Here is a 245,999-nt window from a genome sequence, read left to right as displayed (position 1 = left end):
CTGGTATTGAGGATGTGCATATAAACTTCTGAGTAGACGGTTTTTTATCTACTTATACAGTATAAGACTGTGTTAATCAAAGTTTATGGAGCATCAGAATGAGTTTCCACAATCCCTTCATGATCTACGAGATCCAGTTATGGAGATAAAGTAGCGGCTTTTCTTGGTACTGCAACTAAAAGCCATAAATAGGACTGAGCTGTAATGCTGGATATAGCTGTGATTATTATATGTTATATCGTCATGTTACACTCCCCTCACTTCTTTTAACCTACAAGTGTGCAAAGATATTATACAGTCACCATGTGACAAGTGGGCGTGTACCTTCAAATGCCAGGGCTGAATTTTAGTCCCAGTGCGGCCCTGATTTGAGGTCTGGGGTCTGCCAATATGTGGCTGGTTTTCTGACTGTTTCGGATAACATGATACATGATTTTAGTTTTTTTTGTCTAGTCTCGCTTGAATATAGTTCAATATTAAATAGTCTCCTGATGAGTCGCCTTTGGTGAGGACGATGAAACCCGTAGACATGAGAGGCTTGGAGAGTGAGTGTATATACGTCACCTCACCCTATATAATGAACTGTGGGGTACATGTTTTTTCTATTAGTCACCTACTGACTAGCCTTCAGGGGGTGAATTATGGGTATAGTTTTACATTTGGAATTAATAAAGTTAAGTTTTATCCTTTTGTTAGTGAATATTTTTCTTATCAAGGGATCATTTTATATATAATTATATCTTATTTGAATTTTTTCTCAGTGAACTCATTCCCCATGTTTGGCCTCATTAAAATAAAAACACTCATACTCCGCTGGCGGCCGGCTCCACTTCAGCGGTGTCGAGACTCACTGTCCCGGGGTTTATGTGAGGTTGTTACATCACACGAGCCCTGCACCCGATCAGCGGCAGCTTCACTGCTCCTTCCTTCAGACGTATTGATCATGAACAGGAAGCCAGGGCCGCGGCTGCTCTCTGCCTCATGATGCTTGATTTGTCCGAAGGTGGGGACAGTGACGTCAGCGCTGATTGGGCACAGGGATCACATGACGTAACAACCTCAGAAGAGCCCCAAGAACACAAGCGCCAAAATCAGTGAAACGGCTCCACCATGGGAGGTTTATATGAGGATTTTTATTTTAACAGGAACAAACATGAGGAATGAGAATGGCTTGTCCAACTAGTTGTCAACCTTTATAAACAGCAAAAATCCCACACAGGGAAAAGTCATTATTATACCTAGAGGGTGAGAAATGAATGACAGGAAAATCGTATTTTGTTCACCTTCAAAAATAACTCAGACGGGGAGAACCTATATATATTATTGACAAATTGTACAAAAACATGATGCGTGCAGCGTGCATTCAAGGTGAGAATATTATATGGGAGTTTTATAGGATAAACCAAACACCAACAGAAAATAAACAACCCAAAACAAACATTTATCAGTAAAAATAACTCCTCTTTATTAGGTAAAGTATTAGAATATACAATTAAAAACCAAGTTTAACCACCAGAGGTATTTCGGTTTTGTATTTTCATTTTTTTATCACCTTCTTTCCAGAGCCATATCTTTTTTATTTTTTTTAATTTTTTGTCAAAATGGCCATGTGAGGGCTTGTTTTTTGAAGCACGAGTTGTACTTTTGAACACCACCATTGGTTTTAACATAACGTGTACTGGAAAACGAGAACAAAAAATGAACTGCGGTGAAACTGCAAAAAAAGTGCAATCCCACAGTTGTTTGTTTGTTTTTTACCATGTTCACTAAATGCTAAAACTGAGCTGCCGTTATGATTCTTCAGGTCACTATGAGTTCATAAACACCAAATTTGTTTAGGTTCTTTGTTATTGAAGCGATAGAAAAAAATTCCAAGTTTGTTGGAAACTTTTTCGGTTGGGTGAAGGCTTATTTTTGCGTGCCGAGCTGTTGTTTTTAATGATACCATTTTGGAACAAATACGATTTTTTGATCGCCCATTATTGCATTTAATGCAATGTTGTGGCGACCACGAAAAGTAATTCTGGAATTTTGACTTTTTTTTGTTACGCTGTTTAGCGATGAGGTTAATTCTTTTTTCATATTGATAGATTGGGTGATTCTGAACACGGCAATACCTAATATGTGTATATTTGATTTTTTTATTGTTTTATTTTGAATTGAGGCGAAAGGGGGGGGTGATTTGAACTTTTTTTTAAAAAATATTTATTTATTATTTTACTTTTAGCATTGTGAAGACATACAACATTATATCTTAATTAACCAAAAGACTATTTTTAGCAAACGAAGAATAAATAGAATGTTATCTGTATGTTGGCTCTCAAATTTAAGTGTTGATTTCTTGTTGGTCAATAAAACAGACTTTTGTTTGTGTAGGCCGGTAATATTAACTTTTATTGTGCTCTTATCCTTGATCACTAGTGATGTTTGCTGATATGCTAATTACGCATTGTGTTATGGAGCCAGTTTGTTGGCTTCTAAAGCAGAGAGGGAAAAACTATGCAAATAGTTTAAATAATCAAGTAATGCTACTTGATCTCGTCTCCATTCTTACCCTTTATGTAAATACTGAATGAGGGACACTTGTTAAGTCTAAAAAATAGGTTACATGCCTCTGTATAAAGATACTGAGAGAGAGAAACAGCCAGAGAGATTTTGCCAAGACGTCCATACATATCAAAAGGACAAGAGAGAGGACAGCAGCCATTTTACATCCTGGCTCCATCACGAGGAACACGGAGCTATTATTCTACAGGAAACAACCTAGGGGTTTTCAGCCTCAGTTGGAAGAATACAGATCTGCTTGCTGAACCATGGATACATTTGGAGAAGCCAGGTTGTGATCCTCGGATCAACTGGCCTTGTGCCTTGTATGGACTTAATGGACTGTCATATTCCTACACTTGTTGTTACCTCCTCTCTGTACGTGCCACAAGTGGAGTAACTGATCCTGGAAGATGAAGGAAGGTTGTGATCCTTAAATCAACTGGCCTTGTATGGACTGAATGGACTGTCATCTTCCAACTCTAGTCGATGCCTTCTCTCTGTGTGCATGCCACAGGTGAGGTAGCGACCTTTGAAGATCTGAAGTCACAGCTGCCATTATCCCGGCGAGTCAGTGGAAGGGCAAGACTCTGTAATGTGCACCATCTTGGGTATTTTGCTGGGACTGTTCTATGTGTTACCTGTCTGTTTTGTAGTTCAATAAAGCATTGCCACACTGTTATACCCTCACCCTGTGTTGTCTACTCGTTTTTTGCCCATGTTAAAAGGAATGCGGGTGCGGCAGGACGATCCCTGGTCCATGCAGTTTCAGCTAGGCCCCCGACCCCCCTCCCTGAGTCTCCCCAGGCATGCTTCAATAGTCTCCTAGGGAGACTAGAAGCTGTCATAACCCTATCAGATTGCCTGTATGTAGCAGACTTGATCACTTGCTATGAGTGCCATCCACCGGATGATGCTCATGGCAATCCGGCAGTGACAGCCACAGAGGTCTGCTGGAGACAACTGGTTGTCATACCAACCCATGACCCGTGCCGGAAAAGATGTGGGCTCAGCGCTGGACCTCACATCAAAGGGAGGGGAGTCCGACATCGGCATACAATTATACCTTATGTCAGAAAGGCACTACAGGGGATTGTTTTAACAGAGACAGAAGTAGTAATCAATCATGTACACATACAAATAATTACAAAAATACACAGCATAATAATAATAATTTTATTTACATAGTGCCAACATATTCTGCGGTGCTTTATAGACGGGACTTGTACAGACAATAGATATTACAGCATAACAATAAACACAGATCAAAATAGATACCAAGAGGAGTGAGGGCCCTGCTCGCAAGCTTACAAACTATGAGGAAAAAGGGGAGACTCGAGAGGTGGATGGTAACAATTGCTTTAGTTATTTGGACCAGCCATAGTGTAAGGCTCGGGTGTTCATGTAAAGCTGCATGAACCAGTTAACAGCCTAAATATTTACAGTATAGACACTGAGGGATATTAACTGCATGAAGTGTATGAGAACATGATGTGAGGAACCTGATTATGGTTAAAGTTTTTTGAATGGGTCACACAGGGATATTTACGTTAATGCGTTGAGGCAGTATGCCAGTCTGAACAAATGCATTTTTAGGGCATGCTTAAAGCTATGGGGAGTAATCGTATTAATCTAGGTAGTGCATTCCAAAGAATTGGCATAGCACGTGTAAAGTCTTGGTGATGGGAGTGGGAGGTTCTGATTATTGAGCATGCTAACCTGAGGTCATTAGCGTAGCGGAGTGTTGTGAATTCTGTTGTCGGGCTCCCTCCTGTGGTAATGAATGGTACTTCGGCTGGTTCTGTCCATGGACTTCCTCTGGTGGGTGTTTCTGAGTTTCCTTCCACAGGTGACGAGGTTAATTCGTTAGCTGGCTGCTCTATTTATCTCCACTTAGATCTTTGCTCCATGCCACCTGTCAATGTTCCAGTATTGGTCTAGTTCACTCCTGGATCGTTCTTGTGACCTGTCTTCCCAGCAGAAGCTAAGTTCCAGCTTGTATTTCTTTGGTTTGCTATTTTTCTGTCCAGCTTGCTATTTTTATTGTTGTCTTGCTTGCTGGAAGCTCTGGGACGCAGAGGGAGCGCCTCCGCACCGTGAGTCGGTGCGGAGGGTCTTTTTGCGCCCTCTGCGTGGTCTTTTTGTAGGTTTTTGTGCTGACCGCAAAGTAACCTTTCCTATACTCGGTCTGTTCAGTAAGTCGGGCCTCACTTTGCTAAAACTATTTCATCTCTGTGTTTGTATTTTCATCTTTACTCACAGTCATTATATGTGGGGGGCTGCCTTTTCCTTTGGGAAATTTCTCTGAGGCAAGGTAGGCTTTATTTTTCTATCTTCAGGGCTAGCTAGTTCCTTAGGCTGTGCCGAGTTGCATAGGGAGCGTTAGGCGCAATCCACGGCTATTTCTAGTGTGTTTGATAGGATTAGGGATTGCGGTCAGCAGAGTTCCCACGTCCCTGAGCTCGTCCTTTATTATCAGTAACTATCAGGTCATTCCGTGTGCTCTTAACCACCAGGTCCATTATTGTCCTGACCACCAGGTCATAACAGTACAGGTGGCCCAAAGTACTAATGCATCTCAATAGAGGGATAAGAGAAGTTCTGAGACCATTTTTTTTTCTTTGCAGTGTGTTTTGTCTCTCTTTTCCCCTTTACCTCTGGGTGGTTCAGGACACAGGTATAAGCATGGACATTCAAGGTCTGTCCTCTTGGATGGATAATCTCACTACAAGGGTACAAAACATTCAAAATTTTGTGGTTCAGAATCCGATGTCAGAGCCTAGGATTCCTATTCCTGATTTGTTTTTTGGTGATAGATCTAAGTTCTTGAATTTCAAAAATAATTGTAAATTGTTTCTTGCCTTGAAACCTCGCTCCTCAGGTGACCCTGTTCAACAAGTAAAGATCATTATTTCTTTGTTACGTGGTGACCCTCAAGACTGGGCATTTTCCCTTGAGCCAGGAGATCCGGCATTGCGTGATGTTGGTGCGTTTTTCCTGGCGCTTGGATTGCTTTATGACAAACCTAATTCAGTGGATCAGGCAGAGAAAATCTTGCTGGCTCTGTGTCAGGGTCAGGATGAAGCGGAGATATATTGTCAGAAGTTTAGAAAGTGGTCTGTGCTCACTCAGTGGAATGAATGTGCCCTGGCAGCAATCTTCAGAAAGGGTCTCTCTGAAGCCCTTAAGGATGTCATGGTGGGATTTCCCATGCCTGCTGGTCTGAATGAGTCTATGTCCTTGGCCATTCAGATCGATCGACGCTTGTGTGAGCGTAAAGCTGTGCACCATTTGGCAGTACTATCTGAGCATGGGCCTGAGCCTATGCAATGTGATAGGACTTTGACCAGAGCTGAACGGCAAGAACACAGACGTCGGAATGGGCTATGTTTTTACTGTGGTGATTCCACTCATGCTATCTCCGATTGTCATAAGCGCACTAAGCGGTTCGCTAGGTCTGCCACCATTGGTACGGTACAGTCTAAATTTCTATTGTCCTTTACTCTGATTTGCTCTTTGTCATCCTATTCTGTTATGGCATTTGTGGATTCAGGCGCTGCCCTGAATTTGATGGACTTGGAGTTTGCCAGGCGCTGTGGTTTTTTCTTGGAGCCCTTGCAGTATCCTATTCCATTGAGAGGAATTGATGCTACGCCTTTGGCCAAGAATAAGCCTCAGTACTGGACCCAATTGACCATGTGCATGGCTCCTGCACATCAGGAGGATATCCGCTTTCTGGTGTTGCATAATCTGCATGATGTGGTCGTTTTGGGGTTGCCATGGCTACAGGTTCATAATCCAGTATTGGACTGGAAATCTATGTCTGTGTCCAGCTGGGGTTGCCAGGGAGTACATTCCATTTTTGTCTATTTCGTCTTCCACTCCTTCTGAAGTTCCAGAGTTTTTGTCGGATTATCGGGATGTATTTGATGAGCCCAAAGCCAGTGCCCTACCTCCTCATAGGGATTGCGATTGTGCAATTAATTTGATTCCTGGTAGTAAGTTTCCTAAGGGCCGATTGTTCAATTTATCTGTGCCAGAACACGCTGCTATGCGGAGTTATATTAAGGAATCCTTGGAGAAAGGCCATATTCGCCCGTCGTCATCACCGTTAGGAGCAGGGTTCTTCCTTTCCCCGGGAAGGAACAACCACGGGAAGGGCAGCATCCTATGAAGGAAAACCACCTATGCCAAGCATGGTATCCATCCACAGACAGCTGTTGTTCCTTCCCATGTTTGTTCCTTCCTGGGGAAAGGCCTGGCTATTCACTGCTTGCGTCGAGAAACACGTGATGGTGTCTCCGCAGCTTCTTTACATGCATCTGCATATTTCCCATAAGGGATGGGGGCAGTGTTCTGGAATCACTGCGTTGAGAAACACGTGATGGTGTCTCCGCGGTGTTGGATGTTTTGGTCTCCCCGAGGCCAATCATCTGTGCCTTTATAGCCTTTTTACTAGGCACTGCTCCTAATAGCCAGATTCCTACTCCACACTGATGAGGGGCAAAAACCCCGAAACAGCTGTCTGTGGATGGATAACATGCTTGGCGTAGGTGGCTTTCCTTCATAGGATGCTGCCCTTCCCGTGGTTGTTCCTTCCCGGGGAAAGGCCTGGCTATTCACTGCTTGCGGCGAGAAACACGTGATGGTGTCTCCGCAGCTTCTTTACATGCATTTATTAACTATTGTGTTTTCTCTTTTTAACCCCTTCAAGACCCTGCCCTTTTTAGTTTTTGCGTTTCAGTTTTTGTTCCCCTTCTTCCCAGACCCATAACTTTTATATTTTTCAGTCAATACGGCTATGTGAGGGCTTGTTTTTTTGAGGGACGAGTTGTACTTTTGAATTACATCATTGGTTTTACCATGTTGTGTACTAGAAAATGGTGAAAAAATTCCAAGTGTGGTGATAATGCAAAAAAGTGCAATTACACAATGTTTTTTCATTTTTTTTAACCATGTTCACCAAATGCTAAAACTGACCTGCCGTTATGATTCTCCAGGTCATTACGAGCTCATAGACATCAAACATGTCTAGGTTCTTTTTTTATTTAAGTAGTGAAAAAAAAATCCAAAGTTTGCTAAAAAAATAAAAATTGCGCCATTATCCAAGACCTCTAGCGTCTCCATTTTTCATGATCTCAGGTTGGGTTAGGGCTTATTTTTTGCGAGCCAAAAATATGATACCATTTTGGAGCTAATACGATGTTTTGATAGCTCGTTATTGCAAAAAATGTAATTCTGACATTTTGATTTTTTTCTTGCTACACTGTTTAGCGATCAGGTTAATCCTTTTTTTATTCTTTTGGCGATTCTGAAAGTGGCGATACCAAATATGTGTATGTTTTGATTTTATTTTGTTTTTGAATAAGGCGAAAGGGGGTGATTTAAACTATTATATTCTTTTAATATTTTTAAAAACATTACTTTTTTTACATTTGGCATGCTTCAAAAGTCTCCATGGGACTAGAAGCTGCTATAGCCCGATCAGCTCTGCTATATAGAGGCGATGATCAGATCGCCTCTGTGCTGTACAATTACTTGCTATGATGCTATGGAATTACTTGCTATGGATCGTTATTCCACCCGCGGCTATTCAGGCACATGTCAGCTGTTCAAAACAGCTGACATGTCCCAGTAAAGATGTGGGCTCAGCGCCAGAGCCCACATCAATGGGAGTGAAGCAACCTCTGCAGTACAAATGACCCTGATGAAAAGTTCACATACCCCATTTCTTAATATTGTGTATTGACCCCTCTGGCATCAAAGACAGCTTGAAGTCTTTTATGGTCCTTGTGGATGAGGTTCTTTATTTTCTTAGATGATAAAGCTGCCCGCTCTTCTTGGCAAAAAGCCTCCAGTTCCTGTAAATTCCTGGGCTGTCTAGCATGAACTGCGCTTGAGATCTTCCCAGAGTGGCATAACGATATTGAGGTCAGAAGACTGAGATGGCTACTCGAGAATCTTCACTTTGTTCTGCTGTAGCCAATGACAGGCCGACTTTGTCTTGTGTTTTGGATCATTGTCATTTTGAAACATCCAAGTATGTCCCATGCACAGCTTCCGGGCTGATGATTGCAAATTTGCCTCCAGTATTTGCTGATAATGTGCTGCATTCATCTTTCTTTCAACTTTGACCAAGCTTCCTGTGCCTTTGTAGCTCACACATCCCCAAAACATCAGCGATCCACCTCCGTACTTTACAGAAGGAATGATGTTCCTTTCATCATAGACCTTGTTGACCTCTCTCCAAATGTATCGTTTTTGGTTGTGGTCAAAAAGTTTAATTTTGGTCTCATCACTGCAAATTGCCTTGTTCCAGAAGTTTTGAGGCTTGTCTCTGTGCTGTTTCATGTATTGTAGGTGAGATACTTTGTGGCAGTAATGGCTTTCTTCTGGCAACTCAACCATGCAGCCCATTTTTCTTCAAGTGCCTCCTTATTGTGCATCTTGAAACAGCTACACCGCTAGTTTTCAGAGTCATGTATTTCAGCTGATGTTATTTGTGGGTTTTTCTTTGCATCCCTAGCAATTTTCCTGGCAATTGTGGATGACATTTTTGTTTTTACAGAGCCCCTGATTTTCCATTTGTTAATCAGTTGAATGCAGCTGGCTGGCATTATCAATTCCTTGGATATCTTTTTGTATCCCTTTCCTGTTTTATACACTTCAACTACCTTTTCCAGTAGATCCTGTTGTTAGGACTGGCGGAACGCACCAAGAAAGATGTAATAGATGCGTTCGCAGTCCGGGGTCCACCGTGCAGGTGAAACCCTGCTGCTAGTAAATGGCAGCGTAATATGGCGGTGGAAGTGAACCCGGTAAAGCCACAGGTCCGCAATGCCGCACTAAAGAGTGCAAGCAAGGAGTCAGCGAACACAACCCCAAGACACATGATTGAAGTCCGATTAGACCACATGCTGACACAACACCGCAACTGGGTGTGTTAGGCAACTATAGTAATTAGAGCACCGAAGTGCGAACTGTGCCGTGCTGGCAGACACCACTAAGAACCCAGACGTGGGTCAGGAAGCGCACTACTGGCGCGTGGTGCCGCACTGGCGGTCACAGCAATAGACGCTGATACGTGTGTGACACGTTGAGTGGTTAGTCGGGCGCTAGATAGCAGCCATACTCCATACGCGAACAGTCATACAATAGGGTAGGGGTATTTAATGAACGACTTGCACTCACAACAAACACACGTATACAATTATACACTAGCGCATGGCTGTGCGGTCATGCGCAGTTTATATAGTTGCAGCACAGGAAGTAGCTACAGAAGTTTTGCCCTTTCAGGACCTGCCAAGAGGACCAATGAGATGTGCTGCAGTGCCTGAGCATGTGACCCTCGATCTCCAACGGGATATCCTGCCCTGGGCATGCTCAGTGTGTGCAAATAAGGACTTAGTCCCAGAGAAGCCCGCTCGCTGCTGCCCAGCACTGGCTTTAATGGCAAAAGCTGGAGAAGCAACAGCAAGCCTAAGCACCGAGTGAGACTGAGCCAGACGCAAGGACTGTCGTCTCTGCTGAGCAGGTTTACCTGCGGCAGGAGAGGAATGGGAGACCGCAGCAGAAGCGGCCCGAGATTCCCCCTGTGCAGAGGCGGGGACTCGACCCCTAACATTACCCCCCTTCTAGGGCCCCCCCCCCTTGGGCCTCGCTACGTTCGAAGGCAGCAATGAGCTGCGGAGCCCGAATGTGCTCAGCAGGCTCCCAGGATCTATCCTCATGACCGTAACCCCTCCAGTCCACCAAATAAAATTTTTTGCCACGAACCACCTTGTACCCCAAGATAGCGTTCACCTCGTAATCGTCCGTAGACGAACCCGACGTCCCAGTAGATGACTCAGAAAACCGGGACATGTACACGGGCTTAAGGAGGGACACATGAAAGGTGTCGGTGATACCTAGGCGTGGAGGAAGGGCTAGACGGTAAACCACAGGATTAACCTGTTCGAGGACCTTAAAAGGACCTAAGTAGCGAGGTGCGAACTTAGTAGACTCAAGTCGCAGCCTGATGTTACGGGCGGAGAGCCACACTAAGTCGCCAGGAGCAAAGGTTGGAGCGGGGCGCCGATGTGCGTCGGCGGAGGACCTCAATCTCTCCTTGGAAGCCCGAATGGCATCCTGAGTGCGATCCCAAATGTCCCGTGCCTCCACAGCCCAGTCTGCCACCCTGGAATCGGCAGAAGACACGGGCATGGGCACAGGTACCCGCGGATGCTGACCATAGTTAAGGAGGAATGGGGTCTGTACAGTGGAGTCAGCTACAGCATTGTTAAGAGCAAACTCCGCCCACGGTAGCAAAGATGCCCAGTCATCTTGCCTAGCAGAGACAAAATGTCGCAGATATGTGACCAAGGTCTGGTTGGCTCTCTCCACCAACCCATTCGTCTCGGGATGATATGCCGAAGAGAGATTTAACTCAATACTGAGAAGACGACAAAGCTCTCTCCAGAACCGAGACGCAAACTGGGGACCCCGGTCACTGACAATTTTGTCCGGCATACCGTGAAGGCAGAAGATGTGTTTAATAAACAACGCTGCCAAGGCCCGTGCAGAAGGTAGCCGAGGAAGCGGCACCAAATGCACCATTTTAGAAAAATGGTCGGTGATTACCCAAATGATGGTACAGCCACGAGACTTGGGCAAACCCACCACAAAGTCCATCCCGACCATCTCCCAGGGCCTGTCTGCCACCGGCAGAGGATATAACAATCCAGCTGGCCGTTGACGAGGAGACTTATTTTTGGAACAGGAGACACATGCCCGGACATAGTCTCCAACATCACGAACCATATGCGGCCACCAGTACATTCTCGCCAGCAACTCAGATGTCCTCTTTGCCCCAAAGTGTCCACCCACTCTGGACGAATGAGCCCAAGGGAGAACCTCCGGTCGCAAATTGATGGGAACAAAAGTCTTGCCTGGAGGCACAGACTCTAGCGAAACCGGAGCTACGGTTCTCAGACTCTCTGAAGGGACAATAAGCCGAGGCTCCTCTTCCTCCTCCTCAGTTGACACAAGGGAGCGAGAGAGAGCGTCAGCACGAATGTTCTTCTCCCCGGCGAGATAATGGAGAGTGAAGTGGAACCGGGAGAAAAACAAGGACCATCTAGCCTGACGAGAATTCAGCCGCTGGGCTGTACGCAAATAGACCAAATTTTTGTGGTCCATGAAGACTTGGAAGGGAAACCGAGCACCTTCCAAAAGATGTCTCCACTCCGAAAAGGTGAACTTCATTGCTAGCAACTCCCTGTCCCCGATGGAGTAATTTCTCTCCGCTGGTGTGAAGGTCTTTGAGAAGAAGAAGCATGGATGCTTCCGACCTTGAGAATCCTTTTGATAGAGGACTGCTCCAGCACCAACGGATGAGGCATCCACCTCCATAAGGAATGGCTTATCCACATCGGGACGATGTAAGATGGGAGCGCTAGCAAAATGGGACTTTATCGAAGTGAAGGCCTTGGAGACCTCTTCCGACAACAATTTGGGATTCGCTCCCTTCTTGGTGAGGGATACCAAGGGAGCTACCAAAGTTGAGAAGTGGGGGATGAACTGGCGATAGTAATTTATGAACCCCATAAAGCGCTGCACCGCTTTAAGAGAATGGGGTTCCTGCCAGTCCATCACAGCCTGTAGTTTGGCAGGATCCATAGCCAATCCCTGGGCCGAGATGATATAGCCCAGGAAAGGTAAGGACTCCTGCTCAAACACACACTTCTCCAACTTAGCATAAAGGGAATTCGCCCGTAGGAGTTCGAAGACTCTGCCAACATCTCTCCGGTGGGAGTCAATATCTGGTGAGTAGATGAGGATATCATCCAGATAGACTACAACCGAGGTGGAAAGCATATCCCGGAAGATATCGTTGACAAAGTCCTGAAAAACGGCTGGGGCATTACAGAGCCCGAAGGGCATCACCAGATACTCATAGTGCCCATCCCTGGTATTAAAAGCCGTTTTCCATTCGTCCCCCTCACGGATGCGAATCAGGTTGTAGGCACCCCGCAGATCTAGTTTGGTGAAAACCTTCGCTCCCCTTAGCCTGTCAAAGAGCTCAGATATCAGGGGCAATGGGTACTTATTTTTAATGGTGATAGCATTAAGACCCCTGTAATCGATGCAAGGACGTAATTCCCCGTTCTTCTGTACGAAGAAGAATCCCGCCCCTGCTGGAGACACTGACTTCCTAATGAACCCTCTTGCCAAATTCTCCTGAATATATTGAGACATAGCCTCTGTCTCTGGGAGAGAGAGGGGATATACTCTTCCCCGAGGAGGTTCATCTCCAAGCAAGAGGTCAATAGGACAGTCGTAGGGGCGATGAGGCGGTAGAGTCTCAGCAGCCTTTTTAGAGAATACGTCAGCATAGCACCAATAGCACTTGGGAAGAGAAGAAAGGTCTGCGGGTACCTCGGTAGTAGAAACCTGTACACACTCACTCACACACCTGCCCATACAAGACTTACTCCAACCCAATATTCTCCCTGAGGACCACTCAATATGTGGGGAGTGGAAACGGAGCCAGGGTATTCCCAGCAAAATCTCATCCATTCCCTCGGGAAGAACAAGAAGGGAAATAATCTCCTGGTGGGAAGGGGACATGGACAGCGAGAATGGAACTGTCTGGTGTGTGATTTGCAGTGGAAGTGTCGCCCCATTCACAACTCTAACTGTAACAGGTTTGGCGAGCATGACTAGTGGTATAGCGTGGCGCAGAGCAAAAGCAGAGGACATGAAGTTTCCCTCTGCTCCTAAATCCACACAAAGCTCGACTGATAGAGTGGAGGAGCCTAACAGGATTGTCCCTTTAAAGGACAGTTTGGAGGAAAATGCAGCTGTGTCTAGTGAACCTCCCCCAATGGTTACTAGACGCGATCGTTTCCCGACCGCCGTGGACATTTATTGGCGTAATGTCCTAGTTGATGACAGTTTTTACAAACCATGAGTACTCGAGCGGCCTGAGACTTAGGTCCCGCTTGAGAAACCTCCATGGCCTTATGGGAGTTGGACGCCAAGACAGGAGATTCTAGAGGTTTAGCGAAGGTGGGAGCCAGCCGAAACCTCTGCCTACACTGGGTCCGCTCTAACCTCCGCTCGTGAAAACGGAGGTCGATGCGGGTAGATACAGAAATAAGCTCCTCCAGTGTGGCGGGTATCTCCCTGGTGGCCAAGGCATCCTTCACGTGGTCTGCCAGTCCCCTCCAGAACACCGGAATAAGAACTTTGTCTGGCCACTCTAACTCTGAAGCTAGAGTCCGGAACTGGATGGCAAACTGGCTGACCACGGACGAGCCCTGAGTAATAGTCAACAACTGGAGCGCGGTATCGTGGGTAACATGAGGTCCTAAAAAGACCTGCTTCAGAGCGTCCAGGAAGAGAGGAGCACTCTGTACCACACGATCATCTCGCTCCCAAAGTGGCATTGCCCACTCCAACGCCCTGCCCGACAAGAGAGATAGAATAAATCCCACTCTCGCCCGTTCCGTAGGGAAACGTGACGCCAGTAGCTCAAGGTGTATGGAGCACTGGCTCACGAATCCGCGACATAGTTTACTGTCGCCAGCAAACTTGTCAGGAAGCGGGAGACGGGATAAAGTCGGAGCAGGGGTGGCAGCGGACAAACTGGCTGCGGCTACACTTGCAGCTTGAACAGCGACAGCAGTGACATCCACAGCTGAGGTTGAACGCTCAAGAGCCGCCAACCTTCCCTCCAGCTGCTGGATGTACCGCTGTAAACGCTGATCGTCCACCATTTACTAGCCAGACCCTGGCGCTAGTGTTCTGTTAGGACTGGCGGAACGCACCAAGAAAGATGTAATAGATGCGTTCGCAGTCCGGGGTGCACCGTGCAGGTGAAACCCTGCTGCTAGTAAATGGCAGCGTAATATGGCGGCGGAAGTGAACCCGGTAAAGCCACAGGTCCGCAATACCGCACTAAAGAGTGCAAGCAAGGAGTCAGCGAACACAACCCCAAGACACAGGATTGAAGTCCGATTAGACCACTTGCTGACACAACACCGCAACTGGGGGTGTTAGGCAACTATAGTAATTAGAGCACCGAAGTGCGAACTGTGCCGTGCTGGCAGACACCACTAAGAACCCAGACGTGGGTCAGGAAGCGCACTACTGGCGCGTGGCGCCGCACTGGCGGTCACAGCAATAGACGCTGATACGTGTGTGACATGTTGAGTGGTTAGTCGGGCGCTAGATAGCAGCCATACTCCATACGCGAACAGTCATACAATAGGGTAGGGGTATTTAATGAACGACTTGCACTCACAACAAACACACGTATACAATTGTACACTAGCGCATGGCTGTGCGGTCATGCGCAGTTTATATAGTTGCAGCACAGGAAGTAGCTACAGAAGTTTTGCCCTTTCAGGACCTGGCAAGAGGACCAATGGGATATGCTGCAGTGCCTGAGCATGTGACCCTCGATCTCCAACGGGAGATCCTGCCCTGGGCATGCTCAGTGTGTGCAAATAAGGACTTAGTCCCAGAGAAGCCCGCTCGCTGCTGCCCAGCACTGGCTTTAATGGCAAAAGCTGGAGAAGCAACAGCAAGCCTAAGCACCGAGTGAGACTGAGCCAGACGCAAGGACCGTCGTCTCTGCTGAGCAGGTTAACCTGCGCAGGAGAGGAATGGGAGACTGCAGCAGAAGCGGCCCGAGATTCCCCCTGTGCAGAAGCGGGAACTCGACCCCTAACACCTGTGACAATTCTTTGGTTTCCCCATGATTCACAATACAGAAAAGTCAGTGGCTTGATGAAAGATGCAAGAGTCTGTCTGGATCCCAGAAACTCACTCAGCTTTTATGCACACACACTGATTACAAACAAACAGGTCACAGGTGAGGATGCTACCTTTAGTAGCCATTCACACCCTTTTGTGTCAAATTCTGTGCATGTTATCAGGCCAAAATCGCCAGGGTATGTGAACTTCTGAATAGGATCATTCGATGTTTTGGGTTCTTATTATGATTTAAAAAGAGAAAACACAGTAGTTTGACAATAAATAGCTTCACCCAACCAATAACCATAAGTGGAGAAAAAGTTTTGGTGTTATCATTCATATTCTCTAAAAAAAAAAGCCAAGAAAGCAAAAATTCTGCAGGAGTATGTAAACTTTTGAGCACAACTGTATTTATTGAGTATAAGATAAATACATACAATGATATTTGTAAACGAATTGTAGATATATCACTTGATATCAGTTTATAAGGTCAATAGATACTGTGCACTTATAAATAGTGTTGAGCATTCCGATACCGCAAGTATCGGGTATCGGCCGATACTTGCGGTATCGGAATTCCGATACCGAGATCCGATACTTTTGTGGTATCGGGTATCGGTATCGGATACATAGAGATGTGTAAAATAAAGAATTAAAATAAAAAATATTGATATATTTACCTCTCCGGCGGCCCCTGGACTCAGCGCGGGTAACCAGCAGGCTTCGTTGTTCAAAATCAGCGCTTTTAGGACCTGAGAATCACGTCCCGGCTTCTGATTGGTCGCGGGCCGCCCATGTGACCGCCACGCGACCAATCACAAGCCGCGACGTCATTCGCAGGTCCTTAACGCGCTCATTTTTAAAAAATGAGCGCGTTAATGGCTTTCAAAGACGTAGCGGCTTGTGATTGGTCGCGTGGCCGCGACCAATCATAAGCCGCGACGTCACCGCAAGCTATTAACGCGCTCATTTTTAAAAATGAGCGCGTTAATGGCTTTCAAAGACGTAGCGGCTTGTGATTGGTCGCGGCCAAGTGACCAATCACAAGCCGCGACGTCACCGCAAGCTATTAACGCGCTCATTTTTAAAAATGAGCGCGTTAATGGCTTTCAAAGACGTAGCGGCTTGTGATTGGTCGCGGCCAAGCGACCAATCACAAGCCGCGACGTCACCGCAAGCTATTAATGCGCTCATTTTTAAAAATGAGCGCGGTAATAACTTTCAAAGACGTAGCGGCTTGTGATTGGTCGCGTGGCCGCGACCAATCACAAGCCGCGACGTCACTGCAAGCTATTAACGCGCTCATTTTTAAAAATGAGCGCGGTAATAACTTTCAAAGACGTAGCGGCTTGTGATTGGTCGCGTGGCCGCGACCAATCACAAGCCGCTACGTCTTTGAAAGCCATTAACGTGCTCATTTTTAAAAATGAGCGCGTTAATAGCTTGCGGTGACGTCGCGGCTTGTGATTGGTCGCGTGGCCGCGACCAATCACAAGCCGCTACGTCTTTGAAAGTTATTACCGCGCTCATTTTTAAAAAATGAGCGCGTTAAGGACCTGCGAATGACGTCACGGCTTGTGATTGGTCGCGTGGCGGTCACATGGGCGGCCCGCGACCAATCAGAAGCCGGGACATGATTCTCAGGTCCTAAAAGCGCTGATTTTGAACAAAGAAGCCTGCCGGTTACCCGCGCTGAGTTCAGGGGCCGCCGGAGAGGTAAATATATAAATATTTTTTATTTTTATTCTTTATTTTACACATCCCTATGGATCCCAGGGCCTGAAGGAGAGTTTCCTCTCCTTCAGACCCTGGGAACCATGAGAATACCTTCCGATACTTGATGTCCCATTGACTTGTATTGGTATCGGATATCGGTATCGGCGATATCCGATATTTTTCGGGTATCGGCCGATACTATCCGATACCGATACTTTCAAGTATCGGACGGTATCGCTCAACACTACTTATAAATGAATAGCTCCTATAATGAGAGGACACAGAGCAAAGGGTATAAATAGTAAGAAAATAAAGTACTAACAGTGCATTACATTCCTGGAATAATAGGAGATATAAAGTGCAGCAAGTGCTATATGGAATATTCCAGGAATATAGTACAGCCCATATAGTGTAAAGGAGTAAACATCCTAACAAGAGATGGAGATTACAAATCCTATAGACGACATGCCAGTGGTATACCGATAAGGATGAAATATTTACCACTATTCCCTCTTGCGTGCGTTTCGCCACGTCAGCTTCCTCCGAGGGTATGGATAAGTGTTTCCAACAAACCATACAGTGGGAGTGTGGGATACAGTGGGAGTGTTTCTAATTGGGGCTGTTCCCCGGTCACATCTATGGAACACATGACTGAGTCTGCCAGTGTAAGCCAATCACATTGGTGGTTATTGTTTATACCACCCTTTCCTATCCAGGGTCATGTTATTGGCGGGACACCTAATAGTGGTTGGGACATACCACTGATGGCTTATTAGTGTAAACCAAACGACCTGGGGCAAATGCCAATCAGAGCTCCAAGGGAGCGAGTATACCCCACGTGGGTAAATGCATCTGTGAGGCCCCCGGGTGGTGTGTCATGTGTGGGATCCAGGAAACGGCGTCGCACGCCATCCCAGGTAACTCCGCCTCTGGGCACCTCCGATTGGATGGTGTTGCCAAGGGGGAGTGTCCAGAATGACACTGGATCCACTTGTTGCCATGGAGATCGGACGGGCCGACACCATGCGAAAAAAACAAGCACCAAACAACTAACAACCCATAATGTAGAGTCAGAAAAAATGCAGAAAATAATCTAAGTTTATATTCACACTGCAATATTAGTCACATTTAATCTGTGTCACTCCCAGAAAAAAAGTCATCGTGGTGTCATTCCCTGTAATCAGCGTATAGAGGAGGAGATGATTGCGGAGAGACCGTCCATTGTTCGAATAGTGGGTAGACACAGAGGGCATCCAATGTTCCCGACTATCCGGGTGTCTAGAGGATCTTCACCACAGGACAGTAAAGTGCAGGTAGGAGATGATTGCGGAGAAACCGTCCATTGTTAGAATAGTGGGTAGACACAGAGGGCATCAAATGTTCCCGACTATCCGGGTGTCTGGAGGATCTTCACCATAGGAGAGTAATGTGCATGTCACGCCCTACAGACGTGTCTATCGGGTGGACCCACTGGACCGCAAATACAGCGGTTACTGATACCAGGAAGGGAGAACCAGACCAGGAAAGCAGGTACAAACACTTTATTGTACAGTAATACAAACACAAGGGGAGACACCCCAAAGGAAGGCCACAGGGCCACAACACCAGAAAGCCTCTAAGGAGACCAAGGCTGGAGTGACCCCTATACAGGGATTTCCCCTAGACCACCAATAGAGGGACCGATGATGCAGACACCTGTGTTAAACCGACCTAGGAGGTAGGAAGAAATTAATAAACAAAACAGGACTGAATGTGGAACTTGGAAGCAGGCAGGGAACCAAACAGGATACTGGACTCCGGATGCTGTGGAGACCAGACTCGATCCTAGGGAAAAAAGGAACACAGGGTAAGACAGGCAAATTGGACTGATAAGCCTAGCAGGATAAGACCTGGAGCAGCAACTTCAGGATAATAGAAGTTGCCCAGGCAGTGTCCAGGAGTGACTGAGATCCTTATATAGCTCCAGCCTCCAGGTGATAGGCCGGGAGGAGGGGCAGTGAGTAGGGCGGGGCTGACCCTTTAAGAAGCCAGAGAGCTCACCTGCCCGCCCCCTATGCACTCCCTAGGAGAGGGAGAGAAAGGAGGAAGTGCAGCAGACATGGGAGCAAGGACCCGGGCAGCATGTCTGCAGGGACGGACCCCGGAGCGCCGGCGGACGACCGGAGCGTGACCCTGCTGGCTAAGGACAGGACCAGAAGAGGTAAGAGCAGGCAGGGAAGAGAAAGAAGGCGCCCTGGACTGCGAGGTGGTGACAGTGCAGATAGGCCATCTTGTCACCATTGAAAAAAATAAAAAACCCTAAAAAATACCTTTTAATAATAATGATTAAAAGTATGAACAACCAAAAATACTTAACTAAAAAATAGGGAAAGTTGAGGATCTAGGCTGTAAATTAAATGACTGAAAAGTTTATTGTACACCACAGAGGTTTAGGTACCATAATTAGTGTCAATACGTGAGCCACAAATTATTAAATGCATAGGGAATGGACTAGGGAAGATAGAGGTGCCTTACCCTATAGATGTCCCTTCCAGGCAGCGGAGGTTGGCACCCTGGGAATGATATGGCACCCCCGCTCACCGTCGACTGACCCCCAGGACCCTCAACAGGAATCCCTATCAAAAAGCCACCACCATCACCAAACACCTATAATGTCTAAACTGCTGTTCGTGCAGTTACCTAGGTCCTTATCTGAATCTAAAAATTGTGGTTCCAGAGGCGGAGCGGAATAACTCTAGGATAGGCTCAATAGGCTAATAACAAGTGATAATCAAAGAGGGTATAATATATTTCAAAAACGCCTCTTCTTTATCCACAATTCTTATATTGATGTATAGATGTGAAACGGATTGACACTAGCCAAGAATTGGCTGATAGAGGATGATACCTCAGGTTCAATGATGGATAGAGGAGTCGAAACAACTGGCAAACTTAACAGCTAAGAGACCCATTATGTGTCATAACCATCCTTTAGGCAAGGTAAATATACTCAGGTGCTAATAGTCATCAAACCATCAGGTTAGGGCATTTACACATGATGTCAATTCAAAAGATTACACAGCTCATAATTCTTGCCAAAAGTGGTCACAAAATAAGCCACAAGTCCCATTGGGTCAAGGCAGGCAAAGCCATCCAATATAGGTGAAAACAGTGACCATCTCTATAAGCATTATTATGTATTGAGCCACAACCGCGTTGTCTGAGTATTCATCCCAACAAAAAAGGTAACAGACACCTCATGATCAGCACATAGGTGTGTAATCAATAATGTCCACTTATCTCCCGGGGACTAGTGCCCCATCCCGACCCGTTTCCCCCCATTGCCAGTCCAAAGGGGTTCATCAGGGGAATGCCAGCGGTAAGCACCAGGCAGCTTGTAATGAAAAAGTGCTGAATGCGCTTCAACGGAGGGTCCTTATATTCCATGTTGTGGAACGCACGCCGTAATCCCGGAAGTCATTCATTGACTTCCGGGGTAGCAGGGCAGCTGTCAGCCGCTTGTATGTATCAGCGGTTTGTTTCTCAGAAGATAGTATAGGTTTCCGGTAACAAGTGTCAGTGGTGGAGCGCAGTCTGCACATCAGCGACCATGTGAGACCAGTCTGTCTCGCTTGTGGAACGCAGCATGCATTCCATTAACCTCCTTGCTGGACTTTATGAGGAGGAGGCAAGGGGGGGTGGGGGAAGGCCCTTTTTCAGATATTTTTAAAAATATACTATTACCATCACAGCCCCCTTGCTCAAAATTCTGTGGCCTGTAACAGTACAGAACACGTTCACCTAGGTCATGTCATCGTAGATAAGGAAGAGACATTGCAGGAAACCGAGTTAAGAAGAAGGCCCAATGTAGTGGTGTGGGTCTCTGAGACTTGTAATTTATCATGGCCTGACAAGCATTTCTTCATGGGTACTAAATTTTACTGTCTGTAGCAGCACGGAACACATGAGCCATGGTTATCTAGTGGTGGAAAATGATGAGAGATGGAGGAAGGCTTCATTAAAACCCAGGCCCAATTGAAAGGTGCGTGTCTCCTACACTTATGATGCCCATTTACTAAGTGTATGGGCTGAAAAACATTTCCCCAAGGGGGATACATTGATTAAAAACATACTATGGGCATCTTAGACACCCTTGGCAAAAATTTCACTGTCTGTAGCAGCATGGAACACATGAACCCTTGTTATCTACTGGTGGAAAATGATGAGAGGTGGAGGAAGGCCTCATTAAAACCCAGGCCTAATTGAAAGGAGCGTTTCACCTACACTTGTGACAAACATTTCCCCAAGGGGGATACATTGATTAAAAACATACTATGGGCATCCTAGACATCCTTGCCCAAAAATGTACTGTCTGTAGCAGCACGGAACACATGAACCCTGGTTATCTAGTGGTGGAGAATGAGGAGACATTGCTAAAGCCTAATTGAAAAGAAGACCCAATTTAAAGGAGCCAGTCTCCTATATTTGTAATGCCCATACACTAACTGTATGGGCTGACAAACATTTCCCCATGGGGGGATACATTTAAAAAAAAAAGATACTATGAGCATCACAGACACCCATGCCCCCCCAAATTTGTGACTTAGGCATCACATAATCCATTCCCCTGATGCTCTACTGGTTGTGGATGATGAGGATGAGGATAAGATGGAAGATAACACCAAACAGACCAAATCTGGAAGCGTATACTCACGTGTGATTTGGAAAAGGTGCATGAGAATACACCTTCCCAAAAAATAGAATGTATTAGAGGTTATGTTTCCCTGTTTTCACTTGGTGGTGTACAGAAATCTTTCCCAATCCAGCCCTTGTTCATTTTGATAAGAGTCAGCCTGTCAGCATTTTCAGTTGAGAGGTGGATGCGCTAATCAGTAATAATTCCACCAGCGGCACTAAAAACCTGCTCTGACAGAACGTTAGCAGCAGGGCAGGCCCAGGACCTCCAAGGCGTAGAGAGCCAGTACATGCCACGTGTCCAGCTTAATAATTAAAAGACACAGAGGAATCACGGAGGATGTTTGTACGATCTGCAAGGTACTCCCTCAGCATCTTCCCAAACATTGCACTTCTTGTGAGAGCACCCCTTGCCTCTGTGCCAGTACGATGGGAGGGTCTGAGAATACTGTCCCAGAACTTTGACATTGTTCCCCTGCCTGTGCTGGATTGTACTTCTGTCTCTCTCGCTTGGACTCCTTGGTTGTACAACAAACTCTGCTGCCAGCATTCTCACATGGGAATTTTCTGAGTAATTCTGCTACAAGGGCCCTCTGGTACTGCAACATTTTAGTACACCTCTCTTCCTCTGGTAGAAGAGATTGAAAGTTCTCCTTGTAGTGTGGGTCTAGAAGTGTCACTAACCAGTAATGAGTGTCATCCAAAATAATTGTTATAATGCGAGGGTCATGTGAAACGCAGTGCAACATAAAGTCAGCCATGCGTGCAAGATAACTAACAGGCAAGACTTACGTGTCCTCAACAACAGGACGACTGACCATGCTGTTCTCCTCCTCATCCTCCCTGTCCTCAGGCCATCCACGCTGAACAGATGCTAATACAGATGTGCTTGTAGTACCATCTATAGCGCATGAAATTAGCTCCTGTTCTTCCTCCTCCTCATTGTCTACCAATCCACATTGAGAAGACATGAGGCTGGGCTGAGTGTAATCCCCCTGTATGGTTCCTTGCTCCATGTCTTTGTGCTCTGCCTGCAATGCATCCTCTTTAATTGTGAGCAGAGAGGTTTTCCGAATGCTGAGAAGAGGGATGGTGATGCTAATTATGGCGTCAGCGCCGCTCACCGTCTTGGCGCAGTCCTCAAAGTTTTGGAGGGTGGTACATATGTCTGACATCCATGTCCACTCCTGAGGTCTTATGTGTGGAGTCTCCATGGCCTTGTTGATGTTGGTAGTCAACAACTGCCCTCTTCTGCTTACAAATCCTTTCCAACATATGCAGCGTAGAGTTCCAGTGCGTGGGGACATCACACACCAGCCGGTGAGCTGGAAGCTGCAAACGCTGCTGAAGCACGGCAAGGGTGGGTGAAGACTTTCTGAAATGGGCAGACAGATGGTGCACTTTCACTAGCAGATCCGGCAGCTACGGGTAGCTTTTCAAAAAATGTTGAACCATGAGGTTACACACATGTGCCAAGCAAGGTACGTGTGTGAGCTCATCTTGGATCAGAACCGCCACCAGGTTACGGCCATTGTCACACATGACCATACCTGGCTGTAGGTTCAGTGGTGTCATCCAAACATCTGACTGCTCTTTCAGCACTATCCACAACTCTTCTGCATTGTGTGGTTTGTCAACTATGCGAATTAGCTTCAGCACAGCCTGTTGCCACTTGGCTGAGGCAGTGCTTGGGGCTTCTGACTGATGTGTTGATTTCAGAGATGGAGGATGAAGAGGAGGAGGAGATGCAGGAGCTCTAGACTGTGGGGGCAACTCTGATTGATGTAGGGCCAGCAATCCTCGGCGTGGGGAGTGTTGTGAATTCTGTTATCGAACTCCCTCCTGTGGTCATGAATGGTACTTCGTCGAGTTCTGTCCATGGACTCCCTCTAGTGGCTGTGAGTGGATCTGCTGCTTCTGAGGTTCCTTCCACAGGTGATTTAGTTTATTCTTTGGCTGGCTGCTCTATTTAACTCCACTCAGATCGTTACTCTATGGCAGCTGTCAATGTTCTTGTACTGGTTCAGTTCGGTCTTGGATCTTTCTGGTGACCTGTCTACTCCAGCAGAAGCTAAGTCCCTGCTAGTTTATTATTTGTTCATTGTTTTCTTGTCCAGCTTGCTATCGTGATTTTGCCTTGCTAGCTGGAAGCTCTGGAATGCAGAGTGGACCGGGAGTCAGTGCGGAGGTCTTTTTGCACACTCTGCGTGGTCTTTTTGTAGTTTTTTGTGCTGACCGCAAAGATACCTTTCCTATCCTCAGTCTGTTTAGTAAGTCTGGCCTCCCTTTGCTGAAACCTGTTTCATTTCTGTGTTTGTGACTTTCATCTTAACTCACAGTCAATATATGTGGGGGGCTTCCTTTACCTTTGGGGAATTTCTTTGAGGCTAGGTAGGCTTTATTTTCTATCTCTAGGGCTAGTTAGCTCTTAGGCTGTGAAGAGGCGTCTAGGGAGAGTCAGGAACGCTCCACAGCTATTTCTAGTGTGTGTGATAGGATTAGGGGTTGCGGTCAGCAGAGCTCCCACTTCCCAGAGCTTGTCCTTTGTTAGTTTAACCATCAGGTCTTTTCGGGTGCTCCTAACCACCAGGTCCATAAAAGGGGAGGATGTGTTCCATCCCAAGTTCCGACTGGGTCCTGGCTCCCACTATGTTAACCCAGTGTGCCATCAGTGAGATGTACTGTCCCTGCCCACAAGCACTTGTCCATGTGTCTGTGGTTAGGTACTTTCCCTGTAACAGCATTGTTGAGGGCATGGGTAATGTTGTGGGACACATGCTGTTGTAATGCCTGTATGGCACACCGGGAGAAATAGTGGTGACTGGGGACCGAGTACCTTGGGACGGCCGCCGCCATCAGGTTGTGGAAAGCTCCATCTCAACAAGCCTAAAAGGCAGCATTTCTAGCGCAAGCAGAAGAGAAATATTAGAATTGAGGACTGTGGCCTGTGGGGCGTTAGCTGGGTATTTCTGCTTGCGTTCCAAAGACTTGGCTATAGACAGCTGAAGGCTGTGCTGGGAAAAGGACTTGGACGGGCTTGATGATGTTGCTGCATGACTGTGGGCCACTACAGGTACAGAGATAGAGGAATTTTCACATGCATAGTGTACTGGCGATTGGCTTCTACGCAAAACAGTGGAATAAGCAGTGGTGCGACCTGCAGACATTGGTCCTGGAGCCTGGGGTTAGGCCCATAAAGTCGGGTGCTTTGCTGCCATGTGCCTGATCATGCTGGTGGTGGTCAGGCTGGTTGTTTTGCTACCCCTGCTGATGCGGGGGCATGGCAGGTGCTGCAAATGGCCTGTTTGGGGTTATCGGCAGTCTTTAAAAAATAAGCAGACTCGGGAAGATCCAACAGTTGGAATGGCAACTTCCCTCATGTTGGTGTTACGGGGAACGGATGCACGCCTTCTGTCTGGGGCCACCACACTGCTTCTTCCTGCCTGTTAGGGTAATATGCCTCCTTCCTCATGTGTGCTGCTGCCCTTGCTCTGCTTGTCCTCCTGCCAGGTTGGGTCAGTCACATAGTCATCCACCACCTAGTCTTCCACATCCACACCCTGCTCCTCCTCCTGACTTTCTGGCAATTGTGTCTCATCATCGTCCACATCTTCTGATACTTTCCCACCAACGCCTTCGTGTGACCGAGGTTGGTCAAAGCTTTGGGCATCTCTACATGCGTTCTCAGCTGTCACCACTTCAAGTTGACCTGCCGAGAGTTCTGAATCTTGAAATGGAAAACTGAACAGCTCTTTGTTAGAAAAAATAACTCTTCCTTACTTTTTCAAGTACCGCATATACTCGAGTATAAGCCGAGATTTTCAGCCCAAATTTTTGGGCTGAAAGTGCCCCTCTCGGCTTATACTCGAGTCAAGGTGGGTGGCAAGGTCGGCGGGTGAGGGGGAGAGGGCGCCGAGGCATACTTACCTAGTCCCGGCGATCCTGGCACTCCCCCTGCCGTCCCACGGTCTTCGGTGCTGCAGTTCTTCCTCTATCAGCGGTCACGTGGGACCGCTCATTAGAAAAATGAATAGGCGGCTCCACCTCCCATAGGGGTGGAGCTGCGTATTCATTTCTCTAATCAGCGGTGCCGGTGACCGCTGATAGAGAAAGAGGCTGCGGCACCGAAGACCGTGTGACAGGCAGAGGGAGCCGGACGTCGGGACCAGGTAAGTATGTAATATTCCCCTGTCCGCGTTCCAGCCACCGGGCGTCGCTCCATCTTCCCGGCGCCTCCATCTTCCCGGCGTCTGCGCTCTGACTGTTCAGGTCAGAGGGCGCGATGACGCAAATAGTGTGCGCGGCACCCTCTGCCTGATCAGTCAGAGCAGAGACGCCGGGAAGATGGAGGCGCCAGAACGAGACGCCGGGAGCTGCAAGCAAGAGGTGAGTATGTGTTTTTTTTTTTTATTGCAGCAGCAGTGGCGGCACAGATTTATGTGGAGCATCTATGGGGATATATGAACGGTGCAGAGCACTATATGGGGCACAGCTATGGGGCACAATGAACGGTGCAGAGCACTATATGGGGCACAGCTATGGGGCACAATGTTATGAACTGGTGGTGAAGAGCACACAAAGTGACCTGATAGTTACTAATAACATAGGACGAGCTCTGAGACGTGGGAACTCTGCTGACCGCAATCCCTAATCCTATCACACCACACTAGAGGTAGCCGTGGAGCGCTCCTGACCAGACCTAGGCGCCTCGGGCACAGCCTGAGAAACTAGCTAGCCCTGAAGATAGAAAAATAAGCCTACCTTGCCTCAGAGAAATTCCCCAAAGGAAAAGGCAGCCCCCCACATATAATGACTGTGAGTAAAGATGAAAATACAAACACAGAGATTAAATAGATTTTAGCAAAGTGAGGCCCGACTTACTGAATAGACCGAGGACAGGAAAGATAGCCTTGCGGTCAGCACAAAAACCTACAAACAACCACGCAGAGGGCACAAAAAGACCCTCCGCACCGACTAACGGTACGGAGGTGCTTCCTCTGCGTCCCAGAGCTTCCAGCAAGCAAGACAAACCAAAATAGCAAGCTGGACAGAAAAAATAGCAAACCAAGAAACACAAGCAGAACTTAGCTTATGCAGGCCACACGGACGATGCAGGAGAGAGCAAGACCAATACTGGAACATTGACTGGAGGCAAGGAACAAAGAACTAGGTGGAGTTAAATAGAGCAGCACCTAACGACTTAACCTCGTCACCTGAGGAAGGAAACTCAGAAGCCGCAGCCCCACTCACATCCACCAGAGGAAGCTCATAGACAGAACCAGCCGAAGTACCACTCATGACCACAGGAGGGAGCTCGACCACAGAATTCACAACAGAACAATGAACGGTGCAGAGCACTGTATGGGGCACAGCTATGGGGCACAATGAACGGTGCAGAGCACTGTATATGGGGCACAGCTATGGGGCACAATGAACGGTGCAGAGCACTGTATATGGGGCACAGCTATGGGGCACAATGAACGGTGCAGAGCACTATATGGGGCACAGATATGGGGCACAATGAACGGTGCAGAGCACTGTATGGGGCACAGCTATGGGACAAAATTAACGGTGCAGAGCATTGTATATGGGGCACAGATATGGGGCAATAATGAACGGTGCCGAGCACAGTATGGGGCACAGCTATGGGACAAAATGAACGGTGCAGAGCACTATATGGGGCACAGCTTTGGGACAAAATGAACGGTGCAGAGCACTATATGGGGCACAGCAATGGGGAAATATGAACGGTGCAGAGCACTATATGGCACAGCTATGGGGAAATAATGATCTATTTTTATTTTTGAAATTCACCGGTAAATGCTGCATTTCCACCCTAGGCTTATACTCGAGTCAATAAGTTTTGCCAGTTTTTTGTGGCAAAATTAGGGGGGTCGGCTTATACTCGGGTCGGCTTATACTTGAGTATATACGGTAATAATACAGTGAGGATAGAAAAGAAAAGCAAAATTGAATTGTGTGGATAAAACAAATCTTGTTTAATGTCCATTCAAAAACTGGTTACAAAAATGAAGAAAAAGTAAATTCATAAGTTCATAGCACACAAATTAAGTATTAGATTATAAAAGAGAAAGCAAGCATTGATCTTACATATGGTCTTGAGGTATGATGTGTTCCATGTGGAGAGTCTCAAGAAATGAGAGATCTGCACCATACTCAGAGCAGGCGGTTTATATACCATTTCGACCCCCATTACTATTTCCTATCTCCTAACCACATATGGTGATCTACCGCTATGTTCATAGCTCGTACCATATTAGCAGAACCTAGTTGCTTGCAGAATATGCATATTGGTTCTGTACATTACCTCATTCCATATTACCTAAATATATTTTGTTTATGTTTGTGTTAGTTACAAGTAACTATAGTCAACCACTTATAGCTTCAACTTTGACAAGTGTCCTCTAACCTTGACATACAGAGAACAGATGTAAGCCAAGATCCCAGAATAACTCACTACCACACACTACCTAGAGCTTCTGAATTGAACTCTGTATATACGTTAAGTAATCAATAATAATATTTTATTATTATTGTTATTAATATTTTACATTCCCCCGATTATGATTTGAGAAATATCATAATCAATCCTAAACTCTTTCTCTGACCATTCGTATCACATTCATTCTTTATTCTGAAAACCTTGTATCAACATCTGTTTTGAATGTCAGCTGAATTTTGAAGACTAAAATTAAATTAGAGAGTTATAGTTTTCTTTTTAACATTTCTCTTAAAATGTCATCTTCCTTTTTCATTTGTATTTATCTTTTTAGAAATGTTCTTACTTTTACACATAACTATTTGATATATTATACACAGCAAAACTATAATAAATATAATAACAATCGGATTAGATAATACATTTCCTGCTGCCATTTTCGCTGAAGACTGTGATTAACTAGTTACTGTTTTTCCTAAATTTCTCCACCAAGATGAGCCTGACATACTCGTCCATTCATCTTCAATATCATTTAAATTCCCTTGCTCATGTCTGAATACAATTTCAGCTTCCTTTAATTGTTTTGTTAACACATCATTGTCTTTCTTTATCTCATTTGTCCACATATTCTAAGGAAAATTATTTATTTGGGACAAATTGAACTGTATTGGAAGGATTTTTAGATTTCTTGAACCTATTGACGTAATATTAATACTTCCTTCCTTCTTTGAGAGAGTTTTCACATTTCCCTCAATACAATATAAACCTATTGTCAGATTTTCAGCATGTACACAGGATGAAAAGAATGCAGAAACAACTTCTTTTTCTGACATAACTTTGAAACAAATCTTATCAGCGCTTACTGGTGTCACCAAGTCAAGGATCGTGTGTACATTCTCAACTCTGGCATGACATGAGGTATGATTATGGAAACATGAATGGTAAATGACCTTATCCTGTCCAGGTAGACACATTACCTTAGAAACTAAATTTAAGCATGAAGAAATGTCTAATTGTTCAGTGTTTATACCGTCAAATGCAAAATCTGTATACTGTAATTGATAATATAGCTATTGTGTACGACTAACAGGGATTCCCAGAACAGTTATAGTGTCGGGGTCGTCACGACAATACCCTTCATCCACCAGTCATTCCAAATCAGATTAGGAGCATGTTGGTACCGGATAAGAATGAGTCAGACACAATGCTGGTTCAAACTCATTGCACGCTCGTGTGTAACGTCACAGCAACAACTGAACTTTATTTCCTAAAACACAATATTACATGGTCCATTGTGGGAAGGTGTGCAGAGGGCGGGGTTAGGCGGGGGTTAAGCAATGTATCTAGTATTCAGTCCTTCTGATTGGCCTGACGTCATATGATGAATCTTTCTTTGTCCACATCTTGTTAAGTTTCCATTTCTCCAGGGACGATACTTCAGCTTCAGAAACGAAAGTAGATTCTTGGCAAGAACAAATAGTAGGGCAAAGGTGAATACTGGCAGCCATCTTAAATACAGTTAAATTTGCATTTGGCAAGCAAAGAGGAAAAACTTATTGTTTCACAGCATAAGAATATATAAAAGTACAAAAGAGTATAAAGATATATATTTTTTACCTTGACAATCCCCCCTAAACACTAAGTTTTTCCCTAAAAAGAAAAATCCTTCGAGACTGTCCATGTGATGGGGAAAGGGGAGGTGGATTTCTTCATCCAGACACCTCAGAAGCTCTCCCCTTGTGAGAGGCCTCCAGGCAGCTGAACCCTTCACTAGCTTCACATGGAGTTCTCCTGCTGTCCCTAAACTAAATCTCTTAGCATCATCTGAGAATAAGGGGTTTTGTCTATCTTCTTGAGGGGGACGTACTTGGGGATCTCCCCTGGATCAGTGCCATCGCACTCTAGTGGGTCTACTTCTTGGTTGAGGAAGGTGCCAGTCGGAGTTGCCTTAGTGATAATCTTTTTATACAGGGGAATAACGCAACAGAGAATTATCGATCCAACTACAAGAAGGGCAATCAGTACTAGACAAGCTTGTTGAAGGAATCCTTTGAGCCCACCCAACCAACCGGAAAAGAAAGATGTGTCTACTCCAGCATTAGTTTTTAATTCTGCTGCTAACCCATTGATCTTTTTAAGGGCTATCATGGTCTTTCCATTTACCCCAGAGTTCTGAGGGATATAGGTACAACATTCCTCTCCCACCATCCAACAGACTCCTACTTTCTCAGCTAAGATCATGTCATGGGAAATGTTTAAGAACATATGGGAAATGTTTAAGAACATCCTAAATAGGCAGTGTAAGCGGTTTATACCTTGTGGGAATAAAAGGACTAGAAATAGGAAAAACCCAATGTGGCTAAACAAAGCAGTAAGGCAGGCAATTAACAGTAAAAAGAAAGCATTTGCACTACTAAAGCAGGATGGCACCATTGAAGCTCTAAAAAACTATAGGGAGAAAAATACTTTATCTAAAAAACTAATTAAAGCTGCCAAAAAGGAAACAGAGAAGCACATTGCTAAGGAGAGTAAAACTAATCCCAAACTGTTCTTCAACTATATCAATAGTAAAAGAATAAAAACTGAAAATGTAGGCCCCTTAAAAAATAGTGAGGAAAGAATGGTTGTAGATGACGAGGAAAAAGCTAACATATTAAACACCTTCTTCTCCACGGTATTCACGGTGGAAAATGAAATGCTAGGTGAAATCCCAAGAAACAATGAAAACCCTATATTAAGGGTCACCAATCTAACCCAAGAAGAGGTGCGAAACCGGCTAAATAAGATTAAAATAGATAAATCTTCGGGTCCGGATGGCATACACCCACGAGTACTAAGAGAACTAAGTAATGTAATAGATAAACCATTATTTCTTATTTTTAGGGACTCTATAGCGACAGGGTCTGTTCCGCAGGACTGGCGCATAGCAAATGTGGTGCCAATATTCAAAAAGGGCTCTAAAAGTGAACCTGGAAATTATAGGCCAGTAAGTCTAACCTCTATTGTTGGTAAAATATTTGAAGGGTTTCTGAGGGATGTTATTCTGGATTATCTCAATGAGAATAACTGTTTAACTCCATATCAGCATGGGTTTATGAGAAATCGCTCCTGTCAAACCAATCTAATTAGTTTTTATGAAGAGGTAAGCTATAGGCTGGACGACGGTGAGTCATTGGACGTGGTATATCTCGATTTTTCCAAAGCGTTTGATACCATGCCGCACAAGAGGTTGGTACACAAAATGAGAATGCAGGGATTCAAGCTTCAGGAGGCTAATTTGCATATTCCAGGTGCCTTCTGGGAGAAGCGAAGTCTCCCTAAGCTAGAAGATCGTTGGGTACAGCCGGGACCAGCTGCTTCGAAAGCATCACCAAACCAGGGATTCAAGCTTCAGGAGGCTAATTTGCATATTCCAGGTGCCTTCTGGGAGAAGCGAAGTCTCCCTAAGCTAGAAGATCGTTGGGTACAGCCGGGACCAGCTGCTTCGAAAGCATCACCAAACCAGGGATTCAAGCTTCAGGAGGCTAATTTGCATATTCCAGGTGCCTTCTGGGAGAAGCGAAGTCTCCCTAAGCTAGAAGATCGTTGGGTACAGCCGGGACCAGCTGCTTCGAAAGCATCACCAAACCAGGGATTCAAGCTTCAGGAGGCTAATTTGCATATTCCAGGTGCCTTCTGGGAGAAGCGAAGTCTCCCTAAGCTAGAAGATCGTTGGGTACAGCCGGGACCAGCTGCTTCGAAAGCATCACCAAACCAGGGATTCAAGCTTCAGGAGGCTAATTTGCATATTCCAGGTGCCTTCTGGGAGAAGCGAAGTCTCCCTAAGCTAGAAGATCGTTGGGTACAGCCGGGACCAGCTGCTTCGAAAGCATCACCAAACCAGGGATTCAAGCTTCAGGAGGCTAATTTGCATATTCCAGGTGCCTTCTGGGAGAAGCGAAGTCTCCCTAAGCTAGAAGATCGTTGGGTACAGCCGGGACCAGCTGCTTCGAAAGCATCACCAAACCAGGGATTCAAGCTTCAGGAGGCTAATTTGCATATTCCAGGTGCCTTCTGGGAGAAGCGAAGTCTCCCTAAGCTAGAAGATCGTTGGGTACAGCCGGGACCAGCTGCTTCGAAAGCATCACCAAACCAGGGATTCAAGCTTCAGGAGGCTAATTTGCATATTCCAGGTGCCTTCTGGGAGAAGCGAAGTCTCCCTAAGCTAAAAGATCGTTGGGTACAGCCGGGACCAGCTGCTTCGAAAGCATCACCAAACCAGGGATTCAAGCTTCAGGAGGCTAATTTGCATATTCCAGGTGCCTTCTGGGAGAAGCGAAGTCTCCCTAAGCTAGAAGATCGTTGGGTACAGCCGGGACCAGCTGCTTCGAAAGCATCACCAAACCAGGGATTCAAGCTTCAGGAGGCTAATTTGCATATTCCAGGTGCCTTCTGGGAGAAGCGAAGTCTCCCTAAGCTAGAAGATCGTTGGGTACAGCCGGGACCAGCTGCTTCGAAAGCATCACCAAACCAGGGATTCAAGCTTCAGGAGGCTAATTTGCATATTCCAGGTGCCTTCTGGGAGAAGCGAAGTCTCCCTAAGCTAGAAGATCGTTGGGTACAGCCGGGACCAGCTGCTTCGAAAGCATCACCAAACCAGGGATTCAAGCTTCAGGAGGCTAATTTGCATATTCCAGGTGCCTTCTGGGAGAAGCGAAGTCTCCCTAAGCTAAAAGATCGTTGGGTACAGCCGGGACCAGCTGCTTCGAAAGCATCACCAAACCAGGGATTCAAGCTTCAGGAGGCTAATTTGCATATTCCAGGTGCCTTCTGGGAGAAGCGAAGTCTCCCTAAGCTAGAAGATCGTTGGGTACAGCCGGGACCAGCTGCTTCGAAAGCATCACCAAACCAGGGATTCAAGCTTCAGGAGGCTAATTTGCATATTCCAGGTGCCTTCTGGGAGAAGCGAAGTCTCCCTAAGCTAGAAGATCGTTGGGTACAGCCGGGACCAGCTGCTTCGAAAGCATCACCAAACCAGGGATTCAAGCTTCAGGAGGCTAATTTGCATATTCCAGGTGCCTTCTGGGAGAAGCGAAGTCTCCCTAAGCTAGAAGATCGTTGGGTACAGCCGGGACCAGCTGCTTCGAAAGCATCACCAAACCAGGGATTCAAGCTTCAGGAGGCTAATTTGCATATTCCAGGTGCCTTCTGGGAGAAGCGAAGTCTCCCTAAGCTAGAAGATCGTTGGGTACAGCCGGGACCAGCTGCTTCGAAAGCATCACCAAACCAGGGATTCAAGCTTCAGGAGGCTAATTTGCATATTCCAGGTGCCTTCTGGGAGAAGCGAAGTCTCCCTAAGCTAGAAGATCGTTGGGTACAGCCGGGACCAGCTGCTTCGAAAGCATCACCAAACCAGGGATTCAAGCTTCAGGAGGCTAATTTGCATATTCCAGGTGCCTTCTGGGAGAAGCGAAGTCTCCCTAAGCTAGAAGATCGTTGGGTACAGCCGGGACCAGCTGCTTCGAAAGCATCACCAAACCAGGGATTCAAGCTTCAGGAGGCTAATTTGCATATTCCAGGTGCCTTCTGGGAGAAGCGAAGTCTCCCTAAGCTAGAAGATCGTTGGGTACAGCCGGGACCAGCTGCTTCGAAAGCATCACCAAACCAGGGATTCAAGCTTCAGGAGGCTAATTTGCATATTCCAGGTGCCTTCTGGGAGAAGCGAAGTCTCCCTAAGCTAGAAGATCGTTGGGTACAGCCGGGACCAGCTGCTTCGAAAGCATCACCAAACCAGGGATTCAAGCTTCAGGAGGCTAATTTGCATATTCCAGGTGCCTTCTGGGAGAAGCGAAGTCTCCCTAAGCTAGAAGATCGTTGGGTACAGCCGGGACCAGCTGCTTCGAAAGCATCACCAAACCAGGGATTCAAGCTTCAGGAGGCTAATTTGCATATTCCAGGTGCCTTCTGGGAGAAGCGAAGTCTCCCTAAGCTAGAAGATCGTTGGGTACAGCCGGGACCAGCTGCTTCGAAAGCATCACCAAACCAGGGATTCAAGCTTCAGGAGGCTAATTTGCATATTCCAGGTGCCTTCTGGGAGAAGCGAAGTCTCCCTAAGCTAGAAGATCGTTGGGTACAGCCGGGACCAGCTGCTTCGAAAGCATGACCAAACCAGGGATTCAAGCTTCAGGAGGCTAATTTGCATATTCCAGGTGCCTTCTGGGAGAAGCGAAGTCTCCCTAAGCTAAAAGATCATTGGGTACAGCCGGGACCAGCTGCTTCGAAAGCATCACCAAACCAGGGATTCAAGCTTCAGGAGGCTAATTTGCATATTCCAGGTGCCTTCTGGGAGAAGCGAAGTCTCCCTAAGCTAGAAGATCGTTGGGTACAGCCGGGACCAGCTGCTTCGAAAGCATCACCAAACCAGGGATTCAAGCTTCAGGAGGCTAATTTGCATATTCCAGGTGCCTTCTGGGAGAAGCGAAGTCTCCCTAAGCTAGAAGATCGTTGGGTACAGCCGGGACCAGCTGCTTCGAAAGCATCACCAAACCAGGGATTCAAGCTTCAGGAGGCTAATTTGCATATTCCAGGTGCCTTCTGGGAGAAGCGAAGTCTCCCTAAGCTAGAAGATCGTTGGGTACAGCCGGGACCAGCTGCTTCGAAAGCATCACCAAACCAGGGATTCAAGCTTCAGGAGGCTAATTTGCATATTCCAGGTGCCTTCTGGGAGAAGCGAAGTCTCCCTAAGCTAGAAGATCGTTGGGTACAGCCGGGACCAGCTGCTTCGAAAGCCATCACCAAACCAGGGATTCAAGCTTCAGGAGGCTAAGTTGCATATTCCAGGTGCCTTCTGGGAGAAGCGAAGTCTCCCTAAGCTAAAAGATCGTTGGGTACAGCCGGACCAGCTGCTTCGAAAGCATCACCAAACCAGGGATTCAAGCTTCAGGAGGCTAATTTGCATATTCCAGGTGCCTTCTGGGAGAAGCGAAGTCTCCCTAAGCTAGAAGATCGTTGGGTACAGCCGGGACCAGCTGCTTCGAAAGCATCACCAAACCAGGGATTCAAGCTTCAGGAGGCTAAGTTGCATATTCCAGGTGCCTTCTGGGAGAAGCGAAGTCTCCCTAAGCTAAAGATCGTTGGGTACAGCCGGGACCAGCTGCTTCGAAAGCATCACCAAACCAGGGATTCAAGCTTCAGGAGGCTAATTTGCATATTCCAGGTGCCTTCTGGGAGAAGCGAAGTCTCCCTAAGCTAGAAGATCGTTGGGTACAGCCGGGACCAGCTGCTTCGAAAGCATCACCAAACCAGGGATTCAAGCTTCAGGAGGCTAATTTGCATATTCCAGGTGCCTTCTGGGAGAAGCGAAGTCTCCCTAAGCTAGAAGATCGTTGGGTACAGCCGGGACCAGCTGCTTCGAAAGCATCACCAAACCAGGGATTCAAGCTTCAGGAGGCTAATTTGCATATTCCAGGTGCCTTCTGGGAGAAGCGAAGTCTCCCTAAGCTAGAAGATCGTTGGGTACAGCCGGGACCAGCTGCTTCGAAAGCATCACCAAACCAGGGATTCAAGCTTCAGGAGGCTAATTTGCATATTCCAGGTGCCTTCTGGGAGAAGCGAAGTCTCCCTAAGCTAGAAGATCGTTGGGTACAGCCGGGACCAGCTGCTTCGAAAGCATCACCAAACCAGGGATTCAAGCTTCAGGAGGCTAATTTGCATATTCCAGGTGCCTTCTGGGAGAAGCGAAGTCTCCCTAAGCTAGAAGATCGTTGGGTACAGCCGGGACCAGCTGCTTCGAAAGCATCACCAAACCAGGGATTCAAGCTTCAGGAGGCTAATTTGCATATTCCAGGTGCCTTCTGGGAGAAGCGAAGTCTCCCTAAGCTAGAAGATCGTTGGGTACAGCCGGGACCAGCTGCTTCGAAAGCATCACCAAACCAGGGATTCAAGCTTCAGGAGGCTAATTTGCATATTCCAGGTGCCTTCTGGGAGAAGCGAAGTCTCCCTAAGCTAGAAGATCGTTGGGTACAGCCGGGACCAGCTGCTTCGAAAGCATCACCAAACCAGGGATTCAAGCTTCAGGAGGCTAATTTGCATATTCCAGGTGCCTTCTGGGAGAAGCGAAGTCTCCCTAAGCTAGAAGATCGTTGGGTACAGCCGGGACCAGCTGCTTCGAAAGCATCACCAAACCAGGGATTCAAGCTTCAGGAGGCTAATTTGCATATTCCAGGTGCCTTCTGGGAGAAGCGAAGTCTCCCTAAGCTAGAAGATCGTTGGGTACAGCCGGGACCAGCTGCTTCGAAAGCATCACCAAACCAGGGATTCAAGCTTCAGGAGGCTAATTTGCATATTCCAGGTGCCTTCTGGGAGAAGCGAAGTCTCCCTAAGCTAGAAGATCGTTGGGTACAGCCGGGACCAGCTGCTTCGAAAGCATCACCAAACCAGGGATTCAAGCTTCAGGAGGCTAATTTGCATATTCCAGGTGCCTTCTGGGAGAAGCGAAGTCTCCCTAAGCTAGAAGATCGTTGGGTACAGCCGGGACCAGCTGCTTCGAAAGCATCACCAAACCAGGGATTCAAGCTTCAGGAGGCTAATTTGCATATTCCAGGTGCCTTCTGGGAGAAGCGAAGTCTCCCTAAGCTAGAAGATCGTTGGGTACAGCCGGGACCAGCTGCTTCGAAAGCATCACCAAACCAGGGATTCAAGCTTCAGGAGGCTAATTTGCATATTCCAGGTGCCTTCTGGGAGAAGCGAAGTCTCCCTAAGCTAGAAGATCGTTGGGTACAGCCGGGACCAGCTGCTTCGAAAGCATCACCAAACCAGGGATTCAAGCTTCAGGAGGCTAATTTGCATATTCCAGGTGCCTTCTGGGAGAAGCGAAGTCTCCCTAAGCTAGAAGATCGTTGGGTACAGCCGGGACCAGCTGCTTCGAAAGCATCACCAAACCAGGGATTCAAGCTTCAGGAGGCTAATTTGCATATTCCAGGTGCCTTCTGGGAGAAGCGAAGTCTCCCTAAGCTAGAAGATCGTTGGGTACAGCCGGGACCAGCTGCTTCGAAAGCATCACCAAACCAGGGATTCAAGCTTCAGGAGGCTAATTTGCATATTCCAGGTGCCTTCTGGGAGAAGCGAAGTCTCCCTAAGCTAGAAGATCGTTGGGTACAGCCGGGACCAGCTGCTTCGAAAGCATCACCAAACCAGGGATTCAAGCTTCAGGAGGCTAATTTGCATATTCCAGGTGCCTTCTGGGAGAAGCGAAGTCTCCCTAAGCTAGAAGATCGTTGGGTACAGCCGGGACCAGCTGCTTCGAAAGCATCACCAAACCAGGGATTCAAGCTTCAGGAGGCTAATTTGCATATTCCAGGTGCCTTCTGGGAGAAGCGAAGTCTCCCTAAGCTAGAAGATCGTTGGGTACAGCCGGGACCAGCTGCTTCGAAAGCATCACCAAACCAGGGATTCAAGCTTCAGGAGGCTAATTTGCATATTCCAGGTGCCTTCTGGGAGAAGCGAAGTCTCCCTAAGCTAGAAGATCGTTGGGTACAGCCGGGACCAGCTGCTTCGAAAGCATCACCAAACCAGGGATTCAAGCTTCAGGAGGCTAATTTGCATATTCCAGGTGCCTTCTGGGAGAAGCGAAGTCTCCCTAAGCTAGAAGATCGTTGGGTACAGCCGGGACCAGCTGCTTCGAAAGCATCACCAAACCAGGGATTCAAGCTTCAGGAGGCTAATTTGCATATTCCAGGTGCCTTCTGGGAGAAGCGAAGTCTCCCTAAGCTAGAAGATCGTTGGGTACAGCCGGGACCAGCTGCTTCGAAAGCATCACCAAACCAGGGATTCAAGCTTCAGGAGGCTAATTTGCATATTCCAGGTGCCTTCTGGGAGAAGCGAAGTCTCCCTAAGCTAGAAGATCGTTGGGTACAGCCGGGACCAGCTGCTTCGAAAGCATCACCAAACCAGGGATTCAAGCTTCAGGAGGCTAATTTGCATATTCCAGGTGCCTTCTGGAAGAAGCGAAGTCTCCCTAAGCTAGAAGATCGTTGGGTACAGCCGGGACCAGCTGCTTCGAAAGCATCACCAAACCAGGGATTCAAGCTTCAGGAGGCTAATTTGCATATTCCAGGTGCCTTCTGGGAGAAGCGAAGTCTCCCTAAGCTAGAAGATCGTTGGGTACAGCCGGGACCAGCTGCTTCGAAAGCATCACCAAACCAGGGATTCAAGCTTCAGGAGGCTAATTTGCATATTCCAGGTGCCTTCTGGGAGAAGCGAAGTCTCCCTAAGCTAAAAGATCGTTGGGTACAGCCGGGACCAGCTGCTTCGAAAGCATCACCAAACCAGGGATTCAAGCTTCAGGAGGCTAATTTGCATATTCCAGGTGCCTTCTGGGAGAAGCGAAGTCTCCCTAAGCTAGAAGATCGTTGGGTACAGCCGGGACCAGCTGCTTCGAAAGCATCACCAAACCAGGGATTCAAGCTTCAGGAGGCTAATTTGCATATTCCAGGTGCCTTCTGGGAGAAGCGAAGTCTCCCTAAGCTAGAAGATCGTTGGGTACAGCCGGGACCAGCTGCTTCGAAAGCATCACCAAACCAGGGATTCAAGCTTCAGGAGGCTAATTTGCATATTCCAGGTGCCTTCTGGGAGAAGCGAAGTCTCCCTAAGCTAGAAGATCGTTGGGTACAGCCGGGACCAGCTGCTTCGAAAGCATCACCAAACCAGGGATTCAAGCTTCAGGAGGCTAATTTGCATATTCCAGGTGCCTTCTGGGAGAAGCGAAGTCTCCCTAAGCTAGAAGATCGTTGGGTACAGCCGGGACCAGCTGCTTCGAAAGCATCACCAAACCAGGGATTCAAGCTTCAGGAGGCTAATTTGCATATTCCAGGTGCCTTCTGGGAGAAGCGAAGTCTCCCTAAGCTAGAAGATCGTTGGGTACAGCCGGGACCAGCTGCTTCGAAAGCATCACCAAACCAGGGATTCAAGCTTCAGGAGGCTAATTTGCATATTCCAGGTGCCTTCTGGGAGAAGCGAAGTCTCCCTAAGCTAGAAGATCGTTGGGTACAGCCGGGACCAGCTGCTTCGAAAGCATCACCAAACCAGGGATTCAAGCTTCAGGAGGCTAATTTGCATATTCCAGGTGCCTTCTGGGAGAAGCGAAGTCTCCCTAAGCTAGAAGATCGTTGGGTACAGCCGGGACCAGCTGCTTCGAAAGCATCACCAAACCAGGGATTCAAGCTTCAGGAGGCTAATTTGCATATTCCAGGTGCCTTCTGGGAGAAGCGAAGTCTCCCTAAGCTAGAAGATCGTTGGGTACAGCCGGGACCAGCTGCTTCGAAAGCATCACCAAACCAGGGATTCAAGCTTCAGGAGGCTAATTTGCATATTCCAGGTGCCTTCTGGGAGAAGCGAAGTCTCCCTAAGCTAGAAGATCGTTGGGTACAGCCGGGACCAGCTGCTTCGAAAGCATCACCAAACCAGGGATTCAAGCTTCAGGAGGCTAATTTGCATATTCCAGGTGCCTTCTGGGAGAAGCGAAGTCTCCCTAAGCTAGAAGATCGTTGGGTACAGCCGGGACCAGCTGCTTCGAAAGCATCACCAAACCAGGGATTCAAGCTTCAGGAGGCTAATTTGCATATTCCAGGTGCCTTCTGGGAGAAGCGAAGTAACATAGTAACATAGTAACATAGTAACATAGTTAGTAAGGCCGAAAAAAGACATTTGTCCATCCAGTTCAGCCTATATTCCATCATAATAAATACCCAGATCTACGTCCTTCTACAGAACCTAATAATTGTATGATACAATATTGTTCTGCTCCAGGAAGACATCCAGGCCTCTCTTGAACCCCTCGTCTGAGTTCGCCATCACCACCTCATCAGGCAAGCAATTCCAGATTCTCACTGCCCTAACAGTAAAGAATCCTCTTCTATGTTGGTGGAAAAACCTTCTCTCCTCCAGACGCAAAGAATGCCCCCTTGTGCCCGTCACCTTCCTTGGTATAAACAGATCCTCAGCGAGATATTTGTATTGTCCCCTTATATACTTATACATGGTTATTAGATCGCCCCTCAGTCGTCTTTTTTCTAGACTAAATAATCCTAATTTCGCTAATCTATCTGGGTATTGTAGTTCTCCCATCCCCTTTATTCATTTTGTTGCCCTCCTTTGTACTCTCTCTAGTTCCATTATATCCTTCCTGAGCACCGGTGCCCAAAACTGGACACAGTACTCCATGTGCGGTCTAACTAGGGATTTGTACAGAGGCAGTATAATGCTCTCATCATGTGTATCCAGACCTCTTTTAATGCACCCCATGATCCTGTTTGCCTTGGCAGCTGCTGCCTGGCACTGGCTGCTCCAGGTAGTTTATCATTAACTAGGATCCCCAAGTCCTTCTCCCTGTCAGATTTACCCAGTGGTTTCCCGTTCAGTGTGTAATGGTGATATTGATTCCCTCTTCCCATGTGTATAACCTTACATTTATCATTGTTAAACCTCATCTGCCACCTTTCAGCCCAAGTTTCCAACTTATACAGATCCATCTGTAGCAGAATACTATCTTCTCTTGTATTAACTGCTTTACATAGTTTTGTATCATCTGCAAATATCGATATTTTACTGTGTAAACCTTCTACCAGATCATTAATGAATATGTTGAAGAGAACAGGTCCCAATACTGACCCCTGCGGTACCCCACTGGTCACTTCGACCCAGTTAGAGACTATACCATTTATAACCACCCTCTGCTTTCTATCACTAAGCCAGTTACTAACCCATTTACACACATTTTCCCCCAGACCAAGCATTCTCATTTTGTGTACCAACCTCTTGTGCGGCACGGTATCAAACGCTTTGGAAAAATCGAGATATACCACGTCCAATGACTCACCGTGGTCCAGTCTATAGCTTACCTCTTCATAAAAACTGATTAGATTGGTTTGACAGGAGCGATTTCTCATAAACCCATGCTGATATGGAGTTAAACAGTCTCCCTAAGCTAGAAGATCGTTGGGTACAGCCGGGACCAGCTGCTTCGAAAGTATCACCAAACCAGGGATTCAAGCTTCAGGAGGCTAATTTGCATATTCCAGGTGCCTTCTGGGAGAAGCGAAGTCTCCCTAAGCTAGAAGATCGTTGGGTACAGCCGGGACCAGCTGCTTCGAAAGTATCACCAAACCAGGGATTCAAGCTTCAGGAGGCTAATTTGCATATTCCAGGTGCCTTCTGGGAGAAGCGAAGTCTCCCTAAGCTAGAAGATCGTTGGGTACAGCCGGGACCAGCTGCTTCGAAAGCATCACCAAACCAGGGATTCAAGCTTCAGGAGGCTAATTTGCATATTCCAGGTGCCTTCTGGGAGAAGCGAAGTCTCCCTAAGCTAGAAGGTCGTTGGGTACAGCCGGGACCAGCTGCTTCGAAAGCATCACCAAACCAGGGATTCAAGCTTCAGGAGGCTAATTTGCATATTCCAGGTGCCTTCTGGGAGAAGCGAAGTCTCCCTAAGCTAAAAGATCATTGGGTACAGCCGGGACCAGCTGCTTCGAAAGCATCACCAAACCAGGGATTCAAGCTTCAGGAGGCTAATTTGCATATTCCAGGTGCCTTCTGGGAGAAGCGAAGTCTCCCTAAGCTAAAAGATCATTGGGTACAGCCGGGACCAGCTGCTTCGAAAGCATCACCAAACCAGGGATTCAAGCTTCAGGAGGCTAATTTGCATATTCCAGGTGCCTTCTGGGAGAAGCGAAGTCTCCCTAAGCTAGAAGATCGTTGGGTACAGCCGGGGCCAGCTGCTTCGAAAGCATCACCAAACCAGGGATTCAAGCTTCAGGAGGCTAATTTGCATATTCCAGGTGCCTTCTGGGAGAAGCGAAGTCTCCCTAAGCTAGAAGATCGTTGGGTACAGCCGGGACCAGCTGCTTCGAAAGCATCACCAAACCAGGGATTCAAGCTTCAGGAGGCTAATTTGCATATTCCAGGTGCCTTCTGGGAGAAGCGAAGTCTCCCTAAGCTAGAAGATCGTTGGGTACAGCCGGGACCAGCTGCTTCGAAAGCATCACCAAACCAGGGATTCAAGCTTCAGGAGGCTAATTTGCATATTCCAGGTGCCTTCTGGGAGAAGCGAAGTCTCCCTAAGCTAGAAGATCGTTGGGTACAGCCGGGACCAGCTGCTTCGAAAGCATCACCAAACCAGGGATTCAAGCTTCAGGAGGCTAATTTGCATATTCCAGGTGCCTTCTGGGAGAAGCGAAGTCTCCCTAAGCTAGAAGATCGTTGGGTACAGCCGGGACCAGCTGCTTCGAAAGCATCACCAAACCAGGGATTCAAGCTTCAGGAGGCTAATTTGCATATTCCAGGTGCCTTCTGGGAGAAGCGAAGTCTCCCTAAGCTAGAAGATCGTTGGGTACAGCCGGGACCAGCTGCTTCGAAAGCATCACCAAACCAGGGATTCAAGCTTCAGGAGGCTAATTTGCATATTCCAGGTGCCTTCTGGGAGAAGCGAAGTCTCCCTAAGCTAGAAGATCGTTGGGTACAGCCGGGACCAGCTGCTTCGAAAGCATCACCAAACCAGGGATTCAAGCTTCAGGAGGCTAATTTGCATATTCCAGGTGCCTTCTGGGAGAAGCGAAGTCTCCCTAAGCTAGAAGATCGTTGGGTACAGCCGGGACCAGCTGCTTCGAAAGCATCACCAAACCAGGGATTCAAGCTTCAGGAGGCTAATTTGCATATTCCAGGTGCCTTCTGGGAGAAGCGAAGTCTCCCTAAGCTAGAAGATCGTTGGGTACAGCCGGGACCAGCTGCTTCGAAAGCATCACCAAACCAGGGATTCAAGCTTCAGGAGGCTAATTTGCATATTCCAGGTGCCTTCTGGGAGAAGCGAAGTCTCCCTAAGCTAGAAGATCGTTGGGTACAGCCGGGACCAGCTGCTTCGAAAGCATCACCAAACCAGGGATTCAAGCTTCAGGAGGCTAATTTGCATATTCCAGGTGCCTTCTGGGAGAAGCGAAGTCTCCCTAAGCTAGAAGATCGTTGGGTACAGCCGGGACCAGCTGCTTCGAAAGCATCACCAAACCAGGGATTCAAGCTTCAGGAGGCTAATTTGCATATTCCAGGTGCCTTCTGGGAGAAGCGAAGTCTCCCTAAGCTAGAAGATCGTTGGGTACAGCCGGGACCAGCTGCTTCGAAAGCATCACCAAACCAGGGATTCAAGCTTCAGGAGGCTAATTTGCATATTCCAGGTGCCTTCTGGGAGAAGCGAAGTCTCCCTAAGCTAGAAGATCGTTGGGTACAGCCGGGACCAGCTGCTTCGAAAGCATCACCAAACCAGGGATTCAAGCTTCAGGAGGCTAATTTGCATATTCCAGGTGCCTTCTGGGAGAAGCGAAGTCTCCCTAAGCTAGAAGATCGTTGGGTACAGCCGGGACCAGCTGCTTCGAAAGCATCACCAAACCAGGGATTCAAGCTTCAGGAGGCTAATTTGCATATTCCAGGTGCCTTCTGGGAGAAGCGAAGTCTCCCTAAGCTAGAAGATCGTTGGGTACAGCCGGGACCAGCTGCTTCGAAAGCATCACCAAACCAGGGATTCAAGCTTCAGGAGGCTAATTTGCATATTCCAGGTGCCTTCTGGGAGAAGCGAAGTCTCCCTAAGCTAGAAGATCGTTGGGTACAGCCGGGACCAGCTGCTTCGAAAGCATCACCAAACCAGGGATTCAAGCTTCAGGAGGCTAATTTGCATATTCCAGGTGCCTTCTGGGAGAAGCGAAGTCTCCCTAAGCTAGAAGATCGTTGGGTACAGCCGGGACCAGCTGCTTCGAAAGCATCACCAAACCAGGGATTCAAGCTTCAGGAGGCTAATTTGCATATTCCAGGTGCCTTCTGGGAGAAGCGAAGTCTCCCTAAGCTAGAAGATCGTTGGGTACAGCCGGGACCAGCTGCTTCGAAAGCATCACCAAACCGCGCGCCGTAATTTTTGCCTGTAGGACATTATTGCAAGAGAGCTTGGCTGAGTAGATTACACAAGAAGGAAAACACACAGCAAGTCAGCAGGATCTAGGAGCAACATGGCAGATGTGACAACCTACATGGTGAGCTGCAGCATGTGCTACATGTTCACAGATCGACCAGAAGAATCCAGTTTCACCTGTCAGAAGTGTAGACTAGTGGCCCTTTTAGAAGAAAAGGTGCGGGGTCTGGAAGAAAGAATAGCAACTTTGAAACTCATCAAAGAGAATGAAGACTTTCTAGACAGAACAGAAGCATCTCTACTGGTCACAGAAGGTGCAAAAAGTGTCAGAGAACCTCCAAAAGCAGATGAGTGGAAGCATGTGACCAAAAGAAGCAAGAAGACCATGGAGAAATCACCAACCACACAACTGAAGACCCGATATCAAATCTTTGTAGAGGATGAAGATGGCACACCTAAGAATGAAGCAATACCAGCAAGCAAAAAAGAAAAGGGCACACAGCAACAAGTGACAGCAAAAAGTACAGCCAAGAAGCAACGAAGAGTGGTGGTGGTGGGAGACTCACTACTGAGAGGCACAGAAGCAGCCATCTGCAGACCGGACATAACTGCAAGAGAAGTATGCTGCCTTCCAGGTGCGATGATCAAGGATGTGACCGATAGGATACCAAAGCTCTTCAGCTCCAAGGACGTCCACCCATTTCTTCTGATACATGTTGGCACCAATGACACGGCAAGGAAGGACCTACCGACAATCTGCAAGGACTTTGAAGAGTTGGGGAAGAAAGTAAAGGAACTGGATGCACAGGTAGTTTTTTCTTCTATCCTTCCAGTAGACGGGCATGGCACCAGGAGATGGAACAGGATCCTTGATGCAAACAACTGGCTAAGACGATGGTGCAGACAACAAGGATTTGGATTCCTGGACCACGGTGTGAATTACTGGTATGATGGACTCCTCGCCAGAGACGGACTACACCTCAACAAACCTGGGAAATACACATTCGCCAGAAGACTCGCTACACTCATCAGGAGGGCGTTAAACTAGAAGAAGAGGGGACGGGAAGAAAAACATTAGACTCGAACAAAGACGACCCAGGAAAACATACTCAGAAGGGAGGTAAGAACATTTCTAAAACAATCCACAGTGAGGAGATTGGAACAAAACAAAATCCTCTAAACTGCATGCTCGCAAACGCCAGAAGCCTGACAAACAAGATGGAAGAACTAGAAGCAGAAATATCTACAGGTAACTTTGACATAATGGGAATAACCGAGACATGGTTAGATGAAAGCTATGACTGGGCAGTTAACTTACAGGGTTACAGTCTGTTTAGAAAGGATCGTAAAAATCGGAGAGGAGGAGGGGTTTGTCTCTATGTAAAGTCTTGTCTAAAGTCCACTTTAAGGGAGGATATTAGCGAAGGGAATGAGGATGTCGAGTCCATATGGGTTGAAATTCATGGAGGGAAAAATGGTAACAAAATTCTCATTGGGGTCTGTTACAAACCCCCAAATATAACAGAAAGCATGGAAAGTCTACTTCTAAAGCAGATAGATGAAGCTGCAACCCATAATGAGGTCCTGGTTATGGGGGACTTTAACTACCCGGATATTAACTGGGAAACAGAAACCTGTGAAACCCATAAAGGCAACAGGTTTCTGCTAATAACCAAGAAAAATTATCTTTCACAATTGGTGCAGAATCCAACCAGAGGAGCAGCACTTTTAGACCTAATACTATCTAATAGACCTGACAGAATAACAAATCTGCAGGTGGTTGGGCATTTAGGAAATAGCGACCACAATATTGTGCAGTTTCACCTGTCTTTCACTAGGGGGACTTGTCAGGGAGTCACAAAAACATTGAACTTTAGGAAGGCAAAGTTTGAACAGCTTAGAGATGCCCTTAATCTGGTAGACTGGGACAATATCCTCAGAAATAAGAATACAGATAATAAATGGGAAATGTTTAAGAACATCCTAAATAGGCAGTGTAAGCGGTTTATACCTTGTGGGAATAAAAGGACTAGAAATAGGAAAAACCCAATGTGGCTAAACAAAGAAGTAAGACAGGCAATTAACAGTAAAAAGAAAGCATTTGCACTACTAAAGCAGGATGGCACCATTGAAGCTCTGAAAAACTATAGGGAGAAAAATACTTTATCTAAAAAACTAATTAAAGCTGCCAAAAAGGAAACAGAGAAGCACATTGCTAAGGAGAGTAAAACTAATCCCAAACTGTTCTTCAACTATATCAATAGTAAAAGAATAAAAACTGAAAATGTAGGCCCCTTAAAAAATAGTGAGGAAAGAATGGTTGTAGATGACGAGGAAAAAGCTAACATATTAAACACCTTCTTCTCCACGGTATTCACGGTGGAAAATGAAATGCTAGGTGAAATCCCAAGAAACAATGAAAACCCTATATTAAGGGTCACCAATCTAACCCAAGAAGAGGTGCGAAACCGGCTAAATGAGATTAAAATAGATAAATCTCCGGGTCCGGATGGCATACACCCACGAGTACTAAGAGAACTAAGTAATGTAATAGATAAACCATTATTTCTTATTTTTAGGGACTCTATAGCGACAGGGTCTGTTCCGCAGGACTGGCGCATAGCAAATGTGGTGCCAATATTCAAAAAGGGCTCTAAAAGTGAACCTGGAAATTATAGGCCAGTAAGTCTAACCTCTATTGTTGGTAAAATATTTGAAGGGTTTCTGAGGGATGTTATTCTGGATTATCTCAATGAGAATAACTGTTTAACTCCATATCAGCATGGGTTTATGAGAAATCGCTCCTGTCAAACCAATCTAATCAGTTTTTATGAAGAGGTAAGCTATAGGCTGGACCACGGTGAGTCATTGGACGTGGTATATCTCGATTTTTCCAAAGCGTTTGATACCGTGCCGCACAAGAGGTTGGTACACAAAATGAGAATGCTTGGTCTGGGGGAAAATGTGTGTAAATGGGTTAGTAACTGGCTTAGTGATAGAAAGCAGAGGGTGGTTATAAATGGTATAGTCTCTAACTGGGTCGCTGTGACCAGTGGGGTACCGCAGGGGTCAGTATTGGGACCTGTTCTCTTCAACATATTCATTAATGATCTGGTAGAAGGTTTACACAGTAAAATATCGATATTTGCAGATGATACAAAACTATGTGAAGCAGTTAATACAAGAGAAGATAGTATTCTGCTACAGATGGATCTGGATAAGTTGGAAACTTGGGCTGAAAGGTGGCAGATGAGGTTTAACAATGATAAATGTAAGGTTATACACATGGGAAGAGGGAATCAATATCACCATTACACACTGAACGGGAAACCACTGGGTAAATCTGACAGGGAGAAGGACTTGGGGATCCTAGTTAATGATAAACTTACCTGGAGCAGCCAGTGCCAGGCAGCAGCTGCCAAGGCAAACAGGATCATGGGGTGCATTAAAAGAGGTCTGGATACACATGATGAGAGCATTATACTGCCTCTGTACAAATCCCTAGTTAGACCGCACATGGAGTACTGTGTCCAGTTTTGGGCACCGGTGCTCAGGAAGGATATAATGGAACTAGAGAGAGTACAAAGGAGGGCAACAAAATTAATAAAGGGGATGGGAGAACTACAATACCCAGATAGATTAGCGAAATTAGGATTATTTAGTCTAGAAAAAAGACGACTGAGGGGCGATCTAATAACCATGTATAAGTATATAAGGGGACAATACAAATATATCGCTGAGGATCTGTTTATACCAAGGAAGGTGACGGGCACAAGGGGGCATTCTTTGCGTCTGGAGGAGAGAAGGTTTTTCCACCAACATAGAAGAGGATTCTTTACTGTTAGGGCAGTGAGAATCTGGAATTGCTTGCCTGAGGAGGTGGTGATGGCGAACTCAGTCGAGGGGTTCAAGAGAGGCCTGGATGTCTTCCTGGAGCAGAACAATATTGTATCATACAATTATTAGGTTCTGTAGAAGGACGTAGATCTGGGTATTTATTATAATGGAATATAGGCTGAACTGGATGGACAAATGTCTTTTTTCGGCCTTACTAACTATGTTACTATGTTACTATGTCTGGGGGAAAATGTGTGTAAATGGGTTAGTAACTGGCTTAGTGATAGAAAGCAGAGGGTGGTTATAAATGGTATAGTCTCTAACTGGGTCGCTGTGACCAGTGGGGTACCGCAGGGGTCAGTATTGGGACCTGTTCTCTTCAACATATTCATTAATGATCTGGTAGAAGGTTTACACAGTAAAATATCGATATTTGCAGATGATACAAAACTATGTAAAGCAGTTAATACAAGAGAAGATAGTATTCTGCTACAGATGGATCTGGATAAGTTGGAAACTTGGGCTGAAAGGTGGCAGATGAGGTTTAACAATGATAAATGTAAGGTTATACACATGGGAAGAAGGAATCAATATCACCATTACACACTGAACGGGAAACCACTGGGTAAATCTGACAGGGAGAAGGACTTGGGGATCCTAGTTAATGATAAACTTACCTGGAGCAGCCAGTGCCAGGCAGCAGCTGCCAAGGCAAACAGGATCATGGGGTGCATTAAAAGAGGTCTGGATACACATGATGAGAGCATTATACTGCCTCTGTACAAATCGCTAGTTAGACCGCACATGGAGTACTGTGTCCAGTTTTGGGCACCGGTGCTCAGGAAGGATATCATGGAACTAGAGAGAGTACAAAGGAGGGCAACAAAATCAATAAAGGGGAAGGGAGAACTACAATACCCAGATAGATTAGCGAAATTAGGATTATTTAGTCTAGAAAAAAGACGACTGAGGGGCGATCTAATAACCATGTATAAGTATATAAGGGGACAATACAAATATCTCGCTGAGGATCTGTTTATACCAAGGAAGGTGACGGGCACAAGGGGGCATTCTTTGCGTCTGGAGGAGAAAAGGTTTTTCCACCAACATAGAAGAGGATTCTTTACTGTTAGGGCAGTGAGAATCTGGAATTGCTTGCCTGAGGAGGTGGTGATGTCTTCCTGGAGCAGAACAATATTGTATCATACAATAATTAGGTTCTGTAGAAGGACGTAAATCTGGGGATTTATTATGATGGAATATAGGCTGAACTGGATGGACAAATGTCTTTTTTCGGCCTTACTAACTATATTACTATGTTACTATGTTATAACAAGGGCGAGTCAGTTTTGGAGGGTCATTCTAGTGTTAGGGCCTAATTCCTCAACTATACCCTGGAAAGCATCACAGGTAAAATTGACAAACCTTTGTTCACTGTAATATATATATAATTGATCCAATCAACATTTTATTAATCTGCACCTGTGGGATTAAAGAAACAAAGCTAGCATAGATCTGGTTCTCGGCTTTAAATTGGTCAGGCACCCCCCTTGGCACTCCAATGCCATCGACATATACCAATGGATCTTCTTCATAACTCATATGGAGCTGATCAAGACTTCTCCTCATTCTGGTATATTCATCAGGTGTCTCTGGATCCCAAGGTAGAATCTTGAACTGCACAGCTAGTTTAACAAGGGTACATTGACCTGTCCAGGTATTAGGCAACCTAGGACGGAGCTTACCATCTCCACACAACCAATAAATGTCGTACATGTACTATGTATGTTTAGTTAGGAAATCAGTATCCAGGGAACTGTTCTCTTTGCAGAACCCTGTCTCGAAGACCCCTACTGGTGTACCTGTAGTGTCATGGGAATTATAACATGTATAATTATCAGCAAATACGGTTATCCCTCCTGGGACCTTTAGTTTAGGTGCTTCATGAATTAGTGGGACATAATCTGACATTGTATCTTACCCATTCTAACCATACATTTGTCCTTGGGGCTGTTTGTGTTTCTATGGAGAAGACTTCTTGCCAACTAAGACCTGGAATGGGGATTACTTCGTTAACTATATTTTGCAAACGTTCACCTGGGCCTGTTTTAGCTGTACTGGTAACGGGGGCCTTGGTTGGTCTGAAGTTAATATCCTGGAGCTGTATATAGCCTAAATTCCCATAGTATCCACTATTAAACACATTATGAAAATATCTTCCCAGCACAATTGTTATCTCTGGTAACACATATACAATACTGGATAATTCCCTCTACCACCCGCTGAGTCTCGGGGCACTTGACTACATCGCAGAAATCAAATCACCAGATATTTACCGGGGCCATTAGGTTTACCCAGAGAATAGTGGCACCGGAATTCTTATTTACAATAGGGGCCGGAAAGGTAGGGTCGAGGATGGCCCCCGGCCTCAGGACCAAAAACAACAACATTTTCCTTCGATCACCACTGTGACGAAGCGCTGGTTCGGTCTCTTTTGCAGTGTGAAGCGTAGATCCAGGTGCTCTTTCCTTCAAGTTTTACTGACATAGCTTTTCACGACCATAAAACCACCAGGCTTCAAATTGTGACAAATATCGGTTTCTGTTGAATCTGGAAGGGAAAAAGAAACTAAAACATGGGTGTTAGCAACATTTTTTACTAAGCTGAATAACATATTGAACAGCACGGTCAGTTTCTTCTGACAACTACTGAGACTGAAAATTTACAACTGAGAACCTAGCACCAAACAATATCTCCTATGGGGACAGGCCATATTTTGCAATAGGGGTAGTACGAATATGTAAGAGCCCTGGCCATGGAGCCGTAGTCTCCTGCATCATTTTGGTCAATTGTCCCTTCAGTGTGCCGTTCAGCCTCTTAACTTTCCCACTAGATTGTGGATGGTACGGAGTGCTACAGTGGATCCAAACATTGTCAGAACCTCCTGATACACATGAGAAGAAAAGTCCGGGTCTTGGTCACTTTCAGCAACTTCTGGAACACCATATCTGCATATAACTTCCATCACCAGTTTCTTTGCTGTGATCTTTGCAGTCACGTTGGTAACGGGGAATGCTTCTGGCCAACTGGAGAACATGTCGACAACCACCAGACAATATTCATACCTTCCAGACTTCGGCAACATGATGAGGTCCCCCTGGAGCCTTTGGAAAGGATAGTCGGGCTTAGCAAGATACTTCGGGGGTACACGTTGAAGTTGACCGGGATTGCAGGTCTGACAGATACCTCGATATGTGGGCCCATGCGCCCACGTGGCAATAGCAGGGTACATCCGCTTAGGGAGACACACAAGTTGGTCCTTTTTCCAGCGACCATGTCCATACGTGCTCCATCAGCTTTCCACTGCTTCACTTCTTCCTTTGGAGACATTCTCTGCATCGGCATTAAGCGGTCTCGCGTGGTCTGGTAGAAAACCTCAGTCTGTCATAGATCATCAGGTTCCTGTAGAGTCAGTGTTTCTTGTAACTGTTTACGCTGAGAGCGTGTGGTCACCATAGCTGGTATGGTCTGTTCAACGGGTAGGAGAGCAGCAGCTTTTGCTTGCATATCCGCAGAGGCGTTACCAACAGTCTGTGGACTGTTCCATGGTACCGTGCTCCTTAACTTTGATAATGGCCACCTGGGTAGGTAATTCGATTGAGTCCATGAGGGCTTTAACAGCTTCAACATTCTTCACTGAGTCCCGGCGGTAGTAACAAATCCTCGATTGGTTCATAGGCTCCGAAATCATGAGCAATACCAAATGCTTACAGTGAGTCTGTGTATTTATTAGCCCGCCTGTCCTTGGCCAAAGTACATGTAGTAGACAGAGCCTGACGTTCTGCTTCTTGTGCTGACAGGGTGGGAGGGAGTGAGTGCAGCTCCGTGCACTACAGTGTCTTCCGTAGTAACAGCGTATCATGTGTGAAATCTGCCAAAATCATCAGCACATCTTGAACAGTCTTTCAGGGCCTTGTAGAGAGGTTGCATTATGCGGGATGCGTCCGGTATCCACTGACAACAATAAGTACATAGTCCAAGGAAACGCTGGAGCTCAGTCACATCTTTTGGGAATGGAAGGGAGCTGACGGCTATTTTTTTTCTTTCTTCTGTGAGGTGTCTGGCACCCTGAAGGAGACAGTGACCCAAAAATATCACTTGACCAAGGCAGAACCGAAGTTTCAAGGCCGAAGCCCGACAGTTCAGATCTGCCAGATACTTGCGAAAACTAACAGTGGCAACAATGGCTTCCTGCTCTGTCCGTGCACACAACAAAAAACAAAAAAAATAAATTACCCACATACTGAAGCAACATATCATAGGAATATTTTAACTGACAGGGTTAGAGACACTATCCCCCCTATTTTTTTTTTTTTATAACACATCTCATTATACTCATCTACATAGGGGTTATATAACGTAAGGACCATCTGACCATCATCTTGGCTCACCAACTCTCTAGGTCTGCTCAGGTGCACTTATACGTCCATCATATTATCTTTGTCTGTAAATTGGGAAAGGTTTGTTCTCAGGGTCAGCCAATTATTTTAGCGTAGCTAGCTAGTCAGAGGGCTTCCAGGGATAATACTCCTGTATCTGTCTTACACTACCTGGTGTGGTTGGTTCTCTGGTGGTGGGGGTGACTAGATGACCGGTTGGGGGTGACATGACATGCTGGTCTACAGCTCCTTCCCAAAAGGATTACTGTCAGCTTACTCCCAAAGTTAATGTCCCCACTACCCACAATCCTGTGTCAGCTTCTTATATCACATCACTACATGTGATCTTATCTGGACAGGAATCAGTGTAATTCACTTAGGTCGAGTTGCAGCACAGATTATACAAGCATTTCTCCAGTCTGGGTTTGTCTGACCGCAATATTTACAAATCCATCTGTCCTATCTTGGTCTGAGAATTAACATGGCGAGGGAGATTTCCAGACACAGGCTAAAAGTGAATATTGGAGCGTAAGACTGGATTTGTGTAAGGGAGGTGGAGCTGGAGCTGAAGTCTTCTGCTTCTTGGGCCATTGATAAGGAAGCGAGCTGCGAGTTGTGTCCTTGAAGCTGCGAGGGGAGGGGGACTAGAGAGCGAGTGAGGATCGCTGCAGCTGCTGATACAGACTGGGTTAAGTTCTTCTGGAAACTTTGGCCCCCCTTTCTCTGGCCGGCAGCACAAAGAGGAGAAGTCAAAAAAACAATTCGCGCAGGGGTTCACCCCTCCCATCGGCCACAAACACACAGATAAGAATTTACAGCATTCCTCAACACAAAAGAAGAAAAAAAAAAAAAACAAAACAACGCAGCTATTTGACTCCCCCTTCCCATGGGGTGTTTTGGAAAACCACAGTAATGGAATACAGCAATTCTCAGACTCAATTAATTTCTACAAAACCTTTCATACAACTCATTTGCCAGAACACCCTAGAAAAACTAATAATTGAGGTATTTTAGAGCCAAACACGGGCTCTGCATCCTCTCATCCTCCCTCTCCATCAACCTCTTTGCTCGTTCTTTAAACCTCGCGCAACTCGCAGATGAGCTTGCACTTGTTCTAACAGTCCTTCATCTTTCAACATTCTTGACTGCCTTCTTGCCCTCCCGTGACTCTACTATTGTCTTGACTTCCACAGCATCCTCATCTAACCTGTGGGGCACGGACTTCTTCTGCCATAAGAGACGCAACATGACTCACAGAATACTACGCCCTTCTGCAGTAGGCCGCTGACAGCGACAGCAACACTTGTGTCCTTAGCACGGAGCCTCACGTTCGACGTGCTATGAATAAAGAGCCTCGCGCTCAATATTTTTCCCTAACCTGAACACCAGTGATTACAGTCTGCCCTGTCACGATATTCTAAACATTGGGAGGCGGTCTCCTAGTGAGACCCCTCCACTGAGATTCTGGTGGTCCCCCCACTTGGGACGTCTTAATTACAAATGTGATTCTGGTGGTCCCCCCACTCGGGACGTCTTAATTACCAATGTGATTCTGGTGGTCCCCCCACTTGGGACGTCTTAATTACCAATGTGATTCTGGTGGTCCCCCCACTCGGGACGTCTTAATTACCAATGTGATTCTGGTGGTCCCCCCACTCGGGACGTCTTAATTACCAATGTGATTCTGGTGGTCCACCCACTCGGGACGTCTTAATTACCAATGTGATTCTGGTGGTCCCCCCACTCGGGACGTCTTAATTACCAATGTGATTCTGGTGGTCCCCCCCTTGGGACGTCTTAATTACCAATGTGTGCAAGTAAGTGATTCTGGTGGTCCCCCTCTTGGGACGTCTTAATTACCAACGTGTACAATATCACAGAGGCTGCGTCTCCTATCCCTTTCTCTCAGCCGCCCCCAATCCACAACTTCTTCAATCTTTCACTCTATCACTACTAGACAATAGTCACGGGTAGGGTGGTTAAATGGAGTACAATGACCGGTGGAGGAGGTGTGGTGTACACGAGGACGCGCAGAGTGCGACGTCTCTCAGTTGCTGGTTCGAAGCGTGGCACGGGATCGCGCTCGGTCTCACCACTCGACCGGTCACTCCCCAGACCCAAGGAGACCACAGACTAACCAATAACGGCTGAAACACTAGCAAGTGTGACACATACATAGTATGCGATCTCCACTTACCGTGTTTGGAGGGTGATCATTCCTCGAGGTCAGCCACTACGGGTGTCGTCCTCGGACGTCCAGGCATGGGTCCAGGGGGTCTCGGATCGCGGCCACGCCCCACGTTGGTTGCGCCAAATTGTCGGGGTCGTCACGACAATACCCTTCATCCACCAGTCATTCCAAATCAGATTAGGAGCATGTTGGTACCGGATAAGAATGAGTCAGACACAATGCTGGTTCAAACTCATTGCACGCTCGTGTGTAACGTCACAGCAACAACTGAACTTTATTTCCTAAAACACAATATTACATGGTCCATTGGGGGAAGGTGTGCAGAGGGCGGGGTTAGGCGGGGGTTAAGCAATGTATCTAGTATTCAGTCCTTCTGATTGGCCTGACGTCATATGATGAATCTTTCTTTGTCCACATCTTGTTAAGTTTCCATTTCTCCAGGGACGATACTTCAGCTTCAGAAACGAAAGTAGATTCTTGGCAAGAACAAATAGTAGGGCAAAGGTGAATACTGGCAGCCATCTTAAATACAGTTAAATTTGCATTTGGCAAGCAAAGGGGAAAAACTTATTGTTTCACAGCATAAGAATATATAAAAGTACAAAAGAGTATAAAGATATATATTTTTTACCTTGACAATAGGAACCAGGGTTTCTTCTCTTCCCGAAACTGGAATCAGTGATGTTCCTACACAAATGTTCTGTTCACATCCTAACCACTTATTTACCCACAAATCTGTATGATTTAATGCAAAATTATATTCTGTAGGCAAATTCCTCATTAGTCCTAAAGGTGTAATTCCACTTTGTAAGGCTTGTGAAATCATTTTCAGATTGGTGGAATATTCAATTTGAATTTCTAGACATGTTTTGGCCACTTGAGATTCCTGTTCACTTTCTATTAAAGCTAAAGTAGCATCCTGTAGATGTGACACGGAAGATCCCAATACAACAGCAGTGTTCAAAACCATCTTTTCAAGGACTTGATTTAAACTTTTCTGAATCTTTACCCCTTTACCTCCAATATATCCCACATTTTCCAAATCTGATTTAAGTGTATGTATGTCCATAGTGTTAATTAGACTTCCTACTGTTCCTAATCCCCCCAAAATACCTTCTAACACTCCCCTCTTGCTTCTAACTTGTGCTGGGGTTCTTTTCCCATTGTTCTATTCCCATTTCCATGTTAATGAGATGTGATTGACACTGGGGATATCTAGAAGAGATTTTCCAATTAGACATGTTAAAAGTCCATATCATAGTCACAAACACTCCTTCTCGTAATAGAAGTTTAGATTGGAATTGGTTTATTTGGAAAGGAGTAGATGGTTGAAATTTTGTCTGTGTGCATACATTATCCACTGCTGACCATATATTCACATTTACATCTTTACATTGTTTGTAATTATTTTTCGTTAAAACGCAACATTGGTAAAGTCCGGAATCCTTAGGAGATGGATTATCTACAGAAAAAATAAAATTCTTATTTAACCATCTCACATTACCGGATTGACCTCTGTGTATAACATTTGTTGGACCATTTGAAGAACTTCCCAAAAATAATCTATCCTTGGTCCATGTTAACAGAGATTCAGAAGGTAACTCTAACCTTGTGTTGCATTTTAATGACAAAGGAGACATATTTTGTTGACTACGTACTGCTTGTGGGGTGACCCTTACTTCTAGAGCTATAGTATTTGTTACTGTAAAAATTACAGATACCTGTACTTGTACTGGTTCTCTGTAAGTTCCATGTTTTTACCCAATCTTCATCTCCCTCTGTAATAGAAAGTAATGAAGGATCTAAAATTTTCCCAAAAAGTTGTGTCTTTAACCAAATATCTGTTTTGGATGTTCCAACTTTCCCTTTTGCGATCATATCATTTGTAATATCACCTGAGCACACAGCCTTTTCTTCACCTCTTATCTCTATATTCCAGTATAACACATCTGTAGGATTACATTCCCATGTGCCTGTCTTATTATTGTGTACATAATCTCCTTGTAACTGTATGAACCCAGTCTTAGGTCCTGTGGTAGCATGTAATGTTATGTCAGTGTCATGTATGAAGTGTAACTCAATACAGCATTTTACACCATAACCCATGCAAATGTTTCCGGTAATATCTACTGAATTGTCCGGTATGTCTTCATCTATCAGGTTTTGTAGACTTGATCCTCTTGGTTTCCTCGAATGTAGAGTTCTTTCGAAAGGTTCATTCACTTCACTAGTGTTGGTTCCACGATGCAAAATATCTTCTGCATAGATCACAGTTGAAATAGTGCAAAGTAGCAGAAATGTGATTCCCATCAGATAGTAGCTTTTCCTGGGAAATGTCGTCTTCTCCTGAAGGATTGATGTTGAATCCCTTCCATCAAGGCCATGGTGTTTCGTATTCCAGCTCTTATTGGAATCCATTTCTTCCTAAAAGAAATTCAGTTTCAGTATTTTGCAATATACAATTTACATTGATCGACATGTACCCACACTCTTTGTTGTCTGCGGGTATTTTTGACCGCATTAGATGCTCGTTGCACAAGAATCATGACTTGTCCCATGGTTTCAATAATCTCAAAGGGACCTTCTCAGTTACTTTCCCAAGGTCCATTCTTCCTGAAAGTTTTGATCATCACCTGAGCCCCTTTTTGAATTTGGATTCATATGGTGGCTCCATTCTCTGCATTCTTGATGCAGCATGTGGAAGAATCGTTTTTAAATTTTCCTGCAACAATTGCAACCATTTGGACCTTGCAACAGCATCTTTTTGAGGTGTGGACAAAAATGGTTCATGTGGAAAAATCAATGGCATTTTCCTTCCTGTCATTAGTTCAAAAGGAGTAAACTGAGTTGTGGAAGAAGTTGTTCCTCTCACACTCAACAATACAAAAGGTACGGCATCAACCCAAGTATTGCCTTTGTCCAATAGCATCTTGGCAATTCTGGATTTTATTGTTCTATTCATCCTTTCCACAATACCAGCAGACTGTGGATGGTAAGTTACATGGAACTGTTGTTGTACCCCTAGAATAGTACAAACGGCTTGCATGATTTTTCCTGTAAAGTGACTTCCTCGATCAGAGGAGATCATTCTTGGGATCCCCAAGTACAAAAGACATGATAAACTAATTCTCTAACTGTAGACAAAGCATCATCTTTCCTAACAGGTAATATTTCAACCCATTTAGAAAAAAACATTTACTACAACCAATGCATACCTGAGACCATTTTTACGTGATGGTAACGGTCTAATGTAGTCGATTTGTAATGTGGACCATCTGCAGGTGCGGTTCGGAGTAGTGGCGGTTTCTGTCCTTTTGGTCTTGGATAAATTTGGGCACAAATGACACATAATTGCACAATACTTTATACAGTCTCTTCCATCTTTTCCCAGTAAAATATCTCTCTGAGAATGCCTAACAATTTCTGTTGACCCATGATTATATTTTGTGAACTCAACCTGTAGAATTTTGGTACAACAGGACACAACTCCCTGTTTAAGTCATGGCACAAAACCCCGTTTTCACAAACAAAGGGAGGTTTTGGATCAACCTGGGAAGCAACAAGAGATGTGTCTTTTTCTTGTTCTTCCACAAAAGAAGGGATATGCGTGTCTGTTCTTTAAACTGCTAAAATCTCTAAAGTTTCAGGGTGAAACACTTCTTCTCCTGTCAGGGCTGCCTCTTTGGCTGACCTATCTGCTGTGGCATTTCCAACAGATAATTCATCAAATTTTTTATGGGCAGGGACTTTGACAATAGCAAAACCATTAGGGTTTTTGATGCCATCACAAAAATTGTTTTCAGTGTGTCACTATGTACAAGGGTCTTATTAGAAGAATCTACAGAGCCTCTTTTCCCCAAACTGGCAAATAATATGTCAGTGATCTCACAACATAGGAGCTATCACTGTAGATTACAATGGGACATTGATCATCAGCTTCGTTCAGCTGTAGTACCATTTTTATCACTTCTAGCTCTGCCCTTTGAGCTAAAAAATTACACAGTAATTTGTGTTTTACAACCTGTGATCTTTTGGGACAAATAATGGCATATCATGAATAGTAGTGCCCATCTGAATAAAATCTGGAACCATCTACAAAAATTGGTTCATCTGTTGCTTCTGGGTTCTGTCTGAAAAGTGATGGACTAGGATCATGAAAAGACTAAACAATCATGAGTTTGCCCTTCATATTGCATCAACTGAGGAAGAACATATTTGGCCTTATAATCTACCTCAATTTGTTTTGGAGACAATGACAATAACCAATGAGCACATCTCTGTGACACACCTGGGATATTGTTCTCAAAGAGAAGTTTTAGTGTAGAATGAGTTTGAAAAGTGATTTTGTTGAACCCAACAATTAGTTCAGGTGCTTTAACTGCTAAGTACATCTCTACCAGGTGTCTTGCACATGTCTCAATACCTCTTTCAACAGGTGAGAGAAGCTTAGAAAAATAGCCCAAAATTCTCCACTCTTCTCACTACAACTGTAGCAGCACAGCAGACACAGATGTCTCTGATGTGTGTACTTGCAAAGCAAATGGAGCCGAAGGATCTACTGTGGACAAAGCAGGTGACTTTTGTAAATTCATTTTCAATTGTTCAAATGAAGTTTGCTGTTCATCACCCCAAGGACCAAAGTAATCACTATTTTCACCTTTTAAAAGATCATACAAGGGTCTGGCCTTGTCTGCAAAATTGTCAATGAAGTCCCTTGAATAGTTCTAACCCTAAGACCCAAGAAATGTCACAATGCCTTCTATGATGTTGGAATTGGTAGAGAAGCAATTGCCTCTATTCTTTCCTGCAGTAGCTGTCTTTTTCCTGGACTCAACAACACTCCCAAAAACCTGACCTTGGTTTGCATCAATTTGACCTTTTTTGGTGTTCAATTTCAACCCTGCATCATGCAGCAGCTCAAACAATTCTGTCAGAAGAGATTCTTTATCCTCAGAAGACAACAGAATATCATCAACATATTGCAAAATACAATCTGGTCTAGAAAATCGAGATAATACCTTTTGCAACGCCTGATGGAAAACACTAGGTGACAAATGTGCTCCTTGAAGTAACCTACAAAACAGATATTGTTCATCCAAGAAAATAAATGCAAACTTGTACTGACAACTCTTTTCAAGAGGTCAGTGCTCAGTCAGAAGGCTAATGAATACAGATTTTAAAAAAACTGACCGTCACATCCAAACATAGACTAAGTGTGAACAGGTGCTGAACCTAGAGTCACCAACTCATATACAGTCAAATAAATAAGGCAGCACACTGTAGCGCTAAAACATGCAAACATGAAAATTGAACTGCATTACTGCACTAGAAATATGAAAAAATGAGAGCGTTTAGCGCATAAATTGGCCAATTCATGTGTACCTGGTAGCCACATTAGGGCATCTCTCGTATACCAGGTCCTACGCTTTTTTGAAATCTGTATTCATTATCCTTCTGACTGAGCACTCCGCGTCTTAGCCACAGGTGTTTTAATCGCAGCAGGTCCATTACTCCTCCACAGAGAGAGAAATTTAGTCTAAGAGGTTTCACAGGTACCCATTCAGATGAAGACGTTTATTCTCAGCGAGGAAAGGAAAGTTTAGGACCTGGTATACGAGAGATGCCATAATGTGGCTACCAGGTACCCATGAATTGGCCAATTTATGCGCTAAACGCTCTAGTTTTTCATATTTCTAGTGCAGTAATGCAGTTCAATTTTCATGTTTCATGTTTGCATGTTTTAGCGCTACAGTGTGCTGCCTTATTTATTTGATAGAATCAATTGATTCTGGAGGCAATTTATACTGACGTTGTGGTGGAAGATCTCGCCCTTCCACATTTACAACAACATCCTTCATTGTACCAACCTCATTCCTGAACAGAGCCCAAAGAAAAGGAAAAAGCTGTACAATTTCTGTCAATACCTCATCACCACCAGTTTCAGGCCACAAATGATCTGTTGACACAACATAATTTAAGCAAATACTTCCAACATGGCTATAATCACTAGGGTCAATGACTTCAGGTTTACAACCATTAGAATCTTTCCAGATCACTTGATTTCCTAGATCGACTACCCAACCGAATTTCTGCACAAAATCTGTGCCAAGTATATTTTCAGAATCACGACCATAGCAAATGTCAATTCCTGTTTTGAAAGAACTAGGTATTTCCAACGTCACATTGGTAACCAAGGTTGCTGTAGTTCCACCTTTCCACTAAAACCAACAATAGTACAAACTGGTGAATCTGGTTGTAGCTTCAAATCAAGATTTGTAACACGTAATTGAGCTCCTGTATCAATAAGAAATACAACATTCTGTCCTGCTAAATTTCCATTGATAAATGGTCTTCTACAGTCATCCAATGCAACGAGTCACAAATTCCAATGAATGGGGTGTAGGAGTAGTCTGTGATTGTCAGAAGATGGAGGAGATGGGAGAAGACCAATGTCCTTATTAAAAGCACTTGAAATTCTGTCCCTGGACTCAGTCTCTTTCACAGTCATCTCTCTGATCTGTCTGATTAATGGTGCATATGGTGACTGCGTTTGTCTGTTGTCAGTCTGAGTGAGTGCAGAAGAATGTAATGGAGGTGCAGAAGGTTTGGTGGATGATTTTGGCATGAGTCCATTTTCCCTTCCAAGCTTACCTGTGGTATACCACAGAAATAACAATGGATATTGTTCCTTTGTGTAGTATTTTTACCTCTATGATCAATGTAATCTCTGTTCTTGGATGTTCCTGTGGGTCTAGGTTTCAGCTGACTTCTTTCTCATGAACTACAGCTATTTTAGTCAATAAAAACTGTTGCTTCTTGTAATGATGGCTGAGCACTAGCCAACTGCTCTGAGGCAGGATCTAAAGATTTGAACTTTTTTTTTTACAAAAAATCTGATCATGGACGTTGGCTCCGCATGAGGCCTAAGATCCATCACCATCCTAAAGGCCTGTTCAAATTTTACCAAAAATGCAAATGGGTCATCATTAATATTAGTTCGTACATTTTCCAGAACATCAATTGTAGGAGTGACTTCGCCGGTTGTAAACAATATTGATTTTTCTTCAAAAAGAACCTGAAGACCCACCTCTTCCGACAAGCCTACAACCTGCAGTAACCACCGATCGACCAAACCGCTGCATGACCAGCTCTATCCTCACCTACTGTATTCTCACCCATCCCTTGTAGATTGTGAGCCTTCGCGGGCAGGGTCCTCACTCCTCCTGTACCAGTTATGACTTGTATTGTTTAAGATTATTGTACTTGTTTTTATTATGTGTACCCCTCCTCACATGTAAAGCGCCATGGAATAAATGGCGCTAAAATAAATAATAATAATAATAATAATTGTCTAAGTCTGTCTTCTTTTGTGCTATGCGTCAATTGATCATCATTTAATCTGGGTGTGGTCTGTAACCTTTTTCCCATATGTGAGGTAACCATACTTTGAATATCTTATATTTTTGTTCATCATTAAGATTGAACTTATCTGTGTTTGATTAAAAAATGTCCGCACTATAAAAGGCATCCATCTTGTCATTGAAGTTTGGAATGTCTTTTACAATTTTCATTAACTGATCGTGTATTTTCAGATTAATGCGTGCAGCTCTGTCATGGAATTTTTTCTGTTGTAGTTCATCTGCTTGTAACTCTTCTACTGAAACAGCTGGATTTTGTGTGTCTGGTACAAATGATGTGGCGGCATTGTCTTCCTGTTTGTTTGATCGTGTAACAACAGAAGCCTTTTTTATCTTGGTGCAATTTGGACAATAATTCTGCTCGAGTATCAATTTGATCTTCCAATTGTTCATTATGCTCTGACAATATCAAGCAATTTGAACAATCGAAGTAAACCCCGTCAGACTCTTGTGTGTTACCTTGTGTGTCAGTATGACCAATGTCTTGTGTGATAGTACATGCTTTATGTATTTGTGTTTCAGTTTTCTCAAAGACTAAATTATTGTACACTCGGACCATGTGCATTCCATTTTGAAGCTTTCTCTGTAACTTGTTTTACTGAGAAAAACCTCTCATCAATTTTAAGATTCTCTGTTTCACATTGGCTATACAAACTAGACCATAATTGTGAATCTGTATGGCTATGAACAAACTTAAACTCTATATTACTTTTCTTAGAATAATCATGAATAAAATCCATTTTCTCACCTATGGAATGATCCAACCATCAATGGATGGTCCTCTGTTTCTTTACTGAAATCCTCAGACCTCCGTCTGGATGGGACACATGTAGCTCTTTATGGTTGGGGACACAAATCTTCACTCCTCTGTAGGCTCTGTCTGATCCTTGTGACGTGAAATAGTGGAATTCCTGCACCTTGAACAACAGGTGTTTAGCAGAGCTCTCCTCCACCTGTGTGCAATCAAAAGGAATCCAGCCAAAATAGCACAAAAATCAGATTTGGCTGGGCTCCCCAAAATGTTAGAAAAAATAACACTTACTTTAAAAAAAAAAAAAGTAAGAAAGAGCACAGTGAGGATAGAAAGGAACACAATATTGAATTGTGTGGATAAAACAAATCTTGTGTAATGTTTATTCAAAAAGTGATTACAAAAATGAAGAAAAGTAAGTTCATAGCATCCAAAAATAAGTATTAGATTATAAAAGAGAAAACAAGCATTCAGTGGTTCTTACGTATGGTCTTGAAGGTGATGTGGTCCGGGTTGGAGTTTCTTAAAGTATGAGAGATCTCCTGAACAAGAGTTATGTCGGCTTATATACTATTTTGACCCATAGACTTACATTGGTTTCTATTTTTCCTGTCTCATAACAACATAAGATCATCTGCCGCTATGTTCATAGCCTCTACCATATTAGAAGAACACTAGTAACTTGCGGAATATGCATATTAGTTATTTGTACATTACCTCATTTTGAAATGCTTAAGCATATAGCCTGTGACCTTTATGAACCATTTACTATCTCCAAATAGCCACATATTGACAGTTCTGACAAAAGCCCTATAGTTCTGACAAACAGAGAACAGACGTATCGGCCAAAATCCTCAGAATAACTCAGTCCCTCAATATACAGAGTATCTATTTGCTAGTTAGAACCTGCATATGTTAAGTAATCTATATTTTTTATTATTGAATTACTAATATTTTACAGTGTCTTATCCTCCTTCTGGAGTGTGTCAATGACTGCCTTCTAGACATCTGTCCAGTGAGCAGTCTTCCTCATGATTGTGGAGCCTACTGAAACAGACTAAGGGACCTTTTTTGAACGTTTAGGAAGCCACTGCAGGTGTTTTTATTCTAATTTACTGACATAATGACTATTGGGTTTTCATTGGCTATAGGATAGTCATCAACAGAAATAAACACTTGAAATAGATCACTCTGTAATGACTAATATGAGTTTAATTTTTTGCATTGAAGAACTGAAATAAATTAACTTTTTGATAATATTCTAGTTTAGTTAGAAGCACTTGTATGTGACTATGTAAAAACAATTAAGAACTTAAAAAAAGCTTCTCCCCTGTGTGAATTCTTTGGTGGATAGAAAGAGATGGTTTCTTCACAAAACAGTTCCCACATTCTGAAAATGAAAAAGGCTTTTTCCCTGTGTGGGTTTTCTGGTGGCTAACAAGATTCGATTTCTGGTTAAAACATTTCCCACATTCTGAACAGGAAAAAGGCTTCTCCCCTGTGTGGGTTTTCTTGTGGCTAACAAGATTCGATTTCTGGTTAAAACATTTCCCACATTCTGAACAGGAAAAAGGCTTCTCCCCTGTGTGAGATCTATGATGTCTGACAAGAAATGCTTTATCTAGAAAACATTTCCCACATTCTGAACAGGAAAAAGGCTTCTCTCCTGTGTGAGTTATTTGGTGGGTAACAAGCTGCGCTTTCCGAATAAAACATTTCCCACATTCTGAACAGGAAAAAGGCTTCTCCCCTGTGTGGGTTTTCTGGTGGCTAACAAGATTCGTTTTGTGGTTAAAACATTTCCCACATTCGGGACAGGAAAAAGGCTTCTCCCCTGTGTGAGATCTATGATGTTTGATAAGACCTGATTTATCTAGAAAACATTTCCCACATTCTGAACAGGAAAAAGGCTTCTCTCCTGTGTGGGTTTTCTGGTGGCTATCAAGATTCGCTTTCCTGTTAAAACATTTCCCACATTCTGAACATGAAAAAGGCTTCTCCCCTGTGTGGGTTTTCTGGTGGCTAACAAGATTCGTTTTGTGGTTAAAACATTTCCCACATTCTGAACAGGAAAAAGGCTTCTCTCCTGTGTGGGTTTTCTGGTGGCTATCAAGATTCGCTTTCCTGTTAAAACATTTCCCACATTCTGAACATGAAAAAGGCTTCTCCCCTGTGTGGGTTTTCTGGTGGCTAACAAGATTCGCTTTCTGATTAAAACATTTCCCACATTCTGAACAGGAAAAAGGCTTCTCCCCTGTGTGGGTTTTCTGGTGGATAACAAGATTTGCTTTGTGGTTAAAACATTTCTCACATTCTGAACAGGAAAAAGGCTTCTCTCCTGTGTGAGTTCTTTGGTGGGTAACAAGATGCACTTTTCGAATAAAAAATTTCCCACATTCTGAACAGGAAAAAGGCTTCTCTCCTGTGTGAGTTATTTGGTGGGTAACAAGCTGCGCTTTCCGAATAAAACATTTCCCACATTCTGAACAGGAAAAAGGCTTCTCTCCTGTGTGAGTTATTTGGTGGCTAACAAGCTGCGCTTTCCGAATAAAACATTTCCCACATTCTGAACATGAAAAAGGCTTCTTCCCTGTGTGAATTCTCTGGTGACTGACAAAATCTGATTTCTGGTTAAAACATCTCCCACACTTGGAACAAGAAAATCTATTGTCTGCTTTGTGAAGTTTTTGTTGCTTGAGAAATGACTTTTCTAGGGGAAAACTATTTCCATATTCTGAAAATGAAAATGTCTTCATTGTTTTAGGAGCAGTTTGATTTTTAAAGCTTATTTTGTGACTTTGATTTTCCTTAGTAGTCGGTAATGAATCAGAAGACAGGACCTGTTCCAAATGATCAGATGACAGATCTTTGCTGTGAAGGGATGATGGTATATTTGGAGTAATGGCATTCACTTCAATTGTATCCTGTGGGATCTCAAGATTATCTGATTTAAACATTGAAGATGTCAGCTGTCCTGCTGATTTCCTGGTACGGTCATCTGCCAAGAATAAAACCAATTGTTATTTTAGAATAAAATATCCTTGAATTCTATATTCTTGAACATTTCTACTTAAATGGTCTGCAAAAATGGCAAGTTATGCAAAATTATTGAATTATTCACAAAGACAATGACAGTTTACTAGACTGTGCTCAAAACCACATTAAGCATCCATGCTTTTGGCATTACTATAGTGAGAAGAAACCACTTATTTTACGGCATGTGTATCTCCTGAAGCACAATCTGGGCGTTATGTGTTGGGTAATAACTTGGGATATTTGCAATTTTCACTTTCAAACATCTGGAAACTGCAGTGCAGTCAAAATAGTCACTATTTCTATAGATTAATTTATTGAGGGTTATAATTTACAAAATGGAGTCACTTTATAGGGATTTCATCAGATCTGGTTTTCTGCAATTTTGTCATATTAGAGATTCTGCAAATGGTGTGCCCCATCTCCTCTGCGATCTGCTCCTGCAATGTCTGCTTCGAACACCAGACGCGGCTTACTAATTCTGCAGGCGATGCTAGTAACAGAGGTGGAGTTGGAACCAGAAGCTCTTAGGCTACGTTCACACTAGCGTTGCGCCGCCCTGCGTCGGCGACGCAACGCGCGACGCATCGAAAAACGCGCACGTTTTGCGACGCGTGCGTCGTTTTTGACGAAAATCGGACGCACAGAAAATGCAACTTGTTGCGTTTTCTTGCGTCCGACGCTAGCGTCGGAAACGACGCACGTGGCGAAAAACGCCACCCAAAAAACGCACGCGTCCCCTATGTTAAACATAGGGGCGCGTCACCGCTGTGTCGCCGCTGCGTCGCCGACGCAACAGTGGCGCAACGCTAATGTGAACGTAGCCTTAGCGGTGCAGGCTCTTCCCAGCCACTAAGATTAGGGTGCCTGGTATCTGTAGTACCATCCAGTCTGGCAGTATAGGTGTGTGTGTATTCAGCTGCAGTAATCTCTTCCCTGTTTTAGCCAATTGGAAAGCACCAAACCTTTTTTAATCAGATAAATTTGTATTAACGATAACAAGATTTACAACAGATCACATGTTCATTCATACTCATTTTATGTTTTACAGTAAATTAACCCCCCCGATGGAGATGATATCAGGAGCAAACAATAATTCGTCCATAGTTGACAATATTAAACAGAGTTCCAGTTTACCATAAGTTGTACTCTATAATACTATATACTGGTATAACATTAATCCTATCCAACCACGGCTGCCATAATTTATGGAAGAAATTCAGCTTGTCCCTCCTGGTGTAAATGCTTTTCTCAAGCTCAGTTATGTGGTTCGTTTGAGCAATGAATTCGCGTCTGGACAGATGCTCCTCTCTAACCCAATATTTTGCAATCAGTTTACTTGCAGCAAACGATAATCTTGCAATTACAATTTTAGTCGTATTGTCAGTTAATATTTCCTCCACATACCCTAATATACATATCAACGGATCCCTAGGGATAACGCACCCATACACCACTCCAATGCAGTTCAACACTACAATCCAATAGGAGGACAATCTGGGACAATGCCAAAGCATATGCAATATGTCCGTCTGAGATTGCCAACACCTTGGACAATCAGAGTTGGACTTCAAAAGCACCACACCTTACTACAGCTTGAAGCATATTGCCGGAATCTGCCAGATACAGCCTTGATCTCCTCTAGTTCAGTCCTCTGTGCTCAGCTCCTGGCTTGTGTATTTGTTTCCTGTTGTGACCCCAGCCTGTTTACTGACTACTCCTATGTCTCCTGAGTTAAGGTACCATCACACTAAGCGACGCTGCAGCGATACCGACAACGATCCGGATCGCTGCAGCGTCGCTGTTTGGTCGCTGGAGAGCTGTCACACAGACAGCTCTCCAGCGACCAAGGATGCCGGTAACCAGGGTAAACATCGGGTTACTAAGCGCAGGGCCGCGCTTAGTAAACCGATGTTTACCCTGGTTACCATCGTTAAAGTAAAAAAAACAACCACTACATACTTACCTACCGCTGTCTGTCCCCGGCGCTATGCTTCTCTGCTCTGGCTGTGAGCGCCGGGCAGCCGGAAAGCAGAGCGGTGACGTCACCGCTCTGCTTTCCGGCCGCTGTGCTCACAGCCAGAGCAGAGAAGCAGAGCGCCGGGGACAGACAGCGGTAGGTAAGTATGTAGTGGTTGTTTTTTTTACTTTAACGATGGTAACCAGGGTAAACATCGGGTTACTAAGCACGGCCCTGCGCTTCAACGTCACGGATCGCTAGCGATATCGTCTACTGTGACGGTACCTTTAGTATTTTCTCTGGCCTCTTGGTTCTGAAACGGTTACCTGTCTATTCTTCTTCCCATCTTACTCCACAGAACAGCAGGTAACACTGGGCTTCAAGCTTAGGGGTCTCTGTGTAAGTCCAAATCTGTCATGAACCCCACAGAGATTCCTGACCGCTGCCACCAATATGTCACGGATTCACACCATGACCGTCACCCCTACGTCACGGATCGGGGTGACTTTAGGCCAACAGATGGCTATCACATGTGCAGGGGGCTTATCTTAGCTATCCCTCCACTGCTACAATGCGATGAACAAAAAAAAAACACACACAAGGCTATTGACCTCTTAGTTTACAGCAGGGGCTTATGTTAGGTATCCCACTGCTCTTCACTAAACCACGAACTGCAGGGATTTATGTGTATATCGCTTACGGTTCCACTTAAACCATGCAGCTCTCTGGCGCCTCCCTTTCTGTTAGGTCAGATTAGGTACTGCACCTAAGGTGATTAGTCGCCAGAAAGGCTGCCTGCTATGTACTGGCTATTGGGCACGCTCAGGCAGGAACAATAATTATCAACGCCGCAGTCGCTACATTGACACCCAAAGGCCTGCACACGGTATTGCTGCCACCAGCTTCGATTAAACGGGTCCAAAGCTAACCCAAAACAGTAGCGTAATTCCCTTCAGGAGACAGGGGTACGTTTTAGAACAGGAAGAACGAACTAGTATTAAATATTATACTCCGTAAAGTTTAGGCAGTGTTTATAGAAAAATATTACGAGGATGTTACAAAAGGAGACAATTGCAATTATGTACAAGGTAATTATTAAAAAAAACGGAATAACATGAGAAATCAACACTTACATGTGTTCAGAGCATTGCAGGCAACCAAGCTAGTGGAGTTCCCATACGTCCCAGTGCATTAGGACTTGCAGTCAGGGCTCTTCAGGTAAAAAACTGACTGCTGGAAGCCTGCCAGAAACGTATAACCTGCAGCCTGTGATATCACAGAAAGGGCTGAGTTAAGATCGCCCTCCTCTTTCTTCAGTCTTGGTAACTCTAACACAAGTTACTCTAATGGCTGTATCTCCGCTACAGAACATGTCATAATCATAAAAAACCCAGCATTCATCTCGTATTAACGTGGGCATTCTAATGAGATCAAATATGTCCTATTTGTGATGCATAATTACAGAGAAATCCAAACTTTTTTACCTGATGGAGTTAGAAGCTCATGTTTACAGCGGTTGACAGATCCACCGAGGGAGATGCCAAATATGTATTTATTATTCTCCTATCTTAAACCGTTTGCCTAATATCTTACAATAACAGAACAAAGGACTCTCATGGATTCTAGAGTCTTCTAATCCAGTTCTAGCTGGCAAAGCTTTCCAATGCAGCTATACCGGTCGTAATTTCCTCTCTTCAATAAAACTCCCCCACATACATTGGCAAGGCAAGGTCTTGCCTGAGTGAAAGGGAAGGGTTTTTTTTAGCCCACATCCTGGGCTGACAAGAGAAACTAAACTTATATGATATTTCATACAATATCGTGACACCTCCCCCTTTTGGTGTGCGCTACGGAGGCAGAAACCCACGGTATGCCTCCATGTGCACCTCAGTAGGTTCACCATGGGGGGACAGTCCATCTGCATTTCCATGTTCCCTCCCAGTTTTGTGTTCAATGGTGAAGTCAATCTGCTGAAGGGCAAGGCTCCAGCGTAGCAACCTGCCGTTGGTTCCACACATGGCGTTTAGCCAGCGCAGAGGGTTGTGGTCGGTCACCACGGTGAAAGTGTGACAGTACAAGTAGGGCTGCAAGCGCTGCAGGGCCCAGCCTATGGCCAGGCACTCCTTCACAATGGTGGAGTTGGCTACTTCCCTCGGCAAAAGTTTCCGGCTCTTGGTCCTCCGAGTCAACCTGGCTGAGCACAGCACCGAGGCCAAACTCGCTGGCGTCAGTCTGTACCAAGAATGGTCGACTGCTTTCAACACAGGGGCGTTGCACAGTGCGGTTTTCAACGCCTGGAAGGCCCCCTCACAGCCATCTGTCCAGTTGACGATGTGGGGTAGCTTCTTCCTGGTGAGTGCCCAGGAAAGACATCACCTGTTTCTTGGTCGCAGGAGTGGGCCAGTTCAAGATCGCGCCCATTTTCTCAGGCTCTGGCTTTAGGGTGCCTCCGCCTACCCGGTGACCCAGGTAGTGGACCTCCCTCATGCCCATCTGGCACTTTCCGGGCTTGATAGTCAGTCCTGCTTGGTGAATTCGCCTGAGCACCTACTCGAGTTGCTGCAGGTGTTCCTTCCAGGAGGGACTGAAAATGGCAATGTCATCCAAGTACGCCACTGCGTACTTCTCCAGTCCCTGAAGCAGTAGGTTGACCATCCGCTGGAAAGTGGCAGGGGCATTCTTCATGCCGAAGGGCATGACCGTGGACTTGTACAGTCCAAAGGGTGTGATAAAGGCGGACTTCTCCTGCGCCTCGGGGCTCATGTGAATCTGCCAGTATCCTCGACTCAGATCCATTATTGTCAGGTATTTTGCGCCAGCTAACTTCTCAAGCAGCTCCTCGATGCGCGGCATTGGGTGCGCGTCAGAGGCTGTAATGGCGTTGAGCCCCCTGTAGTCCATGCAGAACCGGGTGGTCCAGTCCTTCTTTGGCACGAGAACTATAGGTGAGGCCCACGCGCTCTTTGACCGCCGAATCACTCCCAGCTGTAACATCTCATCGATCTCCTGGCGCATAATCTGCTGCACCTGGTCAGAGATTCGATAGGGTGTTCGCCGTAGTGGGGCATGATTCCCGGTGTCCACCTCGTGGACTGCTAACTCAGTCCTCCCAGGTCGGTTGGAGAACACAACCCGGAAGGGTTCCATTGTGGTTTGCAACTGCAACCGCTGCGGTTCAGTTAGCGAGGCGCTTACCTCCACGTCCTCAATGGACCCACGGGCCTTGACTTGGGCCAGCATGTCCAGGAGGGTGTCTTCCTCCCCGTCTTCGGGTAAGCTGCAGACCGGTAGGACGAAAGGTTCACATTCGTGATGAGCCTTCATCATGTTGACGTGAAAGGCCTTTCGCCTACCCTGAGCATGGTCAAGCGTGACCACGTAGGTGACCGGGTTGAGCTGTTGGTGTACGACGTACGGGCCCTCCCAGGCTGCCTGAAGCTTATCCGTTGCTATGGGGACCAGCACCCACACCTTTTGACCCATGTGGTAGGTCCGCTCCCGGGCGTTCTGATTGTATCAGTGCTTCTGATCAGCCTGAGCCTGCATCATGTTGTCATGCACCAACTGCGTCAAGGTCTGCATCTTGTCACGGAAGCGCATGACATACTCCACTATGGACACTTCAGAAGGGTTTGGCTCCTCTTCCCGGAATTCTCTTACCAACCCAAGGGGTCCCCGGCCTCGCCTGCCATACAGGAGCTCGAAGGGGGAGAACCCCGTTGAGGCCTGCGGAACCTCTCGGTAAGCGAATAGCAGGTGTTGGAGGTACCGCTCCCAGTCGCGCCCTTGTGTCTCAACCAGCATGCGTAGCATCTGTTTGAGGGTACCATTGAAGCGTTCACACAAGCCATTGGTCTGTGGGTGATACGCACTCGATACCAGGTGCTTCACCTGCAGTCTCTTACAGAGAGCCTCCATTAGGCGAGACATGAATTGGGTCCCTTGATCAGTGAGCATCTCCCTGGGAAATCCTACACGAGCAAAGATAGCCAACAGGGCATCCGCCACCTTATCTGCCCTAATTGATGACAGAGCTAATGCCTATGGGTACCGGGTAGCGTAGTCTACCACAGTAAGGATGTATCGCTTTCCAGAGCTGCTGGGGACGGCCAGCAGGCCCACAATGTCCACCGCAATCCTCTGGAAAGGCTCCTCTATCACTGGCAAAGGGATCAGGGGAGCCTTTAGAGCAGGCCCTGCCTTCCCCACTCTTTAACAGGTGACACAGGAGCGGCAGTAGTTTGACACATCTGTCCCCATCTTAGGCCAATAGAAGTGTTGAGACAGCCGGGCCTTTGTTTTGCTGATCCCCAAGTGTCCAGCTAGCGGGATCTCATGGGCAATCCATAACAACTCACCACAACTCACCCCGGAATTGCTGCGGGACGACCAGCGGTTTTTCCCTCAACCACTCCTTTTGCGATTTTCCGGGTACTGTCTCCCGATACAACCTTCCTTGTTCCCAGAACACCTTCTTCTTATCAGTCTCGGAGGTGCGCATCTCGGCGAGTTGTCTCAAACTCTCTAGGCTCGCATCTGTATGCAGATCGGCCTGAAACTCCTGGCTAGGCGAAGCCAGAAGCGATGTCAGCGTCCCTTCCCCACAAGAACCCTCTTGGACCTGTTCTGGGTTCACCTCTGGTTCAGTCACACTGATGACTGAGGAAGGTCCGGAAGGCAGACAGTTATCTGCGTTCCGGGCACTCTGACGGCGGGTGACAGCAGCTACGTAGGCTGTCTCCCTGGGGATTTCTACAGACCCATCAGCCGATGATGCTATGGGCTCTACCTCCCCATCCACCCCCATTACCTCAGGAGCATTGCTACTTATGGGCCAGTTACCTTCCACGGTGGCACTGGTCAATTGCATGGCATCACCTTCCTCACGGTTCCCGTGTATCTCCCCATTTCCTGTAGCACCGACACTTGCCCCTGCTAGGGGTTCCTCAGCCGTCTCACTCCGCAGAGCGACGTGGCTGAGCACTCCTGTACCTATGGACACATCAACTTTCACAGAAAAATCATTATCAGGCTCCGATGGCACAGGTACAACATTTCCACCATCAATCTTAGGGAAAAAATGGTTATCAGATGCATCATTACAAGGTAAAGCATGGTCAGGTAACACATGCGATTTCCCATCATCATCAGGGTTAACGTTACCCTTATTAGCAGATCGGGGAGGGGTGTCAGGGATGTAGTATGCAACCATCCTCCCCAAATCAGTCCCCAACAAAACATCAGTGGGCAAATTATCACAGCCCCACTTCCTTCACCCCGCTCCCAGCACCCCAATCAATATAAACCCGGGCCATCGGTAAGGGACAGCTGATGCCCCCAATCCCCCCAAGAGAGCTGCTGCATTAGGTCCTGGGGCCTTGGATGAGGGGTTCTTCTGTTTGTCTGGACAGTAGGGACTGATATGACCAGGCCGCTTGCAGACGTAACACTGGCGAGGATCGGTGGTAGGTCTGATGCTGTTGGCTACGGGGACAGGACCTCTGGTGTGTTGGCTGGCAGGGGTACTGACGTTGGATGCAGGCTTACCCCCTCTCCAGCTGGTGGTGACTGGCTTCCGCACTGCTGATCTACGGTTGGCATCATAGGCATCGGCAATCTGCGCTGCTTTCGTCACGTCTTTGGGCTCTCTGTCCATCACGAACTGTCGCACCTCAGCTGGGCAAAGATGGAAGAACTGGTCTTTGATCATCAGGTCTCGCAGCTGTGCAAAGGTGGTCACTGACAGTCCTTGGGTCCACTGGTCAAAGTGGGTCCCAAGTCCATGCACCACATCACTGTAACTGTCGTGTGGGCCACGTTGGAGGGTCTGGAACTTTCTACGGTACACCTCGGGTGTAAGCTGGTACTTGGCTATCAGAGCCTACTTGATGGCCTCATACTCACCATCTTGTTCTTGAGGGAGGGCAGCAAACGCCTCCAGAGCTTTGCCTCTCAGCCCTGGTGTCAGGTATCGTGCCCATTCTTGTGTAGGCAGCTGGTACTGTCTGCAGGCTTCCTCAAAGGCCCGTAGAAAAGTGTTCAAGTCCCCATCCTTTTCCATAACAGGGAAGTGATCGGGCCGGGGCTTCGGTGTCTGAGCGCTGCTGGGCTCACGGCTGGACTGGGACAACCCCTGCATTTGCAGTCGGGCCATCTGCAGCTGGTACTCCCACTCCGCTTGGGCCTCTCGCTCGGCTCGCTGGGCTTCTTGCTCGGCTCGCTCCTGGTATTGCTGGATCAGCTGCCGACGTCCCTCATGGTCGTCAGTGGGGAATTCTTTCAAGGCCGCCTGCAGGTGGGGGTCCAACTCGCCAGGATTACTAACAGAGCCAGCATTCAGTGGTTGGACCTCTGCTGCAGCACCATGTTTGCTTGTGCTGGCTTCTGCGGCCACTGGGCTCTGAGAGTGGTCTAGAGCAGCTTCCCATTGCACCAGAACTGCAACCAGTTGGCTTTTGTTTTTGCCTGCATAGTCAATGTGCTGTGACTTGCATAGGGCGATAAGGGTGTCTCTGGTCTGCTGCTCATAAAAGGTTTCTCCCAGCACAACCATGGTTGCCAAATAAAAGATAGGACAGAAAATCGAAGAGAAAGGTAAGGGATAATTACCAGTACACACAATTGTCTCAGGACTGAGTTCGTTCTCCAAACTTATTTGCGCAGAGTCCTCGCAAGAACTTTCTGCAAGTTTTTAGTGAGAGGAATGATTGCTCAAACCAAATCACTAATGCTCTAATATCTCACCGCCTTGCCACCAATTTGACATGAACCTCACAGAGTTTCCTGACCGCTGCCACCAATATGTCACAGATTCACACCATGACCGTCACCCCTACGTCACGGATCGGGGTGACTTTAGGCCAACAGACGGCTATCACATGTGCAGGGGGCTTATCTTCGCTATCCCTCCACTGCTACAATGCGATGAACAAAAAAACATACACAAGGCTATTGACCTCTTAGTTTACAGCAGGGGCTTATTTTAGGTATCCCACTGTTCTTCAATATAACACGAACTGCAGGGATTTATGTGTATCCAGCTTACAGTTCCACTTAAACCTTGCAGCTCTCTGGCGCCCCCTTTCTGTCAGGTCAGATTAGGTACTGCACCTAGGGTGATTAGTCGCCAGAAAGGCTGCCTGATATGTACTGGCTATTGGGCACGATGCAGCGATGCGATAAACTACTCCCGCTCAGGCAGGAACAATAATTATCAACGCCGCAGTCGCTACATTGACACCCAAAGGCCTGCACACGGTATTGCTGCCACCAGCTTCGATTAAACGGGTCCGAAGCTAACCCAAAACAGTAGCGTAAATCTCTTCAGGAGACAGGGGTATGTTTTAGAACAGGAAGAACGAACTAGTATTAAATATTATACTCCGTAAAGTTTAGGCAGTGTTTATAGAAAAATATTACAAGGATGTTACAAAAGGAGACAATTGCAAATATGTACAAGGTAATTATAAAAAAACGGAATAACATGAGAAATCAACACTTACATGTGTTCAGAGCATTGCAGGCAACCAGGCTAGTGGAGTTCCCATATGTCCCAGTGCATTAGGACTTGCAGTCAGGGCTCTTCAGGTAAAAAACTGACTGCTGGAAGCCTGCCAGAAACTTATAACCTGCAACCTGTGACATCACAGAAAGGGCTGAGTTAAGATCGCCCTCCTCTTTCTTCAGTCTTGGTAACTCTAACACAAGTTACTCTAATGGCTGTATCTCCGCTACAGAACATGTCATAATCATAACAAACCCAGCATTCATCTCGTATTATCTCTAATGAGATCAAATATGTCCTATTTGTGATGCATAATTACAGAGAAATCCAAACTTTTTTACCTGATGGAGTTAGAAGCTCATGTTTACAGTGGTTGACAGATCCACCGAGGGAGATTCCAAATATGTATTTATTATTCTCCTATCTTAAATCGTTTGTCTAATATCTTACAATAACAGAACAAAGGACCCTCATGGATTCTAGAGTCATCTAATCCAGTTCTAGCTGGCAAAGCTTTCCAATGCAGCTATGCCGGTCGTTAGGGTTGAGCGAAATGGATCGTTCATTTTCAAAAGTCGCCGACTTTTGGCACAGTCGGGTTTCATGAAACCCGACCCGATCCCTGTGTGGGGTCAGCCATGTGGTACGCGACTTTCGCGCCAAAGTCACGTTTCACTGACGCGAAAAGCGCCATTTCTCAGCCAATGAAGGTGGACGCAGAGTGTGGGCAGCGTGATGACATAGGTCCTGGTCCCCAACATCTTAGAGAAGGGCATTGCAGTGATTGGCTTGCTGTCTGCGGCGTCACAGGGGCTATAAAGGGGCATTCCCGCCGACCGCCATGTTACTGCTGCTGATCTGAGCATAGGGAGAGGTTGCTGCCGCTTCGTCAGAAGCAATGATAGCGTTAGGCAGGGTCCATTAACCCCCAAACCGCTTGTGCTGTAGCGATTTCCACTGTCCAACACCACCTTTTATTTGCAGGGACAGTGGAGGCTACATTTTTTTTCCTCAGCGCTGTAGCTCATTGGGCTGCCCTAGAAGGCTCCCTGATAGCTGCATTGCTGTGTGTATGCCGCTGTGCAAACCAACTGCTTTTTTCAAAGCACAAATCCTGTTGTTCCTTCCTTTCTGCACAGCTATCTTGTTTGTTTGTCCACACTTTTGATGTAATTTGTGCAGCAGTCCACTCCTTGTTATTGCTGCCTGCCATACCTGGCTGAGATTACTGCAGAGAGATAGTAATTGTAGGACAGTCCCTGGTTTTTTTTTTTTAAATTCTCCCTGAAAAAAAATAAATAGTGGGAGATTAATCTTGGCATTTGTGCTTGAGTGCCAGTCCTGTGTGTGCCATCTCTCTCCAATTTTGGGGCACAGAAAGCCTAGTGTCTATAATCCTTTATTTTTTTTTTTATTCTCCCTAATAAAAAAAAAATAGTTGGGAGATTAAGCTTGGCATTTCTGCTAGAGTGCCAGTCCTGTGTGTGACATCTCTCTCCAATTTTGGGGCACAGAAAGCCTAGTGTGTAATACTGGCCCTGATTTCTTGGCAATTCTCCCTAACAAAAAAAGTAGTGGGAGATTAAGATTGGCATTTCTGCTAGAGTGCCCGTTCTGTCTGTGCCATCTCTCTCAAATTGTGGGCCACAGAAAGCCTAGTGTCTGTTTCTTTTATTTTGGTTTTTAAATTCTTCCTGAAAAAAAAAAAAAGAAATAGTGGGAAATTAATATTGGCATTTGTGCTTGAGTGACAGTCCTGCGTGTGTGGCATCTCTCTCATTTTGTGCCATAGAAAACCGAGTGTGTAACATTGTGCCTGATTTTCCTTGCAGTCTCACCCACCTATAAAGGGATATCTAAATCCTACAGAGGTTTGAGTTCACCTTGTAAGTTGTTTTACAGTAACAAATACCGTTACTTTAGTTACGTTTTTAAAACAATGAGGAAGTCTGGTGGAAGAGGTCGTGGCCGTGGGCGTTCATTGCCAGCTGGTAATGATGGTAGTGGTGGTGGAGCATCAGGTGGTCGTGGGAAAAACAATATAGCACCTAAGTCTCGAGCTGTGGAGCCAGGTTCGTCGTCCGGCTACACAAGGCCTCGAACGCTCCATTTTCTGGGAGTAGGAAAACCGCTTTTAAAGCCGGAGCAGCAAGAGCAAGTTTTGGCTTTCCTTGCTGACTCAGCCTCTAGCTCATTTGCCTCCTCTTCTGAAACTGGTAAATGTAAAAGCAGTGCGTCGTTAGTGGATGTTCACACTCAGTGACAAGTCGCTCCATTGTCCTCTTCAGCAAAACCAACAACAGAAAAGGATGCGTCAGGCGACACAACGGGTTACTCCATAGAGCTCTTTACACATACCGTTCCTGGGTTAGAAAGTGAAACAGTTAACAGGCCATGCCCATTACAAGTTGAATCGGACATGGAGTGCACAGATGCACAGCCACAGCCAGATTACTATGCTGTTCCTTTGACTCAGACCACAACATTGCCCTCGCAGTGTACTGATCCAGAATCAGTCCCTGATGAGACTATGGTGCCCCGTCACGAACGCTATACCACCGGCTTACACGGTGACACAGACGAAGTTGCACACGAGATAGAAGAGGTGGTCATAGATGACCCAGTTGTTGACCCCGATTGGCAGCCATTGGGGGAACAGGGTGCAGGTGGCAGTAGTTCTGAAGCGGAGGAGGGGTCGCAGCAGGCATCAACATCGCAACAGGTTCCATCTGCCGGGCCCGTATCAGGCCCAAAACGCGTGGCAAAGCCAAAACCTGTTGGAGGACAGCGTGGCCATCCGGTTAAAGCTCAGTCTGCAATGCCTGAAAAGGTATCCGATGCTAGAAAGAGTGCAGTCTGGCATTTTTTTAAACAACATCCAATTGATCAACGCAAAGTCATCTGTCAAAAATGTTCAACCACCTTAAGCAGAGGTCAGAATTTGAAAAGTCTAAATACCAGTTGCATGCATAGACATTTAACCACCATGCATTTGCAAGCCTGGACTAACTACCAAACGTCCCTTAAGGTTGTAGCACCCTCGGCCAATGAAGCTAGTCAGCAACGCTACATCCCTTCCGTCACTGTAAGGCCACCATTTTCCGCACCAACTTCAGTATCTGTGCAGGTTTCGTTGCCAGGCCAAAGCAGTCAGGGTCAGGGAATCACCAGTTTCGTAGTAGGAAACACTGCATCTAGGGCACCGGCAAGAATACCATCTCCAACCGTCTCTCAGTCTGCCATGTCCACCGGGACCCCCGCTAGTTCCACAATCTCCAGCTCTCCAGTCCAGCTCACCCTACATGAGACTCTCGTTAGAAAAAGGAAGTACTTAGCCTCGCATCCGCGTACACAGGGTTTGAACGCCCACATAGCTAGACTAATCTCGTTAGAGATGATGCCCTACCGGTTAGTTGAAAGCGAAGCTTTCAAAGCCCTGATGGACTACGCTGTACCACGCTACGAGCTACCCAGTCGACACTTCTTTTCGAGAAAAGCCATCCCAGCCCTCCACCAGCATGTTAAAGAGTGCATCGTCCATGCACTCAGGCAATCTGTGAGTACAAAGGTGCACCTGACAACAAATGCATGGACCAGTAGGCATGGCCAGGGACGTTACGTGTCCATCATGGCACACTGGGTGAATGTGGTGGATGCAGGGTCCACAGGGGACAGCAATTTTGGGACAGTTCTGCCTAGCCCACGGTCTAGGAAACAGTTGGCTGTAGCCGTTCGCACCCCCTCCTCCTTGTCCTCCTGCAGAAGCAAGAGCTCGTCCACAGAACGCAGTCGCACAACCGCTCCATCCGCAGCTGCCACTGTTGCACACCAGGTGTCCCGTTATGGGGCAGCTACTGGCAAGCGTCAGCAGGCTGTATTGGCTATGAAGTGTTTGGGTGACAACAGACACACCGCGGAAGTTCTGTCCGAGTTCTTGCAGAAAGAAACGCAGTCGTGGCTGGGCACTGTAGATCTTGAGGCAGGCAAGGTAGTGAGTGATAACGGAAGGAATTTCATGGCTGCCATCTCCCTTTCCCAACTGAAACACATTCCTTGCCTGGCTCACACCTTAAACCTGGTGGTGCAGTGCTTCCTGAAAAGTTATCCGGGGTTATCCGACCTGCTCCTCAAAGTGCGCGGACTTTGCTCGCATATCCGCCGTTCGCCCGTACACTCCAGCCGTATGCAGACCTATCAGCGGTCTTTGAACCTTCCCTAGCATCGCCAAATCATCGACGTTGCAACAAGGTGGAACTCAACACTGCACATGCTTCAGAGACTGTGTGAACAGAGGCGTGCTGTTATGTTTTTGTGGGAGGATACACATACACGGGCAGGCAGTAGGATGGCAGACATGGAGTTGTCAGGTGTGCAGTGGTCGAAGGTACAAGACATGTGTCAAGTCCTTCAGTGTTTTGAGGAATGCACACGGCTGGTTAGTGCAGACAACGCCATAATAAGCATGAGCATCCCCCTAATGCGTCTGCTGATGCAAAGTTTGACGCACATAAAGGAGCAGGCGTCTGCAGCAGAGGAAGAGGAAAGCCTTGATGACAGTCAGCCATTGTCTGGTCAGGGCAGTGTACAGGACGAGGTAGCGGGCGAACAGGAGGAGGAGGAGGACGAGGAGGATGATGGGGATGAGTATTTTTTTAATGAGGAAGCTTCTCCGGGGGCAATAGCAACTGGTGGCGTTGCAAGGCCGGGTTCAGGTTTTTTTAGGGAGACAAGTGACGTAGATTTGCCTGAAACTGCCCCTCAACCCAACACGACCGCAGATTTGACAACTGGAACTTTGGCCCACATGGCGGATTATGCCTTACGTATCCTCAAAAGGGACCCACAAATTATTAAAATGATGAATGATGACGATTACTGGTTGGCCTACCTCCTTGATCCTCGCTGTAAAGGCAAATTGCAAAATATTATGCCACATGAGAACCTAGAACAAATATTAGCAACCAAACAATCAACTCTTGTTGACCGTTTGATTCAGGCATTCCCAGCACACAGCGACGGTGAGCATTATCACACGAGCTGCAGGGGGCAGCAGGCCAGAGGTGTTAGAGGTGCACAAATCAGAAGTGGCGTTGGACAGAGGGGTTTTCTGACCAGGTTGTGGAGTGATTTTGCTATGACCGCAGACAGGACAGGTACTGCAGCATCAATTCAAAGTGACAGGAGACAACATTTGTCCAGTATGGTTACTAACTATTTTTCATCCCTTATCGACGTTCTCCCTCAACCGTCATTCCCATTTGATTACTGGGCATCCAAATTAGACACCTGGCCAGAATTGGCAGAATATGCATTGCAGGAGTTTGCTTGCCCAGCAGCTAGTGTCCTATCAGAAAGAGTATTCAGTGCTGCAGGTTCAATATTAACCGAAAAAAGGACTCGTCTGGCTACCCAAAATGTTGATGATCTAACCTTCATTAAAATGAACCACAACTGGATTTCGAATTCTTTTGCCCCACCTTTCCCGGCTGGCACCTAGCTTTCCTATGAAAAGGTTTTGCTTGTGGACTGCTCTGACTGACTTTTCCAATCTCGTAATTTGCAGCAGCTGTTTGTCCAGCATATGACATGTTTACACCTCCCAAAATGGCCAAACTCCCCCCACAGGGCCGTGGTCTCGCCACTTGGCGCAAGCACCCGTGAGAGTGCCGTTTGTCTGAAGAGGTGGGTGTGCCCGCTTTTGGTCGACGTCACTGCCACTGGGTCCCTCATAGTACAATAAAGTGTCTCTGGCGGTGGTGGTGCGCACCCAACGTCAGACACACCGTTGTAACATGAGGGGCCCTGGGCCTGTACCGCCGGCCACAAGAGACTTCCCCCCCAGCTCAAACAGTGCTCTTCCACTTGCAAAATTATCTCTCACAGCTTCACCAATGTTTAGTCTATGCGCTGACATCCTTCAATGCCTGGCACTGACAATACCAATGTGTTGACATATATGATGCTACTTAAAATAGTCAGGGGCAGTGTCCTATATTTATACCAGTAAATACTTTGCGCCAAATTACTAGGTCTGAAACTCAGCAGAGGAGCCCATCCCTGTACCAAAGTATGCCACCCTTTTGTCTTTTGGTTTTGTTGTATTGCGAGACATTAACATCTATTTATTTTTCGTGAGTACTAACTGTCAGACACTCATTACAATCGGCCTCTGCTGACAACACCAATGCTGCCTGTGTACCCCTGCAAGATAATTCCAAGCGTCTAGAGCCTACTTTTGTTATGTTAGGCCTACTAAGCCTGTCTGCGGTCCATTATAGAAATTGTCCTTCACTGACCACACCACTGCTGCCCGTGTACCCCTGGAACCTTTTTTAAATTGCCTACAGCCTACTTTTGTTATGTTAGGCCTACTAAGCCTGTCTGCGGTCCCTCCTTCCACTAGTCCTCCACTGACCACACCACTGCTGCCCGTGTACCCCTGGAACCTTTTTTAAAGTGCCTACAGCCTACTTTTGTTATGTTAGGCCTACTAAGCCTGTCTGCGGTCCCTCCTTCCAATAGTCCTACATTGACCAGACCACTGCTGCCCGTGTACCCTTGGAACCTTTTTTAAAGTGCCTACAGCCAACTTTTGTTATGTTAGGCCTACTAAGCCTGTCTGCGGTCCCTCCTTCCAATAGTCCTCCACTGACCACACCACTGCTGCCCGTGTACCCCTGGAACCTATTTTAAAGTGCCCACAGCCTACTTTTGTTATGTTAGGCCTACTAAGCCTGTCTGCGGTCCCTCCTTCCACTAGTCCTCCACTGACCAGACCACTGCTGCCCGTGTACCACTGGAACCTTTTTTAAAGTGCCTACAGCCAACTTTTGTTATGTTAGGCCTACTAGGCCTGTCTGTGGTCCCTCCTTCCAATAGTCCTCCACTGACCAGACCACTGCTGCCCGTGTACCCCTGGAACCTATTTTAAATTGCATAGAGCATCCTTTTTTTAATTGTTGGCGTACTAAGTCTGTCTGCGGTCCATAATTGAAATTGTCCTCCACTGACCAGAGCAATGCTGCCTGTGTACCCCTGCAACCTTTTTTAAACTGCAGTGAGCCAATTTTTTTGTTTAAGGCCTACTACCTGTGTCTGTCTGCGCCACTCAATACAGCTGTCCTCCTCTGAAAAAAGCTGAGCGTCAATAGTCTGGTTTTCAGCCTATAGGAATTTGAAAACTGCATTGGGGCTACTACTTCGGTAGGGCCTACTAACAGTGTCTGTCGCTCCAAGGTGTTCTCCAGGTTGCCTCTCTATAGCTTCAATCTTCATGCTCGTGTTAAGTAGTTGTTGAAAACAACACTGCATTAGGCCTACAAGTTGGGTCTGGGTTGTAGAGACGGTGTCTTCCGCTCCAAGGTGTTCTCCAGGTTGCCTCTCCATATCTTCGATCTTCTAGCTCTCGTTTAATAGTTGTTGAAAACGACACTGCATTAGGCCTACAAGTTGGGTCTGGGTTGTAGAAATGGTGTCTTCCGCTCCAAGGTGTTCTCCAGGTTGCCTCTCCATAGCTTCGATCTTCTAGCTCTCGTTTAGTAGTTGTTGAAAACAACACTGCATTAGGCCTACAAGTTGGGTCTGGGTTGTAGAGACGGTGTCTTCCGCTCCAAGGTGTTCTCCAGGTTGCCTCTCCTGTTGTGAATTCTGTTGTCGGGCTCCCTCCTGTGGTCATGAATGGTACTTCGGCTGGTTCTGTCCATGGACTTCCTCTGGTGGGTGTTTCTGAGTTTCACAGGTGACGAGGTTAATTCGTTAGCTGCTGCTCTATTTAACTCCACTTAGATCTTTGCTCCATGCCACCTGTCAATGTTCCAGTATTGGTCTGTTCACTCCTGGATCGTTCTTGTGACCTGTCTTCCCATCAGAAGCTAAGTTCCAGCTTGTATTTCTTTGGTTTGCTATTTTTCTGTCCAGCTTGCTATTTAATTTGTGTTCTTGCTTGCTAGAAGCTCTGGGACGCAGAGGGAGCGCCTCCGCACCGTGAGTCGGTGCGGAGGGTCTTTTTGCGCCCTCTGCGTGGTCTTTTTGTAGGTTTTTGTGCTGACCGCAAAGTAACCTTTCCTATCCTCGGTCTGTTCAGTAAGTCGGGCCTCACTTTGCTAAATCTATTTAATCTCTGTGTTTGTATTTTCATCTTTACTCACAGTCATTATATGTGGGGGGCTGCCTTTTCCTTTGGGGAATTTCTCTGAGGCAAGGTAGGCTTTATTTTTCTATTTTCAGGGCTAGCTAGTTTCTTAGGCTGTGCCGAGTTGCATAGGGAGCATTAGGCGCAATCCACGGCTATTTCTAGTGTGTTTGATAGGTTTAGGGATTGCGGTCAGCAGAGTTCCCACGTCCCAGAGCTCGTCCTTATTATCAGTAACTATCAGGTCTTTCCGTGTGCTCTTAACCACCAGGTCCATTATTGTCCTGACCACCAGGTCATAGCACTCTCCATAGCTTCGATCTTCTAGCTCTCGTTTAGTAGTTGTTGAAAACAACACTGCATTAGGCCTACAAGTTGGGTCTGGGTTGTAGAGACGGTGTCTTCCGCTCCAAGATGTTCTCCAGGTTGCCTCTCCATAGCTTCGATCTTCTAGCTCTCATTTAGTAGTTGTTGAACACAACACTGCATTAGGCCTACAAGTTGGGTCTGGGTTGTAGAGACGGTGTCTTCCGCTCCAAGGTGTTCTCCAGGTTGCCTCTCCATAGCTTCGATATTCTAGCTCTCGTTTAGTAGTTGTTGAACAGAACACTGCATTAGGCCTACAAATTGGGTCTGGGTTGTAGAGACAGTGTCTTCCGCTCCAAGGTGTTCTCCAGGTTGCCTCTCCATAGCTTCGATCTTCTAGCTCTCGTTTAGTAGTTGTTGAAAACAACACTGCATTAGGCCTACAAGTTGGGTCTGGGTTGTAGAGATGGTGTCTTCCGCTCCAAGGTGTTCTCTATGTTGCCTCTCCATTGCTTCAATCTTCATGCTCATCTTAAGTAGTTGTTAAAACAAGACTACATTAGGCCTACAAGTTTGGTCTGGGTCGTAGAGACGGTGTCTTCCGCTCCAAGGTGTTCTCCAGGTTGCCTCTCCATAGCTTCGATCTTCTAGTTCTCGTTTAGTAGTTGTTGAAAACAACACTGCATTAGGCCTACAAGTTGGGTCTGGGTTGTAGAGACGGTGTCTTCCGCTCCAAGGTGTTCTCCAGGTTGCCTCTCCATATCTTCGATCTTCTAGCTCTCGTTTAGTAGTTGTTGAAAACAACACTGCATTAGGCCTACAAGTTGGGTCTGGGTTGTAGAGACGGTGTCTTCCGCTCCAAGGTGTTCTCCAGGTTGCCTCTCCATAGCTTCGATCTTCTAGCTCTTGTTTAGTAGTTGTTGAAAACAACACTGCATTAGGTCTACAAGTTGGGTCTGGGTTGTAGAGACGGTGTCTGCCGCTCCAAGGTGTTCTCCAGGTTGCCTCTCCATAGCTTCGATCTGCTAGCTCTCGTTTAGTAGTTGTTGAAAACAACACTGCATTAGGCCTACAAGTTGGGTCTGGGTCATAGAGATGGTGTCTGCCGCTCCAAGGTATTCTCCAGGTTGCCTCTCCATTGCTTCAATCTTCATGCTCGTCTTAAGTAGTTGTTGAAACAACACTACATTAGGCCTACATGTTGGGTCTGGGTCGTAGAGACGGTGTCTGCCGCTCCAAGGTGTTCTCCAGGTTGCCTCTCCATTGCTTCAATCTTCATGCTCGTCTTAAGTAGTTGTTGAAACAACACTGCATTAGGCCTACAAGTTGGGTCTGGGTTGTAGAGACGGTGTCTTCCGCTCCAAGGTGTTCTCCAGTTTGCCTCTCCATAGCTTCGATCTTCTAGCTCTTGTTTAGTAGTTGTTGAAAACAACACTGCATTAGGTCTACAAGTTGGGTCTGGGTTGTAGAGATGGTGTCTTCCGCTCCAAGGTGTTCTCTATGTTGCCTCTCCATTGCTTCAATCTTCATGCTCATCTTAAGTAGTTGTTAAAACAAGACTACATTAGGCCTACAAGTTTGGTCTGGGTCGTAGAGACGGTGTCTTCCGCTCCAAGGTGTTCTCCAGGTTGCCTCTCCATAGCTTCGATCTTCTAGTTCTCGTTTAGTAGTTGTTGAAAACAACACTGCATTAGGCCTACAAGTTGGGTCTGGGTTGTAGAGACGGTGTCTTCCGCTCCAAGGTGTTCTCCAGGTTGCCTCTCCATATCTTCGATCTTCTAGCTCTCGTTTAGTAGTTGTTGAAAACAACACTGCATTAGGCCTACAAGTTGGGTCTGGGTTGTAGAGACGGTGTCTTCCGCTCCAAGGTGTTCTCCAGGTTGCCTCTCCATAGCTTCGATCTTCTAGCTCTTGTTTAGTAGTTGTTGAAAACAACACTGCATTAGGTCTACAAGTTGGGTCTGGGTTGTAGAGACGGTGTCTGCCGCTCCAAGGTGTTCTCCAGGTTGCCTCTCCATAGCTTCGATCTGCTAGCTCTCGTTTAGTAGTTGTTGAAAACAACACTGCATTAGGCCTACAAGTTGGGTCTGGGTCATAGAGATGGTGTCTGCCGCTCCAAGGTATTCTCCAGGTTGCCTCTCCATTGCTTCAATCTTCATGCTCGTCTTAAGTAGTTGTTGAAACAACACTACATTAGGCCTACATGTTGGGTCTGGGTCGTAGAGACGGTGTCTGCCGCTCCAAGGTGTTCTCCAGGTTGCCTCTCCATTGCTTCAATCTTCATGCTCGTCTTAAGTAGTTGTTGAAACAACACTGCAATAGGCCTACAAGTTGGGTCTGGGTTGTAGAGACGGTGTCTTCCGCTCCAAGGTGTTCTCCAGTTTGCCTCTCCATAGCTTCGATCTTCTAGCTCTTGTTTAGTAGTTGTTGAAAACAACACTGCATTAGGTCTACAAGTTGGGTCTGGGTTGTAGAGACGGTGTCTGCCGCTCCAAGGTGTTCTCCAGGTTGCCTCTCCATAGCTTCGATCTGCTAGCTCTCGTTTAGTAGTTGTTGAAAACAACACTGCATTAGGCCTACAAGTTGGGTCTGGGTCATAGAGATGGTATCTGCCGCTCCAAGGTATTCTCCAGGTTGCCTCTCCATTGCTTCAATCTTCATGCTCGTCTTAAGTAGTTGTTGAAACAACACTACATTAGGCCTACATGTTGGGTCTGGGTCGTAGAGACGGTGTCTGCCGCTCCAAGGTGTTCTCCAGGTTGCCACATAATCGAAGCTGCATAGAGCCTATTTTGTTATTTTACGCCTACTAAGTCTTTCTGCGGTCACTCCTTCCAATTGTCCTCCACTGAGCACACCAATGCAGACCGTGTACCCATGTAACCTTTTTTAAACCTGCGTCGAGCCAACTTTGTGGTGTAAGGCCTACTTGTAGTGTCTGGCTGCGCCACTCAATACAGCTGTCCTCTTTACAAAAAATGACCTACAATTATCTGGTTTTCAGCCTATTGGAATTGTAAAACTGCAGTGGGCCTACTAGTAGGGTTGGGGCCTTCTATCAGTGTCTGCCGCTCCTTGCTGTTCTCCTCCAGTGAACAAAGCTGTGCCGCCTGTTTACTACTGTTGCCAATTTTGAACTGCATTTAGACTACTTACTGATTTGGGCCTACTCTCTGTGTCAGCCTCTCATTCCAGTTGTCCTCCACTGAACAAAGCAATGCCCCCTGGTTAGTCCTGTTACCAATTTTGAACTGCATTTAGCCCACTTTATTCTTTGGGCCCATATCTGTTTCCCCCTCATCCTGCCCATTGCCCAGCCAGTGATAGATGAGTCTGCTGGTACATTGACCCATAACGCAACATTCCCCGTGCACGCTACACTGCAAGATTGTGACCCTGCTGAAAGTCAGGTTCCCCTTCCCGCATACCATACCACCTTACACGGGGACAAAGAGGAAGGTGCAGATGAAGGTGCAGGTTCCTTCATCAGGTGGGGGGAGGAATACTTGTTGGCGACGTCACTGGCACAGGGCCCCTCATAGTATGCAAAAGTGTCGCTGCCGGTGGGAGGCGCCCCCGCTGTGCAAACACACCGCCGTACTTTGAGGGGCCCTGTTCCAGTGCCAACGAGTGGGCCCCCCCTAGTTGCCCAGGATCACAGCACTTGCAAAGTTGAAATACTTACAGTGGGGCAAAAAAGTATTTAGTCAGTCAGCAATAGTGCAAGTTCCACCACTTAAAAAGATGAGAGGCGTCTGTAATTTACATCATAGGTAGACCTCAACTATGGGAGACAAACTGAGAAAAAAAAATCCAGAAAATCACATTGTCTGTTTTTTTAACATTTTATTTGCATATTATGGTGGAAAATAAGTATTTGGTCAGAAACAAAATTTCATCTCAATACTTTGTAATATATCCTTTGTTGGCAATGACAGAGGTCAAACGTTTTCTGTAAGTCTTCACAAGGTTGCCACACACTGTTGTTGGTATGTTGGCCCATTCCTCCATGCAGATCTCCTCTAGAGCAGTGATGTTTTTGGCTTTTCGCTTGGCAACACGGACTTTCAACTCCCTCCAAAGGTTTTCTATAGGGTTGAGATCTGGAGACTGGCTAGGCCACTCCAGGACCTTGAAATGCTTCTTACGAAGCCACTCCTTCGTTGCCCTGGCGGTGTGCTTTGGATCATGGTCATGTTGAAAGACCCAGCCACGTTTCATCTTCAATGCCCTTGCTGATGGAAGGAGGTTTGCACTCAAAATCTCACGATACATGGCCCCATTCATTCTTTCATGTACCCGGATCAGTCGTCCTGGCCCCTTTGCAGAGAAACAGCCCCAAAGTATGATGTTTCCACCACCATGCTTTACAGTAGGTATGGTGTTTGATGGATGCAACTCAGTATTCTTTTTCCTCCAAACACGACAAGTTGTCTTTCTACCAAACAGTTCCAGTTTGGTTTCATCAGACCATAGGACATTCTCCCAAAACTCCTCTGGATCATCCAAATGCTCTCTAGCAAACTTCAGACGGGCCCGGACATGTACTGGCTTAAGTAGTGGGACACGTCTGGCACTGCAGGATCTGAGTCCATGGTGGCGTAGTGTGTTACTTATGGTAGGCCTTGTTACATTGGTCCCAGCTCTCTGCAGTTCATTCACTAGGTCCCCCCGCGTGGTTCTGGGATTTTTGCTCACCGTTCTTGTGATCATTCTGACCCCACGGGGTGGGATTTTGCGTGGAGCCCCAGATCGAGGGAGATTATCAGTGGTCTTGTATGTCTTCCATTTTCTAATTATTGCTCCCACTGTTGATTTCTTCACTCCAAGCTGGTTGGCTATTGCAGATTCAGTCTTCCCAGCCTGGTGCAGGGCCACAATTTTGTTTCTGGTGTCCTTTGACAGCTCTTTGGTCTTCACCATAGTGGAGTTTGGAGTCAGACTGTTTGAGGGTGCGCACAGGTGTCTTTTTATACTGATAACAAGTTTAAACAGGTGCCATTACTACAGGTAATGAGTGGAGGAAAGAGGAGACTCTTAAAGAAGAAGTTACAGGTCTGTGAGAGCCAGAAATCTTGATTGTTTGTTTCTGACCAAATACTTATTTTCCACCATAATATGCAAATAAAATGTTAAAAAAACAGACAATGTGATTTTCTGGATTTTTTTTCTCAGTTTGTCTCCCATAGTTGAGGTCTACCTATGATGTAAATTACAGACGCCTTTCATCTTTTTAAGTGGTGGAACTTGCACTATTGCTGACTGACTAAATACTTTTTTGCCCCACTGTACCTCTCCCTGCTCCACTACCGTGACGTGGTCCAGATTTCCTGGGCCCACTAATTACTTGAACCAGCCCTACCCCCCACAACATTAGCCAAATGACCCCCAATTTCCAATGCCTTACTATTATTATAAGGTAAAATTAGATTGACAAGCTTCAGTAACAAGAATGTATGTTTTTTGCCATTAAAATGGGCTCTGTACATGTTTTCCTGGCCTCCACTCACTGCCGACTATGCTCCCCCATTGACTTGCATTGGGTTTCGTGTTTCGGTCAATCCCCGACTTTTCGCGATAATTGGCCGATTCCACTCGACTCGACTTTTGAGATAGTCGGGTTTCATGAAACCCGACTCGACTCTAAAAAAGTCAAGGTCGCTCAACCCTACCGGTCGTAAATTCCTATCTTTAATAAAACTCCCCCACATACACTGGCAAGGCAAGTTCTTGCCTGAGTGAAAGGGAAGGGGGTTTTTTTAGCCCACATCCTGGGCTGACAAGAGAAACTAAACTTGTATGATATTTCATACAATATCGTGACAAAATACATGTAGAGGGGTTAAAGAAGTTAAAGGGTAATGGGCAAAACTGTGACTATAGACAATTACACATCTACTGAAATGATCAAGCTGAACAATCATCCTCAGGAAAAAAAATGAGTAATGGTGAAACTTCTCTGGAGAAATTGGAGTATGGGACTCGGTGGCTCTAAGCAATATAAACTATCGGTATGGGACTTGGTGGCTCTAAGCAGTATAAACTATCGTAAGGACCAATATTTTCTGACAGATAAATGTCAAGAAGAAATATTAGACATTTAAATAGAACTTTTTATAATAGTGCAGAGCTGAGGGATCTTAAATTTAGATCTCAGATATTTGGTAACTGAAACCTTTTTCTAAACACTTCCAGGGAGTTACAGAGTCAGATAAGTGAGGCAGGCCGATCCCACCACAATCAAACGATCATGCAGAATGAACATGTATAAAAAAAAAAGTTACATCCTCAACAACAACATACCGTATATACTCGAGTATAAGCCGACCCAAGTATAAGCCGACCCCCCTAATTTTGCCACAAAAAACTGGGAAAACTTATTGACTCGAGTATAAGCCTAGGGTAGGAAATGCAGCAGCTACCAGTGAATTTCAAAAATAAAAATAGATGCTCCATACCGTTCATTATTGCCCCATAGATGCTCCATATACAACTGTGCTATATAGAATGCTCTGCACCGTTCATTATGGCCCCATAGATGCTCCATAGAAAGCTGTGCCATATGGAATGCTCTGCACCGTTCATTATGGCCCCATAGATGTTCCATATAAAGCTGTGCCCCATATATATTGCTCTGCACCGTTGATTATGGCCCCATAGATGCTCCATATAAAGCTGTGCCCCATATATATTGCTCTGCACTGTTGATTATGGCCCCATAGATGCTCCATATAAAGCTGTGCCCCATATATATTGCTCTGCACCGTTGATTATGGCCCCATAGATGCTCCATATAAAGCTGTGCCTTATATAATGCTCTGCACCGTTCATTATGACCCCATAGATGCTCCTTATAATGCTGTGCCCCATATATATATATTGCTCTGCACCGTTCATTATGACCCCATAGATGCTCCATAGAAAGCTGTGCCATATATATATATTGCTCTGCACCGTTGATTATGGCCCCATAGATGCTCCATATAAAGCTGTGCCATATATAATGCTCTGCACCGTTCATTATGGCCCCATAGATGCTCCATATAAAGCTGTGCCCCATATATAATGCTCTGCATCGTTCATTATGGGAAAAAACAAAATCCAGCTCACCATACCGACATTCCCAAGAGCTCGGAGCACGGAACCGCTGTGTCAGGGCGTGGACGAACAGGAAAGAGAAGGAGATCCAGCTCAACGAAATAGTGAAAAATCCATAATTTATTTCACTTAAAATATAGTGAAAGGACAAAACATCAGCATACAAAAATATTAAAACCAAGGTCAACGCGTTTCCGGTGACTAAGCACCCTTAATCATGATACCTGGTACAAGACATGTCTATACTTTTATACTAGTATCTGGTCATCACTCCGCTGTTGCAATTGGTAGAATTGTCTAATCAAGCAAAAATAGGCACACATGATAATAGAAGCAAGACAAGCTTGATGGAAAGACAAAAACAAGTGTTTTAGCTAAACAGAAATGCAGAGAAAACAGAAATAGCACAAAATACAAGGACTATATGCAGAATGAAAAAACAAAATGACATTGCAATAATCATTAAATAAATCCAAGAATATGATAGTAAAATAGTATGTACAGTGTCATATGTCGTGAACCCACATAACAATATAGAAAAAAACTATATTAGTCAAGAAAAAAAAACTTATCCTTAAATAGACGCAAACTCGTATGAGTTCTTGAGAAAATAAGACATACATGTAAATCTCGTAATGAATAGAACTACAGAATTCCCTAGTACCTTTGAAAATAGCGAGCTCACAGACTACCATAGATGGAAAAACAGAACAGTCAATGGCAGAAATCTCCCAAACAGGGAGCTGTAACAGCCAAAATAGGTTGGAGCAAATAGGTAAAAGCACAGCTGCAGACGCCGTGACAATGTCACAGCGGCCGGCAAGCAAGGGGAAACAAAAGGGCAAATTGATAGCTATTAGCCTCGCAAAAGAGTCGTTAATTATACGGGAAATATAAACTACAAATTTAGTTACTAAATGTCAAAAAAGCTATATTAGTCAAGAAAAAAAAAATTAGAAAAGAAAAACCTAAATAAAGAGAACATATTAGTAAAGAAAATTATTTCTAAAGAAAAACTATTTCTAGGGAAAAAACTATCCTTAAATAGACACAAACTCATATGAGTTCTTAAAAAAATAAGACATACATGTAAATCTCGTAATGAATAGAACTACAGAATTCCCTAGTACCTTTGAAAATAGCGAGCTCACAGACAACCATGGATGGAAAAACAGAACAATCAATGGCAGGAATCTCCCAAGCAGGGAGCTGTAACAGCCAAAATAGGTTGGAGCAAATAGGTAAAAGCACAGCTGCAGACGCCGTGACAATGTCACAGCGGCCGGCAAGCAAGGGGAAACAAGGGGAAACAGAAGGGCAAATTAATAGCTATTAGCCTCACAAAAGAGTCGTTAATTATACGGGAAATATAAACTACAAATTTAGTTACTAGATGTCAGAAAAGCAACTTCATTGTTTGTAAACCCTCAGAATACTAATAAAAGAGCATGAGATCTTTCCTTTTGTTTAAACCATGTGGAATTCTTGTTCCGAGTTTAAAGATCCACCATGATTCCCTGTTTCTCAGGGTCACCTCAATATCTCCTCCTCTAAATGGTTTATGAATTTTTTCAATGGCATAAATTTTAAGTGACTCAAGGTTAGATTGATGATGATTAATAAAATGTTGTGAAACTTGTGAGGTGTTCCTATTAACACTAATATTTTCAACATCATAAATATGTTCACGAATACGTGTTTTTAAAGACCGTATGGTACTCCCCACGTATTTAAGATGGCATGCCATGCATTCCATGATGTATACCACATTTTTGGTGTTACAATTCATGAAAGTCTTGATGGGATAAACATTTTGATTACTGGCATCAGTGAAATTGTAGCATTTACCCGAGAATTTGCAAGTTTTACATGCCATCGCACCACATTTGAAAAAGCCTTTTGTGCTGAGCCAATGAGAGGGTTGCGCAGAGTGGGCATGAAGAGAACTCGGAGATAAGCTCGAGCCTAAAGAGGGGGCTCTTCTAGACACAATTCTGTATCCGTTACTCAAAATTTGAGCTATATCAGCATCTTCCTTAAGAATAGTCAAATTATTAGTCAATATTTTCCTGATTGCATTAAATTGATTACTGTACTGGAAGACCACAGTGATTGGATTTTGAGGAGATAAACTTTGGTTTTGTTTACTATGAAAACGAGGTCGTCGAGCGACAATTTTTTCTGCTCTTTTTAAATGCCAGTCACTGTAGCCTCTCTGCACAAGTCTATCCTTTATGCCCTCAATCTCTTGGGAGTAATCTTCTAGTGTGCTACAATTACGTTTTGCTCTTACAAGGAGACATTGAGGTGACCCTGAGAAACAGGGAATCATGGTGGATCTTTAAACTCGGAACAAGAATTCCACATGGTTTAAACAAAAGGAAAGATCTCATGCTCTTTTATTAGTATTCTGAGGGTTTACAAACAATGAAGTTGCTTTTCTGACATCTAGTAACTAAATTTGTAGTTTATATTTCCCGTATAATTAACGACTCTTTTGTGAGGCTAATAGCTATTAATTTGCCCTTCTGTTTCCCCTTGTTTCCCCTTGCTTGCCTGCCTCTGTGACATTGTCACGGCGTCTGCAGCTGTGCTTTTACCTATTTGCTCCAACCTATTTTGGCTGTTACAGCTCCCTGTTTGGGAGATTCCTGCCATTGATTGTTCTGTTTTTCCATCCATGGTTGTCTGTGAGCTCGCTATTTTCAAAGGTACTAGGGAATTCTGTAGTTCTATTCATTACGAGATTTACATGTATGTCTTATTTTTTTAAGAACTCATATGAGTTTGTGTCTATTTAAGGATAGTTTTTTTTCCCTAGAAATAGTTTTTCCTTAGAAATAATTTTCTTTACTAATATGTTCTCTTTATTTAGGTTTTTCTTTTCTAATTTTTTTTTTTCTTGACTAATATAGCTTTTTTGACATTTAGTAACTAAATTTGTAGTTTATATTTCCCGTATAATTAACGACTCTTTTGTGAGGCTAATAGCTATCAATTTGCCCTTTTGTTTCCCCTTGCTTTCCGGCCGCTGTGACATTGTCACGGCGTCTGCAGCTGTGCTTTTACCTATTTGCTCCAACCTATTTTGGCTGTTACAGCTCCCTGTTTGGGAGATTCCTGCCATTGATTGTTCTGTTTTTCCATCCATGGTAGTCTGTGAGCTCGCTATTTTCAAAGGTACTAGGGAATTCTGTAGTTCTATTCATTACGAGATTTACATGTATGTCTTATTTTCTCAAGAACTCATACGAGTTTGCGTCTATTTAAGGATAAGTTTTTTTTTTCTTTTTCTTGACTAATATAGTTTTTTTCTATATTGTTATGTGGGTTCACGACATATGACACTGTACATACTATTTTACTATCATATTCTTGGATTTATTTAATGATTATTGCAATGTCATTTTGTTTTTTCATTCTGCATATAGTCCTTGTATTTTGTGCTATTTCTGTTTTCTCTGCATTTCTGTTTAGCTAAAACACTTGTTTTTGTCTTTCCATCAAGCTTGTCTTGCTTCTATTATCATGTGTGCCTATTTTTGCTTGATTAGACAATTCTACCAATTGCAACACCGGAGTGATGACCAGATACTAGTATAAAAGTATAGACATGTCTTGTACCAGGTATCATGATTAAGGGTGCTTAGTCACCGGAAACGCGTTGACCTTGGTTTTAATATTTTTGTATGCTAATGTTTTGTCCTTTCACTATATTTTAAGTGAAATAAATTATGGATTTTTCACTATTTCGTTGAGCTGGATCTCCTTCTCTTTCCTGATCGATCATTATGGCCCCATAGATGTTCCATGTGAAGCTGTGCCCCATATATAATGCTCTGCACCGTTCATTATGGCCCCATAGATGCGCCATATAAAGCTGTGCCCCATATATAATGCTCTGCACCGTTGATTATGGCCTCATAGATGTTCCATATGAAGCTGTGCCCCATATATAATTATTATTATTATTAATCTTATTATTATTTATTGTTATAGCGCCATTTATTCCATGGCGCTTTACATGTGAGGAGGGGTATACATAATAAAAACAAGTACAATAATCTTAAACAATACAAGTCATAACTGGTACAGGAGGAATGAGGACCCTGCCCGCGAAGGCTCACAATCTACAAGGGATGGGTGAGAATACAGTAGGTGAGGGTAGAGCTGGTCATGCAGCGGTTTGGTCGATCGGTGGTAACTGCAGGTTGTAGGCTTGTCTGAAGAGGTGGGTCTTCAGGTTCTTTTTGAAGGTTTCGATGGTAGGCGAGAGTCTGATGTGTTGTGGTAGAGGGTTCCAGAGTAGGGGTGATACGCGAGAGAAATCTTGTATACGATTGTGGGAAGAGGAGATAAGGGGGGAGTAGAGTAGGAGATCTTGTGAGCATCGGAGGTTGCGGGTAGGTAAGTACCGGGAGACGAGGTCGCAGATGTATGGAGGAGACAGGTTGTGGATGGCTTTGTACGTCATGGTTAGGGTTTTGTAGTGGAGTCTCTGGGCAATGGGGAGCCAGTGAAGGGATTGACAGAGGGGAGAGGCCGGGGTATAGCGGTGGGACAGGTGGATTAGTCGGGCAGCAGAGTTTAGAATAGATTGGAGGGGTGCGAGAGTGTTAGAGGGGAGGCCACAGAGCAGGAGGTTGCAGTAGTCAAGGCGAGAGATGATGAGGGCATGGACTAGGGTTTTTGCAGATTTATGGTTGAGGAATGAACGGATTCTTGAAATATTTTTGAGTTGAAGTCGGCAGGAAGTGGAAAAGGCTTGGATATGGGGTTTGAAGGAGAGATCAGCGTCAAGGATTACCCCGAGGCAGCGAGCTTGTGGGACTGGGGAGAGTGGGCAGCCATTTACTGTAATGGATAGATTCGTTGGGGGGGTCGCGTGAGATGGGAGAAAGATGATGAATTCTGTTTTGTCCATGTTAAGTTTCAGAAATCTAGCGGAGAAGAAGGATGAAATAGTGGACAGACATTGAGGGATTCTGGTTAGAAGGGAGGTGATATCTGGTCCAGAGATGTAGATCTGTGTGTCGTCAGCATAGAGGTGATACTGAAAGCCATGAGATTCTATGAGCTGTCCCAGGCCAAAGGTGTAAATGGAGAAGAGCAAGGGCCCAAGGACTGAACCTTGTGGGACTCCGACAGATAGAGGGCGAGGTGAGGAGGTGGTGTGTGAGTGGGAGACGCTGAATGTCCGGTCTGTTAGGTATGATGAGATCCAGGATAAGGCCAAGTCTGCGATTCCAAGGGATGAGAGGGTTTGTAATAATAGGGAATGGTCCACTGTGTCAAAGGCAGCCGACAGGTCGAGGAGGAGGAGGATAGAGTAGTGTCGCTTGCTCTTGGCGGTTGAGAGGTCATTGGTGACTTTAGTTAGGGCAGTTTCGGTGGAATGGTGTGACCGGAAGCCAGATTGTAGGCGGTCAAAGAGGGAGCAAGAAGAGAGATGGGAGGACAGTTCAAGGTAGACGTGTTGTTCCAGTAGTTTGGAGGCATAGGGGAGAAGTGATATAGGGCGATAGCTAGATACAGAGGATGGGTCAAGAGAGGGATAGGTGTGATGGAGGCATGTTTAAAGCTTGAGGGGAAGACACCTGTTGTTAGTGATAGGTTGAAGAGATGGGTTAGGGTTGGGATGAAGATTGTGGTGAGGTTTGGGATGAGGTGGGATGGGAGTGGGTCAAGTGCACAGGTGGTGAGATGCGATCTTGAGAGCAGAGTGGAGAGTTGGTCTTCTGTAATGGTGGAGAAGTTGGTTTTGGAGGTGGAGGGCTGGGAAATCGGGAGGAAGGGCTCTGGGGGTTGTTGACCAAAACTGTCTCTAATGCTATCAATCTTCTGCTTGAAAAATGAGGCAAAGTCTTCAGTGGAGATAAGTGGGGAGGGAGGAGGTGCTGGGGGACCGAGGAGAGAATTGAAGGTGTTGAATAACTGTTTAGGGTTGTGAGAGAGAGCGGATATGAGAGATGAGAAGTAGGTTTGTTTAGCTGTGGCGAGTGTGGTCTTGAAAGTAGTGAGGGACTGTTTGAATGCGATGAAGTGCTCGTTGGAGTGGGATCTTTTCCATCTGCGCTCAGCAGCCCTGGAAGCTCGCCTCAGTTCTTTAGTCAGGCTGGTGTGCCAGGGCTGTCTGTTGATTTTGCGAGCTTTGGTATGTGTAAGTGGGGCAGCAGATTCCAGAGCTACAGCTATTGTGGTGTTATATAGAGTAGCAGCGTCATCCGCATTGTGTATGGAACTTATGCCTGTGAGGGGGAGGAGGGATTCAGAGAATGAATGTAGGTCAAGATGTTTAATATTTCTGCGAGGGTGTGAAAGTTTGTGGGGTGGGGGCTGTAGACATGGAGTGGAGAGAGATGAGAATGTGAGAAAGTTGTGGTCAGAGAGTGGAAGAGGTGAGTTAGAGAGGTTAGATAGAGAGCAGAGCCGGGTGAAGATGAGGTCCAGTGTGTGACCGTCTTTGTGAGTGGCTGCAGAAGACCATTGAGTGAGGCCGAAGGAAAAAGTGAGAGTTAGAATTTTAGTGGCAGCTGAGAGGGAAGTGTCAATGGGGATGTTGAAGTCACCCATGATGATAGTGGGGATGTCCGCAGAAAGGAAATGAAGTAGCCAGGTGGTGAAGTGGTCAAAGAAGATGGTGGCTGGCCCTGGGGGGCGGTAAATGACAGCCAGTTGGAGGTTGGTGGGGGAATAGATGCGCACAGAGTGCACCTCAAAGGAAGGGAGGGTAACAGAAGGTGGCAGTGGGATTGGGGTGAAGGAGCAGTTATCTGACAGAAGAAAACCAACTCCTCCGCCATGTTTGCTGCTGGGGTGTGTGGGAAAGGTGGAAGCCACCGTAAGAGAGTGCAGCAGGGAGGCTGTGTCAGAAGGGGTGAGCCAGGTTTCGGTGATGGCGAGGAAGGAAAGTTTGGTAGTAACAAAGAGATCATGGATGTAGGAGAGCTTGTTGCAGACAGAGCGAGCGTTCCACAGAGCTCCTGTAAGTGGGACTGGGGAGGCGGGGGCTGGGCGAATGGGTATAAGGTTAGAGAGGTTACGGAAGTTTGTGCTAGAGCGTGGGTGGGAGGTTGAAATGATTGTGGGAATATGGTGAGGAGGACCAGGATTTGGAGAGATATCACCAGCAGTGAGAAGGAGCAGAGAAAGTGTTAGCAGGTGGGAGCAGGAGAGGGCATGAGGGGGCTGTCTGTGCTTGGAGACAGAGGATTGTATGTTAAGGAACAGTTTGGAGGAGGAGGTGAGGTGGATGGGGAGGATTGAAGAGGAGATGAACAGTTCCTTACTTGGTGTAGGGATCAGGGAAGTTAGCAGAAAGTGAAGGATTATAGGGGTGAAAGTGAAAACTAAGAGAAACATTGTTTACAGTGACTGTCCAGTTACCTTCAGTTCCCTTCAGGTTCAATTCAGGTTTTAATTCTACTGTAATCCACACTTTTAAGGACACACTTCTAAGGGATCACACTGCAGACATATATAATGCTCTGCACCGTTCATTATGGCCCCACAGATGTGCCATATAAAGCTGTGCCCCATATATATTGCTCTGCACCGTTCATTATGGCCCCATAGATGTTCCATATGAAGCTGTGCCCCATATATAATGCTCTGCACCGTTCATTATGGCCCCATAGATGCTCCATATAAAGCTGTGCCATATATATTGCTCTGCACCGTTCATTATGGCCCCATAGATGCTCCTTATAAAGCTGTGCCCCATATATAATGCTCTGTACCGTTCAATATGGCCCCATAGATGCTCCTTATAAAGCTGTGCCCCATATATAATGCTCTGCACCGTTCATTATGGCCCCATAGATGCTCCATATAAAGCTGTGCCATATATAATGCTCTGCACCATTCATTATGACGCCATAGATGCTCCATAGAAAGCTGTGCCATATATATATAATGCTCTGCACCGTTGATTATGGCCCCATAGATGCTCCATATAAAGCTGTGCCATATGGAATGCTCTGCACCGTTCATTATGGCCCCATAGATGCTCCATAGAAAGCTGTGCCATATATATATATATATATATATTGCTCTGCACCATTGATTATGGCCCCATAGATGCTCCATATAAAGCTGTGCCATATGAAATGCTCTGCACCGTTCATTATGGCCCCATAGATGCTCCATGTAAAGCTGTGCCATATATAATGCTCTGCACCATTCATTATGACGCCATAGATGCTCCATAGAAAGCTGTGCCATATATATATATAATGCTCTGCACCGTTGATTATGGCCCCATAGATGCTCCATATAAAGCTGTGCCATATGGAATGCTCTGCACCATTCATTATGGCCCCATAGATGCTCCATAGAAAGCTGTGCCATATATATATATATATATTGCTCTGCACCGTTCATTATGGCCCCATAGATGCTCCATATAAACCTGTGCCCCATATATATATATTGCTCTGCACCGTTGATTATGGCCCCATAGATGTTCCATATAAAGCTGTGCCATATGGAATGCTCTGCACCGTTCATTATGGCCCCATAGATGTTCCATGTAAAGCTGTGCCACATATAATGCTCTGCACCGTTCATTATGGCCCCATAGATGCTCCTTATAAAGCTGTGCCCCATATATATTGCTTGGCACCGTTGATTATGGCCCCATAGATGCTCCATATAAAGCTGTGCCATATAGAATGCTCTGCACCGTTCATTATGGCCCCATAGATGCTCCATATAAAGCTGTGCCATATAGAATGCTCTGCACCGTTGACTATTGCTCAATAGATGCTCCTTATAAAGCTGGGCCCCATATATAATGCTCTGCACCGTTCACTATGGCCCCATAGGTGCTCCATATAAAGCTGTGCCATATATATTGCTCTGCACCGTTCATTATGGCCCCATAGATGCTCCATATAAAGCTGTGCCATATATATTGCTCTGCACCGTTGATTATTGCCCCATAGATGCTCCTTATAAAGCTGTGCCATATATATTGCTCTGCACCGTTCATTATGGCCCCATAGATGCTCCATATAAAGCTGTGCCATATATATTGCTCTGCACCGTTGATTATTGCCCCATAGATGCTCCTTATAAAGCTGTGCCATATATAATTCTCTGCACCGTTCATTATGGCCCCATAGATGCTCCTTATAAAGCTGTGCCCCATATATATTGCTCTGCACCGTTCATTATGGCCCCATAGATGCTCCTTATAAAGCTGTGCCATATATAATGCTCTGCACCGTTCATTATGGCCCCATAGATGCTCCATATAAAGCTGCGCCATATATAATGCTCTGCACCGTTGATTATGGCCCCATAGATGCTCCATATAAAGCTGTGCCCCATATATATTGCTCTGCACCGTTCATTATGGCCCCATAGATGCTCAATATAAAGCTGTGCCATATATAATGCTCTGCACCATTCATTATGGCCCCATAGATGCTCCATATAAAGCTGTGCCATATATAATGCTCTGCACCGTTCATTATGGCCCCATAGATGCTCCATATATAATGCTCTGCACCATTCATTATGGCCCCATAGATGCTCCTTTTAAAGCTGTGCCCCATATATAATGCTCTGCACCGTTCATTATGGCCACATAGATGCTCCTTATAAAGCTGTGCCATATATAATGCTCTGCACCGTTCATTATAGCCCCATAGATGCTCCATATAAAGCTGTGCCATATATATTGCTCTGCACCGTTCATTATGGCCCCATAGATGCTCCTTATAAAGCTGTGCCCCATATATAATGCTCTGCACCGTTCATTATGGCCCCATAGATGCTCCATATAAAGCTGGGCCATATATAATGCTCTGCACTAGGGTTGAGCGAAACGGGTCGTTCATTTTCAAAAGTCGCCGACTTTTGGCAAAGTCGGGTTTCATGAAACCCGACCCCTGTGTGGGGTCGGCCATGCGGTACGCGACTTTCGCGCCAAAGTCGCATTTCAATGACGCGAAAAGCGCCATTTCTCAGCCAATGAAGGTGAACGCAGAGTGTGGGCAGCGTGATGACATAGGTCCTGGTCCCCACCATCTTAGAGAAGGGCATTGCAGTGATTCGCTTGCTGTCTGCGGCGTCACAGGGGCTATAAAGAGGCGTTCCCGCCGACCGCCATCTTACTGCTGCTGATCTGAGCTTAGGGAGAGGTTGCTGCCGCTTCGTCAGAAGCAGGGATAGCGTTAGGCAGGGTCCATTAACCACCAAACCGCTTGTGCTGTAGCGATTTCCACTGTCCAACACCACCTTTTGTTTGCAGGGACAGTGGAAGCTACATTTTTTTTCCTCAGCGCTGTAGCTCATTGGGCTGCCCTAGAAGGCTCCCTGATAGCGGCATTGCTGTGTGTACGCCGCTGTGCAAACCAACTGCTTTTTTCAAAGCACAAATCCTCTTGTTCCTTCCTTTCTGCACAGCTATCTTTTTTGTTTGTCCACACTTTTTATTTAATTTGTGCATCAGTCCACTCCTTATTGCTGCCTGCCATACCTGGCTGAGATTACTGCAGGGAGATAGTAATTGTAGGACAGTCCCTTTCATTTATTTTTTTTTTTTAATTCTCCCTACAAAAAATAAGTTGTGGGAGATTAAGATTGGCATTTCTGCTAGAGTGCCATCCCTGTGTGTGCCATCTCTCTCACATAGTGGGCCATAGAAAGCCTATTTTTTTTTTTGTTGATTTGGTTTCTAAATTCTACCTGAAAAAAATCAATAAATCAATCAGTGGGAGATAAATATTGGCCTCTGGGCTTGTGTGCCACTCCTGACTCCTGTGTGTACCATCTCTCACTCAGTGGGCCATAGAAAGCCTATTTTTTTTTTGTTGATTTGGTTTCTAAATTCTACCTGAAAAAATCAATAAATCAATCAGTGGGAGATAAATATTGGCCTCTGGGCTTGTGTGCCACTCCTGACTCCAGTGTGTGCCATCTCTCACTCAGTGGGCCATAGAAAGCCTATTTTTTTTTGTTGATTTGGTTTCTAAATTCTACTTGAAAAAATCAATAAATCAATCAGTGGGAGATAAATATTGGCCTCTGGGCTTGTGTGCCACTCCTGACTCCTGTGTGTGCCATCTCTCACTCAGTGGGCCATAGGAAGCCTATTTATTTTTTTTGTTGATTTGGTTTCTAAATTCTACCTGAAAAAATCAATAAATCAATCAGTGGGAGATAGATATTGGCCTCTGGGCTTGTGTGCCACTCCTGACTCCTGTGTGTGCCATCTCTCACTCAGTGGGCCATAGAAAGCCTATTTTTTTCTTTTTTTGTTTCTAAATTCTCCCGGTAAAAATCCTTTTATTTTATTTGGTTTCTAAATTCTTCCTGAAAAAATCATTTTATTTTATTTTGTTTCTAAAGTCTAACTGAAAAAAAAACAAAAAAAATCAGTGGGAGATTAATATTGCCCTTTCTGCTTGTGTGCCAGTCTTGACTCCTGGGTGTGCCATCTCTCTCTCTCAAATAGTGGGCACTGGGCCATAGAAAGGCAATTTTTTTTTTCTTGCTTTCTAAATTCTCCTTGAAATAAAAAAAAAAAAAATGGGAGATCAAGTTTTGGCTTACCTTGCTGACTCAGCCTCTAGCTCTTTTGCCTCCTCTTTTGAAACTGGTAAAAGTAAAAGCAGCGCGTCGTTAGTGGATGTTCACGGTCAGGGACAAGTCGCTTCCTTGTCCTCTTCAGCAAAAACAACAGAGAAGGATGCAGCAGGCGACAACGGGTTACTCCATGGAGCTCTTTACACATACCGTCCCTGGCTTAGAAAGTGAAGCAGTTAATAGGCCATGCCCATTACAAGTTGAATCTGACAATGAGTGCACTGATGCACAGCCACAGCCAGACTACTATGCTGGTCCTTTGACTCAGACCACAACATAGCCCTCACAGGGTACTGATCCAGAATCAGACCCTGATGAGACCATGTTGCCCCGTCACGAATGCTCTACCACCGACTTACACGGTGACACAGACGAAGTTGCGCACGAGCTAGAAGAGGAGGTTATAGATGACCCAGTTGTTGACCCCGATTGGCAGCCATTGGGGGAACAGGGTGCAGGCGGCAGTAGTTCTGAAGCGGAGGAGGAGGGGCCGCAGCAGGCATCAACATCGCAACAGGTTCCACCTGCTGGGCCCGTAGATGGGACAAAACGCGTGGCAAAGCCAAAAACTGTTGGAGGACAGCGTGTCCATCCGGTTAAAGCTCAGTCTGCAATGCCTGAAAAGGGATCCGAGGCTCGAAAGAGTGCAGTCTGGCATTTTTTTAAACAACATCCAATTGATCTGCACAAAGTCATCTGTCAAAAATGTTCAACTACCTTAAGCAGAGGTCAGAATCTGAAAAGTCTGAATACAAGTTGCATGCATAGACATTTAACCACCATGCATTTGCAAGCCTGGACTAACTACCAAACGTCCCTTAAGGTTGTAGCACCCTCGGCCAATGAAGCTACTCACCAACGCTACATCCCTGCCGTCACTGTAAGGCCACCATTTTCCGCACCACAGGCAGTATCTGTGCAGGTTTCTTTGCCAGACCAAAGCGGTCAGGGTCAGGGAATCACCAGTTTTGTAGTAGGAAACACTGCATCTAGGGCACAGGCGGAAACAATACCGTCTCCAAGCGTCTCTCAGTCTGCCATGTCCACCGGCACACCCGCTAGTTCCACGATCTCCAGCTCTCCAGTCCAGCTCACCCTACATGAGACTCTGGTTAGAAAAAGGAAGTACAGAGGCGCATGCGCGGGATTTGGCTGGGTCGGACATGACCGGCTGAGCTCCGCAACCCAACAAGCCAAGCTAACCCCATTAAGCACCGGGACCGCGGCGAAAACTACAGCCGCAGCGGGGACTCACCACCGGGCACCGCTGGTGCAACTATGCCGAAGAAAGGGAGCGCAGGTCAGTCGGCAAGCCGCACAATAGAAGAACTCCTCATGAGCAGCAGCGTGGGCAAGATGGCCGCCGCAGCAGTTCCTTCTCCAGCCTCCCTCACAGCGGTAAGCAGCGACGCTGATAGAGAGGAGCCCAGCACAGCAGGGGAGACAGTGGTTCCCACGGCAGCACTAATTAAAACATTGCAAGAGACATTCCGCTCAGAGCTGAAATCAGCTATGAATAATGTTACCACACAGATCCAAGAGATCATGCAGCGCACCTCCAACCTGGAGGATAAGATGGAGGCGGCAGTGGGGGCCCTGGAGGAAGATCAGGAGATTATTAAGGTCCACACAGAGCGTATTCTGGAAATGGAGCTAAAATGTGAGGACTTTGAGAACAGGTCCCGTAGAGGAAATATTCGTATCAGAGGCCTCCCAGAGTCTGATAGCTCTTAAAGATACGGCTGCTGCGCTGTTTAAAGCACTACTCCCAGATGTAGATCCCTCATTGCTACACATTACTAGAATCCATAGAGCCTTGGGCAGACCGAGAACATCAGAACTCCCTAGGGATGTTGTGCTTAAAATGCACTATGAGGAGTCGAGAGACCTAATTCTGTCAGCAGCGAGAGATATGCCGTCCCTACCTGGATTGCCAAACCCAGTGCGTCTTTTTGCTGATATATCACCCTCCACACTTACGAGGAGAAGGTCACTTAAACCAGTTACGGCAGCCCTCCAGGCAGTAAATGTCAAATACCGATGGGGGTTTCCGTTTGCGTCAATATTTGCTCATGGAGGAGAATCGTTTATTAGCCGGTCCTTAGAGGAAGGCATAAAAGCACTTGAAAGAGCGGGAATACCAATTTTGGGAGCCTTGCCTCCTCAAGCACGATGAAAATCGAGGCCACAAAGAGAATGGACACAGACCCCTAGAACCAGGAGCCAGATTGCTAGGGTCACTTGATTTTCCCCTGGGACCACATGGTGAACTCTGATACGTACGGTGCATTTGAGATATAGCTCCGGTGCCTTAGCTCCATAAAAGACCCCCTTGGGTAGTTGACAACAGCCGAGCTGTTGTAGCTGAAAGTTAAAACTACAGTTGGTTACCTTAATAAGCTGTAACTCAGGTTTAAAGTATAACTCATCCCTTTTTTCATTTTAACTTGCAAGGGTTAGGCTGTTGGGCCAAAGTACATGCTGCCTGACTAGGTTGATTTCTGGGAACACCCTTCCTATGGGTCCCCGGAATAAGGCCTCAAAAGGGTATTTTACCCAAACGTTAATTCATTATTTGTCTAATGTCTTTGTTTCCCCTTGTGTTGTATTCTCCCTTTCGTTTCTCTGCAGAAGTGAACAAATTCCACGGTTACATCTCACACTGACGTGACTCCTAGGTGGGTCGATGAGAACGGACAATAGTCATTGGTGGATCATTAGCGGTAACAATTCTTGCATTTATGTGTAAAGTATTGTTACATAATGTTCATGGGTTTAACTCGTCCCTGAAGCGTAAAAAGGCATTTCTAGACTACCACAAACACAAACCAGATGTCATATGTTTACAGGAAACCCACTTCTCTAAAAATTCTAGCCCTAAATACTTTGACTCCAACTATTCCCGATTCTATTTGGCGGCATCGGAGCGTAAGACTAGGGGCGTAGCCATACTATTCAAAAATAGTTTACCATTTCAGGTTGAGAACACTATTGAGAACCCGGAGGGCAGATTTATTATCATACATGGTAACTTACAAGGACAGAATATCTGCATAATAAACAGCTACATGCCCACTGCAACCCAGACGTTAGTATTTAAATCAATACTATCTAAAATATCGGCGCTCTCCTATCAGCATTTGATTTGGTGCGGCGACTTTAATTTTACTTTGAATCCCGCTCTTGACTGTACTGCAGCAAAGAGATCAGATATATCTAAGAGGGACAGACGAAAAATAATTAAATTAATGGGAGATTATGGACTAGTGGATGTATGGAGAGAGACTAATGGCCCCATAAAAGGATATACCTTTTTATCCACTGTACACAAAACCTACTCAAGGATAGATTTGCACATAACAGCAAACACCCTGCCTGGGGTTCTGTTCTCTCGCCATATCCCATCCTCTTGGTCGGATCATGATGCGGTACTCTCAGAGTTTAAGTTTAATGTAAGCGCATCTAAACTGTTCAGATGGCGGTTAAATAGCTCTCTATTGACAGACCCAGAAATAGTGGCAACTATTAACAATGACCTTAAACTATACTTTCAAACGAACGTTAGTGAAGAGTCATCCCCGGGTAACATATGGATGGCACATAAGAAATTTATCACAGGAACCATCATTAAATTGGCAACAACCAGGAAAAAAAACAGATCGGAATTACAAACCAAACTAGAAAATAAATTATTTAACTTAGAACAAGCCAACCAACAATCTTCCTCATGGTACCTAATCAAACAGATACGGGACGTTAAACATCAATTAAATACTGTCCTCACACATAAAACAGAACGAGCCCTAACATGGACAAAGGCCTCCTTTTACAGACTGGCAAACAAGCCTAGCAAGCTATTAGCACGACAACTGCGCCAAAAAGAGTTATTGAACACCATCCACTCAATTAAAAAAAGTAACGGCCATGTCACAGCCCACCCTGAAGAAATTTACAAAGAATTCCATAGCTTTTATCAAAATCTATACTCTCCACCCAAGTCCCCTCCCTCGCATTTACTTCAAAACTTTCTACAACATCTATCGCTCGCTAAACTTAATGAATCATCCTCCCAAATAATGCAGGCTGAAATATCAAACGAAGATGTAGAACTAATAATCCAAAAGCTGAAAACTGATAAAGCCCCTGGACCCGATGGTCTTTCAGCGCCATATTATAAAAAATTTAAAGAAATTCTCACGCCACACATTACAAAAATCTGCAATGCACTCTTAAACGGCAACCAAATGCCCCCCGAATTTTATATTGCCCATGTTGCAGTGATTCCTAAACCCAAAAAAGATCATCAGTTAACGAAAAATTACCGGCCTATCTCACTACTAAATGTAGACTTAAAAATATTCACATCCATTATTACAGAAAGAATCAATAGAGTGCTCCCCTCCCTGGTGCATAGGGATCAAGTGGGATTTATACCGTGGAGACAAGGACCGGACAATATAAGACGCAATCTAGATATAATAAACTCAGCAAACAATTCACAGAGTCCTACTATGCTCCTAGCCTTAGACATTGAGAAGGCATTCGACTCAGTGTCATGGCCATATCTCTTTAAAGTACTATCCTTGTTTGGACTACCCTACAAACTAATCAACTGCCTAACTCTATTATATGATAACCCAACTGCATACCTCAAACTCCCATCACTGCAACCTACCCCGATAAATACAGGTCCTTCTCAAAAAATTAGCATATAGTGTTAAATTTCATTATTTACCATAATGTAATGATTACAATTAAACTTTCATATATTATAGATTCATTATCCACCAACTGAAATTTGTCAGGTCTTTTATTGTTTTAATACTGATGATTTTGGCATACAACTCCTGATAACCCAAAAAACCTGTCTCAATAAATTAGCATATTTCACCCATCCAATCAAATAAAAGTGTTTTTTAATAACAAACAAAAAAAACATCAAATAATAATGTTGAGTTATGCACTCAATACTTGGTCGGGAATCCTTTGGCAGAAATGACTGCTTAAATGCGGCGTGGCATGGAGGCAATCAGCCTGTGACACTGCTGAGATGTTATGGAGGCCCAGGATGCTTCAATAGCGGCCTTAAGCTCAACCAGAGTGTTGGGTCTTGCGTCTCTCAACTTTCTCTTCACAATATCCCACAGATTCTCTATGGGGTTCAGGTCAGGAGAGTTGGCAGGCCAATTGAGCACAGTAATACCATGGTCAGTAAACCATTTACCAGTGGTTTTGGCACTGTGAGCAGGTGCCAGGTCGTGCTGAAAAAATGAAATCTTCATCACCATAAAGCATTGACCCTGTCCTTGATGAAACACAGTGGACCAACACCAGCAGCTGACATGGCACCCCACACCATCACTGACTGTGGGTACTTGACACTGGACTTCAGGCATTTTGGCATTTCCTTCTCCCCAGTCTTCCTCCAGACTCTGGCACCTTGATTTCCGAATGACATGCAAAATTTGCTTTCATCAGAAAAAAGTACTTGGGACCACTTAGCAACAGTCCAGTGCTGCTTCTCTGTAGCCCAGGTCAGGCGCTTCTGCCGCTGTTTATGGTTCAAAAGTGGCTTTACCTGGGGAATGCGGCACCTTTAGCCCATTTCCTGCACACGCCTGTGCACGGTGGCTCTGGATGTTTCCACACCAGACTCAGTCCACTGCTTCCTCAGGTTCCCCAAGGTCTGGAATCGGTCCTTCTCCACAATCTTCCTCAGGGTCCGGTCTCCTCTTCTCGTTGTACAGCGTTTTCTGCCACATTGTTTCCTTCCAACAGACTTACCATTGAGGTGCCTTGATACAGCACTCTGGGAACAGCCTATTTGTTGAGAAATTTCTTTCTGGGTCTTACCCTCTTGCTTGAGGGTGTCAATGATGGCCTTCTTGACATCTGTCAGGTCGCTAGTCTTACCCATGATGGGGGTTTTGAGTAATGAACCCGGCAGGGAGTTTATATAAGCCTCAGGTATCTTTTGCATGTGTTTAGAGTTAATTAGTTGATTCAGAAGATTAGGGTAATAGGTCGTTTAGAGAACCTTTTCTTGATATGCTAATTTATTGAGACAGGTTTTTTGGGTTATCAGGAGTTGTATGCCAAAATCATCAGTATTAAAACAATAAAAGACCTGACAAATTTCAGTTGGTGGATAATGAATCTATAATATATGAAAGTTTAATTGTAATCATTACATTATGGTAAATAATGAAATTTAACACTATATGCTAATTTTTTGAGAAGGACCTGTATAAAGAGAGGTACTAGACAGGGATGCCCACTTTCGCCAGCGCTGTTTGCCCTGGCAATGGAGCCACTAGCCGAAGCCATAAGGAAGAATCCTGACATCTTAGGACCCCCCGATGTAGGGGACCAATATAAAGTAAGTCTTTTTGCCGACGACCTGCTCCTGACCCTTTCTAACCCACATACCACTCTCCCAAATTTATTCTCGCTATTACATGACTTTGAGTTAGTATCAGGACTTAAAATAAACATAGACAAGTCGGAGGCCCTCTTCCTGAATACGCCTGAAAAAGATCAAGCACACCTAGTGTCACATTTTGGCTTTGAAAAAAAAAGAACACTACCTAACTTATTTAGGGATTAACCTTACGTCCAACCGATCTACTTTATATAAATGGAACTATACCCCCCTTATAAAAAATTTTCAACGGGATCTGACTAAATGGTCGTCGATTACACTTTCATGGCTAGGTAGAATAAACGCCATAAAAATGGTCTCTCTCCCTAGGTTTTTATACCTTTTCCGCTCCCTTCCCATTCCAGTTCCCCTGAGAGTAATACGAGAAATACACACAATGGTTTCCAAATTCATATGGCTAGGGAAAAAAGCTAGAGTAAAACAACAGACTATGTTTATCCACCGGAAAAAAGGAGGATTCTCCTTACCTAATTTCATTAACTATTATAAAGCAGCCCAAATTGCCCAACTAACCAGAATATGCACAACTGTAGACAAACCTAGATGGGTCCAACTGGAGTCATTTTTGTTAAAACCCTATTCCTTGATAGGCCTGCTGTGGACAGAAGCTAAACTCCCTAAACACGTCGCTGACATCTCACCCTTCGCGGCCCAATCACTGCTCCTCTGGAGGAAAGAGAGGTTTAAGACTGAGCTGCAGACTAGAAATACGCCATTAAACTCGCTATTTGGTAACCCAATATTTCCCCCGGGTCTCAAACCCAATCCTTCTCATGGTGGATCCTGAGAGGAATAACCACTATAAAACATCTCTGCTCCCCGTTTAACATAATCCTATCTAAACAGGAGTTTATTCAAAAACACGAACCGCCAGTCCGAGAAGCATTTCGTATTAACCAAGTCTTTGATTTAGCCAGAAAGAGTGCAACGAGTGAGAGGCCTTTCCGAGTGACTGGGTTTGAGCAGAAGTGCTTAACTGACCCACTGGGTGGAGGGGTCATTTCTTATTTATACTCATCCTTTACCAATACAAAGGAGGAAAAGAAACATAGATTTATGCAACAATGGGAGGAGGACCTGGGGTTTAATATCTCACTGGAAGAATGGCAGAGCTGTTGTAGTGCCTTATCGAGAGGGTCCTACCAGGTATCCCTGGTTGAAACTTCCCTCAAAGTCCTACATAGAACATACTTGGTCCCTACGAGACTGCATACCATATATCCTCAGGTTTCTGATAAATGTTTTAGAGGCTGTGATGCACCTGGAGATATGGGTCATATATGGTGGTCCTGCCCGATGGTGACCGATCTGTGGGGGGAGGTAAAGCTTCTGGTGGAAAGGATGCATGGAAAAGAGATATCAATCAGCCCAATGACCTTCCTGCTGGGCTTAAAACCGAAGGGATTGCCCAAAAACCTATATAAACTGGTGGTCCTGCTGGGAATGGCGACCAAAATACACATTGCGTCAAAGTGGAAGTCTCCTTTGCTCTCGATTTCTCAGGTTAAAGATAGGATGAACACCATCATGATCTATGAGCGCATCCAAGCGACAAGGACAGATAACTGAAACTCTTTTTTCCAAATTTGGTCGCCATGGCTGGAACTATACCCGGATGATCAAGTGAGGAAGGCTCTCACCCTTTCTCCATGATGAGTTGCCCCTTTTCGGACTCTGTGGCGGTATAGGGACACTAGAGGGGCCAGTGTTGGGGCCAGGCCAATATTTGTTGTCACAGGAAAAAACTACTCTTTTCTCTTTTTCAATTTTGTAAAATTGTGGATCAGTTTTATATCACTCATGATTCTGTACCTAATCCCCCTTGTTTCTGTCTTGTCTTTGTCTTGTCTTAAATGTATCAACATATATAACTCCCTCATATAATATTAAGGTGCTGTTGATATTTTTGTATTTACTGTAAATCCATAACTCCCATGTTGGGAGTACTTTGTGTTATTTTTCAAATAATAAAAATTTATTGAAACAAAAAAAAAAAAAAAAAGGAAGTACTTATCCTCGCATCCGCGTACACAGGGTTTGAACGCCCACATAGCTAGACTAATCTCGTTAGAGATGATGCCCTACTGGTTAGTTGAAAGTGAAGCTTTCAAAGCCCTGATGGACTACGCTGTACCACGCTACGAGCTACCCAGTCGACACTTCTTTTCGAGAAAAGCCATCCCAGCCCTCCACCAGCATGCTAAAGAGCGCATCGTCCATGCACTCAGGCAATCTGTGAGTACAAAGGTGCACCTGACAACAGATGCATGGACCAGTAGGCATGGCCAGGGACGTTACGTGTCCATCACGGCACACTGGGTGAATGTGGTGGATGCAGGGTCCACAGGGGACAGCAATTTCGGGACAGTTCTGCCTAGCCCACGGTCTAGGAAACAGTTGGCTATAGGCGTTCGCACCCCCTCCTCCTCCTCCTCGTCCTCCTGCAGAAGCGAGAGCTCGTCCACAGATCGCAGTCGCCCAATCACTCCATCCGCAGCTGCCACTGTTGCACACCAGTTGTCCCATTATGGGGCAGCTACTGGCAAGCGTCAGCAGGCTGTATTGGCTATGAAGTGTTTGGGCGACAACAGACACACCGCGGAAGTTCTGTCCGAGTTCTTGCAGAAAGAAACGCAGTCGTGGCTGGGCACAGTAGATCTTGAGGCAGGCAAGGTAGTGAGTGATAACGGAAGGAATTTCATGGCTGCCATCTCCCTTTCCCAACTGAAACACATTCCTTGCCTGGCTCACACCTTAAACCTGGTGGTGCAGTGCTTCCTGAAAACTTATCCGGGGTTATCCGACCTGCTCCTCAAAGTGCGCGGACTTTGCTCACATATCCGCCGTTCGCCCGTACACTCCAGCCGTATACAGACCTATCAGCGGTCTTTGAACCTTCCCCAGCATCGCCTAATCATAGACGTTGCAACAAGGTGGAACTCAACACTGCACATGCTACAGAGACTGTGTGAACAGAGGCGTGCTGTAATGTTTTTGTGGGAGGATACACATACACGGGCAGGCGGTAGGATGGCAGACATGGAGTTGTCAGGTGTGCAGTGGTCGAAGATACAAGACATGTGTCAACTCCTTCAGTGTTTTGAGGAATGCACACGGCTGGTTAGTGCAGACAACGCCATAATAAGCATGAGCATCCCCCTAATGCGTCTGCTGATGCAAAGTTTGACGCACATAAAAAATCAGGCGTCTGCAGCAGAGGAACAGGAAAGCCTTGATGACAGTCAGCCATTGTCTGGTCAGGGCAGTGCACAGGACGAGGTAGCGGGCGAAGAGGAGGAGGACGAGGAGGATGATGGGGATGAGTATATTTTTAATGAGGAAGCTTTTCCGGGGCCACTAGAAATTGGTGGCGTGGCAAGGCCGGTTTCTGGTTTATTGAGGGACACAAGTGACGTAGATTTGCCTGAAACTGGCCCTCAACCCAGCCCAACCGCAGATTTGACAACTGGAACTTTGGCCCACATGGCGGATTATGCCTTACGTATCCTCAAAAGGGACACACGCATTACTAAAATGATGAACGATGACGATTACCTCTTGGCCTGCCTCCTTGATCCTCGCTATAAAGGCAAATTGCAAAATATTATGCCACATGAGAACTTGGAACTAATATTAGCAACCAAACAATCAACTCTTGTTGACCGTTTGCTTCAGGCATTCCCAGCACACACCGCCCGTGATCGTTCTCACACGAGCAGCAGGGGGCAGCAGAACAGAAGTGTTAGAGGTGCAGAAATCCGAAGTGGCGTTGGACAGAGGGGTTTTCTGACCAGGTTGTGGAGTGATTTTGCTATGACCGCAGACAGGACAGGTACTGCTGCATCAATTCAAAGTGACAGGAGACAACATTTGTCCAGTATGGTTACTAACTATTTTTCATCACTTATCGATGTTCTACCTCAGCCATCATTCCCATTTGATTACTGGGCATCCAAATTAGACACCTGGCCAGAATTGGCAGAATATGCATTGCAGGAGCTTGCTTGCCCGGCAGCTAGTGTCCTATCAGAAAGAGTATTCAGTGCTGCAGGTTCAATATTAACCGAAAAAAGGACTCGTCTGGCCACCCAAAATGTTGATGATCTAACCTTCATTAAAATGAAACACAACTGGATTTCGAATTCTTTTGCCCCACCTTGCCCGGCCGACACCTAGCTTTCCTATGAAAAGGTATTGCCTGTGGACTACTCTGAATGACTTTACCAATCACGGAATTTGCAGCAGCTGATTGTCCAGCATACGACATGTTTACACCTCCCTAAATGGCCAAACTCCCCACACGGGGCCTTGGTATCGTCACTTGGCGCAAGCACCCGTGAGAGTGCTGTTTGTCTGAAGAGGTGGGTGTGCCCGCTTTTGGTCTACGGCACTGCCACTGGGTCCCTCATAGTACAATAAAGTGTCTCTGGCGGTGGTGGTGCGCACCCAACGTCAGACACACTGTTGTAACATGAGGGGCCCTGGGCATGTACCGCCGGCCACAAGAGAGTTCACCCACCCCCAGCTCAAACATTGCTCTACCACTTGCCCAATTATCTCTCACAGTTACACCTATTTTTAGTCTATGCGCAGACATCCGTAAATTACGGCCACTGACAATACCATTGTGTTGACATGTATGATGGTACTTAACATAGTCAGGGGCAGTGTCCTATATTTACCCAAGTAAATACTTTGTGCAAAATTACTAGGTCTGAAACTACGCAGAGGAGCCCAACCCTGTACCTAATGATTGCACCCTTTTGGTTTTTCTTTTTGTTGTAATGCGAGACATTAACATGTATTGATTTTCTGGGACTACTAACTGGCAGACACTCATTACAATCGGCCGCCGCTGACAACACCAACGGTGCCCACTGCCTGTGTACCCCTGCAAGAGAATTCAAAGTACCCCTGGAACCAATTATAAAGTTTCTACAGCCCAATTTTATTATGTTAGGCCTTCGAAGCCTGTCTGCGGTCCCTTCTTTCCACTACTCCTCCACTGACCAGACCACTGCTGCCCGTGTACCCCTGGAACCTATTTAAAAGTGCCTACAGCACAATTTTTTTGTGTTAGGCCTTCGAAGCCTGTCTGTGGTCCCTTCTTTCTACTACCCCTCCACTGACCAGACCACTGCTGCCCGTGTACCCCTGGAACCTATTTAAAAGTGCCTACAGCCCAATTTTTTTATGTTAGGCCTTCGAAGCCTGTCTGCGGTCCCTCCTTCCACTAGGCCTCCACTGACCTGTCTACTGCTGCCCGTGTTCCCCTGGAACCAATGTTAAAGTGCCTACAGCCCTAATTTATTATGTTAGGCCTTCGAAGCCTGTCTGCGGTCCCTCCTTCCACTAGGCCTCCACTGACCAGTCTACTGCTGCCCGTGCACCCCTGAACCAATTCTAAAGTGCTTACAGCCATATTTTAGTATGTTAGGCCTTCGAAGCCTGTCTGCGGTCCGTTCTTTCTACTACTCCTCCACTGACCAGTCTACTGCTGCCCGTGCACCCCTGAACCAATTCTAAAGTGCCTACAGCCCTAATTTATTATGTTAGGCCTTCGAAGCCTGTCTGCGGTCCGTTCTTTCTACTACTCCTCCACTGACCAGACCACTGCTGCCCGTGTACCCCTGGAACCTATTTAAAAGTGCCTATAGCCCAATTGTTTTATGTTAGGCCTTCGAAGCCTGTCTGCGGTCCCTCCTTCCACTAGGCCTCCACTGACCAGTCTACTGCTGCCCGTTTACCCCTGGAACCAATGTTAAAGTGCCCACAGCCCTAATTTATTATGTTAGGCCTTCGAAGCCTGTCTGCGGTCCCTTCTTTCTACTACTCCTCCACTGACCAGACCACTGCTGCCCGTGTACCCCTGGAACCTATTTTTAATTGTATAGAGCATCCTTTTTTTAATAGTAGGCGTACAAAGTCTGTCTGCGGTCCACTATTGAAATTGTCCTCCACTGCCCAGAGCAATGCTGCCTGTGTACCCCTGTAACCTTTTTTAAACTGCAGTGAGCCACATTTTTGGTTTAAGGCCTACTACCTGTGTCTGTCTGCGCCACTCAATACAGCTGTCCTCCTTTGAAAAAAGCAGAGCGTCAATAGTCTTGTTTTCAGCCTCTAGGAATTTTACAACTGCATTGGGGCTACTACTTTGGTAGGGCCTACTAACGGTGTCTGCCGCTCCTTGCTGTTCTCCTGGTTTCCTGTCCTGAAATTCCATTTTCAGGCTCTCGTTAAGTAGTTGTTAATGTTAGACTGCATTTGGCCTACTAGTTGAGTTGGGGCCTACTATCGGTGTCTGCCACTCCTTGCTGTTCTCCTCCACTGAACAAAGCTGTGCCGCCTGTTTACTACTGTTGCCAATTTTGAAATGCATTTCGACTACTTACTGATTTGGGCCTACTCTCTGTGTCAGCCTCTCATTCCAGTTGTCCTCCACTGCAATGCCCCCTGGTTAGTCCTGTGTTACCAATTTTGAACTGCATTTAGCCCACTTTATTCTTTGGGCCTATATCTGTGTTTCCTCCTCATCCTGCCCATTGCTCAGCCAGTGATAGAGGAGTCTGCTGGTACATTGACCCATAACGCAACATTCCCCGTTCACGCTACACAGCAAGATTGTGACCCTGCTGAAAGTCAGGTTCCTCTTCCCGCATACCATACCACCTTACACGGGGACAAAGAGGAAGGTGCGGATGAAAGTGCAGGTTCCTTCATCAGGTGGGGGGAGGAATACTAGTTGGCGACGTCACTGGCACAGGGCCTCTCATAGTACGCAAAAGTGTTGCTGCCGGTGGGAGGCGCCCCCGCCGTGCAAACACACCGCTGTACTTTGAGGGGCCCTGTGCCAGTGCCAATGCCAACGAGTGGGCCCCCACTGCTTGCTCAGGATCACAGCACTTGCAAAGTTGAAATATTTACCTCTCCCTGCTCCACTGCCGTGACGTCGTCCAGATTTACTGGGCCCACTAATTACTTGAACCAGCCCTACCCCCCACAACTTTAGCCAAATGACCCCCAATTTCAAATGCCTTCCAATTATTATAAGCTAAATTACGATTGACAAGCTTCTGTAACAAGAATGGATGTTTTTGCCATTAAAATGGGCAGTGTAGGTGTTTTCCTGGCCTCCACTCACTGCCGACTATGCTCCCCCATTGACTTGCATTGGGTTTCGTGTTTCGGTCGATCCCCGACTTTTCGCGATAATCGGCCGATTCCACTCGACTCGACTTTTGAGATAGTCGGGTTTCGCGAAACACGGCTCGACTCTAAAAAGGTCAAGGTCGTTCAACCCTACTCTGCACCGTTCATTATGACCCCATAGATGCTCCATATAAAGCTGTGCCCCATATAATGCTCTGCACCGTTCATTATGGCCCCATAGATGCTCCATATAAAGCTGCGCCATATATAATGCTCTGCACCGTTCATTATGACCCCATAGATGCTCCATATAAAGCTGTGCCCCATATAATGCTCTACACCGTTCATTATGGCCCCATAGATGCTCATTATAAAGCTGTGCCATATATAATGCTCTGCACCGTTCATTATGGCCCCATAGATGCTCCTTATAAAGCTGTGCCCCACATATAATGCTCTGCACCATTCATTATGGCCCCATAGATGCTCCTTATAAAGCTGTGCCCCATATATAATGCTCTGCACCGTTCATTAGGGCCCCATAGATGCTCCTTATAAAGCTGTGCCCCATATATTATGCTCTGCACCGTTCATTATGGCCCCATAGATGCTCCATACAAATCTGTGCCCCATAAAGAATGCTCTGCACCGTTCATTATGGCCCCATAGATGCTCCTTATAAAGCTGTGCCATATATATTGCTCTGCACCGTTCATTATGGCCCCATAGATGCTCCTTATAAAGCTGTGCCATATATATTGCTCTGCACCGTTGATTATTGCCCCATAGATGCTCCTTATAAAGCTGTGCCATATATAGTGCTCTGCACCGTTGATTATGGCCCCATAGATGCTCCTTATAAAGCTGTGCCCCATATATATTGCTCTGCACCGTTGATTATTGCCCCATAGATGCTCCTTATAAAGCTGTGCCCCATATATAATGCTCTGCACCGTTCATTATGGCCCCATAGATGCTCCTTATAAAGCTGTGCCATATATAATGCTCTGCACCGTTGATTATGGCCCCATAGATGCTCCTTATAAAGCTGTGCCCCATATATATTGCTCTGCACCGTTGAGTATTGCCCCATAGATGCTCCTTATAAAGCTGTGCCCCATATATAATGCTCTGCACCGTTCATTATGGCCCCATAGATGCTCCATATAAAGCTGTGCCCCATATATATTGCTCTGCACCGTTCATTATGGCCCCATAGATGCTCCTTATAAAACTGTGCCCCATATATATTGCTCTGCACCGTTGATTATGGCCCCATAGATGCTCCTTATAAAGCTGTGCCATATATATATTGCTCTGCACTGTTCATTATGGCCCCATAGATGCTCCTTTTAAAGCTGTGCCATATATATTGCTCTGCACCGTTCATTATGGCCCCATAGATGCTCCTTATAAAGCTGTGCCATATATATTGCTCTGCACTGTTCATTATGGCCCCATAGATGCTCCATATAAAGCTGTGCCATATAAAATGCTCTACACCGTTCATTATGGCCCCATAGATGCTCCATATAAAGCTGTGCCATATAAAATGCTCTGCACCGTCCATTAGGGCCCCATAGATGCTCCTTATAAAGCTGTGCCATATATAATGCTCTGCACCGTTCATTATGGCCCCATATATGCTCCATATAAAGCTGTGCCATATATATTGCTCTGCACCGTTCATTATGGCCCCATAGATGCTCCATATAAAGCTGTGCCATATATATTGCTCTGCACTGTTCATTATGGCCCCATAGATGCTCCATATAAAGCTGTGCCCCATATATAATGCTCTGCACCGTTCATTATGGCCCCATAGATGCTCCATATAAAGCTGTGCCATATAAAATGCTCTGCACCGTTGATTATTGCCCCATAGATGCTCCTTATAAAGCTGTGCCCCATATATATTGCTCTGCACCGTTCATTATGGCCCCATAGATGCTCCATATAAAGCTGTGCCCCATATATATTGCTCTGCACCGTTCATTATGGCCCCATAGATGCTCCATATAAAGCTGTGCCCCATATATATTGCTCTGCACCGTTCATTATGGCCCCATAGATGCTCCTTATAAAGCTGTGCCCCATATATAATGCTCTGCACCGTTCATTATGGCCCCATATATGCTCCATATAAAGCTGTGCCATATATATTGCTCTGCACCGTTCATTATGGCCCCATAGATGCTCCATATAAAGCTGTGCCCCATATATAATGCTCTGCACCGTTCATTATGGCCCCATAGATGCTCCATATAAAGCTGTGCCATATAAAATGCTCTGCACCGTTGATTATTGCCCCATAGATGCTCCTTATAAAGCTGTGCCCCATATATATTGCTCTGCACCGTTCATTATGGCCCCATAGATGCTCCATATAAAGCTGTGCCCCATATATAATGCTCTGCACCGTTCACTATGGCCCCATAGATGCTCCATATAAAGCTGTGCCCCATATATATTGCTCTGCACCGTTCATTATGGCCCCATAGATGCTCCTTATAAAGCTGTGCCATATATAATGCTCTGCACCGTTCATTATGGCCCCATAGATGCTCCTTATAAAGCTGTGCCATATAGAATGCTCTGCACCGTTCATTATGGCCCCATAGATGCTCCTTATAAAGCTGTGCCCCATATAATGCTCTGCACCGTTCATTATGGACCCATAGATGCTCCTTATAAAGCTGTGCCATATATATTGCTCTGCACCGTTCATTATGGCCCCATAGATGCTCCATATATAATGCTCTGCACCGTTCATTATGGCCCCATAGATGCTCCATATAAAGCTGTGCCATATATATTGCTCTGCACAGTTCATTATGGCCCCATAGATGCTACATATATAATGCTCTGCACCGTTCATTATGGCCCCATAGATGCTCCATATAAAGCTGTGCCATATATATTGCTCTGCACCGTTCATTATGGCCCCATAGATGCTCCATATAAAGCTGTGCCATATATATTGCTCTGCACCGTTCATTATGGCCCCATAGATGCTCCATATAAAGCTGTGCCATATGAAATGCTCTGCACCGTTGATTATTGCCCCATAGATGCTCCTTATAAAGCTGTGCCATATATAATGCTCTGCACCGTTCATTATGGCCCTATAGATGCTCCTTATAAAGCTGTGCCCCATATATAATGCTCTGCACCGTTCATTATGGCCCCATAGATGCTCCTTATAAAGTTGTGCCCCATATATAATGCTTTGCACCGTTCATTATGGCCCCATAGATGCTTCATATAAAGCTGTGCCATATATAATGCTCTGCACCATTCATTATGACCCCATAGATGCTCCATATGAAGCTGTGCCCCATATAATGCTCTGCATCGCTCATTATGGCCCCATAGATGCTCCATATAAAGCTGTGCCGTATATAATGCTCTGCACCGTTCATTATGGCCCCATAGATGCTCCTTATAAAGCTGTACCATATATATTGCTCTGCACCGTTGATTATGGCCCCATAGATGCTCCATATAAAGCTGTGCCATATATAATGCTCTGCACCGTTCATTCTGACCCCATAGATGCTCCATATAAAGCTGTGCCATATGAAATGCTCTGCACCGTTCATTCTGACCCCATAGATGCTCCTTATAAAGCTGTACCATATATATTGCTCTGCACCGTTGATTATGGCCCCATAAATGCTCCATATAAAGCTGTGCCATATATAATGCTCTGCACCGTTCATTATGGCCCCATAGATGCTCCTTATAAAGCTGTGCCCCATATATAATGCTTTGCACCGTTCATTATGGCCCCATAGATGCTTCATATAAAGCTGTGCCATATATAATGCTCTGCACCATTCATTATGACCCCATAGATGCTCCATATAAAGCTGTGCCGTATATAATGCTCTGCACCGTTCATTATGGCCCCATAGATGCTCCTTATAAAGCTGTGCCATATATATTGCTCTGCACCGTTGATTATGGCCCCATAGATGCTCCATATAAAGCTGTGCCATATATAATGCTCTGCACCGTTCATTCTGGCCCCATAGATGCTCCATATAAAGCTGTGCCATATATAATGCTCTGCACCGTTCATTATGTCCCCATAGATGCTCCATATAAAGCTGTGCCGTATATAATGCTCTGCACCGTTCATTATGGCCCCATAGATGCTCCTTATAAAGCTGTGCCATATATATTGCTCTGCACCGTTGATTATGGCCCCATAGATGCTCCATATAAAGCTGTGCCATATATAATGCTCTGCACCGTTCATTCTGGCCCCATAGATGCTCCATATAAAGCTGTGCCATATATAATGCTCTGCACCGTTCATTATGGCCCCATAGATGCTCCATATAAAGCTGTGCCATATATAATGCTCTGCACCGTTCATTATGGCCCCATAGATGCTCCTTATAAAGCTGTGCCATATATAATGCTCTGCACCGTTGATTATGGCCCCATAGATGCTCCTTATAAAGCTGTGCCCCATATATATTGCTCTGCACCGTTGAGTATTGCCCCATAGATGCTCCTTATAAAGCTGTGCCCCATATATAATGCTCTGCACCGTTCATTATGGCCCCATAGATGCTCCATATAAAGCTGTGCCCCATATATATTGCTCTGCACCGTTCATTATGGCCCCATAGATGCTCCTTATAAAACTGTGCCCCATATATATTGCTCTGCACCGTTGATTATGGCCCCATAGATGCTCCTTATAAAGCTGTGCCATATATATTGCTCTGCACTGTTCATTATGGCCCCATAGATGCTCCTTTTAAAGCTGTGCCATATATATTGCTCTGCACTGTTCATTATGGCCCCATAGATGCTCCATATAAAGCTGTGCCATATAAAATGCTCTACACCGTTCATTATGGCCCCAAAGATGCTCCATATAAAGCTGTGCCATATAAAATGCTCTGCACCGTTCATTATGGCCCCATAGATGCTCCATATAAAGCTGTGCCATATATAATGCTCTGCACCGTTCATTATGGCCCCATATATGCTCCATATAAAGCTGTGCCATATATATTGCTCTGCACCGTTCATTATGGCCCCATAGATGCTCCATATAAAGCTGTGCCATATATATTGCTCTGCACCGTCCATTATGGCCCCATAGATGCTCCTTATAAAGCTGTGCCATATATAATGCTCTGCACCGTTCATTATGGCCCCATAGATGCTCCATATAAAGCTGTGCCATATATAATGCTCTGCACCGTTCATTATGGCCCCATATATGCTCCATATAAAGCTGTGCCATATATATTGCTCTGCACCGTTCATTATGGCCCCATAGATGCTCCATATAAAGCTGTGCCATATACAGTGGGGCAAAAAAGTATTTAGTCAGTCAGCAATAGTGCAAGTTCTACCACTTAAAAAGATGAGAGGCGTCTGTAATTTACCTCAACTATGGGAGACAAACTGAGGAAAAAAAATCCAGAAAATCACATTGTCTGTTTTTTTATCATTTTTTTGCATATTATGGTGGAAAATAAGTATTTGGTCAGACACAAAAAATCAAGATTTCTGGCTCTCACAGACCTGTAACTTCTTCTTTAAGAGTCTCCTCTTTCCTCCACTCATTACCTGTAGTAATGGCACCTGTTTAAACTTGTTATCAGTATAAAAAGACACCTGTGCACACCCTCAAACAGTCTGACTCCAAACTCCACTATGGTGAAGACCAAAGAGCTGTCAAAGGACACCAGAAACAAAATTGTAGCCCTGCACCAGGCTGGGAAGACTGAATCTGCAATAGCCAACCAGCTTGGAGTGAAGAAATCAACAGTGGGAGCAATAATTAGAAAATGGAAGACATACAAGACCACTGATAATCTCCCTCGATCTGGGGCTCCACGCAAAATCCCACCCCGTGGGGTCAGAATGATCACAAGAATGGTGAGCAAAAATCCCAGAACCACGCGGGGGGACCTAGTGAATGAACTGCAGAGAGCTGGGACCAATGTAACAAGGCCTACCATAAGTAACACACTACGCCACCATGGACTCAGATCCTGCAGTGCCAGACGTGTCCCACTACTTAAGCCAGTACATGTCCGGGCCCGTCTGAAGTTTGCTAGAGAGCATTTGGATGATCCAGAGGAGTTTTGGGAGAATGTCCTATGGTCTGATGAAACCAAACTGGAACTGTTTGGTAGAAAGACAACTTGTCGTGTTTGGAGGAAAAAGAATACTGAGTTGCATCCATCAAACACCATACCTACTGTAAAGCATGGTGGTGGAAACATCATACTTTGGGGCTGTTTCTCTGCAAAGGGGCCAGGACGACTGATCCGGGTACATGAAAGAATGAATGGGGCCATGTATCGTGAGATTTTGAGTGCAAACCTCCTTCCATCAGCAAGGGCATTGAAGATGAAACGTGGCTGGGTCTTTCAACATGACCATGATCCAAAGCACACCGCCAGGGCAACGAAGGAGTGGCTTCGTAAGAAGCATTTCAAGGTCCTGGAGTGGCCTAGCCAGTCTCCAGATCTCAACCCTATAGAAAACCTTTGGAGGGAGTTGAAAGTCCGTGTTGCCAAGCGAAAAGCCAAAAACATCACTGCTCTAGAGGAGATCTGCATGGAGGAATGGGCCAACATACCAACAACAGTGTGTGGCAACCTTGTGAAGACTTACAGAAAACGTTTGACCTCTGTCATTGCCAACAAAGGATATATTACAAAGTATTGAGATGAAATTTTGTTTCTGACCAAATACTTATTTTCCACCATAATATGCAAATAAAATGTTAAAAAAACAGACAATGTGATTTTCTGGATTTTTTTTTCTCAGTTTGTCTCCCATAGTTGAGGTCTACCTATGATGTAAATTACAGACGCCTCTCATCTTTTTAAGTGGTGGAACTTGCACTATTCCTGACTGACTAAATACTTTTTTGCCCCACTGTATATTGCTCTGCACCGTTCATTATGGCCCCATAGATGCTCCATATAAAGCTGTGCCCCATATATAATGCTCTGCACCGTTCATTATGGCCCCATAGATGCTCCATATAAAGCTGTGCCATATAAAATGCTCTGCACCGTTGATTATTGCCCCATAGATGCTCCTTATAAAGCTGTGCCCCATATATATTGCTCTGCACTGTTCATTATGGCCCCATAGATGCTCCTTATAAAGCTGTGCCCCATATATAATGCTCTGCACCGTTCATTATGGCCCCATAGATGCTCCATATAAACCTGTGCCATATATAATGCTCTGCACCGTTCATTATGGCCCCATAGATGCTCCATATAAAGCTGTGCCCCATATATATTGCTCTGCACCGTTCATTATGGCCCCATAGATGCTCCTTATAAAGCTGTGCCCCATATATAATGCTCTGCACCGTTCATTATGGCCCCATATATGCTCCATATAAAGCTGTGCCATATATAATGCTCTGCACCGTTCATTATGGCCCCATAGATGCTCCATATAAAGCTGTGCCCCATATATAATGCTCTGCACCGTTCACTATGGCCCCATAGATGCTCCATATAAAGCTGTGCCATATAAAATGCTCTGCACCGTTGATTATTGCCCCATAGATGCTCCTTATAAAGCTGTGCCCCATATATATTGCTCTGCACCGTTCATTATGGCCCCATAGATGCTCCATATAAAGCTGTGCCCCATATATAATGCTCTGCACCGTTCACTATGGCCCCATAGATGCTCCATATAAAGCTGTGCCATATATAATGCTCTGCACCGTTCATTATGGCCCCATAGATGCTCCATATAAAGCTGTGCCCCATATATATTGCTCTGCACCGTTCATTATGGCCCCATAGATGCTCCTTATAAAGCTGTGCCATATATAATGCTCTGCACCGTTCATTATGGCCCCATAGATGCTCCTTATAAAGCTGTGCCATATATAATGCTCTGCACCGTTCATTATGGCCCCATAGATGCTCCTTATAAAGCTGTGCCATATATAATGCTCTGCACCGTTCATTATGGCCCCATAGATGCTCCTTATAAAGATGTACCATATATATTGCTCTGCACCGTTCATTATGGCCCCATAGATGCTCCATATATAATGCTCTGCACCGTTCATTATGGCCCCATAGATGCTCCATATAAAGCTGTGCCATATATATTGCTCTGCACCGTTCATTATGGCCCCATAGATGCTCCATATAAAGCTGTGCCATATATATTGCTCTGCACCGTTCATTATGGCCCCATAGATGCTCCATATAAAGCTGTGCCATATGAAATGCTCTGCACCGTTGATTATTGCCCCATAGATGCTCCTTATAAAGCTGTGCTATATATAATGCTCTGCACCGTTCATTATGGCCCTATAGATGCTCATTATAAAGCTGTGCCCCATATATATTGCTCTGCACCGTTCATTATGGCCCCATAGATGCTCCATATAAAGCTGTGCCCCATATATAATGCTTTGCACCGTTCATTATGGCCCCATAGATGCTCCTTATAAAGCTGTGCCCCATATATAATGCTTTGCACCGTTCATTATGGCCCCATAGATGCTTCATATAAAGCTGTGCCATATATAATGCTCTGCACCATTCATTATGACCCCATAGATGCTCCATATAAAGCTGTGCCCCATATAATGCTCTGCATCGTTCATTATGGCCCCATAGATGCTCCATATAAAGCTGTGCCGTATATAATGCTCTGCACCGTTCATTATGGCCCCATAGATGCTCCTTATAAAGCTGTGCCATATATATTGCTCTGCACCGTTGATTATGGCCCCATAGATGCTCCTTATAAAGCTGTGCCCCATATATATTGCTCTGCACCGTTCATTATGGTCCCATAGATGCTCCATATAAAGCTGTGCCACATATAATGCTCTGCACCGTTCATTCTGGCCCCATAGATGCTCCATATAAAGCTGTGCCATATATAATACTCTGCACCGTTCATTATGGCCCCATAGATGCTCCATATAAAGCTGTGCCATATAGAATGCTCTGCACCGTTCATTATGGCCCCATAGATGCTCCATATAAAGCTGTGCCCCATATATATTGCTCTGCACCGTTGATTATGGCCCCATAGATGCTCCTTATAAAGCTGTGCCCCATATATTATGCTCTGCACCGTTCATTATGGCCCCATAGATGCTCCATATAAAGCTGTGCCCCATATAGAATGCTCTGCACCGTTCATTATGGCCCCATAGATGCTCCTTATAAAGCTGGGCCCCATATATATTGCTCTGCACCGTTCATTATGGCCCCATAGATGCTCCTTATAAAATGGTGCCATATATATATTGCTCTGCACTGTTGATTATGGCCCCATAGATGCTCCTTATAAAGCTGTGCCCCATATATATTGCTCTGCACCGTTCATTATGGCCCCATAGATGCTCCTTATAAAACGGTGCCATAGATATATTGCTCTGCACTGTTGATTATGGCCCCATAGATGCTCCTTATAAAGCTGTGCCCCATATATAATGCTCTGCACCGTTCATTATGGCCCCATAAATGCTCCTTATAAAACGGTGCCATATATATATTGCTCTGCACTGTTGATTATGGCCCCATAGATGCTCCTTATAAAGCTGTGCCCCATATTTATTGCTCTGCACCGTTGATTATGGCCCCATAGATGCTCCTTATAAAGCTGTGCCCCATATACAATTCTCTGCACCGTTCATTGTGGCCCCATAGATGCTCCATATAAAGCTGTGCCATATATAATGCTGCTGCTGGTGCAATAAAAAAAAATCACATACTCACCTCTCTTGCTCAGGACGCCGGCGCTTTCAATATTTACCTGCTCCTCGTGCGGCTCTGTCTCCAGCACTGACGCTCAGCAAAGGGCGCGCACTGACTACGTCACTGCGCCCTCTAACCTGAGCATCACTGCTAGAGGACGCTACAGACGGAGCCGCACCGGAGCGAGGAGCAGGTAAATATAGCGCAGCGCTGCGCTCCCCGTATACTTACCTGCTCCTGGCGCGGTCCCTGCAGTCCCTGGCTTCCCCGGCGCTGCAGCTTCTTCCTGTAATTGAGCGGTCACAGTTACCAATCATTTACAGAAATGAATATGCGGCTCCTCCCCTATGGGAGGTGGAGTCGCATATTCATTTCTGTCATGAACGGTGCCATGTGACCACTCAGTACAGGAAGAATCTGCAGCGCCGGGGAAGCCAGGGACTGCAGAGACCGCGCCGGGAGCAGGTAAGTATAACTACACAGCCCCCGCTCCCCCTCCCCTGCCGACCTCCCGGTATATGACTCGAGTATAAGCCGAGAGGGGGACTTTCAGCCCAAAAAAATGGGCTGAAAATCTCAGCTTATACTCGAGTATATATGGTATGTATGAGGGGAGAACTCCAACACTAAACCGGAGTTGCACTCATTCATGGTGGACTACTGGAGCTACTATGAGTCCTGACTAGAAGAGTAGAGAAAGTATTAGCGCCCACATTTCAGGAGAGATTACTGCACAATCCGAATTAACGTATATACTCGAGTATAAGCCGACCCGAGTATAAGCCGAGACCCCTAATTTTGACACAAAAAACTGAGAAAACGTAACGACTCGAGTATAAGCCTAGGGTGAAAAATGCATCAGCTACCGGTAAATGTCAAAAATAAAAATAGATACCAATAAAAGTAAAATTAATTGAGACATCAGTAGGTTAAGGGTTTTTGAATATCCATATTGAATCAGGAGCCCCATATAATGCTCCATACAGTTCATGATGGCCCCATAAGATGCTCCATACAAAATATGCCCCATATAATGCTCCATACAGTTTATGATGGGCCTCATAAGATGCTCCATACAAAATACGCCCCATATAATGCTCCATACAGTTTATGATGGGCCCCATAAGATGCTCCATACAAAAATATGCCCCATATAATGCTCCATACAGTTTATGATGGGCCCCATAAGATGCTCAATACAAAAATATGCCCCATATAATGCTCCATACAGTTTATGATGGGCCCCATAAGATGCTCCATACAAAATACACCCCATAAAATACTCCATACAGTTCATGATGGGCCCCATAAGATGCTCCATACAAAATACACCCCATATAATGCTGCACAAATGCTGATTATGGCCCCATAAAATGCTCCATACAAAATACACCCCATATAATGCTGCACAAATGCTGGTTATGGCCCCATAAAATGCTCCATACAAAATACACCCCATATAATGCTGCACAAATGCTGATTATGGCCCCATAAGATGCTCTATACAGACATTTGCCCCATATAATGCTCAACAAATGCTGATTATGGCCCCATAAGATGCTCCATAAAGTCATTTGCCCCATATAATGCTGCACAAATGCTGATTATGGCCCCATAATATGCTCCATAAAGTCATTTGCCCCATGTAATACTCCATAAATGCTGATTATGGCCCCATAAGATGCTCCATAAAGTCATTTGCCCCATATGCTGTTACTGCGATAAAAAAATAAAAAAATCACATACTCACCTCTCGTCGCTCAGGCCCCCGGCACTTACTATATTCACCTGCTCCGCGTTCCACCGCTGCCAGTCCCGCTACGTTCCACGTCCACTGCACGGACTGCTCAGGCAGAGGGCGGCGTGCACTAATAGCGTCACCGCGCCCTCTGACCTGAGCATCAGTGCAGTGGACGGGGAACGTAGCGGCGGCTGGCAACGGTGGAACGGGGAGCAGGAGAATATCGCGCACTGCTTATACTCACCTGCTCCTGGCGCAGTACCTGCACGTCTGTTTCCCTGCGCCGGCAGCTTCTTCCTGTAGTGAGCGGTCACATGGTACTGCCACTCCACCTCCCCTACCGACCCCTGGGTATAACTCGAGTATAAGCTGAGAGAGGCAATTTCAGCCTAAAAAATGGGCTGAAATTGTCGGCTTATACTCGAGTATATACGGTATTTAGGATTGAAAACATAATGTAATTTATGAGGTGGAGTGAATCCATGAAACCAGGGCTCGAGCCAACACATCTCCTGCAGGCGGGAATAGATGTACAGAGGGTACAGAAAGTATTCAGACCCCTTTACATTTTTCACTCTTTGTTTCATTGCAGCCATCCCATTGCATTACACCCCATCTTGACTGAAAACAAAACAGAAATGTAGAAATTTTTGCAAATTTAATATAAAAGAAAAACAAATATCACATGGTCATAAGTCTTCAGACCCTTTGCTCAGACACACATATCAGTCACACGCTGTCCATTTCCTTGTGATCCTCCTTGAGATGGTTCCATTCCTTCATTGGAGGCCAGCTGGGTTTAATTAACCCCCGAAGCCTTTTTCAGTTTAGCGTTTTCATTTTTCACTCCCCTTCTTCTCAGAGAGATAACTTTTTTATTTTTTCCATCAATATGGCCATGTGAGGACTTGTTTTTGCGGGACGAGTTGTACTTTTGAATGCCACCATTGATTTTACCATGTTGTGTACTAGAAAATGGGAAAAAATTCCAAGTGCGGTGAAATTTAAAAAATAAAAGTGCAATCCCACACTTGTCATTTGTTTGGCTTTTTTGCTACATTCACTAAACTGACCTGCCATTATGATTCTCCAGGTCATTATGAGTTCATACACAACAAACATGTCTAGGTTCTTTTTTATCTATGTGGTGAAAAAAAAAAAAACTTTGCTAAAAAATAAAATTTGCGCCATTTTCTGATACCCGTAGTGTCTCATTTTTTGTGATCTCGGGTTGGGTGAGGGCTTATTTTATTGCGCGCTGAGCTGACGTTTTTAATGACACCATGTTGCTGCAGATACGATCTTTTGATCGCCCATTGTTGCATTTTAATACAATGTCGCGGCGACCAAAAAAACACAATTCTGGCGTTTTGACTTTTTTTCTCGCTATGTCATTTAGCAATCAGATTAATCCTTTTTTTATAGATCAGGCGATTCTGAACGCAGCGGCGCCAAATATGTGTATGTTTGATTTTATTTTTATTGTTTTATTTTGAATGGGTGAAAGGGGCTGATTTGAATTTTTATATTTTTAAAACCTTTTTTTTTTGTTTTACTTTTGGCATGCTTCAATAGTCTCCATAGAAGACTATTGCTAAAAAACACATGAAGGACTCCCAGACTATGAGAAATAAGATTCTCTGGTCTGATGAGACAAAGATGGACCTTTTTAGTGATAATTCTAAGCGGTATGTATGGAGAAAACCAGGCACTGCTCATCACCTGCCCAATACAATCCCAACAGTGAAGCATGGTGGTGGCAGCATCATGTTATGGGGGTGTTTTTCAGCTGTAGGGACAGGACGACTGGTTGTCATTGAAGGAAACACGAATGCGGCCAAGTACAGAGATATCCTGGATGAAAACCTCTTCCAGAGTGCTGTGGACCTCAGACTTGGCCGAAGGTTCACCTTCCAACAAGACATTGACCCTAAGCACACAGCTAAAATAACAAAGGAGCGGCTTCAGAACAACTCTGTGACCATTCTTGACCGGCCCAGCTAGAGCCCTGACCTAAACCCAATTGAGCATCTCTGGAAAGACCTGAAAATAGCGTCCACCAACGTTCACCATCCCACCTGACCATACTGGAGAGGATCTGCAAGGAAGAATGGCCAAGGATCCCCAAATCCAGGGGTGAAAAACTTGTTGCATCATTCCCAAGAAGACTCATGGCTGTACTAGCTCTGAAGGTGCTTCTCCTCAATACTGAGCAAAGGGGCTGAAGACTTATGACCATGGGATAGTTCAGTTTTTCTTTTTTAATAAATTTGCAAAAATTACTACATTCCTGTTTTTTTCAGTCAAGATGGGGTGCAGAGTGAACATTAATGAGAAAAAAATGAACTTTTTTGAATTTACCAAATGGCTGCAATGAAACAGAGTGAAAAATGTAAAGGGGTCTGAATACTTTCTGTACCCACCGTACATTTATTCCCGCCTGCAGGAGATGTGTTGGCTCCAGCCCTGGTTTCATGGATTCACTCCATGTCATAAATTACATTATGTTTTCAATAGAGAGATTAGAGATACATCATGGCGCAGGTGTACTAATTATTATGTAGTTTATCACAATCCTGTCTGAAGTTAGTCGGTTTTATAAGAAATTGTAAAATCAGGATAAAAGGAAACTCTGCTGTTATTGTCCAGAAATTCACACTTGGCCTCACTGCACATTCAATGTTGTCAATCATAAAAGTGAAGTTTGGCCAGAAAGACGGGACCTGGTCTTGTAGGGACCATATGATCACATTCAGCAGGAGAGAAGGGAGATTCATCCGATATCATGGATCTAAAAACCACCCAAGCGATCCACAATAGGATGACCAGCCAGAGACATAATATTAGGAAAGGTGTAATCTGTCTATTTAGGCATTTTGTTTTAGAATATGAACGAGATCCCACCAGTTTAAGACTCAATATATCAGAACAAATATCAGAACGTGTGTCTAATAGGTCCCAAAGGCACAGATGATTGGCCTCGGGGAGACCAAAACATCCAGCACCGCGGAGACACCATCACGTGTTTCTCAACGCAGTGATTCCAGAACACTGCCCCCATCCCTTATGGGAAATATGCAGATGCATGTAAAGAAGCTGCGGAGACACCATCACGTGTTTCTCGACGCAAGCAGTGAATAGCCAGGCCTTTCCCCGGGAAGGAACAACAACGGGAAGCGCAGCATCCTATGAAGGAAAGCCACCTATGCCAAGCATGGTATCCATCCAAAGACAGCTGTTTTGGGGTTTTTGCCCCTCATCAGTGTGGAGTAGGAATCTGGCTATTAGGAGCAGTGCCTAGTAAAAAGGCTATAAAAGGCACAGATGATTGGCCTCGGGGAGACCAAAACATCCAACACTGCGGAGAAAGGCCTGGCTATTCACTGCTTGCGTTGAGAAACACGTGATGGTGTCTCCGCAGCTTCTTTACATGCATCTGAATATTTCCCATAAGGGATGGGGGCAGTGTTCTGGAATCACTGCGCTGAGAAACACGTGATGGTGTCTCCGCAGTGTTGGATGTTTTGGTCTCCCCGAGGCCAATCATCTGTGCCTTTATAGCCTTTTTACTAGGCACTGCTCCTAATAGCCAGATTCCTACTCCACACTGATGAGGGGCAAAAACCCCGAAACAGCTGTCTGTGGATGGATACCATGCTTGGCATAGGTGGCTTTCCTTCATAGGATGCTGCCCTTCCCGTGGTTGTTCCTTGCCGGGGAAAGGCCTGGCTATTCACTGCTTGCGTTGAGAAACACGTGATGGTGTCTCCGCAGCTTCTTTACATGTATCTGCATATTTCCCATAAGGGATGGGGGCAGTGTTCTGGAATCACTGCGTTGAGAAACACGTGATGGTGTCTCCGCAGTGTTGGATGTTTTGGTCTCCCCAAGGCCAATCATCTGTGCCTTTATAGCCTTTTTACTAGGCACTGCTCCTAATAGCCAGATTCCTACTCCACACTGATGAGGGGCAAAAACCCCGAAACAGCTGTCTGTGGATGGATACCATGCTTGGCATAGGTGGCTTTCCTTCATAGGATGCTGCCCTTCCCGTGGTTGTTCCTTCTCGGGGAAAGGCCTGGCTATTCACTGCTTGCGTCGAGAAACACGTAATAGGTCCCAAAGACTTGTGAATAGAGAATCCTATTGGATTTTTATACTATCCACACTTAAATCGGAGGATTTTCCATGTACGTATATTGTTCGTTATATGGATTTTATTGTGCATCCAATATGCATTTTACATCTATTTGTATTGTTTTGTATACAAAGAAAGGTTTCTATACAAAAAACTGCAGCATAGGCGCGGATTAATTAATGAATTAAGCAATTGGATCAGTGACGCCGTTCTGGAGGATATAAAACATCCACAATGTATCATTTGTATAAGCCTGAGGAAGGAGTTGGTTCACATCGGAAATGAGTAGAATGTGAAAATGAAAAGTTTTTTTTTTTTTTTTTTTAACGTTCATTTGTTTTGATACCCAACTTTCTGGCTCAGCACTTGGCAGCGCTTTTCAAAGCCCTGATTTTTTCCTTCTTCCCACATCAGGGATTTTGGAAGCCAACAGCATCATTACCCTCCGCTTTCTCATCATAATATATTTCTATCTTGTCAGCACATTCTACGTATGCTGTCATTTGGCTTTGTAGTTCACAGATCTAGGCAGGTAACAGCGTCTCCTAAACCCAGGGGGGAGGTGGATCTACCAGGTTGTAAGTTCTATAGAAAAGGGCTTTCAATGCCCAAAGTCATTTGAACAGTTTTGGGTGGAGGAGAATGTTGTGGTCGAGAGGCAAAATGGTGATCATGGTAATACGGCCGGACTACACCACCAATAAAGCAGCCACAGCCGGTGATGAGAAGAATCTGTGACTTCTCTGCATTTAGTGGTTACTACTCACCTGGGTAGCCATATGTGGGATTCTCCTCTTTACACCACTCATCCCCCCTCACATATGTCTCTGTAGTATTAATATGGGTCAGATCTTCACCCTGAAACAAATATTATAAAAGTCACCGACAGATGGAGAAGTCACATGTATGATCAGCTCTAATCCTGCCATCTCCACCGTTCTCATTACACAAGTATAAAACATATAATACTGGTGGGTAAAGCAACACTGAACACAAGACCTTCACCGGCGTCTACACAATGTGACAGAGTCACTGGTAAGGTGATAGAGGGGAGATATGGGTCACTGCGCTTAACGGCGTCAGTGGTGAGAAACCAGAGCATTTTTCTCCAGCACACTACATGTTGTGAGGGTTAAGTTGTATAAACAGGGCTGGTTTTATGTGGACCTTCACAGAGCGGGTGGGAGAAGGTCCACTTTATCTCCCCTGGCAGACCTGCCAGGACCTGCATGAGGACATGATCATGTGATCAATCACATGATGGGGAAGTTACAGGCTTGGGTTGACATAACCGAGCTCTACAGTCTGGGTTCAGCTAGCCTGGAGAGAGGACTCCAGAGGCTTTGTGGCTCGTCAAGTACAGACTGAACCTGTCCTGCTCCAGAGCGGGGTGCCACCCACAACATATGGACTGTGCTGCAGAATTTTGTTTTCTTTTATCGTTTTGTTTTTGTTTTAGCCAAGAAGGCTGAGTTTGATTTCCCCACAAGTTGGTTTATGGTGCCTTACAATACATCAACGATGATTTAAATAGACGGTGTTCCCATTTTTCCTACCTCAGTGTGCCACCACGTGAGTGAACTACCAAAACATCATAAAACCTCTTTCACACGTTCATGTCTCCGGTATGTGAGGTGACAGTTTTCACACGTACCGGAGACAGGTACACATGTACACCCATTCAAATCAATGGGTCTGTGCACGTCAGTGTGTTTCCATGGACCGTGTGTCCCGCACGTAGTCATGTCCGTTTTTTACCGTCAGCACGGACGGCAAAACGTACTGCACACGTGCAGATGGAGAACACACATTGATGTCCTCCGTGCGACACGCATCAGCACCGCGGAAGAAGAGCTACAGTAAGAGCCGTTTCCCGGTGGCAGGTGCTGAAGACAGCTCTCATTATTCTCCCCTGCTCTACCGGCGGTCAGCGCTGCTAATAACAGTGACAGCATGAGCGGATTATCAGGGTATTCATCACCCGCCGCCTGCAATATATCGAAATAAATGAATGAAAACCCCGGTGTGGGTTCCCCCCTATTTTCTTGAACCAACCAGGAAAACCTCACAGCTGGGGGCTGCAACCCTCAGCTGTTAGCTTCAGCAAGGCTGGCTATCAAGAATAGAGGGGTACCCACGCTATTTTTTAAAATGATTTAAATATATAATTAAAAAAAATGGTGTGGGGTCCCCCCCATTTTTGACAACCAGCCTTGCTAAAGCTCACAGCTTGGGGCTGGTTTTCTCAGGCTAGCAAGAGGTCATGGATATTGACCCCCTAGCCTGAAAACAGCAGCCTGCAGCTGCCTAGAAAAGGTGCATCTATTAGATGTGTCAATTTTGGCGCTTTGTCCGACTCTTCCCACTTGCCCTGTAGCAGTGGCAAGTGGGGTTAATATTTGAGGGGTTGATTTCATCTTTGTATTGTCAGGTGACATCAAGCCCAAAGCACAGTAATTGAGAAGTGTCTAAGACATCTCTCCATTACTAATCCTATAGTTATATGGTAAATAAAGACACAGCCAGAATAAAGTCCTTTAATTAAAAAAATGACTGACTCCTTTAATATTCTCAATTAAACCATACTTACAACCTCGCCACATTCCACTGAAGCCCTCGATCTCCTGTAATAAAAATAAAATAACAAAACAACAATATTCCATACCTGTCTGTAATTCTGTCCCATGCATGCGTAATCCGTGTCTGGGGGATAATTAGTTTTTAACCTGGACGGTGCCAAGATGCGACCGTCCAGGCTGAGAACCACTGGTGAATGAGCTGATGAAAGCGCAGCATCATTTACCATCGGTGACATCATCGAGGCCGGGCTGAACTGCGGTGACCTCAGTACCGTGGGAAAATGCCAGTGATGATTTCACTGCTTGTCACTGAGGCTGCGCTCGCAGCAGCTCATTCACCAGTGGTTTTCAGCCTGGACGGTCGCATCTTGGCACCCTTCAGGCTGAAAACTATTTACCCCCCAGACATGGATTACAGCGTGGGACAGAACGAGGGACAGGTATGGTATACTGTTGTTTTTTTATTTCACTTTTATTATAGACCGAGGGCTTCGGTGGAATTAGACGATGCAGTAACTATGGTTTAATTGAGATTAATAAAGGAGGGGGACGTGTCCTAGCTGGCCATGTGAGCAGACGCATAGAAGAGCGCTCCCGCTGCTAAAGGCTAATTATCCTGTGCAGACGCTGCTGACTGGACTTTTCTGCCACATACCGGCTGGCTGAGGGTCAGGGGAGCAAAGCGGTGCTGAGCGGTGGACCCGGCTTTGGAGGCAATGGCCAGGCGGCGGCAGAAGGATGAGGGTGCTGGCGATGCAGGAGCCAGCCAAGATGGCGCTGATGCCAGAGAAGACGCTGACAAGGAGAACGCCGCATGTCAGAGGCGTATGGAGGTGGCGGCGAAGCTTCAGCAGTATGCCAGAGTGGATGCTGCGGAGGAGGCAGAACAAGGAACCAGAGCTGGAGCGGGTATGGAGGAGGAGGATGCGGTCCTGGCTGCAAAGCATGACGTACAGAAGGGGAAAGAGAAAAGCAGCATGGCGGGGGCAAAAGAGGGACCTGAAGATTTGATACAGGAAGAGGAGCCGACCCTCAGGGATGTGTTTGCGTTGGTCTCCTCATGCAAGCAGTCCCTAAATACTCTGACCCTTCAGATGCAGGAGGTAAAAGGGGAAACAGCACAGATAAATGCAGCCCTGCAAAAGATGGACAGACGTATGGGGGTGGTGGAGGAGAGGGTGAACACGGCAGAAGACCATATAGTAAAACTGCAAAAAGTGGAGATAAAGTTCGCCCAAGCAATGTCAGAGCTCGCTGCCAAAAATGAGTATCTGGAAAACAGATCCAGAAGGAATAAAATACGTATAGTGGGTCTGCCTGAAAAAACTGAGGGGAGAAACCCCACGGAGTTTATTGAAAGCTGGCTGCTGGAGAAAATTGGGGGCACAGTGCTGACAAAAGTTTTTGCTGTTGAGAGAGCTCATAGGGCCGCGCCGCAGTCCCCTGCCCCAGGAGCGAATCCTCGTACCATGCTTGCCAAAATACTGAATTACAGGGACAGAGACATTATCCTCAGGAAGGCTAGAGAAATGGAGGATTTGACGGCTGGAGGTCAAAAGATTGCTATTTACCCGGATTATTCTACAGCATCTTTAGCATCGCTTGGAAAACTGATTGACAGGTTGGTCACACTTGTCAAACATAGTGTTTGACAAGTGTGACCAACTTTTTACTATAGATGCTGCCTGTGCCGCATCAATAGTAAAAAGATAGAATGTTAAAAATAATAAAAAAATAAAAAAAAAGGTTATACTCACCCTCTGATGGCCCCCGATCTCCTCAGCGGTTGCTTTGTGTGTAGGACCTGCGATGACGTCACGGTCACATGACTGCGATGTCACGGTCACATGACCGTGACGTCATCGAAAGTCCTTCACACAGAGCATCTATAGGAACGGAAGCAGCCACGTGCACCGCTGAGAGGTGGGAAGACTCCGGGGGTGAGTATATCACGATTTTTTATTTTAATTCTTTTTTTTTTAACAATTATATGGTGCCCAGTCCATGGAGGAGAGTCTCCTCTCCTCCACCCTGGGTACCAACCGCACATGATCTGCTTACTTCCCGCATCGTGGGCATAGCCCCATGCGGGAAGTAAGCAGATCAATGCATTCCTAGGTGTGCGGAATCCCCGCGATTCTGCAAATTAATGAACATGTTGCTTTTTTTCTGCAATGCGATTTTTTTCGCAGAAAAAAATGCAACATTTGCACAAGATATACGGAATACACTGAAAATAATGGCAGGCATATGTAAGCGTTTTTTTTCGCGTTTTTTTCTCGTTTTATCGCAAAGAAGCGTGAAAAAAACGCAAAAAATCCTGAACGTGTGCACCCCCCCTAAGACATAAAGACTTTTTCCAGCACGGAGCACCGGTGATATCATTATCATTGTACTTTAATAGTTAATTTGCTTGATGTGTTTTATTAGTGGTTTTCTTGCTCATCAGTTCATGCTCAGGAATCAATGTCTCTATTCAGTGGCAGTCAGCAGAGGAAGACGAGCAGGCTAGAGTTTATGTGAACCTAAAGCCCCCGTCACACAAAGCGAGATCGCTGCTGAGTCACAAGTTTTGTGACGCAACAGCGACCTCAGTAGCGATCTCGCTATGTGTGACACGTAGCAGCGACCAGGCCCCTGCTGTGAGATCGCTGGTCGTGTCGGAATGGCCTGGACCTTTTTTTGATCGTTGAGGTCCCGCTGGGTAGCACACATCGCTGTGTTTGACACCTTACCAACGACCTCGTTGACAGGACGTCCCTCATTGAGGTCTGAATCGTCATGAAATAGCTGCCATGTGACATCGTTGTACAGGTCGCTACAGGTTGCCGCATCGCTGCTGCGTCGTTGGGGAGATCTCACTGTTTGACATCTCACCAGCGACCACATAGCGACGCAGCAACGATCCCTGACAGGTCGTATCGTTGTCGGGATCGCTTTAGCGTCGCTAAGTGTGACGGGGCCTTAAGGACAGACTCTCAATCTCATTTGTATCAAGGTCTCACTCCCATTGTGCTCCCAAACCTGGCCCATTGTGTGGCTGGGGATAGTAGACTCAGGGGAGCCGTCACCACGGGAGGTCTCACATACAGTCCCAGCTGACGGAATATGCCTTGTTCTATGAGCTAAAGGAAAATGTTTAAGGGGACGGGAGAAAAAGACATAGGGCTGAATCAGGCAGTTGTTTGAGGGATTTCGATGGAAGAGGATCCAAACTGGAATGGATGGATGATCTATGGAGCTTTGGAGATTGTTGGCTGGAGGGGTATCCATGAGCTATGGTCTGGATATCCATTGTCTGGAGGAACTTCACACTATACCAGCTGGATGTACAAAATCTGTGGGCCAACCAAAAGTTGGGAGACAGTGGGCATCGCCTGGTATGGAGCCAGTGGGACTACCGATCTCAGATTGGGAACTTGTGGACTGAAGACATTGTATGTTGGCAATCTACCTGGATTTTTTAAACAATCATGGATGTATGGAATAAAAAAATTAGTTGCATCGTTAACCTGCCTAGGTGATTTTTATAACCCACAACCTCAGATCTTCACACCATCTATTCTTGATAACCAGCCTTGCTGAAGCCGACAGCTGAGGGTTGCAGCCCCCAGCTGTGAGTTTTGCCTGGTTGATTCAAGAAAATAGGGGGGGAACCTACACCGGGTTTTTCATTAATTTATTTAATTATATCGCAAGTGGCGGCTGAGGAATACCCCGATCATCCGCTCCTTCTGTCACTGTTATTAGCGGCAGCAAGTGACGGATGATGGGAGTAGAAGTCTCAAAAGCCCCCACCTGCTGTCATCGTTCAGACTTAATTATAACTCATCATTCTCTTCTGCTCCTGACGATCGCTGGCAGAGCAGGGGAGAACGATGACAGCCATCTTCAACACCCGACACCGGGGAACAGCACTTACAGTAGCGCTTCTTCCCCGGCGGCAGTCTGTGTGGTACTGAGGTGGTACACGGTTGCCACACGTGTGCCGCAAGTATTACAGACACAGATATCTCCGGTATTGGTTTTTCCGGGATCGGAAATAAACGGAAGTGTGAAATTGGCCTAAGGGAGATCTCATGACACCTTCTCTCCATCTACCTGATGATCCTGAGGAGCATTGGGATCTTCTTGGTTACAGTCCTGTGGAAGAAGAGGACGGGGACATCTCTCTGGTGTTGTCCTCTTACTGGATAGATCTGGAGGAAACACATACAGGGAGTGAATTCATTCTTTACATACAGATAATTATAGGCCGTGTATATTTAGTCCTGTCTATTACCTGGAGATGTGAGGGGCTGGGGAACCTCCATTATGACGTTCTTGTACAGATCTTTGTGTCCTTCTAAATACTCCCACTCCTCCATGGAGAAATAGACAGCGACATCCTGACACCTTATAGGAACCTGACACATACAATGATACCGTCATCCCCCCGATCCCTTCATAGCGTTACTGTATAATGTCCCAATATTCCCAGCAGTGTCACCTCTCCAGTCAGCAGCTCAATCATCTTGTAGATGAGTTCTAGGATCTTCTGGTCATTGATGTCCTCATGGATCAGGGGGTGAGGTGGAGGCCCCGTGATTGGGCTCAGGGGTCTTCCCCATCCCTCAGGCACAGGGTCCTGATAGCGATCACTAGAGGTCTTCTTCACCACTGTGTAATCCTGGTAATGGAGAGACACATTAATAAATCTCACTACAGACATTTCCAGAGTCCTCACCTCTCCAGTTCTGTCCATCTGCTATTCCCATAGATAAGAATGATGTAATGTGACGTCATCAGAATCTCTCACCTCTCCAGTAAGCCGGAAGAGGATCTCTAGGGTGAGGTGTAATATCCTCTCCGCCATCTTGTCTCTGTCCATATCCATCTTTGATGGGTAAATCAGGAAAGTTTCCTTTTGCAGAAGATCTTCACTGAGAGAATCAGATATTGTAGAGACCTGAATGAGAAGATGAGCCGATGTAACATCATAAGAATCCTGTAATAATACAATTACTGGAGATAATAAGGGAAACATATGAGGAGATTTATTATTTTACAGTATTTAGTTTCCTTCTTTACATCTACTAATAAATCCTATATATTTAGGCCACAGACAACAAGCAGTTTCTTCCTCGGAGTCGGCAGCTGAATACGTTTCTCATAGACTCATCTTCCATAACGCTAATTCTCGTCTCATTTACCGACCCTGGAATCGGAATTAGCAATACTGCAGGAGATATTCATTACACGCTACATGAGAAATAACTACTTCATGATGAGGACGACATCTTCATCTTCTACTACGACTCTAGAAACATATTTGGCCAGAGTCGGTCACTGACTCCATCACCTCACCACCTGCCTCTATATGAAGGTTTCCCATTTTCCCCGCACTGTAATCTTCTATCACATTAGATATCAGGTCTCATTCACACACAGAAGTTTGTCTATAGCCTAGGAAAGGGGTAATACCCATGGAGTTTTCCAGGCTAGTAATATCAGCTGATAACTGTATACTTAGCCTTTAGTGGCTATTAAAATGGGGGACCCCCAAAAAAGTGATGTAGGGTCCCCCTATAATTAATAACCAGCAAAGGTTATGCAGACAGTTGTGGGTTGATATTAATAGCCTAGGAAGGGGCCATGGATACGGTGGCCCCAGACTTAAAAAAAAATCAGCTCTCAGCCACCCAGAAAAGGCACATCTCTAAGATGCTCCAATTCTGGCACGTAGCATCTCTCTTCCTACTTGACCTTTAGTGGATATCGCTGAAATTATGATGATGGGAAGGAGAAGGTAACCAACACCACACCCCACCGAGCCCTGTCAATTCATAGGCATCATAGCAACCGAGTGGGCTACCGTTTTGGATGATGCACTCCTGCCTATCCAACTATCGTATGGTAAATATCTCATAGATCCTGGGTTCATTAGTATTTGCACCAAGAATGAGGCTAAGTGAGTATTAATTAATTGTCGGTGGTAGTCAGTGAGGTGGATGGTACCATGTTGTGCATGTAGGGGGCAGTACTGTGGGAACATTAAAAAGTGGGGGGATGGCAGTACTGTGGGGACATTATCCTGTGTGTGAGGAGGATGCCAGTCCTGTGGAAACATTTTCCTGTGTCTATGGAAAGCCACTATTGTAGGAACAAAATACTGTGTGTGCTGGGATGATGGTACTGTGGGAACTTTATACTGTGTGGGGGGGTATAGCGGTACAGTGAGAACTTTATACTGTGTGTGGTGGGGGTATGGCCTTACTATGAGAAGATTCTAATGTATGTGGTGGGATGGAGGTACTGTAGGAACATTACATTGTGTGTGGGATTATGGCGGTACTATGAGAGGATTATACTGTGTGTGGGGGGATGGAGGTACTGTAGGAACATTACATTGTGTGTGGGGGTATGGCGGTACTATGAGAAGATTATACTGTATGTGGTGGGATGGAGGTACTATGAGAAGATTATACTGTATGTGGTGGGATGGAGGTACTATGAGAAGATTATACTGTATGTGGTGGGATGGAGGTACTATGAGAAGATTATACTGTATGTGGTGGGATGGAGGTACTATGAGAGGATTATACTGTGTGGGGGGGGATGGAGGTACTGTAGGAACATTACATTGTGTGTGGGGTTATGGCGGTACTATGAGAGGATTATACTGTGTGTGGGGGTATGGCGGTACTATGAGAAGATTATACTGTATGTGGTAGGATGGAGGTACTATGAGAAGATTATACTGTATGTGGTGGGATGGAGGTTCTATGAGAAGATTATACTGTATGTGGTGGGATGGAGGTACTGTAGGAACATTACATTGTGTGTGGGGTTATGGCGGTACTATGAGAGGATTATACTGTGTGTGGGGGGATGGAGGTACTGTAGGAACATTACATTGTGTGTGGGGGTATGGCGGTACTATGAGAAGATTATACTGTGTGTGGTGGGATGAGGTACTGTAGGAACATTATACTGTGTGTGGGGGATATGGTGGTACTGTGAGAACATTATACTGTGTGTGAGGGTATAATGGTACTGTGAGAACATTATACTGTGTGTGGTGGGATGGAAGTACTGTAGGAACATTATACTGTGTGTGGGTGGTATGGTGGTACTGTGAGAACACTATACTGTGTGTGGTGGGATGGAGGCACTGTGAGAACATTATACTGTGTGTGGTGGGATGGAGGTACTATGAGAAGATTATACTGTATGTGGGTGGGATGGAGGTACTGTAGGAACATTATACTGTGTGTGGGGGTATGGCGGTACTGTAGGAACATTATACTGTGTGTGGGGGTATGGTGGTACTGTAGGAACATTATACTGTGTGTGGTGGGGTGGAGGTACTGTAGGAACATCATACTGTGTGGGGGAGGATGGAGGTACTATGGGAATATTATACTGTGTGTGGGTGGGATGGAGGTACTGTAGCAACATTACACTGTATGTGTGGGTATGGAGGTACTGTAGGAACATTATACTGTGTGTGGGGGTATGGCGGTACTATAATAATAATAATAATTTTTATTTATATAGCGCCAACATATTCCGCAGCGCTTTACAAATTATAGAGGGGACTTGTACAGACAATAGACATTACAGCATAACAGAAATCACAGTTCAAAATAGATACCAGGAGGAATGAGGGCCCTGCTTGCAAGCTTACAAACTATGAGGAAAAGGGGAGACACGAGAGGTGGATGGTAACAATTGCTTTAGTTATTCGGACCAGCCATAGTGTAAGGCTCGGGTGTTCATGTAAAGCTGCATGAGTATGGGTACTGCCTAAGTATGTAGCAGTACAGACACAGAGGGCTATTAACTGCATAAGGTGAATGAGAACATGATGCGAGGAACCGGATTGTTTTTTTTTTTTTTTTTAATATATATAGGCCACACAGGGATCGTTAGGTTAATGCATTGAGGCGGTAGGCCAGTCTGAACAAATGAGTTTTTAGGGTATGCTTAAAACTGTGGGGATTGGGGATTAATCGTATTAACCTAGGTAGTGCATTCCAAAGAATCAGCGCAGCACGTGTAAAGTCTTGGAGACGGGAGTGGGAGGTTCTGATTATTGAGGATGCTAACCTGAGGTCATTAGCGGAGCGGAGGGCACGGGTAGGGTGGTAGACTGAGACCAGAGAGGAGATGTAGGGTGGTGCTGAGCCATGGAGTGCTTTGTGGATGAGGGTAGTAGTTTTGTACTGGATTCTGGAGTGGATGGGTAGCCAGTGTAATGACTGGCACAAGGTAGAGGCATCGGTGTAACGGTTGGTGAGGAATATGATCCTGGCAGCAGCATTCAAGACAGATTGGAGCGGGGAAAGTTTGGTAAGAGGGAGGCCGATTAGTAGAGAGTTACAATAGTCCAGACGAGAATGAATAAGTGAAACAGTAAGAGTTTTTGCAGAGTCGAAAGTAAGAAAAGGGCGAATTCTAGAAATGTTTTTGAGATGCAGGTAAGAAGAGCGAGCCAGTGATCGGATGTGGGGGGTGAATGAAAGGTCAGAATCAAGGATGACCCCTAGGCAGCGGGCATGTTGCTTTGGAGTAATGGTGGAACCGCACACGGAGATGGCAATGTCAGGCAAAAGTAGGTTAGTAGAGGGAGAGAATACGAGGAGTTCAGTTTTTGACAGGTTCAGTTTCAAATAGAGGGAGGACATGATGTTAGAGACAGCGGTAAGACAATCACTGGTGTTTTCTAAAAAGGTCGGCGTGATAACAGGAGAAGAAGTGTATAATTGGGTGTCGTCAGCATAGAGATGGTACTGGAACCCAAATCTACTGATTGTTTGTCCAATAGGGGCAGTATACAAAGAGAAAAGGAGGGGGCCTAGGACTGATCCTTGAGGAACCCCAACAGTAAGGGGAAGGTGAGAGGAGGAGGAACCAGCAAAACATACAGTGAAGGATCGGTCAGAGAGATAAGAGGAGAACCAGGAGAGAATGGTGTCCTTGAGGCCGATGGAGCGGAGCATAGTGAGGAGGAGCTGATGATCCACAGTATCGAATGCTGCAGAGAGATCCAAGAGAATTAGCATGGAGTAGTGACCATTAGATTTAGCTGTTAGTAGGTCATTAGAGACTTTAGTGAGGGCAGTTTCAGTAGAGTGTAAAGAGCGGAAGCCAGATTGAAGAGGGTCGAGAAGAGAGTTATCTGAGAGATAGCGGGTAAGACGGGAGTGGACCAGGCGTTCGAGGAGTTTAGAGATGAAGGGAAGATTAGAGACAGGTCTATAATTAGCGGCACAGTTTTGATCGAGGGATGGTTTTTTAAGTAATGGTTGTATGATGGCATGCTTAAATGAGGAGGGAAAAATACCGGAAGTGAGGGAAAGGTTGAATATTTTTGTTAGGTGAGAGGTGACAGCCGGGGAAAGGGACTGGAGGAGATGTGACGGAATGGGGTCACTGGTGCAAGTGGTCGGGCGAGAAGATGCAAGGAGCCGGCTTACTTCTTCTTCTGTAACTGCTTCAAAGTCAGAGAGTGAACTAGATGCAGTGGGGGAGGGAGGACAGTGCATGGTATGAAGAGATTGGGAGATGATTTCCTGTCGAATGTGGTCAATTTTTTCTCTGAAGTAATTGGCCAGATCGTCAGCACGGAGATCAGTGGTTGGGGCCTGCTCTCTTGGGTTGAGTAGGGACTGGAACGTGTCAAAGAGACGTTTAGGGTTATTGGACAGGGAGGTGATGAGGGTGTTGAAGTAGGTTTGTTTGGAGAGGTGAAGGGCAGAATTGTATGTCTTTAGCATGAACTTATAATGGATGAAATCTTCGGGTAGATTAGATTTTCTCTACAGACGTTCTGCGCACCTGGAGCACCGCTGCAGGAAACGTGTTTGCAGCGTGTGCCACAGTTGTTGCAGTCTGTGCCGAGTTGTTTTATGTATAGGAGGAGCAGCTTCATCCAGAGCACTTTGCAGGGTTTCATTGTAATGCTTCAGAGCAGAATCAGGACATGAGATGGAAAAGATTGGGGCCAATGAGGACTGCAAGTTCTTCATAAGTTTCTGGGTGTTAATGGCCTGTATGTTTCTATAAATGTGGAAAGTGGGGGTGACCTGAGCGGGATGGCAGTTCTTGATAGAGAATGAAAGAAGGTTGTGGTCAGAGAGCGGGAGAGGGGAGTTTGTGAAATCATCCACTGAGCAAAGCCGGGAGAAGACCAAGTCAAGGGAGTTTCCATCTTCATGTGTTGGAGAGTTAGTATGCTGAGAGAGGCCGAAAGAGGAGGATAGAGATAAAAGGTGAGAAGCAGATGGGGAGAGGGGAGAGGCAATGGGGATGTTGAAATCACCCATGATAAGGGTGGGGGTGTCACAGGAGAGAAAGTGTGGAAGCCAGGTGGCAAAGTGATCCAGGAACTGATGAGAGGGGCCGGGAGGACGATACACCACCGCCACTCGCATGGAGAAAGGGAGGTAGAGTCTGACCACATGGACCTCAAAGGAAGGGAAGACAAGTGAGGGTACTTGGGGGATAACTTGGAAAGTACATTTGGGTGAAAGGAGCAGACCAACGCCTCCACCTGCTCTGTTGTCCGATCTTGGGGTATGAGAAAAATTTAGTCCACCATATGAAAGAGCAGCAGCAGCGGTGGTGTCTGACTGCTGGATCCAGGTTTCAGTAAGAGCCAGGAGATTAAGAGAATTAGAAAGGAAGAAGTCATGAATGAAGGAGAGTTTATTACACACAGAGCGAGAATTCCAAAGGGCACAATTCAAAGAGACAGAAGGCATGCAGGAAATATTAATAAGGTTAGAGGGGTTTCTGGGTGTAGCAATTGGGAGGTTTGACTGGCTATAACATGGGGGGCCGGGGTTTGGAGAGATGTCTCCAGCGACTAGGAGAAGGAGGATCGAAAGAGTGAGCAGATGGTTAAGTGATTTGTGAGAGCGTCTCTTGTGTTGGATGGTGGGACTGAATGGATCTGTGCTGTTGAGCAATGTGAACAGAGCATGAGTGCTATACATAGGAGAGGCAAGGACCGAGGGGCCGATATGGATGGAGTGTAGAGAGTTAATGCAAGGGCGGTGAATGTGAGTGAATGCAGCAGCCAGGATATAGATTATACAAATAAATATGGTGAGTATTTGTGCTATTTCAAGTGAATAGGGAATAGATTTAGATTGTCTTACCTGTCTCCTGCCCAACTGCCTTGTTATAACTGCCGAGTACTTAGAAAAAAAAAAGTACTTTGAATAAAAAATACACGAATACTGGTGCACGAATGCACCCCTGCACGAATGCATCCCCAAGCTAAGTCTACATTTATAGAAGGCTAGCCCTTAGATCACCCTTTTTTTTTTTTTGTGTTAAAGCTCGTTAGCAATCAATCTAACTCACTCAACTCAGTTGAGACAACAGGACACAATAAATGTAGTGATCAGATAAACAAATGTCCAGATCTACATGGATCATAAACCGCTTTGAAACAGTTATGTGATCTCTCTGAGTAAGGACATGCAAAAGTGAGTTAAATATCTATAAACACAAACAAATGCATAATAGGATGACTAACATATACAGATATATGCAGGATTCAATGCCGAAAATAGAATGACTCAGATACCATCCAAGCTGCTTGCTGTCAGGGACTGGAGCAATAGACATGCAGGATATTTCAGCTCAGAGAATGAATGATATGTTTACCATGAGAACTATGAGAACATTATACTGTGTGTGGTGGGATGGCGGTACTATGAGAACATTATACTGTGTGTCTAAAAGTGAGGTTCGCGCTAGAACAGCTACAACAGACTATAAATGTGGGTTTTTTTCTTCCTGAAAACTGTAGTGTGCCCACAAACAACTAATACTAAAACTACCAATGCTGGTATCAATCGTGTATAGAAGTAGTAATAAACACTTACTCTTTGCCTAGGTCGTGGAAGATAATACCAGTTGGTATAAAGACATGCGGGTGCTGTTGCTGGGGTTCCGAATAACCAGGCGGCAGGAGTAATTAGAGTAGTTGGAGGACGCGCAGAGCCAGAAGCTCCCCGGCCGGTGGCGTCCCTGGATGCGCGGCTGAAAAAAATGGCCGACAGTGATCTGCAGCATGTGACGTCACGAGGCTACGGAGCCCTGCTAGGGCAAAAAGCTAACCAACGCGTTTCGAGGGACTCTGTCCCTCTTCGTCAGGGTTACCGCCCCTTCCCTGCCGATTGCCATATATAGCCGTTCAAAGTAGTTATCCTGTTAACCCACGGTGTACTGGACCAAGAAAGGCTGTGACCGCATACCAATTATTCGGAGTGCACCTTTGCGTACCAGATTATATCTACCCTATACTACATGTAATTGTTGACACCAATAGCCTATTTGAGCCAGGAACATTGATTTTAATGCTAATTTGTGTGCGATCTGACTTGCCATGTAATTATATAGTGTTATTATCCCCAATACAGTTATGCACTAGTTCTGCAATAGAAAAGAGGGATGTGTGTGGGAGCGCTCTAGAGATGTATGGAAATGCTACAGAAAAAACGAGGGTGCCAAAAGAAATAAAAGTATTTAAAAAATTGGAACTATAATTCCTTTATTAGTATTAGTAATTAAAATTAGTATTTAGAACTGAAAGTGGGTATTAGAATACGCTACTGGGAATAAAATTATTTACGCATGTAATGAACCGAATGGGCAACTAAAACTTTTATTAATAAGTAAAAACTGAAAAATAGACGTGAAAAAAAGGCATGAAAAAATGACATATAAATATATAAAAATGAAATATAAATATAAATGGAAATAGAAATAGAGTTAAAATGTGCTCATACATTTATGACCAAGTATATACGAATGCACTCATCAGTCTATCGAGCACGCTAGTCGCTAAATAAATAATGGCTAATGAATAAAGCAATTTTAATAGTAGACTGCTTTAAATACGCCCTTCCAGGCTTAAAATCTTTTTACGTATATTTTTATTTTTATCTTTATTTTTATCTCTTTACCTACATAAAACCAAAACAGTTTTTTGGGGTTTTGTTTAAAGTAAAAAACTCCCCCAAGAATCACCCCACTACTCCAAATTAAAACGCATATAACTCCAACTCATAGTTAAGGCCCATAGGGGCCAAACTATTTAGAGTGAAAATCCATTGGGATTCGACCCTGGACATTTTCTTAAGGTAGTCTCCCCCTCTTTGGTTTTGAGGAACGCTCTGTATACCACAAAAATGGACATCCCTCAAGGACTGATTATGTTTGTCCTTAAAATGATGTGAAAGGGGGTGTCCTAAAAATCCTTTTTGTATATTTTTAAAATGGTCCTTAATCCGCTCCATTAGGCGTCGTTTGGTGCGGCCTACATATAATTTCCTACACGGGCACTGAATGAGATAAATAACCCCTGTAGAAAAACAGGATATATTTTCTTTGATTCGAAACTCCTTGTGGCATCTGAGTCAAAGAATGTGACTTGACAAATTTTTTTAAAAGAAGTATGTAAACAACCAAAACAACCTCCGTGCGGTAAAAAGCCCACATTCGAATGGTTAGATGTTTGAAAACACTTTTTGTTGATTGCCGTAGTAGGGGTTATAAGGTTGCCAAGTGTTTGAGCTCTTCTATATACGAACCTAGGGTGGACGGGAAGAAGCTCACCTATCACTTTATCTTTCTGTAAAACAGGCCAGTGTTTGCGAATGATGCGAGCAAATTTATTATATCCCGCATGGAACTGTGTCACAAATGGCAAAGTGTAAACCTGTTCCGATAGATTGCTGTTTCTTGAGTCCTTCTTAGCTGTTTGGTTAAATAAATAACCCCTATCCGTTTGGGCCAGCTCATATTGTGTTTTCTTTAGCAGAGGCCTGGGGTATCCCTTTTACAGAAATTTCTTGGTTAAAAAGTTGGCTTCCATGTTATAGTCCTAAATCGTTGAGCAATTGCGCCTATTCCTAGTAAATTGCCCTTTTGGTATATTTGTAAGTCAAACCGGAAGGTGGCAGCTGGTGAGGTGTATAAAACTATTAGAGTCAACTGCCTTCCGGTGGCATTTAGTGCGCAATTGGTCGTTCTCCACATAGATAGTGAGATCCAAGAAATTTACCTCAACAGGACTTGTGTGGTATGTAAATTCCAGGCCATAGGAATTGTTGTTAAGCCCCAAAAGAAAGGTGCTAAGCTCAACTTGGGAGTCTTCCCATATAAACAAAATGTCGTCAATAAACCGACGCAACATAACCAGACCAGGATGTCATTTACCCGCATTATATATGTGAGACTCCTCCCATTTGGCAACATAAACATTAGGGGCAAAACGCATGCCCATGGCGGTGCCCCATGTTTGGAGGTAATATTAGCCTTCATATATAAAATAATTGTGTTGCAAAATGAACTTGATACAGTCCACAATAAAGTGAGTCTGTTCACTTGTGTATATGTCAAGGGCCATAAGAAAGTATTCGGCCACTTGGCAACCTTTGTCCTGATCGATGACCGTGTACAACGACCTAATGTCCAATGTACCTATTATATAATCTTTTTCCCACTTGATGGTGTCTAAAATCTGTAAGGTGTGACCCGTGTCCTTTAAATATGATGGTATCATTGTCATGCATTTCTGTAAGTGTACATCGTCATATCGGGACAGGTTGGACGTTAAGCTGTTAATGCCTGATATTATGGGTCTACCAGGAGGATGAGTCATGCTCTTGTGGAGCTTAGGAATATGGTAGAATAAAGCCCTACTTGGATTCTTATTCATTATAAACTTAAATTCCTTCGTATTCAAAATACATTAAAAGACATTAAGTTTACTAATGTAATGTGAGGTGGGATCACCCGTCAATTGCTTACAAGTCACTTGGTCTTGCAGAAGTCGAACCGATTCCTCATGGTACATGGATCGGTCGAGAACCACAATGCCACCCCCTTTGTCCGCAGGCCGTACAATAATATCCTGATTGGCCTGGAGGTCTTTAATTGCCTTCTTCTCCTGACACCTGCTGGTGTAACTTTCGCATTTGTACTTTATTATTATTTTATTCAGAGTATTGTGTTTACAGTGGACACGTTGACACACAATTGTGAATCTTTGCACTCTCTTGCACTTTACTATTTTATATGCAAAAAAATGTTTATGTATGTTTATCATACGCACTATATATAACACTTTGGTTTTGTAATTGTGCACATATATATTTGGTAATTGTGCACTGCATATTTTTTGTTGTGACACTTTTTTTGATATTTTTGCCTAGTTGCACCCTGAGATATTTCCACATCTATTTTACATATTCTTTTGTAGTGCGCCCTCTTTTTCTTGTACCATATAGATATGCATTGTATTTATCATTTTATGTAATGTTTTGATTCTATACTATTTTTAACCTGGTATACCAATAAAAAAATAAATGTATACTTTCTGTACTTTGGACTTTAACACCTTCCCGACCCATGACGCCACGTAGGCGTCATGAAAGTCGGTGCCAATCCGACCCATGACGCCTATGTGGCGTCATGGAAAGATTGCGTCCCTGCAGATCGGGTGAAAGGGTTAACTCCCATTTCACCCAATCTGCAGGGACAGGGGGAGTGGTAGTTTAGCCCGTGGGGGTGGCTTCACCCCCCCGTGGCTACGATCGCTCTGATTGGCTGTTGAAAGTGAAATTGCCAATCAGAGCGATTTGTAATATTTCACCTATTAAAACTGGTGAAATATTACAATCCAGCCATGGCCGATGCTGCAATATCATCGGCCATGGCTGGAAACACTAATGTGCCCCCACCCCACACCACCGATCACCCCCCCAGCCCTCCGATCTGTCCGGTACACTGCTCCGGCTCCCCTCCGTCCTGTGTTCCGCTCCCCCCGTGCTCTTGTCCGCTCCCCCGTGCTCCAATCACCCCCCGTGCTCCAATCACCCCCCCTGCACTCCGATCCACCCCCCCGTGCTCCGTTCAACCCCCTCCCGTGCTCCGTTCCAACCCCCATGCTCCGTTCCACCCCCCGCGCTCCGATCCACCCCCCATGCTCCGATCCCCCCCCCCCCCCCGTGCTCCCCCCACCCCATCATACTTACCGATCCTGCCGGGGTCCGTCCGTCTTCTCCCTGGGCGCCGCCATCTTCCAAAATGGCGGGCGCATGCGCAGTGCGCCCGCCGAATCTGCCGGCCGGCAGATTCGTTCCAAAGTGCATTTTGATCACTGAGATATAATATATCACAGTGATCAAAATAAAAAAAATAATAAATGACCCCCCCTTTGTCACCCCCATAGGTAGGGACAATAAAAAAATAAATAATTTTTTTTTTCCACTAATGTTAGAATAGGGTTAGGGTTAGGGCTAGGGCTAGGGTTAGGGTTAGGGCTAGGGTTAGGGTTTCGGTATGTGCACACGTATTCTGGTCCTCTGCGGATTTTTCCGCTGCGGATTTGATAAATCCGCAGTGCTAAACCGCTGCGGATTTATGGCGGATTTACCGCGTTTTTTCTGCGCATTTCACTGCGGTTTTACAACTGCGATTTTCTATTGGAGCAGTTGTAAAACCGCTGCGGAATCCGCAGAAAGAAGCGACATGCTGCGGAATGTAAACCGCTGCGTTTCCGTGCAGTTTTTCTGCAGCATGTGTACAGCGATTTTTGTTTCCCATAGGTTTACATTGAACTGTAAACTCATGGGAAACTGCTGCGGATCCGCAGCGTTTTCCGCAGCGTGTGCACATACCTTTAGAAATAGGCTATGTGCACACGGTGCGGATTTGGCTGCGGATTCGCAGCAGTGTTCCATCAGGTTTACAGTACCAAGTAAACCTATGGAAAACCAAATCCGCTGTGCCCATGGTGTGGAAAATACCGCGCGGAAACGCTGCGTTGTATTTTCCGCAGCATGTCAATTCTTTGTGCGGATTCCGCAGCGTTTTACACCTGTTCCTCAATAGGAATCCGCAGGTGAAATCCGCACAAAAAACACTGGAAATCCGTGGTAAATCCGCAGGTAAAACGCAGTGCCTTTTACCCGCGGATTTTTCAAAAATGATGCTGAAAAATCTCACACGAATCCGCAAGGTGGGCACATAGCCTTAGGGTTAGGGTTGGAGTTAGGGTTGTGGCTACAGTTGGGATTAGGGTTAGGGGTGTGTTGCAGTTAGGGTTGTGGTTAGGGTTGTGATATGGGTACAGTTGGGATTAGGGTTAGGGGTGTGTTGGGGTTAGTGTTAGAGGTAGAATTGAGGGGTTACCACTGTTTAGGCACATCAGGGGTCTTCAAACGAAACATGGCGCCACCATTGATTCCAGCCAATCTTGTATTCAAAAAGTCAAATGGTGCTCCCTCAATTCCGAGCCCCAACGTGTGCCCAAACAGTGGTTTACCCCCACATATGGGGTACCAGCATACTCAGGATAAACTGCGCAACAATTACTGGGGTCCAAATTCTCCTGTTACCCTTGTGAAAATAAAAAAATGCTTGCTAAAACATCATTTTTGAGGAAAGAAAAATGATTTTTTATTTTCACGGCTCTGCGTTGTAAACGTCTGTGAAGCACTTGGGGGTTCAAAGTGCTCACCACATATCTAGATAAGTTCCTTGGGGGGTCTAGTTTCTAAAATGGGGTCACTTGTGGGGGGTTTCTACTGTTTAGGCACACCAGGGGCTCTGCAAACGTAACGTGACGCCCGCAGACCATTCCATCAAAGTCTGCATTTCAAAAGTCACTACTTCCCTTCTGAGCCCCGAAGTGTGCCCAAACAGTGGTTTACCCCCACACATGGGGTATCACCGTACTCAGGAGAAACTGGACAACAAATATTGGGGTGAAATTTCTCCTGTTACCCTTGGGAAAATTAAAAAATTCTGGGCTAAATAATTATTTTTGAGGAAAGAAAACGTATTTATTATTTTCACGGCTCTGCATTATAAACTTCTGTGAAGCACTTGGGGGTTCAAAGTGCTCACCACACATCTAGATAAGTTCCTTTCGGGGTCTAGTTTCCAAAATGGGGTCACTTGTTGGGGCTTTCTACTGTTTAGCCACATCAGGGGTTCTGCAAATGCAACGTGACACCCACAGAGCATTCCATCAAAGTCTGCATTTCAAAACGTCACTACTTCACTTCCGAGCCCCGGCATGTGCCCAAACAGTGGTTTACCCCCACATATGGGGTATCAGCGTACTCAGGAGAAACTGGACAACAACTTTTGGGGTCAAATTTCTCCTGTTACCCTTGGGAAAATAAAAAATTGCAGGCTAAAAGATCATTTTTGAGAAAATAATTTTTATTTTTTATTTTCATGGCTCTGCGTTATAAACTTCTGTGAAGCACTTGGGGGTTCGAAGTCCTCACCACACATCTAGATTAGTTCCTTTGGGGGTCTAGTTTCAAAAATGGGGTCATTTGTGGGGGATCTCCGATGTTTAGGCACACAGGGGCTCTCCAAACGTGACATGGTGTCCGCTAATGATTGGAGCTAATTTTCCATTTAAAAAGCCAAATGGCGTGCCTTCCCTTCCGAGCCCTGCCGTGCACCCAAACAGTGGTTTACCCCCACACATGGGGTATCAGCGTACTCAGGACAAACTGGACAAGAACATTTGGGGTCCAATTTCTCCTATTACCCTTGGAAAATAGGAAATTCCAGGCTAAAAAATCATTTTTGAGGAAAGAAAAATTATTTTTCATTTTCATGGCTCTGCATTATAAACTTCTGTAAAGCACCTGGGGGTTTAAAGTGCTCAATATGCATCTAGATAAGTTCCTTGGGGGGTCTAGTTTCTAAAATGGGGTCACTTGTGGGGGAGCTCCAATGTTTAGGCACACAGGGGCTCTCCAAACGCGACATGGTGTCCGCTAACAATTGGAGCTAATTTTCCATTCAAAAAGTCAAATGGCGCACCTTCCCTTCCGAGCCCTGCCGTGTGCCCAAACAGTGGTTTACCCCCACATATGAGGTATCGGCGTACTCGGGAGAAATTGCCCAACAAATTTTATGATCCATTTTATCCTATTGCCCATGTGAAAATGAAAAAATTGAGGCAAAAAGAATTTTTTTGTGAAAAAAAAAGTACTTATTCATTTTTACAGATCAATTTGTGAAGCACCTGAGGGTTTAAAGTGCTCACTAGGCATCTAGATAAGTTCCTTGGGGGGTCTAGTTTCCAAAATGGGGTCACTTGTGGGGGAGCGCCAAAGTTTAGGCACACAGGGGCTCTCCAAACGCGACATGGTGTCCGCTAACGATGAAGATAATTTTTCATTCAAAAAGTCAAATGGCGCTCCTTCCCTTCCAAGCCCTGCCGTGCGCCCAAATAGTGGTTTACCCCCACATATGAGGTATCAGCGTACTCAGAACAAATTGGACAACAACTTTCGTGGTTCAGTTTCTCCTTTTACCATTGTGAAAATAAAAAAAATTGTTGCTAAAAGATAATTTTTGTGACTAAAAAGTTAAATGTTCATTTTTTCCTTCCATGTTGCTTCTGCTGCTGTGAAGTACCTGAAGGGTTAATAAACTTCTTGAATGTGGTTTTGAGTACCTTGAAAGGTGCATTTTTTAGAATGGTGTCACTTTTGGGTATTTTCAGCCATATAGACCCCTCAAACTGACTTCAAATGTGAGGTGGTCCCTAAAAAAAATGGTTTTGTAAATTTTGTTGTAAAAATGAGAAATCGCTGGTCAAATTTTAACCCTTATAACTTCCTAGCAAAAAAAATTAACTATTTTGTGTCACATAACTCTCTGGTTTAACAGAATAAAAATTCAAAATGTGAAAATTGCGAAATTTTCGAAATTTTCGCCAAATTTCCGTTTTTATCAAAAATAAACGCAGAATTTATTGACCTAAATTTACCACTAACATGAAGCCCAATATGTCACGAAAAAACAATCTCAGAACCGCTACGATCTGAATTGCAAAAAACGGCAAGGTCTTTAAGGTCAAATAGGCTGGGTCATGAAGGGGTTAAGTCGGCTTTTGTTCTTGTGTTTCTATGTGCATGTGTGTGGGGTTATGGCTGTACTATGAGAACATTATACTGTGTGTGGGGGGATGGCGGTATGGTGGTACTATGATAACATTATACTGTGTGTGGTGGGATGGCGGTATGGTGGTACTATGAGAACATTATACTGTGTGGGGGTATGGCGGTTCTATGAGAAGATTATACTGTGTGGGGGGGTATGGCGGTACTATAGGAACATTATACTGTGTGTGGGGTTATGGCTGTACTATGAGAACATTATACTGTGTGTGGGGGGATGGCGGTATGGTGGTACTATGAGAACATTATACTGTGTGTGGTGGGATGGCGGTATGGTGGTACTATGAGAACATTATACTGTGTAGGGGTATGACGGTACTATGAGAAGATTATAATGTGTGGGGGTATGGAGGTACTGTAGGAACATTATACTGTGTGTGGGGGTATGGCGGTCCTATGAGAACATTATACTGTGTGTGGGGGTATGGCGGTACTATGAGAACATTATACTGTGTGTGGGGGTATGGTGGTACTGTAGGAACATTATACTGTGTGGGGGATGGCGGTAGTGTGAAAATACCTTTTTTTACGAGAGATGCCAGTACTGTGGAAACATTATACTGTGTGAGCGCCATCATATATATTACATAAGGCGTGTAAAAAGGAGAGTCATAAAAAGACTCCTCAGGGCTGTGCTGCATTTGTACAGACTGCTATCTGCCGTCCAGACGGGACCATGTGACATCAATGGGAAGAGGGAGAGTTTCCGGAGGGAAGAGTCTAGAGGGTGCACCTGGTCAGGAGACCTTGATGACGCAGTTACTGATATTATAAAGGCCGGAGCCCCAAAGGCAGAACAGATTTGGCGCCAACAAAGGAAAGGGGTGCGGGGAAGAATCTGAGGTACCAGCTCATGGTAAAGTGCCCGAGGCAGCTGGGTGTGGGGCAGAACCTGCTTACAGGGCATAATGGGGGCATTACACTGTGTGGGCCAAGAAAGGGGCCCTGTACTAGGAGAACAATCAGCTCCCTCACTTCCTGTCCTCCATAGTTGGCTCATATGTATCTATCACAGGAAACAGAACAACAACGTTATGATTCTTATAAAGTGGCAACAACAACCCCAAAAGAGTCTTAGTGCAGAAGGGGTTAATGTCCCCGCGCTCAGTAATGGGGAATCTCCACATACCTCCACCTGCAGAGCCGCACTCCACATATATGGCTGCTCTGTGCGCACAGGACCTGTGATGAGGTCACAGGAGGGAGGAGTCAGGGGTCACGTGATCCGCAGTGCAGACGCTACATGGAGACTTCTCCTCAGTAATGCGGTAGCCATGTTGGTTGTGGCATTACAGTGATTGGCTGGCCACACAGCATCATCAGGTCTATAAGAGACCTGGCCTTGCCCTGCTCGTCGTATTCAGCTCTGGAATCAGACAGTGTAGGGAGAGCTTCTGCCGAGATAAGGTCAGATGTGGGGGGTTTTCAGTTAGTGAGGGTCTACATCATAGAATCCACAAATCCAGCTAAACCAACAGTCCTTCTAAGGACTAATTCCGGAGTATATAGATTGCAGTGCTAGGTAGGCAGGGGAGTGTATGTGGCTCCATGCATATCAGTACAAGGCCTGCAGGCGCTGTATGTGGGTATATAGATATCATCGGGTCCATTCCATTACTGTCTGCTGCTGCCTATTACATATATACAGAGCCCCAGGTGTCAGTGGCCAGGAATAATTTTTTTTTTGCATCTTAATCCTGATTATTTTAATCCAGAGCCCCTTTTTTCTCCATTTTTCTGTTGACACTGCAGACTACAGCCAGATCCTTTTCATAGTTCAGCGTAAAAATCCGGCTATTTTACACGGGTTTGCCCGTCCCAGCGATCACATCTGAGTGCGCAGAAAATTCTGCCATTTTTTGTGGTATTGTAAAAAAATGTAGCAGTGTCTTATACAATTTCTTGACACCATTTTGCTGCCCAAAAATATTTAGCAACAGAGCAGATATTGTAAACAGTTTTGTACTCCATACGGATCACATATCATTGCGCTCATGATTGTGCCATTTCAGGGCTCCATAGAATTTTTATTTTTGTGCCATTGCAACTTATTGACACAGTTTTCCTGGCCGAAAAATAAAATACAGGCCACATATTTTACAGTGTGGCATCTCCATGACATGCCTCATCTATCTGTGGCTACAAATTGTGGCATTTGTAGTGAACGTGGAAAATATTGTATTCCATTTAAAATGGGCAAGGCATGTGGCAAGGGATGGGGAAGTGGACATGATGGTGATGGTGCATGCAGAGGTCGAGGCCGTATACAAGCTGAATGTGGCCACAAAAAAACACCCACATCTGCTGGCTCGACCTTCCTGTCCCAATTACTAGGGGACCGCAGCAGGACAGCAGGATTGAAGCCAGAGCAGCGTGAAAAGATTGTTGGTTCGATGGTGGATAATAGAAAATAGCAAAAGATGGGAACTGAAAACATAGCATTTAATAAGACTATTAAAGTGGCTTGAGACAACAACAAAAAGCAAACCTATACTGGATTTAGGAAAAGCTAACCAGATAGGAAGCTGATTATAAAGGCACCTTCACACTGATCAACTTTCCAACGATCACGACCAACGATACGACCTGGCCGTGGTCGTTGGAAAGTCCTTGTGTGGTCGCTGGAGAGCTGTCACACAGACAGCTCTCCAGCGACCAACGATGCCGAAGTCCCCGGGTAACCAGGGTAAACATCGGGTTACTAAGCACAGGGCCGCGCTTAGTAACCCGATGTTTACCCTGGTTACCATTGTAAATGTAAAAAAAAAAAACACTACATATTCACATTCCGCCGTCAGCTTCCCTGCACTGACTGTGTCAGCGCCGGCCGTAAAGCAGAGCACAGCGGTGACGTCACCGCTGTGCTTTACAGCCGGCGCTCACAGTCAGTGCGGGAAGCTGACGGCGAGGGACGTGACAGACACCGGAATGTGAGTATGTAGTGTTTTTTCTTTTACATTTACAATGGTAACCAGGGTAAATATCCGGTTACTAAGCGCGGCCCTGCACTTAGTAACCTGATATTTACCCTGGTTACCTGTGAACACATCACTGGATCGGTGTCACACACGCCGATCCAGCGATGACAGCGGGTGATTTAGCGACGAAATAAAGTTCTGGCCTTCTAGCTCCGACCAGCGATGTCACAGCGGGATCCAGATCGCTGCTGCGTGTCAAACACAACGAGATCGCTATCCAGGACGCTGCAACGTCACGGATTGCTGTCGTTCTCGTTCAAAAGTTGCTGAGTGTGAAGGTGCCTTTAGTCTAGAGACCACTAGATAATATAGGCAGACTTCCCTGCTCCCTTAACTTGAAACAGTCACTAAACTGAAAAACATTTATAATCAAGCAGAGGAAACAAACAAGGTACATAGATCCAAAAGAATAATACCACCTCTGCCAGTAATATGGAAAAGGAAGGAGGAGTAGAAAAGCCGGTGCCATCTGTGTTTATTTCTGCAGGTGGCATCGTTTCATACGGGCGACTTTATCAGCAGTTATTAGCTCATCGTGCGATTACTAAGCCTGTAGTATTTTTACAGGTTGTTACAACTTGTGCGTTATCTTCACAATAAATATGGGAAACTTTCCTGTGCTGAGATTTCCCCAGACTGACGAAGTATGACCTGCTGCAATAACTTCCATTCACTCTGCCCAGATTCATGTTCAAAAGCCTTGACCCATATGTGACTGCAGCCTTAAAATGCCCATTTGACCTCATGGTTGTCCAGTGCTGAGAACATTTCTTTAACCCCTTAGTGAGCCAATTTGGTACTTAATGACCGAGCCAATTTTTGCAATTCTGACCACTGTCACTTTATGAGGTTATAACTCTGGAACGCTTCAACGGATCCCGCTGATTCTGAGATTGTTTTTTCGTGACATATTGTACTTCATGTTAGTGGTAACATTTCTTCGATATTACTTGCGATTATTTATGAAAAAAACGGAAATATGGCGAAAATTTTTAAAATTTTGCAATTTTCAAACTTTGTATTTTTATGCCCTTAAATCAGAGAGATATGTCACGAAAAATAGTTAATAAATAACATTTCCCACATGTCTACTTTACATCAGCACAATTTTGGAAACAAAATTTTTTTTTGTTAGGGAGTTATAAGGGTTAAAAGTTGACCAGCAATTTCTCATTTTTACAACACCATTTTTTTTTAGGGACCACATCACATTTGAAGTCATTTTGAGGGGTCTATATGATAGAAAATACCCAAGTGTGACACCATTCTAAAAACTACACCCCTCAAGGTTCTCAAAACCACATTCAAGAAGTTTATTAACCCTTTACGTGCTTCACAGGAACTGAAACAATGTGGAAGGAAAAAATGAACATTTAACTTTTTTTTGCAAACATCTTAATTCAGAACCATTTTTTTTATTTTCACAAGTGTAAAAACAGAAATGTAACCATAAATTTTGTTATGCATTTTCTCCTGAATACGCCAATACCCCATATGTGGGGGTAAACCACTTTTTGGGCGCACCGCAGAACTTAGAAGTGAAGGAGCGCCGTTTGACTTTTTCAATGCAGAATTGGCTGGAATTGAGATCGGACGCCATGTCACGTTTAGAGAGCCCCTGATGTGCCTAAACAGTGGAAACCCCCCACAAGTGACACCATTTTGGAAACTAGACCCCTTAAGGAACTTATCTAGATGTGTGGTGAGCACTTTGAACCCCCAAGTGCTTCACAGAAGTTTATAACGTAGAGCCGTGAAAATAAAAAATCGCTTTTGTTTACACAAAAATGATCTTTTCGCCCACAAATTCTTATTTTCACAAGGGTAACAGGAGAAATTAGACCACAAAAGTTGTTGTGCGATTTCTCCTGAATACGTCGATACCCCATATGTGAGGGTAAACCACTGTTTGGGCGCACCGCAGAGCTTGGAAGTGAAGGAGCGCCGTTTTACTTTTTCAATGTAGAATTGGCTGGAATTGAGATTGGACGCCATGTCGCGTTTGGAGAGCCTCTGATGTGCCTAAACAGTGGAAACCCCCCACAAGTGACCACATTTTGGAAACTAGACCCCTTAAGGAACATATCTAGATGTGTGGTGAGCACTTTGAACCCCCATGTGCTTCACAGAAGTTTATAATGTAGAGCCGTGAAAAAACAAATCGCATTTTTTCTACAAAAATGATCTATTTGCCCACAAATTTTTATTTTTACAAGGGTAACAGGAGAAATTAGACCACAAAAGTTGTTGTGCAATTTCTCCTGAGTACGCTGATACCCAATATGTGGGGGTAAACCACTGTTAGGGCGCACCACAGAGCTTGGAAGAGAAGGAGTGCCGTTTTACTTTTTCAATGTAGAATTGGCTGGAATTGAGATCGGACGCCATGTCGCGTTTGGAGAGCCCCTGATGTGCCTAAACAGTGGAAACCCCCCACAACTGACACCATTTTGGAAACTAGACCCCTTAAGGAACTTATCTAGATGTGTGGCGAGCACTTTGAACCTCCATGTGCTTCACAGAAGTTTATAACGTAGAGCCGTGAAAATAAAAAATATTTTTTTTTCCACAAAAAAGATTTTTTAGCCCCCAAGTTTTTATTTTCACAAGGGTAACAAGAGAAATTGGACCCCAAAAGTTGTTGTCCAATTTGTCCTGAATATGCTGGTACCCCATATGTGGGGGTAAACCACTGTTTGGGCGCACGGCAGAGCTCGGAAGGGAAGGAGCGCCTTTTTGGAATGCAGACTTTGATAGAATGGTCTGTGGGCATTATGTTGCGATTGCAGAGCCCCTGATGTACCTAAACTGTAGTAACCCCCCACAAGTGACCCCATTTTGGAAACTAGACCCCCCAAGGAACTTATCTAGATGTGTGGTGATAACTTTGAATGCCCAAGTGCTTCACAGAAGTTTAGAATGCAGAGTCGTGAAAATAAAAAATATTTTTTTTTCCACAAAAAAGATATTGTAGGCCCCAAGTTTTTATTTTCACAAGGGTAACAAGAGAAATTGGACCCCAGAAGTTGTTGTTCAATTTATCCCGAGTACGCTGATGCCCCATATGTGGGGGTAACCCACTGTTTGGGCGCACGGCAGAGCTCAGAAGGGAGGGAGCACCATTTGACTTTTTGAGCGCAAAATTGGCTGTCGTGTTTGGAGACCCCCTGATGTACCTAAACAGTGGAAACCCCCCAATTCTAGCTCCAACCCTAACCCCAACACACACCTAACCCTAATCCCAACCTGATCCATAATCCTAATCACTAACCCTAACGATAATCACAACCCTTACCCCAAAACAACCCTAATGTCAACCATAACCATAACCCTAATCAAAACCCTAAATCCAACACACCCCTAATCCTAATCTCAACCCTAACCTCAAACCTAACCCTAATCCCAATACACCCCTAATCACAACCCTAACCCTAATCACAACCCTAACCTTAACCCTAATGCCAAACCTAACCCTAATCCCAAGCGTAACCCTAATGCCAACCCTAACCCTAATACTAACCCTAATCCAAACCCTAACCTTAATCCCAGCTCTAACCCTAACTTTAGCCCCAACCCTAGCCCTAACTTTAGCCCCAACCCTAACCCTAGCCCTAAGGCTACTTTCACACTTGCGTCGTTTGGCATGCCGTCGCAATCCATCGTTTTGGACAAGAAACGGATCCTGCAAATGTGCCCGCAGGATGCGTTTTTTGCCCATAGACTTGTATTGCCGACGGATCGTGATGGATGGCCACACGTCGCGTCCGTCGTGCACTGGATCAGTTGTGTTTTGGCGGACCGTCGGCACAAAAAAACGTTCAATGAAACTTTTTGTACGTCGCATCCGCCATTTCTGACCGCACATGCGTGGCTGTAACTCCGCCCCCTCCTCCCCAGGACATAGATTGGGCAGCGGATGCGTTGAAAAACTACATCCGCTGCCCACGTTGTGCACAATTTTCACAACGTGCGTCGGTATGTCGGGCCGACGCATTGCGACGGCCCCGTACCGACGTAAGTGTGAAAGAAGCCTAACCCTAAATTTAGCCCCAACCCTAACCCTAAATTTAGCCCCAACCCTAGCCCTAACCCTTCCCCTAACCTAACCCTACCCCTAACCTAACCCTACCCCTAACCTACCCCTAACCCTACCCCTAACCCTACCCCTAACCTAACCCTACCCCTAACCCTACCCCTAACCCTACCCCTAACCCTAACCCTAATTTTAGCCCCAACTGCTGTTCTCCTGCCGGCCGGCAGATGGAGACAGATGGCGGGCGCACTGGGCATGCGTCCGCCATGTTCTTCTGCCGGCGGCCAGGAGGAGCAGCAAGAGGATCCAGGGACACAGGTGAGTATTGTAGGGTCCCCGAATCCCCCTATTTCTCTGTCCTCTGATGTGCAATCACATCAGAGGACAGAGAATTACACTTGGAGTTTTTTTTTTTTTTTTTTGCGGTCGCCGGTAAACAGTTAATTACCGGCGATCGCAAAACAGGGGTCGGTAAAACCGACCCCGATCATGCTCTTTGGGGTCTCGGCTACCCCCGGCAGCCGAGACCCCAAAGATTCTCCCGGTGCCGGCCGGCGGGCGCACTGCGCATGCGCCCGCCATTTTGAAGATGGCGGCGTCCACTGGGAGACACGAGGAGCATTGGGGGAGCTAGGTGAGTATTGGGGGGCCACCTGGGACCCCTTTTCTCTGTCCTCCGATGTGCGATCACATCGGAGGACAGAGAAATTAAAAAGAGATCGCTTTTTTTTTTTTTGCGATCGCCGGTAAACGGTTAATTACCGGCGATCGCAAATGCGGGGTGGGTTAAAAACCCCCCGAATCATGTTCTCTGGGGTCTCGGCTACCCTCGGCAGCCGAGACCCCGGAGAAAATCGGCCTCTGGGGGGCGCTATTGACTTTTTCCACAGCGCCGTTAATTAACGGCGCTGTGGTTTAAGTACCCTTAGCGGCCGCCGTTAAAAGGCGTATCGGCGGTCGCTAAGGGGTTAAGCATGGATGTTTTCAAAATAACCAACAGGAAAAACAAAATATTAAACAAATAAAAAAATAAACTTCCCTTCGGTCACACAGTGAATAGTTTGCAGGCTGCTCTGGAGGTCTGCGCCAGCTTCAGAAGTGATATTCGTGTCATCCAGATATTAACAGGTCAACTGAAGCCTGTGATTGGCTGCCACAGCCCGCTGACTAGAGGAAGATGCTAACCAAGAAGAATCCAATGTGCTCTTCTAGTCATCCATGCCTAAAAAATGTCAGCAAACAACCCCTCTAAAGCGACCTACACTCCCCCCATGTTAACTGTAATGATACATTTCTAATATATTGTCACTGTACCGGAAGCCTCCGCTCTGCTGCTGCTCTTTACTTATTTACCATTGGTACATCATTTTCTTCTTGTCCACATTGGCCACTGTAGATTCATGGGGGGGAAGCTGTGCAAAGTCTGAACCTCGCCCTCCTGCCATTATCTGCCCTTGGATGGAGAAACCAACATGTTTATCGGCACTTTTGGGGCATGAAGACAATAGGGTACTGATGTCAGACATGGATGGAGCAGCAGGAGAGTAGAGGCCATTAGGTATAATGACTATGCATTAGAATTGTGTAGTTACATGTACTGTGGAGGAAGAGGAGTGTCACTTTAAAGGGACTCTGTCACCTGAATTTGGCGGGACTGGTTTTGGGTCATATGGGCGGAGTTTTTGGGTGTTTGATTCACCCTTTCCTTACCCGCTGGCTGCATGCTGGCTGCAATATTGGATTGAAGTTCATTGTCTGTCCTCCATAGTATACACCTGCGCAAAGCAATCTTGCCTTGTGCAGGCATGTACTACGGAGGACAGAGAATGAACTTCAATCCAATATTGCAGCCAGCGGGTAAGGAAAGGGTGAATCAAACACCCAAAAACTCCGCCCATATGACCCAAAATCAGTCCCGCCAAATTCAGGTGACAGGTTCCCTTTAAAGCAAGTCTGTCAGCACAAAATGAGTGTTGAAACCAATTACAGGTCCCCTTGACGTAGCAAACATTTAAAAGGAGTTTGTCACCCCAAAATACATTTTAAATGGGCTATACAGTGTTGTAGGGGACTTAGTAGCTATAAAACCCCTAATAGCACTGTGCCTGCTACTAGTAGAGTACCTGAAGGAATAACTTTATGTGCATATGATGGGGCTGCAGTGTACTCCTGGTGTAGCCAAGAATTCTCTGGGCTGTAAGGCCACCTCTTTGGCATATTAGGCGACTTCCATGCTTCTGACTGATCAGCACGCTTCCCAGACCAAGCACTGTCTAAATGTGACTGGCATGTGTGCATATGATGGGGCTGCAGTGTACCCCTGGTGTAGCCAGGAATTCTCTGGGCTGTAAGGCCACCTCTTTGGCATATTAGGCGACTTCCATGCTTCTGACTGATCAGCACACTTCCCAGAGCGAGCACTGTCTGAATGCGACTGGCATGTGTGCATATGATGGGGCTGCAGTGTACCCCTGGTGTAGCCAAGAATTCTCTGGGCTGTAAGGCCACCTCTTTGGCATATTAGGCGACTTCCATGCTTCTGACTGATGAGCACGCTTCCCAGAGCGAGCACTGTATGAATGCGACTGGCATGTGTGCATATGATGGGGCTACAGTGCACCCCTGGTGTAGCCAGGAATTCTCTGGGCCGTAAGGCCACATCTTTGGCATATTAAGCGACTTCCATGCTTCTGACTGATCAGCATGCTTCCCAGAGCGATCACTGTCTGAATGTGACTGGCATGTGTGCATATGATGGAGCTACAGTGTACCCCTGGTGTAGCCAAGAATTTTCTGGGCTGTAAGGCCACCTCTTTGGCATATTAGGCGGCTTCCATGCTTCTGACTGATCAGCACGCTTCCCAGAGCGAGCACTGTATGAACGTGACTGGCATGTGTGCATATGATGGGGCTGCAGTGTACCCCTGGTGTAGCCAGGAATTCTCTGGGCTGTAAGGCCACCTCTTTGGCATATTAGGCGGCTTCCATGCTTCTGACTGATCAGCACGCTTCCCAGAGCGAGCACTGTATGAACGTGACTGGCATGTGTGCATATGATGGGGCTGCAGTGTACCCCTGGTGTAGCCAGGAATTCTCTGGGCTGTAAGGCCACCTCTTTGGCATATTAGGCGACTTCCATGCTTCTGACTGATCAGCACACTTCCCAGAGCGAGCACTGTCTGAATGCGACTGGCATGTGTGCATATGATGGGGCTGCAGTGTACCCCTGGTGTAGCCAAGAATTCTCTGGGCTGTAAGGCCACCTCTTTGGCATATTAGGCGACTTCCATGCTTCTGACTGATCAGCACGCTTCCCAGAGCGAGCACTGTCTGAATGTGACTGGCATGTGTGCATATGATGGGGCTGCAGTGTACCCCTGGTGTAGCCAAGAATTCTCTGGGCTGTAAGGCCACCTCTTTGGCATATTAGGCGACTTCCATGCTTCTGACTGATCAGCACATTTCCCAGAGCGAGCACTGTCTGAATGCGACTGGCATGTGTGCATATGATGGGGCTGCAGTGTACCCCTGGTGTAGCCAAGAATTCTCTGGGCTGTAAGGCCACCTCTTTGGCATATTAGGCGACTTCCATGCTTCTGACTGATGAGCACGCTTCCCAGAGCGAGCACTGTATGAATGCGACTGGCATGTGTGCATATGATGGGGCTACAGTGCACCCCTGGTGTAGCCAGGAATTCTCTGGGCCGTAAGGCCACCTCTTTGGCATATTAAGCGACTTCCATGCTTCTGACTGATCAGCATGCTTCCCAGAGCGATCACTGTCTGAATGTGACTGGCATGTGTGCATATGATGGAGCTACAGTGTACCCCTGGTGTAGCCAAGAATTTTCTGGGCTGTAAGGCCACCTCTTTGGCATATTAGGCGACTTCCATGCTTCTGACTGATCAGCACGCTTCCCAGAGTGAGCACTGTCTGAATGCAACTGGCATGTGTGTATATGATGGGGCTACAGTGTACCCCTGGTGTAGCCAAGAATTCTCTGGGCCGTAGGCCACCTCTTTGGCATATTAGGCGGCTTCCATGCTTCTGACTGATCAGCACGCTTCCCAGAGCGAGCACTGTATGAACGTGACTGGCATTTGTGCATATGATGGGGCTACAGTGCACCCCTGTTGTCGCCAAGAATTCTCTGGGCTGTAAGGCCACCTCTTTGGCATATTAGGCGACTTACATGCTTCAGACTGATCAGCACGCTTCCAAGAGCGATCACTGTCTGAATGCTACTGGCATGTGTGCATATGTGCCTGTTGCCAGCTGTACCCGCACACAGTGGCCGGGCACGGTTTCCATCCTTTTTACACTACTACAGTGTGGTGAGCGGCTTCAGAGGAGAGAGAGTTTTGTCACTACCCTTCCCTACGGCCACTTTCACGCATGCATTAGTTAGGCCACAAATCCATTTTGGACATTAATTTCTTTTATCTTTTATCTATTTACATTATAGATAAACAGAATGTCAGAACACAAATGTGCATGAAGCCTTATTCTGCTACGTTTGTCTTACAGGGAACCTGTCATCTGATTTATGCTGAGCAAATTGTGGGCAACATGAATTAGAGTCAGGAATATATTGCTCTGAAATCCGCCATTATTTCAGAGAAAAGATACTTGAAAGATCCTGCCGGGGATCATAGCCGGAGACCAGACTAGTCCAGCGGTGATTGACACGTCTCCCCCATATACACGAGGTTTCCCTGACAGATTGTTAAAGCGTATTTCTCTTTTAAACACTCAATCGTGCAGCCAGGCTCTGATCCATGCTACCCACAATTTCCCATTTATACACTATGCTAAAGAGCAGTGTCAACGCACAGTTCGTGCTCCTTTAGAAGCACCTTTTAAATGCTGCTCGGCTAGATCGGTACACTGTAACCAATCAGTATACATTGCTTTCCGTGCCTGCTCTCTACTCTTGTGCTCAGACAAGGAAATTCTCATATAGAAACTATTGGAATATAGTGTACCAATCTCTTCTAAAGTAGCATGTCTGGAGGCTAATTCCATAAAAAATGGTTTAGTTACTCTTTAAGCTTTACTTAGAGGATAATTCAGTAAAACGTGTGCAGTCTGTAGAGAGCCAGAATGATGTAACCCTGGGAGAGAAAGGGGACAATGAGCCGCAGAATGGCCTTTTGTGCAATAAGTCGGTTTTGTATGAAATTATTCTGTAAGAGGTCACTGAAAAATGAAAACACTGCAAAAAAAGTGCAGCAAGATGTCAGCTGTCAATCAAACACAAACAATTAAACACTATTTCTTTAACACTTTGTTCCCTAAATTTTTTAAAAATACCAGAAAACCTCATTTATTTTAACACAGAGGCTCATATTTATTGTCCTAGATTCTTACAATTAATAATAATAATCTTTATTTATATAGTGCTGACATATTCCGCAGCGCTTTACATTATAGAGGGGACTTGTATATACAATAGACATTACAGCATAACAGAAATCTAAGAATTAAAGCACAATAAGCCGCCCCTGCTCGTGAGAGCTTACACTCTACAATGAGGTGCGGGAGATACAATGTACAGATGTGTGGTTACAATGATGTATTTACAATGATGGTCCAGCCATCTTCGGTGGGTGGGGGGTGGAGTGAATGGGCTACACACACACACAAACATAAAATGACTGATTAGTGAACATGATAGGCCGCTCTGAACAAATGTGTTTTGAGCGAGCGCCTAAAACTATGCAAATTGTGGATGGTCCTAATATCTTGGGGTAGAGCATTCCAGAGGATTGGTGCAGCACGGGAGAAGTCTTAGAGTCGGTAGTGGGAGGTAAGGATTAGTGCAGAGGTTAGTCGAAAGTCATTTGCAGAGCGCAGCGGTCGGCTAGGCCGATAGACAGAAATGAGGGAGGAGATGTATGGGGGGCCGCACTGTGGAGAGCTTTGTGGGTGAGAACAAGTACTTTCAATTATATCCTGTAGTGAATGGGCAGCCAGTGCAACGACTGGCGAAGAACGGACGCATCCGAGTAACGATTAGCCAGATGGACGACCCTGGCTGCTGCATTAAGGATGGACTGGAGAGGGGAAAGTCGAGTGAGGGGGAGGCCAATTAATAGAGCGTTGCAGTAGTCCAGGCGGGAGTGGATCAGGGCGACAGTGAGGGTTTTTGTTGTTACCATGGTGAGAAAAGGGCAGATTCTAGAGATGTTCTTTAGGTGTAAGCGGCACGAGCGGGCAAGAGATTGTAGTCAAACATAACACCCAGACAGCGCCCCTGCTGCCGGGGTGTTATTATGGTGCCATCCACGGAGAGGGAAATGTCAGGTTTAGGGAGGTTAGTAGATGGCGGGAGCAGAAGAAGTTCGGTTTTGGAGAGGTTGAGTTTCAGATAGAGAGCGGACATGATGTTGGAGACTGCAGACAGACAGTCACTGGCTTTCTGTAGTACAGCGGAGGCAAGGTCAGGGATGACATGTACAACCCCTGGCAAAAATTATGGAATCACCGGCCTTGCAGGATGTTCAATCAGTTGTTTAATTTTGAAGAAAAAAAAGCAGATCACAGAAATGGCACAAAACTAAAGTAATTTCAAACGGCAACTTTCTGGCTTTAAGAAACACTAAAAGAAATCACGAACAAAAAATTAGGTAGTCAGTAATGGTTACTTTTTTTAACCAAGCATAGGCGGAAAATTATGGAATCACTCAATTCTGAGGAACATCCTCCAAGGCCGGTGATTCCATAATTTTTGCCAGAGGTTGTATAGTTGTGTGTCATCAGCGTAAAGATGGTACTGAAAGCCAAATCTGCTGATGGTCTGTCCAATTGGGGCAGTGTAGAGGGAGAAGAAAAAGGGGCCAAGGACTGAGCCCTGAGGTACCCCGACAGTGAGAGGAAGAGGAGATGAAGTGGAGCCAGCGAACAGAACACTGAAGGAGCGGTCAGAAAGATAGGAGGAGAACCAGGAGAGAGCAGTGTCCTTAATGCCCAGTGACTGGAGCCTAGAGAGTAGGAGAGAGTGGTCAACAGTGTCGAAAGCTGCAGAGATGTCGAGAAGAATGAGCAGTGAGTGGTCACCGTTAGATTTTGCTGTCAGAAGGTAATTGGTCACCTTGATGAGTGCAGTTTCTACGTTACAGACGAGACAAATGGCAAGCTAGCAAGCCCAATATGGAACCTGGAAACACTCAGTCTAAAAGGAACAAGTGGCCTCTAGGATTGGTAACCAAACTCTTCCCAAGTCAAGATGGACAGGTCCGGAAGGTGGAGATCAAGATCCCCAAGCAAAACGGAAAAGTGTTTCCACTGGACACCAGATGGGGAGTGTCAAGCCTTTATACAAATGCATATAATCAGTTTACAATGCTTTGTATTATTGAAGTGTGGTGTATTGTGCTAACTTATCCAACAGTGTTCTCATTGTAGTTTACTTTCTGTTTCATTACTTACTGTGCAATTCAATCTTTAAGGCTCCTCAAGGCCTCCGTAGTTTCCCATCAGCCTGCATTAGTCTTGCCCCTTCTTCTCCAGAAGCCATTTTGGCCTCATGGATGCTGACATGCTGATTATGTCTCCCTGATTTTCAGCCCACATAGCACAGTCGGTGAGTTATTGTTTTCCCCTTGTTAGAGGTCGCCATGTTGTATTATATAGCTACTCTGTTCTATATATGTTTTATATCAAAGTAGCCTTTTGATATTACAGATGTTTACACTACCGCCATGTTGTGCACTTACACTGTGAATGTTTTGTACCATACATAATGCTGTGTATTTAGATATGTCGTATGCCTTGTACTGAGTACTTTCATTTTGTTCTTAGTTTTACACTGATCCCATCAATAAAAGTAGTAACGGACCCCCTGCGTCTACCTCAATGCATAGACAGGAGTTTAGCTGTCTGTCAAGTCGCTTTTCTTAAGCACAAAGTTGAGGGTGACAGAACAACTGGTGGGATAGTTTTATGGGTCGGGGCATTACCAAATATGTGTATTTTTATTGTTTAGATTTTTTTCATTCAAATATTTATTTAGAGATAGAATATATATTGATTTTTAATTATTATTTTAGAATAAAAAATATATATTTTTACAATTATTTAAAAAAAAAATTCTAACTTTTGCCTTTGTCCCATTATGGGATAATCATGTTTTGCAGGCTGATCACTTCTATAGCCGGCAGATAAAGCAGCATCCCCATGCCATAGACGCTGTCAGCGCTGCACTGACAGGGAGACGTCCTGACATGCACTGCGCATGATCACCACGTTTCCTACCTGTGGTGACCTGGATGTCGTCATGATGATATTGAGTCACCATGGTAACGATCTGGAGCCGCATAACACCGCGGGGTCTCCGACCCAAAGGCAGGGGGGCTGTCATCCCCTGTGCTAGCTTCCGGAATGCTGCGCTCGTGTTCGATTGCAGTATTTCAAGGGTTAAAGTGCCAGGAGCCGTTGTGACTGCTCCTGCCCCCTAACGCCGGGTGTCAGCGGTCAGAATCAGCTGACACCTGTGGCGATCGCACGCACACACGCACCCAGTGTGCATGGCCAATTGTGATGACGTAATATTACGTACCTGGGCAGATAGGCCCAGGTCACATGGACGGAATATTACGCCAGATGCCAGAAAAGGGTTAAAAAAATGGCTGAAGATATCCTGATTGTGTAGCACTATGTTGTAAACTGTGCGGTGGCTTGCCACATCATGTGCCCCGTTTATTAAAAATGTCTAAGAGAAAAAAATCTTTGTTGCCCATAGCAACCAACCACAGCACAGCTTTAATTGTTGTAACCAGCTGTAGTGAAATGAAAGCTGCGCTGTGACGAGTCTCTACCTGCTGGATAGGGTTCACTTAGTCATTTCCGCAGTGATGTCGTTGTAACGGACATGATGGCAATTTTCTAGTACAAGTTAGAAATCATCTGATAGAGATTCAGCAGTCGTAAGTTGCCGATAGGCTGTAATTCAAGCCATGGACCATAACGGGCCCAGGCCAGCCCCCTCTGGACAGGATGGGAAAGGTTGGAGGAGCTTGTATTAATCATTCTGATTGTAAACGAGCTATAGATATATATTATGACGGAAAAGCCAGGAGTAGTTACCAAGAGGGCTCGTGATAAACATCCTTTATTTTCTACAAGTGTAAAGATCGATGTTTACAGTATATTCCTATTCTACATGTGCGTCAGGATAGGCTAGTAAAGAGTAAGCCAGATTTATTGGTACCGATTTTACTCCGGAGGGGGTGGGGGAGGGGGGGGGGGGGGTCGGGGTGCGCCGTTTCGCAGTTCATCTCAGCCAGCAGAGAGGCGAGGTTCACCCCTGTATGTATTTATCTTATACAGTGCACTTCATCTCATTTTGACCTTGATAGTGACGCTCTCTTAGGATACATTTTACTCTATGATGGCATTTTTGCACATAGCCATTAGATGAGCTGTAACATTTGCCTGAATTTTTATAGCTACACATGGTTTAAACAAATTATATTTTCTTGTCTTAACTATATCTCCAGCAGACCTCTATGGTGGTCACTGCCAGATTGCTAGGAGCACTGCCTGCTAGCAGAAACAGCATGGACAAGGGATCCTCCCGCCGAACTCCCGCTCTCCTTTTAATATGGGAAAAACGCTACTCAGACAACACAGGATGAGGGTAAAGCAGTGTGGCAAAGCTTTATTGACCCGCAAAACAGGCAGATAACACATAGAACAGTCCCAGCACAGTACCCAAGATGGGGCAAATTACAGAGTCTCGCTCTTCTGGGATAATAGTAGCCGTGACTTCAGATCTTCCACGGTCGCTAACCCACCTGTGGAACACACACAGAGAGGAGGCAACGGCTAGCATAGGAAGATGACAATCCATTCAGTCCATACAAGGCCAGTTCACAACCTGGCTTCATCTTCCAGGGTCGGTTACTCTACCAGTGGCACGCACACAGAGAGAAGCTAACGAGTAAGAAGGAAGATGACAGTCTATTGAGTCCATACAAGGTACAAGGCCAGTTGATCTGAAGATCACAAACTGGCTTCTCCAAACGTATCCATGGTTCAAAGATGGTCAATGGAGCAGATCTGTATTCTTCCAACCGAGACTGAAAACCCCTAGGTTGTTCCCTATAGAATGCTACATCCGTGTCCCTCGTAATGGAGCCATGGTGTAAAATGGCTGCTGTCCTTTCTCTGGTCCTTTTGAGATGTATGGATGTCTTGGCAGAATCTTTCTGGCTGTTTCTCTCAGTCTCTTTATACAGAGGCATGTAACTTATTTTTAGACTTAACAAGTGTTCCTCATTCATTATTTACATAAAAGGTAAGAATGAAGATGAGATCAAGTAGCATTACTTGATTATTTAAACTATTTGCATAGTTGTATCCTCTCTGCTTTAGAAGTCAACAAACTGGATCCATAATACAATGCATAATTAGCATATCAGCAAACATCAGTAGTGATTAAGGATAAGCGCACAATAAAAGTCAATATTACCGGCCTACACAAACAAAAGTCTGTTTTCTTGACCAACCAGAAATCAACACTTACATTTGAAAGCCAACATACAGATAACATTCTATTATTCTCCGCTTGCTAAAAATAGTTGTCTGGTTAATTAAGATACAATGCCAAAAGTAAAAAAAAAAGTTTTTAAAAATATTTAAAAAAATAAAAAATATATAAAAGTTCACATCACCCCCTTTCGCCCAATTCAAAATAAAACAATTAAAAAAAAATCAAACATATACATAATTGGTTCAGAATTGCCCAATCTATCAATACAAAAAAAAATTACCCCCAGAATGGTATCATTAAAAAAATCAGCTCAGCACGCAAAAAATGAGCCTTCATCCAACCCGAGATCATGAAAAATGGAGACGCGACGGGTATCAGAAAATGGTGCAATTCTTTTATACTTAATAAAGAGGAGTTATTTTTACTGATAAATGTTTGTTTTGGGTCATTTATTTTCTGTTGGTATTTTGTTTATTCTACAAATCTCCCATATACGGTAATATTCGATTCTTGAATGGACGGATCATGTTTTTGTACAGTTTGTCAATAACATATATCGTTTCTGCCAGTCTGAGGAAAATACAATTTTCCTGTAATTCAGTTCTCACCCTCTAGGTATAATAATGACTTTCCCTGTGTGGGATTTTTGCTGTTTATAAAGGTTGACAACTAGTTGGACAAGCCCTTCTTATTCCTCATGTTTGGTTCTCATGTTTGCTGGCACCGTTTCACTGATTTTGGCGCTTGTGTTCTTGGGGCTCTTTTGAGGTTGTTACGTCATGTGATCCCTGTGCCCAATCAGCGCTGATGTCACTGTCCCCACCTTCGGACAAATCAAGCATCATGAGGCAGAGAGCAGCCACGGCCCAGGCTTCCTGTTCATGATCAATACGTCCGAAGGAAGGAGCAGTGAAGCTGCCGCTGATCGGGTGCAGGGCTCGTGTGATGTAACAACCTCACATAAGCCCCGGGACAGTGAGTCTCGACCCCGCTGAAGTGGAGCCGGCCGCCAGCGGAGTATGAGTGGTTTTATTTTAATGAGGCCAAAGATGAGGAATAAGTTCACTGAGAAAAAAATTCTAAGATATAATTACATATAAAATGATCCATTGATTAGAAGATTCACTGACAAAAGGATAAAACTAAACTTTATTAATTCCAAATGTACAAATACCCATAATTCACCCCCTGAAGGTTAGTCAGTAGGTGACTAATAGAAAAACCATGTATCCCACAGTTCAGTATATAGGGTGAGGTGACGTATACACACTCACTCTCCAAGCCTCTCATGTCTACGGGTTTCATCGTCCTCACCAAAGGCGACTCATCAGGAGACTATTTAATATTGAACTATATTCAAGCGAGACTAGACAAAAAAAGACTAAAATCATGTTATCGGAAACAGTCAGAAAACCAGCCACATATTGGCAGATCCCAGTCCTCAAACTATATACTTCGTAAGTTTATACACCACTCCAGTGTCAGGAATAGATAGTATGTGACAATACAGTATATACCGCTCAGGGAACACTTAACTTCCAGAGATAATCTCCATATTCATACTAAATATTGGCACAGATCTTCCACACATTATGATTGCACACATCCCTAGTCTTCATAACGATATTGCACTCATTCCTTGACAGACCGCAGCATGGCCATTAGTTAGAAGCTGCTATTGATCTTTGGAGCAGGTAAGTTTTCCCTGAGTGGTACATATTGGGCCGTCTGAAAACGGAGTTTAGTCTAGAACAATTTGTCTGCACTACTAATTAACAGCTGTTACAATACCAAACTAGGGCAGTCCCTATAGGAGAAAAACACAATAATTATACTGTATTTTCACATACTATCTATTCCTGACACTGGAGTGACTTATAAACTTATGAAGTACTGTATATACAGTGGGGCAAAAAAGTATTTAGTCAGTCAGCAATAGTGCAAGTTCCACCACTTAAAAAGATGAGAGGCGTCTGTAATTTACATCATAGGTAGACCTCAACTATGGGAGACAAACTGAGAAAAAAAAAATCCAGAAAATCACATTGTCTGCTTTTTTAACATTTTATTTGCATATTATGGTGGAAAATAAGTATTTGGTCAGAAACAAAATTTCATCTCAATACTTTGTAATATATCCTTTGTTGGCAATGACAGAGGTCAAACGTTTTCTGTAAGTCTTCACAAGGTTGCCACACACTGTTGTTGGTATGTTGGCCCATTCCTCCATGCAGATCTCCTCTAGAGCAGTGATGTTTTTGGCTTTTCGCTTGGCAACACGGACTTTCAACTCCCTCCAAAGGTTTTCTATAGGGTTGAGATCTGGAGACTGGCTAGGCCACTCCAGGACCTTGAAATGCTTCTTACGAAGCCACTCCTTCGTTGCCCTGGCGGTGTGCTTTGGATCATTGTCATGTTGAAAGACCCAGCCACGTTTCATCTTCAATGCCCTTGCTGATGGAAGGAGGTTTGCACTCAAAATCTCACGATACATGGCCCCATTCATTCTTTCATGTACCCGGATCAGTCGTCCTGGCCCCTTTGCAGAGAAACAGCCCCAAAGCATGATGTTTCCGCCACCATGCTTTACAGTAGGTATGGTGTTTGATGGATGCAACTCAGTATTCTTTTTCCTTCAAACACGACAAGTTGTGTTTCTACCAAACAGTTCCAGTTTGGTTTCATCAGACCATAGGACATTCTCCCAAAACTCCTCTGGATCATCCAAATGCTCTCTAGCAAACTTCAGACGGGCCCGAACATGTACTGGCTTAAGCAGTGGGACACGTCTGGCACTGCAGGATCTGAGTCCATGGTGGCGTAGTGTGTTACTTATGGTAGGCCTTGTTACATTGGTCCCAGCTCTCTGCAGTTCATTCACTAGGTCCCCCCGCGTGGTTCTGGGATTTTGGCTCACCGTTCTTGTGATCATTCTGACCCCACGGGGTGGGATTTTGCGTGGAGCCCCAGATCGAGGGAGATTATCAGTGGTCTTGTATGTCTTCCATTTTCTAATTATTGCTCCCACTGTTGATTTCTTCACTCCAAGCTGGTTGGCTATTGCAGATTCAGTCTTCCCAGCCTGGTGCAGGGCTACAATTTTGTTTCTGGTGTCCTTTGACAGCTCTTTGGTCTTCACCATAGTGGAGTTTGGAGTCAGACTGTTTGAGGGTGTGCACAGGTGTCTTTTTATACTGATAACAAGTTTAAACAGGTGCCATTACTACAGGTAATGAGTGGAGGAAAGAGGAGACTCTTAAAGAAGAAGTTACAGGTCTGTGAGAGCCAGAAATCTTGATTGTTTGTTTCTGACCAAATACTTATTTTCCACCATAATATGCAAATAAAATGATAAAAAAAACAGACAATGTGATTTTCTGGATTTTTTTTTCTCAGTTTGTCTCCCATATTTGAGGTCTACCTATGATGAAAATTACAGACGCCTCTCATCTTTTTAAGTGGTGGAACTTGCACTATTGCTGACTGACTAAATACTTTTTTGCCCCACTGTAGTTTGAGGTCTGGGGTCTGCCAATATGTGGCTGGTTTTCTGACTGTTTCGGATAACATGATACCTGATTTTGTTTTTTTTTGTCTAGTCTCGCTTCAATATAGGTCAATATTAAATAGTCTCCTGATGAGTCGCCTTTGGTGAGGACGATGAAACACATAGAAATGAGAGGCTTGGAGAGTGGGTGTGTATACGTCACCTCACCCTATATACTGAACTGTGGGGCACATGTTTTTTCTATTAGTCACCTACTTAATAATCTTCAGGGGGTGAATTATCGATATAGTTTAACATTTGGAATTAATAAAGCTTAGTTTTATCCTTTTGTCAGCAAACTTGAGGAATGACAAGAGACAACCCATTTAAGAAGATCCAATTTTGGTTAAAGCTATTCCAATATTGTGAACATAAAGAAGGCTTCTCCCCTATGTGACGTCTCTGATGTTTATCAACAGTTGATTTCCAAGTAAAATATTTCCCACATTAGGAAAACGAAAAAGGGTTCTCCTCTGTGTGACTGCTCTGATGTCTATCAAGAAGCTGTTTCCATTTAAAACATTTCCCACATTCTGAACAGGAAAAAGGCTTCTCCCCTGTGTGAGTTCTCTGGTGACTAACTAGACTCCCTTTCTGGTTGAAACATTTCCCACATTCTGAACAGGAAAAAGGCTTCTCCCCTGTGTGAATTCTACGGTGATTAACCAAATCTGATTTCTGGTTAAAACATTTCCCACATTCTGAACAGGAAAAAGGCTTCTCCTCTGTGTGACTGTACTGATGTCCAACAAGAAGCTGTTTCCATTTAAAACATTTCCCACATTCTGAACAGGAAAAAGGCTTCTGTCCTGTGTGATTTCTCTGGTGGCTCACGAGATTCCCTTTCTGGCTAAAACATTTCCCACATTCTGAACAGGAAAAAGGCTTCTCCCCTGTGTGAATTCTACAGTGAATAACCAAATCTGCTTTCTGATTAAAACATTTCCCACATTCTGAACAGGAAAAAGGCTTCTGTCCTGTGTGATTTCTCTGGTGGCTAACTAGACTCCCTTTCTGGCTAAAACATTTCCCACATTCTGAACAGGAAAAAGGCTTCTCCCCTGTGTGAATTCTACAGTGAATAACCAAATCTGCTTTCTGATTAAAACATTTCCCACATTCTGAACAGGAAAAAGGCTTCTGTCCTGTGTGATTTCTCTGGTGGCTAACTAGACTCCCTTTCTGGTTAAAACATTTCCCACATTCTGAACAGGAAAAAGGCTTCTCCCCGGTGTGAATTCTACAGTGAATAACCAAATCTGATTTCTTGTTAAAACATTTCCCACATTCTGAACAGAAAAAAGGCATCTCCCCTGTGTGAATTCTACGGTGATTAACCAAATCTGATTTCTGGTTAAAACATTTCCCACATTCTGAACAGGAAAAAGGCTTCTCCTCTGTGTGACTGTACTGATGTCCAACAAGAAGCTGTTTCAATTTAAAACATTTCCCACATTCTGAACAGGAAAAAGGCTTCTGTCCTGTGTGATTTCTCTGGTGGCTAACTAGATTCCCTTTCTGGCTAAAACATTTCCCACATTCTGAACAGGAAAAAGGCTTCTCCCCTGTGTGAATTCTACAGTGAATAACCAAATCTGCTTTCTGATTAAAACATTTCCCACATTCTGAACAGGAAAAAGGCTTCTGTCCTGTGTGATTTCTCTGGTGGCTAACTAGACTCCCTTTCTGGTTAAAACATTTCCCACATTCTGAACAGGAAAAAGGCTTCTCCCCAGTGTGAATTCTACAGTGAATAACCAAATCTGATTTCTTGTTAAAACATTTCCCACATTCTGAACAGGAAAAAGGCTTCTCCCCTGTGTGAATTCTACAGTGAATAACCAAATCTGCTTTCTGATTAAAATATTTCCCACATTCTGAACAGGAAAAAGGCTTCTGTCCTGTGTGATTTCTCTGGTGGCTAACTAGACTCCCTTTCTGGTTAAAACATTTCCCACATTCTGAACAGGAAAAAGGCTTCTCCCCTGTGTGAATTCTACAGTGAATAACCAAATCTGATTTCTTGTTAAAACATTTCCCACATTCTGAACATGAAAATGACTTCTTTGCTTTAGGAGCAGTTTGTTTTTTAATGCCTCTTTTGTGACTTTGATTTTCCTTAGTAGTCAGTAATGAATCAGAAGATGGGACCTGTTTCATAGGATCGGATGACAGATCTTTGCTGTGAATGGATGATGATATATCTGGAGTAACAGCAATCACTTCAGTTGTATCTTGTAGGATCTCAAGATTATCAGATTTAAAAATTGAAGATGTCAGCTGTCCCTCTGATCTCCTGGTACAGTCATCTGCCAAGACAAAAAACATTTTTTTTAATAAAATATCCTTGGGTTTTAAATTTTTGAACATTTCTACTTAAACTGTCCATAAAAATGGCAAGCTATGTAAAAAACTTTAAAGGGAACCTGTCACCCCCAAAATGGAAGGTGAGCCAAGCTCAGTCATCAGGGGCTTATCTACAGAATTCTGTAATGCTGTAGATAAGCTCCCGATGTTACCTGAAAGATAATAAAAAAAGGTTAGTTTACACTCACCCAGGGGCGGTCCCGCTGCGGTTCAGTCCGAAGGGCGTTGCTGGTCCAGTCCGGCGCCTCCTATCTTCATTCCATGACGTCCTCTTCTGGCCTTCACGGCGTGGCACCGGCGCAGGCGTACTTTGTCTGCCCTGTTTAGGGCAGAGCAAAGTACTGCAGTGCGCAGGCGCTGGGCCTCTCTGACCTTTCCCGGCACCTGCACACTGCAGTACTTTGCTCTGCCCTTAACAGGGCAGAGAAAGTATGCCTGCGCCAGAGCCGCGGTGTGAAGACCAGAAGAGGACGTCATGGAATGAAGATAGGAGGCGCCGGACCGGACCAGTGAAGCCCACCGCAGCAGGACCGCCACTGGGTGAGTATAATCTAACCTCTTTTTATTATCTTTCAGGTAACATCGGGGGCTTATCTACAGCATTACAGAATGCTGTAGATAAGCTCCTGATGACCGTGGACTTAGCTCACCTTCCATTTTGGGGGTGATGGGTTCCCTTAAATTATTCATCAAGACAATGACAGTCCACCTTGTTGGATGAGCCAGTAGTGCATGGTGTTCAACTGTTTGTTCATTCTGCCTCCCAACTATCGAATAAAAAGAAACCAATCAATGTTATGTAGGCGAAAATCATACCTATTCTCATCTCATAAAATAGGGATTTTTGTGTTACTCACCGTAAAATCCTTTTCTCCGAGACGCTCATTGGGGGACACAGGACTATGGGTGTAAGCTTCCGCCGCCAGGAGGCTGACACTAAGTAAACTTAAAAAAAAAAAGTTACCTCCTCCTCCTCCGTCGTATACACCCTGACACTGGCTATCGGAGAATCCAGTTTGGTGCAAAAGCAGTAGGAGAACAAAACACAAAAAAATTATATAACATCATAAATACAGAAAACTTATGTCTAGAAAAGATCCTACTGACCAACAAAATCAGATACAGCCAAAGCAGCCAACAGGCTACCAGGGAGGGAGCTGTGTCCCCCAATGAGCGTCTCGGAGAAAAGGATTTTACGGTGAGTAACACAAAAATCCCTATTTCTCCTTCGCCTCATTGGGGGACACAGGACTGTGGGATGTACTAAAGCAGTCCCAGGGAGGGAAATTAACTCACCAGTAATAATTATTCGGATAATTATTCTCTATAATTGCGCCACCGCCGCTTGAAGAATCCTTCTACTCAAACTTGCATCCGCAGAGATCTGGAAGTGGACATTATAATGTTTGACAAAAGTATGCAAACTAGACCAGGTTGCAGCCCTGCAAACCTGTTCTGCTGAGGCCTGGTGCCGAATCGCCCCGGAAGCCCCCACTGCTCTAGTGGAATGAGCCTTGATTCCAGCTGGAACCATCGTGCCCTTGGTGCGATAAGCCTCCTGAATGGTCGCCCGTATCCACCTGGCCAGGGTGGAGTTTGAGGCCGCACAACCCTTCCTGCGGCCTTCCGGAAGGACAAACAGAGCATCTGTCTGGCGAAAAGGAGCCGTTCGGGAAACGTACCTCCTCAGTGCTCTCACCAGATCCAATGTATGGAGAGCTTTTTCTACACAGTGCGTAGGCGCAGGACAAAAAGAGGGCAGAACAATATCCTCATTGATGTGGAATGAGGAAACAACCTTCGGCAAAAAAGACGGTGTTGGTCTGAGCACTACCTTGTCCTGATAAAAACGAAGAAAGGGAGTACGACAGGAGAGGGCTGCCAGCTCTGATACCCGCCTTATGGAAGTTATGGCCACTAAAAATACAACTTTCCAGGAAAGGAGAGTCAAGGAAATATACTGAAGAGGCTCAAAAGGAGCGTCCTGTAAAGCCCTTAAGACCAAATTAAGGCCCCAAGCTTCCAAAGGAGTCTTATAAGGAGGGACCTTATGAGCGACTGCCTGGAAAAAAGTCTTGACCTGACGATTAGTAGCAGTCCTGCGCTGAAAAAGGACTGATAAAGCCGAAATCTGCCTTTTAAGGGTACTTGGAGCAAGCCCAGAATCCAGGCCTGCTTGAAGGAAGGCTAGAATGTTTGGAACGGAGAAACACAGAGTAGGCAGCCCGCGCTCTCTACACCAAGAAAGAAAAACTTTCCACGTGTGATAATAAATTCTGGCCGAAACAGTCTTACGTGCACTAATCATAGTATCTGCTACCTCTTGGGAGAACCCTGCCCGAGTTAAAACCCAAGATTCAACGGCCAGGCCGTCAAACGTAGGACCCCTGAGTTCGGGTGGTAGATCGGCCCTTGCGATAGAAGATCTGGCCGATCGGGGAGCCGCCATGGAACCCCGGCGAGAAGCTGCACTAGGTCTGCATACCAGGTCAGTCGTGGCCAATCGGGAGCGATCAGAATAGCCGGTACTCTCTCTGACTTGATTTTCTTGATTACTCTTGGGAGTAGAGCCAGAGGCGGGAACAGATAAGGGAAGTGAAATTGGTTCCAAGACCGCACTAGCGCATCTATCGCGATTGCCTGAGGATCTCGGTACCGAGAGACAAATCTGGGTACATTGGCATTGCCCTCGGACGCCATTAGATCCACGTCCGGAGTCCCCCAACGATGGCATATCTGCAGAAATACCTCGGGATGGAGAGACCATTCCCCGGAAGCTAGACCCTGACTGCTTAGGAAATCTGCCACCCAGTTTTCTTCGCCCGGAATGTGGACTGCCGAAATCACAGAGTGATTTCTCTCTGCCCAGAACAGAATCTGTTTTACTTCCTGCATGGCTGCCTTGCTGCGAGTGCCCCCCTGGTGATTTATATAGGCCACAGCTGTGGCGTTGTCCGATTGAATTCGGACAGGGCGACCCGCCAGAAGATGGTGGAAATGTCGCAAGGCTAGCCGAACTGCTCGAATCTCTAAGAGATTGATGGGGAGGGCTGATTCCTGAGGGGACCAGAGCCCCTGAGCTGTGTGATGAAAGAACACTGCTCCCCAACCCAGGAGACTGGCATCTGTTGTGACCACTAGCCAATTGGTTGGGGAAAAGGGCTTCCCCCCGAGTAGTGATGAGCTATTTAGCCACCAAGAGAGGGACTGCCTGACCTGGAGAGATAACCGAAATCTGCGGATTTCTGTTCCACACTGCTAGGATTGCTTGTTGGAGAGGACGAAGATGAAGCTGCGCAAATGGAACTGCCTCTATAGTTGCAACCATCTTTCCTAACACCCTCATGCAAGACCGGATCGTATGAGAGTGCGGTTGTTGAAGCTTCCTCACTTCCTGCCGAAGGGCAAGGACCTTGTCCTGGGGGAGAATTGAAAGGGCTTGAGAGGTGTCGAAGATCATGCCTAGAAATGAGATCCTCCGAAATGGTTGAAGGGATGACTTCCTTAAATTTATTAGCCAACCTAGACGAGAAAGGGTGTCCAGGGTGATGCCGACATTCTCCCTGCAAGATTGAAAAGTCGACCCTTTGATCAGTAGATCATCTAGATAAGGCAAGACAACTATGCCCCGGGAGTGCAGAATGGACACTACAGTTGCCATGACTTTTGTGAACACCCTGGGGGCGGAGGCCAGCCCGAAGGGTAAAGCCGTGAACTGGAAGTGCAGACTGTTTAAGGCAAACCGGAGAAATCTTTGATGAGGTGGAAAGATGGGAATATGTAGATAGGCGTCCTGAATGTCTATTGAGGCCAAGAACTCTCCCTTTTCTAACGAGGCGATGACAGACCTGAGCGATTCCATCCGAAAGTGACGAACGCGGACAAACCTGTTTAAAAGTTTTAGATCTAGAATAGGCCTTATCGTTCCGTCCTTTTTGGGGACTACAAAAAGATTGGAATAAAAGCCCTGAAACCTTTCCTCCCTTGGAACAGGAGAAATCACACCGCTGAGACGAAGGGACTTTATGGAGTTGTACAGGTCTTGTCGGAGGGACTCGGACCTGGGAAGACGGGATGGGAAAAACCGGGGAGGAGGTAGACGGACCAGCTCTATCTTGTAACCTGAAGATACGAGCTCTCCCACCCACCGGTCGTGGATTACCTGAAGCCAGACCTGGTGAAACAAAAGTAGACGTCCGCCTACTCTGTTGGAGGAACTCCGAGGAGGCCTCCAGTCACTTGGCCGAAAACCTTTGAGTCCTAGATCCTCTGGATCTAGTTGACTGGGAACGCATTCTTCCCCCCTGGTTGGCCGAATAGGGGATCCGAAAGTCTCGGTCCTGATTGGGTCGACCCTGCGCAGCAGAACTCGATGCTGGAGCCCATCTAGCATTGCGAAAAGGGTCTGAAACGAGCTTGAAATTGGCGGCGAAAAGGCTGTCTAATCCTCAGCTGAGGAAGAAACTTACTCTTCCCTCCTGTGGAATCCGAAATCAGCTGATCCAGTTTTTCACCGAACAAGCGACCACCCTGATACGGTAGAGTTGTAAGCGATTATTTAGAGGTAGAGTCAGCCCGCCATGATCTTAGCCAGAGAGCCCTTCTAATAGCAATAGCATTAGCCGCAGCTGCAGAGGCACAATCTGCAGCATCCAAGGATGCATTAATCAGATAACTACCAGCCAATGCTATCTGAGATGACATTTCCGCCAATTCTGCTGACAAATCACTTTCTTGAAGAGCCTTTGTTAAAGACTCTGACCAAGACATCATAGCCTTAGTAACCCAGGTTGCCGCGAAAGAAGGGAAAAGCGCTGAACTTGAAGCCTCGAAAACGGAGCAAGCCAAGCTCTCAATAAGACGATCCGTAGGATCCTTAATTGCCGAGCCATTAGGGAGAGATAGCAATGTGTTAGAGGCTAAACGGGACACCGGAGGATCCACAGCAAGATTTTCCGCCCAATTACTACAACGTTCAGTAGCAATGGGATACCTAGCTTTCAGAGCCCTATGCCCGTGTTCCCGCTTACGGCGAATCAGGTCCTCAAATTCCGGATGAGAGGAAAATACCCTATGGTCCCGTTTTGCCCGCTTAAATGAGACCTTATGATCTGAGGATGAGGCGAGCTCGTCCTCTATCCCCAGGGACTGATTGACAGCCTCAATGAGGCTATCTACCGACTCCTGAAATCCAGGACTCTCAAAATTAAGCGACCCTTCAGACTCATAGTCTGTCTCAACTTCCCCGCTCTCTGCAGGGGAAGGAGAACGAGATACAGAGCTCCAGGATGCGGAAGCACATGAGGGCCTGGGTGACGCAGTGCGAATCCGCTTTCCACGCGTCTGTCTAGTGCGAGCGCGGCCCCTGCAGGCCGAAGGCTCCTGAGACCCCGAGGCCCTCTCCGAGACAGATGGACTGCTGGCCCTGACTGCCGGGGTCTGAAGGGATTTGATTGCTTCAGTAAGGGACGCCATGGATTGCGACAAGGACGTGACCTATTCCGGCGAAGCTGCCCCAGAATCTTGAGGGGCAGGAGCCGGAGGGATTGCTGGGGAGCTGGCAGGGGGGGCTCCTGGGCGCGTTCAGAGTCACAGGCCTCGCAGCGGCGATTACTCTGGGCGTGCGGGAATGGGGCACGACAATCTACACAACCGGTAAATAGAACCATGTGAGACTAGACATAGTGATCCGTAAAGCTATACCCAGGGCCAGAGACTGGGACAAAAATAATGCTTCTGCCAGCTGGAGGGAGAAGCACTTACCCCAGTCCTGTGTCCCAAAGATTGTAGCGACGGATCCAGACGCACGCTGCGGAGCAAAAGGATGCTGCCTTTATCTTCTTCAGAGCCCCTTGAGCCGATATCAGGGGGCGGGACCGCCATACGGTGCTGCGGCCTGTAGTAGGCCTAAAGCCGGGACCTCAATTTTTTCCCCCTGAGAGAGGAAAGGCGGAACCGGAAGTGGACGCACCGGAAGGGGAGTAGCCTAACGGCGCGGTCTGCTGGGTGGAAGCCCGGGCCCAGTGCTGCCCGGAAGATGTCCCCATGCTTTCTGGAGACCTGGCCCGCACCTGGAGATGACAGTGCAGCACCAGCCGCAGCATAGCGCCGCGGCGCCGGCAGCACCGTAGCGCCGGCCGCAACGCAGAACCGGCCGCAACGCAGCACCGCCCGCATACAGAGACCCCACCACAGCGCCGCAGAAACGGCCGCCGAAAGAGAAAAATGGCGTCGGCGGCAAAGCAGCGCTGCAGCGCCGCAGCACAACCACCGGACACGGCGCAGGCGACGGACACCCCCAACACTGGAGAGCCCCTGCCGTCGCAAGATGCCAGCAGAGTCAGGTAAAGAAAAAACAACCTATAGCGCCCTGTCAGGAGCCCCCCCCAGTTAGATGCCAGCAGAGCGAGGGGGAAGCAAAAAAAAAAAGACGGTGCAGGAGCCCTATCTCCAATATCTAGGATAAGTAGAGGAACCGTCCACCACCCCATCTATCACCGCAGCAGAGCCGGGGTGTAGAAAACCGGGGGGAAACACGGACGTCTAAGGGCACCTGTACAGTCCAGGGTCTCAATACCTTAGGGTGTTCAGGGCCAAGTCCAGTGAAGAATCCCACAAAGCGGGAAAGGATACGTGCATATGGAATCACACGTGCTTGCCCGTTGATGGTTTGGGGAGATCGGACCCTCAAAAGGATCCGTCACCCCTTCAATTCATAGCGTTGACAATGGAGTCCAAAGGAACAGGACTCAGAGGTGTGCCTCCTTGAGACACTAAGCATAAACTGGATTCTCCGGTAGCCAGTGTCAGGGTGTATACGACGGAGGAGGAGCTAACTTTTTTTTTAAGTTTACTTAGTGTCAGCCTCCTGGCGGCGGAAGCATACACCACAGTCCTGTGTCCCCCAATGAGGCGAAGGAGAAATGGGGGGCAGTGCATCTGTCTCTCTGGCGGAGTACCGCAGCTCTCGCTGCTTCTCTTCTGACTGAGTTTGGGCCACAGCTTTCATAGCAAAACAAGTTTGCCTAGGAGCCCTCCACCTGCATATTGTACCGCCCCACAGCATTACTCCAGTAAGGTGTTTTTTCGCCTCCAACTTTGTTTTACTCGGCAACACTAGATAAAATGGAATTGTTCTGAGGAAGGTCCATTGGGACAGAAAACGTTTAACAGCATCTGTTGAATCTGCGTCTGGACGTACAATAAAAAAAATCAACAAATTACCACTTCATAACTTATTTGAGTGCCAAGTTTTTGTTATATATTGATTCGTGGGTTGGATACCCTACCTGAGCACCAACTTCTCACCTATTGACTGAGTGCCGTGTTTATGTACTATATCTGTTACTGTACAGAAATTCACACTTGGCCTCACTGCACATTTAATGCTGTCGATCATAAAAGTGAAGTTTGGCCAGAAAGACGGGACCTGGTCTTGTAGGGACCATATGATCACATTCAGCAGCACAGAAGGGAGAGAAGGGAGATTCATCCGATAAGATCTCAGGGTTCTAGGAAGCCAACAGCATCATTACCCTCCGCTTTCTCTTACAGGCCCATCAGAATATTTTTCTTCAAGTGATTTTCTATCTTGTCAGCACATTCTACGTACGCTGTCATTTGGCTTTATAGTTCACAGATCTGGGCAGGTAACAGCGTCTCCTAAACCCAGGGGGGAGGTGGATCTACCAGGTTGTAAGTTCTATAGAAAAGGGCTTTCAATGCCCAAAGTTATTTAAACAGTTTTAGGTGCAGGAGAATGTTGTGGTCTAGAGGCAAAATGGTGATCATGGTAATACGGCCGGACTACACCACCGATAAAGCAGCCACAGCTGGTGAATCTGTGACTTCTCTGAATTTAGTGGTTACTACTCACCTGGGTAGCCATATGTAGGAATCTCCTCTTCACACCACTCATCCCCCCTCACATATGTCTCTGTAGTATTAATATGGGTCAGATCTTCACCCTGAAACAAATATTATAAAAGTCACCGACAGATGGAGAAGTCACATCTATGATCAGCTCTAATCCTGCCATCTCCACCGTTCTCATTACACAAGTATAAAACATATAATACTGGTGGATAAAACAAGACTGAGCACAAGACCTTCACCGGCGTCTACACATCATAGGGGAGATCTCCTGACACCTTCTCTCCATCTACCTGATGATCCTGAGGAACATTGGGATCTTCTTGATTACAGTCCTGTGGAGGAAGAGGACGGGGACATCTCTCTGGTGTTGTCCTCTTACTGGATAGATCTGGAGGAAACGCATACAGGGGGTGAATTCATTCTTTACATACAGATAATTATAGGCCGTGTGTATTTAGTCCTGTCTATTACCTGGAGATGTGAGGGGCTGGGGAACCTCCATTATGACGTTCTTGTACAGATCTCTGTGTCCTTCTAAATACTCCCACTCCTCCATGGAGAAATAAACAGCGACATCCTGACATCTAATAGGAACCTGACACATACAATGATACCGTCATCCCCCGATCCCTTCATAGTGTTACTGTATAATGTCCCAGCATTCCCAGCAGTGTCACCTCTCCAGTCAGCAGCTCAATCATCTTGTAGGTGAGTTCTAGGATCTTCTGGTCATTGATGTCCTCATGGATCAGGGGGTGAGGTGGAGGCCCCGTGATTGGGCTCAGGGGTCTTCCCCATCCCTCAGACACAGGGTCCTGATAGCGATCACTAGAGGTCTTCTTCACCACTGTGTAATCCTGGTAATGGAGAGACACATTAATAAATCTCACTACAGACATTGCCAGAGTCCTCACCTCTCCAGTTCTGTCCATCTGTTATTCCCATAGATAAGAATGATGTAGTGTGACGTCATCAGAATCTCTCACCTCTCCAGTAAGCCGGAAGAGGATCTCTAGGGTGAGGTGTAACATCCTCTCCGCCATCTTGTCTCTGTCCATATCCATCTTTGATGGGTAAATCAGGAAAATTTTCTTTTGTAGAAGATCTTCACTGAGAGGATCCGATATTGTAGAGACCTGAATGAGAAGATGAGCCGATGTAACATCATAAGAATCCTGTGTAATAATACAATTACTGGAGATAATAAGGGAAACATATGAGGAGATTTATTATTTTACAATATTTAGTTTCCTTCTTTACATCTACTAATAAATCCTATATATTTAGGCCACAGACAACAAGCAGTTTCCTCCTCGGAGTCAGCAGCTGAATACGTTTCTCATAGACTCATCTTCCATAACGCTAATTCTCGTCTCATTTACCGACCCTGGAATCGGCATTAGCAATACTGCAGGAGATATTCATTACACGCGACATGAGACATAACTACTTCATGATGAGGACGACATCTTCATCTTCTACTACGGCTCTAGAGACAGATTTGGCCAGAGTCGGTCACTGACTCCATCACCACCGGCCTCTATATGAAGGTTTCCCGTCTTCCCCGCACTGTAATCTTCTATCACGTTAGATCTCAGCTCTGATTCACACACAGAAGTTTGAGGCTTTTAGAAAAGATTTTTTGTTTCCACAATCAACGTGGACAGAAATGATCTGATCCCAAAGTCTCCATGTACAGTGATTTATGGGGTTTATTTCTGGCCTTAGGTTTTCCTATATTACAGGAAAAACACCAGAAAAAAAACAGATATTAAAATGTTTCTAACAATGGCTCCAACAATCTCCCAATATCTTCCCTTTGACTATCAACCACATTCGGATCCTTCAGACGGAACATGAAAACTCATCTCTTCAGGAAAGCCTACAACCTGCACTGACCCAGCTGCCTCCTTCCCGCTGCCTCCTCCCCAACACCGGAGCTGCTGCAACCCCCCAACCTACTGTCTCCTTCCCCACCATCCTGTAGAATGTAAGCCCCCAAGGGCCGGGTCCTCACCCCTCTATATCAGTCTGTGATTGTTAGTTTGTTTACTGCAAGTGATATCTGTAATTTGTATGTAACTCCCTTCTCATGTACAGCACCATGGAATCAATGGTGCCTTCTAAATAATAATAGTATATGGGTACTGGACTATGGGATGCAGGATGTGTGATGATCTCCTGCTTCAACTACTGCAACATCCTTTTCTGTGGTCTCCCTGCTAAAACCTTTGCACCTCTCCAGTCCATCCTTAACTCTGCTGCCCGACTAATTCATCTCCTCGCTACTCCTCCACTTCTCCCCTCTGCAAATCTCTTCACTGGCTCCCATTCCATCTTGCCTTGTCCATGTATGGTTTGGTCCAGTAGCCCATTTATCATCCGATTGTCCTGGTTCCTTGACATCCGATTCGGACCTTGTTAATCCAGGTGACGCCTGAGCCTGTATGACTCTCTTTGCTCGTGACACTCATGTTTATTGAGGTAGGCACCATAGTGTTATGGATTACTACTGGTATATTATGTCCAACAGGGCAGAGCCAGGATTTGAACCCCAGTCTCCCACATTGGTGGCTGTGATTTTACTAAACGCAGCACATGTATTGCCGGCTTCTATTATAACTTTTACTGAATGTTACCGACTTTTTCTGATCTTAACAAAAATGCTCGTGTTACCGATCATGAATCCGAATGTACCATATTCGTGCCGAATTTATGTTTGGCGATCGTTTTCTGAACATATTCGCTCATCTCTAATTATGACCAAGACAACCTGCTACACAAAATAAAACCCCACTCAGTATGGAGGCATTTACAGTCCACCACAACCCCAGTATAATGGCTCCTACCAGCCACACATTCAGTATGAGAGTCCCAACAGCTCTTCTCTTAATATGATGCCCCCACAATTCCTGATATTTGAAAAAAAAAAAAAAAAACACTACTCAGCCAACCCAGTTCCTGAGGAGCGCTGCTCTGGTCTGTGCAGTGTGAGTACTGAGGCTCCGCACTACAGATGTGATGTAGTGACGTCATTGTGCCTGCAGTGCACGGAGTCTCAGACTCAGAAGTGAAGGCTGAATGGTGGATTAGGAGCTTTCCACTCCCTGATTCACTAATCTATTCAGCGGTATCACCGTCATGGGAATGTGGATATCGCTGACATTGTGATGATGGGAAGGAGAGGGCAACCAATACCACACCCCACCGAGCCCTGTCAATTCATAGGCATCATAGCAACCGAGTGGGTGACCTTTATGGATGATACACTCCTGCCTATCCAACTATCGTATGGGAAATATCTCATAGATCCTGGGTTCATTAGTATCTGCACCAAAAATGAGGCTAAGAGAGTATTTACTAATTGTCAGAGGTAGTCAGTGAGGTGGATGGTACCATATTGTGCATGTAGGGGGCAGTACTGTGGGAACATTAGAAAGTGGGGGGATGGCAGAACTGTGGGGACATTATACAGTGTCTGAGGGGGATGCCAGTCCTGTGGAAACATTATCCTGTGTCTGTGGGAAGCCACTATAGTGGGAACATTATACTGTGTGTGGTGGGAAGATGGCGGTACTATGAGAACATTATACTGTGTGTGGGGGTATGGCAGTACTGTGAGAACATTATACTGTGTGTGTGGGGTATGGCGGTACTATGAGAACATTATACTGTGTGTGGTGGGATGGAGGTACTGTGAGAAAAATATACTGTGTGTGGGGGTATGGCAGTACTGTGAGAACATTATACTGTGTGTGGGGGGTATGGCGGTACTATGAGAACATTATACTGTGTGTGGTGGGATGGAGGTACTGTGAGAACATTATACTGTGTGTGGGGGTATGGCGGTACTGTGAGAACAATATACTGTGTGTGGGGGTATGGCGGTACTATAAGAACATTATACTGTGTGGGGGGTATGGCGATACTATGAGAACATTATACTGTGTGTGGGGGTATGGCGGTACTATGAGAACATTCTACTGTGTGTGGGATATGGCGGTACTATGAGAACATTATACTGTGTGTAGGGGTATGGCGGTACTGTAGGAACATTATACTGTGTGTGGGGGTATGGCGGTACTATGAGAACATTATACTGTGTGTGGTGGGATGGAGGTACTAGGAGAACATTATACTGTGTGTGGGGGTATGGCGGTACTATGAGAACATTCTACTGTGTGTGGGGGTATGGCGGTACTATGAGAACATTATACTGTGTGTGGGGGTATGGCGGTACTGTAGGAACATTATACTGTGTGTAGGGGTATGGCGGTACTATTAGAACATTATACTGTTTGTGGTGGTATGGTGGTACTATGAGAACATTATACTGTGTGTGGGGGTATAGCGGTACTATGAGAACATTATACTGTGTGGTGGTATGGTGGTACTATGAGAACATTATACTGTGTGGGGGTATGGCAGTACTGTGGGAACATTATACTGTGGGGGGGGGTATGGCGGTACTATGAGAACATTATACTGTGTGTGGGGGTATGGTGGTACTATGAGAACATTATACTGTGTGTGGGGGTATGGTGGTACTATGAGAACTTATACTGTGTGTGGTGGTATGGTGGTACTATGAGAACATTATACTGTGTGTGGGGGGGTATGGAGGTACTATGAGAACATTATACTGTGTGTGGTGGTATGGTGGTACTATGAGAACATTATACTGTGTGGGGGTATAGCGGTACAATGAGAAGATTATACTGTGTGTGGGGGTATGGTGGTGCTATGAGATTATACTGTGTGTGGTGGGATGGAGGTACTGTGAGAACATTATACTGTGTGTGGTGGTATGGCGGTACTATGAGAACATTATACTGTGTGTGGGGGGGTATGGCGGTACTATGAGAACATTATACTGTGTGTGGGGGGTATGGCGGTAGTATGAGAACATTATACTGTGTGTGTGGTGGTATGGCGGTACTATGAGAACATTATAATGTGTGTGGGGGGTATGGCGGTACTATGGGAACATTATAGTGTGTGTGTGGTGGTATGGCGGTACTATGAGAACATTATACTGTGTGTGTGGGGGTATGGTGGTACTATGAGAACATTATACTGTGTGTGGGGGTATGGCGGTACTATGAGAACATTATACTGTGTGTGGCGGTATGGCGGTACTATGAGAACATTATACTGTGTGTGGGGGTATGGCGGTACTATGAGAACATTATACTGTGTGTGGGGGTATGGCGGTACTATGAGAACATTATACTGTGTGTGGGGGTATGGCGGTACTGTGAAAATACTTTTTTTTACGAGAGATGCCAGTACTGTGGAAACATTATACTGTGGGAGCGGCATCATATATATCACATAAGGGGTGTAAAAAGGAGAGTCATAAGGCTATGTTAACATTTGCGTTGTTGGGCGTTGCGTCGGTGATGCAACGCACAATGCATGCAAAACGCATTGTTTTGTGACGCATGCGTCCTTTTTTTGCATGATTTTGGACGCACAAAAAATGAAAATTGCTGCGTCCTCTGCACCGACGCGTGCGGCAAAAAAGACGCATGCGTCACAAAACGCAAGACAATGCATGTCCATGTGCCCCCATGTTAAATATAGGGGCGCATGACGCATGCGTCGCCGCGGCTGCGTCCGTCGCTGCGCCGCACAACGCAAATGTGAACGTAGCCTAAAAAAGACTCCTCAGGGCTGTGCTGCATTTGTACAGACTGCTATCTGCCGTCCAGACGGGACCATGTGACATCAATGGGAAGAGGGAGGGTTTCCGGAGGGAAGAGTCTAGAGGGTGCACCTGGTCAGGAGACCTTGATGACGCAGTTACTGAGATTATAAAGGCCGGAGCCCCAAAGGCAGAACAGATTTGGCGCCAACAAAGGAAAGGGGTGCGGGGAAGAATCTGAGGTACCAGCTCATGGTAAAGTGCCCGAGGCAGCTGGGTGTGGGGCAGAACCCTGCTTACAGGGCATAATGGGGGCATTACACTGTGTGGGGCCAAGAAAGGGGCCCTGTACTAGGAGAACAATCCGCTCCCTCACTTCCTGTCCTCCATAGTTGGCTCGTATGTATCTATTACAGGAAACAGAACAACGACGTTATGATTCTTATAAAGAGTCTCCGTGCAGAAGGGGTTAATGTCCCCGCGCTCAGTAATGGGGAATCTCCACATACCTCCACCTGCAGAGCCGCACTCCACATATATGGCTGCTCTGTGCGCACAGGACCTGTGATGAGGTCACGCCCATGTGACCGGAGGGGGCGGAGCCTCTTCCTCCATAGAGCAGACTGGAGGAAGCTGTGGATGTCAGGGCGGAGTCAGAGGATTTTGTGCAGGATTTGGGGTCATTGTTCGTAGTCACAGATTAGGTAAGTGGGTGTCTGCCTGGGGAGAAAGGGGTTTTGTTGCTTGCATGGGGCTGCATGTGCATGCTGGAAGGGGAGGTCTGCCGGGGGAGATGTTGCTTGCATGGGACTGCTTGCTGGAGGGGCCTGCCTGGAGAAGGGGGTGAGGTTGCTTGCATGGGACTGCGTGCTGGAGGGGCATGCCTGGGGGTCTCTGTTGGAAGGGGGTCATGTTGCATGCGTGGGGGATCTGTGTGCAGGGGGGTCTACTTGCAGAGTGGGGCTGATGTTATTCCCATGGGTCTGCATGGTGTGGGGGGCTGATGTTGCGGTGGGGGCTGCAGGGATGTATAGTGCTACGTGTGAGGGGGCGAACAGGGGATGGATGATGATGGATATCTGAGGGATTGATATTACTTAACATGAGAATCTCTGCCTGATGGTGCGAGGTCCTGTTGTTTTGGTTTTTTTTTATTTTTTTTTTTACATAAAACGTTTTCTCATTAATATTATTGGGCACACATGACGTCAGGTTGATGACTGACCTATGACCTCTGGGAGCGACACTGTGTGATAATAATGTCTCCAGATCCCGGGCTTTATTCTGTGCTGTCAGTATTAGCCCGGTGGCCACTGGTGTCAGCCATTACTTGTATCCAGTTTTCTCCATGATTTTTTCTGTTTTATTCTCGGTATTGTGGCTTTTCCCCTTCCTGTGCCCCCCGGAGCAGAGACCTCCCTGCAGATGTCATCTCATCACTGAACGTCTCTTCACCAAGTGGAGCTGGAGCCCCCACAATCCATGTGAGGACCCAAAGGGAGGACACTGTGGGCGTCTGATGATGTCAGATAGATGAGTTTAATTCCTTAAAAAAAAAAAAACTCCCTTTTTCTCGATTTTATATTGTCTTGCTAGGGTCTGTCTCACCGCGTGTATTCACAGAGAGGAATTTTGTGTTAAAGGTAACCTATCACCCCCAACATCGAAGGTGAGCTAAGCCCACCAGCATCAGGGGCTTATCTCCAGCATTCTGTAATGCATTCTATAATGCTGTAGATAAGCCCCGATGTATCCTAAAAGATGAGAAAAAGAGGTTATATTATACTCATGCAGGTGGTCCGGTCCGGGGCCTCCCATCTTGATAGGATGACGTCCTCTTCTTGTCTTCGCGGTGCGCAGGCGCCGGGAAAGGTCAGAGAGGCCTGGGGCCTGCGCACTGCAGTACTTTGTGCTGGAGCCACAGTGTGAAGACAAGAAGAGGACGTCATCTGATGAAGATAGGAGGCACCGGACCGCGATGCCCATCGGACAGGACCGGGACCGCCCCTGGGTGAGTATAATATAACCTCTTTTTCTCTAGCAGCCTTCCACGACAGCCCAGGAGGTTGTCTCCGTACCCTAATGGGGGACAGGAAGCACAAGAGGTTAAAAACCCCTCCTACCTCCCATTAAACAGTGTCTTTCCTGTTCCCATGGGGCATGGAGAGGTTCCTGGTGCGCTGCGCGGCCGGCTCTGGCAGTGTACCTTATTTTTCTGTGCCGGGCATTGGTGGTCGGGCCCCCAGGGCTTCCTCCTCCGTTGTGCTCCCGTCTCCTTGATTCTAGGACCGCATTCCCAGTCCTCCTGCGTCCCCCTTGGGGGGGTAAAGCGGACCGGTGAGCCAATCCTGGAGGCCTCCCTGAGCTCTCTGGTGTCTCTCCCTCTGTGTGCGCGCTGTTCGGCGACCCGGAAGTCACGTGACGCTTCACTTCCGGGTCGGCGCTCCTCTGAAAAGGAGCGTTTCTTTGCTGAGATGCATGGCCGAACGGCGTGTGAGGCACGCTGCACCCTCGCACGCCTGCCTGGGACTGCGGAGGGGGATGGGCGGCTGATTGCCACGCGCTGGTGCAGCTTTATTTTCTATATAAAGCTGCATAAGACGTCTCAGGTAAGCCTGCTCAGCATGGATACGTCTTCCCCTGCAGCTGCAGAGCCCAGCGCTCCCCAAGCCCCAGTAAGTTTGGCAGGGACGGGTCCCATTTAAAGGTAGATTCAATGTACCTTCTTATACTGCTTCCTCTCTCATTTCAGGGAGACAAGCCTGGCCATAAAGCTACTACTAAGCACAAATGTGCTACTTGTAATGGAAAACTGCCCTTAAAATGGGAGAAAAAATTGTGCCAACCCTGTACGAACAAAATAATCCGGGCTGAACATCCTTCACTAATTGAAGAGATACGTTCCTTGGTTAGGCAGGAGGTCCAAACCTCTTTAGCCACAATCGCTCCCCCTCCTCTGCCACCACCACCCTCACCTGGTCCATGACTTCCCAAAAAGAGAAAGATCCGGGAATATTCTGATTCAGAGTCTGATGGCTCTTATGCGTCATCTTCAGTTAAATGGGAGGATGTTCTACCCCATAAAACTGCTGAAATCAGGAACTGCTGAATATATTGAGGAATTGGTGTCCGCAGTGAGGAATACTATGGGGCTTCAGGAGGAACCCGTTCCTCAGTATATACAGGATGAGTTATATGGCATACACACTGATAAACAACTTGGTTTTCCCGTACATACCATTGATATGATCAATAATGAGTGGGAACTTCCTGAAAAACGGCTAACCACCCCGTCAGACTTCAAACACCGGTTTCCTCTGGATGAGTCAATTAAATGGAACATCCCAAAAATAGATGTTCAGGTGGCTAGAGTGGCAAAAAAGACTGCTCTGCCATTCGAAGACTCCTCCCAGTTGAAGAATCCCTTAGATAGGAAGATCGAAAGCCTGCTCAAAAAATCTTGGGAAACTTCCACTTCGGCCCTCAGGTCCAATATTGCATCCACCTGTGTAGCCAGGTCTCTTTTCCGCTGGATAGAGGAGTTAGAAAACCACATCTCTCAGGGTACTCCAAGAGATGAAGTATTGGACTCCTTGCCGATTCTACTTGGAGCAACTGGTTTTCTTGCGGACGCCTCCCTAGAATCTATCCTTGTAGCCGCCAGATCTCTAGTCCAGACAAATTCGGCCAGAAGAGCTCTCTGGCTTAAATTGTGGAGCGGAGATGTCACTTCAAAAATAAAGCTGTGTTCCATTCCCTTTAAAGGTGACTACGTGTTCGGGCCCTCATTAGATGACATCCTGGAAAAAGCCACGGACAGGAAAAAGACTCTTCCTGAACAGAGGCCTCCCAGGAAGCGTTTTTTCTCTAGTCACCTTCCACGACGGCATATGGAGGTTGTCTCTTTGCCCTAATGGGGAACAGGAAACACAGAGAGGTTAAAAGGACCTCCCACCTGCCAGTGTCTTTCCTGTTCCCCATGGGACAGGGAGAGGTCTCCATGTGCTGTAGTGGCCGGCGACTGCAGTACCTTGTACAGGCTTTGCCTGTTGAAGCCGGGCAGCTGATGGTCGCATCCGCCTTCTCCTTTGCTGCTCCCGTCGTCCTGCTATGCAGGTGCCTCGGGACCCCCTCCCGGCCTTCCCGCGCCCCCACGAAGGCAAAGCAGGCCTGGGATCCCTCGCCGGGTTCCTCCTTGAGCTTCCCGGCGTTCTCCCCCTCCATCGCTCGGCGTTCCGGAAGTGACGTCAGCGGTCTCGCGCGTCACTTCCGGTTTTTCGTACCTTCTGGAAGCCGGTACTTCCGGGTTCGCCGGCCGGCGTGTCGGACTGATGGCGTCCCCTCACATGGATCCTGGAGGGGGAGGGGGAACATTTTGATTGCTGGAGGCAGGTGCGGACAGCGTTCTTAAACCCTGCTGAACCACCACTGAGGTAAGGCTATTTCCCCGGTATGGATGGTTCCTTGTGCCCTGCGTCTGCGGAGCCCAGCGCTACCCCTGCTACAGTGAGTGTTTGCAGGGATAGGATCCGGGAGGTAGTACCTATCGGGGGTTTAGTTGTCCTCACTCCTCTCTCCCTTTCTGTTTCAGGGAGAAAAGTCTGCCCCTAGAGCCGCTAATAAAAAGAAGTGCCCAGTCTGTTCTGCTAAATTCCCTCTTAACTGGGATAAAAAGCTCTGCCAGCCATGTACTGACAGGATTGTAATAGCCAAGCAACCATCTCTGCTGGATGAAATTCGCTCCGTAGTAAAACAGGAGGTGCAATCTTCATTAGCAGCTTTTACTCCTCCGCCTCCGCCACCACATTCCCCAGCTAAAAAGAGAAAAATTCAGGTCGTTGAATCGGATTCTGATTCAGACCTCTCTCAAACTTCATCTGTGGGCTGGGAAGATCCAGTATCACCTAAAGCTGAGGTCAGGAAATACCTCTTTTCCTCAAATTACATTGAGGATCTAGTATCTGCTGTCCGTAATACTATGGGCCTAGAAGAGGAACCTGAACTACAGTCCATACAGGATCAGATGTTTGGTGGGCTCAGATCGGAGAAGAGAGTGGGGTTCCCAGTGCACGCTAACATTGTTAGTATGATTGATCAGGAATGGGAACAGCCTGAGAAACGCCTCAGTACCCCTTCAGAAATGAAGCATAGATTTCCTCTAGAGGGTGAAGTTATCAAATTGGACATTCCAAAGGTTGATGTGCAGGTGGCTAGAGTCGCCAAAAGAACAGCACTCCCTTTTGAGGATTCTTCACAATTAAAGGATCCTATGGACAGGAAGATTGAAAGCCTCCTAAAAAAAAATCTTGGGAAACTTCTACGTCTGTCCTTAAGGCCAATGTCGCTTCCACTTGTGTTGCCAGGGCCCTCTCCTGCTGGTTAGAAAAATTAGAGTCTCATATATCTCAAGGTACCCCAAGACGCGAGATATTAGATTCACTTCCCATCCTGCATAAAGCCACTGGGTTTCTGGCTGACGCTTCTCTAGAATCTGTTAGAGTCGCTGCCAGATCTCTGGTACTTTCCAACTCTGCTAGAAGAGCCCTCTGGCTTAAAATATGGAGCGGTGATATCACCTCAAAGGCCAAGTTGTGTGCCATACCCTTTAAGGGAGATTACGTTATCGGTCCGGCCTTAGACGATATTCTTGACAAGGCTACCGACAAGAAAAAGGCACTCCCAGAGCAAAAACAACCTAGGAAACATTTTTTTCGTGCCCCACAGTCTCAGCCCCCTCAAGCAAGAGGGAAAGGCAAAACCGGCAGGTGGAGATACGCAAAGGGTAGAGGGAAAAATATTTTTGTCCCCCAGCAGCAGCAGCAGTCCCAACAGGACAAACAATGACTCCGACCCGGTGGGGGGGGGGGGAGACTCTCAAAATATGTGGGTCAGTGGGAAAATATCAGCAGTTCCCACTGGGTCCTCAACGTTATCAAGGAGAGCCTATTGATAGAGTTAATTTCTTCCCCCCCCCCCCCCACCTTCAGGGTCTAAAAGTTACTACCCTTCCGACATCAAGAGATCACAGTTTGTTGACATTAGGTCTCAGAAATCAAATGTGATCTCCCCAGTTCCACAACTGGAACAGGGAAAGGGTCATTATTCCCGGCTGTTCTTGGTACCCAAACCCTCAGGGGATGTACGAATTATTATAAACCTAAAAGGTCTAAACCAACATGTGAAATATCGCAAGTTCAAGATGGAGTCTGTAAGATCTGCAATTCCTCTGATAGGACATCACTCCTTTATGGCAACCATCAACCTAAAGGATGCATATTTTCACATTCCTATCCACCCGAGACACAGAAAATATCTCAGGTTTGCGATACAGGGGAGTCATCGAGTGGAGCACTATCAGTTTGGAGTCCTTCCCTTCGGCATTTCCTCAGCACCAAGAGTGTTCTCCAAAATCATGACGGAGGCAGTGTCATTTATCCAGAATCAAGGTGTCTGTATAGTGCCCTACCTGGACAATCTCCTGATAGTAGCCCCCACCGAGATGACCCTGATGTCCCATGTGTCAACCACTTTGGAGATATTGAGGTCTCTGGGTTGGATTCCAAATATGAAGAAATCCCAGCTTCAACCCTCAAAAACCAGAAAGTTCTTGGGTGTGGTTCTGGACTCGGCAAAACAGATGTCCTTTCTCCCAGACGATCACAGGCTACCATTAGTAGAAAAAATCAAAAATCAGGAGATTCAAGGAGATGAGATTTCCTACTCTTCGAGAAGGAATGTCTCTCTTAGGCTCCTGTTGTGAATTCTGTGGCTGAATTCACTCCTGTGGTCACAAGTGGTACTGCAGCTTCTGAGCTTCCTCCCTCAGGTGTTCTGGTGAGCTCGTTGGCTGCTTCGTTATTTAGCTCCACCTGATTCTGTTTTCCTTGCTCCTTGTCAATGTTCCAGTGTTGGATCTGAGCTTCTGGATCTTTCCTGTGGCCTGCTGCTCTGCTTAGATAAGTGCTTCTTTGCTTTTTGTTGCTATATTTTCTGTCCAGCTTTTCTATTTGTTTTGCTGGAAGCTCTGAGACGCAAAGGGTGTACCACCGTGCCGTTAGTTCGGCACGGTGGGTCTTTTTGCCCCCTTTGCGTGGTTTTTGCTTTAGGGTTTTTTGTAGACTGCAAAGTTCTCTTTGCTATCCTCGCTCTATCTAGAATATCGGGCCTCACTTTGCTGAATCTATTTTCATCCCTACGTTTTGTCTTTTCGTCTTACTCACAGTCATTATATGTGGGGGGCTGCCTTTTCCTTTGGGGTATTTCTCTGAGGCAAGCCAGGCTTGTGTTTCTATCTTCAGGCTAGTCAGTTTCTCAGGCTGTGCCGAGTTGCATAGGTAGCGTCAGGCGCAATCCACAGCCACCTTTAGTTGTGTTTAGGATAGGTTCAGGTATTGCGGTCTACAGAGATTCCACGTCTCAGAGCTCGTTCTATTGTTTATGGGTCATTGTCAGATCACTGTATGTGCTCTGATCGCTGGTACACTGTGTCGCTGGATTGCCTACATAACAGGCTCCATGACAGCCTGCATACAATCGGTGGCTTGGGCTCAAAGTCACTCAAGAATTCTCCAAACCCACATTCTAGACAAGTGGGATGGTCGACCTGGCACTCTAACAAAAAGGATCCACACACCCGGGCAAGTGAAAGCATCCTTAACATGGTGGATGAATTCCAGAAACCTCCTGAAGGGTGTGAGCTGGATTCAGCTTCCGCTAACCACGATCAAGACAGATGCCAGCAGGAGGGGCTGGGGAGCCATAATCAACCATGTTCCTTACCAAGGTCTTTGGAATCAGTCAATCAGCAAGAAATCATCAAATTTCAGGGAGCTCAAAGCTGTGGAAGAGGCCCTGTTGGCTGCAAGCCGTCAGATTTCTGGTCAGCATGTCCAGATTTATTCAGACAATATGACCACGGTAGCCCACATCAAGCACCAGGACAGTACAAAATTCCTCAGTTTGAAAAGGATCTCCGCTCGAATTTTTTATTGGGCCGAAAAACACTTACTGTCCCTGACGGCAATTCACCTAAAAGGGACTGCAAATATTCAGGCAGATTACCTGAGTCGCCAGGACATTCATCCTGGCGCATGGAGCCTGGATCTTCAAACATTCAATATATTAGTACAAAAGTGGGGTCTTCCGGGGGTCGACCTCTTGACCTCTTTGCCTCTTACCAGAACGCAAAAGTCAAAACCTTTTTTTTCCTTGAATCCAAGAGGCAATCCCAGAGGAGTGGATGCCCTAGTCCAAGATTGGCATTTCCAGCTAGCCTACGCATTTCCACCAATCCCAATTCTTGCAAAGGTTCTACAGAAGATTCGGTTAGAAGGGACTCCGATTATCCTGATAGCTCCTTTTTGGCCCAAAAGAAGTTGGTTCAACTTGATCATCCAACTACAAGTGGATGGACCGGTAATGTTACCACTAAAAAACAATCTCCTCTCTCAGGGTCCCATTCTCCACGCAGACCCTCAGAAATGGAATTTAGCGGCGTTACTGAAGCCCAGGTCTTGAAAGCAAAAGGATTATCGGACCCTGTCATAGCTACTCTCCAAAAATCGAGAAAGCCAGTAACCAACGCCATCTACAATAAAATCTGGAAAAAGTTTTAGTTTTGTCTGCCTAACCTTCCAGACCCTCTCAAGCCAAATATACCTAACATATTAGACTTTTTACAAAAAGGCTTGGAGATGGGTCTTAGACCCAGTACTCTCAAAGTCCAGGTCTCTGCGCTTAGCTCTTTTTTTTTTTTATCAAGATCTAGCAGGTCATCGCTGGATCAAAAGGTTTTTAACATCAGCAACTAGGATGAATCCTAGAAAACAGATCATAGTTCCCCCATGGGATCTCAATGTGGTGCTCCAAGGTCTTACAGGCCCGCCTTTTGAACCTTTGTCCTCCTGCTCTCCTCAGAACCTTGCCTATAAAACTGTGTTTTTGGTAGCCATAACTTCGGCTAGAAGAGTGGGTGAACTGCAGGCCTTATCTATAAGAGAGCCGTATCTTCTAGTGAGAGATGACTCAATAGTGCTTCGTCTGGATCCTTCTTTTCTTCCGAAGGTAGTCTCTGATTTTCATCGTTCCCAAGAGATTGTTCTACCGACCTTTTGCCATAATCCTGCAAACTTGGAAGAAAGAAGATTCAACACTCTGGATGTCCGACGTATTCTGCTGCAATACTTAGATCAGACCCGTGCTCTCAGAATCGATCATAACCTCTTTGTCCATCTCTCAGGGCAAAATAAGGGGAAAAAAGTAGCTAAAAGTACCATTGCTACGTGGATTAAAAAAGCCATAACGGAAGCCTACCTTGCTCAAAACAAAATACCTCCAGTAGGGATCAAGGCCCATTCAACAAGATCTACGTCAGTTTCCTGGGCAGAAAGGGCAGGTGCATCTCCGGAGCAGATCTGCAGGGCAGCAACGTGGTCTTCACTCCATAACTTCTCTAAGCATTATAGATTAGATGTATTGTCCAATAAGGACTTAGTCTTCGGCCGTAAAGTCCTCCAGGCCGTTGTCCCTCCCTAGTGCCAAATTAGTTGGTATTCCTCCATATGCTGTCATGGAAGGTGACTAGAGAAAATAGAATTATTCTTACCGTTAATTTGGTTTCTAGGAACCTTCCACGACGGCACTAATTTCCCACCCGATACATATTCCTGGACTAGTTCTGGGATTCAGAAGGTAAACCGGTGCTATGGTTTCAGTTGTAAGTCACTGGCAGGTGGGAGGTCCTTTTAAACCTCTCTGTGTTTCCTGTTCCCCATTAGGGCAAAGAGACAACCTCCATATGCCGTCGTGGAAGGTTCCTAGAAACCGAATTAACGGTAAGAATAATTCTATTTTTCGGGCCTCCCATCCCGCCCAGGTTAAGGGTAAAGGGAAAACCGGCCGGTGGAGTTATGCTAAGGGGAAACCGACAAATATCCTTATTCCCCAGCAACCACAGCAAGAAAAACAATGACTCCGATCCAGTGGGGGGGAGGCTCTCGAACTTCGTTCTCAGTTGGCAGAATATCTCCAACAGCCCTTGGGTCGTGAGTGTTATCCAACAGGGTCTTCTTATAGAGTTCGAAGCACCTCCCCCCCCAGGATCCTAAGAGTCACCTCCCCGTCATCTCGGGAGACTCAAGAACTGATGATGTCAGGTTTACAAGATTTGCTGACCTCGAGAGCTGTTTCAATGGTCCTGGTAAATGAGCAAGGGGAAGGGCATTACTCCCGTATATTTATGGTGGAAAAACCTTCCGGACAAGCCCGGATCATTATAAATTTAAAAGCTCTCAACCAGTACATTACTTCCTTCGGGATCTCCTCGGCCCCAAGAGTTTTCCGCGGGGTCATGGCGGAAGCTGTAGTTCATATCAGAAACCAAGATGTCGCCATAGAACCTTAATTAGATGACTTCTTAATCATCGGTCCTTCCGCCGAAGTTCTCAATCAGAGGATTGCCAGAACTCTAAACAGCTTCTGGGTTGGATACCCAATCTAAAAAAGTCTCATCTATTACCATCAAAGGTGATAAAGTTTCTGGGGGTCCTATTGGACTCGGGAAGTCAAAAGTCCTTTCTACGAGAAGAGCACGGAGGAGCCTGGTACCCAAGGTTCTAGACTTCAAAAAACAGAGGTCTCCTACTCTGCGGTCAGCAATGTCTCTTCTGGGGCCAATGACGGCCTGCATACAATCAGTCCAATGGGCCCAGGCCCACTCCAGGATTCTGCAGGCTCACATCCTGGAAAACTGGAATGGAAATCCAAATTTCCTAAATGGAAGAGTGTACACTCCAGGGAAGGTAAAGGCCTCGTTAACCTGGTGGGTGATCCAAAGAAATCTGCTGAGAGGGGTGGACTGGACACAAAATCCACTGGTGACAGTGACAACAGATGCCAGTCAGAAAGGCTGGGGGGCGGTTGTGTCACAGGTCCCATTCCAGGGTCACTGGAATCGGAAAGAAAGTTCCAGTTCTTCCAATCTCAGAGAATTGATGGCAGTGGAGAAGGCCCTTCTAGCCGCCAGCAGTCTAATTGTAGGTCAACATGTCAGAGTTTACTCGGACAATATAACGACTGTAGCGCATCTCAAACACCAGGGGAGTCCGAAGTTCAACCACTTGAGAGTAGTATCAAGCAGAATTTTCTGCTGGGCAGAGAAACATCTCTCTCTTTCCGCAACACACCTCAAGGGGTCGGTAAATATTCATGCAGATCTCCTAAGTCGTCACGACTTACAACCAGGAGAATGGAGCCTGAAGGCAGATGTTTTCAGAATGTTGACGAACAGATGGGGCCTTCCCGACATAGATCTTTTAGCATCAAGTCAGAACGCACAGGTCAGGAACTACTTCTCTCTAGAACCCAGAGACTATCCTGGTTGCTCCGGAATGGCCGAAGAGGAGCTGGTACCACCTCATCAGAGAGTTGCAAGTGGATGGTCCAGTTTTTCTACAAACATCAGAGGATCTTCTATTCCAGGGTCCCTTTTATCATCCGAACCCCCAAAAATTCAATCTGGCAGCCTGGCTATTGAAGCCCAGGTATTAAGAGCAAAAGGTCTTTCAGAGTCAGTGATTTCTACTTTACAAAAATCCAGGAAACCTGTCACCAATGCTATCTATAGCAACATTTGGAAAAGATTCTCCTCGTGTCACCCTCATAGTCCTGACCCCTTTCATCCTAATATTTCACAAATATTAGATTTTCTTCAAAAAGGATTGGAATTGGGGTTGAAGCCGAGTACATTCAAAGTTCAAGTATCAGCTTTCAGTTCTGTCTTTGACCAAGACCTTGCGGATCATCGTTAGATAAAAAGGTTTATGGTCTCAGCATCAAGACATTGTCCAAAACAGCAAGTTTTTGTACCATCATGGGACTTAAACATAGTCTTAAAGGGCCTTACGGCTCCTCCTTTTGAGCCGTTATCATCTTGTTCCTCACAGATCCTGTCCTGCAAAACTGCCTTCTTGGTTGCCATTTCCACTGCAAGACGTGTGGGGGAAATACAAGCCCTCTCAACTAGAGAACCTTATCTTACCATAAGGGACGATTCCATTGTGTTCCGGCCAGATCCATGTTTTCTTCCGATAGTAGTGTCAGAATTTCACCGATCACAGGACATAGTCCTCCCATCGTTCTGTCACAATCCTACAAACTCGGAAGAACACAGATTCCATACCTTGGATGTACGGCGTATAGTATTATACTATTTGGAACAAACTAAATCCTTCAGAATTGACCAAAATCTCTTTAATTTTTCTGGCCAAAACAAGGGCAAGAAAGTAGCGAAGAGTATATTGCCAACTGGATAAAAAAGGCCATTACTGAGGCATATCTAGCTCAGAATATTGTGGTTCCTGCTGGCCTAAAGGCTCATTCCACCAGATCTACCTCCGTATCTTGGGCTGAAAGAGCTGGTGCTTCCACAGAGATTTGCAGGGCTGCAACATGGTCTTCTCTACACACCTTTACTAAGCATTATAGATTGGACTTCTGGTCCAACCAGGATCTAGTCTTTGGCCGGAAGGTTCTTTAGGCTGTGGTCCCTCCCTAAATACAGAATTGGTTGGCATTCCTCCTGTGGCTGTCGTGGAAGGCAACTAGAGAAAATAGAATTATTCTTACCGTTAATTCGGTTTCTAGGAGCCTTCCACGACAGCATTAATTCCCTCCTGATGTTTTTGGATATTTTTTTCTGAGAACCTAAATGGTAACCGGTGCTATGGGTTCAGTTGTAAGTCACTGGTTAATGGGAGGTGGGAGGGGTTTTTAACCTCTTGTGCTTCCTGTCCCCCATTAGGGTATGAAGACAACCTCCTGTGGCTGTCGTGGAAGGCTCCTAGAAACCGAATTAACGGTAAGAATAATTCTATTTTCTCATTTTTTGGGGCATACATCGGGGGCTCATCTACAGCATTCCAGAATGCATTACAGATTGCTGTAGATGAGCCCCTGATGCTGGTCGGCTTAGCTCGCCCTCAATTTTGGGGGTGACATGTTCCCTTTAAGCACAATACAATTTTTGCAGCTAAATCACAGGGGACTTTGGTACAAAATGTGTTTTGCTTTTTTGTCATTAATCTGTCTTTAATGTTTAATTCATTGTTTTGATTTCTAAAACTCTTTATTATTCATTTGTATGTATGCATACTTATATATTTCTCTTTTTTATTTCTAACTATTTGACTTGTAATAAAATGGTGTGACAGCTTTGAGTTGAATCTTCATTTCTATAATTCTTGACCTCGGGGTGACATTAGTGGAGAGTAACTGCAGTTGGATCTGTATCAGGCGGAGTTCACACATTGCTGTAGGGATGTTCTCACCAGTAAACCGGACCGCACTACCATGTAGCCCATACAGCCGGACTAGCTGTAAACATTGGATGCCATACGACCCATCAGTGCAACATTTATAAAGATACAATTTTATAATATGGAATACTGAAAATGGTCCTGTAAGATTAATAAACCTGGGCGAGCTCAGCAATGAGAAGTGAAAACAGATCACCCGTTCTCCTGAATGAGAGTGTGAGTGCTTTCTGTATCCACTGCTGTAAGCATCCTCCTACACTTCTCCTTTAAAAGGGTATCAACCACTGATGATTCTCAAATTTTAATATTTTACTAATTCATTTTTTTTTTTTTTTTAAAGAAAAATTTATTACCGTATACTGTTTATTTACCACCCTTGTGCAGCATGCCGTAACAACCTGATGCACGCTGCCAGTAATGAAGCATGGTTCAGTGTGCCCTAATTTAGCCTCTTCTCTACTGGGAATTGTTGGGGGGGTGACAAGAGGAGAGCATCAAATGAAGGTCGTGGTGGAGGTGTACCTGCTTCAAGGACTCGGGACCCCTCCTCCGCTCCTCCCGCGCTCCTTCGGGAGTAAAGCGGAGCGGTGTGGTGCGGCCAGGGTCCCCGCGCGGCTCCCCGGCATTTCCTCCTCTCCTCATGGCCGGAAACGGTGGACGCTGTTCGGGTACTTCCGGTTCACGGCATGTGCGTTCCAGCGGTGGAACGCACGCGCGTCGGAATACAGTTCTGATGGCGGCATAGCGGTTTTTCCCCTACGCCTGGGACCGGGAGGAGGAGCACAAGATTGGACGCAGCTTCCACGGTATTTAACCCTGGTAGATCACCTCCAGGTAAGGCCCCCTGTCTGACTGGACTGCAGTACTGACTGACCATGGAAGGTGACAGACCTGTCTCTGCTTCTGCCGAGCCCTGCGTCCTCCCTCCTACCGTGAGTAGTGGGTTAAGGTCGCTCTATCCCTGTATTCCTTAGGGTGCTATATACTTAGTCCCCCTTCTCTCTCTCTTTTAGGGAGACAAGGCCTCTGCCCCTAGGAAGGACAGATCTTCCAAGACAAAATCGGAAGATCGAAAATGTGGTGTTTGTGCATCAAAGCTACCTTCTTCTTACAAGAAGAGACTGTGCCAGCCCTGCACTGATGAAATAATTCGCTCAGAACAGCCATCCTTGTTCGAGAGCATTAAATCCCTCATTAAACAGGAAGTTCAGTCCTCGGTATCGGCCCTTTCCCAGTCTCTGTTACCTCCGTTACCTCCGCCACCTCCTCCTAAAAAAAGGAAGATGGCAACGGTTACTTCTGATTCAGATTCTGGTGAACTTCATTCCTCCGGCTCGGAGGATTTGTGGGAGAATGAGGGCTCCACTTCCACCCCCAAAGAGGAGAGTAAAAAATACTATTTTTTCCTCAGAGGACATACATGAGTTAATTAGTATGGTCAGGGGGACAATGGGCGTTGAGGAGGAGGAGAAGCCATCAGTGCAGGATGAGATGTTCGGTGGGTTAAAGCCTAAAAAATTAAAGGGGTTTCCTATACACGAGAATGTAGAGTCTCATTCTTCATGAATGGGAATCGCCCGAAAAGGGTCTTACTGTTCCCTCTGAGCTTAAAAATCGTTTTTCTCTCGATGGAGACGTCTCTCTGTGGGATACCCCTAAGGTAGATGTGCAGGTCTCTAGAGTGTCAAAAAAGACAACCCTCCCTTTCGAGGATTCTTCCCAACTCAGAGACCCTATGGACTGCAAGATGGAGAGTTTACGAAGAAGATCGTGGGAGACTTCTACCAATCTCCTTAAAACAAACATTGCGTCCACCTGCGTGGCTAGATCCCTATTCCGTTGGCTCCGCACGCTTGAAGACCACCTTACCCAGGGAACATCTAGGGAAGTAATCTTAGATTCTCTCCCGCTTCTCCAGAAAGCTACGGGCTTCCTCGCCGATGCTTCAGCAGAGTCCGTAAGAGTGGCTGCCAAATCCGCAGTTCTCTCTAACTCAGCCAGAAGAGCTCTATGGCTTAAGTCTTGGAGTGGGGACATAACGTCCAAAGCAAAGATCTGTGCCATTCCCTTTCAGGGCCGCTATCTGTTCGGGCAGGCCCTGGACGATATTCTGGATAAAGCAACGGACAAGAAGAAAGCGCTTCCGGAACAGAGAAATCCAAAGAAACGTTTTTTTCGTCCCTCAAAAGAACAACCCTTCCAACGTGAGTTCAAAGGGAAAGGCAAATCAGGACGCTGGAGCTATCCTAAAGGGGGGGAAAGGTAGGAACATCCTGGTTCCCCAGTCCCAGCAGACCCCGGACAAACAGTGACTACGCCCAGGGCGTTGGGGGGCGTCTCTCGAGCTTCAACCAGTGGAGTTCCATTTCGTCGAACCAGTGGGTACTCGACACTATTCAGAATGGACTAAAATTAGAGTTCGAGAGCCCTCCCCCTCATCACATAAGGATAACCTCATTACAGAGTCTCAGCCCTCAGGGCGCATTCCTTTCCGGCCTTCAAGACTTACTCCAGGAAGGAGTAATTTCCCCAGTACCTTAGCAAGAAATTGGCAGAGGACACTATTCCCACCTGTTTCTGATCAAGAAACCTTCGGGAAAGCACCGAATAATAATCAACTTGAAACCCCTGAATCGAGTAATAACCTACAGGAGGTTCAAGATGGAGTCGGTCAAAACAGCGATCCCTCTGATAGGACAGGACTGGGCGATGGCTACGGTGGATCTGAGGGACGCTTATTATCACGTCCCAATCCATCCGGAATTCCGGAAATACCTAAGATTCGCAATATCTCAGGATCGGGAGATAGTACACTACCAGTTCAACTCCCTTCCCTTTGGAATCGCCTCAGCTCCCAGAGTCTTTACAAAGATCATGACAGAGGCCATTATATTCATCCGTCTTCAGGGGATCTGCATAGTACCCTATCTAGACGATCTACTCATTGTCGCTCCCTCAGTCTCCCGCCTCAGGGCGGACTTAACAAGATCTCTAGAAATCCTAAAGTTGTTGGGTTGGATCCCGAATCTAGAGAAATCGGACCTACTTCCCTCCAGAAGGAAGAAGTTCCTAGGAGTCCTTCTGGACTCGGAGGTGAGGAGATCCTTTCTGCCCAGGGAACGTCAACTCGATCTGGTACAGAAGATAACAGCATTCAGAACCCTGAAGGCTCCTACTCTACGACATTCCATGTCTATGCTGGGATCTCTAACATCTTGTATCCAGATGGTATCTTGGGCCCACACGAGAGTCCTCCAAACCTATGTCCTATCATCCTGGGACGGACAGCAGAGTTCTCTTTCCAAGAGAATTGCCTTCCCAATCATGTCAAGGCATGTCTGGCATGGTGGCTACGGCTCCGAAACCTCCAACGGGGGGTCAGTTGGGATCAGATACCGCTAAAGACAATAACATCGGATGCCAGTCAAAGGGGATGGGGAGCTATAGTCGAGGGAACCCATTTCCAGGGCACCTGGGCCCCAGACATCAGAGCAAGCTCTTCAAACTTCAGAGAACTGAAAGCCGTGGAAGAGGCGTTAAAAGCCGCATCCTCTATTGTTCAGGGACACCATGTCAGAATATATTCCGAAAATATGACCACGGTAGCATACCTTCGTCATCAAGGAGGCACAAGATTCAGGAAACTAAAAACCTTAGCCTCAAACATTTTTTTTCTGGGCAGAGAGGCACGTCCTCTCTATTTCGGCAGTTCACCTGAAGGGGTCAGCCAATACCCAGGCAGATTTCCTGAGCAGAAGGGATGTACATCCAGGGGAATGGCGTCTAGACCAGGAGGTCTTCCTCTCCCTGATTTCCAGATGGGGGATCCTAGAAGTGGACCTTTTTGCCAACAGTCAGAATGCCAAGCTGCAAACTTATTTCTCCCTAAATATGGCAGACAGAGCACTGGGCATGGATCCGTTCTCTCACCCGTGGAGGTTCAACCTCGTTTATGCCTTTCCTCCGATCCCATTGCTATCAAAAACTCTACAGAAGATCCGATCGGAACGAGTTACGGCGATTCTAATCGCGCCAACATGACCGAGGAGGAGTTGGTACAGCGCCCTGTTAGACATGGCTCAGGAAGGTCCAGTATGTCTACCTCAGAAGGAAAATCTTCATCAGGGACCGTTGCTGCATCCATATCTTCACAGATTAAATCTTTCAGCATGGCTTCTGAGGCCGAAATACTAAAGGCAAGAGGTCTCTCAGATGGAGTAATTCATACTCTCCAAAACAGTAGAAAACCCATAACAAATATCCAGCCAAATCTGCGCCTTTTCACAACCCAGCTGCGGGATTTAAAGACTTCTCCTAGGTCATCGCTGGTCTGGAGGTCTTTTGCGCCTCATTTGGCCCGATGGTTTGGTGGTGGAGACGTGATCTGGCCCTGGGGCCTACACGTGGGCCTGAGACCTGCTGGGGGATCCCCCCCTCCCGCCGGCAGTGGCTGAGTGCTGTGCACAGCCTGGAGGACTGATTAGTCTGCCCTGCAGCGGAATCTCCCACCGCCCTCTGTGGCTGAGCTCCCGCTGTCTAGATCGCCTGGACTGTCACAGCGGTGCCCGGAGGTCTGTGCTGCGGCGCCGTGAGGAGGTGAGAGGACGGGGGAGGGGACCTGAGCGCTGCGACCCCCGCTGGTCCACCCCGGCCGCTGTGATCGCCGCGGTCCTGCCGCGCTCGAGCGCCGAAGACCGGATAGTGAAGGGGCAACACCAGCACAGCGGAGGAGTCCTCCTTGCCTCCCCCTGCGAGTGGAGCGGCTGGTCGTCGGGGGTGCGGGCGGGAGCTGCGGTGCGGTGCAGGAGAGGGTGAGAGGTTTGCAGAAGAGAGGTGCCCTGCGGCCCCGTCGCCTCGCCCCCCGATCGCCGAATTCAGAGCAGCCCACCGTGGCCGGAAGATCGACCTGCAGGGAGGAGTAAGACCGCGCTGGTCTCCAGCCCGCTCCAGAGAGCCGAGCTACGAGCTGTATGACACTGCGGGGAACTGCTGCCGACCCCTCGCTTCGCTTGCTGCGGGTTCTGTGACAGTGCCCGCTGTTGGACTCCCGGTCCGGACTACTGAGAGGTGGAGGTGAGAGGGGAAAGGATTGGCTAGACTGAAAGTCAGGGGTTCTTGTTTCCCGGAGAAACTTAAATTGTAGAAGCGCGGGAGTGTTTTTTCGCGCCGGCGCCATCTTGGAGCCGGCCCTGCCGCAAGGAGAAGGACCCGCCATTTCCAATCTCTTGCTTCACCATACCCAGCGTTATCTGGGAACTACAGTTAAGCAGTGGTCCCATATGAACAACAAATTAACAAATCTGCAGCATCCATAACGATTTTATATCCAGAACTAAAGGAAGTGTTGGATTTCGGAAATCGGTGTTGAGACAGACAGAACCCCTCTACTTAGTGGTACTGAATGTCCCATTTAAGTGTTAACTCTCACACATTTAACTCTGCTTCATCTTTTTGTTATCAGTAGGTAAAGAGATAGTGGAAAAGTTACAGTTCTCTTCTGCCATCTCCTGGTGAATTATAGAAACTGCCACTAATATTTTCTTTTTACAACCTACAACGTTATGCTCTCTCTTTTCTGATCTTAGAGCGACACCTAGTGGCCACTCTGAAAATATGCTTTAATTCCATTACAATATGTAAATAGATTTTTCCTTCACGTCCAAGTTGTGATCGAAGCACTTCACGTTAACAAGTAGCATCAAAATGGTTAAATCACAGAAAGAACGTGAAAAGTCAGCAAACAAAACTATGGCAGATGATCAGAAAAAGGGTGCTCATGGTGCTCTTGACTCATATCTGAAAAAGAAAAATGATGTCTCTCAAACCCCTACTAGGCGATCTCTCAAAAAAGCGATCTCATCCGAAAACATTGACGAATCAGACCCCAGTGAGGTAGACTCTGACAGCGATTCAACTACAGGAGACATTACCCCTATCTCTAGAGCCTTCATGAGAAAATTGATGGCCCAAAATATGAAACCACTCATGGCGGAAGTCTCAGGTATGCGCTCAGACCTTCAACATCTTGGTCACAGAGTCGAGTCCCTTGAATCTGCAAATGTCGACATGGTAGAGGCTGTTACCTGCCTAAATGAACAAGCTCATAAACAACAACATCTGAACACAGCATTGCTAGCCATTGAAGACCAAGAAAACAGGAGCAGGAGGAAGAATATTAGGATTAGAGGGGTCCCAGAGTCCTTCGCCCGAGAGGCACTAGACAAGGTAGCTAAAGAAATCTTCGCTAACCTACTGGGACCTGAGAGAGCCTCCAAAGTTACAATTGAAAGGATCCATCGTGCTCTAAGGCCTAAACCAAAACCTGAGGAACCTCCTAGAGATATTATATGTGGACTTCTTAGCTTTGTAGATACAGCCGCAATTCTAGCAAGCGCTAGAGATCAAGACAAAATATTGCATGAAACCTCACAAATACAATTATTCCAAGACTTGGCCCCCTCCACCTTAGCAAAAAGAAGAATCCTCAAACCCCTCCTTGCCGCTCTGAAGGCCAAGAACTTGTCATATAAATGGCTATTTCCATTTGGCCTTGCAGTAAATATTGCCAGTCGTCAAATTACGATCCGTACCCCAGAGGACCTTCAAAAGGCCTGGGAAACTCTAGACATCTCACCAATAAACATACCCTCCTGGATGCCAATTGATTCCGACTGGAACCTGCCTCAAATGAAAAAACCCTTGGAATGGTCGCAAAGAAAGAAACACAATTCGCCTAAAGTCAAGAAACAAGAACCTAAGAAACACCCACCATGACAGCCCTATTTCTCCTTTGGCCCTCTAATTGATACAATAGAGTAGTTGTTTGATCTGTTAAGATTTTTTTTTTTTTTTCTCAGATAACTACCTCTGCCTTTTTCTATCTTTGAATCACCAGATTATATTTTTACATTGCTATAGACCTGATCACAGCCTGGACTAACCCTCGCCTATGTTTGGGTATTCCTCCCCCCCCCCCCTGCGATGGGCGAGAATTTAAATGTATATATTTTGTTGTTCATGTTTTTCCCCTCTTCCTCTAGGTACCGTGATGAGATAATCTTCTCTTCAAGACATGATGAGTGCAAATAGTAAGGTGAGCTCCGGGTCCATCACAGTTGCCTCCTTTAATGTGAAAGGCATTAATACGCCCGCAAAAAGAAACCAAATTCTTAATCTCCTAAGAAAACAAAAAACCCAAGTAGCCTTCCTCCAGGAAACACATTTTAAAAGCGGTAGGGCACCTAACACCTCCTTCTCCCCATATCCAACGTGGTTCAATAGCTGTAACTTCTGCGTCCAAGGGTGTTAGTATAGCCCTAAAAAAAGGGTTACCATTCTCGCCCAAGGACACATTGAGCGATCATGAGGGGAGATATATCTTCGTTAAGGGGCACTTAGCCAACACTGTGGTCACATTTGCCAACCTCTATGCACCCAATAAACACCAGGTTCAGTGGATATCGAAAACACTAGAGGTATTGCAACTTTTCACCGAGGGGTTACTAATTGTAGGGGGAGATTTTAACATCACCTTAAATCCAGAGATTGACTCCTCAAGCGGCTTGTCTTTTGTTTCAAAAAAATTAAGGTATAGTCTTCTGAACAAACTATATAATCTGCATCTCATTGATCCATGGCGTATCATTTATCCTACCACTAAGGACTTCACTTTTTTCTCCCCCCCTCACTCATCATACCATCGTATTGATTTCCTTTTGACACAATCGAGATCCTTAAAATTAATTAAGTCCGCTAGTATTGGCTCAATCACTATCTCAGATCACGCACCGATCTTCATAGACATTGTCATTGACACCTTGCCCCGTCCAGCAACATCTTGGAGACTAAATGAATCCCTATTAGATAACCCACTAAATTTTGAGAAAATAAAGTACACAATTTCGCGATACTTTTTAGAAAATGTCACTGAGGGTTCACTAACTCCCAACATATGGGAGGCCCACAAAGCGGTACTCCGAGGAGAACTCATCTCAATCGGAGCCCACGCAAAAAAACAAAGGGACAAAGAGATGATGTCTCTTCTGCATCAAATCGCAGTCGCAGAGCGCCTTCATAAAAAAACTAGCACAAAAGATCTTCAACAGGAGCTAGTCGACCTCCGCACCAGGTTAAAAGACTTGCTGAATGTCAAATCGGCTAAGATCTTCATGCATTGTAGACATCGATTCTATATGCACGGGAACAAAAATAGCAAGCTGACCTCCCACCTTCTCAAAAAACAGAGGGAGAGTAAATTTATAAAACACGTTTACAATGATCTTGACGCAAAGGTCGACAGATCCGAAGATATTGCTGAGGCCTTTAGATATTACTACCAATCCCTATATAATTTAGAGCCCCCAGATTCCATGAAAGACTGCACAGCTGCCGCAGATAAAATTAAAGATTTTTTGGCTCCTCTCTCCCTCCCAAAGGTTCAATCCAAAGATCACGCAGCCCTACTGTCTCCAGTTACCAGTCAAGAAATTAGCGACACTTTAGAAAATATGGCAATCAATAAAACTCCGGGCCCAGATGGCTTCCCACTGTCATATTATAAAAATTTTTCGGATCTACTTCTTCCACAATTGACTTACTTGTTTAACTCCTTTCTGGCAGGAATACCTCCAACAAGACAAACTTTAGAAGCACACATATCTGTTATCCCCAAAGAGGGGAGAGATGGCGGTCAGTGCAGCAACTATCGCCCAATATCCCTATTGAACTCTGATCTAAAACTCTGGGCTAAAATTCTTGCATCCAGGATAAATAGTGTCCTTGAATCCCTGATACACCCTGACCAAGTGGGTTTTGTCAGAGGGCATGAAGGGAAGGACAACACATTAAAAATCCTTTTAGCCATCTCACACGCCAGACGCTCCGGAACCCCATTGGCTCTGTTATCGACTGACGCCGAAAAGGCTTTTGACAGAGTCGGATGGCACTACATGGTATGCACTCTAAAGAAGTTTAACTTCCCACAACCTCTTATTGATGCCATCATGACTCTGTATTCAACTCCAACCGCTAGAGTTAGAGTCAACGGGCTGCTTTCGGACCCATTCAAGATAGGAAATGGGACCAGACAGGGCTGCCCTCTCTCCCCTACGCTCTTTGTGCTAGTTATGGAGACATTAATACAGAAAATAAGACAGGAAGAGTCAATAAGGGGTTTAACCGTAGATAACACAGAATTTAAAACGGCTGCTTTCGCAGACGACCTTATGATCTTGATCTCAAATCCTAAATCTGCGTTTCCCTCTATTTTGAAACTTCTCAAGGAGTTCGGGGTCGTCTCAAACTTTAAAGTAAATATGCACAAGTCAGAAGTCATGAACGTCTCATTACCAGAAGAGGTTGCCTTATATCTCAAAAAGTCTACCCCATTCAAATGGCTTACAGATAAATTGAAATATCTAGGTGTCTTTCTCACTGCAAATCCTTCCACACTTTACAAACACAATTTTGAACCCCTCCTGGTCAATCTCCAAACACTCATAAAAACCTATGACTTACCATACATTTCATGGATTGGGAGAATAAACATAATTAAATCATATATCCTCCCAAGGATATTTTATCATATGAACATGATTTCTATACCCCTTCCCAAAACTTTCTTCACAGCAATCAATAACATTGTCAAAGGGTATGTTTGGAGGGGCAAAAGACCTAGACTCCCATTCAAAATCATCTCACTCCCGAGAAAGAAGGGGGGTCTAGGACTTCCGCATTTTGAGAATTACTACCGGGCGATCCATTTGGCCAGGTGGATATCTCTGGCCAAACCTGGACTATCCCAAAAAACATCTAACCTTGAAATTTTGCTACTAGGAAGAGGGACTGAAAAATACCTCTGGACCTCAGCCGTTCCCCCGCAAAACTCCCTTGAAGACATAACTAGCAACACACTATCCATTAGGAGGAAACTGATCCCAAACAGCTGGCCATATTGTCTCTTTCTGGACAACATGCCTCTGAGGGTAATACCTTGGCTTATCGAACCAAATTATATAGATGCATATGGTCTCTGGGACTCTTTACCAAATTTCCCAATCTCCCATTTGCTATCAAATCAAATAAACTGTATAAATAGTTGGCCATGCGAGGCCAAGAAGCGTCCCCGAGACTTCATGCAAGTACACCATGTGCAACATATCATATCCAAACTGAGGTCAAACATTCAAAATAAACCAGATTGGCTCTGGCTTGAGCTTATACTAAAACTCAATCCTACACCCCCTAAGTTAATATCCAAACTATACCATAACTTAATTTCCCCAAACATTAATTTTAAACCCTTATACCTTTCCTCTTGGGAGTCTGAGCTAAACATATCTCTCTCCAATAGGGATTCAGATAAAGTATTAGGACACTCACATGGGTTCTCAAGATGTGTCCTGTTACAGGAGAACGCATTTAAACTCACTTCCAGATGGTATAGAACCCCCGAGTCGCTCTATCACCTGGGCCTCTCTGACTCTCCTCTCTGTTGGAGATGTATGAAGTCAAAGGGCTCGTTATCACACATATTCTGGTCATGCCCAGCTATCACAAATTTCTGGAAAGACGTCTTTGACCGACTCCGCCAATTGGGATTAATAACCCACAACCTAACACCCCAAGAAGCTCTATTGTCACTTCCCACGAAGTCATACAAGCCGAAAAAACATGACCTTCTTCCTCTCCTAGTGGCCGCAGCTAAACACCTAATCTCCTTGCATTGGAGACAAAAAAAAACCCCTCATATTGATGAATGAACCAAAAAAGTCCAAGATATCTGTAGGATGGATGAATTGTCCAGCTGGGATTCTCACTCACACGATAAATTCTTTCGGACATGGTTGCCATGGCAAATGTTAAATAGCCCTCCCTCCATGCCTTCCACTAGCCATTCTTCTTAACTATAACAATTTTGTTTCCCCTGAGTACTTATTAAGGTCATTGTCAATGCACTGTGATGGACCCGGACACTACTCACTCACCTAGCTATATTAGTATCACCTAATCTTTTTCCATTGCACTCGTTTACAGTTGGTCGAATTTATCTATCTGATCTCTGCTGTTTTTCAGTCTATTTGTACCCGCCATCCTCAGACGAAGGAGTTGTGTTTAGAAATTTCTACTTCGACCTCTTTCTCCCTCTGGTACCTTCCCCCCCCCCCTTTCCTTTACAGTTTTTACAGTTTGTATTGCTCTTGGTTCACATGTTTAAGTGGTTTCCATTTTCTTGTAACATCTCGGGTTGCTTAACCCGAATATTGTGACCCATACTCACCAATAACATTTTACACAAATAACCAAAGAAATGGTCACCTTTGATGACTAATATGCATTTGTATGGTACTACTTATTATACTCAGAAGTTTGTAACATTATGTATCAGATTCATGTGTACCAATTTGTTTCTTCATTTGTTTCTTCATGTATTTTGAAAATAAAAAATTTAAAAAAAAAAAAAAAAAACCATAACAAATGCCATTTATGCCAAAATCTGGAAGAAGTTTTCATCGTGGTATCTTCCAGATATTCCAGACCCATTTCATCCAAATATTGCCAAAATTCTGGACTTCTTGCAAAGGGGTCTAGAGTTGGGTCTTAGGCCTAATACCGTAAAGGTACAGATTTCAGCACTTAGCTCCTATTTCGATCAGGAACTAGCCAAACATCGGTGGATCAGGCGTTTTGTAACTTCAGCGAGTAGAATCCGTCCCAGAGTTCTCAGCAATACTCCTCCTTGGGACCTTAATTTGGTCCTTAATAGTCTAACTCGGGACCCTTTCGAACTTTTATCTCAGTCTTCGTTAAAGGTTCTTACCCTAAAAACGGTCTTTTTAGTGGCTATTACCTCTGCCAGACGGATAGAACTACATGCCCTATCCATACAAGAGCCTTACTTGAGGGTAACATCGGATAGTATAATCCTTCGTCTAGATCCTACCTTCTTACCTAAAGTAACATCAGACTTTAAAAGAGGTCAGGACATAGTGTTGCCCTCATTCTACCCGGATCCTTCTAATGTGAGAGAGTCCTTCCACACTCTGGATGTCCGCAGAGTGGTTCTACATTATCTTTCACAAACAGAGAGTTGGAGGATTGATCAAAATCTCTTCATTCAACTCTCCGGTAAGAACAAAGGCAGAAAGGCTACGAAAAATACTATCGCCAACTGGATTAAACAAGCCATATCTCTGGCATACTCATCCCAGAATCTACCACCTCCTCCATCACTGAAGGCCCATTCTACACGGTCGGTATCAACATCATGGGCAGAGAGAGGTGACGCTTCTACGGAGCAGATTTGCAGAGCTACCACCTGGTCATCAGTGCATATGTTCACCAGGCACTACAGGCTTGATTTCAACCGGGATTTAACTTTCGGCAGAACAGATCTGCAGGCAGTTGTCCCCCCCCCCCTAGAAATTATTTGTTGGTACTACTCCAGTACCGCTGTCGTGGAAGGTGACTGGAGAAAATAGAATTATTCTTACCGTTAATTCGGTTTCTAGAAACCTTCCACAACAGCACTAATTTCCCTCCCTATCTGATAATTTTATTGGATGATTCCTGCACTTAAGTGGTAACTATACATACTCTGTGTCCAGAAAAAACACTGGAGGTGGCAGGAAGGGGAGGGTATTTAACCTCTTTGTGTTTCCTGTCCCCCATTAGGGCGGGTAGACATCCTCCAGTACCGCTGTCGTGGAAGGTTCCTAGAAACCGAATTAACGGTAAGAATAATTCTATTTTCCTCCTGCTCCTTCTGCTGCGGCCTTGACCTCTTCATCCAGCTCATGAACAACAGCCTACCCGCAAAGACAGGATGTGACAGCACCACCACCAGCAGTGTCACAAAGCATCTCCACCCTGTCCCATGGAAGTGTTCATCTCTCCATCACCCAAACCCCATAGAGAAAGAGGAAATACCCCACTACCCGCCCACAGGCCCTGGTCCTGACTAACAGCATTTACCAATTCCTGGCCATTCCAGCTGATGGAGAAAAACCATTTTAAAAAAAAAATGATGGTGGTGGCTGTTGCGAAGTATGTGGTTCCCATCCACCACTAAAGTTTCAAGTTGGCCATCCCGCCTTGTACAGACATGTTGCAACCAAAATCAGGTGTGCACTGTGCAACGCCATCAGTGGCAAGGTCCAGATAACTACCGATACGTAGACCAGTAAGCATGGGCAGGGACGTTACATCTCCCTATCTGCACACTGGGTAAATGTGGCAGCTGGGACAGAGGAGGAAGGCGTTCCTGCGCATGTCCTACATCTATTGTTGGACATTGCTCTGCCCATGGGGCCTACTCCTCTTACTCCATCACCTAGCAGTAAGACTTGCACCAGCAACTTCAACACAGCCAGGGGGAAAAGATAGTAGCCTGTTCTCAAACTCATCATTTTGGGGGACAAGTTCCATACTGCGCAAGAGCTGTGGACAAGGAATAAACAAGAGACTGATGAGTGGTTGGTGCTGCTGGACCTAAATGCAGGCCTGGTGGTGTGCAATAACGGGCGAAACCTGGTGGCAGCTCTAGGCCTAGCTGGTTTGACCGCATCCCTTGCCTGGCACATGTGTCAAGTTTAGTGGTGCAAATCTTTCTTAAAAATTACCCATATTGGAGAGGTCGTCTGTGCACGATTATGGCGTTCACACCCTGCAGCTGCTCGACGGTCTGCGCTGCAGCGTCACTTCTGCCTTCTCGCTCAGCGCCTCATATGTGACATAACAAGGTGGAACTCAAAAGTTGAATACGCTGTATAGGCTGTTCGAGCAGAAGCAACACTGGAGTTTCAGCTGAAGCACGCACGGGCGAGTCGCTCTGTGGAACAACACTTCACCATGTTGTGAACACAACAGGGTGGCATTCAAAGTAGCTCACGGGCATCACTGGTGCATGGCAGGGAGGACATAGACCATACACCTCCCACAGAGGACAGTTTGTCTTTGCCTCTGGGCAGCCTGGTATGAATTATTTATTTATATAGCATCATTAATTCCATGGTGCTGTACATGAGAAGGGGTTACATACCGGGTTATAGATATCATTTACAGTGAACAAATTTACAATGACAGACCGGTACAGAGGGGAGAGGACCCTGTCCTTGCAGATTTACATTCGATGGGCTAATGGGGAAGAGACAGAAGGTCGGGGGTGCAGCAGCTCTGGTGGTGGTGAGGCGGCAGAATGGTTATTGTAGGCTTTCCTGAAGAGATGGGTTTTCAGGTTCCATCTGAAGGAACCGAGGGTGGTGGATAGTCGGACGTGTTTAGGCATGGAATTCCAGAGGATAGGGGATATTTGGGAGAAATCTTGGAGGCGGTTGTGTGAGGAATGAATAAGTGTGGAGGAGAGTAGGAGGTCTTGGGAGGATCGAAGATTACGTAAGGGAAGATATTGGGAGATTAGTTCAGAGATATAGGGAGGGCACAGGTTGTGGATAGCTTTGTAGATCAGTGTTAGTAGTTTGAACTGGATTCGTTGGAGAATTGGGAGCCAGTGGAGGGATTTGCAGAGGGGAGAAGCAGGGGAGTAGCGAGGAGAGAGGTGGATTAGCTGGGCAGCAGAGTTGAGGACAGACTGGAGTGGTGCAAGAGTTAGCGGGGAGGCCACAGAGGAGGATGTTGCAGTAGTCGAGTCGAGAGATGATGAGGGCATGCACAAATGTTTTAGTAGATTGAGGGCTGAGGAAGGGACGGATTCTGGCAATATGTTTGAGTTGGAGGTGACAGGAGGTGGCAAGAGTTTGGACGTGCGGTTTGATGGACAGGGCAGAGTCGAGAGTTACCCCAAAGCAGCGGATTTCAGGTGCGGGAGAGAGCGTGATGCCGCTTACCATAATAGATCAGGTAGGGGGGATACGCGAGATGGAGGCAAGATGATGAGTTCGGTATTGTCTACATTGAGTTTTAGGAAACAAGCGGTGAAGAAGGAGGATATGGCTGCTAGACACTTCGGGATTCTGGACAGCAGAGAGGTGACATCTGGGCGAGAGAGGTAGATCTGAATGTCGTCCGCATACAGGTGATACTGGAAGCCATGGGACTTTATGAGTTGTCCTATGCCAAGGGTATAGATGGAAAAAAGTGAGGGCCCCAGGACAGAGCCTTGAGGGACTCCAACAGAAAGAGGGCGGGATGAGCCAATACAGTCTGCTGTGCCTGCGCAACGACCGCAGAGTTGCCTAGATCATACCCCTACTGATTACTGGGTGGCCACCCTGCTGGATCCCTGCTGCAAAGACAAAGTACCATTATTACTAGGGTTGAGCGACTTTTACTTTTATAGGATCGGGTCGGGTTTCACGAAACCCGACTTTTTCAAAAGTCGGGTCGAGTGAAATCGGCCGATCCTATAAAAAAGTCGGGGTCGGAGGAAACTCGAAACCCAATGTAGTGCATTGGGTTTCCAATGGTTCCCAGGGTCTGAAGGAGAGGAAACTCTCCTTCAGGCCCTGCGATCCATATTTAAGTGTAAAATAAAGAATTAAAATAAAAAATATCGCTATACTCACCCTCGGACGTGCCCTGGTACTAACTGGGAACCTTCCTTCCTTTGAATCAGCGCTTGCAGGACCTTGCGGTGACGTCGCGGCTTGTGATTGGTCGCGCGACCGCCCATGTGACCGCTCGCGCGACCAACCACAAGCCGCGACGTCACCGCAAGGTCCTGCAAGCGCTGATTCAAAGGAAGGCTGCCGGTTAGTACCAGGGCGCGTCAGAGGGTGAGTATAGCGATATTTTTTATTTTAATTCTTTTATTTTACACTTAAATATGGATTCAGATACCGATTTCCGATATTGCAAACATATCGGAACTTGGGATTGGAATTCCGATACCAGATTCAGAAGATCGCCGACTTCATGACCGACCCCACACAGGGGTCGGGTCGGGTTTCATGAAACCCGACTTTGCCAAAAGTCGGCGACTTCTGAAAATGGCCGACCCGTTTCGCTCAACCCTAATTATTACTTCTGTCACTGGAGCGAGATGGCAAAATGTGTGAATACAAGCACATGCTGGTAGGGGCACTACTGATGGAATTCCCACCTGACAGAAGAAACACAAGGCAGAGGAGGAGGAAGTCCCCAAAGCAGCTGGGGCACCACCTCGGAAAGGAAGGGTTAGCATGGCTAAAATGTGAAAAAAATTAATCAGCATGCCACAGCATCCGGCACCACCATCTGACACAGTCTATACAACCAGGTGCCAGCATTATAACCACATGGTGGAGGAGTACATGTCCATGTCCACACGTCTGCATGTACTAAGTGATGGCTCTGCCCATTTAACTTTGGTTTCAAAACTGGACACATGGCCTAGGCTTGTACTTTTTGACTTGGAAGTGCTGGCATGCCCCGTGGCAAGTGTAATGTTGGAATGTGTGTTTATCACCGCTGGGGATATAATCACACATAGGCGCATCCACCTGTCCAAAGCCAACATGGGCACTCTTGCATTCATTAAAAGAAACCAGGAGTGGAGTCCACATGACTTGTCTGTACCTTTGGCTGCCCAGACAAATGTACCATCTGCACCCAGACATTGTTATATTTTATTTTCCATTTGTTTTATTTTGGGGCCTTACCAAAAAGGAAGAGAAATAAAATCCACAAAAATAATGTTGGATACCATCAGGCCTGCCTCTTCCACCTACACTGCAATGTCCACCTACTGCTAATCCACCTACACCACCTCCTCCTCCACTAGGACATCCAACTACTGTATCTACATTGTCCTTTTTTATTTTATACTATGTTCTTTTAAGTGCTGTCCCTAAAAAAAAAAAAAAACCCAAAAAAAACTCATCCCCTGCCTCTTCCACCTTCATCGCTACATTCGCCTCAAGCTCATCCACCTACTACACCTCCTCCTACATTTGGACCTATGCCTCTTTTTTTCAAGATTATTATTATTTTTATTCTCTGTTATTTTAAGTGATCTTACTATCCACATTTGTTTTCAGGGCTATTGTCCTGCTTATCCCCTTTTTGTTCCATTTTTCACCTTTACCGCTTGGCTGTGAGCTGGTCTCATTATGCTGGGAAGGGCCAATAAATATTTACCTTTTCAGCCTATTAATCAGTGAACAGCTGTCTGCTTTTTCTTTGCTGGTTATTAAAAAATGGGTGGACTCACCCAAAAAAATAATTGGGGCCCCCTCCATTTTTAATAACCAGCTAAGGCAAAACAGACAGCTAAGGGCTGATATTAAAAAGCTGTGAAGGTCCATGGATATTGGCCCCTACCAACACTAATAAGACTAGTCCTCAGCTGCACGAGAAATGGAGCATCTATTAGAAGCGCTAATTCTTGAGCATCGACTCAGCTCTTCCTATATTGCTTTTGTGCAGTGGCAATTGGGGTAATATATACAGCTCTGGCAAAAATTAAGAAACCACCACATCAAAACCTTGTCATGGGCAGCCCATTCTCCAGACCTGAACCCCATTGGAAACCTCTGGAATGTAATCAAGAGGATGATGGATAGTCACAAGCCATCAAACAAAGAAGAACTGCTGACATTATTGTATTGTGAAAGACTGGTGGAAAGCTGCCAAGATGCATGAAAGCTGTGATTAACAATCATGGCTATTCCACAAAATATGAATTTCTGAATAGTGATGGGCGAGCACTAAAATGCTCGGGTGCTTGTTGCTCGGGTCGAGCAGATTGGAATACTCGGGTGCTCGGCCAGAACAATGAGCCCAATGTAAGTCTATGGGAGACCCGAGTATTTTTACTGCGATCCCCCCGGGGTCCTTTAAGGTCTAAAAACATCTGACAATGATGGAAACACTGCTGAAATGACACAGGAACATCATGGGGATCGCCCCTGGAAGCATTCCTGACTCCTAGTTCACAGCTTTAATCATTTTTTTTCCGAGATTCATGCCATTTTTCCCGCTGCCGCAAAAGACACATTAAAACAAAACCAAAACGGGTTTTGCTGGGAAATATGTCATGGTAAGGTACATCCTTTGTAGGTTAATGACTTGCCTGTAGGGCCAAATATTTAACCCCAGACCGAAAATTTCCTCTCCCTCTTAGGCTAGGCTTAGTTCAGACGCTGCGTTTTTTGAAGCGTTTTTCAACTTTAACATTGCTTTCTACCACTATAAATGCATTCACTGGGAAATGTCATTGTAACATGTAACACCCCTAGCTGGCCATGTGGTGTGTGACACATAAGCAGACCCATCTTGTTTAATTTCTGATCGGGGGACTCTTAAAGTCACAGAGCCTATTTTTACTGGTGCATCAGGTGGCATTAATCTTCTTAAAGAGCAATTATCAAACAGTGGGTCTTCTAAGCTGTTGTAGCCTATGCTGTGAGTGAATGGGCTGCCAAGAATTACAACGCACCACAATACCCCTGTCATAAGATGTCCAGGAGGGACTCCTGAAAAAGTGTGCATTGAATTCAAGGCCTGCCCTGTTACCAACTCATATGCCCCCCCATTAGGCTCTTGAAAATCCACTCGTATTTTTTATGGTATGATGGTTCTCTCTTTGCCAAATTCTCCTGTAAATAATTCTGCAATTGTGTTTGCCATATTTTTAACACTAAGGTTCAGATATGGCTTTAAAAAGTCTAATCCTTGCAATACAAAGCAATTTCATTGCAAACTACAAAATTCAAGGAATATTAAGATTGAATAGTGTGAGTGCGTACATTTTTGTATATGTTAACAATAACATACAAAGGTTAATAATTACATATAAGGATTACTGTAATAATTATAGGGGATAACTCGGGAGACTCTTTGCGTGGAACAAGACAACCACAGGACACAGTTTTATAAGTGGTAAAGTCTATATTATCACACGGTGATTCAAACAGGGGCAGAGAGAAACTCAAGTCCACAACACTTGGTGCAAATATCAAACGCAGCTCAGCAGTCAATAGGAAACTTCAGAGGAAAATGCAATTACGCAGAAAGTCTATGAAGCACAATTATTCTTGAGGATACTTGACACGAATAAATCCTTGTCTTAGTCCAGACACAGATAGATATGCTTATAAGGCAGTTCAAATCATAACTTCGCTCAACCAGAGAGACCTGGTTAATAGGGTTGAGCGAAACGGGTCGGCCATTTTCAGAAGTCGCCGACTTTTGGCAAAGTCGGGTTTCATGAAACCCGACCCGATTCCTGTGTGGGGTCGGCCATGAAGTCGGCGATCTTCTGAATCTGGTATCGGAATTCCGATCCCGAGTTCAGATATGTTTGCAATATCAGAAATCGGTATCGGAATCCATATTTAAGTGTAAAATAAAGAATTAAAATAAAAAAATATCGCTATACTCACCCTCTGACGCGCCCTGGTACTAACCGGCAGCCTTTGTTCCTTCGAATCAGCGCTTGCAGGACCTTGCGGTGACGTCGCGGCTTGTGATTGGTCGCGCGACCGCCCATGTGACCGCTCGCGCGACCAATCACAAGCCGCGATGTCACCGCAAGGTCCTGCAAGCGCTGATTCTTAGGAAGGAAGGCTGCCGGAAAGAAGCAGGGCGTGTCCAAGGGTGAGTATATACCTAATAGGAATATACTCACCCTCGGACGCGCCCTGCTTCTTTCCGGCAGCCTTCCTTCCTAAGAATCAGCGCTTGCAGGACCTTGCGGCTTGTGATTGGTCGTGCGAGCGGTCGCGCGACCAATCACAAGCCGCGACGTCACCGCAAGGTCCTGCAAGCGCTGATTCGAAGGAAGGAAGGTTCCCGATTAGTACCAGGGCGCGTCCGAGGGTGAGTATAGCGATATTTTTTATTTTAATTCTTTATTTTACACTTCAATATGGATCGCAGGGCCTGAAGGAGAGTTTCCGCTCCTTCAGACCCTGGGAACCATTGGAAACCCAATGCACTGCATTGGGTTTCGGCCGACCCCGAATTTTTTATAGGATCGGACGATTTCACTCAACCCGACTTTTGAAAAAGTCGGGTTTCGTGAAACCCGACCTGATCCTATAAAAGTAAAAGTCGCTCAACCCTACTGGTTAATAGTCTCAGGTTTTGCAGAGCAGCAGCAGCTTAAATGTCCAACAAATGCAGGTGGAGAAAACATGAGCAGCAGATGAAGGAGGATTACTGAACACTGGTGTATGCAGCAGGAACTCAGCAGAGTGGCAGAATCTCCAACACAGGTTCACAGGAGCAGGTGCAAGCCAAGGAGTAATCAGGAGCTGGATGCAAAGCAGAATAATTCAGCACAGACTGAAGGCTGGGGTGGAGTTTTATAGCAGGAAGACAAGTGCACATGAGACCAAAGATGCCATCTTGGAAAAGAGCAGTAATGCACAAAAGGTAATCAAAAATGTTCAGAGTCCTGACATTACTCCCTCTTTAGAAGCGGCCTCAGGACAATCCTGGAGCTGGTTTCTCAGGGAATCTCTGATGAAAATGAGAAATCTTCTGTTGGACATTGATGTTTCCCAAGAGTTTTCCTCAGGGGAATATCCCTGCCATCTTATCAGATATTGGAGCCGATTCCTGCGAATCCTGGAATCAATAATTTCCTCCACCACAAATTGTTCTTGCCCATCAATCACCACAGGCTGTGGAGGTGGCACAACACGTCCCTGGAAGGTATTAGGAGATACAGGCTTTGTTAAAGATACATGAAAGACTGGGTGTACCTTCATTGTCCTAGGTAGCTTCAGCCGGCAGGCCACAGAGCTCACAATACCGTTGATCTTGAAGGGGCCAATGAATTTCTGTCCAAGTTTTTGTGAAGGAACGTTTAACTTCAGATTCTTAGTTGCTAAACACACGGAATCTCCTACCTTGAACATGGGTGCAGGTTTACAGAATCTATCAGCCGATCTCTTATAACGTTCTTGAGCCGTGGTCAGGGATTCCTTCAGAACCTCCAGATTTTGTCTCATCACAGTCAGCCTTTCCTCCACTGCCGGAACCGGAGAATTAATTGGAGATCTAGGCAAGATACACGGATGATAACCCAGATTGGCAAAGAAAGGTGTAAATTTAGTGGAGGCGCTCTGAGAATTGTTATATGAAAATTCTGCTAAGGGCAGCAACTCTAACCAATCATCCTGGAGATGGCTGACGTAGCATCTTAGATATTGTTCCAGCATCTGGTTGGTACGCTCAGTCTGACCATTTGTCTGGGGATGGTAAGCGGAAGAGAGACAGACATTAATATTGAGTGCAAAGCAAAACCCCTTCCAGAATCTTCAAGTAAACTGTACTCCATGGTGAGAGATGATCTCATCCGGAACCCCATGCAACTGAAAGAGATTCTGTATAACCAAGTTCACTGTATCTTTAGCTGAGGGGAGGCCGGTGCACGAAACAAAATGAGCAGCTTTAGTCAGACGATCAACTACCACCATGATTGTATTTATGCCCCCTGATGTACGCAGCTCCACAATAAAGTCCATCGATATAGACCCCCAAGGGCGGGACGGAACAGGTAATGGTTGTAGAAGACCCGTAGGTGCCACATGAGGAGTCTTGTAACGGGCACATACCTCGCAAGAGAGAACATAGTCCTTGGTGTCCTTCAGGCAAGTAGGCCACTAGAGGGGAAAAAAAAAAAAAGGCTCAGGAACTCTTGTGTCTTCTGTACCCCCCTGTGACCAGCCAACTTAGAGTCATGTACCAACTTGAGTATCTGCAGACGGACGACCTCAGGGACGTAGATACGTCGATCTCTGAACCACATGCCACCCTTAAAGACAAGATTAATATCCACAGGTGGGTTGGCCAGAAATAATCACCGTCATAGGCCTCCCTGCACTCCTTCCACAAGTCCTGATCGTGGATAACTCCGATGAAATTGGCATCAGATAGAATGGTCTTGGACGGGGCTCCAGGTACGGAATCCGAAGCATGGATTCGGGATAAAGCATCAGCCTTCCCATTACGAGAACCTAGACGGTACGAGATAAAGTTAAATTGATTTAGAAATAAGTTCCAATGAGCCTGATGAGGAGAAAGACATCTAGCGGATCTAAGGAATAGGGTTGAGCGAAACGGGTCGGCCATTTTCAGAAGTCGCCGACTTTTGGAAAAGTCGGGTTTCATGAAACCCGACCCGACCCCTGTGTGGGGTCGGCCATGAGGTCGGCGATCTTCTGAATCTGGTATCGGAATCGGTATCGGAATCCATATTTCAGTGTAAAATAAAGAATTAAAATAAAAAATATTGCTATACTCACCCTCTGACGCGCCCTGGTACTAACCGGGAGCCTTCCTTCCTTAAAATCAGTGCGTGAATGACCTTAGATGACGTCGCGGCTTGTGATTGGTCACGCGACCGCTCACGCAACCAATCACAAGCCGCAACGTCACCGAAGGTCCTTCAAGCGCTGATTCTTAGGAAGGAAGGCTGCCGGAAAGAAGCAGGGCGCGTCCGAGGGTGAGTATATAATAATAATCTTTATTTTTATATAGCGCTAACATATTCCGCAGCGCTTTACACACATTATCATTGCTGTCCCCATTGGGGCTCACAATCTAAATTCCCTGTCAGTATGTCTTTGGAATGTGGGAGGAAACCGGAGTGCCCGGAGGAAACCCACGCAAACACGGAGAGAACATACAAACTCTTTGCAGATGTCCTTAGTGGGGCTTGAACCCAGGACTCCAGCGCTGCAAGGCTGCTGTGCTAGCCACTGCGCCACAGTGCTACCCTCCCGGTTAGTACCAGGGCGCGTCAGAGGGTGAGTATAGCAATATTTTTTATTTTTATTCTTTATTTTACACTTAAATATGGATCCCAGGGCCTGAAGGAGAGTTTCCGCTCCTTCAGACCCTGGGAACCATTGGAAACCCAATGCACTGCATTGGGTTTCGTGTTTCGGCCAACCCCGACCCCGACTTTTTTATAAGATCGGCCAATTTCACTCGACCCGACTTTTGAAAAAGTCGGGTTTCGTGAAACCCGACCCGATCCTATAAAAGTAAAAGTCGCTCAACCCTACTAAGGAACTCTAAATTACGATGGTCAGTTAGCACTATGATCTGCTGTGCAGCTCCTTGCAGATGATGCCTCCATTCTTTGAAAGCCGCAATAATAGCCAGCAATTCCTTGTCTCCCACATCGTAATTCTTCTCTGCTGATGTTAGTCTACGGGAAAAGAAAGCACAAGGATGTAGCAGACCCTTCTCCCCAGTTCTTTGGGAGAGAACAGCCCCCAAAGCATTATCAGAAGCATCCACCTCCACAATGAAAGAAAGTGTTGGATCTGGGTGTATCAACAGCGGTGCTGATGTGAAACAGATCTTAAGCCGATCAAAAGCTTCTTGAGCCTGTGATGACCACTTAAAGGGCTTTTCCTTCTTCGTAAAGGAAGTAATGGTACGGACAATATCAGAAAAATTTCGAATGAAGCGTCTGTAGAAATTTGCAAAACCAATAAAACGTTGGACCTCCTTAACGTTCTTTGGTACCGGCCAGTCAAGGATAGCCTGAATCTTAACAGATTCCATGTTCAGCCCCTGGGGAGAGATGATATAACCCAAGAACTGTATCTCAGAACGATGGAACTCGCATTTCTCCGGCTTGATATACAGTTGGTTCTCTTTCAGACGTCTTAAAACAGTTTTGACATGTTCTTCATGTTCCTGTAGAGAGTCAGAAAAGATTAGTATATCGTCCAAATAGATCACCACAAACTGGTCCAACAAATCTCTGAAGATGTCATTAACAAGGTGTTGAAATGCTGCAGGGGCGTTACAAAGCCCGAAGGGCATCACAAGAGATTCAAAGTGTCCATACCGGCATCTGAATGCCTTCTTCCACTCATCCCCTGGACGAATACGCACCAAATTATAAGCCCCACGAAGATCCAGCTTAGAGAACACCTTAGCGTGGCGGACTCTTTCCAGTAATTTGGGAATCAGAGGCAAAGTGTAACGGTTTCGTACGGTTACCTTATTGAGTTCCCGATAGTCAACACAGGGTCTCAGGGTCCCATCCTTCTTCTTTACCAAAAAAATAGGTGCCCCTGCTGGTGAGGAAGAAGGACGCATAAAGCCTTTGGCCAGATTTTCATCAATATACTCCTTTAAGGCTTGAAGCTCAGGTGCCGCCAAAGGGTATACGTGACCAAAAGGAATATCTGCCCCAGGAAGCAACTCAATGGGACAGTCATAATGCCTGTGTGGAGGAAGCGGAACTGCATTCTTGTTACAGAGGTCAGAGAATTCTTTATATGCTGGATGTAAAGAAAATACCTGTACATGTGGTTCCGTAGCCGTGGACTCAGGGACAGCTTCTGTTAACCCTGAGTTGCTCCTTGTTGGAAAGATAATCTCCTTGGTCTCCCAGTTGATAATTGGATTCTGAGAACACAACCAAGGAATACCTAAAATCACAGGAAAACGAGAAGAAATTAGCAAGAAAGAAAGTTGCTCCTGATGATTAGGCTCCAACAAAATTTCAAGGGGTACGGTCTCCTGATCCACAGGCCCAGAGATTAACCCCTTTCTGACCTTGGATGGGATAGTACGTCCAAGGTCAGATCCCCTGCTTCGATGCAGGGCTCCGTGGTAAGCCCGCACCAAAGCCGGGACATGTCAGCTGTTTTGAACAGCTGACATGTGCCCGTAATAGGCGCGAGCAGAATTGCGATCTGCCCGCACCTATTAACTAGTTAAATGCCGCTGTCAAACGCAGACAGCGGCATTTAACTACCGCTTCCAGCCGGGCGGCCGGAAATGACGTCATCGCCGACCCCCGTCACATGATCGGGGGTCGGCGATGCGTCTCCATTGTAACTATAGAGGTCCTTGAGACCTCTATGCTTACTGATCGCCGGTGGCTGTGAGCGCACCCTGTGGCGCTCACAGCACACCTGCATTTCTGCTACATAGCAGCGATCAGCAGATCGCTGCTATGTAGCAGAGGCGATCGAGTTGTGCCTGCTTCTAGCCTCCCATGGAGGCTATTGAAGCATGGCAAAAGTAAAAAAAAAAAGTTGAAAAAATTGTGAAAAAAATATAAAAGTTTAAATCACCCCCCTTTCGCCCCAATCAAAATAAATCAATAAAAAAAAATATCAAATTTACACATATTTGGTATCGCCGCGCTCAGAATCGCCCGATCAATTAAAAAAAAAAAAGCATTAACCTGATCGCTAAACAGCGTAGCGGGAAAAAAAATTCGAAACACCAGAATTACGTTTTTTTGGTTGCCGCGACATTGCATTAAAATGCAATACCGGGCGATCAAAATAACGTATCTGCACCGAAATGCTATAATTAAAAACGTCATCTCAGCACGCAAAAAATAAGCCCTCAACTGACCCCAGATCATGAAAAATGTTGACGCTACGAGTATCGGAAAATGGCACAATTTTTTTTTTATTTTTTTTTTTAGCAAAGTTTGGAATTTTTTTTTCACCACTTAGATAAAAAATAACCTAGTCATGTTAGGTGTCTACGAACTCGTACTGACCTGGAGAATCATAATGTCAAGTCAGTTTTAGCATTTAGTGAACCTAGCAAAAAAGCCAAAACAAAAAACAAGTGTGGGACTGCACTTTTTTTGCAATTTCACCGCACTTAGAATTTTTTTCCCGTTTTCTAGTACACGACATGCTAAAACCAATGATGTCGTTCAAAAGTACAACTCGTCCCGCAAAAAAATAAGCCCTCACATGGCCAAATTGACGGAAAAATAAAAAAGTTATGGCTTTGGGAAGGAGGGGAGTGAAAAACGAACACGGAAAAACGAAAAATCCCACGGTCATTAAGGGTTTAAAGGTGACCCATCCACTGTTTCCATGGTAATTGGAGAGGCTCTTTGCTGAATTTCAATACCATGTTCCTTGGAAAATACGATATCCATGAAATTGCCACCTGCACCAGAGTCAATCATAGCTGCACTGGAAATCCACTGTCCTGAACACAGGATCTTAATAGGGAGAGAACAGTGAGAGTTCTTTTCCTTCAGCTCCTTGGGGGTGAAGTCATAGAAAGTGAATGGAATACAGCGTTTAAAGGCAGGCTACATTCAGAGATGTCAGATTCATCATCACAGTTATCATACTCCCCCTACTGCTGCTAGCACCTTGTTAGGCCGTCTAGGACACTTAGGACAATTGATCAAGAAGTGGTCAGACTGGCCACAGTAGAAACATAGACTTTCACGAAGGCGCTGCTCCCGGCGCTCATTGATCTCGCGTCTCTGAACGGAATCAATTTGCATGGACACCTCCTCCACCTCCCGAGATGTTTTACCTGCAGGCTCTTTGGAAGGAAGGGAAAAGTTAGAGATACGGTTATATGCAGCAAATTTCTCCTGCCTACGCTCAGTAAGGCGAATGTCAATGTGCACACAATGCTGTATAAATGTTTCTAGTTCTTGTGGTGACTCAGAGCGGGCTAGTTCATCTTTTATAATACTAGACAGACCCCTTTTAAAGATAGGCAATTGTGCATAACTGTCCCAATTGGTATCTACCGCTAATCTCCTGAATTCAGTAGCATACTCAATAACAGAACGTTTAGCCTGGCGTAAAGACAACAAAGCAGATTCAGCGGTTGCACGGCCATTAGGGTCATCAAACATTAATGCCATAGCAGCCAAGAAATCATCCAAGTCATTTAACCGTGGATCACGAGACTCAATCATCGGATTCGCCCAGGCGAGCGCTCGTGCGGTCAGTAGCATTATTACACACAACACTTTGGATCTATCATTAGGAAAACGGTCAGCATGCACATCAAAATATAGCATACATTGATTCACAAAGCCACGAAATTTGTCGCGATCACCATTAAATCTTAATGGGGGCAACTTAGGTGGGCTAGCTGGTGGCGGTTGCCCAGAGGGAAAAGTTGCTTGTGCAGCTATTTGCGTGCTTATGTCCTGAAAAGCCCGTCCATACTGGGACTATGCCAGCAAGTTAGTTTTCCTGGGCTGCCATGCGGTTGCTTAAGTCCTGCAAAGTCTGTCCAAACACTTGTTGATTGTGTTCAAAGCTTCCAAACTTCTTTTGCAGACCTTCCACATCTTTCTGCAGTGATCTAATTATGGAAAACACCAGCTCTAATCTGCTCTCTGCAGTCATTGTTCCAGCAGTCTTTTTTTTTTTTTTTCTTTTAGGCTAGAGTATCCTGTAATAATTATAGGGGATAACTCAGGAGACTCTTTGCATGGAACAAGACAACTACAAGACACAGTTTTATAAGTGGTAAAGTCTATATTATCACACGGTGATTCAAACAGGTGTAGAGAGAAACTCAAGTCCACAACACTTGGTGTAAATATTAAACGCAGCTTAGCAGTCAATAGGGAACTTCAGAGGAGAATGCAAACAAGCAGAAAGTCTATGAAGTACAATAATTCTTGAGGATACTTGACATGAATAAGTTCTTGTTTAGTCCAAACACAGATAGCTATGCTTATAAGGCAGCTCAAATAATATCTTAGCTCAACCAGGGAGGCATGGGTAATAGTCTCAGGTTCTTGCAAAGCAGCAACAGCTTACATGTCCAGCAAACGCAGATGGAAGTAAACACGAGCAGCAGATGAAGGAGAATTACTGGAACTGGTGTATGCAGCAGGAACTCAGAGCAGAGTAGCAGGATCACCCCACAGGTTCACAGGAGCAGGTATATAGCCAGGAAGTCACCAGGGTCAGAAGCTGGATGCAAGGCAGAATTCTCTAGCACAGACTGAAGGCTGGGGTGGAGTCTTATAGCAGGAAGACATAGTGCACATGAGACCAAAGACGCCATCTTGGAAAAGGGCAATAATGCACAAAAGGTAATAAAAAATGTTCAGAGTCCTGACAGTCTCGTACAATACAGTCCCTTTTCATTCAGATGCCAACGGATAGTACGGGTTGACATTGTTGTATCCGCGGACTGCAGGGTAGCTTGAACTTGTTTGGATGTTAGTCGAGGTTCTTTATCCAACATCCGCACAATCTTGCGTTGAAATCTCTTGTCAATTTTCTTTTTCCGTCCACATCTAGGGAGGTTAGCCACAGTGCCATGGGCTTTAAACTTCTTTATGACACTGCGCACGGTAGACACAGGAACATTCAGGTCTTTGGAGATGCACTTGTAGCCTTGAGATTGCTCATGCTTCCTCACAATTTGGTTTCTCAAGTCCTCACACAGTTCTTTGGTCTTCTTTCTTTTCTCCATGCTCAATGTGGTATACACCAGGAAACAGGACAGAGGTTGAGTCAACTTTAATCCATGTCAACTGGCTGCCAGTGTGATTTAGTTATTGCCAACACCTGTTAGGTGCCACAGGTAAGTTACAGGTGCTTTTATTTACACAAATTAGAGAACCATCACATGATTTTTCGAACAGTGCCAATACTTTTGTCCACCCCCTTTTTTATGTTTGGTGTGGAATTATATCCAATTTGCCTTTAGGACAATTCTTTTGTGTTTTTTCATTTAAGACAAATTAAATGAAGATAATAATAATAAAGAATTTGTGTTTGCAATCATTTTCAGGAAGAAACTTAGTATTATCTGACAGAATTGCAGGGGTGTCAAAACTTTTGGCCACAACTGTATGTGGGGGTAAACCACTGTTTGGACACATGGCAGAGCTCGGAAGGGAAGAAGCGCTGTTTGACTTTTCAATGCAAAATTGACTAAAATTGAGATGGGATGCCATGTTGCATTTGGAGAGCCCCTGATGTGCCTAAACATTGAAACCCCCCACAAGTGACACTATTTTGGAAAGTTGACCCCCTTAGGAACTTATCTAGATGTGTGGTGCACACTTTGACCCACCAAGTGCTTCACAGAAGTTTATAATGTAGAGCCGTAAAAATAAAAAATATTTTTTCACAAAAATGATCTTTTCGCCCCCAATTTTTTATTTTCCCAAGGGTGCGAGAAGAAATTGGACCCCAAAAGTTGTTGGGCAATTTGTCTTGAGTACGCTGCTACCTGATATGTAGGGGTAAACCACTGTTTGGGCGCATGGCAGAGTTCGGAAGGGAAGGATTGCTGTTTGACTTTTCAATGCAAAATTTACTGGAATTGAGATGGGACACCATGTCGCATTTGGAGAGCCCCTGATGTGCCTAAACATTGAAACGCCCCCACAAGTGACACCATTTTGGAAAGTAGACCCCCCAAGGAACTTATCTAGATGTGTTTTGAGAGCTTTGAACCCCCAAGTGTTTCACTACAGTTTATAACGCAGAGCCGTGAAAATAAAAATTCTTTTTTTTTTTTTTTTTTACAAAAATGATTTTTTAGCCCCCAGTTTTGTATTTTCCCAAGGGTAACAGGAGAAATTGGACTACAAAAGTTGTTGTCCAATTTGTCTGAGTACACCGATACCCCGTATGTGGGGGGAACCACCGTTTGGGCGCATGGCAGAGCTCAGAAGGGAAGGAGCGCCGTTTGGAATGCAGACTTAGATGGAATGGTCTGCAGGTGTCACATTGCATTTGCAGAGCGCCTAATGTACCTAAACAGTAGAAACCCCCCACAAGTGACCCCATATTGGAAACTAGACCCCCATAGAACTTATGTAGATGTGTTGTGAGAACTTTGAACCCCCAAGTGTTTCACTACAGTTTATAAAGCAGAGCCGTGAAAATAAAAAATATTTTTTTTCCGCAAAAATGTTTTTTTAGCACCCCAAATTTTTAATTTCCCAAGGGTGACAAGATAAATTGGACCCCAAAGTTTTTGTCCAATTTGTCCTGAGTACGCCGATACCCCATAAGTTAGGGTAAACCCCTGTTTGGGCGCACGGGAGAGCTCGGAAGGGAAGGAGTACTGTTTTACTTTTTCAACGCAGAATTGGCTGGAATTGAGATTGGACGCCATGTCGCGTTTGGAGAGCCCTTGATGTGCCTAAACAGTGGAAGCCCCAAACACACCCCTAACCCTAATCCCAACCCTAACCATAACCTTAACCACACCCCTAACCCGAACATGCCCCTAACCCTAATCCCAACCCTAACCACACCCCTAACCCCAACACACCTCTAATCCCAACCCTAACCACACCCCTAACCCTAATCCCAACCCTAACCACACCCGTAACTCCAACACACCCCTAATCCAAACCATAACCCTAACCACACCCTTAACCCTGACACACCCCTAACCCAAATCCCAACCATAAATGTAATCCTAACTGTTGTGAATTCTGTGGCAGAGCTCCCTCCTGTGGTCACAAGTGGTACTTCGGCTGATTCTCTCTATGAGCTTCCGTTGGTGGAGGAGAGTGGTACTGCGGCTTCTGAATTTCCTTCCTCAGGTGATGTGGTGAAGTCGTTAGGTGCTGCTCTATTTAACTCCACCTAGTGCTTTGATCCTGGCCTCCAGTCAATGTTCTAGTATTGGACTTGCTTCCTCCTGGATCGTTCCTGTGGCCTGCTGCTCTGCATAGCTAAGTTCCGCTTTTGTTATTTTTGTTTGCTGTTTTTTTCTGTCCAGCTTGCTTATTTGGTTTTTCTTGCTTGCTGGAAGCTCTGGGACGCAGAGGGTGTACCTCCGTGCCGTTAGTCGGTACGGAGGGTCTTTTTGCCCCCTTTGCGTGGTTGTTTGTAGGGTTTTGTGTTGACCGCAAAGTTACCTTTCCTATCCTCGCTCTGTTCAGAAAGTCGGGCCTCACTTTGCTAAATCTATTTCATCTCTACGTTTGTCTTTTCATCTTTACTCACAGTCATTATATGTGGGGGCTGCCTTTTCCTTTGGGGTATTTCTCTGAGGCAAGGTAGGCTTATTTTCTTTCTTCAGGCTAGCTAGTTTCTCAGGCTGTGCCGAGTTGCATAGGGAGCGTTAGGCGCAATCCACGGCTGCCTCTAGTGTTGTTGGAGAGGATTAGGGATTGCGGTCAGCAGAGTTCCCACGTCTCAGAGCTCGTTCTATGTTTTTGGGTTATTGTCAGGTCACTGTATGTGCTCTGACTTCTATGTCCATTGCGGTACTGAATTACCAAATCATAACAGTACTGGAGGCCCAAAGTACTAATGATTCTCAATAGAGGGAAAAAAGAAGTTCTGAGACCATTTTTTTTCTCTGCACTGTGTTTTGCCTTTTTTTTTCCCCTAGACATTTGGGTGGTTCAGGACACAGGTGTAGCAATGGACATTAAAGGTCTGTCTTCATGTGTGGATCAGCTCACGGCAAGAGTACAAAATATTCAAGACTTTGTGGTTCAGAATTCTATGTTAGAACCAAGAATTCCTATTCCTGATTTGTTTTTTGGAGATAGAACTAAATTTCTGAGTTTCAAAAATAATTGTAAACTATTTCTGGCTTTGAAACCTCGCTCCTCTGGTGACCCAGTTCAACAAGTTAGGATCATTATTTTTTTTTTTGCGTGGCGACCCTCAGGACTGGGCATTTTCTCTTGCGCCAGTAGATACTGCATTAAGTAATATTGATGCGTTTTTCCTGGCGCTCGGATTGCTGTACGATGAACCTAATTCAGTGGATCAGGCAGAGAAAAATTTGCTGGCTCTGTGTCAGGGTCAGGATGAGATTGAGGTATATTGTCAGAAATTTAGAAAGTGGTCCGTACTCACTCAATGGAATGAAGGTGCGCTCGCAGCTATTTTCAGAAAGGGTCTCTCTGAAGCCCTTAAGGATGTCATGGTGGGATTTCCTATGCCTGCTGGTCTGAATGAGTCTATGTCTTTGGCCATTCAGATCGGTCGACGCTTGCGTGAGCGTAAATTTGGCGGTATTATCTGAGCATAAACCTGAGCCTATGCAGTGCGATAGGACTTTGACCAGAGTTGAACGGCAAGAACACAGACGTCAGAATGGGCTGTGTTTCTACTGTGGTGATTCCACTCATGCTATCTCTGATTGTCCTAAGCGCACTAAGCGGTTCGCTAGGTCTGCCACCATTGGTACGGTACAGTCAAAATTTCTTTTGTCCGTTACCTTGATCTGCTCTTTGTCATCTTATTCCGTCATGGCATTTGTGGATTCAGGCGCTGCCCTGAATTTGATGGACTTGGAGTATGCTAGGCGTTGTGGGTTTTTCTTGGAGCCCTTGCAGTGTCCTATTCCATTGAGAGGAATTGATGCTACGCCTTTGGCCAAGAATAAGCCTCAGTACTGGACCCAGCTGACCATGTGCATGGCTCCTGCACATCAGGAGGTTATTCGCTTTCTGGTGTTGCATAATCTGCATGATGTGGTCGTGTTGGGGTTGCCATGGCTACAAGTCCATAATCCAGTATTAGATTGGAAATCCATGTCTGTGTCCAGCTGGGGTTGTCAGGGGGTACATGGTGATGTCCCATTTCTGTCTATTTCGTCATCCACCCCTTCTGAGGTCCCAGAGTTCTTGTCTGATTACCGGGATGTATTTGATGAGCCCAAGTCCGATACCCTACCTCCGCATAGGGATTGTGATTGTGCTATCGATTTGATTCCTGGTAGTAAATTTCCAAAAGGTCGACTGTTTAATTTATCTGTGCCTGAGCACGCCGCTATGCGGAGTTACGTGAAGGAGTCCTTGGAGATGGGGCATATTCGCCCGTCATCGTCGCCATTAGGAGCGGGGTTCATTTTTGTGGCCAAGAAGGATGGTTCGCTGAGACCTTGTATAGATTACCGCCTTCTAAATAAGATCACGGTTAAATTTCAGTACCCCTTGCCGCTGTTATCTGATTTGTTTGCTCGGATTAAGGGGGCTAGTTGGTTCACCAAGATAGATCTTCGTGGTGCGTATAATCTTGTGCATATTAAGCGAGGCGATGAATGGAAAACTGCATTTAATACGCCCGAGGGCCATTTTGAGTACCTTGTAATGCCATTCGGACTTGCCAATGCTCCATCAGTGTTTTAGTCCTTTATGCATGATATCTTCCGAGAGTACCTGGATAAATTCCTGATTGTATACTTGGATGATATTTTGATCTTCTCGGATGATTGGGAGTCTCATGTGAAGCAGGTCAGAACGGTGTTTCAGGTCCTGCGTGCTAATTCTTTGTTTGTGAAGGGATCAAAGTGTCTCTTTGGTGTTCAGAAGGTTTCATTTTTGGGGTTCATTTTTTCCCCTTCTACTATCGAGATGGACCCTGTTAAGGTCCAAGCCATCCATGATTGGACTCAGCCGACATCTCTGAAAAGTCTGCAAAAGTTCCTGGGCTTTGCTAATTTTTATCGTCGCTTTATCTGCAATTTTTCTAGTATTGCTAAACCATTGACCGATTTGACCAAGAAGGGTGCTGATGTGGTCAATTGGTCTTCTGCTGCTGTGGAAGCTTTTCAAGAGTTGAAGCGTCATTTTTCTTCTGCCCCTGTGTTGTGTCAACCAGATGTTTCGCTTCCATTCCAGGTCGAGGTTGATGCTTCTGAGATTGGAGCAGGGGCTGTTTTGTCGCAGAGAAGTTCTGATTGCTCGGTGATGAAACCATGCGCCTTCTTTTCCAGGAAGTTTTCGCCTGCTGAGCGAAATTATGATGTTGGCAATCGAGAGTTGCTGGCCATGAAGTGGGCATTCGAGGAGTGGCGTCATTGGCTTGAAGGAGCTAAGCATCGCGTGGTGGTCTTGACTGATCATAAGAACTTGACTTATCTCGAGTCTGCCAAGCGGTTGAATCCTAGACAGGCTCGTTGGTCGCTGTTTTTTGCCTGTTTTGACTTTGTGGTTTCGTACCTTCCGGGCTCTAAAAATGTGAAGGCGGATGCCCTGTCTAGGAGTTTTGTGCCCGACTCTCCGGGTTTATCTGAGCCGGCGGGTATTCTCAAAGAGGGAGTAATTGTGTCTGCCATCTCCCCTGATTTGCGGCGGGTGCTGCAAAAATTTCAGGCTAATAAACCTGATCGTTGCCCAGCGGAGAAACTGTTTGTCCCTGATAGGTGGACGAATAAAGTTATCTCTGAGGTTCATTGTTCGGTGTTGGCTGGTCATCCTGGAATCTTTGGTATCAGAGAGTTAGTGGCTATATCCTTTTGGTGGCCATCTCTGTCGCGGGATGTGCGTTCTTTTGTGCAGTCCTGTGGGATTTGTGCTCGGGCTAAGCCCTGCTGTTCTCGTGCCAGTGGGTTGCTTTTGCCCTTGCCGGTCCCGAAGAGGCCTTGGACACATATCTCTATGGATTTTATTTCAGATCTTTCCATCTCTCAAAAAATGTCACTCATTTCGGTGGTTTGTGATCGCTTCTCTAAGATGGTCCATTTGGTACCCTTGTCTAAATTACCTTCCTCCTCTGATTTGGTGCCATTGTTCTTCCAGCATGTGGTTTGTTTACATGGCATTCCAGAGAATATCGTTTCTGACAGAGGTTCCCAGTTTGTTTCGAGGTTTTGGCAAGCCTTTTGTGCTAGGATGGGCATTGACTTGTCTTTTTCCTCGGCTTTCCATCCTCAGACTAATGGCCAGACCGAACGAACCAATCAGACCTTGGAAACATATCTGAGATGCTTTTTTTCTGCTGATCAGGATGACTGGGTGTCCTTTTTGCCTTTGGCTGAGTTCGCCCTTAATAATCGGGCCAGCTCGGCTACCTTGGTTTCGCCGTTTTTCTGCAACTCTGGGTTCCATCCTCGTTTCTCTTCAGGGCAGGTTGAGTCTTCGGACTGTCCTGGTGTGGATACTGTGGTGGACAGGTTGCAGCAGATTTGGACTCATGTAGTGGACAATTTGACCTTGTCCCAGGAGAAGGCTCAACGTTTCGCTAATCGCAGACGCTGTGTGGGTCCCCGACTTCGTGTTGGGGATTTGGTTTGGTTGTCTTCTCGTCATATTCCTATGAAGGTTTCCTCTCCTAAGTTTAAACCTCTTTTCATTGGTCCGTATAGGATTTCTGAGGTTCTTAATCCTGTGTCTTTTCGTTTGACCCTTCCAGATTCTTTTTCCATCCATAACGTATTCCATAGGTCATTGTTGCGGAGATACGTGGCAACTATGGTTCCATCTTTTGATCCTCCTGCCCCGGTTTTGGTGGAGGGGGAGTTGGAGTATATTGTGGAGAAGATTTTGGATTCTCGTGTTTCAAGACGGAAACTCCAGTATCTGGTTAAGTGGAAGGGTTATGCTCAGGAAGATAATTCCTGGGTCTTTGCCTCTGATGTCCATGCTCCCGATCTTGTTCGTGCCTTTTATATGGCTCATCCTGGTCGTCCTGGGGGCTCTGGTGAGGGTTCGGTGACCCCTCCTCAAGGGGGGGGGGTACTGTTGTGAATTCTGTGGCAGATCTCCCTCCTGTGGTCACAAGTGGTACTTCGGCTGATTCTCTCTATGAGCTTCCGTTGGTGGAGGAGAGTGGTACTGCGGCTTCTGAGTTTCCTTCCTCAGGTGATGTGGTGAAGTCGTTAGGTGCTGCTCTATTTAACTCCACCTAGTGCTTTGATCCTGGCCTCCAGTCAATGTTCTAGTATTGGACTTGCTTCCTCCTGGATCGTTCCTGTGGCCTGCTGCTCTGCATAGCTAAGTTCCGCTTTTGTTATTTTTGTTTGCTGTTTTTTTCTGTCCAGCTTGCTTATTTGGTTTTTCTTGCTTGCTGGAAGCTCTGGGACGCAGAGGGTGTACCTCCGTGCCATTAGTCGGTACGGAGGGTCTTTTTGCCCCCTTTGCGTGGTTGTTTGTAGGGTTTTGTGTTGACCGCAAAGTTACCTTTTCTATCCTCGCTCTGTTCAGAAAGTCGGGTCTCACTTTGCTAAATCTATTTCATCTCTACGTTTGTCTTTTCATCTTTACTCACGGTCATTATATGTGGGGGCTGCCTTTTCCTTTGGGTTATTTCTCTGAGGCAAGGTAGGCTTATTTTCTTTCTTCAGGCTAGCTAGTTTCTCAGGCTGTGCCGAGTTGCATAGGGAGCGTTAGGCGCAATCCACGGCTGCCTCTAGTGTTGTTGGAGAGGATTAGGGATTGCGGTCAGCAGAGTTCCCACATCTCAGAGCTCGTTCTATGTTTTTGGGTTATTGTCAGGTCACTGTATGTGCTCTGACTTCTATGTCCATTGCGGTACTGAATTACCAAATCATAACACCTAACCCTAACTTTAGACCCAACCCTAACCGTAACTTTAGCCGCAACCCTAACTTTAGCCCCAACCCTAACTTTAGCCCAACCCTAACCCTAACTTTAGCCCCAACCCTAACCGTAACCCTAGCCCCAACCCTAACCCTAGCCCCAACCCTAACCCTAGCCCCAACCCTAAACCTAGCCTCAACCCTAATCCTAATGGGAAAATGGAAATAAATACATTTTTAAAAATTTATTTTCCCTAAGGGGGTGATGAAGGGGGGTTTGATTTACTATTTATAGTGGATTTTTTAGTGGATTTTTATGATGGCAGCCGTCACATACTAAAAGACGCTTTTTATTGCAAAAAATTGTTTTTACGTCTCCACATTTTGAGAGCTATAATTTTTCCATCTTTTGGTCCACAGAGTCAAGTGAGTTCTTGTTTTTTGCGGGACGAGTTGACGTTTTTATTGGTATCATTTTCGGGCACGTGACATTTTTTGATCGCGTTTTATTCTGATTTTTGTGAGGCAGAATGACCAAAAACCAGCTATTCATGATTTTTTTTTTTATTTGTGGGGGGGGGGGGGTGGCCTTTATACCGTTCCACGTTTGGTAAAATTGATAATAGCCAACTCGCCCCGCAAAAAACAAGACCTCACTTGACTCTGTGGACCAAAAGATGGAAAAATTATAGCTCTCCTGTATATAGTATATACCTGTATGTCATCTCCTCCTGTATATAGTATGTACCTGTATGTCATCTCCTCCACTATATAGTATATACCTGTGTGTCATCTCTCCTGTATATAGTATATATCTGTGTGTCATCTCCCCTGTATATAGTATATACCTGTGTGTCATCTCCTCCTGTATTAGACCTCGTTCACAAGTTATTTGCTGAGTATTTTTAACTCAGTATTTGTAAGCTAAATTGGCAGCCTGATAAATCCCCAGCCAACAGGAAGCCCTCCCCTTGGCAGTATATATTAGCTCACACATACACATAATAGACAGGTCATGTGACTGACAGCTGCTGTATTTCCTATATGGTACATTTGTTGCTCTTGTAGTTTGTCTGCTTATTAATCAGATTTTTATTTTTGAAGGATAATACCAGACTTGTGTGTGTTTTAGGGCGAGTTTTGTTTGTCAAGTTGTGTATGTTGAGTTGCGTGTGGCGACATGCATGTAGCGACTTTTGTGAGATGAGTTTTGTGTGGCAACATGCGTGTAGCAACTTTTTGTGTGTCGAGTTGCATGTGACAGGTTAGTGTAGCAAGTTGTGTGCAGCAAGTTTTGCGCATGGTGAGTTTTGCGCGTGGCGAGTTTTGTGTGGTGCCTTTTGAGTATGTGCAAGTTTTGTGTGAGGCAACTTTTGCATGTGTTGCAACTTTTGTGCATGTGGCAATTTTTCCGCGTGTGCAAGTTTTGCGTGTGGCGAGTTTTCCATGAGGTGAGTTTTGCACTTGTGGCGAGTTTTGCGTGAGCCTAGTTTTTGCATGTGGCGAGTTTTGCGCGTGGCGAGTTTTGAGCGGCGACTTTTGTGTTTCGACTTTTATGTGGCGAGGTTGGTGTATGTGTGGTGAAATGTGTGCTGAGGGTAATATGTGTTCAAGCACGTGGTAGTGTGTGGCGCATTTTGTGTGTGTGGTGAGTATCCCATGTCGGGGCCCCACATTAGCAACAGTACGGTATATACTCTTTGGTGCCATCACTCTCATTCTTTAAGTCCCCCTTGTTCACATCTGGCAGCTGTCAATTTGCCTCCAACACTTTTCCTTTCACTTTTCCCCATTATGTAGATAGGGGCAAAATTGTTTGGTGAATTGGAAAGTGCGGGGTTAAAATTTCGCCTCACAATATAGTCTATGATGCTCTCAGGGTTCAGACGTGTGACTGTGCAAAATTTTGTGGCTGTAGCTGCGACACCTCCAACACTTTTCCTTTCACTTTTTTCCCCATTATGTAGATAGGGGCAAAATTGTTTGGTAAATTGGAACGCGCGGGGTTAAAATTTCGCCTCACAACATAGCCTATGACGCTCTCGGGGTCCAGACGTGTGACTGTGCAAAATTTTGTGGCTGTAGCTGCAACGGTGCAGATGCCAATCCCGGACATACATACACACACACACACATACACACACACATTCAGCTTTATATAGTAGATATTTATTTATTTAGGATTTTTTTTTTTTTTTTTTTTACACATGTGAATATTTTTTTTTTTACACTATAACATTGTCCCGGGGGGCATCATGTTTTAGGGTTAGATCGCTGATCTGACACTTTGCAATGCACTGTGTCAGAACAGCGATCTGACAGGCACTGCAGGGACGCTTCCAAGCGCTTGCTCTGAGCAGGCGCTGTGAAGCCACCTCCCTGCAGGACCCGGAAGCAGCCCCGTGGCCATATTGGATCCGGGGCCTGCAGGGAGGAGACACATCGTGTTGCTCCGAGGGTCTCAGGGAAGCACGCAGGGAGCCCCCTCCCTGCGCGATGCTTCCCTATGCCGCCGGAACACTGCGATCATCTTTGATCACAGTGTGTGCTGCAGGTTAATGTGCCGGGAGCGGTTCGTGACTACTCCTGGCACAAAGTGCCGGATGTCAGCTGCGATAGTCAGCTGACACCCGGCCGCAATTGGCCGCACTCCCCCCGTGAGCGCGGCCGATCGCATATGACATACTATCTTGTCACTGGGAATTAAGTCCTAGGTCACCTCAATGGGATAGTACGTCATATGGGATTAAGGGGTTAAAGGGCCACTGTCACCCCCCTCCAGCCGTTATAAACTAAAAGAGCCACCTTGTGCAGCAGTAATGCTGCATTCTAACAAGGTGGCTCTTTTAGTTTTTGTTTCTGTTATTCCCACAATAAATGTATTTATAATTCTGCTGAAATACCTGTCTTTGTCCATGGAGGCGGGTCTGAAGCCTCCTCTTAGAAGCGCCCAACTGCCGTCAGTCATCTCTTGTGTAGATTTTCGCCGCCCCCTCAGCGCTGTTATTGTGTGAATTCCAGCGCCTGCGCTCTGCTCTTCTGCCTTGCGCAGGCGCATAGAGCATTTGCCGTCCGAGCGCTGATGCCGGGTTCCTTTCTACGTCTGTGCGGGCAGTGCGGCCAGCATGTTACTGAATCCCTGCCCCGCACTGTGTTACGCAGTATGCACAGTGCGGGGCTGGGATTCCTGGGCATGCGCACTGCGCGTGTCAGACGCTCCACAGGTCCCCCGCCTTCCAGCGTTGTTCTGTGCGGCTGTTCCAGAAGCCGGCAAGGATACCTGTATATTCCGGCAACGCTGAAAGGCGGGGGACCTGGGGAGCGTCTGAGAAGCGCAGTGCGCATGCCCAGGAATCCCAGCCCCGCACTGTGCATACTGCATAACACATAATGCCTTTTACATTACCCCTGGTGTTTAATTCTTGATGCGATAACAGATGCATCTGGAATCCTACATATATATTGTATTTATTTTATTTTTTTCCTTTTCTTATATTCTTTCTTATTATTTTTTATCCTTATTTTTATTAGGTATATGTATATTCTTCTAACTGGGTCTGTCCTGATTGGAAGTAATCGTGTTGGTTTATTGATGTTTTATTTATGACTAGCTGAAGAGCCCGGCGTTGCCTGGGCATAGTAAATATCTTTTTTTAGTTATAGCACCTCACGTCTCTTATTTTCCCATCACGCCTCTCATTTTCCCAATCACATCTTTCATTTTCCTCCTCACATCTCTCATTTTCTCCCTCACACCTCTCATTTTCTCCCTCACTCCTCTCATTCCCCCCTAACACTTGTCATTTCAACATCACATCTGTCATTTTCTGATCACTCCACTATTTTTCCTCCTCTCATTTTCCACTCACACCTTTTCATTTTCACCTCACACCTCTCATTTTCACCTCATCACCTCAGTATATACATGTTTGTCATCTCCCTTATATATAGTATACATCTGTATGTCATCTCCTGTATATAGTATATACCTGTATGTCATCTCCCCTGTATAAAGTATATACCTGCTGTGTGTCATCTGCCCTATATATAGTATATACCTGAATGTCATCTCCTTCTATATATAGTATATACCTGTATGTCATCTCCTCCTGTATATAGTATATACCTGTGTGTCATCTCCCCTGTATATAGTATATATCTGTGTGTCATCTCCTCCTGTATATAGTATATACCTGCATGTCATCTTCTATATATAGCATATACCTGTATGTCATCTCCTCCTGTATATAGTATATACCTGTAGGTCATCTGCTCCTGTATATAGTATATACCTGTGTGTCATCTCCTCCTGTATATAGTATATACCTGTATGTCATCTCCTCCTGTATATATATGTACCTGTATGTCATCTCCTCCTCTATATAGTATATACCTGTGTGTCATCTCTCCTGTAGATAGTATATATCTGTGTGTCATCTCCCCTGTATATAGTATATACCTGTGTGTCATCTCCTCTTGTATTAGACCTTGTTAACACGTTATTTGCTCAGTATTTTTACCTCAGTATTTGTAAGCTAAATTGGCAGCCTGATAAATCCCCAGCCAACAGGAAGCCCTCCCCCTGGCAGTATATATTAGCTCACACATACACATAATAGACAGGTCATGTGACTGACAGCTGCTGTATTTCCTATATGGTACATTTGTTGATCTTGTAGTTTGTCTGCTTATTAATGAGATTTTTATTTTTGAAGGATAATACCAGACTCTTGTGTGTTTTAGGGTGAGTTTCATATGTCAAGTTGTGTGTTGAGTTGCGTGTGGCGACATGCATGTAGCGACTTTTGTGAGATGAGTTTTGTGTGGCGATATGCGTGTAGCAACTTTTTGTGTGTCGAGTTGCATGTGACAGGTTAGTGTAGCAAGTTGTGTGCAGCAAGTTTTGCACATGGCGAGTTTTGTGCATGGCGAGTTTTGTGCATGGCGAGTTTTATGTGTGGTGCCTTTTGAGTATGTGCAAGTTTTGTGTGAGGCAACTTTTGCATGTGTTGCAACTTTTGTGCATGTGGCAATTTTTCCGCGTGTGCAAGTTTTGCGTGTGACGAGTTTTCCATGAGGTGAGTTTTGCACTTGTGGCGAGTTTTGCGTGAGCCTAGTTTTTGCATGTGGCGAGTTATGCGGGTGGCGAGTTCTGAGCAGCGACTTTTGTGTTTCGACTTTTATGTGGCAAGGTTGGTGTATGTGTGGTGAAATGTGTGCTGAGGGTGGTATATGTGTTCAAGCACGTGGTAGTGTGTGGCGCATTTGTGTGTGTGTTCATATCCCCGTGTGTGGTGAGTATCCCATGTCGGGGCCCCACCTCGCTCTCACTCTTTAAGTCCCCCTTGTTCACATCTGGCAGCTGTCAATTTGCCTCCAACACTTTTCCTTTCACTTTTCCCCATTATGTAGATAGGGGCAAAATTGTTTGTTGAATTGGAAAGCGCGGGGTTAAAATTTCACATCACAACATAACCTATGACGCTCTCGGGGTCCAGACGTGTGACTGTGCAAAATTTTGTGTCTGTAGCTGCGACGCCTCCAACACTTTTCCTTTCACTTTTCCCCATTATGTAGATAGGGGCAAAATTGTTTGGTGAATTGGAACGGGCGGGGTTAAAATTTCACCTCACAACATAGCCTATGACGCTCTCAGGGTCCAGACATGTGACTGTGCAAAATTTTGTTGCTGTAGCTGCGACGCCTCCAACACTTTTCCTTTCA

At 45.6% G+C, this 245,999-nt stretch overlaps 2 protein-coding genes across 2 annotated transcripts; both read right to left on the bottom strand.

The window, feature by feature from the left end:
- Positions 1 to 55,807: 55,807 nt before the first annotated feature.
- LOC138662866 (zinc finger protein 605-like) lies at positions 55,808 to 155,282 on the bottom strand. The gene is made up of 8 exons (XM_069748850.1): positions 155,239 to 155,282; positions 138,908 to 139,057; positions 138,599 to 138,778; positions 138,392 to 138,515; positions 138,211 to 138,308; positions 132,298 to 132,388; positions 62,691 to 65,691; positions 55,808 to 56,948 (listed from the first exon to the last, which is right to left on the bottom strand). Exons 1-7 carry the CDS (start codon positions 155,263 to 155,265, stop codon positions 63,998 to 64,000), a joined length of 2,364 nt encoding a protein of 787 aa, XP_069604951.1. The 5' UTR covers positions 155,266 to 155,282; the 3' UTR covers positions 55,808 to 56,948; positions 62,691 to 63,997.
- Positions 155,283 to 175,402: 20,120 nt separating this feature from the next.
- LOC138667341 (oocyte zinc finger protein XlCOF7.1-like) lies at positions 175,403 to 185,482 on the bottom strand. The gene is made up of 2 exons (XM_069755572.1): positions 185,407 to 185,482; positions 175,403 to 177,472 (listed from the first exon to the last, which is right to left on the bottom strand). Exon 2 carries the CDS (start codon positions 177,321 to 177,323, stop codon positions 175,611 to 175,613), a length of 1,713 nt encoding a protein of 570 aa, XP_069611673.1. The 5' UTR covers positions 177,324 to 177,472; positions 185,407 to 185,482; the 3' UTR covers positions 175,403 to 175,610.
- Between the last annotated feature and the right edge of the window lie 60,517 nt (positions 185,483 to 245,999).

This window comes from Ranitomeya imitator, chromosome 2 (genome assembly GCF_032444005.1).
Source record: "Ranitomeya imitator isolate aRanImi1 chromosome 2, aRanImi1.pri, whole genome shotgun sequence".
NCBI classification, from domain to species: Eukaryota; Metazoa; Chordata; class Amphibia; order Anura; family Dendrobatidae; genus Ranitomeya; species Ranitomeya imitator.
Note: the sequence above shows the minus strand (reverse complement) of the source record. Positions and strands in the feature narration are given on the sequence as shown.

Excerpts from the sequence above, each read along its gene's own strand:
- LOC138662866 (XM_069748850.1), bottom strand. The coding sequence starts at position 155,265 with ATGTGGAGTGCGGCTCTGCAGGTGGAG. Across the intron at positions 139,058-155,238 it reads GTGCGGCTCTGCAGGTGGAG|GTCTCTACAATATCTGATTC; the intron begins GTATGTGGAGAT and ends CTTCTCATTCAG. Across the intron at positions 138,309-138,391 it reads CCAGCCCCTCACATCTCCAG|ATCTATCCAGTAAGAGGACA; the intron begins GTAATAGACAGG and ends TGTTTCCTCCAG.
- LOC138667341 (XM_069755572.1), bottom strand. The coding sequence starts at position 177,323 with ATGAAACAGGTCCCATCTTCTGATTCATTACTGACTACTAAGGAAAAT.